This window comes from Electrophorus electricus, chromosome 21, assembly GCF_041902795.1.
Source record: "Electrophorus electricus isolate QZ-2024a chromosome 21, ASM4190279v1, whole genome shotgun sequence".
NCBI classification, from domain to species: Eukaryota; Metazoa; Chordata; class Actinopteri; order Gymnotiformes; family Gymnotidae; genus Electrophorus; species Electrophorus electricus.
In genome coordinates, this window is record NC_137517.1 from 8,140,001 (window position 1) to 8,375,000 (window position 235,000).

Consider the following 235,000-nt stretch of genomic DNA (forward strand, 5'->3'; position numbering starts at 1 on the left):
ACCCAGCAGAGGGAAGCTGTAAGCATTGTGGAGCACATCCAGTGCAGTACAGGGCAGACAAGGAGAACTCTCAGGTTACACTGCAAGCACATGCCAGGAGAAAGGAGACCTCCCTCACTCTTTCTCTCTCTCTCTCTCTCTCTCTCTCTCTCTCGTTCACTCACTCGCTCTCCCTCTTTCTCTCTCCCATCCTCCCTCTGTCTCCATTCCCTAGGGATCTAGAGCCCTGCATCTAATCAGCAGACACGCATGTGGAGCCAGAGCTATATATCTCTTATATCTCAGTACCCACATAGCAGTGGCTTCCTTCTAGATATGCCAAGCAGTGTGCATACAATGGCATCCATTATTTCAAAAACACACACTTGCAGCATTACCATGGCTATCATAAACACTGCACGCAATGGATGCTGGGAAGGTGGGCTGGTGCACCATGGATGAGCGGCTGTCTATGGATACCTCACTCCAACTTTATGGCTGCATACTGCTTGTTCTGTGAGCAGGTTTACAGAGTTCTGCTCTTGCTGTGACATTACTCCCACCAACCACGGCGAGTCCCAGTCAAACCCTGGAGACTACAGTTGCATTCCTTGTGTATTATGGTTGTAGCATTAAGCAGGTTGCAAATGTCTTTTTTTGTGTGTGTTTTGCTTAGATATGGAAAGATTGTGTCCACAAAGGCCATCCTGGACAAGACCACCAACAAGTGCAAAGGTAAGAGGTCATCCAGTCTTTCATGTGCGTGGGCTCTTCAGAGAGACCAGGTCGTTTGATCTGCAGCAGGTGTGCATGATGTAATAGCACTGGAACAGGCATATGCTGGTTTGGTCCTGTGATTGTGCGCGTGTGTGTCTGTGTGTGTGTGTGTGTGTGTGTGTGCACGCATGCGTGTGTTTGTGTTTGAGAACTCGATCAAACACGACTGTTTGTCAACATGTTGTACAGCATGTAGTGGGAAAGCTAAAGATAAAAGAAAAAAAATTTAAGTAACTATACCCATTTTTTACTTCAAAGAAGCAAGAACACATATCTAAGCAGTCAGGTATGTACATGTTCAGATATATAACTCTGAGTGTATGTGTGTGTGCTCTTCGGTAGGCTATGGCTTTGTGGACTTTGACAGTCCCGCGTCTGCCCAAAAAGCAGTGACCGCGTTGAAGGCCAGTGGAGTTCAAGCTCAGATGGCAAAGGTAAGAGTTGACAACCCTGCATGTGGTGTGTCTGAAGCACCTGCTGCCCTCGCACTCCTGCACTGGGGTGGAAGGGTTGCTAAAAGAAGCTTTTGGGCCTGTGAATAGGTTAATTTTTTTTTATCATTTGAATGTGACAAGACTGTTTAGTCTTTGGACTGTCTTTGGAACAGATAAATACATGAGAAACAGTTATTCTTTATCTAAAATAGCTAAATAAGGGGCAGGCTGAAGGAGTGTATACAAGATGGTGGGGCTGCCCTTTGGTTAGCACGTGGCTTGTGTGTCTGTGTCTGCGTGTTCACATGCTGGAGTGCCAAGATACTGCCCGTGTCCATGTTAGACCTGAGCGTGTCCAGAACTGAGCCTGTCTCCCTGGGAATGACCTAGGAGGGCTGGAGAGTCCTGCTCCCGCACTAACAGAGAGAGCCTGTGTGTTTCACTCTCGTGCTTTCTCTCTGTCTCGCCAGTGGTGTCTCTCGGCCTCTCTCATACCCCCTTTCTTTCTCTCCTCTTACTTACTCTTAGCTGAGTCAGTGTCTGGGCAGCTCAGCTGGCAGAAGATCCAGCCTTCCCCCAAACCATTCTGCTGCACTGGCCCTGGCCGAAGGCCCTGGGCCAGGCTCACAGCCGGGCTCCATCACCCACACTTGTACCAGTGTTTTACATAAAACCCGTTTCTCAGGGTGTTTTTTCATTTTTCCATGTAAGGTTGCAATGTGAAGGACAGCTGGTCTCAGACCAGCCTGAAAATGCAGTTTTTCCCCTGTTGTCACACAGGAATATAAAGTAACACTCATTTTAGATCCCAGACTCTTGTCAGCCTTATTACCTTCTACTCCAGACGTAATTACAGCCATCTCTGACTTTTGTGGCCTGACCTATTTAGGAGCAACTCTGTTTATGGGGAGGCTGCCGAGGGCTTTTCCTGGACCTGTTTAATGTGTGTGAGGGCGCTGTGTCTCAAGTGATGAGATCAGTACGAAAAATTACCTTCACTGCGGGTCACTGCAATTATGCATGCATTATTCATGACATGGAGATGAAGCAGTAATGCATTTACAGATATTTAATCTCATCTGCACACTGGGGTGATGAATATGCGAAATGGCTGCAGGGTGAATTGCAGGTTCGTTATCTCCCGTCTGTCTTTATGATCCTTTGAATTTGTTTTCGGCACGTGATACCATGAGTTGCTGAAATGATGACTAACAGAATGGATTTAAACTGCGTGGCATAATTTAAAGCTTTTGAAATTCATATGGCCAAATGTCAGCAAGAAAGGCCTTTGGCTGCAGTATAATATGAAAAAGTGGGTAATTAGCTAAGGGCATACTCACTCAGGCTTGCAGCGATCGTCCTCAGACTGTTGTATCAATATTATGCTGTGAGCTGTCATACTGCAGTACTTGGAACTAATTAGGATGTGTATATGGTAATAGGTTGACAGCTTGAACATCTTTAAGCCAGTTATTTTGATACCTTTTACCAAGGAAAAAAGCTGCTTCTGAAGCTGTAAGTCACTATATAATTATTTGGACTTACTTCCATTAAGTCTCCAATATTTCTGAATACACACCCACACACACCATTTTGGAGCCTTTTGTGTGTGTGTCTTATTTTTCTTCAGTCAGTATTGGAGGCTGAAGCTGGTAAGGTTTTCTCAGTGTGGACATGCAGTTTCCCTCACTTGCTGTCTCACTCTGTAGCCCTGTCAGAGTGATGCATGTTCCTCAGGGGTGAGGAGTGAGTAGACTGTACCACACTGGCACAGGAAGTTCTGCAAGACTGCAGCCGGTTGTCCAGCCACACCGCTGTGCTCCTCGTGTGTGTGCACCTGCCTCCCGGTGTGTGCCTGTCTGTAGGTGTATGAAAGGAGAAGACAATTATACTGCAGTTATATTGCTATTATCACAATATATTAAAAAACACTATATTGTATTATATACACCTGATGATATATTAAAATCCCTGAACTTGTTGGTAAAGGTTAACCTGCATTATTTAAAGTTATTCATATTTGTTGGGCGAAATGTGGTTAATTAGGAAACAATAGTCAGGATACTCATAGCTCAAGGAAAAAAAAAAAAAAAGAAAAAGTTAAACTGTTAAACAGTAGAATAAATCCTTGAGAAACAACACTGTAACTGCATTCTCTCTCTCTCGCTCTCTCTGCAGCAACAGGAGCAGGACCCTACCAACCTCTACATCTCCAATCTGCCGCTAAGCATGGATGAGCAGGAGCTGGAGGGCATGCTGAAGCCCTTCAGTCAGGTCATCTCCACACGCATCCTGCGTGATGCCAACGGCACCAGCAGAGGGGTGGGCTTTGCCAGGTACGACCAGAGGACTCCCTCCAGTGAGGGGAAAAAACCCTCTGAAAGAAAGCCACACTACACAAATATCATCTGGAATGGTGCGTCAGTGTTTGATGTATGACATTTCTGATAGGATGGAATCAACAGAGAAGTGCGAGGCCGTCATTCAGCATTTCAATGGCAAATACATCAAGACTCCGCCTGGAGTGGCAGGTATATGACACGGTTCTCTTGAGAACCCTTTAGAATTCTCCACATTTGCAAATGAACAGCTCCTAAAATGTAATCGGATCCTAAGTCATAATGCATAAAGAAAGTCTAATATAACAAACATTTTTAATTGAATAAAACATTCAAGGTCATTAATGGAAAAAGCATGTGAATCTTATTAAGAATGATATTCTTATAAATATCAGTTCAGGTGAGGATTTCACTTTTCCTGCCATAGGAAAACACAAACTTTGAGTAGCAAAATAAATTTTGGTTACTTGCTCTCCACAGCAGAATTATGTTCAAGTACGGTATGCTATAGTCAAAATGGATATTAGTGGCCTCAGAAAAGAAGATGAATCCCATAAGAAAACGTATTACTAAAGTATTAGTTTAAATTAGTACTAATCCTATAAAAGTATTACTAAACAGTTGAGCCTACTGTAGTCAAGCAGAGAATTCAGCATTGATACTCTTCCTAAGTATGACAATTATACAACGAGTGCAAGGGGATGAATCTTCGATCACACCATAAAGAACCATCACGTCATGAATCTTCCATCACACCGTGAAGAACCATCACGTCATGAATCTTCCATCACACCGTGAAGAACCATCACGTCATGAAACTTCCACCACACCGTGAAGAACCATCACGTCATGAAACTTCCATCACACCGTGAAGAACCATCACGTCATGAAACTTCCATCACACCGTGAAGAACCATCACGTCATGAAACTTCCATCACACTGTGAAGAACCATCACGTCATGAAACTTCCATCACGTCATGAAACTTCCATCACGTCATGAAACTTCCATCACAACGTGAAGAACCATCATGTCATGAATCTTCCATCACACCGTGAAGAACCATCACGTCATGAAACTTCCATCACACCGTGAAGAACCATCACGTCATGAAACTTCCATCACACTGTGAAGAACCATCACGTCATGAAACTTCCATCACGTCATGAAACTTCCATCACGTCATGAAACTTCCATCACAACGTGAAGAACCATCATGTCATGAATCTTCCATCACACCGTGAAGAACCATCACGTCATGAATCTTCCATCACACCATGAAGAACCATCACGTCATGAATCTTCCATCACACCATGAAGAACCATCACGTCATGAATCTTCCATCACACCATGAAGAACCATCACGTCATGAATCGTTCATCACATCATAAAGAACCATCACGTCATGAATCGTTCATCACATCATAAAGAACCATCACGTCATGAATCGTTCATCACATCATAAAGAACCATCACGTCATGAATCGTTCATCACATCATAAAGAACCATCACGTCATGAATCGTTCATCACATCATAAAGAACCATCACGTCATGAATCGTTCATCACATCATAAAGAACCATCACGTCATGAATCGTTCATCACATCATAAAGAACCCTGGTGTGACAGGGTTGCACTTCTTTCTTCTAGTTTATAATGTTTAATGTTTGAGTGTACCATAAGGGAGATGAGTGATGTTCATAAATGATTTAAAATACAAAAGAGGCTTGGTCATGGAACATGATGGTACTCTAATATACAGGATTAAATCAAGCAGAAGAAAAGTAGTAAAAAATATAACCTCTATTTTAAAGAAACTGCTTTGCTGTGATCTGGAACAAGTCATTCAAAGAAGACATCCAAAGAGCATGAACAGAATGTAATGTATAGACAAATTGACATTATATAACAACTCTTGGCCTGCTTACACAATAATATAATATTATATTTCTTAGATTTTAGAATTTTAACATTATATTTTCTCTCTCTCGAGTGTTTCTTGTAACAGGTCCCCCATTGGAAAATCAAAACGTAGGAACTAAAATATCAGAGTGATGATGCTAAACTACTCAGAAATTGTCTAACAAATTAACTAAGAATATATATCCCTTTATATTACAGATAACACCATGCCTGAAGTGATCAACAAAAAATTTACAAATAAACAATTTAAATTCAAATGAACAAAAAAGTAAAGTCACTGTTCATTCTTCTTTTTTAATTACCAAAGTTTTGGAATTTTGCAGGCTGTTTACTGTTCACTGTTTGTTGTAGAAAGAGGTGCAGGAATAGCCAGAGAAGGGGCTGTATCTGGGACACATGGGCAGGATGAGAATGAACCTGAGTAGGACTACATACATCATGCATGCTGCACAACAGTCTTAGAAGAAGGCATGTATATAGAGGTTTGCGGGCAAAAAGGGCTGATAATGTAGTATGGGTAGCATATGCTGGCATCAGCTGAGATTGCAGGTTATGGACTGTTTACTGGCAAACTTGAGTTCCTTTGTGGGCTTTGAGGTGACTGCATTGTACCAGAATGCCTGTCCTTGGGATCAGTGATCTTATAAGTGTTTTATAAGATTATAAGGCTGCTATCCTTCTCCTTCTCCATCTTTGTTCATCTGTATGACAACAGGCACCATCCCTCTGTGTGCCAGTTTGTTCATTCCTTGTGCTGGGTCATCGAACAATACCAGATCTCCTGCTTTGAGAGCATGAAGGACAACCTTTTGGCCATATTGGAGCTTCTAATGCTAGTTGGCCATCACAGAGTTCTGAGCAGCTGCTGGGCCCGTGATAAGGGCCCGTGATCAGCATGTGGTGATGTAATTTGCATATGCTGCAGGTGTTCCAAGGGTAGATGTCAATATTCAACAAGAGACCAACTGGCAGGTGTGGCTCACTCCTGTGAGCTAGAAAGAAGCAAGAAAAAACACTGGGTTTGAATGGATGCTGGAGTTATAAGTATGTTCAGTTCCACCACTACTCTGAGATATGTACTTAACGCTAGCTACTATCCTTCTGCGTCCTATACAGTTTACATTTACAGCATTTAGCAGACTCTCTTATCCAGAGCGACTTATAAAAGTGCTTTGTCATTTACTCAAACAGCCTACATCCTAGCCAGTACAGCAGGATAGAGTCCAATATACAAATGATCTAGAATACTGTACAAACAAAGGGATCAATGCTGATGCCTAGAAGTACAAATACATAAGGTCTATCTTAAACAGTAATAAGTGCAAGAAACAATAAGCGCTAAAGTTTGTTAAACAACATCAGTGTAATAAACAATACCCTACAATAAGTACTAATTTAGTACTAATAAAGTACTAATTTCAATATGGGAGCAGGGTCAGTTGTCATTTAAATATTCCACGAATAGATGGGTCTTCAGTTTCTCACCCCTACAATGGGCACTGTACAGTGAAGTGCAGGTTTTCTGTTCTTTGCAGGCGACACAGCTGTTTCTTCAAATTCGACTCAAACTACCTGCCCTGGTCAGTGTGAATTGATTTCGGAATGCCAAGGTGCCAAAGGTATTCATCAAAAATATGCTGTTTTATTGTAGTTGCACATCTTTCACAAGCAAGAGATTAGCATAGCATGTGACCAATACCAGTTTAGCTTATATGTAATGGGCAGATCTGTGATATTGGCTGCAATTCTTTGAAATGACCAAGTAGCATGGATTTTCCTGATGGATAGTGTGCTCAAGCACAAAGCTCACATACTGATCGCACTCCCTGAGACATCTGTCCCATGGAGAGGTAATACAAGGTGGACAGTAAGCAGGCTTCTCCAAAGCAACAAAGTGGGTTTGGAAGAGAGTGTCACAATGTGCAGGGTATCTGGAAACAAGGCAACTCTGGAGCATCCTCTGCATGCTCCCACTTGCATGATAGGGAAAGATGCTTAGATTGGAGAACTAGATCCAAACCCGCAACAATGAGCCTAAATCATGCCATGGCAATGGCAGGCTCACCATAAATGTTTCAATTAAAAGCCATGTGATTTCAGCTGTACAGCTCTCCAGTAGCTCTTTAGATATTCCAGGCCTTGTATTCACAAAAGTTTGAAAATGAAGCAACATTTCCTGAAACACATCACTGAAGCCTTGCAACACTTTACTCATAATTCTATTCTACTGATGACAGTAAAGACAGCCAGTAAACTAGAGCATCACCACATAGTGCCTAGTGGCTTTAGCAGCATGTTCCAGTCTAGCTTTCCACAGACAACTTTCTTTGTCATTACCATCCACAGGAAAATGGAGGGAGTCCAGCTTTGTAGTGCATGACCCTTGTAGCATTAGTTTGGTCACTGAAAGAGTTTGCGTTATTCACGGCAGCCTCATTAACTGGATTAAAATCCATGGGAGAATCATCTATTGCATAAAAATCTGACACATTGCCCAGCTAACTGGTTTAATACTGCCCAATTTATTTATAATGTGTGGAATTTTCCACAAACGTCATAGTGGTGAATAAATGCAGCTGTCAGTCCACTGGTACACCCACACAGTATCTTTGTAACGTTGAGGAATAACCACAATTGTAATTATGTCATGTTGGTATGAAAGATTGAAAAATCAACACAGGATGAAAAAATAGACTTGCTGCCACCAGCCTTAATCATAGGTTTTGGCATATAATTCACTGTTTCATTGTCTTCTGAGGTGTGGAGGGGGCGGGGAAATATTCTGGTTAACAGCCCCCCCTCCCCCCACCCCTTTGGAAAATCAATATGTAGGAACAAAAAATTGTGTATATATACAGCTCTGGAAAAAAAAATGAGACCACTACAAAATTATCAGTTTCTCTAGTTTTACAATTGATGGGTATGTGTTTGACCAGGCTGAGCAGTTTTGTTTTATTCTATAAACTACTGGCAACATTTCTTCCAAATTCCAAATAAAAATATTGTATTTTAGATTTAGTTTTTTTTTTTTTAATGAAAAATGACTAATGGTCAAAATAACAAAACAGTTACAGAAATTTCAGACCACGAATAATGCAAAGAAAACAAGCTCATATTCATTTCTAAACAACACAGTACTAATATTTCAACTTAGGATGAGTCAAGAAATCAATATTTGGTAGAATAACCCTGATTTTAATCATAGCTTTCATGTGTCTTGGCATGCTTTCCACCAGTCTTTCACATTGCTGTTGGGTAACTTTACGCCACTCCTGGAACAGAAATTCCAGGAGCTTGGCTTTGTTTCATGGCTTGTGACCATCCATCTTACTCTTGATCACATTCCAGAGGTTTTCAATGGGGTTCAGGTCTGGAAATTGGGCTGGCCATGATAGGGTCTTGATCTGGGGGTCCCTCATCCACACCTGACCTGGCTGTGTGACATGGAGCAGTGTCCTGTTGAAAAAAAAACAATCATCAGAGTTGGGGAAAATTGTCAGAGCAGAAGGAAGCAAGGTTTCTTCCAGCACAGTTTTGTAAGGGGCTTGATTCATGTGTCCTTCACAAAGACAAATCTGCCCAATTCCAGCCTTACTGAAAACCACAGATCATCACCGATCCTGCACCAAATTTCACAGTGGGTGCGAGACACTCTGGCTTGTAGGCCTCTCCAGGTCTCCGTCTAACCATTACACGACCAGGTGTTGGACAAAGCTGAAAATTGCACTCATAAAAGATGATGACCTTACTCCACTCCTCTACGGTCCAATCCTCATGGCCTTTCGCAAACTTCAGTTTGGCTCCTTTTTGCTTCACATTGATGAAGGGCTTTTTTTTCTAGCTTTGCATGACTTCAGCCCTGCCTTTCATCTTACGGCTGTTAAGTGACATTCGAATGAGGTGGTGATCATCATGGTCGGTAGATGCGTTTGCTGCTTGACCTTGTTCTTATGAACCACAGTTTTTGAAATTTTCAAGATGGAAGCAACCTGACGATCACTGTATCCCTCTGCCAGTAAAGCTACAATTGAACCCTTCTTTTCCTGATAAGAACCTTCCTTTTCAACTCTTTTGGCATGGTCTGTAGCTGTATTTTGACTACACTTACTTTTTGGGAAGTCCTAGCACTGCTTTTCCAATCCAGCTCATTCTATATCAAGAGAATAGTGATGAGAGTAAAAGTGGTTTTTATACTGCTGCTCATTAGAATAGGATTTTGTTAAGGTGATTACATATTCAGCATCTCATTAAGTAGAATTAGGTGTGTCTGTGAACGAATTCAATAAAGACTCGAATGGAATGGCTGCTGTAGATGTGGAGTGGAGTGGTCCAAAAAATTGGAGTGGTCTCTTATTTTTTTACGGAGCTCTGTGTGTGTGTGTGTGTGTGTGTGTATTATATATATATATATATATATATATATATATATATATATATATATATATATATATATATAAAAATCTCCTACCTTTTATGGTCAGTAGAAACTCCACTAGTTAAACAATAGAAGGGTTCACATATTTTTCCATTTGTTGCCTTGATGCTTTAAACTAATTTGTTCAGTGAAGTTATGACACTTTCAAATGGTTAATAGACTCTTTATTCATTGTTATGACTTTTAAAAGCAGAAATGCAGATTAAGCATCTACGGACTTTTTCCCAAAAATTAAATACTGAATGTTTTTCACTCCTTATTTTTCATAGTTTTAGAGAATGCTCTTACTAAAAATGGTCCCTTGGATCTTTGCCTACAGTGCCTACAGAACCGCTGCTGTGCAAATTTGCTGATGGGGGCCAGAAGAAGCGGCAGAATCAGGGCAAATATCTTCACAATGGCCGACTGTGGACAAGAGATGGGGAGATGGTGAGGCCTTTTCGAAGGAAGTGTGCTTTTCACCCTTGTTCTTCAAGAAAAAACATGGTCTCTATAGTGGCAATTACACCAGTGTTCCACTAACAGAACTCTTCGTGCTGGCTTTCCGTCATTACAGGGTGGAGTGACACTGACTTATGACCCCACTCCTGCTCTACAGAACGGGTGAGCTTGGAGTTCATCAGCTAAAAATGTTGATATTGCTTTTGCATTGTTTGAGAGACGGTGTTATACTCTTGAGTGTCTCACCCTGCTGCAGGTTCTACTCTTCACCCTACTGCATCACCCCCAACAGAATGATCACACAAACCTCCATCTCTCCGTACATGCATTCTCCCGTATCAGCATACCAGGTCAGAGCTGTCTCCACACCATGCTCCGTCTCCCAGTAATGTTCACTGTACTCAATTGCTCCACCCGTATGTGTATCAAAGCAGAGAGGCGGCCCTCACAAACACCACTATCTTTGACTGCCCTGCATGCATTTATCTGATCTGCGCTGAATTAATAATAAACACACTCTTTCCTGTACTGCAGGTACACAACCCATCTTGGGTACATCATCAGTCGTACCTCATGCAGCCAACGGTAAGTTATTTAATTACAGCAGCACCTCTATCAGTATTAGTACTGTATGGTTCCCATCTGTCTTACACTCTCTCTCTCTCTCTCTCTTTTTTTTGAACTGAGCACAGGGTACAGTTTTAACACCCACAATGGATCACACCCTGTCCATTCAGCCTGCAGCAATGATGGGGCCTCTCACCCAACAGCTCAGTCATCTGTCCCTGGGTAGCACTGGCACGGTGGGTCCCGTTGCAGAGGCACAAGCACACAGTGTCTCATGGAAAACATGGAATATTTGCAGTAACAATACAATTACTGTTCTGATCCCTCTGTGTTTTCAGTATATACCTGCTAACACAGCTATGCAGGGGTCTTACATACCCCAGTACACCCAAGTGCCTCCTGCAGGTGTCTCCGTTGAGGTAAAGCAAAAATAATCCAGCATGAAAAGTGAGAAGTGATTTCAAAACAGATTTCTTGCTCACAGAATAACACTCTCACCTCATGAAACCACAGGAGAGCAGCGTCCAGCAGCAGCAGGTTGCCATAGAGACGCCCACAGAGCATGCAGCGTACTCCTACCAGCATGGCAAGTGAAGTGCAGGTGGGTGGGATTGCCCATAACATATTTTACGTTGGCAATACAACCTTACATGATTGCCCTTGCATCTTTTAGAAGCCCATAAATAACACTGCATATACAACACCTGCCCATTTTAGTTTGCATGTCAAAGTTGTCAAAATCTCACTGCAAAATAATCTTCAGTTTAAGTAGTGAGGTTTTTTCATCATGTAATGGAAAAGTTATTAAATATTTAAAAAGCTTAAAACTGTAATTTGCCTCCCTTTTTTGTTTCAGTTGTGTAGTCACAATATTTCTTTCTCTTAGTTAATCTCTGCCAGGAATCAGCGGATGGGAGCTTTACTGTGGGGCATCTGCTTGCAGTGTCTCCCTTATTTGCTGCTCTGGACCTCAGAAGAGTAGGCATTGCTGAAGAGGACCAAAGGATCCTGTCTCTTTGTCGATGAAAGGAAATAAGACATTAACATACTGGTGATTCTTCCAGGAGTGGAAAGAGCAAGCAGTGGGACGCTTAACCTTCTTTGGCAGCAAAAAAAAATTTCAGGATGAAGGAAGCTATGGACTACAAAAGCTCAAAAGGAGAGCAATGAAAAGCCGCCAAATGTGCTCTCTCTCTCTCTCTCTCTCTCTCTCTCTCTCTCTCTCACACACTCAGTCACACTGTCAATCTCATACATAGAAACACATTTTTCTGCAGGCAAAATATGATTTTCTCAATTTTTCTGGAGAACCAGAGTGAAACTAAGTTACACCTCCATGTCATTTTAGAATGTTTCTTTTGTGTCATTGCTTTGTTTTTAAAAACATTTTTATTTTTGTTTCCTTAAAATATTTTGACTGCTTTTAAAGTCTATTGTAGAGGTAGATTTTTTTTGTACATAGAAATTTTTTTTTGCAAAGGTTTTGCTGCATTTTTTTTTAAATTGAATATCAAAGGAAGGGTCTTTAAAGGAATTTTAAATGCTGAACAATCTGCTTGGGAATGACTGTAAAGAAGTCATGATTTTTCTCTGAAAAAGAAAATGTTGGACAACCAAGGGTCACGTCACCCAGCCGTGACATGACTTGACTTTACTTATAGTTGCAACTTATAATTAAGGTCAGAGTCTCAGTTCATTAATACTGTTTTGCCTCTGTCCCTAAAATGCTGCTTTGTCTCAGAATTGAGGTCATAGTCTGAGAGATTTTTTTTTATTTAAAAAGGAACAGTCTTTTTCAGAAAATTGACAGATTTTGTAGAACTTTTTCCTGACATTAAATGCCAATGGCTCGCGGTCTCCTTTGTATATCATTTTTAAAAACCAGTTCACCACTTATTTTCCAAAAACTTTAACAGTATCAAATGACTTCATAAACAGCTTAATCTGTCATCTGAGACACACATCACTTTATCGTAAGCACCTTATTGGTATAATTTGTGTATAACTTTCCTGTTCTTACTACAGGACTGCTGCTGGCTGAATGACACTGACATGAAAAGACCTCAGGAACATCACTAATAAACATACCTCCATATCAGTATTAATGCTGAGTTGAGAATAGTTCACCACGCAAATATCTTACCAGTGAATAATGGTATAGAAAGTGGCCAATTGTCCATGTCAATACATGTCATGTCACTTAAAACTATTGGCTAGTGAGTGCCTGTATTTTAGAAGACACATCCCATCAGCAACATCAGTTTCCCCTCATTGAACGGGTAATCCAACCATTATTCCAACAAAGCACGTTATATTCGGTTTTCTAGATACAGGTTTAGGCTAGGTTTTAATTATGCTGTCAGTAAGATTTCCTCTTTGAAAATCCTTCTTATCTTAGAACATTAATGTTCTGAACCAGCCCCAAATGTGTCAAAAAGACTTAAAAAACAAAAAACACCACCTTTATAATCTACTGCTGGTGATCAAACTGCAGTCTAGTTTGTATGTTTGGCTTTAGTTAGAGATGTCTTCAATGAAGAACACACACAACCAAAAAATAAAACAGTGTTGTACAGTATGCATCAATCCATTTTACAGTGTCAGAGGTTTATTTCCAGGATGACTAGATCTACATACAAAACCATAATAAAAAGGTACAAAATGTGTATTAAATATGTCTTCAATTAAATTGTTCAGACAATATATGTACAATATAATGGGAGCAAATCTAAAAAGAATTGCTAGTTTCTAAATATAGTATACTTACATAAAGAGAGAGGTGTGTCCTCAGGTGTCAATATAAAAAGGGAGGACGCTATACTGCTGGTCTGCATGGGAGTAATGCACAAGTTGAACTGCCGTAACTTCACAGGACTGGAAATCCTGCTGACTATATATCTACAGATATACCAATTCACTGCTCAGGCCATCTCATCATGCAACAAAAATAACCTACAGGCCTTTCTTGGTTATTTGTGTGCAGCGATGTCAAACGAAAGTTGCCTTTATTAAAATAGAAATACTAAAGTCAAAACTGCGCCACATAAAAACAATAGCCCTTTTGAGAAAAGGGGTCTGAATGCAATCAGTAGAGTGCAATGAGTGGAAAACACGCTCAGAAATGCTCTGTATACTACAAAAAGGTATGGATATCCAAAATATGATTTCTGGTATGATGCTTGTTCTGCAGGGTTTTTTTGGGTTTTTTTTTTGCCCTACCTTTTGACAGTTTACAAAAGCTTAAAGATTGTCAGATTTAGATGACTGTTTGATAGCAAACAGTTATTGGTCCCACACAGGCAGTCTTTTTGCAGAATACAAGTTTGAGATATTTTAATGCGAATACATTAAAAAACAAACAAAAACCCCCCAAACATTAGAAAACTAACAATTATGATTTCATATAAGAGTTGAAATGACTGGTCTGAAATTAAGAAAAATGGGGGATTTTTTTTTTTTAAACAACCATCATGGATGGCACTGGCAGAAGAAAATTAACTCTGACATTAAAATGTTGCAGAGGAATTATGGCTGAGATTGAAAAGCATGTTGAATTATTGAAGTATGTAGCAGATAGAGGGAAACGGTAGGGCTTCTTACGGGAGACAATATCCTTCAAGTTTGAGCCATCAGTCCAGTGGCAGTGAGCTGAGCACCAGTAAAACGGCGCACCAGCCGTGGACATGCAAAAGGCATAATTTCTGTCTGTTCCTAGCTGGGCTGAATCCTGTGGTACAGCAGAACATTGCAGTCCTCATTTTCCCCATGACATACCAAGGTGAATCCTCAGTACAAGGTTCCCTCATCACAGAAGTCTCTGGTTCAAGATCTCCCAGACCATTCGCCTCCGGAAATACGGCATATGTTTCTGCAGCAAGAAGAATGGATATGAGGAGTCAGACCATGCACCATAATGGTGGCAGATTCTTCCATGCCGTGTTGAGTTTATTCACCTGGGTAAATGTGATTGGCTTGTCTTTGGTGATGTATTCAGCATATTTGCATGTGAACATTCCACAGTCACTACCATTCATTTGCTGAGGGATCTCCTGCAGGGTGGAAAATAGAAAATCCACTTAGAGTCCCTGAATGATGCATCTGGTTACTCCAAAACATGCCATTAGCCAATATGCACTGCATTTACTGGCTTTATGTGGCTGATGTTGTATGCTCAAATATACTACTGTACGTAAAAATTTATCAATTTATTTTGGTTTTGAGAACTGAAAAACAGCTGCCTGAAGGCAACACAGTTAACGGCAAACATTAGGAGTATTCTTAGTCAAAGGCACACAAATGGTAAGCATTATGGTTCTTATTCCAGATCTAAAAAAAAGAATTAGCAAAATTTCAGCAAATTTGGCAGTAGTAGGTATTTTCTTCACTAGTTTAAAAAAAAGAAAACATTATTAACTTAACTTTATACTTCTACTGTTATGTCTATGGAATTCAGCATCATGTTTTATAAATGCACAGTACTAGAGTGACTCACACTGCGTTTTTTACTTTGAAGAGTCCAGTCTGAGGTATCCAGGTCTTGGCCTTTCTTGTCTTTATTTTCTTGCTTCAAATAACCTCTAAGAGAGATGTGAAGAGGATCCTCACACAAAGATAATAAAGCTTACAAAGCTAAATCATAAGACAAAAAGGCAAAGGTTGCCGAGTCACCGGTTACACCCGTGTTTCGTCATTCCTGTCTAGATCAGGACTTACAGCAAAATCCTACATGCCTCATCATTGCTTCCTCCCATGGAGTCAAAATATGTGATGTTCTTTTTGCGGAAATCCACCACCTGACAGTGCCAGAGACAGGAAGGAGGAGCTCAGTTTGGAACCCCTTTCAACATTAGTCAATCCCAGCCTAATTTACTAGTCTAATCAAGATTTAGTATCTCAAGTATAAACTGTACCTCAGCCAAACCGGTAAATTCAGAAACAGCCTAATGAATATAACCTTGACCGAAATCATTTGCATGCCATAGCAAGCTGCTAGCATTTGCTCACATGCTGTGACTTACAGAGAGGCACCAGTGCACCCCCAGGTGGACAGGCACTAGGACGATGTCCACGGAGAAGATGTCCACCTTCTTGGTCCAGCGGCGCACGGCTGAGTAGCCAGAACTGCGCAGCTTGGGGAAGAAGAAGGTGTTGAAGGTGTAGACGGAGGGCAGGTGCTGCGCCTTGCTGCGCTCCACCAGCAGGTTCATGTAGAAGTTTATCACCTGTGGGGTAAGAGGACGGGGCTCAGTCACCAGGTTTGTGGCTTAGGTGTAAAACCACAAAAATACCCTTTTGTCTAAGCAGCTACTGGGAATATGTTAAAGGATACACTGTCTGTTCTTTAGTTCATGTTGTCATGACCACATTGGACCACAAAATGTGGTGTGGCATGGTGGAGAGTGCTCCAGGGTCTGAGCAGTGCTACACAGTTTAGCAGCTGGCTAAAAACAGATGTTTCTTGGAAGTGTCAGTACATCCTATCTTAGGATTGTTATGTAGTCATTATGTAGCAGAATTTAATAATGCAATCTTGTGTTTCACTATACAAGTAGTTTTTGTTTGATTGGCACAGCTAGCACTAATTTCCACCAGCATGGCTATGGGATTTTCTTTAAAGTGGGCTGTGCCAAGTGTACAGTAATATAATCTTCCTTAATTAGTTTTTTTTTTTTTTTTTAAAACAGTAGTTCTAGACAAAGATGTTCAACGCCATTAACAGATACCCTTATGGCATATTCTTTATTTTTGTTATTTTTACAGAAAATTTTCAAGAAAACTTTTTTTTTTTATGAGAAGCTTCGATGAAAATTACTAGATACACTGGTGAACTACCTGGTGTTAACTATCTGCCCAGCTAGTCAGACTACTCTGGTGAAGGCACAATAGTGTGTGTACATTTATGCTAAATGTTATTTGTAGCATTTCCTATCTGATTACTTTCTGTAATCCACCATGTTAGAAGTTGGCATTCAATGTGCAGCAATAATTCTCAGAAATCCTCATCATGAACAATACTGTCAGTTGTAACTGCTGAGACACTCACCTCGTCGTTGAGCCAGTTTAGGTTGCTGAGTGTCTGCAAGTCTTTACGAGTGATGGTGAGGCGGAAGCCCTCACTGAGCACATCATCTTGGCTGCCTGCTCGCAGAGCTCTGCTCACCTCCTTCTCCATAGCCTTTATACACACACACACACACACACACACACACACACACACACTTAACATTTTATGACCACGAAGATGGCACAGGTTAAAATCAGTCAACTAGAATAGCCACAAATAAAATAACTGATTGTTGATTTAATCAAAAAAACAGTGAAGAGAACAGTCTCAGATCAAATCAAACCAAAAACAGTTATACTATGATTTGAATTTAGCTTCCAGATATGTAGAAGTCAAAGGTTATCCATGGTGTAGATGAGTGCTTTCAGTTGCCATTTACCTCGGTCATCTCAGGGAACTCTTGCTCCTCTGCAGTACTGTCTGACTGCTCGGCAACAGGCGCCACAGGAACCTCCTTTTCCAGTGGAACACGCACGTTTAGCTCTACACCAGCTGGACCAGCCTGACCCTCACCAGACAAACGCTGGTTTACAACAATGCAACAAGCAAAAAAAAAAAAAAAAAGGGGGGTTAGGGATATAGAACAACCAGTGAGCAAGAGGGACAGGTAACGGAGGATCTGAACTCACCTGGCGCAAGAGCTGAGATGCCAGAGCTTCTTGTTCTTCAATTAGCCTCCGCCTCTCTCGAGCACGAAAGTCATAGAGGCTAGACCAGTGCAGGTGCACATGCGCATACATCCACCCACCCAAGTGTACACATGTATGTACAAACACACACACACACACACACACACACACACACACGTACTTCACAACTGCAGGCCAACTCAGAATTTAAAACATCAGTTAAATAAAATGTCAAATGGACAGCAGCAGGGGACAGGAAATTGTTGTGAACTACAGAAGAGGAATAAGAGGGGCACTCACAGTTCTTTGATCCAAAGTTCAGCTTGGAAACATGGCACGCTGCAGAGGCAGGGAAAGAACCATTGTTACAGCACTATAAACTTCTGACAACAGGCGAGTCCTAGTCGACATGAGTTCTACAATGACACATAGATGTAGTAGAACTTCACGTGGAATTGATGCGGGCTCAGTCCTGATTTATGTGCAGTGACAAAAGCAGGAAGTCCTCCCTTCTTCCAACTTGGTAAGTTTTTAACTGTGATATTTGATTTGCTAGAAAAACAACAACACCCCCACAACTGTCTTGTTTCAAGTTCAAACTTCTCTGAAACCTTTTTCTATAACCATGATTTTGTTTGTCCAAGCAATTGCCTGGAAAATGAGGCAACCTAACCACAGATGAGATCTAACTCATAACTAGGAATTAATGATGTAGATTTTCAATGAAGAATCCCCAGAAATAGTTTACTTTAGTCTAAAAATCTGCTTAATGTGCCTTGTCAAACCTCAGATGTCAAGTGAATGAAATCTTTCCACTTACCTGGAGCTCTCTGGGCTTGTGCCCTGCTGCTCCTTCACAAAAATGACAGAGTCTCCATCATGAGCTATAGACGATATACCAAAACAGATTTTTCAATCGTTCAAGCCTCACAGTAAATGCTTGCTAAACCCAGAGCTTGATCTACTGCAAACATGCCTCTACTGAATTCTATAAAAGTAGCAGATTGCCCACCTGATGACTGGGTGTCCTGAGAGGAAGCATCCTGAAGAGCACCTGGTGAGGGCATAGAGCCAACAGCTGCCGCTGATCTCCCCGAGTCTGGCTCGCCGTCGCCATCATGGGCCCAGGTCTGGGGCTCAGGGCCGTTGGAGAGCGGCCCAGGGCTGGGCAGGGTGCTCAAGGTGTGTGGACTTGGGGGAAGGCTGGACAGGTTGAAGGAGGACTCGCCCGCACGTGAGCATGCTGGGGAGGCGCACTGCAGCAGCCTGCGGCTAGACGTCAGGAAACTGGAACTGTGACAGGCAGAGATTAAATTTAAAAAGTCTAAAATGCATACTGATATTTCCATTAAGGTTTTCAATCATCCAACTCACTGCATTACCTCGTAGTATTAAGAGAAGGTGATGACACCAATACTGAATCATTATACATTATATATAATCTGATAAAGACCAAAAAGGAATGTGATGAGGCAATATGTTTTCATTAGACACTTACAAATCCCTGTGCGATCGAATGCCTGAGTGAGAGCTGCCATCGTGGAAGAATGACGAGTGGCGACCAGACACCACGGCCAGCAGCTGCCTGTACACCTCCTTCTCCTCCTCACGCACTGACTGTAATCAATGGGGGGTGGGGGTTTAATATACAAGAGTCATTACAGAGGTGCACAGTGTAACAAACAGACACCCAGTTTTAGCATGGGTGGAACTGGAACAGGAGGACATCAGACCTCTTGTGCAGTGCACCGAGTCCGAACTCGGCACTGACGGCCCGAGCTGCCGTGTGAAGGACTTCGCACCACCCGGATAGGAAAGCTCTTCTCATACATGCTGGTGAAAGAGGTGTTGCTAGACCCAGGGGTAGAGAGCCGGCTGAGGACAAAGAAAACGTCCTGACAATGCATCACACTCACGTTTGTCCATCTACCCGTAAAAAAGAAAAACAGCAGCAAAGTAATATGCGATGCCAACTGCAGGAAGAAGACAGTGAAGTGGACACACCTGGGAGATCTGTGTGGTCTATGGTACACGTATCGGCCGAGTCGGGGCAAAGGGCAGGGTTTAACAGCACAAGCATAGGTCATGCTGACAGAGTGGCCATTGGTTTTGTGCTGCTCATCGAGTGGACGGTTTGCACAGACCGGTTGCCTATCGACCTTCGAAATAGTCACAGACTGCTCAGTCCTTAAAGAGTCTGCAAGAAAATGTCAAAATTCTGCTCAAACTTCATGAAAGGTGCAGCAAGTACTGAAATAAAATGAAAGCTGTGCTTGTCTTGTAACCTGACTTAATGATGGACTTCCACTCTACAGCAGCGGAGGGAACCACAAATGTGTCTTCAAATGTTCCAGGGGATCTTTCAACAAACTGTTAAAATGACAAACATGTCAGCAGCAAGTGCAAAATGTTCAAATCTCAAGTAAATATTATAAATGTAGGTTTACCTCAGCAACTTGTCAAAAACAAACAAACAAACAAACAAAAAAACAAACCCCAAAACACACAAGTTATATATTTTCAAAGTTCAATATCTAAGAATGCTGAAGTACCTTGTTTTCTGTCCACACACAAGGTGATGCATCAGTTACAGGTGGAAGTGCTGGATTCGTTGGAGGTGGGCTAGGGGAAGCTGGGAGCATGCTCCTCAAAGTGGGACTAACGCTGCTGCACACCCAAGATGCCATGTTGGAGCCATGGTTCTTCATTCCTTCAGCGGCATTCTTCACTGTGTCCATAAAATCTCCTAACAAGGATAACCAAGGAGTGGCTGATAAATGCACCCAAGCCTGGACAATCATTGCACCTGCAGGTGCAACGTATCCAGGGAGGATATCAATTTTGACATAGCGTGAATGTAGTGGCTTACCCATTCTAAATTTCTTGACACCTCGGTCCTCTTCTTGATCAATTCCATCCCCATCTTCCAAACTGTCAATAACCAGGTTTGTGACGCATTTTAAACTGGCTCAGGAAATATTTTGCACTTTCAATCAACCAATTACACACTTGTTTTCATTTTTACAATGATGACCTGGCCTACCACGTTTTCTTAATCGGGAACCACAGAAAGGTGTGCTGTTTTATCACTAGTGATTATTAACAGCACAAGTTTTGCCGCCCACTTTGGAGTTATTATTGCTGCAACTGGTTTGTCCTTTAACTTACTATCCTGTACAAAATACTGGTAAACACACTTGTGAATTCAACTGTCTGAATACACTCATACTCATAACTTACCAGTCTAAAGGTCTTTTTCTCCGAGAAGATCCGTCTTGATGAACTCTAACGGCGCCGGGGTGATCACCGCCAGCCGGTACTCCGTTGCGAAGATGTGCTATTCCAGTTCCAATCCATTCATAGAATTTATTAAACATGTTTAGAAAAAAAAGCAAACCTAAACCACACAAAAGAAAATTCTTAACCAGCAAGGTAGCTAACGTGGTTGTTTTAAATTTGCCTGCCAACGCAGTCCCACATTCACGTCACTCCTGCCTGTCATTCGCATGCTAGTACGTTAGCTACTTCTCACTGGCGACAGGACATTGTTAACCAGCTTCGTTAGAAGACCAGCTCCATCCGCAGTGGCTATAAATGAATAGTCAACATAACTTTGCTAGCTAGCTATCAAACCTTAAGTAATCTTAGACGTTTATCAACTAGCGTTAGCTAGTTATCTTGCTAACCAGGTTAGGTTAGCTTGCAATGCTAATAGAAGCTAGAAATGAATCCGATATTTTGTGTCTCAGCTGTGGTTAAATAGAATAAATCTTCCAAGTGTGCTTGTATCGGTGACTGGTTTTAAATTCAGTCGAGAATCCCAGAAGGTGTGAGAAGTACTCTGAATGAAAAACTGAGTACATAAAGTTGGTTCCACGACAACCTCTCCCGCTTCTTCCTCATTTAAAACCACAACATGGCCGAAATTCACGTCTTAACGTTAAACGTTTTCATTGGCTAAACTACATCGACGTACGTCATCATCGCGCAGTACTCTGAGACGTGAATAGTTAAACCAGTCAGAAACGCTTTGTCCGGTTATAAATCCCATCGCTTTAAATATTCATTCAACTAAATATAGGGCCCTTTTACCCTAAATCGACAGACAACCCTTAACATATCTAATCATAATTGAACACCTTTATTTAATTAAAACTCTATTATTTGTTGTATTTCAGAGCGTATTAAAATATAATTACAGGAAAATCTAGATAAGTAGCAATTTTGATTAAAAATCGATGCCTTTTAATTATGTCTGATATTAAGACCCCAAACGGAAGGCGTCATTGTTTGTGGAACAGTTGATTACGGTTACACTCAGTGTTTTGGTCCCCAATGATGATAATCCTTTATTTTTCAAAACTGTTTTGAACACGATACTAATAAACGTAATAGCCTATTAGGTAATGGATTGTCAGTCATCTCGTTCTGCCTTTTTTTTTTTCAAACATATCTTAGTGTTGCAATATGAACGTTACTTCAGCTTCTTTTCCCTTGCTGGAAATATATCTTAGAATGTGTTTTCTTATCCATTTCATTTTGCTTGCAAACACTATTGCATACCAAAATGTGCTCACAATTAACCTTTCCTGCGTCAGTCCAGAAGCATGGCAAACCAGCAGCGCAAACTGAATTTTTTTTTTTTTCTCAACCTAATGTTGGAGGAAATTAAGAAATACTCTTTTCCAAAGCTCGAGGAACAACAGATAAAGATAAAAATATGAAATGGGAGAATATCTGCCTGTGGTGTCTTTAAAATATCTGGCACTGCGATAAGGAAAAATGACGACGTATACAGCATATACGTAAATGTATGAGCTACAATGAATTTTTAAAACGAAAATTAGCGGCCTCTATTCTTTTTTAGGTAGAACTGCACACGAGCTCGTTAGGAAGTTAGGAAGTAGTGCTTAGTTACGAACAGAGTGATTAAAATGTTCTTAAATACGATATTACGGTACTTGGATTTACGAACACTTTGAGAAACTCTCACCTGAATTGTGTCATTACTTCTGTTATATGGAAACACATACGTGAGAGAATACTCACTGTTATTCGTCGAAGATTCAGTTTGACAGAATATCTCGCTCTTAGCCTTATTGAAACACTGAGCACATAAATATTTAGACTCGATTACATGAGTCATAATACGTTGAAAATCTGGAGACACTTAAAAACCCCTGTGTACGCAAATATGTTACAACAACTCCTTTTCAACAAAGGATGTTGTGTTTTTTCATGTAATTATTCCTCAGTGCTTATGATGTATACAAGCATGCAATTTATATAGAGGAACAGGAAATGTAAATTTAGGAATTTCTCATGCTTTGCATAAGAAGATAGTGACATTACACATTATTACAGTATTACTGTATAGATTAGCCTGTATATTGACTATTTAAAATAAATAGTTAAAATGGACATCTTGTTCCACATTATTTATGAGTACTGTATATTTACATTTATTCTCCCCCTGCTAGCACACATGAAGCTATATAATGACACCATATTAATCAATAAAATCACTTACAAATTATTATTTATTATTCATTCACAACACTTCAACTGTTTTTCATACATTAAAAAGTAAAATAAAGAATCATACTATCAACATACAGTTGTTATTTGCACCTGTATTTGAACTGACATTTTTATTAAAAAAAACAAAAAACAAAACAAAAACTGAACTGCACACCATTAATGGGAACACTATATTGATTAATAAAGAACATTATGATAAGAGTGCTGTGGGTTTTTTGGCAGAGAAAAGAACCCTACTGATCAATGTTATTCAGGAACGAGAATGTCAGAAAGAAGACCGCATATTATAAAATAAAAATATAGAAAATCTGAAAACTTCATCATAAACATTTAGATCTAACCTGGAAAAAATACATATTATAAAAATGATTCATTCAGATGTCAACAGGCACAACAACCACACATTAGCCAGCAGAAAATGAGGGTTTGGAGGACAGATGGGGAATTCAGTTTCTAAACAGTGAGTGAATTTTGGCTGCAAAAAACTTCACATATGCTTTTTTTCATGTGTTTGCATGTATTCTGATATATTTCACAGAACAAATAAAGCATCATCATGCATTTATGTATTTCACTTCTAATGTCTTCTATCAACAGAGCTTCAGTTTCACAACCTGCACATAAAGGTGTTAACCACACACATGCAGTAAACAACATCATAAACATCATAAACAAATACCATCTGGATATGTACATGTCCATAAGGCAGGACAAATGCCATCTCTAATCCACATATGCAAAAGGAGGTCCAGAAAACTATCAAAACACCCTAACATGAGGTTAAATCAATCTGTCAAAGAAAATAATGCATTAAGGCACTCATAAGCATGTCAGCAATGTACAAACTATGTGTCACAAAAAAGTATCTTATACCAGAACAGCATATTTCCAGCATATTATAAAAAGCCTTTCTTTCATGTTTTTAAAGCACAGAATGTTTCAGCAGACTGAACAAAACTAGGAGATAAAGCTGGCACTGTCAATTATTAGAGAGAACAGAACTGTGAGAATGCATGGAATAGAATAATACAACAGACTTAGGGAATGTTGAGATCAGTGGTGCAGATTGCCCTTAGACAGTGCAGGCAAGTTTACAACTAGGCTATGGAAATGTTTTATCTTTATCTTTGTTCACAGATATTTTGGGGGTTATATTAGGTTTACAGGGGAAAAAAGATCACGTACGTTTGTCTGAAAACTGTGATCGCTAGACAGACCAAGATACAGACGCAGATCACAGATCATCAAGACCTAGTACTGTTGTAACTGTGGAAGAAAGATACGGAAAGCAGAGAAGATCTTAATGTCAGAATTCTTTTTTAAAAATAATACTTAGGTTGCATATACCCACAGACAAAAAAACCCCATAATTATTAATATCCAATGCGGGATGTGTATTAATTAACATCCCTGACAATACGTGGAGTCCTGGTGTGGTGCTAGTGAATAGTCTGTAAACAATTTGATCAGATGCTATTTTTTAATCATTTAGTTGCCTCAAAAGCCAACATGCACATCATATTAATTGTGTGTTGTTTCATGCAAAGATGGGCAAAAAATAGCACAACACAAGTACACAAATGCAACACACTGTACCCAGATAGCATCCCTGTCATATAGAAAGAGAAAGAGTCTGGAATGGGAGAAATTACACTGAATGCTGATAATGTCTCCATGGACTTATAAAACTTTAACCTTGGACTTTCTTTTGTCATAGACTAATCAGTCATTGTTTTTTCTATGTCTACCAAATTAATAATGTGCTTAATGCGAAGTATGATGCAATTAAGTACTGATAGCCTAGATATATGTAACGATTGGCCACCCTTCTGGCATCCCTGTTTCCATAGTTTCCCTGTCATGTCTGTTTTCCTTTACCGACCTGTTCCTTTCCTTGGTTTTGTTTTCTCCACCCCTTGCCTGTTCCTCAGATCCAGTCCTTGTTTTGTTTTCCCTGTTCATATGTTCACCTGTGTCTGGTTGCTTAGTTTTGGTTATTTAATCCCTGTATTTTGGTTTGTTCATTTGTGTTTAGATTGTTTTCGTTATCACTGTCGTCGCCCTTGCATTGCCGTTTGCCTAGATCGTGTGTTACTGCTACATTGTTTTCCCTGTGTTTCTGTTTATCAGTCTCCTGTGTTTTTGTTTCCCTCGCTCAATAAAGAGCCTCCTGCATTTGCATTCTGCCTCTCGCCTCGTTCCTGCTGTATATGTTACAAAACATTTGCTGCCATATCTTGTGTATAATGATTATTTTAAGTGGATTAACAAACCACTGTAAGGTTGTTTTGACACTCACAAAGAATACCGACAGAATCAGGTTCCATGGTACACACTGTAATAAAGCTTTGAGTCAAAATGCAGAGTACACCCAACCATTAATTATAGCAATAAGGCTCATTTCAGTTGCATTGTGTCACAGATATCAAATAGATGACATATAAATTAATTCTAGAAACAAAGTTAAATAATGTGGCAGTATGATTGACATGTGAATGGTAATATGCCAAAATCTCACCTTGGTCCAGCACAGCAGGAAAGTGTTACTTGGGTAACTATAAATGCTGCACTGTTGCTTAAAAATGTAACACTGTCATTTAACTATTTAAGGTATTGGATATAGCAAGCAAAAGCTCTTATATCTGGGAAATAATAGTTAAATTCAGGTTGACATTATACAGCAAGAAGAATATTTAAAATGACACTATGCTGCCCAGTACCAGCCAGGATTGGACTGAATGTAATCAGTATTGGATCAATCACACACACACACACACACACACACACACACACACACACACACACACACACACACACACACACACACACACACACACAGAAAGAGAGAGAGAGAGAGAGAGAGACAGAAACAGAGGGTAATTACAACAACAATACAATCAGAACAATCAGTTACTTTAGTAAGAGCATCACAGAACACACTCATTGTGTGACAGAGAGCTGAAGTACCAAGATGGCATACACCTGCAGATACATATAAACATCAGGAATGAACGTTATGCTTTTTATACATCTACTGTTCATCTCAACATCTCATCTCATAAATCTGGTTTCTCCTCCTGCAAATATACCTTTCGAATGAATAACCGTCTTTTGTTCAGGTCATCCCAGCAGAACTTTGTGAGCATCTCTTCACCACCAGGAGTGCCACTATAACAGGGGCTTCCACCTTCAAACACACGTAATTATTAAGACATCTCTTAATAATAATAATGCACAGTAACTGCATTTATATTGATATATTTCTTTTATTTTTTAAACATTGTTATTCTGTTTTTATATAACTAACAATATAAGTACATTTCATTCCACTTTGTGTAAGAAAAGGTTATATGTGCAGACATGCATAAATATTCCTATAATCAATGTCCCTTCACTCAGCTGCCACAGGATGGCAGAAAAGAGCTTCAGTTGTGAAGTTATACCTGTTATGAGTACAACTTGCCTCGTTTGAAGAGAACTGCTTTTTGTAGATTTAAATGGATGCTAAATTTTAATTAATATTACCAGCAGTTGCCTCCATATAGCTTGGAGGGGCTGGAGGCATTAATGAACCATCATTAGTTTTGTTTGTTACTGAAACCTGTAAATAAGCACATATAAACAACAATGCATATGAATATTTGGGAATTCCAATGTATTTTTGCAAAGCATAATCTACAGCAACAATCCTATGTGAAGATGTTTCATTTATGTTTACATTTTTGGCTTGTAGCAGACACTCTTATCCAGAGCAACTTACAAAAGTGCTTTGTCATCTACTCAATGAATGTAGACTAGGTAGTACCGTAGGTTAAAGATACTGTTGAACTAGAATACTGCTGAAATACAGGAATCAATGGTAATACCTAGAAGCGCAAAAATAAACCTAAGCTCAATATCAGACAATGATAAGTGCAATAACAACACCAAACAAATACTAGAGTTTCAGTTACTCAACAGTAGAATGAAATGCCATAGGTGCAGGATCAGTGGTCATTTAAACATTCCACAAATATATAAGTCTTCAGTTTGCATTTGAAGACTGCAAAACTGCTGTCCAGACAGCCAGTGGAAGTTTGTTTCATCCTCTGGCATCCAGGACAGAGAATAGTCTTGATGCTGTCTTCCATGAGACTTGAACCATGGTGCTTCAAGGTGAGCCATGCTTGAGGTTCAAAGTACTCAAGGAATGGACCAGACTATTTGAACTCTCTCCATGTAGGGAGGGGCTGTTCCAATTTTGACTTTGCGAGCATCAGGGTTTTAAATCTGATGTGGATGATGACATTTTTTACATTGTCCTTAGATGTCTTGAAAGGTGGCTATTATATGCAATTTTTATAGTATTATTAATATTTATTATCTGATGGCGCATTCATTATTTAGTTTTGAAGAGCCACTATCTCAGGACCCCTGACTTTTGGTCCTGCCTTACATATGCTTGTAAATGCAGTAAGTGTTAATTTAACACTGGGCATGTGGTCTTCAGTATTTTCTAATGGACCTTGCAGTGTGAAAGTAAGTTCACGATGCAGTAATTCTGCTGTTCTATAGTGGCCCATACCACCTAAGGCTTATTTATATTGGACCATTAAGAGCAATCAATTATCAGTCTCAACTGATATTATGAAGCCAGTTTCTTTTAACTTAATTTATTTACATTTCTTTAAAAATATTAATTTCTCTGCATATCAAGCATTGTTCAATGTTCATTTTACCATATAGTTATCAAAAAATTCTCATTCATCATCCTCATTGCAATATTAGCTGTAAATATAGGTCTAGAAATTCTAGGTTTCAGTAGGTTGACTTTCAGGGAGGAGTTTTAGTTACCAAACCAAATCTTTCCATGTTATTTAGTCTCTGTGGACTTTATCAACAAATTTAAACTCCGCTGGATTCCCTGAGATGAAGCCATGGCAGGAAACAAAACCAGAGTCCCTATAGCAGCACATAACAGACATTACATAATCACCTAAATCAGTTATATGACAAAACATTTCCTGTGTAAACCAGCACGTTAAAGCAGACAGGTATGGTATAAAAGTCTTTAGGAGCTTACCTTGCATTAAGTCATGATGCCTGGGTGTTGTCCTGTTTATTTATTTGGCTGGACTAATTATCGATTCCAGAAAGTGGTGATGTAATCTTTCATAGTTCCTCAGGGTAAGACTGTAGTCACACATAAATACACATACACACACTTGTGTGCTACCAAATGAGTAAAAATGTTTGTCACAACTGTCTGCCTGCTCAGGTTGACCACCACCACTGCTCTAATAATCTAAGCCTCTTACAGGATCAGATAGATCCCATCCCTCACTTCAAAAGGAACATTCTAGTAACATCCAGTACTAAAGCACAATTGACAAAAGGCTGGACTAGACCAAATGTTACATAAAAGGGGATACCCCCCCTCCTCTTTAATGTGGAGTCAATAGTGCCTCAACAGTGCAATAATTCTAGAACCGCCATAAAGGGAATGTGAGAGTGAATGAAGTTAGATCATGCACAATCATGAATGTTTGGTATGACACTAGATTTTTGCCCTGAAATATACTCAATTGTACAGAATCACTTTTTATTGATTTATTAGGCTTTTACTCATTTTCCATGGACTAGCACTATGAAACTAACATGTTACTGTCAGAAGTGGTGGGTGGAATGTTAAGATTTTATGGACATGTTTGTTTTGAGAGCCAACAAAATATACTGTACTTGCAATAGAATCAGGCAAAAGATATTTTCAGCATAAGACAAATTCTTTTCTGATTAACATTTCAGAAGAACCATCAAAATAGGAGCAAAAGCAGCCAAGGATTTTTAATATTTTAGCAAGGTTACATGGCCTTGAGCAATAAAGTTAGGACATGTCCTAGTTTCAAGTTGTCAAACTGTCAGTATATTTCTTCAAAACACCTTTAACAACAGAGTCAAGCCATTACAGAAACATTTGTAAAGGTCAAAATCCAATACGATTACAGTTGCAAAGGCAGAACACCTGAAAAACCAGCTGAAGTACAGCCAATACTGTAAAACTGATACATAAAAAGCAACATAAAAACATCTCACTAGAAACAGAAGAAAGGCTTATGAAACTGTCTTTGGAATATGGCACTGGTCTAGTTCCCAACACGCAACCAAAAAAAACAAAACAAAAAACCCCCCAAAAATATACCACACACTGTAAATGACTAATATGGCAAACACACACAAAAAGCATTTTATTAAATGGCAAAGTAGGCTGGAATTCAAAGCCAACATTGTATATCAGAGTGCTCATATTAACTGATAACTCTTTAGTGTTAGATAATAATGCTCACTCTAAACATACTGAACACTTGTAGTATTTGTTAATTACAGTCAGTTTTGGAACACCAGCTGCCCACCAAACAAATTGAGTGTGACCTCCAAAAAAGGCAGAACACAGATGGAATGGACCTCTAAACAGTTCCAAAGTTTTGTGACAGTTTACTGTTCGTCAGCATGTCCCACAGGTGCACTGCAAACAAATTCCGTCTAGTGATATTTCTGCTCACTGGGGAGTGGAGGTAGTCCTGGAGAGAAAGGCTTTGGGTACCATACCTTATAGGACACATACCACCCCAAGATTCCAAACAATGTTCCCAGAACTTTGTGAATTGTATCATGGAAGTACACAGAGGTACAACCAAACATCCATATCCAAAGGACTACAATGGCATTCAATGCAACATACAGCACATCAAGAAAAGCAGTTCTTCGTTGTTGTACTAGGTATAGCATTGAATCCATTTCTTCAACAATTATGAGTGTCGAGTATGCTAAAATGAATGAGTGACCAGATATGTCAAAGCCATTCCATAGGAAACCAGCCTTTCTGCATTCTGCTTTTGTGTTGAATTTTCCAAGGACTACTCGCACAGACTCTGACTCATAGCACTCTCCTGTAATATCTTCAATATAGAAAAACGACTCTGTGCATAAATACCAAATGGCTGTTGCCACCACAAGGGACAAGAGTCGTTTTAAAACAAATGTGAGGTTTCTATTGTACGAGTTGGATAAAAATATAAATGGTAGCAACAAAACCAGGTTCCAGCTCCACGAGATTTTCACAAAATACCTGGGTGAGAAAGATAAAACCTCATTAGACCATTATTTAAAAGATAGGGACGGTCCATAGAGATATCTGGCTAAAAATTGTCTACACTTAGGATAGCTTGTTAGCTAGCTATCACTTATAACACTTCGGTCCAGTTATTTGCTTTAATGTAGCTGATCTCTCACTAAGACTGCTAGCGAGCTATTTGATTGGGTTTCAAAATGGGATAGGAAACTAGCCTTTGTCTACCTAAGTGTTTAGTTTAGGTAGCTTACCTGGCTAGTTAGCAAGATATATGTGCAAATAACGATAGCTGGCAAGATTAGCTAGTTAGGTGGAGATGTAACGCAAGCTATGCTAACTTAAATATCTTAACTAACGTAAATGGGGATAAGTAGACTAGTTACGTTATCTATATGTAGCTGGATATCATCTGTCATTGAAATAACCTCCTTTGACCGAGAGTAAAACTAGCTAACGTTAGCTAAATATTCGCACTTACAGATTAAAAATATTTCTTCTGTTACTGAAATATGTCTTCGGTACAACATCCAGCTCTTTTAATAGTGATCCTGTAAATGAAACACACAAGAAAAACCATTTCAAATATTTGCGGATAAACTTAAGGGTCCAAAAAGATACCAATTTATCCACAACGCTATTTAATACAGCCATGTTGTTTTTGCAGCTTCCTGATTAAGGTTCAAGCTGGTGCCATGACCCTGCTGGTTGCCCTTAACAACGGATCTGGTCTGACGTCATCATTACAGAAGGCGCACTGAGGATCCGGTTTGCAAGGTGTTATACTATTTAGTTCTTCCAAAGTATCCTATCAGTTCAAGAACTTATTTTTTTAAAAATATAGTAACTACCAAGTTAGCTTGTGTTTTGCCAAGATGGTCCAGATTGAACTGTATCCATGACATCACGCCGGATTATCAGAAATTGGGTTCAATGGTGCCCAAACGTGCCTCCCTGTCCTGAGTGTACTTCCATTTGTTTCTGGTGGTGATTGGATGAATCATACATACCAGACCTGACAATAAATAGCCCTGGGCGGAACCTCTATATGCTTAGGTACATGTCATAGGTGGTTTTACCTTTTATTCTGCCATGCAGCCACTGTTGGGCCCCTGAGCAAGGCCCTTAATTGTTTTAGCTCAAGTGACGCTGTATAATTACTGACCCTGTACTCTTACTGTAGCTTTTGGGGAAAAAAAAAAAAAAGCTGTGATATGTGAAGACTGCATTTTGTACTTGTACTAAACAATGACAATGAACTGAATCTTAATCATCCTTGATTCCGCTCACTAATTCCAAGTTCATATTAATGCAGTTGTTAAAACTTTTTTTTACACTTAGATTAGATGATTCCTCTCTCAGTATGCTGCTGAGTCTCTTATTCATGCAACCTTGATTATTGCAATTCTTTTCTCCCAGGTATTAACACCTCCTTCACAAACTTCAAATGGCTCTCAGAATTCTTATCTCAGAACATCACACCCACCTTCTGTTATCACCACTGGTTTCAGGTAAAATATTGCATTCATTTCAAAATGCTCCTCCTCACATTCAAGGCACTTAATAGTCTTGCTCCCTCTTATGTCCCTAATCCCCGGTACACCCACCCGTGCCCTCAGTCCTCATCGGCCAGTCTGTTATGTGCCTCATCTTCCAGCTTGGTGATCGAGCCTTCCCTAGAATTGCTCCGTGTATGTAATTCCCTTCCTCCCCAAGTCAGATTATCTGAATCCCTTTCTAAATTTAAAGTCAAAAGTCAAATGTATTTATATAGTGTGATTTACATATGTTGTCATAAAGCAGCTTTACTAATATAGCAGCTTTATATAATATTAGATTACAGATCCCTAATGAGCAAGCCAGAGGCAACAGTGGCAAGGAAAAACTGCCTGAGCAGAATTAAGGAAGAACCTTTGGGAGAACCAAGACTCACTAGGGACATTCCCAAATGATGCACTCATTGTCTTCACAAATGCATGTGAAGATGAATGCTGCAAGGTCATAAGGTGTCCTATTTCTCATTTTGTTGATCATTTGAAAAATGGCTCATGATTCATTCAAATTTATTCCCAAAAATACTAAAATAAAGTACTTCATGTCAATAAATTATCAATTGAATATAAAAGGACAAAACTGCCAATCTAGGACATATGTCTATCATGGAAAACACTCTGCAGTGGTCATACCACATGGTATTTTCAAGTTCAGCCAAATTTACAGGCACAGAATTGGCAATCTAAACAACATAAGATTCCCATAAAAGGTAGTTATGAAATCTATATTTGTAGGAAAAACTTAATATTCATTGTTTTTAGGTCATACCCATGGTATCCAAATGTGGCAAATACATACCAGTTGTTAAAAGAATTTTTCTTTTTCAAATTTGAGAGAGTTACAACACTCAGACAAAATTTGTCTGATAATGTCCATTTTATGAAATATGTGGTGCAACCATGAAGAAACGTCCACTTTGGGAGTTTTATGTTGAAAACAATTGAAAATTAATAGACAGGAAGTTGCATCATATACCTTGTTGCCAAGGTCACATGGACGCAACAACCTGTTTCCTACCCAGCGGTCTTTTTCCATGGTCGCAAGGCATGTTTAATAAAATATGTATTATCGGACAAAGTTAGTTTGTATGTTATAATGGAAATAAAAATACTTCGCAATTTTATACAAGCCTCCAAAACCCTTTGGAAATCACGCCAAATAGGGCAGAAAATAAAGACGAATAGATTTAGAGTAATTTAAAAGCAGTCAGGGCCAAACAGTGGCAATGCATGATATTTTGACACTTAAAAAAACAAAAAACAAAACAAAACAACTAACTAACGTTTTATACATTTAAATATTGCTTTAACTGAAGAAAATGCAGTTGGACCGAAAATGTAGTTGTCACGTCACTGACCCAAAAACTGATTGAATTAGCAAAAGAGTAGCTCTAGGTTGCTAGACTAAGCACCTTTCCCAAAAATGTTGGCTGTGAGGAAGAATGAGGCAGAGAATTGGGGTAAGTTCAACTGGGGGTTCATCTAAGGTGTGTGATTACAGTGATTTATGGATTAAAAAGTGAAAACTTCGAAGAAATACCCAGGCCCAAGTCATCCCCAAGAGTGTCACTTTTTGTCTAAGAGGTTTTGATATGTAATGTAAACATGACTCATGATTTCAAATGTAACCGTTCTAGTAGCTAGTTAATGAGCTGGTCTTCTCGATTCACTTTCGGAGAACCCTCAAGTGGACACTGAACACATTTCAATCTTTAGACGTCTGGTCTTGTGTGCATGATACTTCCACCTACTGGATGTTATTGTGTCTTACAAATGGCTTCCTGTTCTCTTTACCCAACTATATACCTTTGCGGATCGCTCCAACCAACACATTTTTCCAACACATTTTTCCCAATTATATTAGCTATAATTATTCTGTATTCGATTATCGCAAGGTATTTACTTTTGTTAGGTTAGCTAACTGACAACATACGTTTGGTTATCGCTCGTATCGTTTTGTCGTTTAATCTAATACGCGTCTGTATATTACATTCGATTAATATTAAAAGGCCAGAAAAATAATTATATTAATAGTCTATTATGCGTGAACTAAATAGCTGAATAATAACCCTCCAGTCATTTCGCCAAGAAATCAACGTTAAAAACCCGTAAATATTTGCATTTTTAACCAAAACAATAGCAAGATTTTGTTGATTAACGTAAAGAAAATATACTTGGGCAGAATGACGCAAAGGTTCTGAAAGTGAAAATTGGCTTTATGTGTCAGGTAACAGGGATCGCGCCCATAACTTTGGGTAACGTTATATAAAAGTTCACTCAACGTTACAAGGAAACGTTCTTAATTAACCTTGATGCAAGAATTTCTTGGATCCGTTCACCTTAATTATTGGATCTTTCAACTTTAATTATTAATCCCGCTTGGTCACAGAAGTCTTGTGCTCTGAAATGTGCTCTGCTACGACATTTACGTATTTTGTAATATTAGAGAACGAACTGTACATTTTGAACTCATCTGTTTATGATGATGAGATTTTACAAACTAAAGGACCACTAACCCAATCATGTTTTTGTCTTTATTCTTCCCTCTTTCTATGTATTTGAAGATGAAAATATGAAATCGACATTTATAATATTTTCCTGTATCTGTTTAAGGAAATGCTAATGTTTCTGATTTCCTATAAGAATACATATGAAAAAAATACTATTACTGTAAAAGTCATATTCTGTTTCTTCTATGAATGAGCTCATACTTAGCTAACAATGAAAAACAATGAAATCCTATGATATACACAGCTGCAAGTGCAACTGGAAAATAGCCAAATTATTGACTTCATGAGTTACAGTGTACATCACACAAAAGGTCTTAACTATATGCATCATATTGTATGTGTGTGAAATACCTATAATGTTTCCAGATTACTGAACAAACACAAATAGACTTAAATACTTGAATGAACTTGTTCCAATGCAGGTGTTTTCTACATATTTCTTATATGCCCCCACCCATTTAACAGATGATAGCTCACCATGGAGGAGCTGAAAATGTTTAGACACTGCAAGGTTACAATGTGCGTTTGTATTCAAGTGTCTAGACAGAGTGATGTCAGAGCAGAGGAAGTCAGTTTTGTTTCTGGCATATGGTTGTTCCTCTAGTCTCTAGCCTTGTAGTCACGTTTGCATAAATTTATGGGACTTCCCTTGACCATGCCAGTCAGTAAACTTGCTTCATTTATGAAGTTATGGAGCTAATTTTAGATGTCCATATTTGAAATGCAACATTTAAATGTTACAAAGACATTTAAAGCTTTTATGGGGCCCTCAAAAGATGTGGTTAGAGCTTATGCTAAAGCATTTGGTTTAACAGTTGACTGACACTGCTGCAAGATGCTCAAAACATCCTTGGTCATGGATATTTGCTAATTCGGCTTAATTTGGGTAGACCACAGAGTTGGCTGCTTTTCCTCACCCAGTTAGTGCTGAATCACCAAGTGCTGAGAAAATCTTCCACTGACTACTCCGTTATCCTAATTCCAGTAAAGCCAAGTCAAATCAAGCCCATTGTTAGTGTTCTCCTCCAACTATCCATCATGGTGAATAGCTACATTGCTTGGTAAATTTACTCTCCGGCCGCCAAAACAAAGTTTGGACTGCTGACATGAGAAACGGATCACTGTGCAGCTGTGGCAGTAGAAGTGGGGGGCAGTGCGCAAGGATTCTGGGATTTATACTCAGTGACACGCTTCACACAGAGTCCTGAAAGACATTGTCAGCCCCTTCCTCTTCTTTTGCAGTGGAGGGAATAATCACACAGCTGCGTGCCATTCCCACCCACTATTCCTTTCTCACTCTCTCATCTTTTCTTGCAGGTTCAGCTCTCTTGCACTTCAGGTGGTAAAAAAAGATGAGATGCCACAGACAGCCACACAGACTCAGTTTCATTTGGCCTAACAGATTGCAGTTTGCATGTGGCTTCAGAATGGCCTCCTGCCTGGCGGCGCTGGTCACATCTTGGGCGGCTTGCTGGATATTGCTGCTCAGCTTTTTTTGCCGCTGTTGATGTGCAACGACGTACCTATTAAGTATGTGATAGAGCTAACATGGATCTGTCTGTTGCTAAGTATAAATGCAACACAACAGGTCTTTGTAGTTTCAATTGTAGCAGCTTGTTTTGCATATCATTCCTGATAACATGTAAAATCATCTTACATTTTCAGCCAAGAAATAAGGACTACACAACTGAGAATGTAACAAATAATTTGGGCAAGCATATATTGCACCTGAAATACTTAATGGCTAAATGTGTAAAAGTCTATATCCATGTGTTTGTGGTGTGAATATGTATTAAAATCTTTGTTGGCTTCACTTGCAACAGAGGGCTTATAGTGTGAACTTAAGTAAACAATCCTGTTCACTGTAGTCCTTTTTTCAGTTACTAAACAGAAAGAAAAAGTCTAAACAGATGTCACCAGGCTATGGGATGAACTTTGACATGGGAGAACAGAAACCTTTGGCTAACCCTGAGAACAGCTAACTTCAGAAGTTTCTTAGAAAACACAGCTCAAATGGCAGGCACTAAATCACAAAGTGATAGAGCACTGCTAGTTGCAAAGTCCTTCTTGTAAAGTCTTTGAACTCTTTTGAAAGTGAACCAGCTTGTCTGACTATGTCTAATATCATGTATTATGCTATCATAGTTTAAAGGTTTCTTTGCATGTTGAAGATGTCAAAAATAAAACCGGAGATAATTGTGAATTACTACAACGATTCACTTAAATATCCTCTTGTATAGCTCTGCCACCATAATTTAAGCTCTTTACAGCACTAGGAACAGTTGCTTACTTATAGCTCAGAAAACAGAAAAACATTGTAATGTTCAGTTGTCAAGTCTGTCTGTAATGTGTCAAGTCTAGATCAGGAAATGTTTGTTGCCTAATATTGGAGAACAAGAACTTAAGCTTATCCATCTTTAAAGGGTCCTCAGAATGTTTAAGTTTCCCTAAGTGTACAATTCTGAAATTTCTGAAACCATGACTCAAGTGACCCAAAGCAACTTGTACTAAAACCTCTGACTAAGCACATGTTTGCGTTGTGGAGCCGTACATATTTTTACTTCTTGTCTTTACATTCAAGTCCACCAGTGTTACCTTAGACCACAACTTTGTTGGGTATGCAAAGAGACTGACATCAAGCAAATTTTACTGAATGTAACTAGATGCAGTCCATGTTTCATGACTTTTTATAGGTCCCATTCTTGTGTCAGTGTAAGAGACAAGGACATAACCGCAAACATTTTCTTTGTGAAGTCCAATACTCTACCAAAACGACTTCAGTGATGGACCAGGGTACATCTGGTTTGACTGGCAGGAACTAAAACCTGTCATGTTAATTATAGTAATACTGGGGTGAACATCACACAGCCTTAGCAAACAGTATAAACATTCACAGTGCCCTAAACAAGAAGGACCCAGTAAGTGATAATGCCAGATGTCAGTGAAGAAGAATGCACTTTACTCTGTCTACAAAGCAACAACTCAAACCTGTGGAGAGAAACTAGTTTAAGCTTTATTACTGATGTTTGTGGTTAACATTTGGCTACAGTGACATGGACATTGTGTGCAAGATATGTAGTAGAATATTTAAAAAAAAAAAGAAAAGAAAAACATATTTTCTATAATAATTCTCAGCAGACATGACCAAGATGTTGATTTTAGTAGTATAACTAACTTGGGTGTGGACCAGCAGAGCAGCTAATCCCCACACTGTTAACCACAGTAATGAATCCATTTTAGGATTTCTGTGCTCTCAGTGATTCCAGGCTGGGGAGTTGAGCCAGCCCATTGCGTGTATTTTGGCACAACCAGGAGTCTAGCAGCGGTTGTACTGCAAATTTCCTAAGCCTTCCTGGAAGGCTTCACATCTTTGTAGAATCCTGGATAGCTGATGTGCTGGCTTAATGGCACAGGACTTCAAAAACTGGTGTTTTTATATGTTTTTTTCTCTCACTTTCATGCCCTTCATGTGTTTACCTGACCTCTTTATTGTGTTTGGTAAGAATGTGCTGGCTGTGTAGAGAAATCTCCTGAACCTTCAACTATGAGGCCAAAGCAAATGCAGGTGAGGAAAAAATAAATAATAGGACCAATATATTGTGTGTCAAAGTCACCCTTTAATAATAACTCAAATTGACTTGTAAGTTTAAATCAGTGTAATAGCATTTGTCCTTTAAATGTTTACATGGAGAAAATTACACCTCTCACCAGCTTTTGATTTTTTAAAATAAATTGCTATTGATTATTTCTGTTTGGAAAAACATGACCATTGGGAAGCTCTGTGCTCACACAGAGATTGTGCTGAAAAAGCAAGAAAGCCAATCAACATGTTTTATGGACCCAAAAAGAGCAAAGGATTTCTCTCATCGACGTCAGATGGTCCCAGACACTGCCGCCCCAGTTAAAGGGTCCCACTGCACGTCAAAGGTTGTTGTTTGCGAAGGCTGACACTTAAAGCTCAGAACTTCTCAGATGCTCCCCTTCAGGATTGCTGATCTGTACCGAAGTGCTGGAATTCTATTTGAAGGTATGCACAGTGAGGACATCTACAGCTCAGAGCTGCCTCTTTGTCTCGGGAGATTGCAGGCTTCAGTTCAGAGGTATAAATCAAATTGCAGTTTTCACGTTCTTTTAAAATTTACTCTCTATACAGATATTTGTGAATAATTCAGCACAGTAGAGATTAGGAATATTGTGTTGAAGTAATTCAATAAATGCTTCTCTCCATTGCTACGTGCTTCTTTTATTCCAGATGTGAGGCATTTTAACGGCCTTAGAACATTCTATTCACATACAGTGAGTGGATTTGGTCTATATATTTCTCCAGATTTGAACAATAGTTATTTTGGATGCAAATCCTTAATGTGCATACAATATACAATAAGTGTATTATATTTTATGTGGTAACATATGCTCTTCATTTTTGGTATTTATGTTTGGGCTTACTACGGAATACATAAATGCATAAACGCAGAACGAATTTACTCAAGTTCCTATTGTGCTATCATTAGCCAAAAATAACTATCTGGAAAGTGACCCGAGCCATCTTCATGTCATGAAGTAGGCCACCATAATTTATTTAACGAGAATTTTCATCAATTTCTAATGCATTATTCTCTTGTCCACTGCGGCCAGATCACAGAGACGCGCCATGCGTGTGACCTGTGCCCACTTGTACTTGGCTGCCATCTTGTGGGCGACACCGTGCATTCGAGTGGGCGAGGCTCAAACCAACGCTACCGATGTCGCTGGCGCCATCGCCTCTGACGCAGAGGCAGTATTGAGTCCACGGGGTAGGAGCAGCAGCAGCATGCTTCGCAGCCGGTGGAAGCGCTACATTTCCTCCCGGGACATGACAGCGTTGCTGGACTTCCACAATCGCGTGCGCTCCCAGGTCTTCCCGCCCGCTGCGAATATGGAATATATGGTAGCGTTAATTCTCATCATCAGTTCTAATTTGTTTTCAGAGTTGATGAGACGTCATATTATCACACATTATATATACACATTATTATATTATATTATTGTTATTATACTATAATATACACACATTGGGTTGCCGATATTGCAACTCAATACACACTCCAGTCACGATACAATTTTTTATGTATACTTTTATGGGCTCCTGGTTGTATTTATAATGCTGATGTGATACCACTCTGTAATGATATAATGCCACATAGTAAGTATTTATAGTAATAATGAGGGTAAAAAGGTTCTCCAGTTCCAAAGCTGGAGAACCTCAGCCCTGCCATAGGGTAATTGTGTTCCTCCCATATACATGCAGCCAACATCTATTAGGATACAATAATGGAAATCCTATTTATTTAAATTAAGAATTTGTTCTTTATTCTTTTCTCTTCGGAAAGATGTGGGATGAAAGGCTTGCTAAGTTAGCAGAGTCCTGGGCCTCCCATTGCTTTTGGGACCATGGGCCTCCCCAGGTCATGAAGTACATGGGCCAGAACCTGTCCATCAGCTCAGGAAGGTATTAAGGGCTTGTGGATAGCTGACACACTTGAAGCCATATGCTCTTCTCTACTTTTTATATCTCATATTGCAGCTTTCCATTTTGACTGGTATTGTCTTACCACATATCTTTAAGATTAACTTTCTTTGCACTCCTTTGGAAGACCTATCATGTGTTAGCTTCAAAAAACATTTCCTCCTCCTTTCAGGTACCGGTCTGTTATCGAGCTGGTGAGGTCATGGCATGACGAGAAGCAATCCTTCTCCTACCCCAACAGATGCAATGGTGCTGTCTGTTCCCACTATACACAGGTGTGGTTTTTAACAAAACCAAAGTAAAAAAGCTTAAAGACTAGTACCTGGTAAGATGACCTATTGTCTTAGCTAAATGAACAAGGTTTTTATAATTCCCATGTTTATTATCTTCGTGCATGGCATTGGTATTTATGTTCAATTGCTGTATATTAAAATATGAATACTGTTCATTGTGGGTGTACAGATGGTGTGGGCTAGCACCAGTAGGATTGGGTGTGCCATCAACAGGTGTTCAAACATGAATGTGTTTGGCAGTATGTGGAAGGAAGCCATCTTGTTGGTCTGCAACTACTCTATCAAGTAAGTCCTGATTATATACTTTTACACTAAATGGAACCAATCCAAGTTTAAGTAACAACATAATTTATAGATCATCTCAGCAATTTTAAGTAGTAAGTGATAATGGGATTACTGTGAATATGTTGTTGTTGCAGGGGCAACTGGTTGGGAGAAACTCCATATAAGTTGGGGAAGCCATGCTCATCTTGTCCTTCTATTTATGGAGGATCATGTAACAAGAATCAGTGCTCGATGCCAAAACCCAGGAAGAAGCTCAAGAGGTTTTAACAACAATAACAATGACTGAAGGTTATTATGAATCATTTATGAATTATGACTGAAGAAGGAACTTCAAAGCACATTATTTTTAATCTTGTACCACTAACAATTCAGACTGTCTTGCAGTGTGAAATGCTATGGCGTTCCTGCCCTTCATACATATTTTTTGCTACAGCTGAAGTAACTAGCAAAAAAAAAAGTGAGGAAATGCATAATTAAATGGTCACCCATCAACACTTTGTTTAACTGGTCAAGTCACAGGCTAAATTAGTCTTTACTCCTTGTTGTTTCTTGTCTGATTCCTGAATTGTTTACAGTTTTCTGTATGTTTGCCAATGGGCAATGTAGTTAGGTTAATGTTGAGTTAGCAAACTTTTATTGCTTATGTGCACCCAATAAATTTTCTTTGGAATGGATTTGTGCACTGTTCTATAGTATCTAAATCACTATATTTATGAGATGTGCGATGGAAGAACAAATGTCAAGATGAGTATAACTGATGTATAACTTCTCTATGGATATAACATTAAAACATATAAAAACACAAAGTATAAAAAACCTAAAGTATAAACTGTAAAAACACATAATAAAATCAACAGTGTCAAAACAACAGTTATAGTGTCAAATTCATCCTTAGGTTTAGGCAAATTAGGTTCAACAAAGTACTCAGAAAAATCACATACTAATTGCAAGTAAAGTAACTGAAAAGCAATTAACAATGACTAATCTCTGCGATTAGTCAAATTAATTAATATTAATTGTATTATTAATGTTATTAATATTTCTGGACTACTTCCAGTTTCCAAATGTGGCCCAAGTTTTTTGGAGTTACAGATGCTCCCCTTTTGTATTTGTTTTTCAAATGTGGTCTATCTGAACTAGTATTATTGCATCAGTGGACAATTTACTTACAATTGGTTACATAGATGTTTTGATTCCAGTAGGCTTGTTAAAATTAAGTAAACAACAACAAAAAAAAATCAAGATTAAATTATACAACACACACATAGAGAAAAAAATACATACTGACTGATTGAGTCACATTTCATGATATAGGGTACTACTCCACACTGATAACAATCCTTGTTGGGGGGCATCCCACAGTGTGGTGAAGTCAGAGTTTTGGTCAGGAAGGCTGATCCTGCGCCTACTGTTAGGAAAATAATGAAAACAGCTTGGTATCATGCCCTTAAGGCTTCTATTCATCCAGCATGGTCAATTCTGCTATGAACTAACAGCAAATTGGTATATAAAACCATAAACTGCAAGACAAAGTAAGACCAAGTTTAGAGCTTATTGCCTTGTCAGAAGTGTAATATTGTGTAATGTGGATAAACAAAAACACCATACACTGGTACTGGACATTTTAAAACCTTATATAGTAAAAGCTTTTCTTTAGAACACCATACTTGTTCATTTTGGGTATAGTAGATCAGATTATGAATAAGTCTTTGTTAAAACAAAAGAAGAACATTTCACATTTCACTCTGTCATTAATCACTTGATATGACAGTATGAGAAGACAGTATGTGTGGAGTTTTGTGACAACTAATTTCCCATGAGCACAATCAAAAGTGAAAACTACTGTGCTGTTGTGTAATTCTATGCCTTTAGCTGAGTCCATCATTTTATAGCCATGGGAACAGCTGTTCCTGCTGGAAACTCATACAGGACAGCTACTGTGTCATTTTCCACAGGTTCAATGCAGTCCTTTGTACTGGTCTGATTTCCTCATATTTCTATACTTGTTTATGACCGGATCCATTAAAATGTAGCATATGTTTTCTTCCACTGTGATCCATATTGTAAATATAATAACTCAAATGAAAAGGTACTGTTCTGCCACCTCAAAGTAAATCTTTTTCATTTTTCCCTCCTGACTAATTGAGTCAGTCTTTCTTTTTCTGCATTCTTCATTGTGAGACAACCTATAAAGAAAGACGCAGACCTTGAAAAATGGGGTGAAATTATAATAAATTGCCTGTTTGAGTTTCTATCATCCTGTTGCCATGGCTACAGCTGTCATATGGATTGGTCTCTATATGAGCTTGGTTACTGTTTAACTTCCCCACCCACATTTGCCCAGATTAGGAAAATCAATAAGATAACAGGAGTACCGGCCTTAGCCAGCGCCAACAACGCCTTCCTCTGAAACACAGAAAGCTGCACCAAACTTTTACATCTCTCTCTAAAAATTTACACACGTTCAGTGGAAAGGGTGACCAACATCTGGCTGTGCTGAACAGAAGAAAAGGAATGGTCAATGTTAACACTCAGGTCAGCACTAATATGGAGCTTCCGTATGGTGAGTACACACACTAGTTCCCTCTCTTTCTCTCTCTCTCTCTCTCTCTCTCTCTCTCTCTCTCTCTCTCTCTCTCTCTCTCTCTCTCTCTCTCTCTCTCTCTCCGTCTCCGTCTTTCTTTCTTTGTTCTCTCCTGTCCTTCTGCGTACAGCTTAGACAAGGTGCTGGTGGATTTGTGAAAGGGCCCAGATATTTAGCTACAGGTTTCAGGTGGCTGATGTGGATGTGCTGTTCTGTGGGATTTTCATTTCATTCAGGACAAAAACTGCCATTGATAGGTTTGTGAGGTTTTTGTGCAAGCTGTAGTTTAGGAGGTGGGGCAAAGTCATGATGGCTGGTATCCACTTGTAGCAGGTAAATGATGCAGACTCCCTGGGAGAACTTCCTCTTTTATGAGAGGGCTGGACATAATGCAACAAATGATTTTAAGGAAAATAATAGTGAATATAGTAGATAATAGTTATTTAAAAGTAAAAATTGAGAAATAAATACTCTGAGCTAACATGTACTCACATAGATGCACCACATTTTTATTGTAAGAACAAATGCAAGAAGAAAATAACTTTATTGTTCTAGGAGTCTTTTTGTCAAGGAAAACTTGACTAAACTTCTAGATTATCATTACGACTTCAAATTATTATCATTCTGTTTCAGAAAAGCACAAAGAGAAGCAGTGTTATAGTTATAAATGATATGTCTGGCATCAAAATGTTTAAAGGGTTTACTTTGAAAGTAATAAATGTTGCTTTGCATTCTAAATTATTCCTGCATAACACACTGGCCCTCTATGCTTGACATCACAAAGCACAATGTTCTGGTGACACCACTGTTGTACTTATATAGTACTTGTGTGACTCTTGCTTCTTACTTAGCAGTTATCATATCATGTTGTGCGACTGAAAAACCTTTTTGTTTAAATCTTAAAATAAGCTTTAAAATGCTTTTTAAAGAGTTTCTGGACTATTCAAATAGTGTACACTTTATGAGACAGTTATGGCAATATGACCACACAGGTCATCGGTTGTTTGAGTTCTTTGAGTTGTCTTTATTTACCTGTATATGTTTGCTGGAAGGATGTTAGGTAATAATTGTAGCATTAATGTTTTAGTTGAATGCTCTTGGCAGCCATGATGCTTAAGCCTCTTTCTGCCCTAGATCAACTTGAGGAATTGTAGTGTTTTATTTCCTTTGAAAACAAAGAATGCTTCAAATCACTGTCAGGCCAAGCTTGCTGTGACATTTTGCAAACTCTCATAATAGCCATAATAAAACTGAATATACATTATAAGTTACAGCAGAACACATTGGTTCCCTTCTATATATATGCATAGAGCATTCTGCAAATACAACTCTTCAAACTTCACAGTCAACACCAATGCATCAATCTTTGTTTTTGCTGATCTGGATATCATGGAGATTTTTGTAGGTTATATGCATAATGTCAAGTACAGAATGCAGATATTTATAGAGTCTCATAGAAAACAATCCTGTGATACAGTCTCAGTTAGTGTGAAAAAGGACGGGAAAAAAAGAAAAATACAGTGTGGTTTTCCAACTTCCACAAGAGGCCTGTAGTGAGAATCAGCTTGGGCTAATTACACAGCCATTAGAACAAAGACAAAGAGCTTTCCTGCAAAGGTAGTAGTAAAAGTAAACACAACAAGAGCAGTAAACAGCTCTGAAACGAGAAGCTTTGTTTGCTCTGTAGGCCAAATGATTCCATAGAGGACACCCAACAGCTGAGAGGGCTCACCCCTGCAACATGGACATAAAGGCACAGGAACGCTTCTTAAAGTGAATCAGGCTGTCTTCTCAGCTTTGGGAGTATTTGTTCCTGATCAACAAGGTCGCTTTAAAAATAAAATGGCTGTCTTTGTCCTTCTGAAGTAAGGGGGATGTGAAGGCATTTCCTGCTGTGATACCTCACTTGAGTGTCAGTCTGGCCTTGGAGTCAATGCAGAGCAGGGTAGCAACGGTGAAGTCTGATTTTCCGCGATTCTTCTGCCAGGGCACTTACCTTCCTCCTTTTAGGAGATCTGAATGGTGTATGGCACACACATGACATGTTTATAGTTTTACATTATACTATTTTACATTATAGTGTTATGTTTTACATGAACCACAGAAAAGGTAAGATAATGCAGGTATACTAATGCAGAGTGACTGTAGTCCCTCAAACGTTTGCTCACATCTAATTTTCTAAAAAAAAAAAGTTTCCTACAAACATCTAATTTTAAAATAAAGAAAATAAAATGTTTATCAGATGGATATTCTAAACATTGCAATTTACCTATATCCATTTTTTCTTAAAAGGGCAGCCCAGTGTAATTTTGATTGGCAAAAAAACATGATAGAATACATATGTAGAGAAATGTGGAGTAGATGTGGTGACGTTATGGCCATGATTTCTTTTATCAGTGGCATCTTGATAATAAATGTAACTTGATGCCACACATTATCATTCACATCATCTGCACTCATTCAGTTTTTTCTTTCTCTATTATGTAATAGAACACGATATAATTTTTGTTCTCCTGTACAATTTCAAAAGATGACTCCATACTCAACAAAGAGGTAAACTTACACATCACAGATATGTCTGCCAACGGCTAGCCTGGTACCGTAACTCCAAGGAAACGGAGGTGTGCAATGGGGAATTATCCATGTGGTTGACACTGTTAGACTGTGAATGCATGCCTCCAATCAAATCTCATTGTGACAAGCATTAAAGGATTAGGTTAGCTGCCAATCAGTGTGTACACTGCAAAGAGGTAGCAGCTCTCCCACACCAACATCCATACCAGGAGCTCAAATGGGCAGACTGTTACATGAAGGAGGCTGAGGAGCCTGAAACTGGCCTGCCAGAGCTCAGGATGTATGGGGAAGATGGCGTTGGTTACCTCAGCACTGCTCCAGGTACTGGTCTGCTAGAATTAGCACACATTTACATACTACAAATCGAGCGACACAATTGTACCATTTTACTAACTATTGGAAAATGGTGAGGTGTTTGCTTACTCGCATGAAAATGATGAAGCGATGAAAAAACGATGAACAAATTGAACAATGAATGTTGTGCCATGTGCTACCACAAGCTACTAAACTCTGAGGGGGAAGTTTGGTACTAAACTAAAATTTATTTCTGTGAGAAAGTGTTTCAAATTGCATATACAAAGTGTTCCAAAATCAGGAAGAGTTCAGTTTCTATATGTCACTTTCAAATGAAAAACATCTCAAATTCACTGCCATTATAGCTTTCTATATCTATTCAGTGTATGAGTGTTTTGAATATAACTTTCTGAAACACTGAGAGAAGGTATAGAGCACCTGTCTTTCTGTGTCAGATTCAAAATACAGGAAGAACTCCTTTCATTTTAGATTTTCTGTACTGTGAGAAAGAATTTTATCCTCTCCACCTATACAATGAAATAATGCTGAAGCCATTGTTTAAACCTTTGCTCATTGTGCTTCTTCACTTTTTTGGAAGGTACAGATTTATGTTGATTCAGGACACAATTCATAGTCACAATGAACTAACATAGCCTCTCTGTGTTAGGAAAAAACACCTGTTGACCCATTAACAGTAAAGTGTCCACATACCACAGTTTCTGCTCCATCATTTTAGGTTTTAAATTGTACTGGATTTTTCTTGTTTATCTGGTGGATGGACTATTTGGACACACACACACACACACACACACACACACACACACACATACATACATATATATATATATATATATATATATATATATATATATATATATATATATATATATATATAGAGAGAGAGAGAGAGAGAGAGAGAGAGAGAGAGAGTGTAAGGTTCTAATTTGCCACATGGTGGAGCTGCTCTACACAAGAAAAGATGACAGAATTGTAAATTATAAATTCCTAGCCAACACAATCACAATATTTACTGTTTTCAGGGAATTTTATATGGTCTAATGGTTTACCAAACAAACAAATATCCAGAAAAAAGGCAGTGAAAGGTTCATTTTTAAGACTTTGGTTACATAATTTGATCAGGAAGCTGATAACTTTCCATCCTGTGTTTAGACGGCATTTGGATTATTTTTATAACAATAAATTCTTTGATACACACTGGTTGTGTATGAAGCAAGACTTTTTAGCTTTTCCATTCCATAATTGCTTTGTAGCACTGTTTTTGTAGGCACCATTTGCTGAGTAATTCTAAAGGGTAACAATATTAAGACATATTTTTAAATGTTTGGAAAGAGTTTGGAAAATATTTATAAAGATCATCTAGAGCTGGATCAGTTATGCTAATATTTAGAAAAGACAATTCGGAGATTAACATGATATGACAAAAAATAATAGATTTACATTTTCATTTTTGAGTACAGGTTCACTGAAACAACCATATTTTTAGATTTTCTGATGCAAAGGTTATTGTTTCAGTGATGACTAAAAGGCATGATTAGTGTCCTCTCTGTATCTCAGAGTCAGCAAAGTGGGGCCCACAGTCAGACCCGAAATCTCAGCAAAACAACGGTTAATCATTGAAAGGACCTTATCGGAGACCATGATTGATTTACGAAGAGCATTGCGCTAAATGTTTATTGATGCCATTTTTTACTTATGTCATATTCAGACATCCTCTTAAGTGTTTATCCTTTCATGAAAAAAGAAGATTGATTCTGTTCAAATTTCAGTGACATTAAAAATGTTACATCAGTTATTTCTCAGTGAAAATATCTTAAGGAAAATATTACATTTTTTGATTATGTGATTAAAATCAAGAGCAATTATATGAATGGGAGAGAACGTAAATTTGGACATTGTTCTGATGAAGAAAATCTAAGATGAAATCAGTGCAGTCATGGTGCAGACAAGCCATGGAAGATCCTGCCAATGTCATTTGACCTTTTTCCCCCCGCAAATGTCTTTATTACCCAGCAATGTTGAGGTTTAAACAGAAATACTTTATGGGGACTGTGCAATATTAGGTGATAGAGGTTTATGATTACCCAGACTCCAAATAGTAAGATGGGTGAGGACTTTGGAAACTTCACAGATTATGTCCTTGTTAATGGTTATGGAAGAGCCTAGATCTGTCTTGGAAGCTCTATTGGGAATCAGCATAGCAAAATATTCTAAAAACATGCAGCACAAACACCAGTGATAAAGTGGACAAAAACTGCTGCTTCATACTTGCACATCGGTTCCAATCGCTTAGGTCTCAAATAAGACAAGTCATATAAATAATACATTTATCTAAATATTTGAATGTTGGTTTATTTTTGTCAGAGAATGTACACCAGAAGGTTTGAAATCGCAGTTGCATGAGTATAGTACAAAAATATAAGAAAGCCTATAAGTAGAAAAACCCAGAGCAGGACTTAGGTAGAATATTAGCTAGTCACATAAAATAGCTGAAATTATGTCCCACTATGAATTACATTAGTAAATTTTCTTCAACATCATTAAGTCTTACCAACACTTCAGATGGAATAACTCAAGCAAAGAAGCCTCATTTTGCTTGTCCAAGCTGTCAAACAGTAGCCAAATAAAATGATTCTGAATTGATATCAGTGAAGTGCACTTTTTCTTCTTGCACTTATATCTTTTGCTCAGTGCACAGAATGCTCTGATTCATCTTATCGACTAAAATCAGTTGACTGAAAGGTTTTTCTTCCAACAAACCCAAAGCCAGACAACAAAATCAGCTAAGGGATGGGATTAGGCAGTTCATGCTTATCTGTGACTCCTATAATGACCCAAACACTCCACAATTTAGTCTCTCTTCTTTGCTTCACCACCATTGATTTAATTTCAGAAGGCCTCTCGAAAGTAGGACTGCTTTAAAGAGGAGGGGCATAGATCACGTTTATCAGTTCTCATTGTACACACAAAGATATGAAAGATTTATCTCACTAAATTTAGATTTTTGCAAATCTCATAAAACAGCAGTAACCGCAAAAAACCTAAATAATGTTAAAAGTATATATTTTCCATACAAATAGGAGAACGCATTCTACCCCCACAGCCAATTTTCAAGGGGTTTGCACAAGCTGTGTGGTTTGCAGATAGCAATCTGTTGACAAGGTCTTCCATGTCACTTTGCTACGTACCTGTGCCATCTACCCCAGTCAGTCCACACAGCCTGTTCTACTGGCCTCAGATGTGCTGTAGGAAGTATACTACCACTCACCCTCCCTCAATCCTATCAAGGCAGCTGAGCATCACAAAATCATTTTTTTCTGTGCCAATTTGGCCAAAATCAAAAGAGACAGGGAAACAGATATATTCCCAAAGTTATTCCACAGGTATTCCAAGAATGTGTTATTATTCCATGTGGGTTGGAGTATGAGAGTGCTGGTCATTTAGCTCGCGTCACTACCACTGCATCCCATTTGGTCAGGCAGTGGAAATGAAAAAGACTCATTCAAGAGAAGGTACAAATAGGCAGCAGTTACAAATGGAGTTTGGTCAGTGGTCGGAGATCTCTATTGTGAAGATAGACAGGACTTTGTTCACAAACTGGAGTTTGAAGTTTCAGAGAGGGGGAAACAGGCAGTGGAATTACATCAGCCCTGAGCAGTCCTTTGACTTTTAGCCCCAGGCGGCATAGGTGACTGATTATAGGACTCGGACATGACATGGCAGCCTTACATCAGATGCAGGAGACAATCAAGGAAGGATAGAGGATCCTCTCCCATGTCATCCATAAACAGATTCAAAGTTCATAGCTCATGCTGTAAATGCATGTAAGCATCTAGTTGCACATGACAGAAAATGTCTCACTCTTCCTTGTGACTGGTGTTGTAGCTTGATGTAGTAATTCCATAGTTCCTGGTCACATTAGTCTACATTGACATAAACACTGATTTTGATCAGGTACTGAGAAATTTGTTGAAAGCTTTTCACCCTTATTTGAGGCATTTGATCCCTGAAAGACAACGTGTTTCAATCTGAACACCTTTAATGGCATCAGAAGTTTTCTCAGAACTGTGATTTACAATCCTGTCAGTGAGTGACAGTGACGTTATCATTAAAGAATGAGGTAGGAGATTCACATCAGTTACTCACAATCATTAAAGGGTCTGGGTCTTCAGTATTGATTAAAAAGCTGAATGAAAATGCAAGACATTGCTTGAGTAATAGATTAATTTATGAATGAGTGCCAGTTCGTCTGTTAATCGGGAAGCCTTTTAGTGGATGGGCTATTAAAGGCAGCCAGTTGGGCTTATCTGAATGTATCTAACAAGAGTGTGGTTGTGAAACACTACAGAACAAATGCACGTATTGATTTATTTTTATGTCTAAATAAGCAGTGTATCCACTGTGAGAAAGATATATTCACAGTAATTAACTAATGTCCAGTGAAATATTAAATAAATGGTTTAATATTATTCCTTTCAAGCCTGAGTCCTGATTTAAGTTAATGTTAGTGCAGCAACATTCACTTCACAATATAAGTAATAGCCACAGCTGGGAGTAGTGCAGGCTGCCAGTAATTTAACAATTGTCTTAATAAAAAATAACAGAGTGAAGCTTGCACTCAGTAAAGTATAGCAACATGTATGTCTAACCTGCTCTCTGTTGCTAAAGCAGCTCCTTTTCAACTATTCCTGGTTACAAACTACACAAATACACAGGGCTGTAGCAAACTGATTAGACAAACTGATTAGAGTTAAACTAGTTGGTTAGTTTGTGAAGAAACCTTTCCCATGTCAGGAGTATAATGATCTTGTGTAATTCTTTTGAATCTGACTGCTTGAAACACTCTGACTTTGCATGTGAGGGAGAGAGTCATAACCTTGCGGATTAAGTTTTATTGAGCCATCCAGGGCCACAGTGAGGAGATCACAGAGCCATGAAGATCTGAGTTATGATAAAGATTTTAATGGTAAGGGAGATAAGATTTGCAGTGTGTGAGTCACTCCTCCCTCAGTGATTCTTTGCATTATTATTACTCCCTAGGTTAATTGTTGGTGTGGTTAGGACAAATCTTTTAAGCAAACAAGATGATGTGTAAGAAAAGGATATGTTTAGGCTGACACAAACATCTAGGACAAGCTGGCCAAATATGTGAATGAACAATATTTGAGATATAGATAGAAATGATTAAATTCCTCAAATAACTTTTTACAATTTTAAAACACTGTCCTGTTGTCAGTTTAGGGCTTCTGAACAAAATCTCCACCTCGACCTGTAAAAAACCATTGCTGTTAATCTAAGGTCCCAAATGTGAAACATCAATTGCAGGTATAAATATTAAGTAACATTTTGTAAGAAAATGCTGAAAGTTGCAGATTTGGTACTAATGTGATCATTAAAATTCTGACAACAGTTGTTTTTTTTCCTAGTACAAACAAAAAACCCATAAAAACGTTTTTGTACATAAGTAGGTGGGAACATACCACTGAATGTGTCCCTAGCTCACAAGTAAATTGCCAGTTATCCAGTATGTAAGTCTAGGTGTTTTCCAGCCTATTCCAAGCAATTACAGCAAATTTAATATGCACAATGTCCAGAGGGATCTGGAGTGTCAAATAAACCAGGACATTATCAGTAATGTTTTTACACTGCAATTTATACATACACTCTTTTCTTCAGGAGAGCAACCAAACAACAATATGCAACAGTAATGGCCTCTGACACAGTGAATCACTTTGTTAACTCATTCCTCCAGTGATCATTTGGTTTTTCCCAGTTTAAGATAGGTGATGGACATTTTATATTGTATTTACTGCATTTTGGTTTACTTGGTCATCATGTCAGTCAGCTCCTTTTTCGCCTCATGTATGTGGGGGTAGATGCAAGGATCATGAGTATGGTTTTACTGCCCTCATGGCTGTATGAACTGGAGAGTGTTGACCTGCAACTTTGTACTGTCACTTTCCCTTCTTCAAATATATCCTCTACTGTGTTTGCCTTGGCTCTTATACCTGTGCACTAGTCATGGTTATTTGCGTAAATGCACCATATATGCTTTCCAGTTGAATAACAAACCAACATTTTTACATGTAGGCATGTTAACGACGATGCAGTAATAGGTACTGCATTGAAAATTACATAAAGCACAGGCTGGTTTATGGATAGTAACAGCTGTTAATTAATAGCTCTGAGGTGACATTTTCAAAAATCTTGAAGGACAAATATTTTAGCATAGTAACATGAGTATCGAACACTCTCCCTGATAATTAATATATATAACTCTTTGGCCCTGTACAGCACTTTAGTCTTTATGATTTGCTTTTGGCCATAGTACACTGCATAAAGAATATTCTTTGATCATTTTAAATGCATTCTTTATTAAAGTGTAAGTGCTAATGCTCTGTAACAACCTCAGAACAGACCTTAGTACCAGTATCAAGACCACAACTTTAACAAACAGACTGCAAACTCTTTCACCACTCATTTTATTTAGATAAGCTGTTAATAGTAATGAGTGAGTTATGAGTGGCAGGAAGTAGAAATGCTGTCTATTCTTTCCTCTACAGTTGGAACAGGACCGTATGCATACTTCTGTAGAACAATGAGTTCTTTTACATAAAGTTCACTGTTTTCAGCTAGTGAGAGTCACTGCTTTTGTTTATTGTTTAAGAATTAATAGAGACTTAGAAAATCATTTGAACATGGAAATCAGCCTAGCTGGTTTTCAGTCTTTTTCTGCAGGTACATAATATAATACAACTTGAGAAATATCTCTCTGTGGTGGCCTCGATGAGGATTGTAGTGAAATAGGCTATATAAATGTGCTGGCTATCTAAGAAACTGGCTTGGACTGGTGAGACAAACAGTTAAATCCAACTAGAGCAACATGTCAGGGACTGGATGTGGTTGCTGCAATCCCAAAGTTGCTAAACCTTTACTCACATTAGATATTGAGAGAGAGAGAGAGAGAGAGAGAGAGAGAGAGAGAGAGAGAGAGAGAGAGAGAGAGTGAGAGAGAGAGAGAGAGTGAGAGAAAGAAAGAGAGCGAGAGAGAGAGAGAGAGAGAGAGAGAGAGAGAGAGAAGGAGAACATTTGCTCATCTATATCTAAAAACAATCCTGATTTAGCACTTAAAAAGGCAGACAATGATTAACCTAAGGGCCACCCCGCTCCAGGACTGAGCCATGGCCTAGGGGGAGGTCTGACCTGTCAGTCAAAGTCAGTATCATCTTTGCCCTAGGGGACACAACCCATGTCACTCAGAGGTGTCTACCTCTCTGAGGGGGCGGGGCTTGGTCTAACAGGGGGCGTCCAAACTTCACCGAGAGGACAAGTCTTTGCCCCCAGCATCAGGTAGCTGAGAATGCGTTTGTCCAAAGCACTAGCAGACATGGAGATGGCAGACTATAGCGAGGCCCTGGACCCAGCCTACACCACCCTGGAGTTTGAGAACATGCAAGTGCTGGCCATGAGCACAGGTGAGTCATCATTCTGAACTTTGAGTCCTCTGACTTTATATTGGCTGCTGTATGTGTGGTCAACTGTGAGGTGATGTGATTTCATAGGTTTTTGGATTTTATAGACATTTGTAGCCTTCTGTTGGGATGCCCCCTGTGGGATGAATGTTTGTGATGACTTATTTCAAATTTCCCACACTGACTATGAAGGCAGGTAACATATAAGATGGATTGACTGAAAGTCAAGAAGCTTTGGGAAAGATGAAATTTGCAAGCTCTGTCTTGAAAGGTGGCTTGGGTCATGTTTCATTCCAAGACAGAGTTACACCACTAAAAATCCCAGTGCGATTTCCTCCAGCTCTTCTTACCTGATGTTGGCTGTGGACAGTTAAGGATAACATGTCTATTCAGAGTAGTATTTCCAAGGGTGTTTGACAGTAAAATAAACTGATGGAAACTGTATATTGAAGATAGAAATATTGTGCCGTTCAGTCTCCCAGGTCTAGGTTAATAAAAACAAACTGATTCCATCAACAAAAATATCAATACATTTTAATTGACTATATCACTGATTAATGTTGCTAAGCCATGCAGTGTTTGACACTGTCGGCTGTAGAATAGCTGCTTTGTATATTATTTTAACACATCACCGGTGAGTGTCTGCATAGCTGTTTTGTGTTAAATAATACTGAATTCTTACATCTTTTTTAACTGATTAGTTTAATTAAACTGCACAACATTATCAGTTAAGCAATGATGAGATGTTCTTTCTCATTCAAATAATGACTCAGTTTAAAATCAGCCAGTTGACACATCTGTTATGTAGCATGCATTTTCCTTTGATCAGCAAGTTGCTGGTTTGGCTTTAATGTGCTCTTTTGGTGATAATCATTAAAACAGTATGTTTTTATTATTTTACTTTGTTTTTATAGGGTTATAATAATAATTTAATAAGGTCTGCATAAATTGTTTAGATTCTGATATTTAAAGCTATCTATCTTCTTTGGTGGATATCTATCTATCTATCTATCTATCTATCTATCTATCTATCTATCTATCTATCTATCTATCTATCTATCTATCTATCTATCTATGTTTGTTTATTCATTTATTTATTGTGATTTGCATGAATCAGTTAAACTTCAGAAGTGCAGCAGTGGAACACAATCTCAGATTATTTTGGAATTGATGTTTGTATTTTCCAAGTCATGTTCAAGTTTAATTCAGTGTAAAGACTTTTAAACCTCAATCAAATATTTATTTTATAATATTTATAATATTTATTTATGTATTTTTGACTATTATTCATGTGTTAATGGCTGCTGTTAGCAAAGATCTGTTCTCTTGATATGGTTTTAGATATATTCACTTCTGGATTAATTAGCAAAGACTACTTTGGTGGATATTTTAGAACAGTGATTTATAGCTAATTATAAGACTAGTCTTTTCAAACCATTTCCTCTTCCAAATCTGTTTAAAAGGCCACTTTCAGTTATCTGAGTACTATTTAAAGAGACCAATAAGTTCAATTGATCAATAATTTTAACTCACTTCTCTTATTTCTTAATTTCTTATTAAACTTGAATTGAACATAAAGATTATCTTAATTGTATACAGTTGTTTCTCTTATAATGCTTAATTTTTCTCGTTTAATAACTATTGAGTCATTATGTTTTTGTTATTTCTCATAACGCCATTATAACAATACATCCAAACACACCCTTAAATAATTTAAAATTCTTATAAAAATGTAGTGATTATAACTAACATTTATTTCTTATAAAGAAAAAAGGCAGCTTGGGTTTTCCACAAAGCTGACTTTGCAATTACTAAAAGTTGAACATTTCTGGTTTTAGACTCCTCGCCAGCTGAGAGTGCCAACATGAACACTGCCAACCACCTGGGTGCCGGTACCCTGTGTGCAATCTGTGGGGACCGGGCAACGGGCAAGCACTATGGAGCCTCAAGCTGTGATGGCTGCAAGGGCTTCTTCAGACGCAGTGTGCGCAAAAACCACATGTACTCTTGCCGGTCAGTATCTCCCTCAATAACAGTATCTGCAACTACTTTATTCTGCACACATAAGGTTTATAATTCTTATATGGCTCTTGTTCTAAATTTGGTGCTGTGTGTTCTTGCTTATATAACAGGTTTAACAGACAGTGCATAGTAGACAAAGACAAGAGGAACCAGTGCAGATACTGTAGACTCAAAAAATGCTTCCGGGCCGGAATGAAGAAAGAGGGTACATACCCATTCAATGTTTAATGAGATTCACATAATGCTATAATAGCAAAATTAGAGTAAAAGAAAAGTTCACATCCTATTTGATAGAAGCCGCTGTATGTGAAGCACAATGGACTTTTTGCAACATCAGTGTAAGACGAGCAGTTTGTCAATGTTCACTTCCCAATGACTTGTGTGGCTAACTTGCACACTAATGAACAACCAAACCTTGAGCATTTTTTCATAAATCCTTTGTTGATGTTCTCTTTGGCACAGCTGTACAGAATGAAAGAGACAGAATCAGCACCAGGAGGTCCAGCTATGAGGACAGCAGTTTACCCTCTATCAATGCACTCATCCAAGCCGACGTCCTCTCCAGACAGGTTTGATTAAAATGTGTCTATAATATAATGACTGCATATGTCTTGGATATTTTCTAGAATATTATAGATTAAAATATATAAACAGGAATAGGTGTGATAAAACCTTCCTATGCTTTAGATCTCCTCTCCGGGACCTATCATTAATGGTGATATCAGAACAAAAAAGATGGCAACTATCACAGATGTGTGTGAATCTATGAAGCAGCAATTGTTGGTACTGGTGGAGTGGGCTAAATACATCCCAGCCTTCTGCGACCTACCCCTCGATGACCAGGTATGGAGGACCTGAAATCTGGAGCTACTCCTGCTATATGGCAACAGCACCAAAACATTCTAAAGCCTAATCTTCATCTTTGGTGAAGGGGGCACAACTCTGATCCTAGTGGGCCAGAAACCAGCACAATTTGGTTGTTTTGTTGTTCTTGCACACCCAGTAAAACTGAGGAGTGGAATCAAGTGTGTTTGGGCAGGGAAATTATCAAATTGAGCTGCAATCTGGCACTCTAGGTCTGGAGATGTTCATTCCTGGATGCTAAACTGTCTCTGTTGTGTGCATTAACTAAAAGGTTCCAGTGTGGATTTAGTCACCGATTACCACACACACACACACACACACACACACACACACACACACACACACACACACACACACACACACACAAAGAAAAGGCACACATCATTTACTATGATACTGTGTTCTAATGGATATTCATTTTATAATTACATATATATTTAGATAACTGGATATACTGGACATACTGCATATATGTATTGGTACAATAGTCTAGCTAAAGTTGAGTAGAAATGTGTCTACTGAAAAATAAAATGTGATGGCAGAGACAGTGAAGGAGGAACATGGGATCTGTAGTGGTATTGGTTAATGTGTTTTGATGTCTCAGGTTAGAAAGTGATGAGTTAGTTTGAAAGTTTGATCTCCTCCCGAAGACCTCCAGAATCATTAACATTGCAAATACCAGGGCAGGGTAACTCATTCATGGATTTTGACCATGTAGTGCAACGTCTCCTACACACTGCTGTCCACACAGAAGAACACATACACAACCTTTTTCTGTCTCACTGCCTCCCTATGCTCTGTGGGAACATCTGATTTGAGCTCTAACCTTTGTAGTAGTAATTACACCTTTTCCAATGTGCACACTTTTTCACAGTTCTCATGTCTTCCCATGTTTTAAGTGTTAAGGCATTTAATTTAAATGTATAGACCCTACAGATGTTTCTGAGTCACCTGTATATGTGTGTATGTTTCTGGTTCACCTGTATATGTCACCTGTTTACTCTCAGGTGGCTTTGTTGCGTGCTCATGCGGGAGAACATCTCCTTCTTGGGGCTTCCAAGCGCTCCATGCTGTACAAGGACCTGCTGCTATTAGGTAAAACTTCTTAACTTCATATTTTTAGACTTGAGACATCAGGGGACTGAAGTGTCCATTATAATGGCACTAGTATCTTTAGTAAGTTTTATGTCAGATAAATTTTACAAGTTCAGTGTAATTACATTAAAAGTAATTCTGCCTCACTCAGGTAATGACCACATAATTCCTCGGAACTGCCCTGAGCTGGAAGTGAGTCGAGTAACAGTGCGAATCCTTGATGAGTTGGTCCTTCCTTTCCAGGAGCTCCAGATAGATGACAATGAATATGCCTGTTTAAAGGCTATTGTATTCTTTGATCCAGGTAGTCAAACCATCTCCAAAATGAGTAATTACATTGTTTTACACATCTGTACAAATACCAGTATGTAGACTATTGAAATTATTTTGATCAAACAAATAATGAATTTATTTAAACTTTCCCTGCAATGGTAGATGCCAAAGGTCTAAGTGATCCAAGCAAGATCAAACGGATGCGCTACCAGGTGCAAGTGAGTTTAGAGGACTACATCAATGATCGACAGTATGACTCGCGGGGACGATTTGGCGAGCTGCTGCTTCTGTTGCCAACACTACAGAGCATCACTTGGCAGATGATTGAGCAAATCCAGTTTGTTAAGCTCTTCGGAATGGCCAAGATAGACAACCTTTTGCAGGAGATGCTTCTAGGAGGTAAGGATGAGAACCACTAAATTTGGTTTAAATTGTTTACTTTGATTAAATTGTTTCTGCCATTTATAAATGGAACGGTCTAATGTGAATGGCAAGGCTAATGTGAAATTAAATCAGTTATAATCACCACATTGTTATCTTGCCACATAGACTTCCACACACACTGAACTTTTGTTGACCTTTAAGTCTTTTCTTACAGGGTCTGCTAATGAGGCCCCTCATGCTCCACCCTCTTTACACCCGCACCTTGTCCAGGAGCACCTCAGCAACAATGTCATTGTGACCGCAAACATGGCCACTTCTATTCACAATGGACAAATGTGTAAGTTCCTGAACCCAAACATTAGGTTGGTTTTGTGTTGGCAAGTGATGTATATTTCTCAGTGTATACTCTCATGTATGGCAGCCAGGTAATTGGAGGGACGAAAAAGCAAGCCGAAGTAATCCTTCTGCAAGCTAATCAGGCTTACTTTATCAAAGAGAGCTATTCATCTTCTTATTTTTTCACCCTAATACCTTCAGAAATTCAAAAACCAATACTTTCATTCTTTCCACTCTTATTCTTCTGTATTCTTGGAGTTTAGTTGTATCCTTACATGGTCCTGTGATTTAATGCATTTTCTCACTTTTTGTGTCCATAGCCACACCTGAAACTCCAATTCCTTCTCCTCCATCCGCTTCCAGCTCTGAGCATTACAAACTGGCCCAGGGGGTTATAGCCACAGTGCCCAAACAGACAGCAGCCATCCCCCAGCCCACAGTCACCAAGCAAGAGACCATTTGAGACCATCACAGCAAAACCTTTCTAAAAACTTGTGCAGTAGCACTAATGAACCACACAACCACACATCAACACAAGGCTGCTTCAGAGACTCTTTACATAAAAGTAGTAAAATATGATAAATAAAGCTCTTGGTAAAAGGATCTGCCAATTGATGTAATGTACATTTCATTCTTTTTTTTTTTTCATTTTTCTCTTTACAAATATTAGAGTGAGCAACAAAGGAATTTCCCAGTTATAGATAATTGCATGTAGACCACCAGGAGCAGTAGTCAGCAACCTCAGGAGTGTACAGTGACTATGCTGACTTTTAATGCATTCTAACCTCACTTGTAGGCTAATGCATTTTTTAAAAGTAATGGTGCCTATTTATACTTATCTTTCTCTTTCTCTCTTTCTCTCTCTTTCTCTGTATATATATATATATATATATATATATATATGAGCAAGAGAGAGAGAGAGATACAGAGAAATAGACAAATTCATATTTAAGAAATGTTACAACAAACCTTTAATCTGTTAACATTCAGATGTTTATGTTGTACAGTATTGTAATGACTGATTTAATATGAATGATTTTTTTACAGTACTTGACAATAGGGTACATAACATTATGCCTTTAGATTTTGAATAAACTGCTCATTATTAGCTATTCAGAGAAACATGTATATTTCCTTTCCTTGTATCACAGACAAATATATGCATCTGCTTCTGCTTTGCCTTGTGAACAGAATATATATATATATATATATATATATATATATATATATATATATATATATATATATATATATATATTCTGTCTTTATTTTTTTGTGATTAACACAAAAGAACTGTTTAAATGTCCTGTTCTAAACCATTACTTCATAATTAAGGAGTGAAATCTATTTTTCTTAGAATATAATAATTGCTTGAAGTAAGGTTTTGAATGTTTGTCACAGAATATGAAAGCCACATGTTTGTTTAACACACACATTTACTAAAGTGGTCGTATTAGGATATAGAATAACGTTTGGAGAATTTTGAATAAAAAAAGTGCCTTGCCATGCATTACTGCCTTCAATGACAAGGGTGATTTCAACCTTTCAATGTGAACTCATATTAAATGACTATGTTATATTTTTACTTAAACATGCAGTCAATTCATTTTGTTTTTCTGTTTCATAATTTATCAGTTTTATTTGATATACAACAAACTACATACAAACAAAAAACTTTTTCAGCATCCAGTTTGTCTTAGACCAGTCTGGTCCTCTTCCCATCATAGTGTTAAGATCATCTTAAACGAGAGAGTGCTCAGTGTAATACTTGCTCTCTCATTTAAAGTTGAGTGTTTTACATACTTTTGGGAAACCCAGTCCTGAGCAGGAGTTGTTTTAAATATGGTTAATGAATTATGAAATGTTTGTAGATGTTTAGAAAAATCACCTCTCAGTATCATTAACGTGATGTTCTGGCTTTCTTGATTTTATTGCCTTCTAAACACGTTTATTCGCCTTTTCCTCAAAATGACTTAATTGTCATAACTTAAAAGGGTAACCAAAAATAAAGTCACAGTGCATCACATTATTGAAGTTAAGAAAATAAATCTAAAACCAAAGTATATTTACATAGGAGTATTCCTATAATCTTCAAATCTTTGAAAAATAAGATGATAAAAGTAACAGCCTACGTGGCATAGGATGGTCAAGGAGTTTAGTGCTGGGGGTGTGTATTGGACTGATAAATGTCATAAAACAATTCAAGATAGCTTGAGGGCTTCATTCTTATATCTGCAAAGCTATGTATGAGTCAATACTAAGCTTCCCACTCCACCAAGGCTAATTACTCACAAATCTCCCACCATGAGAGCACTGGGACATGAACAGTCAAGAAGCCATGCTGTAGAGTACACAACCTGACTAAACTTTAACACATGACATGTTAAAATTGTAAAAGATCAAGAAATGTGAACTGACATCTGGCAGAGCACCACTAGCGTGAACTTATTTGTGGCATGCTAAGTGTGACAGAGAATCTGTCTGAGCCAAAACACATATATGGTTTGACTCCTACTGGTTTGATTTCTATGTTTGTGTGGTAATACTTCCACAAGCTTTGTCTACATGCCCAAGTCCCTTTCTGGCATGACCTACCTCTAACTAACGTGTTGCTTGCTTTATGAAGAAGACGCAGGGGTGTGCATTCTTAAAATTTGTTTAGTAATTTCATTCTAATTTTATTTATTCTAAAGTGTATATTTTTTATAAGGAATATTAGTTTTCATCGATGACACTTTGGTTAGCATAATAATAGAAATTAATCTATTAAGCACGAAGGCTTAGTAAACTCTAGATAATTCCTCCAAAGATAAGGATTTCCCCCAACGTGGCAACACCGACCGAAGTGACGAGCCTGACGTAATCGTGTACATGTCACAGGATAACCAATGGCAGAGCGGTCTCTTCCTGTACACGGAACTAATTGAAGATTTGCTGATTTGCTTGACAGGTAGGTTATCGTTTTGTAGCTAGCTACCTAATCGATGTCGTGCAGCTACATTTTATTTTTTTTGCATGTCAGAAGCCGCAGGAATATCAAGAAATCAAGCACTGACATGTATGCGCATTTTGTTATATGTTTTATTTAGCACATAAAATAGCATGCTTCTATGAATATGCAGCTCATATTATAGCGCCGGAAAAGTAAATAAACATACTAGCTATCGTTAGCTACCTAGCTAAGCTAAGTAGGTTAATTAGCTATTTATTTGACCTTTCGCTACCTCTAATTGATTAGCTATATCACATTGATTCTGTTTTCCTAGTCACATATAACAAATCACAACCGAGCAGCAAATTGGAAAATGTGTCTTACTTTAGTCAGTTTCTTTAAAACGTCTAGAATACGTCGTCGTAATCTTTCCCCCTTTCTTTTAGTTAGTTGTTGGTACCTTTTTGGTGCTTTTTGTTGACCTTTATGTTAACTTTATTCATTTAACTACGTTTACCTGCTAATTTCAGACATACACAGGTAGTCCATGGCAGATCGCACTGATACTACTTCTCCGTTGGAACCTGCGGCAGACGTGGGCTTTCCTCCCCCTCCTCCCCCTATCTACTCTTGCACTCTGACCCCAGAGCTGGTGGCCAAGGCACGCGAGGAACTGCAGGAGAAGCCTGAGTGGAGGCTCCGAGATGTGCAGGCGCTGCGCGACATGATCATGAAGGAGCAACCCAATTTGAGAACACGGCTGGATGATGCATTTCTCCTACGTTTCCTTAGAGCCAGGAAGTTTGATTATGACCGGGCCCTGCAGTTGCTCCTGAACTACCACGGCAGCAGGAGAGCCTGGCCTGAGGTGTTCCAAGACCTGAAGCCCTCTACAGTGAAGCATGTACTGGATCTGGGCTTCCTCACTGTCCTCCCGAGGCCAGATCCTCAAGGTCGCTACATCCTGTGCTTAAGGCCAGGTGGGTTAATCCAGTTGTAGAAATAGCAACATTAATTGCTCTAAGATCTTTCAAAGTATATCCTTATATAACGCTCTTTTAAAGTAACTACATTTCTTATATTTGCCTTATACAGGGAGATGGAAACCAAATGACTATCCATTTGTAGACAACATACGGGCCATTTATTTGACACTAGAGAAGCTGATTCAGCCTGAGGAGACCCAAGTGAATGGCATAGTTATTCTAGTGGATTACAATGGAGTTGGCTTGTCTCAAGCCTCCAACCCAGGTCCTCTTCTGTCAAAGAAAGTTGTTGGGATTCTTCAAGTAAGTCCTTAGTTTAGTAGCAGATATGATGAGATGTTTTACTTGTTACAAATTCTTATGGAGCCAGCTGTTTAAAAGATCTTAAAGACATTTTTTTCCTGATCACTTTCATTTTAAGCCAATCACTAATCATCTGATTTTGTATTTCAGGATGGATTTCCAATCAGAATAAAGGCAGTAAATATCATAAATGAGCCTCTAATCTTCAAGGGTATATTTGCAATAATTAAACCTTTTTTGAAAGAGAAGATGGCTGAAAGGGTAATTGAGATTATGTTTCTTGTGATCACATTGTTCCCTCACCATGTTTTTTTTAAAAGAATGCTTGGACATTGTGCTAATTCTTTACCTGAGGTGTCTTTCTCTTTCTTACAGTTTGTCTTGCATGGCTCTGATCTCTCATCGCTGTACCGGGTAATCCCTCGCTCAGTGCTGCCAGAAGAATATGGTGGGATGGCTGGCCATCTAGACATGTCCGTTTGGGCACACACTCTGATGAAGGCTGAGGAGGAGTTTGTGGTTGAGTTCTGCCAGCCTGATCCTCTTGAGGGTGCCGTACTGCCTGACTCCTTGCTCTTTGAGGGTGAGCAGGTTGGGGTTCAGGGTGAGGACTCTTACAGAAGCCTTCGTTCTCAGCTCTACTATTGCTACTGACCTACATCAGCTTTTGTTTATTTTGAAATGTGTCTTTTTTGGTGACTGTAAGGTTCAAAGGTCCATTTTAAATTTCTTAAATGCATAATGATAGCTAAAGAGGTAAGCACTGACTTGCCTTCTTGAGTTAAAGAAATCTTAGGCTAACAGAGTTAGTGTTCAGAGTCAGCATGTTTGTTCATTATTAAATTGCTCTTTTTTTGAATCTTGTAAGAGAATGTGATTTTATCCCATCTGTGAAAAAAAAGACCTATTCCAGTGGTTGTTCTTATGTGTAAGTTGTAGTTTTTTCTTTACTTAAATTATTGTTGCTCACGCAGACTGTTCCAATAGATTTTCCGTTCAAACTAGATTTGTATTCTCTCACCAGGAGAAATACTGTAGTAGTTTTAACTAATTTATATATTGTTACATTTTAACTCTGAAGTAAGGCGCATTTACATATGCTTGTGTTGTTTGCACCTCACAATAACTACAGAATGGCAGTCTGACTAATGTGCATTCATTGTTCTTTCCTTATTAATCTTTTTTGTTTACACTTTGTCATATTCATGCCTTAAAGTTCTGCATTTTACCCTTTATAAGTTCTTTGTGCTTACAGCAATATGTTATAGTTGGTTATTAAAGTTGAATTTGCATCTCCACAAGGCTTTCTTACATGTGGGTTTGACCCTGCAAATTAAATGTAAACACCAGCTAGTAAAGTACCACCTAAACATCATGCTGAATAAACCTTTTGAGCCCAAATATGCTTATATAAAAACCCTGGTTTAAGGGGCCAAAATAACAATTCAATATATGCTGTTTGGACAGGTGTAAATACAGAATAACATTGTTCTAAAAATGTCATTAATCTGACATTTAAATTTAATTTGTTTTTGTCTTGTGCGTGATTTAGTTAGAGGGCACTGAAACACTCTCTTCAAAAAATCTTAACTCGTTCATTGAGTATTTACCAGTAGATGGAGACATTGTACTTGCTTTATGAATGGTTTAAAAAATAAACATGCATTTCGGTTTGCTTTCTGGCTCAGTGCCTTGGTGTGGTCACACTTCGCCAAAACTGAGAAACTTTTGGAGTTTAATGAATACTAATGGTATTGCAAAAACCATTGCATATCCAAATAAACAATGATCTCACCGAGGTTCCAAGCTTTACCTAAAATGTTTTAACTATTTGTCGGGAAGCAGTTTAAAAAAAACCAAAAAAAACCCCAAACAAACAATTGAACTTAATGGTTAAAATAATTTTTTCATGAGCTGACATCCATGTACCCCATTTGCGACAAACACACTTTTTAGTACAAATAGCGGATGCACACGAAGCGGCATGTGCCCATTGGAGAGAGTGAACTGGACATCCGTAAAGCGAGGTGGGATTGGTTGTGGGATAACTCCATTTTGGAAACAGCTGTTCAGGACGGAAACTCGCTCATTGTTTTCAAGGTGTTGTCAAAGAAACGTTGGTCTGACATGTTATTTTCCATCGACATATTCCCCTCATTAAATACATCGAATAACTATAAAATGGTGGAAAGAAAATAGGGCATTTATCTTGAGAACCTAAACAACAGTCGAACGGCGTGGTAACAAGTGGAGAATACTAAGACGAATAAAGGTTAGTCGTTGATGAAATGTTGCATCGATACAAAGATTAATATGCACACACCGCGACATGTAAAAGAAATCGATATGGAAATATCAAGGATTTTTCTTTCAGTATTACAATAGAAGAAATGCAGAAGGTAAGGCTGTCTCATTAGACTTTTGAAAGGACAGACAGAGCAGGCTGATTTAGTGATGTACATTCGCATCCTAAGATAGAGGGGAACAGCTAGCTATAGCATTTTCTACTTTGTAAAGCAGACGACGTTAGTATGATCACACTACCCTGCGCAGATATGTATATATACCGTATTGTAGGGTTTTGCTGAATGTTAGCTAATATTTAAGAGCATATTAAAGAAAGGTTAACCTAAGAGCATGTTAGAATTCATTCTGAATTCTTTTGAACTTGCGCTAAGTCAATGTCCGTGTAGGCCTTTTGTAACTTCTCAAAAAGTTTTCGTGTCTTGAGCTAACTTGATATCGAAGATATCCCAAATAGAATTTGAACATGTTTTTGTGACATTGCTTGAAACCCAAGGGAAATAGTGAGTGTCCTTTAGGTGGTGATATCTTGGTGCCCTCTCTGTTCACTTCAAGAAGGACATAATTCTGTGTGCAACTCGTGGGAATACCATGTTTCACGTGACCACTAAGTAGCGACCATTAGGAGGTGTCCTTCTGCTTCGAGGCAGTTTAGAAGTGAACAAATATATGTAAAACATTGGTAATCTGAATAAATAAAAATATTGTTAATTTGTTGAAATTGTAGTTTACATTAAAAGTAGAAGTAAAAACTTATACAAAAGCTTTATCCACATGACATTATCACACATTTTATGCAAAGAAGATGAAAAGCAGATAGCCAGTGGAATGGCTGGTTGTCAAAAGTTTCATTGTTTATTTATTTTTAAATTAGATATATCTGCATTGTTTTGTTTGAATGTAAAATAAGAGAAAGTATTTTATTATTCTGAGGGTAAATAGTTGTTATTTATGCATTTTGCAGAGACAATGAATTCAACAAGATGAATGATTACATAACAGTATTATGTAAAATGAACAATATCATGAAAATGGTAAATCCTGTGTGAATCTCACAGATGATGCCAATTAGAGGTTAGTTTTTTTTTGTTTTGTTTTTCCTGAAGCAGAAACGGTGCTGCCAGCCATTGTTGAAGGGTGTAATATTAATCCTATTTTTTGTTTATAAAGACCTACATTGCCAAGTCATTTTTTAAAATCTAATTTGGCTTTGTGTGCTATCAGACCTGTTAATGTTGAGTTACACTTGAGGCGCTCAGCTAGAGCTGCTGAGTAAATTGAATGAAATGAACACAGGCATGGTTAAGTTTGTATGGATTTGCCTAGCCAGTCTGTCCTCTCTTCTAACTTGGAGCAAATCAAATCACTTTACGCCCACATCCTTTCCGATCAGTGGGAGAGAATAGAGCTGCAGCTGGGTGAGAGAAGCTTATGGCTGAGGGCATGAGCATCTCTCTCTATCCCTTTTCACAAACACAGAAGTTGATGGCACCAGTTTTTCTTCTTTTTCTTCCTTTCGCCAACTTATAATCATTCCGGCTCTTGGATATCTTTGTACTACATTACCTGGATTTGGCATGAATTTGGTAAGTACTAAAACCCAAGAATATTGCTGATTGGTTGTGGTCAGTAATACTGAAAGTGAGTCTTTGGTCAGAATAAAGCAATAAAAGAACATGTGGCTCCTCCTGGTTGCTTCTAAAAGCTGAATAGTCTAGCATTGCTCACCCAGTGTGTTACTTTGTGCTTTTTGGGGTTTTGTTATGCATTTTGTTATGTTAGTCTCAGTGAAAAGTCTTCAGCCTTCTGCTGGTCACTTTCCATGAACTACTTTGATGGACCCAGCTGAAGAGTTGTGTGGTAACCTGCAACTGAAATTCACAGAATTCCCTGAATTGATCTTTTCCTCCACTCTGTGTGTATAGTAGCTGGGTAGAGGTTCTATCCATGCTGAACTACATTCAGTATCCTCTGGGTGCTGACCTTCACCTAAGCTTTCAGAATATTTCAGGAAAATATTCAGGAATCCAAGACCTAAACACCATGCACAATTTTGGATTTTCATGTGAACCTCAAGGCCTCAAGAGTAAGCATTATATGCAGCTGTGTTCTTGTCCTTTCCCCCAACTGTGCACGTCCGTCACACAGCGGTGTGGCCCCTCCCACTCTTTTTTATGCTCCCCCTCTGTGGTGCCGCAGCATCAGGACATCCCACCTGCTTCATGTTAGATGGTGCGTGACCTGCCACAGAAACGGACAGCAACAAAAAATAGTGAGCTAGGCCAAGTTCTGCCCTTCGCTTTGCAGCAGTGAAGCAGTTTCCAAAGCCACTTTACATGTCTTAAAAACAACAGGTCTCAATTAGAACGTGTTGTGGTGGGTGGGATCATAAATATGTTTTAGCATTAGTTATGTACAGTTGCTTATGTGTATTCAACTCAGTTATTTGATGTCAGGACAGTAATAATGGCACTAATATTTAATGCACACATTGTTAATTGTTTTAGATAGATATTGACAGACCCAGCCTTTTCAATCTGCCATCTTTTATGGAGGCAAATTCTGTTCTGTTCTTGTACATGACAAAAAAAGACATTTGTGTTTACCTTTGCTATGATGTAACTGAAACAGGGTTGTTTATGGATATATAAGAAGATATATTTGAGCCAAATATAAGAAAATTATGAGAGGGCAATTGGTGCCAGATGTATTGTATTTTAATATTATATTCACAGCACAATTCTTACATAAGAAGCAGCGCAAAGTGCTTCACAGAAACAGTAAGGCAACATAAATGAAACTGTGAATAATATAGTATAGGGACATAAACAATGTGTGTTTAATATTAAAGGAAATGTAAAACAAAATTCATCCTTGAAATCGAGGCTTCTTAGACTTGTGATTGGCTTAAACATGCCAAAATAGCTCAGGCAAGGCTTGCACTCCCTGTAGAAAGCTCATTATTATTTAATACTTGATCTGAAATCAAAAGGTTTAATGGGCTCCACTTTTCTGTCTGAACTATCAGTTCGTGCATTAGTAAAAGGGTGACTGGCACAGACCTTGATCTCATTCATCTTTTTAAATTGTTGAGGCTTTGTTGTAGGAGGTAGTGTTCTGTTTAGAAACCCTAAAATGTTGAGTTTTGTGATGGAGTTCTGCATCAGTTCAAAGTATCAGTTCATTGTTTTCATTGTAAAGACACAGCCTTTTGCTCAGGTTCTATAGGGAATCAAATACCCTATTGAAATTTATCAAAATGACTCTTATTTAGCCCTTTGTCATCTACATCCTCTGTAGTGTTTGTCTTCCACCACTTATACCAAACCACAGTTGGCAGTTAAATAACAATTATTCCAAGTTGGACTTCTTGGTAATGAAGCTCCAGATCAGAACTCTAATTTACTTGTGTGATTACCAAGAAATGAATCCCAGAAATGAAATCCTCTTTGCCCTTAACAAATGTACGATTTGTACTGTATTAGGCAGATTTGCTTCTATCCAGTCTAATGATTTTATCTTCCCATCATCCTGTATTAGTTGTAAGTTACATTGACCACACTAGCACACTCTTTGAAGGAAGCAACTGTAGTGTAACTATAGTTTAGTAAAGGAAGCTACAGTTAAGCAGCTAAACCTTAACAAAAGAAAGACATTTATCCAGTTTAAAAACTGCTCCAAGCATTCGTTACCATAATACACGCACTTCTTATTGTTAATGAACATTTACTTTGAAGATGTAGTATATGAATATAACTAGATATTTTTACTTTGTGGACCTTTTAGTGCACTTTAGAAGATAGCATGCGAGTCATGTATGGGTGAACCTCAGTAATTCCATCTTGATCCAAGTGTAACAGTAAACCTGTAAACAGCCACTCCTCCATCCTGCCTGACTTCACCATACCAGTTTATCTTCTACTACAGTACCTAGCATTTTTAAAAAAGCACTGTGATGAGTGCAGTGTTACTTTTATTAGAGTGATGCAGTCAAAATATTTTACAGGAAATTAATGTACTAACAGAATTTTTTGTATGACTTTTTAGTTTTGTTGTTGGTTTATTTTTTTATGCAAAGTCTGGTCTTGGCACTAATCCAGAGATAAATACTTATACTAAGGTGGTGAGGGTGGGGTGTTATGAAATATCTGCATGAGAGTGTTACCTTTACATATAGAAAGGTCTGTTACAGTACTCACCAGAGAGTTACCAATTAAAAGCATTGGCAGTAGCACAGCGGAAAGAGGGAGGTGTTGAAACCCGAAGCGTCTGTCACTTGCCACCACTTCAGTATAAAGCAAAGGATTGCTTCGTGTTGTGTGTGAGAAAATGTGCAAATGTTCAGAAATATGGAGATTTGTTCCTCAAAAAGAAGAAGGATATGTAGAAGCTTTGAATGGCTGTTATTTGAATTGCATCTTAAAATGAAAGACACTGAACAGCAGTGCTAGTCTGACCAGAGATGCATGAACACCTGTAGTGGGCTGGCATTCTCAAATGGGCAGCTGTTTATAGGAGGGGAGCAGAAAGCAACTACTCTTTCAAATAAGTGCTGGCTTATGCAAGAGTGAATAGGGTAGTCTTGGAGTCTGTGCACTTATCTTAAGAGCAACTAAATGGATTGCTGTCTTTAGGCTGGCCAGTCTATTCAACTTGATTATGGGCAGCTCTCACATATCTAATGCTTGCTTGATAAAGTAGTGGCAATATTATCAAGTGCTCTCTCTCTCTCTCTCTATCTATCTTTGTATAAACTTTTATATCATTATTCTTCTACTCTAAGGGGGCATCATAGTTTGAGGACATTTGAAATATGGTAGTGCTTGCCTTTTTTGCCTTTTCAAACTCATCCATTTTAATGAATTTGTAAATGTCTCTGTTCAAAATGAAAATTAAATAAAAAAAAAAAACATTGTATGTTGTTTAGCTCATAGCCTTTTGAGTAGGCTTCTTCATAAAAGACTATATATTCATGTTATAGTAACTGTAGCACTATATGAAAATGGCTGCTGGATTTTTCCAGACATGCAGGATGTTTTCTTAGGAGATCTTTGATGAAAATTGTCTCTGGTACTTTTAAAGGTTTGTCTGGTACCACTGTTGCTAAAAACAGGCTCGTGGTCTGGTATTGCTGAAGAGAAAAAAGAAGTTTTAAAAGTTTGCACTGTAATTACTGTGGCCTTGGTAACAGTTGGGCCCTTGGCATGAAAGTAATTCATGATGACCTGTTTGCCATGATAGAGAAGTTTGTTTAAAAAAAAAAACTTGTTTGACCGATCTAATGAGGAACACGGTTTTAATGATCCCCTGAATGGTGCGTTGAAGCATTCATTTAACATATCTAAATGATATGTTTTCATTATGTGCAGAAAAGCACCAAGTGCCCCAATGAGACTTCAGCAGCAGTAGAAATCTACTCCATTCCTAATGACTCAATGATCATAGCTGCTGGTTCATATTCCTCCATTGACCTCCCTGGCCTTTGTTCATAACATCGCTGAGAGCTCCTGTTACTCATTGTTCAGAAGGCCTTTATTCATAAGTCAACAATAAATGCCACAGTGGAGGCTCTTAATGGAGTCTGTTTGGTCGAGATATAAACCATCCCTATACTGCACCTGGAAAATTTTTTTATATTTTGCATTATGTTTATGGCCAAGTGGCAAAGCTAACATGATTTGACAGCAGCTACCACTGAGAGTGACTTTCACATTGGTGGAACATTGGTAGGTTATCTCTGTTATCTGAAGCTTAAAATCAGAATGTGTGGAAATCTGTGCACTTCTAACATTCTGGTACAAGGCAGAGCTTCTGGGCTACTGTCTCTTAGAATGAGTTCCTCATGCTGTTTTGATTCAATAAGTTTATTTGAAATTAAGGGAGATTTTGTCTCATCTGGCCTAATATCTTCCTGAGTAGAAGAGACAATTTCCTACTCTGCCACTAATGTGTTTAGAAGAGGTAGTTGGTAACCACAATGTGTTAAATTTGAATAATTAAAAAATCTAAATGGGAAGTGCGCTGTGACTCTTTGAGATGACTAATCCAAAAGGGAATCCACTATGAGGAGAATGTGCATAACAATCATGCAATCTTCCCAGATGGTGCATACAGTGTCTGTATTAATCATATTAGTCATATAATCTATATATACTTATACTTTCTTGCAAGCAATGTTAATGTTAAAAAGATTTGTTAGGGCTCTCTGGGATAAGGATAACTGCATTAAATTCCAACCTCTCTGTCTTACATGGACTGCATTTCGACTAGAGATCATGTGGGTAATGTGATGTGTTTTGACCATACTGATCAATGGCAGAATCAACACTTCCTTAAAAAGGAACAGCATCTCTGGAATATGGAGTGACTTTAACAGTTTATTACATATATAAGAGGGTGGACAGGGCTCTTTTAAAGGCTCTTTTTAACCTTAGTGAATTTTCATATAACTTTAGACTCATCAGGCAGATCAAAACAAAAAGCACATTTGTGAGCCCCGTATTTTAACCCACATTCCCTCTCCCTCCTTGAGTCCAAATGGGAAAATGGTAGCTCTTTGGTTGAGGTTTTGACTAAGGGTTGCCCCAGAGACCAAGCTAAGCTGCTGTATTTCAGACTGATGGTGGAGGATGTTTTTTACCCATTTATGGAGATGACAGATGGGCCAGAGTTTTCCATACATCCTGCATTTACTGGTCTCATGCACACTATTTAAACATTCTTTGCTCATATCCAACTGCCCTTGGACACTAAAATATATGAACCATGGTTCTCTTATAACACAGCAAATGTAACCTTTTCTGGCACATCTCAGGCCATCTTATGCTGTATGGCGTTGAGTGTGAATACAAAGTAGTTCATGTTAAGTTCTGTGCTTTGTGCCATTGTGGGTATAAGTGAAATGCCCGTGAAAGCTGAAGCTGCTCACTTTCTTGTGGGTGGGGTGTTATTGTCAGTGCTGAATGCACACACCTGTTACAAGGCTTCTGCTGCCCACTGCAGCCACAGCCACCTCCGATGTCCTCTCCCGGTCTCCCTCCTCGGCACAGAGCTCCATTTCATTAAACTGGTGCACATCGGATTACAACAGTGAGAGATGCTGTAAACGCACTGAATTAAAAGCAGATAGGAAACACACAGGTGTCAAATGTTGAAAATTTGAGCCAAACAATACAGTCCCACCCCCACTGCTTTGAAGTCAAACCATGGCTATATTTAGACCACTTGTTTTGCTTATTTTTGCCTGAAGATTTTAGAAAACAGGCTAAAGTATTTCACATGTGACGGTGGTGATGTGTAGGAGCTATTTCTGATGAATTTTGGTGAGAAATAAATATGTAGAGTTGTTAAAATTAATTAAAATTCAAAATATGCACAATATATGGCTGTACCCTAAAGAGCACTGCATTATAATTGGCCTCCTTTAATTTTATGGAAAACATCAAGCCAACAGAGAATTCATCTGGGCAGAGACCTCTTAAAGGGGCAGACCTATTTTTCTTTACAATTAATCTCCTGTTGTTTTGTTAGCATTGCCTTTTAATAGAAGAGACATACTGTAGTACATTTAATATGTTAAAAAATAGGTTTACACTTAATTGCATCAGGCTTTGCTACAGTCAAATTGCACCCAATCATTTATTGTCTGGTGAAAATACCATTTATATGGACTCATTCTTGCCGGTTGTCTTAAAACTGAGCAGATTGTGTTTGTTGCAGAGTTCACCTTTAAAAGAGGTCAGGAAGCCCTACACATGTTATTTTCCCCCAGGTTCAGCTCTATTGGCTTTCTGTGGCTCACGGGTTTCTCCACTGGTGAGCATTGTGCTATCTGGCGGAGCTGCTTTGAATTCCACACTCTTCAAACTCATGTGAAGGAACTCTGAATGCTACCACATGTGAGTGAGGTCACTGAAAATGAGTGGCAAGTCTTTCACTGTAATAAATATAGGAGATGTTCTTGTTCTCAAAGTTTCTTTCTTGTCCTGAGATTAGGAATATCAGGAAAACGCCACCGGCATTATCATTAGGATTTTAAAAGGCAAGATCTAATAAAAACAGGCATCAAGTGGAGCAGCCAGTGGTCCCCCAAAAACTGTTAAACGAGAGTGAACAAACAGATGGGGCAAAAGACTGCCAAGTAATTGTGTTTTAAATGTGATTGACTTGCAAAATAGCGCCTAATAATGTTAGGGAATTATCACACAATTATTCAAATGTGTATATTGATAAGTTTACTGTAACAATTGTAATTTCTAATAATTGCAGCAATTGTAATTTCTTATAATTCAGCTGAATTTAGTCAGTTCTGCAATTAGTCCTTGCATAAGAAATTAAACAAATGATTTGGGCCAAAATAATGGACTCATGTAAAACAAATCATGGTAAAATTTATATAAAATTGAACACAGTGAAATGCAACAAATATCCAGCAAACATCCTTATGTTCACCATGCTACATCCTCCATTCATCATGCTGTTTTCCAAAGTTTACACTTCCTGAAGTTGGCTAAGCAAGGAAAAACTGCTAAGATAGTTGTTTGGCATTAGATGAGATGCCTGTGTTACCTGCTAATATAATTGGTTGGCATTAGGTTAGATCCCTGTGTGTAACAGGCTTATATCTTCACAGCAGCAGATGTTTACTTTCTCTCTCACACATACATACACACACAAATTGTCATCACTCTCAGGAAATTACTAATTGCTTAATCCGATCGGATAGAATCAAGTCAGACAAAACAAAATTGCTTTTGAATCAGGGTGCCAGTAACTGAATCATATGTCTTGATTGAGTTCATCATTGAGTTGATGTTCATATGGTTCCCCACCCCAATAATGATAAATGTTTTGACCATTTTTTAATTGAAGTCATTAGCTGAAAGAATGCCTTGGATGAGTCATAGTGATAACACACAACACTGGGGAAAACTTGTTAGGATGGTTTGCTTATTCAGCAGAGATTTCAGTGATTTGTTAGAGAATTAATTGCAGCTGATGTACTCTATAAGAATGTTTTTTAGACTTATGTAATGAGCACTAGCCAATTATATACATCACAACAATGTGGGCATCATTTGTAAGTTCACATGTATATTATTGTATTTAGTCAGAAGTATTGGGTCTATAATGCATTGTAGTTAGCAAGAGTAATGGTGTGTAAGTTCTATGTACATATAAACTTACATGTTCTTATATATATATATAGATATATATATAATATAAAAAAATCACATCTCAGATGAGTAATTACCTTTACTGCTCCTTCTGCTTTAGAAACAAATTTAGTGTTATTACATTACATTTCACCGATTGTGTGTACTTGATGTGTGGATCATGTCTCCCTCTCTCTATTTAATTTCCTTGGAACATTCCTTGGTATTCTTTTATTCACTCTTCTTCCTGTTCCTGCGGTCTGCTTGTCTGAGCCAGGCCCACTGTGCAGCACTGTTGTTGCTGATGAAATCCCTGACCCACTTTAATGTAGGCCGAGAAGAAGCACAAAGGGAGGGTGAATAGCTAATATGCACAAATCACTAATTCCTACACACCCTGACTTGAAAGCAGTTTGATGTACTTAATACAACATAAAAGCTGTTGCAAAGCACTGAACAGATAATGTGTTTCCTGTTTTTATTCATCACTTATTAGTTTTTATCTCTCATTTGCTATAAGGCTGCAGTTGGAAACACACTGTCAAATAAAATGCCCTGAGTACAAAGCCAGTGAAAATTTGAAGAAAATGTTAGAACATTTTGTGAAGGTAGGCTAGGTGGTCTCATATAAATGTTTCTGCCACTGTTATAATTAGGCCATGAAATGAGTTCAGGAGCTGATTCTATTAACTTAAGTGCAGAAATAGAACCTCTGGAGCAATAATTACTCTAATTTTTCAAGTAACGTTCTTTCATGGATTTTAAGGAACTGGAGGGCTCGGGCAGATTCAATTAGCCTAACGTAAATATCTCTACTTGCCACTTTACTGGGTGTTGTATTCATCGGGCCCATGTAAAATAACATATTTGTATGTAGCTAAGTAGTATTGAGGTAATCAGTCATTCTCTTTGTGTGTGTCTCTGTTCCTCTTGCAGGTGGAATGAGAAGGCAGGTCATGGGCAGATGATGGATGTTGAGTCATCATACTCAGATTTCATTACTTGTGATCGCACAGGACGGAGAAATGCAGTGCCAGACATTAAGGGAGAAGGAGCAGTGGTGGGCACAGGTGAACTAACCAAAGACATGGCTCAGATGGCGCTGAAGAAAGGAGGTAGATCTGCTTCTGATAAATGTCTTCTCTGTGTGTGTACATGTATGTATGTATGTATGTAGTGCTTTGAGATGTACCAAATATGAACAAGGTCAATCTGTTCATTTCCTCTTCTGACAAGAGAAGTTCCTTTCACTATTGTGTGGTCCACTCAGTAAGGGAAGGGGCTGAATATGTTTCTGCATATGTTAGTAAGCCATGTTATCACTATCACTCAAGTGCTGGCAAGTAGCAGTGTAGGATGCATTTAAAAATATCTAGTGTATTTTGATTATTCTGTTTTGTGAAGAGAATAATCTATTCAGACATTTGAAAAACACAGAACAGTGATTGAACAGAAATACAATCAAGAAAGTTAGCTACATAAACGCAGGAGAAAAGGGCACTGGGGAACTAAACAACAGAAGTACGTTTTCTTATCTCAACAAGCCTAGGACAGCTAGCAGCTATGAAAACAAAACACAAAAGCAGGCTAAGGAAAATACAACATGGAATACAGGGAAATACAAGGTACTGGAAGGACTGGAATATGAAAAGCTGCAAACCTTTCCCAAGGGAGAGGTGAAGTGCTGTTCGAAGACCTAGCAGAGGATCGAGGCTTAAACAGCAGAGCTTAAGAGCAAGTAATGAGAGCCAGGCATTCATACTCAGGCAAGATGGAGTTTTGAGATTACATTGCCAAGGCTGTGGGGCTGGTCGGTAGAGAAAGAGTGGTTGGCTTGCTGGCTGGAACCCAGACATCCCTTCCCAGGAGCTGCTCCTGAGGCTGCCTGGTCCTGTCTCCTCAGATGACCATGGGCCCTAGGCTCTGGCTGGTCAGGTCGGTGCCGATGGAAGTCAATCAACAGAAGGGGATCCAGAACGTCTTCGGGAGGAACCCATGAACACTCTTCTGGACCGTAACACTCCTAGTCAACCAGATACTGGAGCTGTCCATCTCTCTTGTGGGAGTCCAGACAACTTCTTGGAGGGCAAATCAAAATTCAGATTCTTGGTGGATAGCCATACCCTCTCTCCAGGTCTGTAAACTGGGTCCTTCGTGCGGTGGCAATCAGTCTGTTTTCTGTTGTCTGAGAGCCCTATCCAGATGTATATGAGCAGACTCGCTTCGCCAACTCCATTCATCCTCTACCGGTACTTCTAAGTTGGCTGGGATCTAGGGGACCCAAGGTGATTGGTGTCCTGAAAAGGTACTGAAAGGGTTATAACTGAAGAATATTGAACAAGAATGTTCTCGGGATATTTGGCCCAAGGGAGTAATTTGTACCAGTCACCCTGGTGGTCTGCGCCATAACTATGCAGGTCATGGCTAAATTCCTGGTTGAGTCACTTCACTTGGCTGTTGGCTTTGGCAGTCTGGTAAGCTGTGGGGAATCCTGGGAGAGGGAACAGACAACATCCTTTGGAAAACTGTTCCACCACCACCAGTGTTGTTGTGTTACCTTCAGATTGTGCGAGGTCACTGACTAAGTCAGGTGTGTCCAGGGTGGTTGAAGTTTGCCAGCCACTAATTGTCAGCGAATCTTAGACTAAGCACATATTATACAATGTAGGTCTTCTCAAACTTCTAGATGAGAGCATGAAGACTGAACCACCAATAGCGATCTAAAAGCAGTTGAACGGTTCTTGTTACTCCTGGATTACTGGTAGCATTGGCAGTATTTGCCTATGCACCTCGGAACATGCACCTTGTTTGGTGGCCTGTCACTGGGACCAGGGTTACCAGCTGCTCTACTGGAAATCTCATCATCTCTGAGGACTGGAGTGACCAAGTAGGTGGGCTTGTTTCTTAGGCTGATTGTTCAGGGTTATGGTGTCTTGATAGGGCATCAGTCTTCCCAATTTTTGGAGCTGGGTCTGTAAGAAATTGTGAACTGAAACCATGTGAAGAAAAGCCCACCTGGATTGGCATTATGGAGATGAGGCCATTGCCACATGACTTGCACCTTGCCTTCCTCCGTGTGTACACCTTCTACTGTGATCACATACACAGACAGGTGTAACTGGCAGCAATCTTGCCAACAATCTTGTTCCAGCAATCTTGCCAACACCAACCTCACATGACCAATATGCTCCTTTATAACCACAATTTCTGAGTTTTAGAAAGGAGAAACTTGGACAAACAATGAATTTTGTAACTGAAATCTCCACCATTCATTACATTTCTATTATTTCTGTGGTTTGGAGATCTTGGAATCATGGGAAGGAACAGGAAGTTGACTCGCCTTGCCTTGATCCACAGATGGAACTGATTCTGAGACAGCCAGTAGCTGGTTTAGAGACTGAACCAGAGTGAGTTGATTAGTTTGTTGTACCTGCTGTGTGAGCTATTTGTTAGAGTTGGGAGATCTGCTGTTGTAGTGTATGGATAAATTGGCTGATTCTATCTGAGAGTTAACTGCAGTACCTAAAGCATCTTTTGGAAGTTGCCACACCATTCTGTGACGACGGGAGACCGGTAGACAAGGATGCACACTGCAGCAGGTTTAATTTGAAAATCAGCAGTGAATTAACAGAGACAATCAAGAAACTTAGTTTATAAGCACAGAAGTAAAAAGGCACTGGGACCTTAACAAGACAACTAGAGACAAAAACTACAGAGTATAAGAACATGGTAGGCTAGCTAAGAAAACCAAGCACAAAGGTAGGCTAAGAAAGATGGAGTCATGCAGTGCTGTGTGAAGAGCTGGCAGAGCTTTGAAGATTAAAGAGGAGAGCAGGAAATTATCCAAATCTATTTGAGATTAAAATTATTCCAAATTAAATTACTTGATGGGTATTTGGGGATAGTGCTTAAGTAGTCCACCACATAAATATGTAAATGAAAATAAATTAGCAATATCATATGTGTAATATATGTATTTCATGTGTATATATATTGTTAATAGGCTTGTTCAGTACTAGCAATTTGCAGGTTCTCTCTCCTAAGAGCATAATCCTCTCAAGTATAATTTTTTATATATTTATACTTTTTTTAATATAGTATTTTTATATATAAGCACACATGACCTTGGTGATCAGAGCTTGGAACAATCCATACTTCCTTAACCATTTCCTAACTGCATGGAATCAGTTCCACACCTGTGAATGGTGAACTGGGCAACACGCTTGTCTCTGTTGGATTCTTTCTTTTGTTAAGCTTGCTGTTGTTGAAGTTATGAAGAATCTTTTGACCCATACTGTTGATTTGCAAGTCAGCATTATTGATGACCTGTTGCATTCAAGAAAGCAAACATGCCTGGTTTTAATAATGTCTATAATGAGGAAATATCAGTTTCTTTCTCACAGTCTTATTAAATAATAATCTTGTCAGGAATTTCCCAGCAACCATTTTAGACTGAAGGCTTTACAGTGGGGCTTAGTGCTGTTTTCTCAGATAACTTCCTAATGTGATCACTTCCTGGCCACTAATAGGCATACTACAAGCTTAAAGGATGAAGTTTTGTTAATAGAAGTATTTATACATTTTATTAATATAATTTAAGAATAAACATTACCATAATCAACCATGGTAGCAATATGGATTTATATGGAAACAATAAAGCAATAAGAGTCTGTTATTTCACAAATATTGTTTTGCCTTTTGATTAAATACATGCAAAACACGGTACTTATGTCTTCACATATTTGTCCAAAACCCTAAGAACTTTCTCAATTAATACCTGTCAGATAGTGTCATATCAAAAACAGTCAGCAAAGATGCAGCTATGCAGATAGAAGTGCGCTGATGTAATTAAGGTTTGTGCTCCAGAGGTAGATGCTGCCGGGACTTCTCCCCCCGAGGCAGAGACATCAGGGAGCCTGGAACAGGAGCAGAGTAAAGAGCAAGTGTCTTAAAGATGGCGCATACAAGAGAGAAGATAAGAGGAGCACCCAACCCGCAACTGCCACTTTCTCTGCCATTGCCAACTCGTCAGACTAGCAGAAACAAGGAGCTGTTCCCACAGGAGGCCCCACCTCTAGCCATGTGCTGATATATACTCTAGAGACTCTGTCCTGGAGACATCACTACACAGAATGGATTTGTTACTACCACAGACTCCATTTTGAGGTCCCAAGAAGTTTGACAGGGTTGTATTGTCATTCCTAAGAAGAAGCGTGTTTTTGACACCTTTTCATTCTAATACTGAATACATTTTATGGGATTTATGGGAAATATGAAACTCTGGGCACAGAAGTTATATATGCTATCAGTCCAAGAAGAACAAAATGCAGCTGTTTGATATGCTGAGAAAAATTCACTTTGACATTTTTTATAGTAACAGGTGTAGTTGTAACAGAATGGAATAAAAAAAAAAATACTATTTATTTCCTAATTTAGGTCAATGGAATAGTATTTCTATGTGACATTATATACTTTAAAGTGTATGTAACATAATTAACGATATTTATATAGTATGAGTTAAAGCTTTTTGCCCACTAAATGCCATGAATTTGTTTCCTTTTTGTATTGCAAGTACCTCAGAATAAATGGCAGTGACATTATTGCTGTGCTTAATGTGTTGCATATGGTAATGTGCTCACACTACAGAAATATGTTGCATACCATATATGGGTAAATGAAGGTATATTCCTATTATTTCATATTAATCATTCATATTAAACATTCATATCAATCATTAGGTAACATATGTGCCTTGAGATGTCTGTGGCATTTTTTAACATGGGATGTTATACTAGATAAAAATTATTGCTTCCTTTGTGGCTTTGGAGTGGATTCCTGTTTTTGAGTGCTTTAGAATAATTGCAGACTAAAATGTGGAACATGTAATTAGGCATGTAATGGGGGGCTTTGGTGCCAGCATCTGACACTACCAGTAATTATAAAAGAATTTTTGAGGCTGCATGAACATTCTTTTTCTGGCTGCTCTTGTACCATTAATAATATAAAACTCTCTTGGTTCTTATTTCATTTTGACTGATGTGTCATGAGAGACAGACCAGCTAGGACTGATATGAACAACTCCTATAGAAAGATCCTTATAAGAAGTGGTTATTCATGCATTTTTTGCTACAGATATATGAAGACCTTCTAACAGTAATGAGACTGAATTATCTCATAAAGCTCTAATGTAATGGAAATCCCTTAAAGGAACAGACTGTTCACTTTGGCCAGAAAACCTAACAAGCCAAAGAATGTGTAGGATCTGTCTGTTTTGCTCAGATTAACTTGTCAAACCATAATCCAAATTAGCAATTTAGTCTCAGCCCAGTCAACCCATACAGGGTATGTGTTTATAGGAGGGATCTCTGTGGTGACGTGTTTAGGAGGTAGCGTTTAGAAGAATTTGTGTTCAGTTTTTGTTCTTTCAAATTTAGGAAAAGGGCACAAAGCAGTCTTGCCGTTACAATGACAGCCAGCATGTCAAACCACACATGTTTGAGGGCTCTGAGAATTTATCATTCCATCCCGTTCTAAAATAGGCATCGAAATGCCATGTTTTTCACTAATCCACCATGAAATAAGTACACTACAAACACATAAGATGCAAAACGATTTGTATTGATATTTCACTGCATCATATAGGCATGGCTCTTGATGGCATTTTTAAAAGACCTGGGTTGGGTGTTCAAAAAGCACCATAAGACAAACATCATCATTAAATGGTAGAACACACTGAACACAATCACTTTCATGTAAAATCTTAACACTACTACTGCGTTTGGGAAATGGGTCTGCACTATACCCTCACCCTGCTCTCCGATTTACAGTTCAAAACATTTTACAAAATGTTAAAAAATATTTTAAAATAAGTGATCAAATTTATTAATTTAATTGAGTGGTATTTAAGCCACCCCGAAGTGTAATATGCTCAGTTACATATTAAATTCTCTGCACAGTGTGCCTCCTGCTGTTGAGACAAGGTAGAACAATAATGCAATTACAAAGACAGTTTTTGTAGTATTTTGTAGTATTTATACTTTTTGAAAAACCAAAGTATTTTATATAGGACTGCAAACGCGAGCAGCTGAAAGTGGTATACATACAAAGGTGATTTTAAGTTTTACATAGGCACTCTATATGTCATACTTGACTCACTGAATTGCAATTTTCTTAAACTGAAATAAAACCCCACTAGTGACTATTAGAAATTGCTACCTCATTAGTACATCTCATAATGGTAATGTTAGCACCTATAGCTGATTTGTTGTCAAGCAATGTTTGTACCATATACGACGCATAAATAATAATATTCATATCATATAGTCAAATAATATCTGCAGTGGTCTTGTAAGAAAATTACCAGTAATGAAAGGGGTAGAGGTTTGGATAAAAATGTGCATGTCAACATATGGGCTATAATTTGTAATTATATATTTAGAAATTGCAAATAAATGATAAAAATGCAACATATATGTACTTAATAATAATACTTAATTAATAATTAATACTGAAGTTTTTCCTTGCCACTGTCACCTTTGGCTTACTCACTGGGGGCTTGGACGCAGACATGTGTATAGTTGCTTTGTGACAACGGTCAAAGTAGGTGTTGCTAATGATGTAACTAGTCAATGTAATTTTAGTCAGTGTGATTTCTGCTCTGCTTAAGGTTATTTATTTACAGGAAGCTCAAGTAAAAGTATTACTATTAACTCCAGACTATCTCACAGTAGGCTGGTAAACTGATGTAAAATTTGCAGTATTTACCCATTTGGAAAGTTCACTTAACATATTTAACTTAAAGAAACATTTCAGCTAAGTGCAAGCATGCCTAATAACATGGCTTAATTTGCATATTACAAATTGCATTTTACTAAGTGTATATTGCCTTTTCATTTTTAATTTATCTTGCTAAATGAAGCCTTTATTATAATATGATGTTTTTGTTCAGTATTTTATTCAGTTCCTTGGAAGTACAATGGTGTTGGGACTGCAGTTAAAAGGCAAAAAGATAATGACTGGTAAGTGCTGAATTTGGCAGAAATTGTTTTGCTCAGTCCTAAATAAAGACACTGAAGATGCCCAAATTTCATATTTATGCCCACATCAAATTGATTACTTGCTGGGTCCCTTTCATACATAAGCAGTGATCCATTATTCAGCAATTTATTCAGGCACAAATTTCGCTATATGATTTACAAATGCTGCTTTGCTAAGAAAATAAAAACTGTACTCAAGTATTGTATGGTAAACTTTGAAAGAAGGAGCCTTATTCATTCTGAGTGTGGGCTCAGTTGAGAGGTGTTCTTTTAGTTGAGGTATGCTGTAAGATTCGCTTTCCCATAGTTGTTTGAAAGAGGTTGTCTTGACTGTTTCTAGAAGCTGGTGTTCTGCACCATGCCATACGCCCCGTACAGCTCATTCAGAAGGTCCTTCTTCTCCTTCTCAGGCAGGAAGCAGGACGTGGCTGCATTTATGTTCTGTCAAACAGTCAGTTCATTAATTAAACACTCTTTATAAAGATAATTAAGAATGGGTGCAATGTTAGGTACTTTAATTTGCTATAAAACAAGTTATTAATTATTTATTATCCTTATTCCTTTAGATATACTGTAATAAATGCTATATTAATGAATGCAACAGTTTCACTGACAAGCTAGAATTTTGGACCTTAATGCCTGGGGGATGTGTGACACAATACATGGTCTCTTTGTAAAAAGAGAAAAACCTTTTCTCACCACCCTAATAAACTCAGCCTCAGTGAAGCCCATGTACATCTTCACAGTCTGGTAATCTGTTTCTAAAGTGGAGTTGAAGATCAATGGATCATCTGTGTTCAGGGAGTAGTTAGCCTTGTCTTCCTTGAACCTGCACAGACAAAAGGCAAGATGAACTAGAGAGATTTCCCAATTACATACACAACATCTAAAGCAGGTCAGAAGTAAAGAACTTGAATCCAAACGTCAATGTAAACTTTTGATCTTACATTTACATAACATTTTCAAAGGATATAGCCTGCTTCCCATGTCATTCACACTTCATGTATTCATTAATAAAGTTCAGAAATAATGACTAATCTCAGTTAAGTCTGAGATCATCTCCACTATCTGTCACAGTTGCTAAGCAAAACTTGACCAGATCTTTGGGAGTACCTGCTGTAGACCGCAGTCACTATTTGCAGGCCAATTAAGCAGATCACTACCGGGTATCTTGTTATTGTGTATATATGATGGATAACAATAGATTAGCAGAGATTAGTCACCTTCGTGGGCACACATGTTCTACTCTGGTCCACAGAGTTTGAAGGGCCATAAATAAATCCGAAATTAATTTAAATGGAAATGGATTGCTGTTGTTAAGCATTTAAGGACATTAAAAAGGCATGCTGTAGTGAAAATTCTGTCACATGTTTCATAAGTTTTTTCCATTGACTGAATTTTCCTCTGAACAAATTTAATGCAATTATAGCCATCAAGTATTATATAAATAAAGGTTATTATAATTATTATTACTATTAATCATCATCATCATCATTGTAACTGATATGTTTGTTAGTCAGGTTACTGGTGCTCCACAATTTATATGAGTCAGTATGGGTCAAATCCTTACCTGATGACTGGGTGCTTACAGAAGTCAGGATCACAGGCTCCTGTCAGTTTACTGGAGATTGGACATGTCTAAAACAAAACATATATTTTATATGAGCTCACAGTTTAGGTACCATACTGTGGTATGGTAGTCTTGTGATTTAACATTTAAAATTAGAATCTATGTTTTATAAAATGTTAATACATTATTAAACGGATAGATAACATAATTACACCGCATTGCCAGTTTTTAGGTAAATCTATCTAGTAGCATGCTGTGCCTCTTCTGGCCTTTCGAACAGTATAATTTGCCTCTGCATGAATCGTTGCTGCAAACTGAACAGCTGTATGTGTTGTACTGTGAACAGTCTTTTCCTCCTCATACCAAAAATGCTTCATAATAGAGTTGTGATCTGTGAAGGCTACAGAAACAAAGGAAATTCACAATCTGTTCCTGGAACCATTAAGTGGTAGCACATGCCCTTAACGAGTCTTAAATTAAGATGAGCCTTGCAAGACCTATCAAATAGTCCCTCATTTTCATCAACAAGGTCACTTATTTTGCCCATTCCAATGTGCAGTTAAACACTAAAACATGTCATTTATACCTTTTTCACTGACATATGACTTTGGGCAGTGTACAGTGTATAAAAGGCATTTGCAGCTCACCACCTGAGGGCAGTATGGCTAGATCACAAGCATTTCCCTTTATCTTCTGACTGTGCTTTACTTAAGCTTGCACCTACATTTATAAACTATTTAAGCATAATGTGGGTATAGACCTACATTAGAACTCCAGACCAGAGAACACCATACTGCTTTAATCAGCATCAGGAATCAGCATTCTTACCTCAAAATGCATATTCTTTTTCAGGAGCTCACTGTACAGAGCTTGGTCCTTAACTGTGTGATATCCATGTCCGATGCGCTCAGCTTTAAGAACCTCCACAGCCTGTGGAAAGAACACAGAGGAAGCATCACAGGCACAGCATGCACCCCCTTTAAAAATGCACCAGCTTGCAATAATTCAACATTACTTGAATGGTCAAAAAGTTCTCTTAGGATAGGATGGTACAATGACGTATAAGATTAAAACACTTCCAACTCAAGGTTGGGAGATTACTTCATGTTTACTCCATGTTTTACAGCATGCTGGACCTCTACATTTTTATATTGACACATTGGGAGTAGCTGAGGTTGACATGGTGTGCTTTTGTTTGTTTTTTTTCTTCTTGCTCATATGTGACGTTCTCAGTGTGCTTGGAGTACAGGAAACAGTAAATATTGTTCCAGAGTAGAACAATAATTCACCTCTCTCACCACAGATGGTAAGCCCACCTCTCCTGCATGTACTGTTCTGTGGATGCCACTTCGAATTGCTTCCTATTGATAATAGAATGTGTTAATCACACATGCAGTAAAGGTTAAAAAGAGCATGATCTGTGTTGAGGGCCCACCCTGACTAAATATATCCACAGCTTTCTTTCTTGATCATTATATAACAAGGTGGTACATTTAAAATAACTAATTAAGATATCCACTTGAGTGCATTAGAACTTTCAAGGAAAGTTAAATAAAGACTAAACAAATGAAATGAACTAACCACATGCAACACTGTTACTTCTGATGTACAATATGACTGCTTTTTTAATAGCAAAGGATATATGGGTGTTTTATACTTTAAAATATGCAGGATCCTGAAATAATAAAGAAGTACTGTTTGTGTAGAGATTCAAACTAATGTCATAAACAGATGTCATTGTGTCCCTCTGTGGTCTTAAGTATCATATCACAATTCCCAGACCTATTCCCCTAAAATTCCTTATTTTCCTCAAGTTCTAATATCTTCCCTTCTGATTTTACTGCATACACTTCCCAGCTTAGCTGGTCAATTGTGTGTCACAGATAATATCTGAAGCTTAAACATTTGGAATGACTATGCTACCCAGATGAGCACATCAATCAATACAACATCAAGTAGCACAAAGCACAGCAACTTTTATGTGAGTACATGGCAGACTAGTGAGATATTAGAAGACGTTAACCTTTTGAATAAGTACTTGTCTAAATGTTATGAAGAACAAAACCAAATTCTTATTTTAACAAAACAAAAATTTGTGGATGACTGCAAACATTGTGGATTTAAAAATGACTGTGTGGCACCTTTAGGACTGCAGAGTCAGTCTTACATATGTAAGAATGTAGTCCCTTAAGGAGACCTTGAATAAATCAACAAGTGGCAGATAAGAAATTGCAATAACAATGTTTTCCTTAGCTAACAAGACTCAATACATTGCCTTGTGGTTTTATAATAGTCCTAATAAAGATTAATTAGTGTCTTTTAAAGGTTTTCTCTAATAATTGACACATCAGCAAGGGAGGTTAAATGTTTGGTCATAGCAAGAATTGTTATGGCCCTCATCCATGAAGAAGGAACACCTTTTACCTTCCAAGATTATTCAAGGATTATATTTAATCAGCATCCTGAAAAACAGGCATTGGATATATTTCCATGGTGAACACTGGAAAGGGTAGCTTGTACCTCATATGCTTTTACGTGCCCTGGATAATTTTCACAGTTCAGAGACTCATCTCCTGCTAAATCGATGGCCACAACACCTTCATTCCGATACTTCTTACACAGTTCCACCACATCCATAGACCAGTCTGTATAGTCCACACAAACAGAACACACACACACACACACACCCAATACACACACAGTTCATTAGAACACAGTGTACTGTATAGTGTATAGGGACCTTAGCCTCAGGCATCACTCTATACTTTCATGAATATGTCATGACATGCAAATGACTCTCTGAAGATTAAGAACATCTATAGATGCCCATAGCGCAATATGGATAACACCCCCACATGCTATTTATGGTGCAATCTCAGTGTAATGCATATTGCTAAAATCTTAAATAAATGACAAATTGTTTGCAAATAAGGATTGGTGGTCACACTAGTAATCCACTAGTAATTAAATAAGTGCTTCACAAAATCCAGACTCAATACAAGACTACACATACAGGAAATCAATCTTTCCTGTTTCGTGACCTAGGAAGGAAACTGCAAGGTTCAAGCCCCCCTAAATCTCTTCCAGACTCCTTGTCTCACTTACCAGTCTTTATATTAGCAGGCAAGCTCAATTACATTTATTACAAAGTGTGTACAGAACATGTGCTGAAATGCAACAGGCAGCAAAAGCCAGAATTAAGAGATAGCAGAAACATTCCTCATAGGGATCTGTGATCTCCTCATGGCGTTCAAAGGCCAACAGCAAGGATTCATGATATGGTGTACACACAAGAACAAAAGAGAAAGATAAACAGATAGAGAGCAAGAGATTGATCAGGGGAGGGGGTTAAGGTTACATTACTTGGCATGTGCCTCATGCAGCACAGAATGGACCTGGCTTTGGTCTTGAATGCCTTCTCACCCTCCTTCAAACCCTGGTTCACGAGCTTCACAACTTCATCTGGTGTCACATCGCCTCTGGCAACCGGATCAGATACAGCAAAGAGCCGGAGTACAAGGTTAAAAATAGCTATACTATCAGGCCTCAGGGTAGCCAGGAAACTCAAATGAAAACCTAATCATAATAAAGAACACATCCGAGTCTTGTCATCCTGCTATGATTGTAATGACACACAATTAGATAATTAACAAAATCAAATTATTATTTCACATATTTCCACATTTTTCATTGCTGAATGGAACGGCAAAAGACTCACTCTTTCTGGTTCCATGGTATCGGGTCCACATTTCTGTTGGCTAATAAGTGGGGGCTGTACCTCACCTCCACATAGATTACTCCTTCTTTGGCTTTGGTCTCCACAAACTCATAGGCTATTCTCTTAATGGCCTTTCTGTCACCTCTGCAATAACAACATGAATCATACAACAAGGAGTCACAAATTCTCCCAATTACTAATTGTTGATGATTTTGCTTTAAGCTTAACTCCATGTTACTGAAGCCTGGAGCAACTGTCAATGAACACTTCACTGATTTCTAGTAAAGACCCTTCACAAAGAGTACTCTGGAAACAGCTTTGGAAAGAGATCTTTGAAAGCAGATTGTTTAATAATCCCTTCACCAGTATTCAAGGCTTCGAGAAAATTAAAGCTAATTGGAATCAGGCCGAAAAAAATAGTTTAAAAAACTGTTAAATAGAAACTATGCTTTATTTCTAAATAAATTGATCTGTGTCCAAGGAACTGAATTTTTGTGAACATTTAAACACACTTAATATTAGAACACTGTTCTTCTAATCCGTAAAGTTCTAGTATTGCATTGTGCAGTCTGCTTCATTTTGTGAGATCTTTTTCTTTCATGTCATTTAAAACACATCCAACAACACTATAATTATTTTGCAGAATCACAGTTCTCAAACAGTAAGCAGAGATGGAGTTTGTCTTTTTATAATTTTTTTGCATTATAACAAAGGTGAGTGGATGTAAGATAATGTTATATATGTACGGCACTAGTTCCCAAGCCTGCCTCTGAAACAGACCTGCCCTGCACTGTCATTTCAATGCATTCCCCACATCCACTTCAACTCAGAAAGGAAACAAGGAAGACTAAAATCTGCACTTATATTCCAGAAGCAGGGCTGGGTAGCAACTGATCTATTGTGCACACTGAGTTGCCAGTTTATTGTGTCCACCTATTTTCTGCCCATACTCACTGGCCGTTTTTGACATAGTTCTGTTTGTCTTACCTGCTTCTGTTGTGCTATGAGACAATAGCAGACAATACTGTAATCTCTAAATGACTTGCTATCTAAAAAGTAATAGTATCTCAAAATAATGACTTTCTACCTCAAAACATGAGTTTCCCAAAATAATAACTTTGTATCTCAAAATAATATCTTAAAATAATGACTTTGTAGCTCAGAATAGTAATTTGCTATCAGAATAATAACTCAAAATAATGATAGTATAATCACATCATCTTAAAATAGCTTAGAATGTCAAGATAATGTCTTCATATTTCAAAATAATTACTAGTATATATAATTATTAGTAGATTTTAATAATCTGACTGAATCTCAAAATAATGACATAGCAATTCACTTAAAGATAAAAAAATAATTTAGTTGAAATTGGTTTCCACACTAAACACCAAACATATCTTTGGTTCTTATGCATTTGCTGACAAAGGACTGCTATGCTTCCCTCTTTTACTTCCTCTCTCAAAGTATAACACTTTTAAAAGCACCAGCTGACAGCACAAGATTGGGAAAAAAACAATTACATCCACAATGACATTTTATGTACAATCGTGGCCAAAGGTTTTGAGACCAACACAAATTTTGGTTTTAAAAAAGTTTACTGCCTAATTCTTTTTAGATGCTTTTGTCAGATGTTTATATGGTATAGTGATGTACAATTATAAGCATTTCATAAGTGTTTTAACTTTTTATTGACAAATACATCCAGTTTAAGCAAAGACTTAATATTTACAGTGTTGACTCTTCTTTTTTAAGACTTCTGCAATTCGCCTTGGCATGCTGGATATCAGCTTCTGGGCAAAAAATTGACTGATAGCAACCCATTCTTGCCAAATCAGTGCTTGGAGTTTCAGAGTTTCTGTGTTTTTGTTTGTCCACCCTCTTTTTGTGGATTGACCAATGTTCTCAATGGAATTGAGATCTGGGGGAGTTTCCTGGCTATGGACCCAAAGTTTCAATATTTTGTTCACTAAGCCACTTTATCACTTTTGCCTTGTGACATGGTGCGCCGCCATGCTGCAAAAAGTATTGTTAATCACCAGATTGCTCCTGGATCATTGGGAGAAGTTGCTCTTGGAGGATCTTTTGATACCATTCCTTATTCATGGCAGTGTTCTTAGACAAAATTTTGAGCAAACCCACTCCCTTGGATGAGAAGCAACCCCACACATGAATGGTCTCAGGATGCCTCACTGTTGGCATGACACAGGACTCATGATAGCGCTCACCTTTTCCTCTCCGGATAATTATTTGTCCAGATGTCCCAAACAGTCTGAAGGGGGCTTCATCAGAGAAAATAACTTTACCCCACACCTCTGCAGTCCAATCCCTATACTTCCTGAAGAAATTAAGTCTGTCCTTGATGTCTTTCTTGGCGAGAAGTGGCTTCTTTGCTGCTCTTCTTGATAGCAAGCCATCCCCCAAAAGCGTGCAGATGCACTCACACATGCCTTCTGCCATTCCTGAGCATGTTCTGCATTGGTGACCCGATCCCATAGCTGCATCCTCTTTAGGAGACAGTCCTGGCACTTGCTTGACTTTCTTGGGTTCCCTGAAGCCTTCTTCGTTGCAACTGAACCTCTCAACTTGAAGTTCTTGATGATTCAATAAATGGTTGAATTAAATCAGCTGCCATGTCCTCGTTAACACTTTCTCCTGAACTAACAAGAAGATCACTGGAATTATGTTAGCAGACCATTTGGTGGCAGGGCTGAAATGCAGTAATTTTTGTGATCAAGTTAATTTTCATGGCAAAGAATGACCTTGCAATGAATTGCAATTCATCTGATCACTCTTCACAATCTTGAGTTAATGCAAACTGCCACCATAAAAACTGAAACAACAAACTTTGTGAAAACCAAAATTTGTGCTAGTCTCAAAACATTTGGCCATGACTGTAGAGTCAAAACAAAAGAAAATCCAGCATGGACATGTTCAGCGAGTGTGTGCCCTATTTCCAGTCGAAAAAACATTCACAATTGCGACAAAGGCTGTATCTACTTACCACACAAAAGCTTGCTTTAGATCCTGCTTTTGGCCTTGCTGGTCTAGCGCTAAAAGGCGCTTTAACTGAAAGGGTCGCGTAAACAGCAAAGTGTTCATCTTTACACAGGACTCCTATATGGAATTCTCTTTTATAAAGCTGCACGGACTTTTTGTAATACAAATGTGTAATATGTGTATGACGTCTCAGGCATGTGTGCCCTGCATTTTAAATTGCTTCTGGGCAGCAGGGGAGATGTTGGCTTTCCACTACTGCACAATTAAATAAACTTTGCAGATGGCATCTAAGGAGATTTCTTAGTAATTGTCAGCCATCCAGTCTCTACAAAACAAAAAACATTTTTCTTCCTTCTTAGCATGAGACAGTACTTACGCAATGACATGCATGTATTGTTTAAACTTATCCAGGAACTGCGTGAGGGTTGCCGGTTCACGCAGTGTGCACAGGTGGGTCATCTCGACCACTGTGGCTGCAGGAAGTTTAATACCCCGTCTCCTGAAACACAGCCAAGAGAAAGAGGGGAATCTGAAGAAATGGTACTCACATGGCATAATAATAGAATGCTAATTACTTTAGTAGATGTTTTTTTTTTGACATTCTTTAGTAGAGGGTTTCTTTACTTTAGTAGAGGTTTTTCTTTGTTAGATACTCTGCCTTAAACTTTGAAGAAAATTTCACACATTTAAATTGTTGATAAGAAAAAAGTAAGATTTTGAAGGTTTTCTTTGTTGCCAACACTTTTGCTCTGAGGAACTGAAATTACATAATTAATTGGTAGCTGTAATTCTAGTCAAGAAGTTAAGCATGTTGGTTTTTTTTGTGGGAAAACAGGACAGACAGTTAGATAGATAGAGAGAGAGAGAGAGAGAGAGAGAGAGAGAGAGAGAGAGAGAAATCGTCTTTGAGGTTAGGTAAGAAGAGTAAAGACCATACAAATAAAGTATTACTTACTTGGCCACATCTATGATGGTCTCTATTCGAACTGCACCATCAAGATGCACATGTAGCTCCACCTACAGTTTAACACAGGACACAATAACCATAAAACATACTGATCCAAATCCATATAGTATTTCAAGACCTGCTAGTATAGCACAGTATAGCCAGAATCTACTATACAACAGAGAAAAAAACATGCAAATAAAGTTGGTTTTAAATCAAGCAACCTACTGCAGATATGCCCTCGACATAGCCGAAAGGCAGATCTTATTGTGTGACCAGCAATAATGACCCTTAGGTGATTTCACAGCCCTGTTTTTTTTTTTTAAAGGACTCATAACTCAGTTCCAACTTTCCTTTCCTAATCAAATCACCTTACACAACAAATGTGAAAATGATCCTTTTTCTTCTTTGGTGTCCTCTCATGTAAAAGAGGAAGAGCCTCATAAATAGAACTGGAGCTGGAGAATAGAAATGAACAGGAAAAAGTTAAATAAAGATGAAGTCAACGTAAGACTGTGGAGAACAGGAAGTATAAGCTGCAAACAAGGCCTTCACACAAGCTGATGCAAGGCTGTTTGCACCCTGCCTCACATTGTGCAGTCAACATATTACCAGGCTTCTCTGCACATGCACATCATGAAATAAATGAGGGCAATATTCATCCACCAAGAAGCCTTCAGTGAAACCTTCATGTTGACAGTGTTATCTGAACAAACTAACTTTGAGGAACATAAATGACATTAGTTCTGTATTAATAACCATGGGTTTTGATCAAAGTTCAGCGATCTGTATGTTCCATGTAAAACTGCATGGATAATGTGCTTCAGAAAAAAATGGATATGATTTCTTTATTTCAGTAAGAGAGATTCAAAATGCATATCACATCACAAGTGGTTTTATCATTTCAATAAATGTGATATAGATAGAAGACCACATTGCAATACCATATAACACACAATTAAGAGGCAGTGCAAGGTCAGAGATGGAATTTAAACAGAAATATCTATATAGGGGAAGAAGCCGTTACATTTGTCAAAAAATATGTCATGAGTCTATTTTAATAACAGCAAAACATGACAAGACAGCTGCGAAACTGCTAGTGCTAAAACCATATGCAAGGTTCTTATTATTTATTTCCGTCATTATTTCTGTCTTACAATGGTCAGCATTTTGGACAAATATGGCCTAGTCCCCATTTCAGTGTCCATCAATAGAAAAGTAAGTTAAGGCAGTACATGGATTCACTTGACTTTTGAATGTTTTAGAGTGAGAAAGTCTGTTCTTCATACATGTCTGTACTCAGTGAGCTGCCTAATTTGTTATTTTAATGCCTTGTTTCACAATACAGAAAACAGGTTTTTCTGAAAGTTGCTCCAGTGTTGGCATAACATAACACCAACGAATCAGTTGTGCAACACTGTAAAATGTTAGGAAAAAGTAGACATGATCATTTTTATAATTTTTTATCATTAGTTTTGAAATCAATAGAAAAAGAAACATATTTGTAATAGAAAAAAACTAAAAAAGATACTGATGTAAGTCTAAAATTCAGTGTGCCCTTTATTGCAAAGGAGTTTGAATTTGATAGTGTTACAGCACTGATTGATGTTTACAGATTCTCTACAATTGGTCTAAATCTGTTTTTTTTAGAAACAGGCAGATGACAATACACACAGTATCTTCAGAAAAAGTATATGGTGATGCAATGTAGCACAGCAGTGATAGAATATCTTCATATTGCCCACTACTAGATTTCTCAAGTCAGAGATCAGACCAGTTCAAGTGCATCAGTACAGCTTATTCGACTGTAGTCTGTAAACACCTCATATAAAAACAGCTGTCTGTGCTCCAAATCAGCGTAAACACATCTTCCACTGTATGTGTGCTGGTGAAAATGAAGGCTTACTGTATGAATGCTGATAAAACACTGTTCACATTGATTCTGTTTTTTTCCTCTGTCAAACATTATTGCTTGTTTTTATAATTTGGACTTGTGTACTATAATCATCCAATTTATTTATATTTATTGTACTCCACAAATGCTTTAAAAAACCTAAATATAAGACATAAGTACAAGTTATATAAGACTCACTAAAATTCTAAGACTCACTGAAAAAAAACCAACAAATGTCTGCTTAATGCACAATCTTGTTCAAGGTTATTATTTATTTCCGTCATTATTTCTGTCTTACAATGGTCAGCATTTTGGACAAATATGGCCTAGTCCCCATTTCAGTGTCCATCAATAGAAAAGTGAGTTAAGGCAGTACATGGATTCACTTGACTTTTGAATGTTTTAGAGTGAGAAAGTCTGTTCTTCATACATGTCTGTACTCAGTGAGCTGCCTAATTTGTTATTTTAATGCCTTGTTTCACAATACAGAAAACAGGTTTTTCTGAAAGTTGCTCCAGTGTTGGCATAACATAACACCAATGAATCAGTTGTGCAACACTGTAAAATGTTAGGAAAAAGCAGACATGATCATTTTTATAATTTTTTATCATTAGTTTTAAAATCAATAGAAAAAGAAACATATTTGTAATAGAAAATAACTAAAAAAGATACTGATGTAAGTCTAAAATTCAGTGTGCCCTTTATTGCAAAGGAGTTTGAATTTGATAGTGTTACAGCACTGATTGATGTTTACAGATTCTCTACAATTGGTCTAAATCTGTTTTTTTTTAGAAACAGGCAGATGACAATACACACAGTATCTTCAGAAAAAGTATATGGTGATGCAATGTAGCACAGCAGTGATAGAATATCTTCATATTGCCCACTACTAGATCTCTCAAGTCAGAGATCAGACCAGTTCAAGTGCATCAGTACAGCTTATTCCACTGTAGTCTGTAAACACCTCATATAAAAACAGCTGTCTGTGCTCCAAATCAGCGTAAACACATCTTCCGCTGTATGTGTGCTGGTGAAAATGAAGGCTTACTGTATGAATGCTGATAAAACACTGTTCACATTGATTCTGTTTTTTTCCTCTGTCAAACATTATTGCTTGTTTTTATAATTTGGACTTGTGTACTATAATCATCCAATTTATTTATATTTATTGTACTCCACAAATGCTTTAAAAAACCTAAATATAAGACATAAGTACAAGTTACATAAGACTCACTAAAATTCTAAGACTCACTGAAGAAAAACCAACAAATGTCTGCTTAATGCACAATCTTGTTTAGTGCTGTGGATTGCACTGTTCGACAGCTTGTCTCATCATTAAAATTCCTCTCATATCTTTCAAGGACATAACATACATCCTGTCTCCTTGTTGTGGGAGTAAACATGTAAGATTAATGTGAGTTGGAGTTACACCAGTAGGTGTTCCTCTCTCTGCAGGACAAAATAAGCCCTTGTGTTGACCACAGAAAAGCGAATGCAATCCTGATGTTGTGTAACAATATTTCACTTGTGTTCCAGCAATGATTTTTTTCTGGGCACAATAAAATGTGTTTTGCATTTAACAACTGAAAAAAACAGGGACATTCATTAAATTTTGCCTTTAATCCAGACAGTTTCCTGTAAAAAAGATACCAAAATATCAGAGAATCCTATAGGAATAAGTTGAGTTTTCTAGTTATTTTAAACAAGACTGGGTATCCTTCATCAAGACCAATCAGCTGCTAAGTATAAAAGCATGTATATGCTTGGGAAACAGCAAAGGGTGTTATGAGGAGAAAGATAATGTCATACTGCAGAACAAAAAAATTGAAAAGAACAAAAATGACCAAAGATGCTGGAGAAACTAGACCTTCTGAACTCTCAAACATTCACAGAGTCAACTATCAAAGAACAGCTTAAGATAAAACATGAACTCAACAGTACACCCAATGAGAAAATTGAATAAACCCCTCGCCAGCTTATACAACACCATTTTAACCATTTTTGGGAACTGGAAAACACATGGATCACTGTCCCATCGGGTGATCATTTAGGCACTTCATGATTCATGTAGGCACTTCAATGAAAATTATATTAATCAGACAAAGCAACTTCGCCATTCAAGTATCAAGTATTTATGAGAAGTGTCTCCCTACCTAAACTAACTAAATCAACAGATAAACCTTTGTTTGGAAGAAATTACTAAATCACCAGCTCTGTTAGGATCCTCAGCACAATCTTACAAACATTTCTAGCCCCTTCTTGCACCACTAATCCAAGGTTCACCACTAATCTAATGTACTTCACTTGTAATCAGAAGGTTGCCAGTTCAAGCCCCACCATTGCCACTGTTGGGCCCCTGAGCAAGGCCCTTAACGCTCAAGTTGTGTTCACTCAAAATTGTAAGTTGCTTTGGATAAACGCATCAGCTAAATGCCATAAATGTGAAATATTCCATGAAGTATTTTGGAATCCATATCCCACTAAATATAAAGGATTAATACAAATTAAATTTGATCCCTTTACTACAAGAAATAAAAAACAAACAAACAATCTAAACAAATTGAAAATTAGCAATTAGCAATATCAATAATTTGCCAAATATCCACAATCAAATTCTTATTATTCCTTTCTTTTAATGATCTCTGTTATCCCATGATCTACCTGATTCTCTGTTCTCGAAACTGCATTTACCAAATTTTACTGGAAAAATAAAAATACCCAAATAAACTATTATGCCAAAACCAAAACATCTAGGGGGAATGGAAGCATCTTCTTTTTGTTGTACCAATTACTATACATCCAACATGTTTTATAATTTAAATACACCTTGGTTAGGGATCGAGGACCCATTAAATCAGGAGCTAAATATTAAAAACATCCCTTTTATGAACAAAACCATGAAAACTCATCATTGCTATAAATACAACACTATTAATACCACCTTAACTGCCTGGCAGATACAAATCAAATGCTTAATGACACATTTTCACCATCTGCTAATACTGCAATATGGATAAAAAAAAAGAGCCAGAGAGGAGTAGTTAGCATTGGACAGCTTTGTGGTTATGTCATTACATTCAATGTTTCTTTGGGTTTGTTGAACTCATCAATAATATAGACTTGGAATGCTAATCTTGAAACCACCGCACCACCATGCTGGTAGGCCAATAATTAGTACTACTACCACTACTAATAGCAATAATAATAATAATAATAATAATAATAATTACCATATGAAAGATTCAATTCTTACTGCAACATACCACTCTTCCACCCATTATAAAAACTACCTGATCCATCTGACAAAGTATAACGTCATGTAATTAATTTAGCAGCGAATTTTATTTTGTTTATTAATTTTTAAATTTATTAATTTTGCTGGTATTTGGTTGAAAACATGAGAAGATATAGCTAGCTGTTTTTGCGGTTATCCTTGATGCTAGCTAGCTAATTATGCTTTTGGAAACGTTGTTGGAACGACTCCGCTGGAAATAGTAAAGTAGCTAAGCCATTGGCTTGTTTTACTATGTGCAATCAGTCATTTTAGATTGAATACAAATTTATATTGAAATAAAAAAAATTGCATTCATCTTGTCCAATCTTTTTCTTTTGGCAAACCCTAGCTAGCAAGCTAATATCAGCCAATCTGTCTGCTTGCTACATAGGAAAAATCAAAATTATCAAATAAATTAGCCTGTGTAGAATAAACCTGTAATGAACAGATAATTGTCGTTTTGCTCCCAGTGTTAATTTGTTAATATGAATTAATTAATATCCACAGCTAATATTATTTAGCCAAGCTAAAAGTAGATCACGAGAAACTGAAATAAACCATTTTAAAATAGACTATTTTTGGAGTATTTACATTAGCAAAAACCTAACAAGCACATCAATAATATACATTTTAAAAATTAATAAAGTATCCTAATTAAATAAACACCTGTGTACTATTTTGACAGCTACATGTCTTGAAAAAGGTTGAAAAGGGTTTATCCAGAGAAAGGATACCAGCATGACCTATAAGAAACAACGTAATTATAGCATTGGACATACAGATTGTTATTATGTCAGTGTATTATACACAGTGAAATATGGGCAGATACAATGTACAAAAGGCAACACACATATGCTTTGTTGCAGGAGAAAGCAGATGCTGTAATTTCTGCAGTCAGCCTGCAGACATAATTCTGATTGCGTAATTGTATATGAATACAGAAGACACATTTAATTTACACATGTACTAAATGTGGTCAAGACCTGTGTCTTTGACTACCTCCAAATGTGGTTTTGTAAGTTGGGTGTGTTCCTGGCTTGCAATCATGCGATCAAGTGAAATACAAATGTGATCGTCAACAATGATACATGTTAATGCAAAGTGTAAATAGGCTCACACATCTGTCACATATGTGGAAAATGGTTGATTTGGGCAACTTTTACCAGCTATGTGAATGTAGCCTTATATTGGAATGACTGGCCTAAAGCTAAACCTTTTCATAAATACTAAAATTTCACAGGAAAGTTGAGCCCTTTCACTTTCACTTTCAACTTCTCTTTACAATGATACAATACATTACAACACAAATATAAATATGCATTTAAACATGACAGTGCAACGCAATAGAATATGCAGGGCACTAGCCTAAGAGACAGACTAGATAAGTGTATTATGGCAGTGCACAAATATGTGGTGTGCAGTCTTCAGAAATTAACCATGTAGATTAAATAACAGCCAGAAGTAACAACAAGCAACAGCAGTAAGGGAACTTACTTCAAAAGAAGCTCCATGGTATGAAGCATTAATCAACACCTTGTATATTCTTTATATTATGCTAGTGACCTCAAGGGACTATGAGCAGTTCCACAGCAGGAAACATCCTTCAGAAGCTGAAAACAATATGCTTTTAAGAGCTCATCTATGTAATTTTGCCACATGGTTAGTGTAAAATGATAAAAGTGTTGTCTTTTGGAACTCACCCCAAGAAGCTGGCACCATATGGCTTATAAGAACAATTCAACTGCACAAGCAATATTTAGTTTGGGTTAACGGATGTGCGGCCTGATCTCAGAGCGAGACCTCCTGTCTTCCACAATCAGTATTATATGATCAGTGGAGCCTAAGGTGTATGGACACACTCATGTTTCTCAGATGGAGGCCATCTCAGAGGTTGTGCTTATCAGTTGAGTTGCTTTATCAGTCCACTGCATTGCCTTCACTGTCAGTCTAATGATTCCGAAGGGCATGACTATCTGTGTAAAACGGGTGTAAACTGGGGCACTGTATGGGTGGGGGAGTTAGGAGATTCTAAAGGTCTGACACTGACCCTAAAAAATATTACAACATTAGGCCTTTTTTTTTTCTTCAAGGGGCACACTGTAATATCTTTTCATGGGGCCCAAAATTCCTGGTGCCATGTTTTTTGAAAAGTCTCATTTTTGTTTTTTTCTCTGTGTGGTTCTGAACATCTTGCTGCAAGTCATAGACTCCAAGATCAATTTAGCACTAAGATTTTTAGACCAATAAAACAGCATATATATATATATATATATATATATATATATACATATATATACATATACATACATACACATACACACACACACATACACACACACACACACACACACACACACACACACATACATACATAAATATTTTCATGAATGCACCAGGAACCACCCAAAAGCTCTATTGCTTTAATCTAAATCTATTTTTAATCTAAAAATCTGTGATTCTTCTTCTTCTTAAGTCCTTGAGCAAAAGGCTCCAAAATAAAAGCGTAATAAGGTTACCTAACAAGCGTTCTATACCAACCCCACTAACATGGCAGCCTTATTTTAATGTTTTTTTTTGTTACAGTTCTTAAGAAAAAATCAGTGAATGAAAACGTATTGAAAACACGTTTAGCCATATAGCTATATCTGTCTTTCAGTGAAATATATCCTACTTCTCGATAGACTACAAAAGAAAGCTTACCTTCGGTTTGTCAAATATTGGTTTTTCATTGTTCAAGTGATGTTCAGCCATCGTGGTTAGTCTACAAGTCTACTGTACTTATGAAACCACTCTAAACAAAGAGCTTCAGAACACTAACCGAATCGGGAAGCTTAGTTTATCTAGGAACATTAAACATTAAACTGCTTAGTTTATCTAGGAAACTGAACGGCTTACGTTCTACCGTCGACTTTAGGCGCAACCACTTTTCAACCACGCCTCTTCATTAACTAAACACTCTCGACGAGTCCAAATCGTTCTATCAGCCAAACTTATATTTCGCCAGTGTAAGACAGAAACGTATACGGGAACCGCATCCGCATGCATACACACACACACACACACACACACACACACACACGCACGCACGCACGCACGTGTATTGTTTGTCAACATAATGCTTTGGCGCCCTCATGTGGACATTGATGACAGAGGACTACCTTGTAGCCCCTATGGATGGCCTACTCTGCACAAACAAAATAGTAACAAATAAAGCAAATAACTAAACGAACTAAACTGTAACCATACACTGTAAACATATCTTTTGATACTGACATAGACAGCTTAGAAGTTACCCCTCAAGCATCCAGTGGCTTGGTGGTTAGCACATTTGCCTCTCAGCACTAGGGTTTGAGTCTCTGCCTAGGTGGACTTTCCATGTTCTCCCCATGTCTGTGTAGGTTTCCTCTGGGGTCTGGTTTGCTTCCAAACATGGAGCTTATGTTGACTGGATACTCTAAATTGTCCTGTATGAATGTGACCTCTGTCTAAGTATAGAGATGTGTATATATCATCAGCTGCATTTATTGATAACCTAGCAGATTTATCATTTATCTACCTCAAGACCTAGAAGGACTTGACCCTTAGACAATGTTGTGCTATCTCAGATAAAAACAATTAGTGAGAAAAGGCCAAAAATAAATATTTCTTATGTTTATGAAACCTTTGGTTTAAACTCAACTGAACACATCCAAAAGCAATGGCAGATTGATATAATGTCTAAAGAAAATGTAAAATATAAGAAAATGTCTGGGTATTAGTTATAAAAAATACACTTGCTATTCTGAGCTGTAATACTAACAGAGAGGTACAATGTAAAATATTACATTATACACTATTTTTGAGAGGCAAGCTTGGTTTACATGCTCCTAAATGTATTAAATGTAATTTAGAAATAGGTATCTATGATTATATGTTGTGGAAATGTACAACAATACAAAAATCTTACAAATAAGTGAAGAATGGGATGGTTACCTTGATTAGATGTGATTTGGAGCTCTTCAGTGTGTTTTGGCAACTAAAGTGAACAGTGCAAGGAACAATCACAATGCTAAATTGATTGAAACACTCTTATATATAGCAAGAAATTCTCAAATACTGGATTTCAGAGGATGCCTTAACATTGAACGATAAGTATAAGGACATAGTGAGAATACTCCCTCTAGAAATACTGACCTACACACTGTATGAGAACACTGCATGAGTAATGTATCAAGGCATGGTAATTGGTCATGGACATGGTGGATCCCTCCAGACTGCATTTTGCTGCACCTAATTAATAACTGACTATAACAGGAATTTGAAGGTAATTTTGTCAACTGGTGATTTTTTTGTGTAATTGCCCCCCCCCCCGCCCCAAGCCTAATTCCTATGGGAAAAAAAGCTAATTCCTATGATAAATACTTCGAAATCCTCACTGCTCATTGCATTACTCGATCCAGTTCCTATTATTTTACTTAAAGAATTTCTGCCCAAGTGCTCATTAGCCCAGGACCTATACTTACTATAAATAATCTTTCTGTTAGCATGTGTTACATTTGCAAATCATTCAAAGTTGCAGTTATTAAGCCATTAACTTTAAAATCTATTGTTAATCCTCATGAGCTGTCCAGTTTCGAACCTGCTCTTTATTTCCAAAGTATAAGAAAAAGCAGTTTCCTTGCAATTATAAGTATTTGCAGGCAGATAATGTCCATTAGTTATTTCAGTACGGATTTAGACATTACTGCATTGAAACCAATGATAACCATTTTAGATATTGATCTTTTAATATCCTTTGATAAAACATGCATCCCTTGTATCTCAAGTAGTCTTAGGCCTTAGTTCTGTGTTCAATACCATAGACAGCAACATTTTACTGGACAAGCTGGAAACACTCATTGGCCTTAGGAAAAGCAATCTCCTGGATCAATTCTATTTGGCAGATTGCTATCAGTTCCACCTTGCACATAATGAATACTCTCAGCTTACAAAAGTAAAATATTATGTTCCACAATGAGCACTACTGGGTTCCTTATTATTCTCAGTATATATTATGTACTGTGTTCTATGTGTGTTGCATGTAGTGTTGGGCCTGTTCCAGGTCCAGTTCCCTCTTTCAGTGCCTGGTTCTCCTTCCACCCCTAGGACCCTTGTCCTTTCTGGTTCTCTGGAACAGTGAGCCAGCTCTTAAAATGCTCCCTTCCCTGCATTTTATTAAACACTTCCCATCTTAGGTAAAGGTATCGATCTGGGGGTCCATGGGCATTGAGAGTTATGGTAAACTGGGATGTTATGATGCTTTCACTTCACCTCTCTTTTGTCACTCAGGTTTGTTGACTAAGAGTGACAGAGTGCTGTTGTTTCAGGGTGCCCTTGTGCCTGTGTTTCCTTCTGGCTCTGTCCTTTTAGCTTTGCTGCCATAGCATGTGCACACCGTTGAGACCAGGCTAGGTCTTCTAGAAAACTGGCATAGACATTGATGCTTATTTCTTTATTTTTAATATTATTTCTCTCTCTCTGTCTTTTCTTTGTCGGCCAGAGGAGGATGGGCCTCCCTTTGAGTCTTGGTTCCTCTCAGGGTTTCTTCCTCATGCTCTAGGGGGCTTTTCCTTGGCTTGCTCACCGGGAGCTTGGGCTTGGACATTTGTAAAGCTGCTTTGTGACAACATCTATTGTAAAAAGTGCTATATAAATAAGTTTTGATTTGATTTGATATTTCGTCATAACGTCACCCATTCGCACCACTGAAGAGGGCTGTAGTGCCGGAGCTGAGGGCTTGCTAACTTCCCTAAGGCATCCAGAGCTTGTACTTCTAGTTCCTCGACAGGTCTAACACTTTCTATGGTCGTGGATGCGCACTTCTAGTGCTAGAATCTTCTCCATCAGACTAGCAATTAAGCTACACTTCTCATAGAATCTATACAGAATTTCCAGATTCAGGCTATAAAAACTTTACTGGTTTTCTTTGCAGTATATGAGTGAGCTAATTGTTTATTAAGGTAATAATTACCATGAATCTTTTTGCAAAAATCTTTTTGTTTCCTTTTTTGGGATGTTTCTCATATTAGTGTTGAAAGGATGAAGGTACACTATTTTTGAACCTTCATCCTTTCAACACTTATTCAAATAGATTTGTCTTTTAAAATCAAGTGGACACCTCAACGGTCCTTATGATGCAAGCACAATAAGTCCTCAGTCCAATGTTTAATATTTTCACTGAGAAAAAATTCCACTCTTTGATATCACTGTGCATTCCTTTTAGATAAGAGTACAGCAGAAAAGGATATGCAAGGCTTTAAGGACTGTTGATCCCATTGGGACTTACCAATTAATACTGTCCAAAGAAGAGGACATATAGCCTCCTTCAGCATTACGTTGATGGCAATGAAAAGGTAATTCAGTAAGGGTCATGAACACCAATCACATTTTATATATATATATATATATATATATATATATATATAAAAAAAACTATTTTTGCTTAAAGCTTTTTATTTATTGAATCTATTTATGATTGTAATCTGCATAGGTATTGATAAGTTTAGCAGAAAGATTGTGTATCTAAAGGCCAATAGAACCAACAAAGCTTCCATAGTTCCACTTATACTTGAAAAACCCCTTGTGTGTCTCCTGTCTTTCTTGGTCATTCTCTTAGGTCCTCCCTTAGCATCCTATGTGGTTTTTCTTCCCCCTCTTCTTTCTTTCATTAAAGGATTCTCTCAGCCTCTCGTTATGTCTCTTTTGGTTGTGCTTATTGTGTTTTGGTTTTCTTTGTTTCCTTATGTAATTATGGATCCCCTTCATTCGTCTTAGCCCGGTTTGTATTTCTGTGTTCCTCATTCTTTAGGCTATGTCTATAGCAGGTTAAGCTTTCTGTACTTTCTTTTCAGATACAGCAGTATAGTTCCTAAAGAAAGGGTTTTGTTTATTTTGGCACCGATCAGTTCATGTAAAACTTAAATGAGCGTTTTCTCTTGCTCAACCTACAATAACATTAACATGTTAAATGTCATACATCAGTCTACGGGAATATCCCTTTAGACTGCGGCAGTTAATGTGTCTCGAGAAGCCCCGTGCTAACCTATTGGCCCTATTAAGATACAGATTTGAAATGTAGGTTACATAAAGGTTTTGAGGACAAATGTAGACATAAATTGTTACAATGCATGTTTTTATATGTTTTTCCCTTGGTGTGTGGTTCCTTACAGCATCTCTCTCTTTTAAATCTTTGGTATTTGATATCTGGTATTTGGTATCTGTTATCTAGTCTGTCATCAAAAATAAATCACGCTAACCAAGTGAGACACTTTTGGTGATGTGTAGGTTGTGAAAATTTGCAAGGATCTAATGTAGGTCCTGAGATTTCTAACCTACGTTGATTTTCTATCCTGGTGTTATCATACTATCACTTTAATCTATGCCATTATTATATGTCAAATATTTAACCCATTCTTAATTCAGAATTCAGAAAGCTACTGTGCTGTGTGTATCAAAAGTGCTTCCTGTGTTGCATAACTGCAAATTACCCGTTTAAAATATTGACATACCAGCTACAAGTTAGGAAGGAGCTAACAAAGTGTATACAGCCCTTGTCGCTTGTTTATTTGTTCTCCTTATTTTAAAACGGATATTATTATACAACTTTTATTTTTAAAAAGGATAAGAGTTGTTATTAGTTTTGTGTTTTATTGAGACACCAGGGTACTTTAAATAGCTGAAGACAATGTCTGACAATCTATTCTTTGTGGAAGTTCCAGAAATTTAAAATGTACTGAGTAGCAGAGGCAATTATATCCAGCAGGCTTGTATAGAGAAAAAATAAATAAATAATTTTTTTTTTTTAAATATATATATATATATATATATATATATATATATATATATATATATATATATATATATATATATATATATATATAGCCTTTAAATGGAAATAGTTTTTTACTTTCTGTGAAAAAAACATGGATTCTAGACCTTTTCAATTTTATTTTGGGCTACTTTAATAATGTAGCAGGGCAACTATCTTGGGCAACTGAACACATTCAGTAAGGCAAGTGTAGAAAATCGCAGCATGGAGGGGGATAGGGTGGATTTTACACTTTACATGTTTACATTATACTCTCAACACTACAGGATATCATCTACATGAATAGTGACATCTTTCTAATACATTTTCAGATTACAACCATACCACATCCATAAAGCTGTCACTGCAGGTGGGTGTGAGCTAGCCTTCAAGAACAGCTATGTGTTCTTGCCTGCGTCACTATCTGACCCTTGCTGGGACACAATCCTTATTGCAGACGCAGGGCTTTCCTGTGACGCTTCTGTGGGATTTTCACACACTCAGATTGAATGCAAGGAATCCAGGTACCAATTCCTCACTACAAAAAACAACCTGGTGATGGATGTCCTCACTGCTGGAATACAGAGTGTCCACATATCTGTGCACATCTAGGGTGGAGCTGGAATTAAATGCATAAAAACCATTAGGGTTTATGTAGAAACAGAAATTACTGTGAAAACTTAATGTGTACATATTACTTATTGCTTTTGATTAATTAAGCTTTCAATTGTATATAACTGTTAACAAACCATGACTAAGAATGGGTTCCTCTGTTTGTTCTCCATTGTGACAAAAGATTAATAACATTGTAGAGCAGTGTTGCCGCACAGCACTACCATCACTGATGTACTATTAACAGCATGCTGTTTACTCTTAACAGTATATAATCTTCACAAAGTCTTTCCAGACACATACAATCCCCAAAATTATCTTTACATGAGATGTCTTCAGAAGTTGAATAACTTTATTCCACTCCTTCAGAAAAACAAAACAAAACAAAACACCTGTGTGCTCTAGTCACCCCCTGAGGTATTCTCTTCCAGGTTATGTGCACCTTTGTTCTATCATTCTAGAGATAGGATTCCATTCTTATTAGAAAATAATGACACTAATGTAAGTGAAAACTCTGTGATATCAGTGTGGAATATAAAGGCACATTGAAAATCAGTCTGATTCAACTCCCCCCTCTTATTGACTTTGGATCTTCAGTCCTTACAGGCAAAGAAAGGATCTTGGCTATATTACTTTAGGAGTGAGCTAGGAGCTAGTGTCTAGAGAGAGCTCAATTTAATTTTGCCATGCCAGTTAATTAATCAGACAATGTGGGAAATCTAGTTCTCGTGGGGTATTAAATTAATGAAACGGGAAAATGAGAAAATGAGACTTCAAAAACACAACAGGCCTATACCAAGACTGCCACTCGGATAAATGCAGGATCCTCCTAGCAACAAGTGTATTAACATTTATATAGTATGCAGTTTATAACATCCAAAATGTATTAAAAATTAAAATATTATACAAAATAGTTTGTCTTAGTCTAGGAGTCTTCTCATAACACTATTTGATAACCTCCATCTATGGCATGTGTAATAAATCATGCTATGATTGTCATGTGAGGTTTATTGTGTGTCATGAATGTTATTTTGTTTCACTTTATGTCTGTATATAGCTGAAATGACAATAAAAAACCTTTTGACTCTTGACTTCTACCTCAAGCTAGTTAGTTACTGTAATATTCCAATGATTCACAGTTCTGGTGGCACTCTCTTACTGTAGATCATTCTGGCTCTTACAAGAGGAGGCACATGTCAGCACCAACATTCCTAAAAGTGATTAGATAAATATGCACATAATTCCTTCTTTAAAATATGTACATTATTTTATTATATAGCCTCAACAGTGTAAATGTCCATATAAAGTCTGGTTGTGGAACTCTTAATAGTCCTGGTGATGAGGCTGAACTTTATCACAGTTCCCCAATGAAAAAATCACTTTTTGATTTTGTTTGCCATTTATCTTAGAATAGGTATAGGACAAATAATATTTGGACTTATTTATTTGACTAGCACATTGTGTCTTTTAGAGCAAAAGTTAAAAAAAACAAACCCTTTGACATGTGTCACAGTTGGCCCCTCCCTGTCTCTAGAGTTTCCCTGTCTTGTGTCTTTGTTTTGCCTCCTTGTTGTGGTTCCGTTCCTTAGTTTCGTTTCTCCACTCCTCATGAGTTGCACCTGTGTCTTGTTAAGTGCTCATTAGCCCATGTATTTAATCCCTGTGTTTGCGCTGTCTTGTTGTTGGTAATTGAGAATTGATGTTACTGTAGTGTTTACATATTATATTTGTCAGGGCAAGCCTTTGTGTGTTGTGTCCTTGCTGCTGTTTGTGATATCCTAACCTGTGTGTTAATCCTAGCTGTTTTTATTCTAAGCCTTGTGTTTTCTCTGCCTGTTTTGTATTCTCTAGTGTTTGGTGTTAGTTCTTTTTGTTGCTTGTATCATTGTTTATAGCCTGCTCCCTTTGTGTCATGGTGTACTTTTTTTTGGTTCTTAAGATGTATTCCCGGACTCTAAGTGTTGGCTCTATGACCCTGGAATGTTCCAAATTATTACAATTTTGGATTTGCCTCTAATAAATCTCTCTTCTCCACCTCTGCGTCCTCCTCCTAATTGCTTACCATTACAACACAGTACAGTATGTTTCCTTCTGAAAGAGCCGCTTTCTTGAATTAAAAAAAACCCCCCAAAAAACGATGGCCATGCTCTTCAGAGTAACACTGAGTTGTACTAGAACATTCCAAGTTGGTGGTTTATTTTAAAAGTGTGTCAAAATAAACACAAGAGTGGCAGGTCTGAATTGAGTCAAAACTAATGTCTTCTCAATGTTTGCTCTATCTGGCAGGCAATTTGAGTCCCATATGAATTAGCATGATCTGCAATATTTGTTAAAGTGAATTTGCCTCTGTCTGTCTATTTTTAAACCAGCTCTTCTACCTAGTTAGTCTGCATTTTAATAGTTTTTGGTCTATGCACCTGATGAAAACAAAATATGCAAGAGGGCTTTCTGGTATGGTATGAGACCATAGCCTTTTTTAGTACTATGTAAAGGAAATCACTTTAGTTCAAAAATGTACCCAAAAAATGTAACTCATTATATGTTCTCTTTGTTGTGTGCTTTCTATACAGCATACCTCTAGTATGTTTATTGCTTCTCTATAATGAGTGTCATTACTGAGAAATTGTATGTTTTCTTTTCCAAATTGCTTTTGTTAGCTTATCTGATGTTCTTTTTCATTTTCAGTTTTCCACTCCACAAAAGTTAAAATAAGTTGTGTTAAAATAATGTTAGAATGTCTTGAATTTACCATCCAACCTAACTGCCATGTTCCTTGTTCATCAATGAGAAATCAACAGAAGCTTTGCTCAGACATTCCATTCCATGTTATTAGCCACATATTTCTGCTTACCAAGAGCATGGGGCAGTGGCGAGGAACACATCTGCTGCTGCGCTTTTCTTCTACAAATGATAAAACTGTTTTAATGCTGAACCATAGAACATCAGAGGAAAGGAGCAGTGCGGGTTGGGAGGAGGGCCAGGGATGTGGAATTCCAAATATCTCCAATCGCTGGCCACATACTGTTTACATGGCAGACGGGCTGTGACGTCAGAGTTGAGACTTTATAAAAGAGCGCATGCTCAGGCCTGCCCAGTGAACAGAGGCCCCACTAGCTCAGCACACTTGAAGTGGAACACCATCTTGGGTGGGATGGAAACCAGAGTGCAAAGCAAACATGCTCTACTACCATGGGCACTGATGTTCCTATGCTCCAAGGTGAGCAGCTTTTCCTCTACTTGATTCACTATCTGGGGGATCCGAGTTATTTAGGTAACTAATTCCTACTGCTAAGGGAAGTTGGAAATGTTGGAAGGATATTTGTTTATATTTTCATGGTTAGAATTTAAGGCTGGATGATGGATACAAGCTAAGCAACATGTAGTTTGTTTTATATACAATTTTTGTACTGTAAATATGAAGAACAGGTTTTTTTTTGTGACACAGTGTATCCAGAGTATTTTTTTCTAATTTAGAATATTTTGACTATTGAAAGAGAAATATAATCCTATTGAGTGTTTTCTGAACAAACATACATGCCTGTTAACTATAATTAGATCTTTCTTCATAGTGTTTTTTGGCTTAATGTTCCATTTGTAACAGAAAGCATATTTAAAAATCTGGGAACTATCACAATGAATGATTCACAAGAGATCCCGCAGACTTATGACTGGAGTGAGTCGAAGCATAACTGCTAATGTGAAAGTAAATCAGTTAGTCTTTCCGTCAATCAGATGTGAATTTCCCAACAGTTTAATAGTAATCATTGATGATCATCTCTTTGAACACTCTTATGATCAAAATGATCCAACCGACGTTTTTAGAAAGCTGACAATAGACATCAAGATTGTGATGTAATCTAATGCATTTTTACTCCAGCTAAATTTGGTTGTACCAAGTATTTGCTAAAAACTGACGTAAAAGCTGCTGTCACCTGTTGTCCATTTCACAGATTTTACAAAGGCTGATTTCCTACATGTAAACCTTAGTTATGGCAGAAAGAGAATCTGTCCTTTGAGGACTTTCCCCACATTAGTCCAAATGGGCCTGTGTAATGAGGACAAAGTAACTGCCATGCTAAAGCTTTCATGCTTTTTTCCCTTTCTGCCACCACAGGTGTACTGTCAGCAATGTAACAGCCCATGCCTATGCCCCAGCTTGGCAGCCAGCTGCCCTGATGGCATCCCTCTTGTGCTAGATGGGTGTGGGTGCTGCCAGGTGTGTGCCAGGCAGAAGGGTGAGGCATGCACCCATGTGCACCTGTGTGATCAGCAGCGTGGCTTGCAGTGTGACTACAGCACTAGCTTTCCCGGAGACCCAGGAGAGTGTGTTAGTGAGTTCAGAGTATTTCTTTTCTCAGCATTAAGCAGTCTGCCTTATCAAGGCAATGTCAGTAAAAAGAGATCTAGAAAGCTGAGGCCTTGCTGCTCCTTGGTCCCTCACCAAAAATGTCCTAACAGCTGTTGGCCTCACCAGTGTTGACATGCTTGCTCTGCCTTCATTTGCTGTGAGAAACTAAAGTAGGAATTTAGGCAAACTGACAGGACTTGCACTGTTACCATATGTTTATTTCTGTAACTGTGTGAAACATCACAGTGTGCTGAAAATCAAGCTTAAGCACTGTGGTACTGTTTCTCAGTTTACTCTTGACTTCCCTGTTCCATCATATTTTTTCTTGTTTGTACATTTGCTGCCTGTTTGCATCCTATTGGTCTTTGATTTCCAAATCCTTTATGTCTGCTGTTCAAGGTCAAGAGGAGCTGGGCTGTGAGCTGGATGGAGTTTCCTATCAGGAGGGTGAGGTGTTTCTCCCGTCTTGTGCCATACAGTGCCGCTGTGTGGGTGGCGGCATGACCTGTGTGCCCAGGTGCAGTGAGGACATCCTTTTGCCCACCCCAGACTGCCCTCATCCTCAGAGAGTCCAGCTGCCAGGAAAGTGCTGTAAGGAGTGGGTGTGTGACAACTTGGACATCAATGTGCTTCAGGATGCACAAACAGGTGAATAACGTTCAAATAGGGAGTAATAGATGATTTTAAAATGTATTATCAGTAGACAATTTAAAAGGGTCAAGTCTTGCTGATCGTTTATATTAAAACCATTGACATAGCAGTTTCTTATAAGTTTAGAATATGCTGTATTGCATGTTCAAAATGTGGTTACTTTACTCATACATAAAGGGGCTTTGGAGATAATGTCTTCATCCCTGTTTATAGTATAATAATTTTCACAAACAGTTGGAGACAAAGTTATCTTCCCTACTTATTATAGGATTTTTCAAAAATCAGAAAAATGTTGTTTGTTGTCCTAGCCACTGGGCAGGCGGATCTTCCCTACTTATTATAGGATTTTTCAAAAATCAGAAAAATGTTGTTTGTTGTCCTAGCCACTGGGCAGGCGGATGCAGGCAGGGTTTATCTAATGGCTGTCTGTGGCATTCCCATCTGAGGCGTTTTACTTAAAAAAGTACTTTTTTAAAAACTTTTTACTTAAGCATTTCATTGAACATGTATTGCCAATGCAGCCCAAATAGTAACTGCTTCAAGGCACTTTCCATGAGTCATGACTATGCAACACAGCAATTAATGTTCAAAACAGGCAGGCTATAGAGTAACTATGGGGGAATAGAAAACGTTAACATTTGAGAGATGTCACTTGAGTTATGTCAAAAGCAGCTGTATATTTTATTCTTTGTATTTTGGTATGCAAAACAACGGTCTTACCCAGAGTAGCTTTAACATTTTAACAAGTAACTGATTTACCAAGACAGAATTCTGCCAACAAATGACTGATTGTCATCAGTGTGACTAGAAATTTTCCATTTGTGAGTATCTTAGAACAGCTACAAATATAACTTTTTAGGATTTAGTGGAGTATTTTTTTAAACCATTAAACAATAGTAGCACATATTTATATTAGGGCATCTCACATTTTCTTGGTGCAGTATTAAAAAAACTGCTCAAGAGATGACAAAAGCATTAGATAACTTCACTAAATGTGTACAATTTCAGTGAATGTGTATTATATTGCATGTCAACAGTTTACAGCATTGACCAACCATTGGCTTCCCGCCTGGATTACCAAGCCAGCCCTAGCTCAAACTGCATAGAACAAAGCACAGAGTGGAGCGCCTGCTCACATACCTGTGGTCAGGGCCTATCCACACGCATGTCCAACAAGAACCCAGCCTGCAGGCAAGAAATGCAGATCAGGCTCTGTAAGGCCCGCCCCTGCCACACCTTTCCTCGTCTCACTTTTAAGGTGAGCCATTCAGTCCAGTCCAATACAGATCAGTTTAGCACTAGAGAATCACCTCATAATTTCTTGCTTTCATCTTTTTTATATTGGCCCTAAAGAGACTTGACATGTTCAAAATGTGGTATAGTATAATTCCTAAATTACTATGACTAACTGTTATTCTGGTTCACCCTGATTTTTTATGTTCCAGTGGCTGAGGAGATGCCAGTCGAGCTACAAGTCAGAGATTCCTGTGCGGCTGCTGTACTGGGGCTGCTACAGCATGCATTTCTACCGCCCACGCTACTGTGGCACATGTACCGATGCGCGCTGCTGTACCCCACACCGCACCCGCACTGTCGCAGTCACCTTCCGTTGCCAGGGGGGATGGCTGCTCCGCCAGGATGTCATGATGATTGACTCTTGCATCTGCCATCATAACTGCCCCTACTCTCCATCATAACTGCTCTCTGGGGCTAGAGACTCATCATGCACTGATTTTACGCATAGCCCCATTTCCTACTTCTGCCAGATGAGTAGTTTAGTTTCCTCATGCAGTTAGGACAGGTTGCAAGTTTTGTTTTAAGCAATAGAAGAATAGCACTTTACACATACCACCCTTTTTTTATGAATTGACTGTAAAATAATCTTCACCATGAAGATCTAGCATACAGGTTGGGATATGGGTTCATTTAGACAGGATAGGCTTCTTAAGACTGTCTGGCCCATCCTGCACTTAACGCCTATGTATATAAAATTAGCCCTTTCATGTGGTTGAAACTTATTTTGCCAAGAATATGAAAGAACAATGACATGGTAGCTTATAAAGATATTTTATTTGTTTGTTCTGTTGATTTTTATGATAGCGACTATTACTTTGAATTACTGCCTACAGCTACCATATAGACTAGTACCTCTTGGTATTTTATTGAAGTTTGATGCTACCTGCATGAATGTTGCTGTCACTTACTGTCCCTAAAACTGACAAAGGACAGTAAGGACCTGCTTACTGCACATTTTACAAATGTTCTGTTGTATTTTTACTTATGGTCTGGATTAAATAAAAAATAAAAATAAAAAGGGTTATTTCATTTCATGTTTCAGATATTTCATACAATCCAGAAAATAAAACTGAATTAGGTAATATATACAACAAACAGCACCTAGAGTTCTCAACCCTTAAAAATAACCTTTTTAGCACTCTGGAATTAATTTCCTGGCATGTATCTTACAGTGTTTTACATTATCCAAGTATTAGTCTCCTTCTTTTTGATAAATAAAATAAACATTTCATGTGTTTTAGAGCACCATACATGGAGGCCACAGGGTCTGTGTAACATTTATCAGTTTAATTTTCAGACTTGAGGCAAAAAATAGAGAATGAAGAATTGGATGTAATGCTTAATTATGGAATTTTTCCTTTGATAGAATAAATAAAAATTAGTTTTTCAATTTTCCTGGAGTTTAATTTGTGCTCCTTTGAATATGAATTTTAGAAAGAAATGACTCCTTGGTCAGTTTTCTGATTTTCCATGTTTGGATTTTGGACCTATGAGAGCGGGGGGATACAGAATTGATTTCTTACTGGTTGATCAGACTGAGAGACAGTATTCATGAATGATTAATAAAGTTTGAAATAAAGTAAGTATAATCAATATAAACAAGCCAATGGAATATTGTAGATTTCATTATAAACTAATTTACATCCCACTGAGGTTAAAATACTACTGGCTACGTTACCACAAGTCACTCGATCACTTGATCCCTCTGGCTTAGTGAGTTTGGTGATATTCATGTTCTGTGTTTGCATCTGATTTCTGCCTTTGACTAATATGAAGATGTCATTCACTCTTTGGTTGAAAGTCAGGGTTTTTATGTGTAGAGAAGTAAATGTTCTACAGATACAATATGAGACTCACCATATGGAGAATTTTGTCATGCTGCTCCTTTATAGGTGTGAGTATGAAAATGTCATCCATAATTCCTGTAGCACCGTCAGTGCCTTTCAGCATCGTGTCTATGATCCACTGAAAGATTTCTGGGGCATGTTTTAATCCAGTCTTAGTCACCTGAATCTCCCAAATGGAGTGTTGAATGTTGTGAGATAGAATGATACTAGCTCAGTCCGGGGGTTAAGAGATCTATTTTAATTTGGAGAAACTGACCCATGAATGGGTCAATGACCACTGACCCATTCAGTTGGCTGATTCACTTTGGTGATGTAGCCGGTCTCTACCATCTCCTGGAGTTTTTGTCCTCTTTTTGTTTTAAGTGCTGCATGCTGGCAGCATATGGGTTGAACCACTCCATTTGCGTCTGGGTCAATTTTAATTGTATACTTGCCTGGCAGTGTTCTGGTGGTATGCGCCAGCTCGGGAAAAAAGTCCAGTCCTACTGGTATAATTTGCACTGCTGAAGTTCCACTAACACTACCTTTTTCCAAGATATTTTGTAATGAGTTAATATGAATGACTTCACCTTAAGCGTCCGTGTTACTACTGAGCACATTCTCTTGGGTAATGTTTACAACTTCAAACTCTGGTATTGTTTCATAGTTCTTGTATTGCACCTTAAGATCCTTTACTTCCACTGGCTTCAGCTTGGGATTTGAGTAAGCGTAAAGCACTATGGATGAATGCTTCATCTCACCAGTACTTATATTGTGTTACAGTTTGTGTATTACTCTTGATTCTTTTGTCTATTCTGAATTTTAAATCTTAAAATAACATTTTGACAAAACTGCCCATTTACCATTAAGAGCTGCTGCTTTTTCATCATCTGTCTGTGTCACATCGATGTCCAAAATACGAATATTACAGTATGAGTAAACAGTACCTTTAGGACACTTTCATTGGCTCCACTTGTGTTGTGGGTGCTTCTGAGCAATTTCTATTGCTTTGGCTAATGTCAGTTCATCACCTTTGTCTAGCAGCCTTTCTTGCACATGCTTTTCTCTGACCTCACTATAATGGTGTCACTAAGCATGTTGTCAGGGTCTGAATGGGTCTTCCTTTTCTCTGTCAGTCCATTTGAGTGTTTTGTATATTTCTCTGTATTGCTCACCAATCCATGTGCCTAACCAGCCTGCGTGCTGGTTAGCTGTTAGCTCAGAAAGGGCACCATCAAATTAAAAAATGTTACATGACTTCAAAACCTTTTGAACTCCTGATATAAGTCAGCTGAATCCCAGTCTATTTTAGGGTGCTCAGCTGTGGAGTAGACCACTACTACTTAGTGTTTGGTTCTTGACACACTTCTGAAACTGTGTAAAATCATAGACACGGTAGACAGCATAACTGGAACTGTGTGCTTTATTTTAGCCAGTGTTTACATTCCTTGAGCACCTTTCAGCTCTCCATCACTGAGGTACAGATGAACGACAGGGATTCTGATATTAAGTTGACTGTATTATCCCTTGCTGTCCACCAGTAACGAGTAATATATGTTTAATTGTATATGTACAGGATAAGATGTTGATTATCCTATGCCAGTAGAAGAACATGAGAACTTGACCTCGGAACCTGCTTACTCTCTTAACTCCAGTCAACCACAGCATTGTGGGATCTTCTCAGGCATCATCAGGTAGGAACTTCCCTTTGTCTGTGTTTTATTTAATTCAGCCTATGATACCTCCAGGAGGCTCATCAGTGAGGTCTGGTGTCCCAGCCTCACACCTCTCCGAACTTACTTTAAACCAAGCCACTCTTCTTAGGCACTATGCCACTAGCAACCACAACCATAACATCCATGATGGCTTCCCAGTGACTACAGCTGTACCCAGCCCCACTGGCACTGTTAATGTATGCTCAGTGCCACCAGTTCCACATGGATATTACCTACAAACATTCTCCAACATAAATCCATCCTGGCTCCCTTAGGGAGTAAAGCTTACTCCATGCAAGCCATAGTCATGCAAGGCCATAGTCATGCAAAGCTGTAGCCATGCAAGGCCGTAGCCATGAACAAACCTACCCAGGGTGCAGGGAATTCAACTCATGAGATGAAATTATTATTACTATTATTATTAAGGGACTAAATAAAGTATAACAATGAAGTTCTCTGTGATTTGGGTCCTTCAATAAGAACTCTTACTTTTGGTGCCAGACTAAAATATAGAGGACCCTTGAAATGTCACGTTTCAAAATATGCTTAGAGTTGCACTAATAGCTGACAGTGTGTGTTGGTGTTACCGCCCTATTACCTACACCTTTTGTGAGCTCGAATTCTAGGACCAAAAAGGGCACAACATTAAAGAAAAAAAACACAATTGCACAAATGCACATTTACGGGGTTAACAGTTATGTATTGTTATTGTTTTCTTAAATACTGTAACAAAAACACACATACTATATATATATATATATATATATATATAAACAACAAGAGTGTTTCTTCAGGGTGGGCTTTATGGCAACACAACAAACAAAACAAAAAAAGCCAACTCAACCACTAACTTCCCTAAAAAAATAATAAAATACATCACTCCTACTTTAACTCCCTATCACAAACCTATATACAACAAAGGCAAAAAGAACATGGCACCAACCCTTACAACTCCAAATAAAGAAACAAAAGAACAATACTCACAATGTTTCTGTCAATCAAAGATATATATTTCTTTTGAAACTATCAACTTGAAACTCCAAATTGAGAAGCATTACACATCCACTGTCGAAACAGCTCGAAACTCTTATATAAGAAGCATCGCATCTAACCACTCGAGGCCCTGTACATAAATCATCTAAAGATCAAGTACACTCATAAGGCTCTAAGAACCTAGCTAGACATCAAAGTACTAACTCCTAAGGCCCTATTCAAAGAACCCGGTACAGAAAAAGGGAACATTCAAACTCAACATCCCAATTTCAAAGAGAGCCTACAACTGACAGTGATTGTACAAACTCAGAGCCTTACAGAGCACTGTCTACCGTGGCATGCGTGCTGACTTCTGACAAAGGCACCACGGGGCACAAACACATAAGTAGCACAGGTATTTAAAGAGAAATTGATTATCCCACTGGCCACTCAGGTCATCCGTGTTGTAAGGATGAATCATCTCTGCAGCTCAATGGTTTAATTATTGTGTGCCCTCACGTGGGTAACCTGTAAAACAAATCTTAAAACGCCACAGCATGAAAAACAAACTCGTAACGTCACAAGGACATAACAGTTGGAAGCCCACATAGATTATACTTGAAATATGAATTAAACATGAAAGCAATATACGATGTAGCAAGTTTTAAAAATTGGAGAAAAAAAAATTTATCCATACAAGATATTCAGATATATTTAAATTTATTGAAGGATCTCTCAAGAAGATCAAAACTTCATGTGTTTCATGTGTAAATAATATATTTCAGAATATTCTGTATCGGTAAATAAACTTTTATATTAGTTTTGAATAAATCATGGAATAAACATGAAGTTCTTGGTAATAAACTAAGACTTTGGACTGTATTGTATGTGAAATAAACTTAACGATGAGCTGGACCTTTAAAAAAAACAGGCTGTGGTACACAATTATTAAATTTTGTTTTATCTTTACTACTTCTACTGGGGTTGCCATATCTCTCGTAGCTGTGAGAGGAGGTCTGGGAGTTTCTCTCTCCTCCTCTTCCTGGAGCTACTTTGCTCCATCTGGCTTCTCCAGCTCTGGCCCATGGCAAGAGCAGCACTGGAGCTGTGAGAGTGTTTCCAGGCCAGGAGCTTTGCTGAGCTTGGTCATTCTATGCCGTCACTGAGAAATCAGGGTAAGGTGTCCGGGAGGCATCAGTAGATGGTGGCATATTGTAAATTGAATACCATCCAGGTGTGTAACCTTGCCAGGGTGGTCCTTGCCATATTCCGGCACCATATAATCAAAGGGCTGGGGACACCTCAGGTGCCTTTTGGGCCTCTTTTCTTGGGTACTGCGAATAGCAAAAATGAACCTCATTTCTTCATCTTCTTCTACATTAGCATTTGACACACTGAAGCTGCTGCCTGTGCAGGTAGTGCTAGTTGATTGCCCTTCTCCTGGAAGGCCAGTAGTGGATGGATTTACCTGTGTGTTTCTGTCTGTACTTTGCAGGCTGTCCAGAGCTGAATCTCTGACAAACTGTACCTCTCCCTCAGTGGAAGCTACTGGAAGCTAAAGGTTGATATTGCTCTCAGAGGCAAAGATATGCAACATCGTGTACTGAAGTGTGCAATCATCATCATCATCACTCTCTTCCTCAGACTCTTCACACTGTTCCACCACTTCCTCTTTCAGAACTTCACCCTGATGCTGGGGTCTTTCTGGGAGAGATGAGAAAGGTAGGTGATCTTCATCCTCTACCTCATTAATGATGAAGATGAGGGTTAGAGGTCCATTGGTTTCTTCTAGTACTGTCTCAGCAGAACACACTCATGCAGATTGGATCTGCACACTGAGGAAAGAAAAAAATTCATCAGGTCCCCACTGTGGCAGGACTGCAGAGCTTACTGCCTGGTTTTGAAATGAAATGGGTTGTGTGATCTGTTTTTGCTTGAAGTATGTGTAATTTTGGCAAATCTGAGAAACATGGTACAAAGACAAACATACTTAAATACTTAAATGTTTTCTTCCAACTTAGGGTTTTATTTACAAAATACAGTAAATAAAATATATTGTGTGGAAATATCTGTGCAGTTGACCTGATACAGGTTAATGACCTTGAATATTTTTTTAAGTTTAGAATTTTTAAGTTACTTTTGTTATTTTGTTGTTATTATTATTATTATTATTATTATTATTATTATTATTATTATTTCCTCTCATGAGTTATTGAATTCCCTGCCCCACTGAAATATTTGGTCCCCCCAATGTTAATGGCTATTGTTAATGGCTATTGCCTTGCTCTGAACACTTGTCTCCCTGTAATGACCCTGTGACGAACTAACCTTGCATGCTAATATAATATGCTTTAGCATGCCAACTCCTGTGCATAATTTACACTTAAGAGTCTTTGACTCCCCACTCTTCAAAGTTTTGTGGAGTTGGAAGGACGTCATAAGTCACTCCAAGTAAAAACCTGATGCAACTTGCATCAATTGCCCACAGCTCTTGCCAGATGATTTTCCTCTTCTCCTGCAAAGCCACTGGCCTTCCTTTCCTTGTGACACTGCTGCTGCATGACGAGCATCCTCTTCCTGCTCACAGATAAAACTCACCATCATTCACCTTCTTTCTGGCAACATGAACTTATTAATTGCTCTCCTTATTAAATACATTTTTAGTCAACTGAACCATGGCATGACATCCCTTCACTCTAACGAACTCTTAGCCAACTGCACTGCTGTTCGCGGATTCCACTTCTGCCCCGCTTTCATCCCTGATGCTGCTGATTTATCAGAACATCCTTCCATACTAACAAAATCATCTCATACAAATGTAATCTTTGCATGATCATTAAATTACGTGTTTGAAATTATTTTGTCTTGCTTGAATTCATTACTCTTTATGACAATCAAACAATTAAAAAATTAAAACAATTAAAAATACTCATCTCATTCTTGTTCATATTTGAAAATTATTTTCTTTTGAGTCTGAGTTGGTGAAAGGGTGGTGGGTCCCACAACATGTTTTTTTAAAAAACATATAAAATTCATAAATCATATAAATACATTCACAAGTCAATATGTTTGTAACTTTAAAGAAGTCAACTGAAATCAAATGTCATTACTACATAAGCTTTACTTATTTCATGGGTAATAGTAAAAAAAAAAAAAAGAGAGCGAGATGCACACGTGTGTAGCAAAAATCAGAAACACTGAAGTTTTGTATTCAGTTTTGTATTCACATTAAAATCCTGTTCCAAAATGAAAGCGGTGGTAGCAGTTCCTCCCAGCCTTCCTTTGCCATGTTCTCTATGCATTTCTTTGCAAAAGTACCTAATAGTTTAGGGTGTTCAGAAGAGGCACGAAACTGCGGTGGAGGAATTTTTTTCACAAATGGATGTAATTGTCATACAGTCATTTGACTGGTACCCACAGTATGATGTGCGTTTGCTGCATACTGAATGCTATACTGCACACTATACTATTACACATACCAGTATGCACTATTCAGTACATAATGTTCAGTACATAAATTTTCATTTTGGCAGAGCTGGAGCATTATGGTTAGATAACAATGCAATGAGTTAAAAAAATGCAAATTAAAGGTCAAAAGTAGTTTGCTTTTTCATTGAAAATGTGTTGGCTATTTTACATAAAGATGCAAATGTAAATACATATTTTGCATTTGAATTTTAATTGTCTTCAATACCACTCACATGGAAAATGCAATTTTATACACCATTTAATTAGAATTTTAAATTTACATTGGAACATGGAAAAAAGTCTGGAATATGCTCCCATACAACTCTGCAACAGATGCTTTTCAGAAATGCTATAAAGCGGAATTTGTTCAGCTCTCTCTTATAAGTGAATCTTAGGCATCCTGCATTGAAGTGAGCTGGGAAAATGAAAGTGCCTGTGAAAGTATAAAGCTATCATCATATGAAATGCAGTTTGACTTATTAAAATGATCCATATCAAAGACTTTTAAGTTACTCACTCATCACAAGAATACCATGCCACTCAACAATAGAAAAGATCCATATTACAACTCGAATGTACTAGAGCTACACAGAGTACAGTGCTGTGGCCAGGTCCATCTTTAATCATCCTCACCTCTCTGTTTCGCAGCACTAATACATTCTAATGCATTCCAAAGTGATTTATTAAAGTGTTGGCTTTAATGATATACGCATTTAACTCACAAGAAACCAAACTTAATTAAAGATAATATAATTCCTTTATTTTTAGAAGTTTTTACAGATTACCCAGGGAAATTTAAAAGGGATATACATTACATGGATGAACAATATGATGTGATTGTACTGGGCACCGGGCTCACAGTGGGTACAGCCCTTAAAGTTGTAACTGGGTTTCTTAAAGGAACTTAGATCAGTTTTTATTCTAAATGAATAGAATACGACTTTCTTGTTTTCTTCTTTCACACAATCTGGAACATGGCATGCACATCATGTAAATAGATGCTTCAAGATAATAAACGTGAAGGCCTATTGCTGATGCATCATTTGGACCGTTGTATTCGGTAACTTACAGTGTCCAAGGATTTCATACACAGGCTGTTTACATTATCTACATGATGGATTCTCATGTTCAATGTCTTCAAAGAAGAGGCATCAGGTGTCATGCCTGCGGGTCAAATTAATCTAAATTTAATGGTTCTTCATGCTAGCAGTTAACAAAACGCTAGTGGTAGGTCAGTGGTTAAGGTACTTGACTTGTAATCAGAAGGGTGCTGTTCAAGCTCTGCCACTATTGGGGCCCCTGAGCAAGGCCCTTAACCCTCAAGTTGTACTCAGTCATAATTGCTTTTTTTGGATAAACATGTCAGCTAAATGCCATTAAATGTTAACCATGCACAAATATTACATCTTGATATTGATCACAGTCGCTATATATTCAGCATATATTTGTGGGTTTTCATAGGTCTCTCTATCTAGCAGTTTCTGCTTAGATGGTTAATGTTTTCAAGATCCTTACAAGTTTGAAACACTCATTTGTTAGATTCTACCCTCTGTAAGTAACTAAGGAACAGTTAGGAATTTATACTTGCTGCAACAATTTGGATGATGAGCATGTGTATCCACTGAATAGTGGTGTGGAATGAAGGTACTTCAGTATATTATAAAAATAAAAAATAAAAACAATTATATATATATATATATATATATATATATATATATATATATATATATATATATATATATATATATATATATTGTCAGGAACGACAAGATGCCCGGGTACCCAGGGGATTTGCTGTCTCTGGTTTGGTGGCGCTGAGAACATAACGAACTCGTACTGTATAGAAACAGCCAGAGTTTTGTCCCAGCAGAACAACCACCTCCTAGAGTCTCGCTCTCTCGTTGCGTCCTTGTTGGGCTTCTCGGAGAAATACACAAAACAGGGAAAACATGGAACAAGGAAGCTGGGAGGGACTAATCATGACGCTTTTCTTATAAATATTTCCACACTTGGTGGGTTATATTGAGTTGTGCAAATTAACATTTCAATACATTTTAAAAAATAAACATTCTGGAAATATGTAATAATCTTTTTTCATATTATATATTTACATAATATATCAGTATTGTGGGCAATGATGAGGCACATGATTTTTATTTAATTTTAAATAAAACTATTGAACTCTACTGTTTTAATTCTCCTTTTAAGCCACTTTGAACAAGCGTTCAGTCCTGCTATATAAAATACTGTGTACAATACTTCACAAGTGCTATGATTCTGTAAAGTCATGAGCTGTCCAGCAGTGTGATAGTATCCATTAACTTAGCATTTTTTGATTGCTTTCTAGGATACATTTTACAGGTGATCCACCAAATAGCTTTCATAGGAATGACCCAAGAGACGCTCCACTTCCACTTTGGGCACAACCCAGCACTGGGCCAAGAGGCGTTTACTTGGCGTGATCTTCAGGTTCTTATCCTGTAAAGTCACTGGAATGTGTTGGTTTCCTTTCATCAGCAGGCCCATGGCCAGAGAAGTGTTCTTGCTGGTCTGAGCATGGTGGAACCCAGCTCCATGGCTGTCCATTATCCTCACAACCTCCATGTGGCTGTGCTGGAACTGGCCTGCAAGGACACCATAGAAGGAAGGAGTTATTGGATTATGTGTCACATCTACAGTGTGAGTAACATTTTGAGGACACATATGATAAAAGGGTTACATTTCAGTGCAAAGATACAATATACTCTCTAGCTAATGCTGGGATACATGCCATATACATGGGTTCCATATTTTTCTTACAACGATACAGTTAAAATGTATATACAACATTGCCCCTCTCAACTAAATGTGGTTCATATGTTTGCATGGCTGTGATGCACATTTGTCATACCGCCCAAATCCCAACCAGACTACACTACCCAGCAGCCTGTTCAGCACCCAGCCAACAACTCAGCCAATCAGAGACTTTCATTCAGATCATCACTGGAATATTGAACTCACATGTGTGTTCAGAGAGTTTAAGTATATAAGACTGTTTCTAACACACAATCACTGCAAAGTATTGCCTCTAGGATTTCCCAAGCATACAGAGTGTTTCTTTGATTAGTTTCCTTGTGTAGACATCTAGACATCACCTTCCCACATAAAAATTTGAAATACTACACTGACTATTATTTCTGGCCAAATGTTTAAAACACAGTAAAACAAACAAGGAAGATGAGGAAATGTAACATACCTAGTAGCCCTTGTGTGAGAGAAGACAGCCCCTCGCCATCAGCAATATAGAATCCTAGGTGTTCCATCTGATAGTAGCTGGGGTGACTATAGCGATGAAAGACCACCAGGAACAGCATGCCTTTCCCAAAGTCAATCCAACAGCTCTGGTGTCCATCAAGTACAATCTTCAAGTCTAAATATGTCACAGATCCCTGCTGAGTGGTGGGAAGACTGTGGAGTCCCTCTCCCTTCACTACCACAGAGTCTATCATCAGTGTGACACTGATGCCACCTTTTGCAATTTTGATGGTTATCTTGTCAAAAAAGGTGCGGGTATGCTCCTCTACGCCACGTTTTGTAGGCGCCAAAATCAAATGACCCTCCACTATAATGCCTGCAGTACAGAAAGTGTAAGGTAGCAAAGCATTAAAACATAAAAGTATGTCTTTTAGAGATTACTCTCTAATTGCTCCCCTAATTTTATTTAGGGCTAGCTTCACATATTCAGTTTGATGCAACACTGGGTTTTGACAAGGTACTGGTATATATATACCTTTTTCTGGGTCCTCCAGAAGACGCAAGACATCATTTGCCCTACCATCAACAGTAAAACACAGATTCTGCTGCAAATTTGGCAACTTTACAAAAAAATGGGGGTCTCCATCCACTTAAAAACAGAAGTACATATTTCCAGACATGAAAAAGCTCCTTTTGCACTAATGACATACTACTAATTTTTTAGTATCAACACAACAAAATTCTCAGTTTTATTATGCAGTACACACATTTTTACATTTCAACTAAATCTGTGGTAACATTGTCAGTAAAAAATGATAGATGATTATGATGACATTAAATACTTCTAGGACCTACCTGAGGAAGAGAACACTGAACTTGTACTGGGGTTGTCTGGAGCAGCCAAAATCAATGAGAATATAACAATGGAGAGAAAATATTCCACTATTCTACACAGAGCTTTAACAATATGAAATCATGTATATGGATGTATGTATGTGGTACAGGAAATTTACTACCTACCAGCTGTCTCTGTATCAGAATCTATAAAAAAAGTTAGACACATGATTGTCATGTAATAATAATGTTATAAATTACTATGAAAAAACATTGTCTTTGAGGCTGTCAATGCTGCTTGTGTTATATTTTAACTTACACAAATCATAAAGAATGGTGTAGTCGTAGTCATATGGGACATCATACTCTGCTAGCAGATTGAAGAACAATAGAGGTTAATTGCAATAATGTGAAACACATCAAAAATCACATAAAAAATTACCAACTACTACACAACTCGAACACCTGATTCAGGTTTTTTTCGGTGTTACAAATAGACAAAAAATGTAATACTAAACAAAAAAACAAGTCCTTGTGGATCCATATTGATTAGTATCATTGATCCAAAAAATTAGTCCAAAATAGCATTTTCTGAAGAAAGTTCATTCCTGCAAATACCACTATTGATTAATGTCTAAAATGAAGAGCCCAAAAGTTTCTGATTTACCTTTTGTCTCAAATTGGATGGTTGTAGAAACATCTGGTGGGCAGACAAATTGTTTTTATTTAAATAAGCCGCACACACACACACACACACACACACACACACACACACACACACACACACACACACACACACCAAAAAACAACAAACACAGGATCTAAAAGTAAAAAGGACAGTATCTAAAATAAAACAAGTAGTATTATGATTTTAGCTCATAGTTCATTAGCTTTGGTATAATTATGTATTCAAGATGAAGTCATATGAAATGAGAAACTATAATGCTGAGTTAGCCAGTTAGAGAATTTTTTTTGTTGCTTTAATAAACTTTAGAAGATGGCTAAAAGGAAAACTAGGCAATCACTTTCCATTTATCCATTATTTAGTTCACTTATCACCTCAAAACAGCCTTCAAGAAATATTCCAACTCCAAGCTGTGGTATTAATTAATAACACAATCATGTGTTAATCCAAAGACTAAAAATACATTGCTTTAATGTTAACCAGTCAGCTAAGGTTCAAGACTGAACTTCCTTATGGGTGCATACCATAAGTAATACTACTACAGATAACTAAAATATTTAAATGAAAGCACAGCTGTTATGGACTGAAGCTGTGTTGCCTAACACTGACTTTTAAGAATATCAACAAATTTTGGATTCACAGCAGCACTTGCCTAAAATTCCAGAAGCTTCCCATGGCTTAGGTGCGTCTGTTATGCCTGGCATGGGGGCAAAAGTGGCAGCCACAAGGATGGGAATATCCAGATCCACATTCATGTCTAGGTTAGGATCTGCAGGTTGGGGTTTGTATAAAGAAACCGCCGGGAGACCTAGTTCCTGGAGGCTAGGAACTTCAGCTGTGGAGTTTTCACTGTCAGGTGAGGTGAATTTCCCCACAGGGAGGACTAGAGGTCTCACTGAGCTGGGTGTTGTCATAGATTTAGTAGGCAAAGAAGTAGTACTTCCAGCAATGCTAGGAAGGGTGGTGAAAACCTTGGTGGGTGGAGTGGCTGTACTGCTGGAGTTATGCAAGCTCAACATTGTGCTCATAGTGGTAGAAGCCTTACTGGAGATTTTGGCAGAGATGGTTTTATTTGTGCTGGGTAATAAAGTTGTGGTGCTCTTCAGAGATGAAGGTGGCAAGTGTTTGCCTGGAGAAACAGTGTTTGCTGGGTGTCCTGTGGTGTGCAGCCCTGGAGATGGCACATGTTGTTGAGGAGATTTGGTGAGAGGACGTTTAGCTATCTTCAGGGCCAAGATGGATTTGGACTTTTTGGTCCCTGCTGCAGCAATTGAGACAGTTTTAGGATTTGCACTAAAAGTCTGTGTCACTGTGCTCATTACACTTTCCGTAGTGGTGGTAACAGGACTGGTTGGAATGGAAGATATAGATGTTGGATACTTGTCAGTGTCCGGTTTAACCACCACCAAAGAGGTAACAGGAGTAACAAAGTTGTATTTAAGTGAAAGATTGGTTGCTTTCTCTGCTAGCAATTGTTGTGCCAGTGAATCTGTGCTGTTGATTTTGGCTAGCAGGAGCTCCTTGATAGTGAAATATGCCCAGAGGCGCTGCACAAAGCTATAGATGCCTCCCAGACTCCCTTTGCAATCCAGAAATGTTGCTGTCTCATTTCCCTTAGACTTAGCCAACCTAGCTTTGCTCTCTACCTTCAACTTCTGCTTTGAGTCATTTGCTGTGAGTGAGACTTGCATCTCTTGCACACCTGACTTAATCTTCCCAGTGACCACCAGTTCTGAGCCCTGGAAATAGTTAGGGAAAAGAACACGTGTGACATCGTAAGCTTGGTCCTCAAGGTAGGAAAGCTGGATGTCTGACAACAGTGGACTAGCCACTTCATCATAGAAACCCTTCAACTGGAGTGCAGCATCAGCATCCTCAAATACCTGAGAGAACAAGAACAGAAACAGAATAGAATAAGATAAATATTTAAATTTACTTTAAATATGTTGTTTTATTTTTCCTATTTGATGTTTAGAATGTTTTAATGTTATTCTTGGTTTACTTGCTCTCCCGTCCTTCTCATATTTACACATTTCACAATACGCCATGGACCAATACGCCAGTTTTATTCTTTGCAGTTTTATTCTTTGACAGCGTCACCAGTGATGTACAGAGCAAGCTTTTGTCAACAGAACAAAGGAGGTGTGTTCACTAGCACATGGAGATCAGATGTTTAAGTACATCTCAACCATACTTCACTCTCTTTGGCTTTCCCATCAACATTCTATTTCTTTGATTTTCTGTCATGCACTAATTATTTTGCTACTAATCATGTCCAGCAATATTCATATCCAACTTGGTCCTCTTTGCTTTGTTGCAACAATGCTAATACGGCTGTACATGATTTGTGTTTTGAGGATTCTATGTTTTAAATTTGGATGTCAATGCGAGAAGTGTATTACCTATAATAGACCATCTTGAAGTGTGGGTTGTAAGCTCTAACTCTAACCCTAACATTTTATCAGTTTTTATCAGTCATGTTACGTATGACTGTTGCTTGCCCTGAAATAAATCTGTCGGGCTACAATTTGTTTAGAAAAGATAGGCTGTCTAAGGTGAGATTGGAGTAATTTTATACCAAAGAACACCTTCAATGTTCTTTCACCTTAGCCAAGTCTGTTCCCATACAATTCAAGTTATTAATTATTAACATTAAGTTATCAAATAATTTGGACCAGGTTGACTCTTTGAACCTTCATCAGATTATCACTTTTCTTTCCTGATCACAATACTCCAGATAAGGCCACTCTGATGTGATACTTACAAACTCTCCAAATATGCACTATTCTGGTGTTTTGTGCAATGATCTAAGTGACCATTGTTTCATTGCTTGTGTACACAAGAACCACTCTGTGAAATTGCCTGTCAAAAAGAAACTTCAAACATTTGAATATTCAGACATTTTTTACATGACATGGCCAAAGTCAAATGGCACAGAGTTAGTTTGTTCCTCACTGTGAATGAAGCATAGAGATTAGAGATTTGTTTAGAGGTCTTTTTATCATTTTAAATAATTTTAAAAATATATTTTATTGTCCTGTAGTTTCAGGTTTGGATTCTGTTCCCTCTCGGTCCTACACGGTCAGTCATAGTTTCTCTCTCCAGGCTATTTAATGATGGAGAAGATCCCTGCCAGCTGCTTGTTTGCTTTATTATTTTGTTTGCTTTGCCATTTCCTGCTCATATGGGGTTCAGTAAAGATACTCCTGAGCTGCACTTGTACCTTGTTCTGTGCTTGCCATTGTCACAGCTAGATCCATTCTTTAACATGGCTGCCCCTTTATTGCTGTTCCTGTTTAATATATTTTTAATTTATCCATTCACACTGTACAAATACCATCACATTGGAAATCTGTCATTGTCCAAACACTTTTTAAGAGTGGCGACCAAACTAATGATCCTAACTGCTCAGGCTTATTTCCATCTTACCTTGCATCTCCAAGGTTCTGTAGAAACTACAAAATAAGCAGCAAAATGAATATCTTCAAGACAATTAAATTTTCTCTGGGATACAGTCAGTTTTTTGTCTAGGCTGTGGTTGTTTTGTGGCTATTTTAAAAGATTTACATGTTTTGTTTGCCTTGGATGCCAAGCAACATTGCACTGCAATATTTATTGACCTGGCTAAAGGCTCTGATTCTGTTGATCATTACATCCTAATAAATAGACTGGACATGATAGAGTTTATAGATGATTTTTTAGCTTGGATCACAAACCAAATAGTTTTCTTAGGTCACATTATGTAAATTAGATAATGTTCTCACCCCGTCTGGTTACTAAAGGTGTCCCGCAAGCATCAGTACTAGGTCCTATATTCCCCATGCAGTTGGTAATGGTTTAATTTATTTATATTCTGATGATACTATATACCACTGCCTCTTCCCCTGAATCTGTGCTGTTAGTGCTCCATGATAGCTTCCTCCATGCTTTTTCCAGCCTTGAATTGCCATGAAACATCTCAAAAACCAAGACTACATCCTGTAACCATCCCTATTTTAAAATTCACTACCAATGAGGGTGCCATCCTCAAACAGATCACAAAGTATAGTTACCTAGGCATTTGGTTAAATAGTTCTTTATTCTTCTCTAACCATACCGACAAGGTCAAGACCAAGCTTGTTTAAAAATCGCTCCTTCTTCATTTGTGCTGACAAAATTACTGTGGTTTAATGACTATTCTTCTTCTGTTTGATTACAATGATACAGTTTACAGACTGGCATATAACAATGCACTTCAGAAGCTTCATTTTCTTTATCATTCTTCTATCCATTTTCTTACAAATGCCCCTTTTGGAACCCATCACTGCTCTTTTACTCAATTGGCCCGCTTAACTCTTCACTGAATTAGCCCTATTGAATATCATTGAAATAGGCACAGATGCTACCCTATTTACAAACTCTAATAAATCCAGAATCTGCTAAATATAACACCAGGTCTTTCCTTCACATTCAACTGAAAGTTCCTAAAACAAACACTTCTCATGGCTCTTCATCAGTATGCCACTACAAATTGGAACACACTACAAAAAAAAAAACAATTAAAACTGGGATCTTTTATCTCAATTTTAAGTTTAAGAATTAAGAATAAAGGACATTTTTACTGATATCAGTACCTGTTTTTCTGTTAAATGATTATGTTTGGCTGGTCATTTCTATTGTAGTTATGTTAAACTTTGTTTATTGTAATTTTATGGTAAAATAAAATAAATAAAGACATCCTTATGTTGAAAAGAGGTGTATTGCTGTTTACCATCCGTGCTATCCCACGGTTCTCCAGGGCTAAACGTTTCAGCAAAGGGAAATCCGCGTCATCACCGAATGCCAGTCCAAACAGTGAGACTGAGCCAAGGGCACTCTGCGCATTGTGCAGAATGGCATCTTGCGCAGTTACTCCTATTGTGGCTTCTCCATCAGTCAGAAAGATGATCATGGGAACTCGTCGTGGTGATAAAGAATGGCTAGCAGATGAGGATGAGGAAGGGTTCACCAAATGGGCTGCGGAGAGGAGAGCTGCATTAATGTTTGTCCCTGGAGGAGAGAAAGAGAATGAAAAATGAAAAGATTGTTATCAAGGGTCTTCTAACAGATTGGTATGACTAATAGATTTGTATGACTGTGAATATATCAGACACCTACAGCCCTCTGCACTTATTTTCCTGACAAATTCCTTTGCTTCCTGTATGTTCTGCTTTGTGGCCTGTACAGTGCGGCCTTTCTTCCAAGTGTGCACTTTATCCGAAAATGTTATAAGATTGAAGTAGTCACCCTCACGTAGTTCATCCAGAATAGTAGACATGGCTGCCTTGGTCTGAGTAAAATTTAAAAGGTGTAAGATTCACTTACCATTCATTCCACATTTCCATTTGTGTGCTACCATGTATATATAGTTATGAATTCAATAAAATCTTACCTGTTTGATCTTATTACCAATCATGGAACCACTAATGTCAATGACAAAGATGACATCTTTAGAAACTACCGGTAGTGCACGTGGGGCAAAGTAATGAACAAAGTAGCCATCAAGCACCTGGACATAAGATACAATTGAAGCCATTGGGAAATATTCTCATTTGGTGGCTAGTTACAGAAGGGTCACTATAGTGGTGCAATAACCTGGATATCTCCCATAAGATCTTTTAGCTCCACATCATACTGGATGACAAAGTCTGCATTGAGGCCTTTGGGGGAGAGGTTCCTCTGCTGTTCCAATGTGGGGCTGTAATGAATGTGAGCACAGTACGGATTCTGTTGCACCTGAGTGGAGGGTGGCACTTCGGCCTCAGCTGAAAACATACAAAGAATTTTATTGTTTCAGTACAGCAAAAGCCCATTCTTGTTCATCTGCTTTGGACGTTGCAGACTGAGCACTGATTAGAGTGCGTTACTGCAGGAATCTTAGCAAATGGTATAGTTACTCTAGAACCACAATTGGGAAGCACAAATATAATAGATACCAACACTTTGATTTCAAAAAAACATATATCAACATGTATTCATGCATTGACTGCCTGTAATTCTAGATAAGATAAAATTTTATAGTCATTGCTCAGTACAGTTACAACATAACTTTTCTAGGCTCATATATAATTGATGGTCATATTTGAAGCACACCTTGAACAGTACTACTGAGTAGTCGGCTGGTCCTGAGTGGTAGGACTTTCATGAAGCTGATTCCTGATTGTTCTGCTATTGTGATATCCACAGAAAGATTCTGCACAGGCTGCCCAGGCCTCAGACCCAAAGCAAGCTCATAGCGACCTAGTCGCCGTGTCAACAACTCCTCGTAAGAAATTGAGAAGGACATGTGTATTGCAGGAGGCATGCTGACCACCACTCGAAACTTCTCAGTCTCCCGCTCCCTTCAAAACAAAAGCACAGCATGCAATATCCAATATGTTGCATGAACAATTCACATTTTGTGGAATTTTTATTCTGGCCCATTTTACCATTTCACAATGAGTATGATAAAGTTGTATAAAACTCTAAAGAACTTCCTTAATCTAAAAGTATTAATGTTAGTTGATTAATTTTAAAAGTAAAAACTGTTCAATTGATTATTATACAAATATAGAAATTATTAAGTCTTTTCAGACTTTCAATTTTGGTATAAACCTTTAATATGAGGCATTAGTTTTAAGTGGGTGCTTGTTCACTCTGTCAGTACCAAAAGATTTCCCGGCAACAGAAGGTATCAAATATGCTTTTTTACTGACTTGGTGGCAACAAGTCCTGCTATCTTCCCATGCTTCTTTGCAGCGTCATAGAACTTCCTGGCAGCTGCTCTCTCCTTCACTTGGGCCACATACACTTTACCTCCAGATGTGCTGAGCATTTAATTGAAAGAGAAACAAAATAACTTTTTAAAATGGAGAATAGTTAAATCTAGAGGTATGTTTCATTCACAAGCATTAAGATTCAGATTAAGTAAATATATTTTACATTTAAAAAATCAGTTCAACTGCTTTTGTCAAAGGTCAGTCTTCTTAGGACAATAGTTCTTTAAGCTTGACACTTTCACAATATAGGTCAAAGTTTTTGTTTTTCAAATTGGTTTACTCTGGTTCATTATATCCAGAGGTATACACAAACAAGAAGTGAGGTTAACACAGCGGTGAGGAGAAAAATAAATTCCCGTCTGAAAACATGATTAGTGAAAAGAACTCCAGCACCAAACGCAGACACACGCTCACACACACCATTTGACACCTAATGTACCAACACCACTGCATTTCCCCATACAAAATGCTGTCTAATTTTCCAAACTCAAAGGTAGTTATAGCGGATCTGTATCCTTCCTGCAACAAGCAATGGAAAGAAGAAGCTAAATGTACGATTGACCCATTTAACTAAACATATTTATATAAAAATAAACAAAGACCCACCTAAGTAAACTAGCAGGCTTCAAATAGAGCTTGTTTGAAACAGAGGCAGGATGAATGAGGAAGGTAAGGGAGCAGTGGAAAAAAACTTGGCTGTATGTGTGCTATGTTGGGGAGTGAGAGGACTGGGTGACATGAACACAGGGCTCTCAGTTGTAACCATTATGGAACTCACTGCAAAAAATGCCCTAGAAACAAGCAAAAATACATTAAAATCTCCTGTAAATTGCTAAGATTAAGCAAAGATAAAAAATATAAACGGCCAGTGCCATAAGGACAATGACTTTTTGTACGAATGTACTGAGGCATTTAAACAACACTGATATTAAAACTTGACAAAAGTCTCTACCATTAAGTAAATGTACCCTGTCACCAGATTTAGTCACTAAATTCAGCCTACTTGTTAGGTCGATGTCTGTTGGCAAAGAGAGCTTAGTAGCTCCTTGTTAAAACATTTTCCCTGAGAGTGTGTAGCATTGGTGGAAAACAAGGAATCTATTGATATTTTAAAATAAGACTGCAAATGTAGGCAGAAAAATCTTAAAATTATATATAAAAAATTTTCTTAGTCTATCAAAACAAATGATATTCTTTGAAATTAAAACAAAAGCAATCATGTTACATGGGTCTTTACAAAATAACTTACCTTTTTCGTTTGAAAACGTAACCCCCGATAAGGCTTAAGTTGCTTCTTATAAGACAATAGTTCAGACAACTCAATATAAATGATAGAATATGTTAGTAGGCCAGCTTTCTGCATATTTTTACAATTTATCTTGTAACAGCATACAGGCAGCATTATAAATGAAAAACTAAATGCAGGCCACATGTATATTAATTATTAAATTCCTCTCATATTTTGAGTGTAAATTTTAGCTGATAAACAACAAGGCCCAGTTTTCCCATACATCAATTAAATCTAATGTTGGACTAAAATGCTGTACAAATGGTGAATAACCATAGGAACTTCTTTTAGTGTATGATTTAGCTTAATTTGGGTCTGGAAACTCCCCAAAAATTTCTGCACGTGTTGATGAGTATGTGTGAGTGTATATATTGTTTTCTGTGAGTGTGTGAGGCATTGTGTGCAACTACATTTATCCGGCAGCTTGTAAACTAACCTACACAGGCATGTGTGTGGGTATGCTGTACTGGTGCTGTTACTGTATGCATTTCTGCACACATAAATGTATGTCTGCATGTATACCTTGGCCATATGCCTTGGTAAACTCTAGTGCGTGAGAGCAGGAGGTGGAACATGGCTAGCTTGTATCATTTTCTCTATTAATTCTCTGACTTCACAATACAAAGTGCACTATTCATTGGCTCTGAAAGTTCCACACTTCTCAACCACTTCTGTCTCTAAATTCTCCTGGCTCTTCCATTAGTCTGTCATTTTCTTATTTGTGAGCGTCTTACATGCAGCCATCTTTTTCAAGAAAAAGTGGTTTTCAGACTTTGCTCATATATACATGTCTAAGTTACACCTATGGCCCTGAATGAGTTTTCCTATTTTTCATTCTTCTCCTTTCTCATGCTGTTTACAAGTAAAATATGAAGAATGAGAGACATTTTTATAACTTCTAGAGTGATTAATTACAATACAATTTTGTTTTGAACAGTTATGGCTTTGCCATATAACACAGAAAAAAGATTACTCTGCTTAAGGAATCCAATGATGCCACTGAAGCTGCAACTACGCTCTCTGTAATAGTGCTCTCTCTATCCATAAACCCTTTACCCATACAGCAAATTAAATTCAGTGGTCTTTATTGCTCTTAAACCTGAGACTGGACCTTTAACACCAGCAACTGAGATGTGGAAGAGATGCAATAACAAAATCAGGTGGAGTTAAGTATGCCGTTCCTGACTCACATGGTGAAGTTAGAAATGAAGGCAGAGGCAGGTAAATCTACTTCAAAGGCTGCCTCCTTGGTGAGATGGAATTGGTTCCATACTGTACTCTCCACAGTGGTAAGAGCATAGCGGGACGTCACAGTGCAGTGGACATGGTAGTCTGTAATCTTCAGCTAAGGACATAAGGATACATTTTGTTATTTATTTTAAAACCTTTCTAAATTAATTGAAGATTTGGTGTGTTTGGTAAAGTTTGCATCTATTCAAAAAGCCTACAGCTGTTCTTCACTTACTTAGAGAAGTCACAGAAGTAATTTCTGAGTACCATAGGGACTTAAATTAGATCAGCCAGTTGGACAGGAAATATGTTACAGAAGCAAGCATTGTCAGTGGTCATTTATCTCAGGTAAACTCTGGTGATTTTGGTCCCTAAACCCACTGACTTAAATGACCATGTGGACAGAATGTTTTCAACACCAACTGAACTATTGTGTTTTTCTATATGAGATGCAAAACATAAACACAAACATAGTGAAATTGCCCCAAGGCTATTCCTTAATAATAAAAATATGTGTCTGTAAATTTCTTACTTACGGAAGGTTTAACCATTTTGCTCTGATGCCTTAACTTCTGGAGGGGAAACACCACCACAAAATGATTGTTAGGAATACAGTAAGATTATTTTCACAAAATAGTATTTTATATAGTAGTATATCAAAATATTATTTTATATATAAAAATATAAGATATATATCTGGCCATTTTGCTTATACTGGTATTCAGCACAAGTATAAATTGCCTGGCCTTAAAGGTGAAAATCTGACCACATACTGAAGTAACATTACTAATACAAACCATATTAAAATAGAGTTAGATACTCTAGGTCAGAAAATGTTATCTCTAATACTTTACCTCACCAATATCTCACAAGCCTCATCACTGGAAAAATATAGCATAATGTCAAGTAAATGTGGTCATATACACAAATGAACCAGTATTGTAAAATTATCTTTCATTTTGCTCTTGTATGTCAGCAAAAATTAGATTGTGTTTGATGAGGTACTGAAATAGACTGAATCAAAGCCATTCAACAGACAGGTGCAAAAATAATTAAACATCATACACAGATCATAATTGTGACAATCTATAAGCACATATCTTGGAAAGGTGTTGTAAATGCAACATATAAAAGGCTAAACTGGGGAAGTTGGTGAGTGTGTGCTGGCGCAAGTTAGGCATTCTCTGTGAAATAAAATTGTTATGGCACTTGGTACAGTGCTTCCATTTTTAGTAGGAAAAATGAAATATATAGTAAACGCAATAAGAGCATTCCTTCAGTGAATAACATTTTGACATGGACCAAATGGCTCTGCAACAACAAACATCTAATTTGAAAATATAATCTTTAATACCTAGGATGAGTAGGAAATTAAAATATTTTGGGGTATATCTCGTGTCTCTAATACAGATCTTACTTTTTTTTTTTAAAGAAGCCTTCTCTCAAGTAATTTTAGTCTTTCAACGACACACATACTCAAGCTCCTGTTACATTTAGACTGGTTTTTGTTGGCAGCAATAATTCGTGCTTTTTATCGACTCTTAATTCCGTGTCTCGGTTAAAATGTTGGAGACGCATATGATATACGTTGCTTGAGCACAGACTTGTTTATAAACAGAACAAAAATTTTATTTCAAAAGTTCGACTAAGCTGGTTTGTTAATGACTTGTACCACACTCACCTTGAGAGAGACGCTCTGTGCATCCATACGTGCTATGTGTTCAGCCGCACATCCAATTGAAACAAAAGCCCAAATTTTTATAGTAATTCCAAATAGACGAATACTCATTTTTATAATATTTTTGTTCGCCACTGCATTCAGTTCGTTCGTGCTTTAAATTACAGAATCATTAATTTACTATTGTACGTGCAGTTCCACCATTAACCTCATTCTACAACATATCGCACATTCTGTCAGAAGCAGTTTTTGGAATGAAACTCCCCCTCCAACTTAAAACATCAAGATTGCTCTGATATCAAGAATATGACACGAGAGAAATGGAGAGTTAAATAAGTTAGGTAAAGCTAATTTATAAACATAAAAATATGAACGTCGGTATACGAACGTTGATGTTTGGTGGCGTCTGTTTAAGTATAGCTTTCCATGCGTGTTTGCTACTGGAAATTTCGCGGAGTCCTGCCATTAATTCCACGTACGAACAACCCACAAATTTTAACCCGTGACTGTCTACCATTCTGTACTTCGTTTACTGATTATACCAATCTCGATACTGTCATACTTACATATAACTACAGTAAAGTAAACGAATAACAAAAGTGTTTCTTTAGCTGAGTTCATGTGCTATGGATTTTGGTACAACTTTCGAAGTAAACAAAGGACTCTACCTTTTGAAACATTTTTTTTTTAAATATAGAACTTTAAATATTAACTTGAAAAAGGGATTTCACACAATCCCACGGGGAGATTTTATTGCTGGTATTATATATCTGGGTATATTCCAAATATATATTTGGTAGTTGTCCAAGGTACTTTTAGTCATACCCATTTACAATATAGTAGCCCTAAGTACTGTCATGGTGAGTCACCTTACAAATATTTTTACAGTGTTTCTACAAACGTCCAAAATTAAGTCAACATTATTGCTCATTGCAGGTTTTTCTCTGATTGAAGACCATTTTGATGTTTCAATTTAAAAAATGATACATCCTTCAAAACAAGGACACAGTGTCATTAATGTGAAGCACCAAAGCTGTTATAGTGCTAACAGCACTCACTTGTGGCAAATTATGTTAAATGTGAGAGACTGAGATACAAGTCAGGTCCATAAATTGCTTCATATCTAAAAATGAACTGATTTTTAAACATGCACAAATATCACTCTGTAGATATAAGACAAACATGAACACAAACCTGCACATGAATGCTCCCTTGTGTGAACTTTGAGTTAGAACATTGCTGCAACCCTGCCTGGAGGAGGGGTTAACTTAAGCAAATCTAGTAATTTTCCTTCAAAGCCAGCCAAATACAAAAGAATAAAGAAAAAAGAGATCCTGAAGGAGATGAGCAAAGAAATACCAACTTTTTTCTTAGAAAAGCAATCACCACTTTCAAATTTATTGATGAAAATGTATTTTTAACTGTGTCACACCTTGCTGATTTTGTTTTCCTAAATGAAGAAAACTAAAACCTTTAAGTTCTTTGCAGACACTACAAACGAATTCAGTCTCTAGAAGTCAGTAAAGATGTGGAAATTGCATATCAAAACCACATATTTCTATGTGTTCCCCAACATGAATACATGAACACATCAAAGAGTTATTTAGAAAACACACAAAGAAAGTGTTTGTTAGCCTGGTGCAACTCACTGGGGCACATCTGAATGGACTAACAGACATTAATGCACTACTTTCCACTGTGGTATTGTTAACCCCAATCACTCTAGAAAAATTAGAAATGCTTCAGTGAGAGCATAGTTAAAACACCCTAGAAGTGCTTAATTGTTGCAGTATTTCACAACATGTGTATGAAGTGGAAATCTCTATTCTAAGAATGGCTGAGGGTGAAGTTGAGAAGCTCAACAGTTAAGATACTGGACTAGCAATCAGAAGGTTGCTAATTCAAGCCCCTCCACTGATATCACTTTTCAGCCCTTGAGCAAGGCCCTTAATCAACAATTGCTTGAATTGTACTCACTCACAAGAAGTTGCTTTGGACAAAACGTATCTCCTAAATTACATTAAATACTGACTTAGGGTCCCAACATAGAACCTTGTTGCTACAAGGACTGTATATTAAAAATGGGATATTGAATATACTAGAAAATATTGTATGTTTTATTTAAGAAATGAATGTTTGACCTTGGAGGAAAACTTGAAAATGAACAACATTTTCTTTTATAAAAGCAGTCACCACTTTCAGATTTGTTGGGGTGGAGTGGGATGTCTGAACATCAGAGGCAGAAACCTAGAACTCAAATATTTAGCAAATGAAACAGGCCTGCTTTGGTGGGGGCACAAAACCAGCAGCCCAGAATCTCCTACTGAGCTACTGATCACTTCCCCAGGAAAGCTGGAGTATAGACTAAGGACTTGTGAAGAATACAGGAAAACTAAAAAGGGAGTCTTGAGTTCACCTTGTCATGTATTGGTATCCATAGGGTAAGGCAGGTCCTCAAGACTCAGTTGAATGGAAACAATAAGAGCACAGCCATACAAATATATGGCCTACCAGAGTCATCAGATATCTAGCAGCCACAATAAGATGGTCAAGAGAAGAGCGGGATGCCACAAACAAGGCGACCAGAAAACTTTTTACAATGCATGGGGCACTCCACCCAAGCTAGAATTAGATGGTAGGAGCATATATAATGCAAGATCCATGGTTAATAGTGAGACAAAACATTCAAGAATAAACTGTGTGCACAATTATTAGCAAAGTTGTGTTTCTGAGGATTCATTTTATTATTGAACTACAGTTAGGTTTTGGCTTTCTTAGGAGAATGCATGTGTGAATAATTATTGGGAAACTATTAGTGTGCAGAATTATAGAACTAAATGAAAAACTGGTTTTCCCCCCCTCCCCCTTGTTTAATTTTCATCTGTGTGAATAATAAACAACTTCATTTACAAATAAACATTGACCAAAAAAAAAAAAAAAAAAAAAAAAGTGACCAATATAACCCTTCTTTTCAATAACAGTCATAAGCCTTCTATTCATGAAGTCTGTCAGTTTCTTAATCTGTTGACATTCAACTTTTTGTGCAGCAGCACCCACAACCTCCCAGAGCTGTATAGTTTTCCTTCACCGGAAGTCTCCCATTTTAAGAAGCCCCCCCTCAAGTTTAGGGGGTTTAGGTCAAGTGAGGAAGGGGGCCATATCATTATTCTTTCATTTTTGAGGCTACTGACTAGCCATGAAGTGGAGTACTTCAATACATGCTCCATCACATTGTCCTGCATAAAAATCATAGTTGTCTTGAAAGATGCAGACTTTTTCCTGTACCACTGCTTGAAGAAAGTGTCTTCTAAAAAATTTGGAGTATGTTCCAGAGTTGATTTTGAATCCATCTTCAACCCAAAAAGGTCCAACTAGCTCACCTTTAACACCAGCCTATAGCAGTACCCCACCTCCACCTTGCTGGCGTCTGAGTCAAAATGGAGCTCTGTGCCCATTACTGATCCAGCCACAGGCCCATACACCTGGTCCGTCAAGACTCACTCGTCTCATCAGTCCATAAGCCCTTTGAAAAATCTGTCTTCAGATATTTCTTGGCCCAGTCATGTTTCACCTTGTGTCTTGTTCAGTGGTGGTCAGGTTTCAGCCTTCCTTACCTTGGCCATGTCTCTGAATACTGAACACCTTGTACTTCTGGGCACTCCAAATTTTTTCTCAGCACATTTCTTGGGATCCTGTTGAATACATTTGTTGGTTCTGTGATCACACCCCAATAGCTTAGCAATTTCAAGTGCTGCATCCCTCTGAAAGACTTTTTAAAACCATTTCAGTCAGTTAAATCTTTTTGGCCCATTTTGCCTGAGGAAAAGAAGCTGCCTAATACTTATGCACACCTTCATATAGGGTGTTGATCTACTTAGGCCACACCCTCCCTCATTACACAAATACACCTCACCTGATATGCTTAAATCCAATAAGCATTCAAGTTTATACAGCTTGGAATTGGAAAAGATGCATAAAAATGATATGGTCAAAATACCCTCTTGCCTAAAAATTGTGCAGTTTAAGGTTGCTTTTCTGTACCATCCTGTGCCTGATAGAGAGATGATATGTCTTACACAGAGGCCTGCTGAAGCCTTTTTCATGAAAAAATGACCTCAGTATAAAGAACTATTATTACTGGTGATTTCAGTTCTCACTTTAGTGCTCAAGACCCTTTGAGATCGGCCTTTAGTTCTATACTAGAATCAACTGGCTTCTACCAATGTAGCTCTGCTCATTGTTTAATTGAAAACACTCTGGTGGACATATGGTATAGACATAGAGAACACAGTCATCCTAGCCCGGTCTAATGCCATTTCAGACCATTCAGACACAGTCTCAATAGTTAAGGCTGGAATGAAAACCTATTTGTTTAGTCATGCATTTTATTAATAAACGTTCTTGTGTGGGATGGGTTTCAGACACGTGCACACCGTCAGGATCAGACTGTGACTTCTAGACAACTAAACTAGACATTCATCACTTATTTTTTCATTTTTATTATTTATTTATTTTTCCGCTCTCTCTCTACTTATTTTGCTCATTGTTTAATTATAGTGTCCATTGTTGGCCAGAGGAGGATGGGTTTCTAGAAAGATTGGTGGCTCAATCTCAAAAGCTGTCAAAAAAAAGAGGACCAAAATTTACAGTGGTAGAATAATAACAACTAGAAAATTGCATTTCCTGAAGAAAATGCAGATTGATGATGCAAGTGATTCCCAAGTAGATGCTGTCTGGTTGCTATAGTAATTGGTTGCTAGGTGGAAAATGGGAGTCCCAGGCGGTTGCTAGAATCTTAGTAGATGATGGTTATTGCGTTCCAGGTGGTTGCTATTGTGTTGCTAGATGGTAAGCTGATTGTCATGGTGTCCTTACTAACTGATAACCAGTAGTGTGCAACCAGTTAGTGTGTAACCAGTAAGTGTGTGTGGGAGTGTGTGCGTTTGAAGGTTTCAAAAAGGTTTCTGCCATTCATTTCCTATGTGGGAAAACATTTTTTTAAATTAATGTCCAATCAAAAAGCTGAATACAAGCATGTGTTTCCCAATCAGACCAAACATTCTGGAGTTTGTCTGAAGCCTCCCTCAAAAACAGGAAACAGGATGAGTTAGCAGTCAAAAAATCTGGCAGAAAAAGAACAATACTGTTATGCGGCGGTATAGTGATTGCATATTGCATGTGCAAGGTCCCATTGTAGATCAAAGAGATCCTCTGCAGGGATTTTCCCACTGGATTTCTATGACAGTAGCCAAGGTAAATGCAGAGTTTTCTGGAACTTGGACTAGCAAACTCTAGTGTCTGCTTAAAAAACAGACTGCCTCAGCAGTCTCATTTAAATGACTTCAAGTATCAGCTGCACCAGCGACGCATTATGTCTTTTTATGTATTTACGATTTTTGTGGGGTTTTTTCATAATGAATTTCATCACCTGTAGTTTTTGGTTTCTGTGTATGCATGTCATGTGCAGTAGGGAAAAGAGGTACCAACTACTGCTGGACACTGAAGAGGGATGTTCCTGAAGTCAAATATAGGCAAAAATCATACATTGGTACATATTTTAAATGTAGCAGCAACCTTATTTATGAATTATATATACTAAAGTAAAAATTGCTGTCATTTCTATACCATGCATTGAATCTGAACAGATTCAGGTTCGGCATAAAAGGTCCATCCTTTTTAGCTTGTGTGCTACTTGCCAGATGGGCACATTTGTGTTTTGCATTAGTTTTCTCTCACTTTTCTCCTATTTTCTCCAATATATCCTGCTACGGGTGATCTTCGTCTCTTATGAAGTCTTCACCAATGACTGGTGTTCCATGTATGGCATCTGCCCATGTTCACATTCACATTAAAATCAACTTTACCAGACAACCCTCTTTGGTGCAAATTTATTCAAACAATTACGTATTATTTTTGGAATGTGCAATCATTTTGTTCAGAAATTAGTTTTTAATTTTTTTTTGTTAGAGTAGTATTTTATTAAATTAATTTAAATTCAGTATTTCGGTTTCAAATTTCACTGGAGCACCACTGATTTGGGCTTATGCAGCATCAAAACAATGATCAAAATGAACTTTGAAACAAGGTTTATTTAAATCATTTTTCCACAACCAACAACAGGTGCACTTTTGTTTTGATTGTTTTGTGCCTGTCTGTTAATGTTCATTGTCCAGTAAATTCCTATTTAGTAGAATGTCCAAAATGTTTTGTAATCTATAAACACTTATCAGCCTTACTCATTGTGCTGCATTAGCTTTGGCTACAACTACACTTCTTTTTGTATACTCTCACTTTAACAAAATGTCCAAATTCACAGGCAGCCTCTAAAATGGCACAAATATACATAAAAGTCTTAAATACCATACACTAAGTTACAAGTTACTCTAGGTGTCAGTGTAAGGCACCAACAATTTTAGATATACAACAAAGACAGTGCCCCTTTTTGTTACACCAAGAAGTTACCTAGAGAGTGTAGACCTTAGATTTCTGTTCAAAATAAAGAATTTATTTTATGGTTTAGACACACAAAGTGCCCGTTGCTATTCACTTTGCCTTTAGGTTTAAAATATTAAAGGGCATTTCAGGAGATTTTGGGGTAATATTACATTTGTAGTATTATTGGCAGTTTTGGCACTGTCAGACATTTTATAATCAAAAACACATGGGCAAAGGAAAAACAATGATGACAGTATTATCATTAAATGAATGAATAAAAACAAATCTGAAATCATCAGAACACTTTTTGATGGAAAAAGATCTGAAAGAATTCTTGATCTACAGATCAAGTCAATCAGCAGAAGTAAATGCATCTGAGAAAATAACATGATCTAGAACAGCTTAAAATTATTTATTTTTTAAATCATCAGGGAAACCATACATTACAAAGCTGATACTGGAGCTGATAATCCAGTACTCTAGGTGCCTACAAAAATTGTGAATTAATGAAAAGTACTACCATTAAAACTATAATGAAAACATTCTGGCATTAAACAAACAAACAAACAAAAAAACCAAACAACCACCCCCCCCCCCAAAAAAACAACAACAAAACAACAACAGTAGTGGCCTGAATGTATAGTCTTGGGTAGCAACCACAAATGAAGAAAGAGGCTTCTCATATAGGATGGCAAAAAAACCTCAAACAAAAACAACTCCCCCCCCCCAAAAAAAAACAAAAAACAAAAAAAAACTACAGACTGGTAAAAACCAAAAGACCAGGAGAAAATCTTTGGCGTCAATCATTAAGAGGCACAGAAATACCTGGGCCTTTTGGATCATCAAAGCGATCCATGGTCCGTAGTTGCATGATCATGTGCAAGCCATATGTGAGGATAAGGACCATAAGCAGCGAGGTGAGCAGCCCCATCCAGATACCTGGTGTGAAGAAGCTTGCACAGTCACTGGCGTATGAGAAATTCCCAGTCACGTTGAATCCCTGGATCTGTTTTTAAATCAAATGTCCAAATCAAAAGTCAATTAGTTAAATGGGACCAAACAACACAAGCCATGGTATGCATATTTTTCTTATTTATTTAAAGTTCAGTAAAAACTTTGTTGAACCAGAACTATGCATCCAGTGTTGGAACCATCCTAAATGTATAAAAAAAAAACCTAGGTGATATTTATTCAGTGTGCAGAACATTAAGGTCATTTACCTTAGTAAACCTAATAGTCTACCATACTATGTATAACCAGTTGTGAGTTCTAAAATTCATTTTAGGACTGGTTTAACAACTTGACTACAGAATTTCTTGAAGTCTGAACTCTTTGATGGCTGAACACTTGTGAAGTAATTTAATAACCCCCCATCCCCATAATACCATGCAATCCATAGGTGTGAATGGCCGTCACTCAAAGAAGTGTTATGGCCCAACAGCAACCACAAAATTACAACCATACAGTTGCTTTGATGGTAAGGGAATTTCCTATGACAAAATCTGAACTTAAACTTTTTTAAAAGGCAATTTAAAAGTAGACGCGTGGTCAACATATAAACAAATGAGGAAAAACACTACGTTCACTATGGGATTTCTGATCAACGGTTGTATATAGCTGTCTGAAAATCAGTATGAAGGTAGTTATACTAGTTCTAAGAAATTTTATTTGGTGTGTGCCCCCTGTGTTTTAAGAATATGCAATGCTATTAAATGATTTGATGTAGTAAGCCTGAGGGCTTTATCACAGTATCAGGTTAAAGAACAAGGATCTAGCAATGTCTGATCTTAATCATGTTTGTGAAATTGTATCATGGCATAAACAAAGGAGATTTCAGAGGACCTCAGAAGAGTTGATGTCACCAGGTTGGAAAGGGTTACAAAATCATATCTAAAGAGTTTGGACTCCACCAATACAGACAGACAGACTACACAAATGGAGGAAATTCAAGACCATTATTACCCTCCCTAGGAGTGGTCGACCAACAGAGACCATGCCAAAAACAAGGAGTGTAATAGTCTGCAAGGTCACAAAGGAACCCATGTAAACTTGTAAATATAGGCCTTTCACATTAGCTAAGGTTAATGTTCATAGGTCCACAACCAGATGAACACAGAACAACATGCCAGGACTGCAAGAAAAAATCTGCTGCTCCCCAAAAAGAACATTACTGCCCGTCTGCAATTTGTTAAGCATAAAACCTCAACCCTTCTTCAAAACAACTCAGTAGTAGTATATGGATGTGGGGCTTTTTTGCAGCATCTGGACATTGATGGAACGATTTATTCTGAATTGTGCTGGCAGTTTCTAAAGGAAAAACATTAGGCCATCTGTCCATCAGCTGAATCTCAAGAGAACATGGGTCATGCAGCAAGAGAACAACCCTAAGCATGCAATTAATTCTACCAAAGAATAGTTAAAGAAGAAAAAAATTATTAAAGTTTTGGAATGGCCAAGTCAACGTCCTGTCTTTAATCGAATAGAAATGTTGTGGAAGGACTTGAAGCAAGCAGTTCATGGGAGGAAATGGCTGAAGCTGTTTTGTATGGAGGATGGTATAAACTTCCTCCAAGCCAACGTGCAGGACTAATCCACAATTAACAGAAATGTATAGTTGCAGTTACTACTGCACGTGGGGTGGGGGTGTGTGGGGGGGTCACACCAGACACTTTTGCCACTCAAAGATATGCAATATTAGATCATTTTCTTCAGTAAATAAATGACTGTGTATATTTGTCTCATTTGTTTCATTTTGTTCACTTTACCTTTAGGTTTTGTGCGACAATCTGATGAAGTTTTATGTCAAATGTATGCAGAAATATGGAAACTTCTAAAGGGTTCACAAATGTTCAAGCACCACTGTAAATAAATTCATTCAAATAAACCTATACAGTGAAACTCAAATTTCTGAATAGCATGTTTAATATACATGCTAGTGCTATCTGGGGTACAAAAACTGAATAAGAAATCTAACAGGTTAGGTGAATATAATAATAATAAAACTATTTGTATCACATTTTACTACTTTCGGTAGCACTATTTAAGAGTTTAGGAGCTATACAACAAATATCTTCCATCAAATAAACTGCAAGAGGTCACATGGATTACCAGTAGTAGGCAACATGTTGCTGTCATTTAATCTAGACGTTATAAAGGCATGAAAATCTGTCATCATGTGGGGTCAACATTTCTTAAATGACAATAGGCAGTTTTTATTGATGTCACTTATATGAGTCATAAATAACAGGCCTATATCAAGGCTTACAAGTTTAACTTTAGTATTAAAACATTAAGATCTAGGATAATATTGACAACCTTACATCAGGTTCAAAAAGGAAGAGCCTGGTCATCCAAAGTTTTAGCTACTCAACACTTTGTATATGGGGTAAGGACTGAATCTTTCATGCTTTGAAAAACCCTGTTTAACAAATTGATAGGGAGTAGGATCAAAACCTTCTGTATCTAAACCAACTTGTTTGCAAGGATGCACGCTCAGCTAGAGTGGTCAGTGATTTTTACTGCTTGCCATATGGCAAGCAGTAAAAATCACTGCCCACTCTAGCGCGGCTTGTGTATTGTGCTTTTAGAAACCAGAATAAAGCCCTATGCTCGTCATTGTTGTTGGGCAACAATGTTTTTCAAAACCTTAAGACAGGAAAATTGAAGCTAATGGAAATGAATAGGCTTACTTTAAGCCCAAAAATATTGGCAATCAATCAAATTATCCACTAAAAAAATATATCCATGATCGCTTCAGTTTTACCAAACACTGTCACAAGCATGCGCTACCACTTACCAGGTTAGAGGGCACCAGCAATGTATTGAAATGCGCATTGCACAACCTCACTCAGTGGGTGACAATACAAGGCAAGTGAGGTGTCTACATTTTCATCTAAGTGAGCTCCATTTGTCCTGCCAATTGCTGCCAATCATCCCTGCTGCATCTGGAAAATGCTTATGAAGTAATACGATTGTAACTGAATTTTCTATTAAAACATCTGAAGTTCTCTTATACTGGAAGCATTTTCTAAAAGGCCATTTAAAAGGAGAGGCGTGATTGTTATGGAAACAAAAAAACCATGGTGTATTCAGTGTTGGATTTCTGGCAGTTGCATGTTGACAGCTGAAAACTGGTATGCAGGTTGTTACATTTTCTTAGAACTAGTATATGTGGATGGATGGACCAGAGAGGTCAGCTCTCTGCTTCTAGCACCTATATACTACAAAGCCTGCCCATTTTTTTAATTTACCAATGGAGGTAAAGCACATTTTCCCCTAGCACAACATGCCAACATCACCAGATTTCCTTAATGGAACACAACTGTAACTTCTTAACTTTTACTCTCAAGTTATTTATGAGTTGCTAAGGTGTTACAGCCCTTCAACCAACAAAATAATGTTAATGTTATTGTGAATCCTGCAGAAAGTAAAGTTAATAACCTTCTAGAAAATTACTTTTATGCATTTATTTCCACTACAGTACAAACACACTTGCCTCACACGTTAGTGAAGCATTTTACCTCTTTGTTGGTTCATGTCTGGCCTGGGCTCATTGTGTTGTTTTGTGCCCTCACACTGTAGGCCCATACCTTGTGACATCGCATCCTGTGTTTGGTCTGTCCATTTTGTGCCTTTGGTCCAGACTTTGGTGCATATTGCATTCATAACTGAAATGAACTGCACAGGAGCTCTTTTGGACCAAGACTGACCTGCGCAGGGGGTCTCGGCGCACACCATGATTTGGAAGGCAGCTTACACACTTCCTCTAAAGAAATGTACTCTAAGAGCAACCATAAGTGCAAGGGGTTGTGGGATAGGTGTTACAAACCTCGCCACGCTGACCAATCAGGAAAAAGCAGCATTTTGTTGCCCATGCACAAAGAGTATGTGCCTACAATTATAGCAGGCAAATGCAATTATTTTTGTTGTTCTTGACAGCCTATGTAGCAAACCAACATAAACAGAAATATACTAAGCTTATATAATGTAACAGCCTAACATTTCTGTTAGCCTGCACTGGAGGTCAGCTTCAAATTTGGGAAAATAAAATGATGACTGTGAGGAGAAAAAAATAAGGCCAAGATTTTAATGAGGAATCTCTGTGGTGTCATGGCAACTACTACAATGTTTGTGTTTTTTGCTGTTGGACTGTCTCTAAATAAGCTTCTCAGACCACCCAGTCAAAACCACCTTTCTGTTGCCTGTTCAGTTATCCAGTATATAATGTCATATATACTGTAATAGTTTGTGTGATGGTACCTGAAAGTCTGTGAAGAGGATGTTCCACTGGGAGGCATTGTCTTTAGCATTGCTCGGGACTAGCAGTGGGCTTTCACTGCTACTCACACTTTGGCAGTGGAAGGAAAACTCAGCAGGAGAATAGATACCACGGCTGCTGTTGAAAACAGCCCTCTGGCCATCATAGTTCAGCTCCACCTTTTCTATGACTGTCCAGTTTCGAGCAGACACAGGAAAGAAGATCTTGCGCATCAAAAAGCTGGTGGTTAAAGGAGAAATATTTCACTCCTTTTTCAGAATTTATCAGTTCCCTGTGCTATCTAAAAGACAAAAATCTACACCATGTTCTAACCTGCCAGGTCCACTGTGAAGGACATTTTTGGATTTTATATGATAACTACTGATGGCATTGGTTAAATCCACTGCCTGCACAGGTGAAGTGAAGATTATGCTGCAATGGAGAGCTTTTCAATATTATAGAATGTGTTATTTATTCATAGATTGAGAGTGCATGATCAAGTGGGGTGTGACATTTTCATGATTTCTTTGTTTTTGGAGATATGACAGCATTAATGAAAATTAAAATGTCACAGCACACTAATGCAATAATGAATACCAGTGAACTTTCTGAACACTTACGTGAGTTGGAACGACTTGAAACTCAGAACATTTTGGTAATTCAGGACAAGTCTGGGTGGAAACAAAACCTTAAAATAAATCATTTGTTGATTGCAGATATAGTAAATATTAAAGTAATATTCATATAAAACAAGAATGAAGCTTAATTTACAATATGTAGTTTTAGGATGCACAAATATTCAGTTTCTGTAACTCGGACTAAAGATGTGACACACACACACACACACACACACACACACACACACACACACACACACACACACACACACACACACACACACACACACACACACACACACACACACACACACACACACACACACACACACACACTTTACAATTCACTTTGTATGAAATTTTTTAGAAACATTTATTTTAAAACTAAATATTCTATAAATCTTCTTACCTGGAAAATGTTTCATTACAGAAAGAACCATCCAGAGAGACAGAGTTAATGAAAGTAAAGGGGCCCAGATCAAACCAGGGTCCCTTCACATGGCTGATATTTAAATGATCAGCCCAGAGCAAAATGCATGGCTGACCCAAAGTACTGTTAAAAGTAACTGGTGGTTTGACAGTTGGGTCTCGCCGTGCTTGTAGCAGAGAACGTCCCACAAACCTCTGAGTCAAAGATGTGACGGTGTCATGAGTCACCTATGAAGGAAGAACAGTAGTTTTAAAAAAAAGTCTTAATGGGTGCCTTGAATGCATGACAAATCGTTGTGCTCAGTACTGAGGATCCGTCATATACTTTCAACACAGTGAGATCCTAAAAGGTGAAATGCGCTTTGTAAACATTGCTGTCACAAGTCAGATTATGACCCGGTGTTGTCTTACATAGGAAGGCATCAGACCAGTGTAAACAGCAGTGTAAGGTACACCATGAGCTGTAAAGACAGTCAGGACATCTCCAATGATCTCATCTGCCAAGAGAGGGCAATTATTAACTACACCAGTAATACACATACACAAATCGATATAGGTGAAGCACACAAGGTTTCCAGAAAAAACAGATTTGGACAGAAGTTTTAGGAGGTGAAACCAAATAAAACTGACATTATAGTGAGCACAGGCTGTGTGCATTTCTGATCTGTGTGACAGAGACCGATCAGCCATAACACTGATCATCTTTTTACAATGGCACTTGTTATGGCGTGCGCAACAAGCGAACAGTCATTTCCTGTCATTTCTTAAAGTTGATGTGTGGAAAGCAGGAAAAATAGGCAAGTGATGGCTAGATACCATCTGAGGCCTTGTGAAGTCTCCACCTCAGGTCTTACACACAGGGAGCTTTGGACAGAGGTCCTAATACATAAGGATCAATTGTCATCAGCCGTTCCTCCTCAAGCATCACTGAGGGAATTGTCTACTGTATTACTTGCAAGAGATGTAATCAGCGTTATACTGGAGAAACCTAGGGAAGGCCTTTGGACACCTTAGGACCATCAGAATTAAGGATTTGTCATTTCCAGTGTCGAGGCATTTTTATACAAATGGGCACTGCATTAATAACATTTGTTTGCATTCTCAGTTGTCGCTATAGCAGCAATGAAATAGAAAACTGATCTACACTCTTGGAACTTTAGAACCCCATGGAATTAATGTTAGAATTTAAACATCTACTTTTTCATATATGAACTGGCTCCTTGTACCATTAATTCAGAAGCACTTTGCTTCCATAGCTGATGAAGGACCTCTGTCCAAATCGTCCTGTGTACTTCACAACAACTGTACATCTCTTACTACAGATACTCAGCTGGAAAATGTATATTATATATATATATATATGCATATACATACACACACACACACACACACACACACACACACACACACACACACACACACACACACACACACACACACACACACACACACACACACACACACACAATATTATATATATATATATATATATATATATATATATATATATATATATATATATATATATATATATATATATATATTTTTTATTCTATTTTTTTTTTTTATTTTACACACACACACACGGTTACAAAATATAGAAGCTACTCACCATTTTTCCTAAGAAGCTCCTTTGACTGCACACTGTCAAAGCAACAAAATTTGCATTTCAAATATTTTTGTCAATTTGCAGATCTATACGTTATTGTGCATTCGCTGGTAACCTATCTGATGTTTACACAGGATCCACTCTGTCCGTTACTGATCTTGACATCCACGTAATGCCAAAGCCTCATTTCAGCTGTACTGCTCTCTGGTGACTTGGTGAATACATTACTAGCTATAAATTATGAACTTGTTTGGGGAAGATAGGCATGAAGTTTATCTTTTCAAGCTTGCCATTCCAATCATAGTCTACATATATTTTTAATTTTTCAGTTTTAACTGGCACAGTTCCCAAGAGCTGAGAAGCCATTTATGTAACTCTTTACATAAAAGTAGGTGGGGCATCTGACCTCAAAACTTATTTTTTAAAAATGTATATAAAAATGAATATATGAATCTCTACTAAATAATCATCTTAAATCATTCCTCTCATCACATTCCATTTTGAGCATATACTAATCTGGTTTTACAGGAAGAAGGAAAAAAAAAACAAAAAACCAAAAAACCACCACAACATTTTCTTTTGGTCTGTTCAGCACTACTTTGCTTTAAAGTTGCACTCACTAACCATTATTAGTTCTTAATGCAGATAAATTTAAATTAATGTTTACTTGAGCAAAAAATTATGATACTGAGTATTATTTAAATAGTAACGGTACAAGTAACTTGGAATTTCAAGGTGAATATAATTAAGCTTAAGCTTGTGTGCAAATTAAGGGGAAAAAAAAGGTTTATTTTTTAGAAGAATCTTAACTGAAGCAACTTTCATTTCCTGTTTTGTATTAATGGAAACATTTTAAACACGCATGTTTTAGCTGCAACTCTCAAGATTTGGACTCTATCAATCTGCACAGTTGGTTTATGCTCAAAATAGAATGCGACAACTATTATTGCCAATAATTATAATACTTGCCATGTGAGCTGCATGCCAAATTAGGGTGGCCATTTCTTTCTACAAGGCATGACAGACACTATATTTATTTAAAATGCTTGTACCGGTTTTCTGCCTCCTAACAATTTATTGTTGTCTTTTAATGTGGGTCCTTGCTAGAATTATATTATTATTGCAGGTGCAGACTGATTTTTACTGACTTTGGAAAATGCAATTTTATTCACTGTGCGCCCGAAATCAGGAATAACATGCAAAACAATCTAAAGGTTTCTCATTTTACCTCACTTATGGCACAGAAAATTTCACATTTCACTTCTGTCCTTGTTTTAGCTGATTCATTTACTTTATTAATTTATTTATACATGTGTTAAACCATTTTGCATTTGTAATTATTCTTTTTTTATTTTACCAATTTGGTTGTTTTATTATTCAATTTTTATTCACTATTTTTTACAAATTTGTTAATTTATTTTTTATTATTTGTTGACTAGAGTCTTAATTTTCTACTTGGTTATACTGAAAATGAGGCATCTACCTCAGTGCATTTCCCAGTTTAAATAAAGGTTGAATAAATTAATGTTTCATCTTATATTATACCATCTAAATAACTGTGTATATTCTAAATAACACATAATACCAAATAATTAGGTCTATTTCAAATGACATTCTTTACCCATGAGTGTAAGGGAGGCTGATGACCAGAAAAGAAGGCTGTGATGTGTTCAGCTGAAGCTGGTTCAGTGCTGATGGTACAATATGGAGTGCCGGAATCCCAAGTACCTCCTGGAAAAGTTCCTCCACTGAATCAGTTGTAGACAAGGCTAGGGCTGGCAGTACCAGAGGAGTAGATGCCTGTAATGCTGACTGGTAGACAAATAAATTATTAAATAAATAAATTATTAAATAAATACATACATACATACATGCATACATACATGCATACATACATGCATACATGCATACATACATACATGCATACATACATACATGCATACATACATACATGCATACATACATACATGCATACATACATACATGCATACATACATACATGCATACATACATACATGCATACATACATACATGCATACATACATGCATACATACATACATGCATACATACATGCATGCATACATACATACATGCATACATACATGCATACATACATGCATGCATACATACATGCATACAGAGAGAAATCCTCCTATTCTCCTCATACATATTAAAATAATATTCTTCCTAGTAAGTGGATTAAGGTGGGTTACTCAGTGGTAAGGAGACATTACATTCATATTGCATTACACATTTACAGGCCAAGCTGGGTATGAGCGGCACAAGTGCAGGTTATTTGCAATATGTCACAGCTTGCTAAAATTGATCATAATGTGCAAACTGTTCAGATCAGCAATTCTTCCACAGCATAGGATGTATCCATTTACGATGCAATTACTAGTACTATTTTTTTCACATATCATTCACCATATAAAGTAAAACATTTATACAAAACACTCACCTCTAAATGTAAAAAAACACTGTCTTGCTTATTTCCAAACACCCCACCGTATACTGTGAAATCCTCTAAGCTTAACTGCACAAAAAAGAAGAGATCGGCAGTTTGACATATGTCAGTATATGCTCTCAATTGCTTACCTTTTGAGTACAAAAAACAAACAAAAAAAGTTTCTACCAATATACATTTCACATAGCTCATATATTTTTAGATTTATATATCTTTTTAATGCATTTGCAAACTCCTGAACCCTTGGGCAGATGGGAGATGTTTACGATATTACAGTCATAGAACTATAATAGGACATTCCAGCATGGTTGCACACTACCATTTCCTAGTTTTGATCCTCAGGGGAACAGGGCAGTCGGGATGATCAGGGGTGAAGCACCCTGACAGACTGTGCCCTTGTTGAATACTCTAGCAGGGAAGGACCTCCCAGATGGACCCAAGTGCAGATATGGTGGTGCAAGGAAGGGTAGCAAAAAGTGGCAAAAGTCAACCAAAAATGTATAATCACTATAGGCAAAGGGATAAAACTGAAAGAGTGGGGGCACTAGAGAACAGTGCTCTGTCCACTACACTCCTGAGAAGGCAAAAAAAACCCAAGGAAAATCAAAGGAAAGGGGGGGGGGAAAGGAGTCCTTGGTGCCAACAATACCACTTATGAGCTTAGCGCATGTCACACTGTTATATAGGCGAGGCCACCTCAGGAAGATCAGGCTAATGAGCCCTTGTTAGTTTCTGGCTTGTGGCCTCACTCTAGTGGTTGCTCACAACTGACATTGTGAGACACTTGTTACATTTAATTCATCAGCAAATTAACAAGGCCTTCACAAGTTTAAAATAGTTGCAGAAAACTAAAAAAAATTATTTATTTTAATACTCAGAAAAACCACTATATACTACTGTAAAAGTTTATCTTTTTCTCACCATATACTAGCAAGACCCATTAATTTATCAGCATTTTACTCTGAGTCTATAACTTTTAAAATGTTCTAATTAACTGTTCCACAAATAAAAGATTAGTTCACATATAAAACACCCCCTCCCCCAATCTCCAACAACGTTTTAACACAATTCTAGTCTACCCTGTGGAAACAGTAAGAGGAAGCAAGTTGATGCCTCAGAGTCATATGACACTGAGAGTAATAGATGGTATATCCATGAAGGTACATCTGTGCTTATAAATTGGCAAGACTGACCTCACCTTGTCTTGCAGAAAGAGCAACACCGTGTTTGGCAAAGTTGTCAAAGCAGATTGAAGACTGGACACCAACTTCATACCAGAGACAATTTCTCCAGCTGCTGGTTCTGTCAGGGTTGGCAAAATGTCTCTACATAAAAAAACAGCACTTAGTAAACACTCAGTTTGCCAAAGGTGTCACGGCAGCTTGAAGATAGGACACCAACTTCATACCAGAGACAACTTCTCTGAAACTGAACGTTGTTTGAAAGTTAGCATAACCAGCTTCAGCTACATCTCTGGCTAACACACTTCCCTAACAGTTATACCGTGTAACACTAGCTAACTATATTAGTCACAGTACAAATACTTTGCTTACAAATATTGGATGTTTGCCTGACATTCAAATCCTCGCTCGTATATAAGTTGATTTATCGTATGCGGGACATGGCAAAACGGATATTGAATAAACAAACATAGATGTAAAGAGAAAATCACAGGTTTCAAACTGACTGCATCTTGGAAGTCTAAATTCCACTATGTTAGCTATAGCAGGAAGATGATTACAAGCTAAGTAACTATGTAGGCTATGCCATCTATTCTTTTATAGTTATTGAGTTTACTCGGAAAAGGAAAATAAAGGTGAACAGAAAAGCGCATTAACGTTACATACCCTTCGCTGGTCCATATGATTAATGGCACATGGGCTTTACAAGGACATAATGAAATAATAACAAGAACAAATGAAATAAAAGCCATGGAAGATACAGTAACAGATAAACAACCAACTTCCGCCATCCTCTTAAGATGTCACGTGCAACTTATTGCTAACGCCGAATATCATGTGAGAGCTGCGTGAAATGAGCAACGAGTGCTGGAAAGTCATATGACCATTCCGTCCAAATAAAAGCCCACACGGGAAATCTGTAAACGGTTGTACAAAAAAGAAAGAAAGAAATTTAAATAAGTCGAATTAAGGGACGCTGTGAATTTTAAGCGAGACAAAGTATGTTAATATTCTGTTTTACCATTACTGTTTAAAGGTAAACACCGCATTTTTGGTATTTTACTTATGGAACATATTAGTCAATCTAATGCTAAATAGGCAGAAATTATGAGTATAATAAACATTACATTAATAAAACACATAAACGCAAGTATTAATTTTGACAATATAGAGCCTTTACTAGTTTTTCTGGGACATGGTGTTTTGCAATGGAGTGTTATTTTTACATTATTAAAAAACAAGGAAAAAAATTTGAACATTTTAAAAATCATCATAACCAACAGGATGCAATGTGTCAAAAAGAAGATCTCTATTATATGGGGTGTACAGCTTGTAGTCAAACTAGTGTGTTTGGGGAAATCCAGTTTTGCACTAATACTTTATTGATAGTGTCATAGTCAGGATATATTACACTTTAAGAATAATGCAATTTGGAAGTAAACTATAGGTTTTTGGATAACTGGGAGCAGAGCTAATACTAGGTGATGAGTCAGAAACAGGGCATTTCTGTCATTTTGTGTGTACATTCAGTAGACCAACTAGTGTGGCTGGGAAATACAATTTTGCACTGGCACTATGGTCATAGTCAGGACACAAGACTATATAAGAAAAAATTCAGTTTTTTTATTTTTTGTTTTTGCTTAGTAAAAAAAAGACCTATAAAAATAGTATTTTCCAAAGAGAAATATATTTAACTTCATATATGCATTTTTTTTAGTGTTCAAGTAACTAAGTATCAAAAAAAACCTTTTTAAAAATGCAATTTTGTGGTAAAATATAGATCTTTGGACATCTTGGAGTGCATCCAGTACAAGACAATAAGTCAAAAACAAGGCAATTCTGTCATTTTGGGTGAATAACTATATTAGTGAGACTGAGAAAAGATAAAGGTGTGCCAGAGGTAAGGAGAATGTAGGACAGAGTTGGAAATTGAAGTTGACAATGTTGTCAGTGCATAGGCCCTGCAATTCAGTGTTGTTAATGCATAGACCCTGCAAGTTCAATGTTGTTAATGGATAGGCCCTGCAGGTTGGGCTGAAGATGGAAATGAAAGATGATTTCTTTGAGTCTCTCCAAGGAGGAAAGAGTGGTGATTGGATGTCAATGGGCATGTTGGTAAAGGGAAAAGAGATGATGTCAAGAAAATGTGGAAGGACAGATGGTGGTGGATTTTGCAAATGTCTGTGGTGAATACATATTTATAGAAGAGGCAGGAACAGAGACGTATTTAAAAGTAGTGTAAGATATGTATTAAAGCAGTGTGACAATGGTGAGGTGTGTGGTAGGAATGACGAATATGGAGGATCAGCTCTTTCTTGTTTGCAGTGGTGATGGACAGGTTGATGAGATCAAGATGATATCAGACAAGAATCTCCATGGACTAAGATGTCTGCAGATGCTGTGAGATCAGGGAGAAGACTGAGTAGAGCCTGAAGGGGTGAAGGTATGAGAGACGAGGAACTGGAGTTAGTAGAAGCACAATGGAATACACGTGCATGAGGACAGTGGAATGGTGAGGATATAAGGAATACAAGTGGAGTCAGATGAGTTTAAATACTTGGGATCCACAGTCCAAAGTAACAACTGTCCAAAGTAGAAGGGACATGAAGAATGAAGTACAGGCCAGATGAAGTGAGTACAGAATATTTTAAGAGTGATGTGTGAAAGAAGGGTACTGGAAAAGGAAGGCTTACATGATGGTGGTGAGTTATATTGTATGATTTGGAGGCAGTGGCATTAAGAACAAGGAATTAGTCTGTATCGAAACCAGAAAGACGATCCAAAAGGGACAGGCAAAAATCAGATAAATAAAGCTCGGCATACTCAGAAAACACTAGAGGCAATACTTCGCAACATAACGAACAAAGTGAGAGAGGCAAGGTTTATGTAGAAATGTGTACACATCAATAAATTGGCAAAATTGTTGAGATGAATTGGGGCACCACCATGATTAGCAGGAAAAATTAAAGCCACAAGTTCGAATGTGGTTATTTCTCATCTACTTGATATTAGGAAAACTACCCATGAATCATAAGCTTTGCAGCAAATGGTAAGTTTATTGAGTAATCAGATTTTAAAAATGGGGAAAAAATGCATGAAGAAAAGTGAGGAATATATTAATAATCACCAGAGTTATTGAATTCACTAAAATAGAGATATAGCAAAACAAACTTAACAAAACAAGATTAACAAAACACGATTTGCGGTGAACTGAGTGGGGCTAAAACAGAGATTTAGCAAATTTATCAAAAGAGAAAGAAATCACAGAAACCTTACCATTGTTAAACTAATGAATGTATGTGTAACGGGCCGTACAAAAACCAGACGTTTTCGGATAAAAGACAGGGTTTTATTTGTAGTTCCACGTAGTGGAAAAAGCTCGAAACAAAATGGGCAAGGCTGGGAGTAGCTCGAATAGTGGGAAAACAGTCTGTATCGAAACCAGAAAGACGATCCAAAAGGGACAGGCAAAAATCAGATAAATAAAGCTCGGCATACTTAGAAAACACTAGAGGCAATACTTCGCAACATAACGAACGTCCAGACGAGATTATATACATGTTTCTAAATGACACACAGGTAAATTCAATGTTCGGGTGATGGTGAGCTGACGTGACGTTCCTGATTGGTTGAGTCCTGGGTTGGGTGACGAACAGCCTGCTAGGTATTGTAGTGTGCTAAGGAATCGGGCGATATGACAGTATAAACAGTGGCTGGCCTTATGCGTCAATGGTTTCAAACAAGAACAGCTGATTGCGCTGCTGGGCTTATAAACCTGTGTGCGCAACATGAACACCAAAAGGACCCAGCTGTTCCTGCTTCAGTGGACATGATTCTCAAACTGGCTCGGTAATGAGATTTAGTTGCATTTGCATTGAAGGCCTTTCCAGATGACTTGACCAGAATATTTGTACCGGTATGTTCAACAAACAAAAACAGGTTTCCGTAATCAGTGTAGGTTACAAAAAAGGGAAAAAATTGTGATGAGCGAACATATATATATATATATAATCATATACTCATATACTCATATACTAAAAGATGAGAAAATAAACAAGAATGTAAAATGAGTTTTGAATTTGTTACAGTTTGCTTAGCTAGAGGCTACTGACTTGTTTTCTCAAGGAAAAATAAAAATCCTTAGCTTCTCATGCAAGCTTTGCTTATTCTTCCAAGGTCATTTACAAACCTAACTAACCCTCTCACCCTTCTATTTTTAACAGGTCAAAAGGCAGGATGCGCCTGTCGTAACGACAGAGGGGAAATTCCTTTAAGGCATTCTAAGGAGATTCACCACAAACAAAATTAAAGCAAAAATAAAATAATTGGACAATTTCATACTTTGTGGTCCTTGAATGGAGTTTGCAATCAGTGAAGCATTAAAAACATGTAGAATATGCGAAGTGATTAAAAAAGCACTTTAATTCTTTTCCTATTTTGTCTACAATAAACATGATGTAAGCAACATGACAATGAATAGGACAAGAAAAGAAAACAATGGACAAATTACCAGAATAATAGAAACAAACACCACAATTTGAAGATTAGGTTTGAAGATAACTACATATTACTTCATCTTATTACAATTTGAGGTCATAATGAACACCATGATAAACATATTGAACTTTGTAGAACTTATATATATACATATTTGTGGAGCTTATACCTGTGGGACTAGAAATTTCGGCAAAGTCAAAGTCAAATTTATTTATGCAGAGCTTTTTGCAACAGACATTGTCACAAAGCAGCTTTACACGTGTCTGAGTCCAAGCCCCCAGGAAAAACCCCCTAGAGCATGAGGAAGAAACCTTGAGAGGAACTAAGACTCAAGGGGGCGGCATCCTTCTCTGGTCGACAATGGACATTACAATAGCAACTACATACATCAGGATGTGTCCGTAAGACAGAGGAGCGAGGCTGTGGAACCGTTGAGCTAATGCTCACCTATCCAAAGATCTTACAGAGCTAGCTACCAGAGAGTTGCCTGACAAGAGAGGAGATTCTATTGCTGCCTAGCCTAACAAGGGGAGGAAACAATAATCTGGACCAAATTTTCTATGGGAAATACAGCTCAATTGCGGACACCCCGAGCTAGCATATGAATGGAAACCACAGCTCTTACTTTAAGTGTTAATAAGGGGCTAAAGAGTGTTGGTGAGCTTTGGCTATGCAGGTCTCGGGCCGAGCGTGTACCACCGGGTTTCAAACTTTCTCTGAGCTGCCAGCGACCCTGATCTATCGCCCAAGTTGTTCCGAGTTGGCAGAGCAAGTTGATCCAATTATTAAGGACTACGCTGAAATTCACTGAGAAATCCGAGCTGGACTGGAGATGTTCCCACAGGTGTAGCCCATAAGTGGACCACTGCTGTAACGTGTCCTGGAAGTAAACTAAGGCTGACTAGACAAGTACCAATTACTGTTGGCCAGACAGTGTTAATCCTAATTCTACAAACAGCACACACACACACACACAAAAAGATTTTACATTGACAGAGTAGTGGAAAGCAAACTAAATTAGTTAAGACAGACTTACAAACTGGATACAAGACAGACAGGTAAGATAAAATGAGACACTATCCTAAGCACTTGATTCTTCTCACAAGAGGATCAGACTTCTTTACTTGAATTAATCTAACTAAAACAAAAACCTAAACTTTGTTCTGGAGCGTTGATTTTTATAAGCCTGAGTTATGGGAAGTGGCATGAGAGAAATTATCCCTATCGTTGCTCATATTCATGTTTTCTTTGTCTCGTATGTGGCTTTGGTGGAGTAATACAAAATACAAATTAACCAAACGAAGAGAGGGGAATAAAACAACTAGGTAGTAGTATTTGCTTATGAGATATATATCTTTTAAACTCTAACCGTTGGGATCAGTTATCCTAATTCACCTGAGCCCTTTGGCCCACGTATTTCTAGATGGAAAGCGGATGTTCTTACAAGCAATATAAAGCAGACAATTATATATAAGTGCCATGTTTACATGTAGTTCATAATGTTTGGCGCCATCATGTGGCATTTGTTAACAGCGGAAGGAAGGCTTCATTTATTCTTCTTATTTTTCTATTGGGTGATTTCCAGTCATATAATTAGAGGTCATAATTCAATACAGCCATAATGCAGACAGCATATAGGGTGCGACTCACGCATCAGAGCAGTTCCTTATCCATTACAAGCCTTTTGTGTTGATCCTTGGAGAAGCTTTACTGCAAGTTATGTTGCCTATTTATGTTATCTACTAAGATTTTATAATTATAATTATTTTGTGATTACAATGTAGTTTATCATTATCCCATGCAAATTGCTTACCTTTCCTACTATACTGTTAAGCTGTCCCTTGTTACATTTTTATTGTAAGTCCTATATATGCAGTAGACATTTGTCATTTGTACTGTTTAAACCATTAATGCATTTTGGTTTGCATATGGTAGTACGAGCTGTATTAGTAAATGATACATTTATATTTATTTCAGTTTTACAAAGAAAAAAACACTGGAAGCTCATGTTGCTCAAGACCTTCAGTAAAGAACGCTAAAGTTTACTTTGGTACTTGTCTTCATTCAAGCCTTCCAGATCTTACTGTTTAGCTATCTGTCGATTCCTGCCAGTACGAAGGGGACAGAATAATAAAGCAGTTACATTCACTACTAGACAGAGACTTAGAGAGGTAGAAGAGCATAGAAAAGAGACAAAGATATAGAGCATGATTGTATAATCTTCCTTTGTCTATTGTCCAGTGGTCAGAGCTCATGCTTACCTCTTGTCAGCCTTGGGTTTGAGCCCTGAGTATGGTGGCTGTCTTCAGCCTTTGTTACAAGTGTACAGGTTAATATGCAAATACTACAATAATAGGGTCAAACATGGGGATAATAATTTCATGAATAGCTGAGATAACAAGACTTAGGGGAGTTTAGAGGGAGGAAGTCTCAATTCAGTGGTGATGGTTAGTTACATTTCATTCAGAATTAAGTGTACCTGGACTGTTATATCACAATTAATTGTTGGGCTGTACATGGTTAGTCAGTCAAGATGGGGAACCTAGTATAGACACTGAGGGGTGCTGTGGATTCATAGTGCATGCAGTCAAAGAAATCTTTTTGCATCCCCTGAAGTCAACAAAAACATTATTTCAATTTTGTCTTCTTGTAATGCTCACAGGAAGGCCTTTTGATTAGGAGAGGTTAAAATTGAGTAGTCCATCATAAATATGGACTTTTATTAAATTTTTCTAATCTAGGTATTCCAGGTTGTGTAGTCATCCTTAAATTCCAAGCAGGGTATTTTATGGTCTTTAGTTCCTCAGACCAGATCTGGGGTCGTAAAGTTTGTGCCATGTGTCCTTGCAGAGTAATAAACTTTCTTACAGAGTGGCTTTGAAGACCTGATAGGGAGGTTGAGGATAATTGATTGGTCGTGGATCCTATGTATTCCTGTATTCCGATATCCCTTAAATTCTTACCCCCCAATTGTGAACAGAGGTTATTAAATATGCATGACCTAGACAGGCCTCGTTTCTTCCAAAAGATAGCTAACAAATTCGACCCCCTCAGTTGAGTAGGGTGGAGAAGTTGGGTTGGTGAGTGGAGTTGAGAGGTGAGCAGAGGAATCTGTTGTGTCTGAAGGCCTATGTGACTTTCACTAGAGCCAGATTCCAAAATCCAATTCCTTGGTCTAAGAACGCTGGTCTCCACATCGTCACGGAATGTTAAGAACTACAAGGTACAGCAGACTGTTCACAGAAAGGACACTACTCTTACTGCCATTCAGGCAGTTGGATGAAAGACTGGTCTTAACCTCTGGCATGCTGACTTGATGCCCGAAGTCAAATGGATGCTCCCTTGCACTTTCCACGCTGATCCAACGGAACACACTCATGCATCTGCAGACTGTTCCCCAGCGAGTTGTAAGAGCCAACATTTACTTGTTACCAGTTGGTATCATTATTATCTTTAGTATTTATTAATGAAATTAGATTAGTTCATTTTTCCCCTCACCTGTAACACAGCCTCATAACTCTTAATTAGTTCCCCACTTCACTGTTCACAATAGCTTTCTCTCCTGATCCTCCTACCTAGTTTATTATGTTTGTGAGCCTGGGTGATATTATGTTTGGTAGACGAGAAATAATCTTGTATCAAATTGGCAACTTTCATGAGTTGAGACTGAATTATTAGTCATTAATACATTCATTAAAATTAATGCATTTTCCATGTTAAACAGGGTGGTGCCCCAATTAAGTTTAACAGCTGTAACTGACAATTCATTAAAAGTAGAAAATTCGCTACATATTCATCAAACTTTATCAAACCAACATGATGTATATTCACAAACGTAACTTTCTAGTTTCACCTGATGATTACAGCCCAATAGTTTCACCCTGCCTATGTTTACTGTACTTGTAGTTTCCAGCCCTGACATTCCCGAGGAAGTTAGTTGACACCAGACTAAATGCATGCCAATCCCTTTTCTCGTCACTCTTAAGCAGATAGTCGAACTTTTCGTCTATGAAGAGTTGATGGATCTGAGGACCCACAAAAATTCCCTCTTTAATTTTTGCTTCACTGATCCAAGGGAATTTCTCAGACAGGTATTTAAATGCTGATCCATTCCGATCCATGGCTTTTACCAAGTTCTTCATCAAACCGAGTTTGATGTGTGTTGTGTGTGTGTGTGTGTGTGTGTGGGGGGGGGGGGTGTAGAAGTATTTTGTCCGGTTCTGCCAGTACTGAGTGCTGCACATTCTTCTCTCCAATCTTCAGAGACTTCCTCAGGGGCCAGTGTTTCTTCACATAGTGCAAAGAATGCGCTCTGCTCTCCCATTCACATAGGAAACAGCAGTACTTTGTATATCCCAGCTGCAGACCCATCAACAGAGCTGACCTTAAGGTCAGAACAGATATGCCAGCCATACTTGCTGTATTCAAGACAATCCACAGCTGCTGTCAGATGTCTCTTTCATATCCACAGCATGTCCGACTGGGATAGATGGAAGACGTTCTTGTGGGTCATGTTGGATTCCGAGGGCATTCAACAAGCCGTTGACGTCAGAGCAGAACACAAGCTTATCTACCTTTCTGAAGAAAGGCTCTGACTACAGATGCCGCTTTCGATACAATGTCACTTGTACATTTTCCTGAAGAAGATTCCATTGCTGAAGTCTTGAGCCTAGTAATTCTGCTTTGCTCTTGGACAGCTCCAGATCACGAGCAAGATCGTTCAGTTCTTCCGGCGTTATTCTGTGCGGCACATATGATGCACCTTGACTGAAGTCCGAATCCGTTTCCTGATGATCATCCAACGTTGAAGGTCCAGGAAACTCCAGAGTCATTTCGTCTCCATCATCATGGTCTAAAGGATCATTAGAAACATCTGTCTGAGGTTCGGAAACAGGAAGTCCTTCACCATGCAGAACAGGTCAGATAGCAGAATGTATATTTGGATATGCTGTTGCCCACTTCTTCTTCTTTGTAATGCCTCCAGAACCAGGAGGCACCATGCAGAAGTAGCAGTCAGTTATGTGATTGCTGGGCTCCCTCCAAACCATCGGAATGGCAAAGGGCATCGTCTTTCTTTTTCTTTCTTTTTCCATTCATCCACTGTGACAGATTTGTTGCACACGTACGACAACATATGTGTGGGGCCGAGGACTTGTCCTGCTCACCGATCTTGCATCTGAAATACAGATAATATGCCTTCTTCACTTTTGCATTTGATCAATGTCCTTCTGCTGATTTGCAAAAGTCCCACAAATGTAACAAAAATTGTCCGCAATATTGATAGTTACGAGGCATTGATACTTGTTGATTGACACTATCTGTATCACTTCAGTAGTGTTTATAATGCAGCTGGAATTACATTTAACCTAACGCAACTGCATTTACATCTAACATGACATTTAGCACAAGAAGCACCAAATAAATTACTTGTCCTATGGTGTCTTGCTTTATATATCTCCCTATTGCCTAATCTTAAGTCAGCGATTGCGTAATGTTACGTCAGGCAGTGATGCAATAGACCTTCTTGGGTATGATCACCATGATCTGATACAATATGATGCAATATTTCTCAGTATTTTGAAATATTAAAAATGTTTATCTTATAGCTGTACCTAATACAATGTCTCTTATGGATCACATGGAGTTATTGTTAGCCAATAACAGATTTTCATGGCTATATCTGCGTTTAGGATGTTGAAATCATTAAGAACTGCACCTTATTAACTCAGAAGCATTTTTGTTGTTGTCCAGTGTAGTTGTTAACAGACAGTAATAATTTTAATTTTAGGATTATTTTCAGTTTAATAGCTATCATAAAAGGGTGTAATAGCCATCATAAAAGAGTTTTTACCAGTCAGAATTCCCAATTCCCAATTCTGACTACTGGTTAGGTTGTTCAATGCTCTCTGGTGCAGCTTCTTCGATCTCTGGCTCAAATCTAAATGATTGTATAGCAACAGTGAAATTCAATCACCCCCACTGTTATTGCAGATTTATCAAATTCAAAAATGTCTTCAGAATCTGAAGAATCAGCACTGGAAAATGTGCAGTCCACGTTAATCATAATGGTGTTTGATTGTGACGTTATTCGGCAACTTTCTGGAATTGCTGGAGCGACTTCGGGTTTTTACGTCAATTTACTTGAATTCATCATTTTAAAAGAAATTATCATCATGTTATATTCATTTAATTCACATATTCCATTTTTTTTTAGTAGCTATGATAATGTGCAATCTTCAGGGTGGTCCATTAGGTGGTGCTTAGCCTTTAACGCAGATCAGATCAGATCACAACAGTTCATACAGACTGAATGAGCGATGAAGCCTAATTGAGCAGTGCTTAATGGCTACTGAAATTAAAAAGCAAAAAAACAAAATCACACAGCTACATTCAGACAGAAGCGTATAAATTCAACACCACCATTAATCCCACACATTTAATCAACTCTAGCCTCTGATTTTGCGTTATTGGGTAAGATATTAATTTCTTGTCTATTAGTAGCCTGAGGCAGTTATTAATAGTGTTAGTAACTGTTAATTTGAATTCCAACTTTTAAAATAACAACTAAAATACAAATAGCCATTGTATAACCAAGTGTCTAGGTTTTGTGTGCCTTCAGGCTTTGCTTAGCATATGTCCTGATATTGAAATCAGGTAGGCTACATATAAACGTCAGGAAACCCGATTCCTGGCTACATGCCGATGTCCACGGACCATTGATTCTATTGGTAATTTGGACAGATCACTGTTGAGCCCAACTGCCTTTCATTCCGGTTTTGCTGGTTTTCCTTAAACACAGCTGTGTTGTAAATGTTTCGCTACTCAGTCCCACAGAGGGGACGTACTCCGGTGGATATTATTGTCAGCGTATACCATGTGAAATATCACCATTTCCCGTGGTAAACTTGTGAAGGCTGTGGTTTAATTCACAGAACAACTTTCTAAAAATAAAACTGGAAACTACACACAAGGTTAGTAAATAAAGCAGCAGTTTTACAGTACCGTCATTGTCGTAAAGAAGAACGGTAAAAATAATCATTAATTTCCATTTTTTTAATCAAAGAAAATCTAACAACTTGTATCTTACAATTATGCATGTTGGCATAGCAACACTTCATTACCAGTTAGTAAGAAATAAAGTAGTAGATTTAGTGTACCAACTTGCTAAACCTGTACTATTAAAATCAGTATATACCATACAGTATTAGTGTGTAGTACGCAATTGGGGCACAGCCAAAATGTATCCTGATGCAGTGTCTCATCCGGGGACTTTCCACGTACTGTTTAATGAATGCTAAGTATTCGGACACAATACCTCGCGTACTGCTTTTGCGTTAAGTATAGCAAGCGATTTCGAACGGACCCACAATTACTATATTTGAAGGACACAAGAGACGTTCATCGGTGATAAAGTTTATAAAAAAATATTTTTCCTTCATCTTGGGTGATATTTTAGCTATTGTTAACTCCTAACTTCTGCACCCTCTTTGTTTAGCCCACTGCATAATAAAGCACATCAAGCCATTTTAATCTCAGGAATATAGTGAACCTCATATTTCTGAACAAACATTTTAGAAAATGTTTTTATTCAGTCAGATAATTTCCTGACCGCTAATGTTTTTGGCAACTTACTGTGGCAGAGTGCTGATTCTGATCACTCATTAATTCTTGACATTGGAGCATTATTTAATACACAGACCCGAGCACTTGGTAGGTTTCTCTAGGACTATCCTGAATTGGCTCAGATGCCACCTGTCTGATGGCCAGTGTTATGTTTGCTTGTAAGAGAAAAGATGAACTGAGTTACAATAGGGAAGTCACCTAATGCCTTTACTTCACCCAAGCACAACCTTGAAATAAAGATCAGAAAAAAATCTGAAAAGCTCTTTTTTTATTGGGTGGTTATGAAAAATAATTTATTAAAATTAATTTAAATATGGGTAACATTACCCATTAAAAAAACAAAACAAATCTATACATAAACTGACAAATTGAAACAGCCAAGATCAACATCAATTAATGTATTCGTCACATTAAAATATGGTTTCTAAGGTGTTTTTTTTCCCATTTGTTTGTTTGTGTGTGTGTGCACGCGCGTGTTTGTAAGCGAGTGAGAGGGAAATCTGTAGTAGCTCTCTGTAGCACTTTGGGGATTTGAGACATGTCACTCATCACTGTACCCAAATAAAGCACAGATAAAGATAACAAAAGTGGATAACAAAAGTGGAATTTTTTGTGTAAAACTATTGATATTTGATCTTGTTATATGTAGTATGATTGGAATACTTGGTGTTTCACCTTCTAAGGATGCTGTTATCCATATTTTTATGAGATGTTTTCTCAGGGAAATGTGGGAAGGAAAAAATAAATAATAAATACAGTCTAATCAAAGCCCTAAAGGGATATTTCAGTCATTGACTAATGATTATGGTAAAAGATTATTTGGGCTATAATGTTTACAGCATTACAAAATTAATATAGTCCAAAGTCAGCAGTCATTCAGGTATTTGAGCCATGTTGATCCACGTACTGTTTTGCCAACTATACAGGTGACATGGCTTCTAGTGCAGCTGGAGGTGATTGCAGTTTAAACAATACAGCTAAACTTTCTAAACAATTTTATGGAAAGATGAAGCACAGTTCTAATCAAAACCAAAAATCACATGCATGTTTAAACAACATACAGAAATACTGCAGTCGTGCTAGTCTGCTGAAAAAAAACTTGCACATCACATGAACGGAGATATTTTTCTGGTGAGTTTTTTGGTATCCTGGAGGAACATACAGAGAAATTATTCATGAGGGATTCCTCCATTTTACGAAAGGCTTGGGATCATTCAGAGAAGAGTCAGGAGGCCTAGAAAAGGACAATTAGGACAAACTAAGTGAAAAAAAAAAAACAATTTGAAAAAGAAGATTCATATTCTACTTTTCTTACCAGATAATGGGGCTGCTAATACTCTGCATCTTCGTTTCTTGTGGACACCTTTAGAGTGCGCTCGTTCCTAGAGCTGCAAGCCAAAAGTGCATTAATGGTCACTTAGAGCATGGCAGAATACCTGTGAACATATAGTACACTTCTCCAATATAAAAACCCAAGTCACCTTGTTCAACTACATTAAAATCTTCTCAGCATAACCCAATGGTGGATATACAATTTAAGGGTTTTTTGTCAGTTCCAAAGAAACTTGCTTTTATTAGGTGCGTTTATGTTTTTTTGGGGCACTAAGCATGGTGTGTGCTTATTGAAAAATAAAATCAAACAAATATATAAATAAATATACAATGCAATTGATCTACAAATTCAGAAAGCAACAGAGGCTTTAACAATCATAAAATATAATGAAAGGTGTTGCACTTTAGCCCTCTTTTGGAGATATTTAAAAAAATGTCAAAGGTCAGCTTTGGCGAATAGGCAAGATAAAATTGTGTTTTTCAGGTGTCAAAACATGAGTAATAATGTGCTTGGTGAGAGTACCTCTAAAAACCGAAAGTGACATTACACTTACGCTCTCTTTTTGATGAAAAACACCAATACAACAGTTGCTGCAAAGAGAGGATTTGAATGTCAAACAAATGGCTCATGTTTTAAAATAAATGGGTACAATTCTTTCAAAGGAATATGAAAGGGCCGAATGACAATCAGATAATTTCACAACTATGTAATTAATATTATATTAATAATAGTAAAATATTTGACAAGGACTGCACTATACTGTTAAATTGCTTGTAATAACATTAATCTGCTCTTCAGTGTATTTATGCTGGACTGGCAACAGGGACAGGACTAACTTTATGGAATAAAAATAGAACAGGGTAGAAGGGCCCCCCCCTCAACTCCGCCCACCAAGCCCACGTAGCCTCTTGGCACGTGGTGTGTGTGTTTGTGCCTTTCCCCATGCCCCTCCCTTGTTAGTTGGGTGGTTGGTACACCTGTCCTCACTTATTGTCCTTGTTAACGTGTATATTTAAGGCCCTGTTTTGTATTAGTCCTTCATCAGTGTTTGACCCTGTGTATATGCGATCCATGATGTGCTTTACACTTAGCCATCTTACCTATTGAGTGCTATCTGTTTTACCCTTTGTGGTGTCCTTTTGTCTACTGTCATATATCGTGTTTTGGTTTCAGTTTGTGTGCTTCAATAAACGTCTGTTTTTGTTATGGAGACTTGGCTCAGCATCCTGCCTCCTCATTTTGTCACAAAAACAGGATAGAATACGGTTGCATACCTCTGTGTGTCTCATGCAGAAAATACTAAAATCTTTATGCATTAAGTCTGCATGATAGCTTTCTCTTACTGACACTTGTATATAGCAGCATATTCTTGAAGCAAATTCCAAATGCAAATTTGCTATTTAAGTGGTATTTGTACAATTGCATTCCCATGTTGAATTATTTTATTAAAGACAATTCAAAATAAATGTTCTGTGTACACTGGCCAACAAATTTAAAATAAAGTCCTTTCATTTTTATTGTAACAGTATGACTGGCATTAAACATGGAATAACAATCATCTATTTGCAATTGCATTTCCTTACCATCTCACACCAAGTCTGCCAAAATTAAAATGCAATTACAAATGTATAAGAGGACCTTTAGGTCATTAGGCAGTTTGAAAATCACCCTCTCTCACTCACCATCAAACCTTTTACTGTCAGTGTCATACTGTCACACACAGTCATTCTTTTGGGCATTCTTGATGGCGAATGAGAGAAAGATTGAGGGGGAACATGAGCGAGTTTGTGAACGTGAGTGTGATGGCCCAGACAATTGTCTTTTACATTAGCAGTTTCTGATTTGCTTATAGTCAAATATGCTACTCTCCCCTGTGCAGTTAAATTCCTAACAAGTGGACAAGTGGAAATCCCTGTAGGCCACATTAAATGGAACCAAGAGCTCAGACCATCATACAGGTCTAAATTCAAATTAGGATATTTTAAAATATGCAAAAACTTGATACATTTAGTATAATAATAACAAATAGTAGTTGATAAAGTGCTGTCCACCTGGGAGGGGAAAAACTACATAAGCTGCCGATGACATAAATAACACTTGTATTCATACTTTGGAAAATGCATTTGTGTGAATTAGATGGATAACGCCGCGTAAAAAATTAAACTGTACCATTCATTAATTTACTTAGCTATGTAACCTGTAATGTTATACACCAAGTGAAGACTGCATTACCCAAGTGACATTAGCTATGATAAGTTAGGTAGCTATGTGAGCCTGCATTTAACTATAAAATATACTCTTAGCTAAGTGTTTAATCACCAGATATCATAGTAAAAAAAATATTAACAACAAATTTCTCATTTACTGTTTTAGGCTTTGACGCCTAAGGAATGTGTACATGGAGAGCTAAAGGCTTGAATGTGTGATTACAGCACCCTACAAATAATTGGTTAAAATATTCTGTTTGGTTAAATGTTTTATCAATCCAATAATGTAAAAAGTGCTATATAAATAAATTTGACTGACTTGAACTTGTGCCAGAAATACTGTACATCATTTTACCTTTCATCTTGTAAATTGCTTGGAATATCAACAATAAGTAGACTAGAGATACAATCACAGCATACTGAAATAAGACAATTTAGCGATGCTTTATAGTTTCAGTTGTTATTCTGTAACTTCAATAATGCCCAACTATAGCTACGTCCACAATCCCATTTATCAGTAAAAAATTATTGAGTTAAATTCTGTAAAGCTTATTTCGTGAGCACAATCTTTGTTTATTCTGGCTAGCATTGCATATTGTGTGACTTTCTTTTGGACACACATCTAAAAGCAGTGCCAAACTGTGACAGAGACTGCCACTTGGGTACTCTGGCTGCTAAGCCAGACAGCTGGCTCTTTGGTCCGGTGGTCAGAGCTCATGTTTACCTCCTGGGTTTGAGCCCTGTGTAGGGTTATTACACATGGGGTCAGAAGTGGGATGGCAGTGAGGCCATTGGGAGTGTGCCCCAAGTTGATGAACTCATCCCTGCAATGTGGGGATGGTGTAGCCATGCAGAATATAAGACTCTCTCCATAATAGGAATATTAACCATTGGCCATCTAGGTCATCTGGCCGTCCTACATTTTTCTGCATAAAGCTCATCAGTTACTTCACACTAGCTTGAAAAGACATTCACTAATCACTAATATTTGTGCTATGAACTCTCCTAGGTAATGATTGCTTGATGACAAGGAACTCATGTTGGCATAGGTATCCTCAACCTGGTTGGCAAGTGTTAATGATGCTAAAATTGGCTACTCTTGTTGCCTCAATATTAGCTATGGTCCCAAAATACCACAGTACTGCCAGAGTTTACACTCTCAGTCATTCATGGCGAATCTGAAATTGCACCCAAATGTTCCATTTATAGTGTCAGCCATTTTGTAGTGTTGCAAAATTCCAAGTGGACAATTCAGATTCTCTATATAGTTCACTATATTGTTACCCATAGTGCACCTTAAATGTAGTGTACAACCGATGTATACTGTTAACAGGAAAAGGTACAACAAAGCATAGCAATTTCCTACATCAGAAGTTAGTGTTGTATTTAGTAGGACCAGCATTTAAACAGATATGTTGACTGGTTTGGCACCACTGTTTCAGGTGAAACCAAAAGTAATGGTCACAGAATATTAATGAACCAGAATAAATTAAGCTTGTGTAAAGCAATGAACATTTCAGTATTTCACTCAATAGCTGTGACTGTACTCCTAGTCTACTTATTGTTGATGTTTTGGATAGTATACGTGATGATTGTGACCCTATCATACATTTCTGGCACAAGCCAGTGTTGTCTGAATTCTGTCTGTAGTTTCCCTAATGGGTACCCTATGTAGTGTTCCGTCTATGTGGGGATAATCTTTTAAACTAAATTTAAGTTATAATGCGGGAACAATACAATATACATTCCAATACATTATCCTGCAAATATAATACCCAAGTCACTTGATTCTGGTCGTAACCATAGCAGTAACCTGTCATGTTTGTATTTGGCAAATGCGTTTCACTGCATGGATTATAAAAATATGTAGACCATTATGAAAACTGTCTACATATATTTGAAAAAGAAACAATAATAGAAAACATGATTTTGTAAACTAAATTTAAGTTATAATGGGGGAACAATACAATATACATTCCAATACATTATCCTGCAAATATAATACCCAAGTCACTTGATTCTGGTCGTAACCATAGCAGTAACCTGTCATGTTTGTATTTGGCAAATGCGTTTCACTGCATGGATTATAAAAATATGTAGACCATTATGAAAACTGTCTACATATATTTGAAAAAGAAACAATAATAGAAAACATGATTTTGTAAAGGTGTGATCATGCAAATGTCTAGTCAGCACACTTACCAAGCAAAATAGGTATTCCAAGTCCAAATGCAAGTTTCAAACCACTGCCTACAAAAAAAAAAAAAAAAAAAAATTAATTACAATGCTGAGCAAATTGTTTACAGACACTTCACTGGGTATGCCTAGCTTGCATCTACAGACATTGTCTATTTGTAGATGTCATATGTGAATGGAGCAAACTAATTGACTGCCATGTGCTTTTTGTCATCTTCCGTTTACCCAATGCACTACTGATCAGTCCCTAAGCACAGGTGCATTGCTGACAGAAACGACCTGGGTGGTGGACCACAGACAACATGTGAGTGACACTGCAGTGGAAGTGGCATGATCATGGGTGTTGTGGGATGTGTGTCAGGTACAGCAGTGTAGCTGGCATTGTGTGTGTGTCATCACTGAGCCGAGACTGGCCCACCATCCTAAAATATCTAACCAATGGTGGTCATGTTTCCTGAAACTGACCATTGATGAACTGGAGGATGACTAATGCATATTGTGCATAGTATTAGCACTCTAACTGTAGCCCTGGCTGGCTTTTGGCTTCTGGATCAGCAATGCATTTTGAATGTTATTCCAATGTTATTCCAGTTTCTAATATACTTGTATTTAACTAAGTGATTTAAAATGGTATGAATTAATTGTAGAAATAAACTCTAATATGCATGGCATTCTCCACTGGCAGATTTTACTAAACACTATAAAAACAGCCTTATACATTTACATTTATGGCATTTAGCTGACACTTTTATCCAGAGAGACTTACAATTATGACTGAGCAATTTGAGCAAATGAGGGTTAAGGGCCTTGCTCAAGGACCCAGCAATGGCAACTTAGCAGTGATGGGGCTTTAATCAGCAACCTTCCGATTACAAGTCAAGTACCTTAACCACTGAGCTACCACTGCCCATATAAATACCCACAGCTACCACTGCCTTAACTTTACTATTACACATTATAGAAGTGATCCATGTGCACTTACCACTTGATGGTGGTGTGGTGGTGGGTGGCCCTGTTGTGGGTGGCCTTGGAGAGCCAGAACCTAGAAGAAAAGAAGTACAACATAAAACCAAAACCATGACAAACTGTACGGGGCAAATTTTTCAAAACAAACATTTTTCACAGTACTCATGTCAGTGATTACTACAAGTTATTTGTTACATTTTGATGTTTGTTACTTCTTTAATGTCTACCTCCAGGAATTGTCTCTAAGGTCCCAGGAGATAGTTTTGGTTTTGTGGTTGCAATTGCTAAAAACCATGAAGATGTAGCAGAGTCAGAAATGTAAGTAAATTTAACAGCATGCAATTGTAAATACACAAAACTACTAGAAACAAGGCTAGAGAATACATACATGGAGAACCATACTATTAGTCATTTGAAAATTAATTTTGCTATATTAAGTAGTCCAAATGTAAAATACAAAGACTTTTGTAAGCAAAAGGACAATGACTTGTAATTTCCTTGAGATACACAAGGATAAGTGACAAAAGTTACTCTTGCCAGTTTACATTAGCATGAGTACTGTGAAAAATTAGTAGAATAAAAGATTTTATCTGCTGTGCATAAATACAATGAGCCTGCAAACCACTGCCTTCACCAAGTTGCTGCATTTGACAAAGTTAGTAAAAGTGCATTTTGAATAAACCAACACGGTATGAGAGTCCATGCATGCATCAGTCATCTTTATTTGGGGATATAGAGAGCCAAAATATAATGACTGTGTATAAAATGTAAAGTGTTTTCTCCTTATTTATTATAAAAAAAGCCCTCCATATTCATTCAGCAATGACTGTGCAGCAAGCCAATGACACAACAAGAAAAGTTCATCCAGTAAAGGGAGGGTTGTGTGGGAGATACCATGGGACTAAAAAATGCTCTGTGTATATATCCACAATAAAATGCTGAAAACCAATAAATATCCCCAAATAAGCAGACAGTGATTTCAGTGGGTCACAGACCCAGTCTACATATTGTAAACAGACAACCAAATACTAACTTTTAGATTAATTCAAAGCCTCAACATAAAACATGGGTTAATCTTACGAAGGCATTTGGGGGGTGGTGGATTCCATCCAGTTTCCTCACATGTCAGGTAACCACCTCCCTCCATTTTGTAGCCACTGTTACACTGGTACTCGACAAATTGTTTATATCTGTAGGGTGGTGGTGGTGCTCCCTGAACTCTGTTTCCATTTTGAATATCTGGTTCACTACAGGTCACCTCTGGATAAAGAGAAATATGAATAATGAAAATACTGGCCAGCCAATATGGGTTTTCCAAGAGTCAATGCCAATAATTAGGAATATTTTAAGAAATAACAAAAACGGCTAAACTTTACAAATTTCTGAAATATAACGTCACTTAAGTTCCCTTCACTTTATAATTTACATTTTTTTGTGCATTCAAAAATTTGTTATTTCTTTGGAGTCATTTTAACCTGTGTTACTACTTACTACCCAAAAGAAAACATTATATGGGAATTATCTTAAATTATGACTATATAGCATGAGACAGTAGCGCAGCACCATCAGGCAGGTGCATGTCTGCATGATCTCATTTTGGCCACATGGACCTTCACGACTCTTGTGAATCAAGATTTATGTGCCAAATGTTAAGGCACACAGCTAGCTTTTTGCCATAATTAATTTAAAATACTGGAGGGAAAATGCTTAGCCAAGTTAATATACCTTTAATCCACAAATAGAGTTAAGTCAGTGTTACTCTTTTGGCAGATAAATTAATAGATGCATGTTGTTTATAATAACAATAAAACCACATATAGCTATACTCCTCAAGTAAATGGCTGTTTGTTACAGGTCACCAACTATAGAGATTGCAAAACCTTTATTGCATATTGGGCTTAAAACACCTTTGTTTTGGTAGATCCAAGCAAACAAGCAGGTGCTTTATGTACAGCCAACTTGGTTATTTATAAAGTCTCTCAGAACTTTAAATACAAAGATGATGCGAATCATTCCAACTACGAAAACTGAAGTTACATCTTATTTAGGATCAGCAAAGATAAAACCTAAAGAATTTTATAGTGCTTAATCATTTGCTTTCTGGTAAATGCAAAGCTGGTACTAACTCATTCCATTTCAGTTACTGAGAGATGTGTACTAAAAGGTGGGTACCAATGAATCATCTTAGCATTTTCAAAGATTAATTTTAGATGCAGGGTTCCATAATCAGCATCTTTATGGGCTGATGCCAATATTAAAAAAACCCAGATATATAAATATTGCTTGGCCATCTCTAAATATGCCGCATTATAAACTCAAAAAAACCCAGATATATAAATATTGCTTGGCCATCTCCAAATATGCCGCATTATAAACTCAAATGTAAAATACAAAGACTTTTGTAAGCAAAAGGACAATGACTTGTGATTTCCTTGAGATACACAAGGAAAGTGACAAAAGTTACACTTGCCAGTTTACATTAGCATGAGTACCATGAAAAATTAGTAGAATAAAAGATATTTTATCTGCTGTACATAAATACAATGAGCCTGCAAACCACTGCCTTCACCAAGTTGCTGCATTTGACAAAGTTAGTAAAAGTGCATTTTGAATAAACCAACACGGTATGAGAGTCCATGCATGCATCAGTCATCTTTATTTGGGGATATAGAGAGCCAAAGTATAATGACTGTGTATAAAATGTAAAGTGTTTTCTCCTTATTTATTATAAAAAAAGCCCTCCATATTCATTCAGCAATGACTGTGCAGCAAGCCAATGACACAACAAGAAAAGTTCATCCAGTAAAGGGAGGGTTGTGTGGGAGATACCATGGGACTAAAAAATGCTCTGTGTATATATCCACAATAAAATGCTGAAAACCAATAAATATCCCCAAATAAGCAGACAGTGATTTCAGTGGGTCACAGACCCAGTCTACATATTGTAAACAGACAACCAAATACTAACTTTTAGATTAATTCAAAGCCTCAACATAAAACATGGGTTAATCTTACGAAGGCATTTGGGGGGTGGTGGATTCCATCCAGTTTCCTCACATGTCAGGTAACCACCTCCCTCCATTTTGTAGCCACTGTTACACTGGTACTCGACAAATTGTTTATATCTGTAGGGTGGTGGTGGTGCTCCCTGAACTCTGTTTCCATTTTGAATATCTGGTTCACTACAGGTCACCTCTGGATAAAGAGAAATATGAATAATGAAAATACTGGCCAGCCAATATGGGTTTTCCAAGAGTCAATGCCAATAATTAGGAATATTTTAAGAAATAACAAAAACGGCTAAACTTTACAAATTTCTAAAATATAACGTCACTTAAGTTCCCTTCACTTTATAATTTACATTTTTTTGTGCATTCAAAAATTTGTTATTTCTTTGGAGTCATTTTAACCTGTGTTACTACTTACTACCCAAAAGAAAACATTATATGGGAATTATCTTAAATTATGACTATATAGCATGAGACAGTAGCGCAGCACCATCAGGCAGGTGCATGTCTGCATGATCTCATTTTGGCCACATGGACCTTCACGACTCTTGTGAATCAAGATTTATGTGCCAAATGTTAAGGCACACAGCTAGCTTTTTGCCATAATTAATTTAAAATACTGGAGGGAAAATGCTTAGCCAAGTTAATATACCTTTAATCCACAAATAGAGTTAAGTCAGTGTTACTCTTTTGGCAGATAAATTAATAGATGCATGTTGTTTATAATAACAATAAAACCACATATAGCTATACTCCTCAAGTAAATGGCTGTTTGTTACAGGTCACCAACTATAGAGATTGCAAAACCTTTATTGCATATTGGGCTTAAAACACCTTTGTTTTGGTAGATCCAAGCAAACAAGCAGGTGCTTTATGTACAGCCAACTTGGTTATTTATAAAGTCTCTCAGAACTTTAAATACAAAGATGATGCGAATCATTCCAACTACGAAAACTGAAGTTACATCTTATTTAGGATCAGCAAAGATAAAACCTAAAGAATTTTATAGTGCTTAATCATTTGCTTTCTGGTAAATGCAAAGCTGGTACTAACTCATTCCATTTCAGTTACTGAGAGATGTGTACTAAAAGGTGGGTACCAATGAATCATCTTAGCATTTTCAAAGATTAATTTTAGATGCAGGGTTCCATAATCAGCATCTTTATGGGCTGATGCCAATATTAAAAAAAACCCAGATATATAAATATTGCTTGGCCATCTCTAAATATGCTGCATTATAAACTCAAAAAAACCCAGATATATAAATATTGCTTGGCCATCTCCAAATATGCCGCATTATAAACTCAAATGTAAAATACAAAGACTTTTGTAAGCAAAAGGACAATGACTTGTGATTTCCTTGAGATACACAAGGAAAGTGACAAAAGTTACACTTGCCAGTTTACATTAGCATGAGTACCATGAAAAATTAGTAGAATAAAAGATATTTTATCTGCTGTACATAAATACAATGAGCCTGCAAACCACTGCCTTCACCAAGTTGCTGCATTTGACAAAGTTAGTAAAAGTGCATTTTGAATAAACCAACACGGTATGAGAGTCCATGCATGCATCAGTCATCTTTATTTGGGGATATAGAGAGCCAAAGTATAATGACTGTGTATAAAATGTAAAGTGTTTTCTCCTTATTTATTATAAAAAAAGCCCTCCATATTCATTCAGCAATGACTGTGCAGCAAGCCAATGACACAACAAGAAAAGTTCATCCAGTAAAGGGAGGGTTGTGTGGGAGATACCATGGGACTAAAAAATGCTCTGTGTATATATCCACAATAAAATGCTGAAAACCAATAAATATCCCCAAATAAGCAGACAGTGATTTCAGTGGGTCACAGACCCAGTCTACATATTGTAAACAGACAACCAAATACTAACTTTTAGATTAATTCAAAGCCTCAACATAAAACATGGGTTAATCTTACGAAGGCATTTGGGGGGTGGTGGATTCCATCCAGTTTCCTCACATGTCAGGTAACCACCTCCCTCCATTTTGTAGCCACTGTTACACTGGTACTCGACAAATTGTTTATATCTGTAGGGTGGTGGTGGTGCTCCCTGAACTCTGTTTCCATTTTGAATATCTGGTTCACTACAGGTCACCTCTGGATAAAGAGAAATATGAATAATGAAAATACTGGCCAGCCAATATGGGTTTTCCAAGAGTCAATGCCAATAATTAGGAATATTTTAAGAAATAACAAAAACGGCTAAACTTCACAAATTTCTAAAATATAACGTCACTTAAGTTCCCTTCACTTTATAATTTACATTTTTTTGTGCATTCAAAAATTTGTTATTTCTTTGGAGTCATTTTAACCTGTGTTACTACTTACTACCCAAAAGAAAACATTATATGGGAATTATCTTAAATTATGACTATATAGCATGAGACAGTAGCGCAGCACCATCAGGCAGGTGCATGTCTGCATGATCTCATTTTGGCCACATGGACCTTCACGACTCTTGTGAATCAAGATTTATGTGCCAAATGTTAAGGCACACAGCTAGCTTTTTGCCATAATTAATTTAAAATACTGGAGGGAAAATGCTTAGCCAAGTTAATATACCTTTAATCCACAAATAGAGTTAAGTCAGTGTTACTCTTTTGGCAGATAAATTAATAGATGCATGTTGTTTATAATAACAATAAAACCACATATAGCTATACTCCTCAAGTAAATGGCTGTTTGTTACAGGTCACCAACTATAGAGATTGCAAAACCTTTATTGCATATTGGGCTTAAAACACCTTTGTTTTGGTAGATCCAAGCAAACAAGCAGGTGCTTTATGTACAGCCAACTTGGTTATTTATAAAGTCTCTCAGAACTTTAAATACAAAGATGATGCGAATCATTCCAACTACGAAAACTGAAGTTACATCTTATTTAGGATCAGCAAAGATAAAACCTAAAGAATTTTATAGTGCTTAATCATTTGCTTTCTGGTAAATGCAAAGCTGGTACTAACTCATTCCATTTCAGTTACTGAGAGATGTGTACTAAAAGGTGGGTACCAATGAATCATCTTAGCATTTTCAAAGATTAATTTTAGATGCAGGGTTCCATAATCAGCATCTTTATGGGCTGATGCCAATATTAAAAAAACCCAGATATATAAATATTGCTTGGCCATCTCTAAATATGCCGCATTATAAACTCAAAAAAACCCAGATATATAAATATTGCTTGGCCATCTCCAAATATGCCGCATTATAAACTCAAATGTAAAATACAAAGACTTTTGTAAGCAAAAGGACAATGACTTGTGATTTCCTTGAGATACACAAGGAAAGTGACAAAAGTTACACTTGCCAGTTTACATTAGCATGAGTACCATGAAAAATTAGTAGAATAAAAGATATTTTATCTGCTGTACATAAATACAATGAGCCTGCAAACCACTGCCTTCACCAAGTTGCTGCATTTGACAAAGTTAGTAAAAGTGCATTTTGAATAAACCAACACGGTATGAGAGTCCATGCATGCATCAGTCATCTTCATTTGGGGATATAGAGAGCCAAAGTATAATGACTGTGTATAAAATGTAAAGTGTTTTCTCCTTATTTATTATAAAAAAAAGCCCTCCATATTCATTCAGCAATGACTGTGCAGCAAGCCAATGACACAACAAGAAAAGTTCATCCAGTAAAGGGAGGGTTGTGTGGGAGATACCATGGGACTAAAAAATGCTCTGTGTATATATCCACAATAAAATGCTGAAAACCAATAAATATCCCCAAATAAGCAGACAGTGATTTCAGTGGGTCACAGACCCAGTCTACATATTGTAAACAGACAACCAAATACTAACTTTTAGATTAATTCAAAGCCTCAACATAAAACATGGGTTAATCTTACGAAGGCATTTGGGGGGTGGTGGATTCCATCCAGTTTCCTCACATGTCAGGTAACCACCCCCCTCCATTTTGTAGCCACTGTTACACTGGTACTCGACAAATTGTTTATATCTGTAGGGTGGTGGTGCTCCCTGAACTCTGTTTCCATTTTGAATGTCTGGTTCACTACAGGTCACGTCTGGATAAAGAGAAATATGAATAATGAAAACACTGGCCAGCCAATATGGGTTTTCCAAGAGTCAATGCCAATAATTAGGAATATTTTAAGAAATAACAAAAACGGCTAAACTTTACAAATTTCTAAAATATAACGTCACTTAAGTTCCCTTCACTTTATAATTTACATTTTTTTGTGCATTCAAAAATTTGTTATTTCTTTGGAGTCATTTTAACCTGTGTTACTACTTACTACCCAAAAGAAAACATTATATGGGAATTATCTTAAATTATGACTATATAGCATGAGACAGTAGCACAGCACCATCAGGCAGGTGCATGTCTGCATGATCTCATTTTGGCCACATGGACCTTCACGACTCTTGTGAATCAAGATTTATGTGCCAAATGTTAAGGCACACAGCTAGCTTTTTGCCATAATTAATTTAAAATACTGGAGGGAAAATGCTTAGCCAAGTTAATATACCTTTAATCCACAAATAGAGTTAAGTCAGTGTTACTCTTTTGGCAGATAAATTAATAGATGCATGTTGTTTATAATAACAATAAAACCACATATAGCTATACTCCTCAAGTAAATGGCTGTTTGTTACAGGTCACCAACTATAGAGATTGCAAAACCTTTATTGCATATTGGGCTTAAAACACCTTTGTTTTGGTAGATCCAAGCAAACAAGCAGGTGCTTTATGTACAGCCAACTTGGTTATTTATAAAGTCTCTCAGAACTTTAAATACAAAGATGATGCGAATCATTCCAACTACGAAAACTGAAGTTACATCTTATTTAGGATCAGCAAAGATAAAACCTAAAGAATTTTATAGTGCTTAATCATTTGCTTTCTGGTAAATGCAAAGCTGGTACTAACTCATTCCATTTCAGTTACTGAGAGATGTGTACTAAAAGGTGGGTACCAATGAATCATCTTAGCATTTTCAAAGATTAATTTTAGATGCAGGGTTCCATAATCAGCAACTTTATGGGCTGATGCCAATATTAAAAAAACCCAGATATATAAATATTGCTTGGCCATCTCTAAATATGCCGCATTATAAACTAAAAAAAACCCAGATATATAAATATTGCTTGGCCATCTCCAAATATGCCGCATTATAAACTCAAATGTAAAATACAAAGACTTTTGTAAGCAAAAGGACAATGACTTGTGATTTCCTTGAGATACACAAGGAAAGTGACAAAAGTTACACTTGCCAGTTTACATTAGCATGAGTACCATGAAAAATTAGTAGAATAAAAGATATTTTATCTGCTGTACATAAATACAATGAGCCTGCAAACCACTGCCTTCACCAAGTTGCTGCATTTGACAAAGTTAGTAAAAGTGCATTTTGAATAAACCAACACGGTATGAGAGTCCATGCATGCATCAGTCATCTTTATTTGGGGATATAGACAGCCAAAGTATAATGACTGTGTATAAAATGTAAAGTGTTTTCTCCTTATTTATTATAAAAAAAGCCCTCCATATTCATTCAGCAATGACTGTGCAGCAAGCCAATGACACAACAAGAAAAGTTAATCCAGTAAAGGGAGGGTTGTGTGGGAGATACCATGGGACTAAAAAATGCTCTGTGTATATATCCACAATAAAATGCTGAAAACCAATAAATATTAATTTTAGATGCAGGGTTCCATAATCAGCATCTTTATGGGCTGATGCCAATATTTAAAAAACCCAGATATATAAATATTGCTTGGCCATCTCTAAATATGCCGCATTATAAACTCAAAAAAACCCAGATATATAAATATTGCTTGGCCATCTCTAAATATGCCACATTATAAACTCAAATATCCATTTTATTCTGTATTTCATATACCATACTCAAAATACTCCAAAAACTAAATATTTCAAAAGGAAATTGCAAAACATAAATGGAAAAAATGAACATTTAAATAATGTTGTCTAAAAGTGCTTTTTTGTATATTTGTATATTTTATCCACACTTACGCAAACATTCAGGAGGAGAAGGCTGAAAGGTGCCATCTTCAGAACACGATATTGTTAGACTTCCAAAGGGGGTAAAATCATGTTCACAGGTGTAGGTGACTGCTTCTCCATATTCATATTCCTCCTTAATTAGATCTTCAAGCTCTCCATTTTTTATGTGAGGAGGATTTGTACATTTCACCACTAAGAAGAAACATATTGAAACAAATATTGCCTCAAACAATCTGGTAAAATATAGTTTCTTTGAAGATTAGCATAGTTTTTTAAAAAGCTTAGAAAAATTACAAACCTTCACATACAGGGTTTCTGCCAGACCATCCGTCACTGAAACAATTTCTAGTATTGTCTCCAACAAGTTTATAGCTGCAAGTAGAAGCCGACTGTAATCAGTTCCAGATGCAAAACCACATTAAGGTTAAATGTATAGAATTTAGTGTATAGTACATTTAGAGGGTATAATTACAGAATACATATGCACAATTTCATAGCCACACACTACCCCAATTTTCACTGTGTTGTCACAATGCTGTTTTGCACCTGACAAAACCATGATGCCATATCACAACTAATAATACCACAGTAAATTTTGCTATAAAATGAATTCATTCAAATATACATCTGTCCATTTAAAGGACAGTTTTTAACAGAACAATATAATTATATAATGCAAATACTTTGTAAAGAAGCTTCTCATTAATCAACAAAGGGAATGGACACTTGCTCTTTCCATATGATGCTGAAATTTATGTATCTTATATCCTAAAACTGCACATTCTTTTCAGTCCCTTATGCAAGGTATACAAACATTCTGTAAATCCAGTTCATAAAAAGTATGGAGAATTTTTAATTAGGTAACAATGAAACACTAACAAATTTCTGTTCTTAACACAGCAGTTATATGCTGAACTGTTGCATGAAAAATGTGTTGATGGGAATAAATAAAACTAGCTGGGAATAATTTCTTTTATCTGCATATCTACAGAGACCAGCATCTCAGAACTGACCCTTAACGCATATGTCAAAAGCAGAGACAAAGTAACAGCTTTCAATACAACAGATTTGTTAGCTTTTTCTTTGCTTGCTAAAATGAGAATTATATGAGCAGTACATGCTATGGGCTCTCATCTGATTCACTACTGTGGTTCAGAAACCTGCACTGCACTGCACACTGCACCAAACATGTTTAGACAATAGTTTACAAATACACATTAAGTGCATTGTTTTTATTTATGGCATTCAGCAAATGCTCTTATCCAGAGTGACTTACAAAAGTGCTTTATTTGTCTACTCAGAAAAGTGTCCCTAGCTAGCACAAATAGATTAGTATTGCGACTCTTAAAATGTTAAGGAAACTAACAAAGCAATTTTGACAGTTTGTGAACCGAACCAGTCCACTAGCTGCCTGAACTAGTTCCACCCTTTTACTAAGCAATTTTCCATCAGTTGTAAATGTTCAGACCAACACACCAGCTATAATGCTAGCCTTGAAGTGCAACAAATGCCAATGCAGGGTTTTTGTGTTGTTTTTTTAACAGAACCTTTGGCTAGAACTAATGTTGATGGTGTAAGTGTATATATATATATATATAAATATAAATATAAAACAAGATTTCACTCACCCAACCTTACATTCCGCTGTGGCAGTTGAACCAAACTGAAGTCCATCTGAATATATGTACATCCCATTGGGGATTTCACCAAGGCTTCCACAGGATTTTTCTAAAAACATAAAAATATCTCAATATTATATACTTTGTACAACCGTTAGATGGAAGATTTTTTACCTGTTATATAAATGCTTTCTTTGTCTTGAAACTCCATTTACCATTTCTAAATTAGCCAATGACTTCCTTTTATTTAAAATGAGTTCCATAAACCTGGAAAACTGCAGTAGTTGTAACCCTTCAACCATTACGCCCTTACTTCCTGACCCATTTAATAAGCATTTAGCATGTCACAACTTGTATTGGTTAACTAATTCTTAGAGGGAATCCTGAGAATTAGTAAATATAAGATAAATGAGCTGAAAATAAGAGACAACACTGCACATATAAATTAACAAACCAAATCACTCGCAACAGGACTAAAAATACTAAACTTCAGGTAAACAGCCATTCTGATAGTATGTAATAGGAAGTTTTCTATAGAAGAATTACTTTTGCATTCAAGTTGTAGGACTGTCCATTGTGTTCCATTGCAGGTAATTACACTGGAAGATGTTGGATTAACTGGTTTATAACCAGTTGCGCATTTGAACTTTGCTTCATATCCACTGGGGAAATTTGTTGGCTCTTCAATCAAAATCCTGTTTCCCTCAACACTGGGATGTTCACATTCTGCTGAGGAGATAAAAAAAATCCAAGACCTGAATACAATACTTCCATGACAAACAATCTAAGATGCATTTCAAGTCGAACTCAATGTCACCCATATTAGACTCACTACATTAGAAGCTGCACAAGTTGTACTTTTACCCAGAACAAATTCGTACTGCATGAAACTCTAAACATATTTATGAGAAAAGGAGGACAATATTTCAGTGACCACAAAACTGTTTCACTTCTCCTGTTATATCTGAACATTAGAAAGAATGTAGTGCCAGATACATTGTTACTCTACACAAATGCAAAAAAGGAAGGGCTTTCTTATGACCACCATTTGAGTAGCATTAATAAAACATCACAACCAATCCGAATGCCTACTCGGTTTAAAGCTAAGCATTTAATTAAAATGACGAAATAAACAGACGATTGAACAGACATTACTTCGGGTTTCTGTAACCACGAGACATGTGAAAAGGACGATCACTCGTTGGGACATGGTCTTTCACCTTATTTTAGCTAAAAAAATTCTCTAATCCGATGATGCGAACACAGGATAAATAATATTGTCTGGTTGAATGACTAGATTAGATAAGGCGAAAAACAATGAGCTTGTTGGTTTGCTAGCCAAAACCAAAAATACAGTACAAGTGGTTTACCAAATCAGACTGGCATCGTATGGCTAGGATAACATAAGTTACTAACGTTATAGGTTGAGTTCACATGTTTATGATTGCTATCCTATGTAGCTAGTCAGCTAACTATACAATAGGTAGGTTAGCTAATTAGCTAGCTAGATAATAATTACTAAACTACACGAAATTCTGTCTATTTTCTACTTAAATAAACGTTACACATTAACATAAACCAAACAGTGTATACAGTCCTGTCATTGCTTTGTTGACCAGTGTTAGTTTAGCCAGCTACCAAGTCAATTCTCAGTTCTAGCTAGCTAGCTACCTGGACAAACGTAGCTAGCGTCTCCACCTACCATATATATTATGAGCCAACTCAGTAGCTAATAGCTAACGTTAGAAGTACGGCTAACAACAAAAAACGTAAAATGAGAAAAAGGTATTCCCACTGACAGACATAACAGCCGTGTTTCGTATCAGAAGTGTTAGATACCGAATTAAGGTTAGATCCTACGCGATTCTTCACAAGTAGATCTTAATCATTCCCGGAAGATGTCCACACCCATTCAGGAATCTTAATTTCCTTTCAAACGTCTTCTGGAGAAAATAAATTTGGTCCAAGGGTTGCCCCATCTTGCTTCTGCCACTTCTTTCTATTTACGTCCTCTCGCTAACATTCTGATATTTAATCTCATAAAACGCCAACAATAAACTCTCTTACATTAAAGGAACTACCATCACTTAAAACGTTTTAAAAAGTATAAAAGATTAGTACATTCCAATTCACTGAGGCGAAGTTGCTATGCGTCATAGCTTCCATTTTAAGAGTAATGGGCAGAACCTAGCGTGGGGTAATGCTGTAGGTTTTATGTTAAGAATCTTAACCAAGTGAAAACCCCAGCTGGCAAAATATGCTTGTCATGCTTTCAAAAACAAAAGGGTATCCGTGCCATTTTTCAAAAATTTGTTGTCTTACTCCCTTTGTTATGTCTTACAGGAACAAATTTTTGAAAGATTTGAACTGTGTAATATTTCTGATCTGAACAGGACAAATATTTGGACTTTACCCCACAAATTTATAGTAACCAATAAAATAAAGATAGTCGTTCAAAAATATTACACAAGTATTTCACAAATATTACACATGTCCCATTTAAGTTGAAGAGATATCAGCCCAAATTGCTCCTTTTGTAATGCACACCCGAAACCATCATTTATTATGTAATATATAAAGCTGTATATTGGGAGGAACTTGAGAGGAACTAATACTCAAACAATCCGAATGCCTACTCAGTTTAAAGCTAAGCATTTAATTAAAATGACGAAATAAACAGACGATTCAACAGACCTTACCTCGGGTTTCTGTAACCACCATGAGACATGTGAAAAGGACGATCACTCGTTGGGACATGGTCTTTCACCTTATTTTAGCTACAAATTTCTCTAATCCGATGATGCGAACACAGGATAAATAATGTCTGGTTGAATGACTAGGTTAGATAAGGCGAAAAACAATGAGCTTGTTGGTTTGCTAGCCAAAACCAAAAATACAGTACAAGTGGTTTATCAAATCAGACTGGCATCGTATGGCTAGGATAACATAAGTTACTAAAGTTATAGGTTCAGTTCATGTTTATGATTGCTATCCTATGTAGCTAGTCAGCTAACTATACAATAGGTAGGTTAGCTAATTAGCTAGCTAGTTAGATTACTAAATTACACGAAAATCTGTCTATTTTCTACTTAAATAAACGTTACACATTAACATAAACCAAACAGTGTATACAGTCCTATCATTGCTTTGCTGACCAGTTTCAGTTTAGCCAGCTACCAAGTCAATTCTCAGTTCTAGCTAGCTAGCGTCTCCACCTACCATATATATCATGAGCCAACTCAGTAGCTAATAGCTAACGTTAGAAGTACGGCTAACAACAAAAAACGTAAAATGAGAAAAAGGTATTCCCACTGACAGACATAACAGCCGTGTTTCGTATCAGAAGTGTTAGATACTGAATTATGGTTAGGTCCTACGCGATTCTTCACAAGTAGATCTTAATCATTCCCGGAAGATGTCCACACCCATTCAGGAAGCTTAACTTCCTTTCAAACGTCTTCTAGAGAAAATAAATTTGGTCCAAGGGTTGCCTTATCTTGCTTCTGCTACTTCTTTCTATTTACGTCCTCTCGCTAACATTCTGATATTTAATCTCATAAAACGCCAACAATAAACTCTCTTACATTAAAGGAGCTACCGTCACTTAATACGTTTTAAAAAGTATAAAAGATTAGTACATTCCAATTCACTGAGGCGAAGTCGCTATGCGTCATAGCTTCCATTTTAAGAGTAATGGGCAGAACCTAGCGTGGGGTAATAATGCTGTAGGTTTTATGTTGAGAATCTTAACCAAGTGAAAACCCCAGCTGGGAAAATATGCTTCTGTTATGGTTTCAAAAACAAAAGGGTATTCGTGCCATATTTCAAAAATTTGTCATGTCTTACTCCCTTTGTTATGTCTTACTGGAACAAATTTGTGAAAGATTAGAACTGTGTAATATTTCTGATCTGAACAGGACAAATATTTGGACTTTACCCTACAAATTTAGAGTAACCAATAAAATAAAGGAAATCGTTCAAAAATATTACACAAGTATTTCACAAGAATTACATAAGCATTACACATATCCCATTTAAGTTGAAAAGAGATATCAGCCCAAATTGCTCCTTTTGTAATGCACACCTGAAACCATCATTTATTATGTAATATATAAAGCTGTATATTGGGAGGAACTTGAGAGGAATACTCAACATGGGCTCCCTATTGTAGTGCAAATCTTCCTGGATAGGTTAGAGAAACAATATAATGATTGCAGGAATTGCTGTGCTGTGAATTTGACTCAGAGGCAAGTTACATACGCACAAGTGTCTATAAGGCACAGACACTTGGTGTGTGTAAGGGAGAGGGCAACCTCCCCCATCTCTCAGCCCCCTTTATGAAAAAAGGAACAGGTTGCTACTACTGTACTCTGTAAGGATGTTTGTCACGATTTTTGAGCCATAACTACGGATCCATTTACACATTGTTCATCTTGGTTGGGTGGTCAAATGTTGTTCTTTACACATTCTTTTATTTGAATAACTCTCTCTGTATCTGACATTTCTGAACTATGTACAATAAGTAAATTAACACCTTTATTATGAATGGCAAACACTGACGCACGCACGCACGCCGACGTTTGGGAGGAGGGGCTGTACCGTGACAGCAACAGCAATGTATTTTCTTCGTAAAAATATATACCATATTATTAAAATTAAACTAAAATTAAACTATGATGCAAAAAAGTATTTAGATTTAATTTTCTATCAGAAAATTAATCACAAGGCTCAACGTTCCCATGGCAACGCAAAGACGTGTGTTCCTTGCTTATGTTTTGGTTCCTGGATTTGTTCTTGTTTCATCATTAATTCCCGGCCTTGATAGTTCTCAGGTGTGTTTCCTTTGTTACTTTATCTATTTAAACTTTGTGTTTCCTGGTTTTTATTGCTGGTCATTGTACAATGCTTGTGTTCTGTGGGCCATGTTCTGACTCCCTATGCTTGGGTTTGTTGATTGTTTCCATGTTAATGTTAGCTTTGGACTGCTTTTTCCTTGCCTGTTGTTTTATGTTTAGTCTCTTTGTTTCTTTTCTTATTTGTGTATAGTTATGGCAAAACAAAGCTTTCTGAAGATTTCTTACCTGTATCAAAATAAAGTTTGTTGCTCGAAACTTTGACAGATTGCACATTAGCAGCATCTGGTGGCCAAAATCTCAAAGTGCTTTAGGTATCTTGTATCTAGTGAACAAGGGAAACATTTCTCAGTGCATACAGCTGATTTATGGGCCTTGACCAAAGCATGCAAACTAGCTGAAGGTAAAACTGTAACAATCTACATAGATAGCAGATATGCATTTGGTGTTGTGCATGACTTTGGTGTGATTTGGAAACATCGGAATTTCCTCACTTTCTCGGGTGCCCATATAGCACACCATAACCTCGTGTCTCAACTGCTTGATGAACTTCTGCTACCAAAAGCCAATGCAGTATGCAAATGTGGGACATACACTAACAAGGACAATTCAGTTTCTGCAGGAAATACACATGCTGATACAGCTGCCCAAAGAATGGTTCAACAACCATATGATGAAGTAAGAATTATACTCAGCACTTCTGTTACACCCTCACTTGCTCCACAGGAAATTCAGATGACTGCGACCAAGGATGAAAAAGCAGGTTGGGCTCATGATTGCTGTAAACTAAGGTCAGCCCTGATGGAAGGCCTTTTTCCTCAGACACTATTTCCCACAGATGGTGAAATTGTCACATGGGAAAAACCATATGTCAAAAGGGGGGGGGGGATGCATGACCTAAAGCCTGGAGATTGGGTGGTGGTCAAGGACCAAACAGTTGAAAAACTGGTGACAACCCTGGTGGAGAGGGCTGTATGATGTGGGCCCATGCAAGCCACTGTTGATGGGCTGCAGAAGCTGAAACTCCAGCAGGAGAGGTGGGACAAGAAGTAGAAAAATATACCAGTCAATCAACCCTTAGGGATTACAATGCACCCAAGTGATGACGAGCAGTAGATGGCAGAGTCAAGGTGGTTCCTGATTAGAACCTATCCAGAGGATGCCTTCTTCTCAGTAATACCACCCACTGTTGAGGACAACAGAGGATTCCCAGCAATGATCTCACCTCCATCCCAGGCAATTCCAATCCAAGACAAACAGAGACTGACCAATGTACTGGTACATAATCCAGGACATGTGCTATTCATAAAAGTGGCTGTGTGCTGATCAGCCTGTGTATTGTAAGATGTGTTACTGACTGCGTAACTGTTCAGCTCAGGTGAAAACCCTTGTTAATAGTAATTATCTATGGTTGACAACTGATTATAATCCTTATGACACTCAGTTGGATTTATATACTTATGTGTTGGTCCAGGATGCTGCTTCCTGCATTTGAAACATGGTGTTTCGCGCCAACACCACTGTTTAGGCATACTACCCCTTTATTGCTCTCTAACAGTTTAGCAGTTATAAATAACTACATTCTACCTGGAAACTGGCAATTTCCACTAGACACCGAAAGCTACTTTGTCATCAAAAACTACACCCAAAGAACCACCTAAAATGTAAGTAATGTTTACATTTTTCTTTTTCTTTTCATGGCCACTATTCTTTGTCCGTCGTTAGGGATAGTTTTATTTGTGAGAACTATAGATTAATTAAAAGTCTGATGAAAAAGATTCTAGCGCTAGAGGTGTGCATCCAGACCTTGGAAAGTTTGAGACCTATCGAGGAATTAGAAGTACAACTTCTGGATGCCTTAGGCAATGTTAACAAGCCCTCAACTCTGGCACTACAGCCTTCGCAGCGGGGTGAATTGGTGACATTACAATGAAATAGCCAAGCTTCGACCCTCCAATGGGAGCAGCACACCTCTCCCATTCACCTGTCTAACAGGTTTGCCCCACTCAGCAAGATACCCACTGAGAAGCCTGTTGAAAGAGCTCTGGTTATCTGGTTACTGCACCTGCGCCCTCTAGCAGTCCTGTGGGCAGAATTGATCTGTCATACTCAAATAAATCACTTGATAGCATCAAATATTCTTAAAATACAGTATATCTATCAACACAAAATTTCTTAGGACTACTATAAGTACCTGCTTACTGATTTTCAGCTGTCTACATGGCAACCGTTCACCAGAAATCCCATGCTGAATACTCTGCTTTTTGGTAAATTTGCACAACAATCATGCCTGTCCTTTTAAATGGGCTTTGAAAACATGCTTCTAATATAATATAACTTCAGATTTTGTCATACAAAATTAAATTATCATCAAAGCAACTGCGTGACATATTAAAAAGTATATAGAATGCTAGTAAAGTTATTTATTTGCTTGTTCACATCTTTGTACAAAAACGTGTTTCTTTCCTTTATAACCTAAGACAAAATATGCAATCCTGTGGTTACCACAAAATGCACGATACTCATGTAGCAGTGATCCTGAATAGAAGACTCTCCTTTCTTAGATTCTGTGGTTTCTGTTGGGTCATAAAGAGCCATTTTCTTTGAGTGACAGCAATTCACAGCTACAGCGGACAAGGTGTGAATTGGAAAGGAGGTGGGTCTATCAAATTACTTCACAAGTGTTTTTCAGGCGCAAGTAGTGTGATTTGTAGCTGTTTCAACAAATAGAGGATGCTTAGACGAAAATGTAGATGCCTCACTTGCCTTATTTGTTTACCCATTTAGCCAGTTACAGCCGTGCACACAGCTTGCATACTCTTGTGCGTTGTAAACAGATAAAGTGTAGTGCATGTGTGTGACACTGTTTGGTGAAACATGCAGATATATAAATAGTTTTAATGAATGATTTAATTGCCAATACAATTGGACATCATGGAAAGGAAGAGGTATATTTTAGCTGAAGTTTATGTGGAGTTGTTTAGGTGCAATTATAAGCTGGAAGCTGAGATATGGTTTAGTGGCTTCTAGCATGGACTAGTTACAATGTTTGCATTGCAGATCACTGGATGTTTCCATTCACTGCTGGAAAAATTTGTAATCCTGCTAGAAAATGTAAGTATAAATGAGAAAGCATACTATTTCTTTACAGTATTACAGTATTTACAGTATTACAGTATTTCCCCCACCATAACCTTTTAGCCTAATAGCAATGAAGCTTGTTTAGCTTGTTTTTTAACAATGAAGTTATAAAGCTAATATTGTGTTTTAGTAAGTTGTTGAACATGAAGTTTTAGCAAAAAGAATCATGCACTCTCGATGTGTAGTGACTGATAACTTTGTGTGCATTTGGAGAGGTTTTTGGACACTTTGGAGATGTCCAGCACACCTAGTGGAAAATACAGTGTAGCAACATAGTAAGGTGATGTATATGCTCAAAAGTGTTTATTAGACAAGACCCTGCTGAATCAGGAAAGGTAGATTATGACTGAAAATGAATCTCCAGCATCAAAATACACATTGTAAACCACAATTTTCTTTTTGACATTTTCTTCTGTATTTGATGAGATCAAATGGAACCTATATGATGGAAAAATAAGCCTGGATGTTACAGATAACTAGTGTTAAAATGAACAAGTACAAGTTGATCTTAAACTGGAGGTGCACGTAGGGTATATAGGGGACTTTATTTTGTGACATGTGAAATTAGCTAGGCCTTTAGAGACACCAGCAGCAGTAGTTAGCTGTATACTGGGGCTAGAGCACTGGACAGGTAATCTTCTCTAAGATATTCTCTAAGATAAGTTATTCATGTAGAAGCCAATGATATACACTTTTGCAATTCAGAGATTACTAAAAATAATATTGCAGAGGTGTGTCAATTAGTGAAGGCAATGGCCGATGCTCTAGTATGCTCTGGTCCCATCTCAATCTGGCACAGTGAAATAATAGACAGCTGGTTATCTTAACTGAATGCTGGATGTCCAAGTGGTGCTCACCAAAAAATGGGGGGTTTATAGATATTTGGAACACATTCGAAGGGCAAGCCTGGTCTTTTAGGGTGGAAAGGTATCCATCCTTCCAGGGAGGTCACTGCTCTTTTTTCCTGTAACATAAGCCAGTCTTATGACAGACCAAGTTAATTGCGAATCTCCCAGACTTATCATTTGCGACTAGGATTCCCTCAAACCACACAGGACTTAATGACTTAATGCTTAGAATCAATATTTCATTGCACAGTCAATGTTGTTGCTTCACTTAAGAATAAAAAAATTAGAGACAAAAAATTTGTACATTGGTATAATGATCACATTCACAATTTAAAACAAAACACTTGAAAGTCTGCCAGCTTGCATGGAAGGAGAGCATTCTCAAGTATAGAAAGGCACTTATTACCACTTGAACACCTTATCTCTCAACCCTAATCAGAACCAGATACATGAAGTTTTTCAGTTAGTGTTTAGGACTCATCATAGTACAGAGACAGCACTGATTAAAGTAGTTATTGACATTTTGTTGGCTTCTGACTAGGGTTATGTCACTTTGCTTATATTGCTTGATCTCAGTGCAGCATTTGACACTATAGATCACAGCATTTTACTAGATGTTGTTTGGGATTAGGGGAATAGCCCTTTGCTGGTTTAAATCTTATCTAACCGGTCGCTACCAGTTTGTTAACATAAATTCAGACTTCTCAGCACACAGCAAGGTTAGCTATGGTGTCCCACAAGGATCCATTCTAGGGCATTTGCTTTTTTCTTTATAACCTTTAGGTGACATTATACTATAACATTATACTATAACCTTTAGGTGACATTATACACTGTGCTAGTTTGCACTGTGTGGTGGAAAAATGAGAGCTCATCAAACACAGACAGCTTTATGCATTGAGTAGTAAAAATTTTATTGAGTTCTGTCTCCTGTATAACAGAGAAAGAGAACTGAACCGCAGTACAGTTCCCCTCCCCTTATACACAGACAGTGGCAGTAACGCCCAAAGCGAATAGAAAAGAGAAAAAAACGACTCCTACGGTATATCTGCTAATTCTTGCTTTGATTAGTCTGAGCGCTCAAGGATTCCTCTATCTCTATGTTCTATCTCTATGGTTAGAACAGTGCGTGCATGTGAGCCGCTGATGTCCCTGACTCACACTCTTATCTGCAGACCGTTATGCTGTGACTATAGAAACATAAAGCAAAGTAAAGCAAAGTAAATTTCCACGACATCTCCCCCTTTGATTCTATATCACACATGATCACACATTTATTCAGCAAATAACACTACGATGTCTTCATGTGGGTCACCAGCACCACCCATCTTGGGGAGCGAAATGTCTTCACAGACGTGGGGTTGGTCATTGGCATGACCGCTGAGAGCTGGCGTGGTGAACACACTAGAAAGACGTCTGACACACAGTGACAAAAAAGGAGGGATACACAGAAGAAGAAGGGGTAGCAGAATGGGCAACGCTATAGCCGCTAGGTTCGCTGCCCAACTGCCCAACCAAGCCGTTAGCCAGTCCCAGAATCCACCTGGAACTGCAGGCGGTGGAGTGATGGCAGATCACATATGATTCATATAATCAGTAATATTAGCGCTGAGATCTGGAATGTAAAAACAGCAAGAAATGTTGATCATTTTGCACACCCCTCCTTCCTTCATGGTTAGGAGATCTAATACCATTCTATGTTGCAAAACAGCTGCCCTTATTGCTTGCTGTTCTAGTTTTAAAGCTACTATGGCTGCTAAGGTGTCATTGACTACTTGCAGTAACTGATAAGCTAAGCCATTGATCTTTTGCAGGGCTGCTACTGTACCACCGCCCAGAAATAGGGACCAGCCAATAGTTTCATCCGGAGTGGTCCATGGGTCCCTCAGAATTCTACCACGATAGTCTGTGCTGGTTATGTCTCTGTTCGCCCTGTGCTGCTTGGCATGGGGAAGTGTTTACATCTGCGTCCTTGGGCGCACTATAGCTGGATAACAACAACCAGTCCAATTATGTGGTAATTCACCATAGGCCACCGAATCACAGACCCACATTATATTCCGATATCCCTGCAGGGTTGTCATGGAGCAATTCCACAAGGAACTGCTATTGGAGTCACTGCAAGTGCCATTGCTGTGCACCTGCACATAGTTGACGCATCTGGACCAACCTACCGGCACCTGCTGCTTCATTTGGCATAAACATATCTCACCCTTTCTAGCTGCCACATGCAGCATCATTTTTGGTGGTGCAGGGTTAGTGGGGCTGGAACAGTTTGAGGTCTGGTTAATAACCTGGCACATAGAGAGTGTCATGTTCATTTCTCCTACGTCTGTGTTTCTCAGAGGAATTACAGTCCATATTAATATGTAGTCTGTGTTCTGACTGTGATAGCTGTGTGTGATTTTCTCTGCGTGTCAGTGGCACACAAATGTCAGCTCCCACCCTTTCTATACAGCACAGATAGCTACCATTAGGATTAGTCATATTCCAGTTTCCTCATAACATTATCTGAATGGCATTAGTAAGATTGGTTGATTGTTTAACTTCGCTATCGGTTCTGATGTCCCATGCTTATTTTCTGTTTTCAGAATAATCATAAGAATCAGACGGAACCCTAATGATTTGACACTGCTTTGTGATGTTTTCTTCTAGATGACGTGTAATCGTCTGCTGCAATGGCTTATTGAAGGCTTGATACCATGGGATTTATTCCTTGTTAGAGGTGCTAAAATATCCGTTGTTTAGCCTGGTGCAATAACGGGAGGAAGAGGTATCCCAGGTTATACGTTCAGATGTACTCAAGTGGACACTATGCCAGACCTCACAAGCACTGACACACCCATCTTATAGGTTTCTTGACGGTTCCGAGTGTCGAAAGGGTACGCCTTGCCTTCAACACCCTACTCAGCACAATTCCAACCTAGTCTGTTGGGATACTGCTGCTTGGAGTTGGGGCTGGTGTCGGAGTCTTCTTACAGTGTGTGTGATGTCATGATATCATGAAGGTGCTTGTCTGCAGGGCTTGGCAGGACAACTTGCACCTGTTTGGATACAACTGACAGAGCATGGTGCAATGACATGCAGTACTGTACTATGGAATCGGTTAGGAGTACGTTATCCATCAGTGGAGGCCCTACACCTGTATTGGGTGGTCTGCCAAAAACCGTCTCAAAGGCACTGAGCATCGTGCTCTTTTGGGGTCTAGTTCGCATTTGCCACAGGACTAATGGTAAACACTGAGCCCAGTTAAGTCCTGTCTGTTGACACATTTTTGCTAATCCCACTTTCAGAGTGCCGTTAGCCAGCTCTACCGCCCCTGCGCTAGCGGGGTGGTAACTGCAGTGTTTCTTCATATCAATACCTAGATGTTTGGTTAGTTCTATGAGGCCTTGATGTACGAACAGTGTGCCGTTGTCACTTGAGATACGCTTTGGTAGGCCCCACCTAGGAATGATTTCCCTTAGGAACATTTTAGCTACCGTTTGTGTATCTTACTTGGTAGTGGGAAATGCTTCTACCCACTTACTAAACATACACACGCACACCAGCATATACTTCTTACCTTCTGCTTGGGTTAATTCAACAAAATCAACCTGCCAATGTTGAAATGGTTCGGTTGCTGGCGGGTGCCCCACTACTGGGGTCTGTGTGGTGGTTCCTTTTGGGGAGTGTTGCGCACAAACAAGACAGCGTTGTGAGTCTTGGCACAAGTGTTGTGAGTCCTGGCGCAAATCAGTACTTTGATATGCTGTCCACGATTCCCCGTTTGCTCATATGGCTACACCCATGAGCAATTCTAATTAGGCCCTGCATGTATGATTTGGGTAGGCAAGGTTTGCCTGTAGGTGTGTGTGTCCAAACACCATCGGACACTGTGCAGTCTAGTTGTCTCCACCTAGTGCGTTCGGTGGCGGTAGACCCTGACTGAATCTCCTGTAATGTGGCTTGCGGGGTAGCAGCTGTTTCCTGTACTGCTTGCACAGCGGTTTTAGTTGCAGTTGCCTTTGCTACTTTGTCTGCGAAATTATTCCCTTTGCTGATTTGGTCTTCTGTGGTGCTATGCGCTGCACACTTAACATCTGCAATTGTTTTTGGCAGCAAAATGGCTTCTAGCAGTGTATTGACAAGATGGTGATGTCTAATATAGTTGCCTGAGCTTGTTAGGAATTGCCTATGTTTCCATATGGCTCCAAAATCGTGAACTACCACCCAAGCATATCTGGAATCAGTATAGACATTAACAGTTTTGTCTGCAGCTAGTTTGCATGCTTCCATCAGTGCTACTAGTTTTGCAGCCTGTGCTGAATAGGAGGATGGTAATACTTCTGTTTTAAGTATTTCATGATATGTTACTACAGCATATGTTGCCCTCTTTACCCCTGTGTCGTCCTTTTTTGCTGACCCATCCACATAGAGGCATAGGTGTGGGTTACTTATGGCTTCTTCAAAGAGATCAACCCGCAGTGTACATACTTCAGCTAAGACTGCTGTGCAGTCATGTGGATCTCCATCCTCCTCTGTAGGAAGGAGTGTAGCTGGGTTCAGTGTTATACACCTTTTGACAGTTATATTAGGCATGTCTAAGAGGGTAGTGTGGTATCTCAGCCACCGCTGGGCTGATAAGTGTGACACTCTTTGGTCCTGCAGTATTCGGTGTACTGCGTGTGGGACTAAAACAGTAAGATGGGAGTAGTAGCCTTCTCAGCAGCTGCTATTGCTCTGATGCAGGCTGGTAGCCCTTGTGCGTCTAATTTTGCCGAAAAGTAAGCTACCGGTCTTTGATGTGTTCCATGTTTCTGGCATAGAACCAATGTCATATAGCCACCTTTCTCATCTACCATCTGAGTGAAAGGTTTGTTGGGATCTGCTAAACCTAGGGCAGGCAGGCTTTGTAGTGCTTGTTTCAATTCTACAAATGCCTTTTCCGCCTCTGGGGTCCAGGCCAGCTGCATCGCATTCCTGGCTATAGTGGGAATGATGGCTCGTAACGGTCCCTCCAATTCTGCATAGGATGGAATAAACATGCGGCAGTAGGAACACATGCCCAGGAAAGACAACACCTGTTTCTTTGTGGTCGGATTAGGTAGCGAAATTATAGCTTGTGCTCAGTTGTGAGACAGCCTGTGTGTATTCCCCTTAATAATATGCCCCAAGAAAGTTACTTCCTGTTTACAGTTCTGTAATTTTGCTCTACTATCTTTATGCCCTTCTGCAGCTAAATGTTTCAACAGGCATAAATTGGCTTGCTTGCACAACTCCTCTGTTGGCGCTGCCAATAATAAATCATTTACATATTGCAGCAGAGTTGTGCCGGCAGGAAGGGTAAGACCTTCTAAGCTTTGTTTTAATGCTGTATTATAAATGGTTGGTGATTCACAATAGCCCTGACAGAGGTGCGTAAACGTGTAGGGTTTTCCTTCAAAGGAAAAAGCAAAACAAAACTGGCTATCTGGATGTACCGGTACACTAAAGAAAGCATTCGCCAGATCCACAACGGTGAACCATCGACTGTCATTTGTGACTGGTATTTGTGATAATATGGTGTGCGGATTTGGCACTTCAGGCGCCCTCGCTTGTACGGCTGCATTTACTGCTTGTAAATCTTGTACAAATCTCCACTCCGCCCTGGTTTCCTAACAGGAAATATGGTGGTACGGCATCTCGAAGGGATTGGAATATAGGTCGGATACCTTCTATAGCCTCCTTTTTTAATGGGTATTGGGGTTGTCTCAGTCTGTATACGCCCTTTGGTGTAATCTGCACTGGCTCACAATCTTTGATTAATCCCACATCATTTTTCTCTTTAGCCCATAAGATATCTGGTACCTTGCTCAAGTAAATTATCATGCTCGAATTCTAATGCTGCAAAATTAGTTAATGGTACACTCTGATGAGGTGAGGTAAGCTCTACAGTTCTGTTAGCAGTAATTACATACGGCAGAGTCATTCGGAATGCATCTGCTCCTGAATTATAGTGAATAGTGGGTTGTTCAGTGGGTTCCCATCTGTGGAGATAACTCATTCGCCTTATCCACGGTCCCACCTCCCACCATTGTCTAAAAGGATTATTTCTTTCTAGTGAGACATGAGGGATGGAGTACTCAACATCATACCACCGTACAGTTCAGCTTGCGCAGCTACAAAATCATCATCCCAATATAAATATTTAGTTCTAATGGTCTCTAGGTTTTTATGATGGAAGAAAGCTTCCGCGTACTGCTCATCTGGACCATCAAAAACATATGCAGTCACATGCAAGCATTTAGTATTCATATAGTTAAATCTTCCCTTAGTTGCCCTTCTGGCAGTTTCGATCATGTGTTCGGTTATTTTCCTTGACCCACCTTGCAACCCCCACTCGTAGATATATCCCGGCTCCCCCTCTCCCAGCTGCACCATCTGTGCATTGGCTTTGCCTTCTGTGAAGGTAACACTGAGTCCCTTTGGGGATCTTACTAAAGTACAACTCAATTTGCACATCAAATCTAGAGCCAGCAGGTTGATTGGGCACACAGAGGAAATAAGGAACCCATGTCGAAATTTTCGTTCCCCCACCTGACATTGGAGAGGCGCAGACATTCTCTCATGCACCACCTTTCCACTTGCACCCATTATAGACATTGGCTTAATTCCATTAATTCCATTGGCTTGAATTACTGAGTGCGTTGCACCGCTATCTACTAAAAACTTCAATTGTTTACCGTTAATGGTTAAAATTACTTGGGGTAATGCTAGGGGTCCCTTACTTAATTGCTGAGAATACATAGAATAAAAATCTGGCACTTCCTTTTTTTCTGATGGGGTTGGTGGTCCCTTACAGCCGTCCCACCTCTCCTCCGCCCGTCAGTCCACCTCTTCCAGATCATTTCTCGCAGCTTGGCTGTCTGGGTCAGGGACAGTCTCTGAAAGAATGTCCTTCTTTTCCATAGTTGTAACATCGATTTCTCCATGACGTCTCTCCCTCCTGGAGCATCTTGCTCCCTTTCTCGTCCTCTCCCCTGGAAGCCACTTGTTGCATCATGGTGAGCATGGCTTGATCCATGTTGTCTGCTCTGTTCTTTGAATTTGAGCTTCATGATGTCTGGCTTAGTCTTCAGCCAGTCTGCTGAGTCCGAATGAGGTGTCAGCATCCATTTCCTGGTTAACCGCTCTGAGGGTGATGCCTTCGTTCTATGGCTTGGGCTTCTTTTATGAGACCAGTGTGCAGTCCCGCATGAGGCAGTCCATAGGCGGGTGGACGTTCCGCTGCCACTGGATCAGGCACCACGGCTGCTGGTTTCCGTTGCGGTGGAGCGGAGTCGAGATCGGGATCGGCTCTGGAGGACACACACTGAGAAGTGGAGTTAGATCCCCCCCCCCCCCCCCCCCCAGTCCCCTTAGTTTTTTTTTTTTTTTTTTTTTTCTGTTATCCACATTTTAAGACTTGCTATAATATTCCCATGGTGTCTATCCCATACCTTACGCTGACCAGAATCCCCTGGTCGGTTTTCCATACGTCTAAGTATATTTTTAAGCAGTTTCACACTCAAGCTCCCATTTCGAGGGAATCCATAATAATATACCCATATGGGCAACCACCTTAGGGCACTCTCCTCGTAGTCCCTTTGCATGTCATTATGTAAGGGCTGGTTCCACTCGGACGGGTCATATTGCATTAATTTAGTATTTTGGGATCCCATTTTATTACTCTCTCAATGCATGCGCTGCTGTAATTTAGTCCCATTAATGTATCTTATGTTCCGTTCGCTCTTGGACTGATTCTCCTCCCAGGTCTGGGCCTATTCTGTCTCCTAGACGTCCCTAATCTCACGTCTGAGCAATAGGGGCCTCACTATCAGCAGGCTACTGATTTGCACCGTCGTAACAAAGCTATTTCGAGTCCTTCTGAAATATTGTTATGCTAGAGGAGAACTCCCGAACGGCCACACAGAGGGAATATAAATGTCTGTTTACTTACACAATCACTTGCTCTCTCCCACTCACGGTTCTTTTTTTAAGATGAGGCAGGCACCGCAAGATGAGGGAAAATACCTTCACATTTTAGTATTATTGGGGAATGCATAAAGGACGTCAGACACTGCATGTTGAGAAACTTTCTCTCACTTAATCCTGACAAAACAGAGGTGCTTCTTTTAAGTCCAGAGACAGCTAGGTCTTTGCTCTCTAATTACTTAATGAAACTCAATGGCCTCCCAATCACATCTCTAACAGTTAAAGATCTTGGAGTTAAATATGTATCACAGTCTCTTGTTTGAAGCTCATGGAAATGATATTTCTAGGATTGCCGTTCTCCATCTTAGGAACATTGCAAAGATTAGGAACATACTTTCTAACATGATGCAGAAAAGCTAGTCCATGCTTCAAGATTGGAGAACTGAAATGCCTTACTATCTGGCTGTACCATTAAGTGTCTAAACAAGATCCAGCTCGTTCAAAATGCAGCAGCCATAGTTCTTATTAGAACTAGAAAATTTGAACACATCACTTCTGTTACGATTAGTCCCTCCCAGCTTCCATGTTTTCCCTGTCTTGTGTATTTTAATTCCATGCTGTAGCTTTGTTTTCTCCAGCCCTTTTTTGATTTCCTACACCTGTCCCTCGTTTCTAGTCTTGTTAAGTTCATGTATTTAAACCCTGTCATGTTCCCTGTGTCTTGGCTGTTCATTGTTTATTTGAATACATACGTTTGTGTTTGAATATACTGGATGTATGTAAGCCTGTCTTTGTTTCAAAGCCTTTGTTTGTTAGCCTGTTTTGTTATTCTAACCTTCGTTATCCCTAACGTCTTCTGTTGTAGCCTGCTTTCCCTGTTTTCCTTCGAGTGCTTTTGGTTTGTGTTTCTTTGATTATCCTAGCCCTTGTTTTTGTTATGTATTCTAAAACTCTCCGTATTGGCTCTATGACCCTGCACTACTCTGATGACTCTGGATTTGCCCTTAATAAATCTCGCTCTTCTCCGCACATGCGTCCGCCTTCATACCACTTAGCGTTACAACTCCTATCTTAGCTACGATACATTGGCTCCCAGTAAAATCTTGTATTGATTATAAAATACTTCTAATAACCTACAAAGCAATGGTCTTGCCCCACAGTACCTTGGAGAACTCCTAGTGCATTATGATCCAACACGCCTGCTTAGATCAAAATGTGCAGGCTCTTTACTAGTACCAAGAATAAGAAAATCTACCACAGATAAAGCTCCCACACTATGGAATACATTTCCTATAAATGTTCGAGATTTAGACACATTCTCAATAATTTTGGCTAGGCTGAAAACCTGTACAGTCAGGCATTTTATTAACAATTTCCCATCTTAGGTAAAGGTGTAGATCTGGGGGTCCATGAGCATTGAGAGTTCTGGTAAACTGAGATGTTATGATGCTGTCACTGCAGCTCTCTTTTGTCACACAAGTTTGTTGACTGACAGCACCAGACTGCTGATGTTCCAGGTTTCCCTCATGCCTGTGGTTCCTTCTGGCTCTATCCTTTTATGCTGGCATAGCTAGATCACATTATAGTTCCATAATTTACACACCCTTGTACCTGGACATGCCTAATAATAATGTTTTCTGTCTTTCTGCCGAGGTACACCTACTCCTGATGTCTTGCTGTTACTGAGCCTCAACCCATTTCAGCTGCCATACCATGGTCCTTCCTTGTCACTGTCACCCTTTGCTTGCTCATTGGAGGCTTGGACTCAGACATCTGTAAAGCTGCTTTGTGACAATATCTGTTGTAAAAAAGCACTATATAAATAAAATTTGATTTGTTTTCATATCCGACCACTGATTGGGTTCCACCCTATCATAATGAAGATGAAATGGCATCAATATGCTTACAAATGTTTTTAGTTATGCTTGCTACAATATGAGTGTCTATGGTCATAAAAAAACAGCTTTAGCTTATTTCCAGGAACATTTGTGATGTGATAACTTGAAACATATTTTGTATTATCATTGCTGATGCTTAGTTCTGTCAATACTTGAAACAAATTTGTTGTGCAGTGAAGTTGTAAAAAAATGAGAAAAATGGGGGGGACGTGTGCGTAAAGTTGAGTGGTAAGGACTGGATGCATGTGCAGAGAAGAATGAGATTTATTATGGATAAATCTAGAGGTGTAGTCGTTGTAACAATCCAGAGTCATAGAGCCAACATGTAGAGTCCAGGAATAAATTATAAATAAACAAACAAAAAGCAAATGATAACAAATAGGGGCTATGAAAATGAAAGCTAGAATTAATGCAAGGCTAGGAATCATGAACAACTAGGAAATACAAACAAGGGCTAGGATATTACATATGGAAGCTATGACAGGGGCCAGCCATGACAGTGTGATGAAAATTTGTTTCAGTATTATGCATTTGTATTTTAGTAGTTAAGACTTTATGTTTGTATAGAATGAGTCTAAAGAGTATCATTAATAACTCCAAGTCCTAAGTGGAAAGTTACTGAAACTAAAAAAGATGATCTGTGTAAGAACGGTACTTACCAAATATGGAATGTTGAAACTAGTTCTGACACATGCAACCATGGATGGCGAGGGAGATATAAAGTTGTGTGTGAGAGTCTGTTCAAGGCCTCTCAACTCTCAGTTACTCTGTGACTGAGACTGGGTCCTTCTTGTGCACGGAAGTTCTTTTTCCTACTAAATCTATTTTGCTTTATCTAAGGTCTCAGGTGTGATACAGCAGTAAGTAGGTACCATTTTATGCATCCCCAGATGACCAGATGAATCTGATTAGTATCTATGCATGCTTTATTTCTTGGATTCACAATATAAATACATTAAATGTTCATTCTCTTGCTTGTTCTTTCTCTCTCCCTCTCCCTCTCTCAGGACACGGACGCTGAGGAATGATACACAAAAGATATAAAAATTGGAATCCTTACTCGGACAAAAGTCACAAACATTGCAATAATCCTAGATGCCATTGTTGTTAAGAATATTGCAGATTTACCACTAGAATTTGCATACCTGTTTGGCCGCCTGTATTCCGTTAATATGGAATATGCATGAATCTCCAAGTACACCTTTGCATGGGTGCAGTCTCTGAAAATTCAACTCTACATAGATAAAGTACAAAGCTAGTTGGACAAATGCTCTATAACCCTCCACCTTAAAATCACTTTAGCCTTCTTCTGGTTTTCCCCTAAACTACAACTATCTGTACACATCACTGCATTTTCTGAACCAGAATCTATTTGATAAATGTGATGAATGGCCTTTTACTTTTTAGAAACTAAAGTTTTGGAGATGATTATAATGTAGGGATGGGCAATTTGACAGAACAAGTGACAGTACAATACTTGAAAGCTGTCATGTTTGGCCCCCTCTCTAGCATCCCTGCCACCTTGGCAACCCTATCTTGTGTCTTTGTTCACTTCCCGTTTTCTTTTCCATGTGCTTCCTTGTTTTGGATCTATTCCTTCCTTGTCACTGGTCATTGTTAGTCTAAGCCTCTGATTGTACTTAGTCTCTGTGTTGTGTAGTTTGTGTTCCTCATTATAGCCTGTTCTGTTATTGTGCGTTCTTGTTTTTCTTGTGTGTTATGTTTCCCGGTACTGTTCATGCTGGTAAATTGACTCTAGACTATTATTATAACCCTGACTTTGCCTATAATAAATCTCAGCATTTTCGTCTGCTTCGTGATCGCTCAATGTTACAAAAATATTTTTGCTATATGCAGGTTTGTAGGGTTTTTGTTGTTGTTTATTTTTCTTGTATGTTTCAGTTTAGGCATAAGATATACACAGTACTGTGCAAAAGTCTCACCATTAGATTTAACATTTGACTAATGGTATAATTATCACATATATTTATTTCTCAGTCTCTTTATTAGAATATAACCAAAAACCTGCGATCTTATATAGAGGGGGAAAAACTAAGGACAGTGGCACAGGATTAGTAATCAAGTGCTTGGGAGCAGGTGTGGTGTGTGTGAATGAGTGGTAGTGTCCCTCCTTCTAGATGCAGAGCACACCGTGACAAAACAACAAATCGAATTGTGGTCTAACACTTTTACACAGTACTGTATTTTTTTCTCTCAGAACTCAGAAAGTTATGTTTTGTAAATGCAGTTGTTCACTTTTTCAGAAGTACAATATATTGACTATCCCTTCTACAATTTCATTTGGGTACATACCAAAACATTTCTCTCCACATCATTCCACATTCTTTTGCAGGGCTTTGGGCTTCTTTAAGAGTAGTACATGTATGTGAAGATATTATTATAGTTGTCATTGTTGAGAGTTGATTTGCTAGAAATATGAAGATAATTAGCCATTTAATTTTTCGTAAAACATCCTATAATACTTTGAGGCTTTCAAAGCTGTCTTAAGGCACTCTGGCCAAGGTTTATGTTTTGTGCAAGTTCCAAATACATCTTATCCAAGCAATAAAGAAATCAGGATGTGTGTAAAAATGTCTCTGATGTATTTTGTAATGCTTTTTAATTTTTTAGGGTTTTACATCCTATTCAAATGTTGAACCTGACTGAGGTTTGCTGTTTTTCAGCAAACTGCAGTTCAGGTTGCTAACACCCTTACATTCCTCTCAGCAAAGGTTTAAATCTGTAAGGGTTGGTGCCAGGCCAAGGCCCCATCCGGCCAGAGGGAGGCCTCAAGTCAGGCACACCACTAATCAGGCTTAACACCCAACAGCTAGGCTAGACCTTATATAAGCCCAGTGACCCAGTCATTCAGTGCTGGGTCTTTTCCATAGTTCTGAGCCAAGCTCATAGCTGGTAAATCTGGGTATCGAGGTCTGCTAGCCCTTGTGCTACACCTCACTTCTTGTCTGCAAGGGTGTTCGTGTTTTTACATGTCCCCTCTCGAGTCTGTCTCCCAAGCCTTCCCTTAGCCATTCAAGTTCCTCCCCATTTTCTTGTTTTGTTTGGGAAGTTTTAGTTTGGTTTTCCCCAGTGCATCGGGGGTTCCATTTCTTCCTGTGGCGTCCTTTGTTCTCCCTTTTTCTATGCTCGGTGTGGTGTTTAGTTTTTTCCTTTTGTTTTACCTGATCCAACATCTAACTGTTCTCCACACAGGCCCACTATTGTTAGAGCGTGGTTGCTCACCCAGTAGGCTGTTGGTGTCATTACCTAGCTGACCTGGGTTTGAGCCAACCTTACAAAGTAGAATCATACCAGGCAATTATAATTGGAAATATTTTTGTTGTAGCCCGTCCTGTTTTAATAAATTACTGAGCAGCTTGCTTTCTATTTTATCCAATTGGTTCTTGATTAAAAAAAAGTTTGATCTATTTAGCTTAAAATTTAAGATTTACCAACTTGACAGACTAAGTAACCCCAGCATTTGTTCTGCAAACTAACATTACTGTGCTGTGTAATCTTTTAATGATACAATATTTGAACAAAATTATTTGTTTTGTGAACTAATTTAAACTAACTTAAAATGTATTTTTAAAAAAAGATGTTATCCTTGAAAGTCCAGTTTACTCAAATATTTGCTTATAATAAGTTGACATGGAGAAGAATTTATGACTAAACAACTGAAACTGAAATTAATCTGTCGACCTCATAGAACTGCAAAATGCAATTGTAATTGAAAGACAACTTGGCTACTACAACTTATTTTCAAGTAATGAAAAACTTCACCCAAAAGTTTAGTAAGGTTGCATTTTTACTCAGTTTTAATAATAGTTTTTTTTTCTCATTTAAACTTTTAAGGTAGCACAGACACTAACTGAAATATAAGACAAATTGTTTCAATTATTATTATTATTTTTAATTTTTTATTATTACTATTTTATTTTATTTTTTTTACCACAGGTCATATAGGAATACTGTCCAATGCAGTATTTTGCATAAAATCTCAACTTGCAAATTAAGGAGAAATTCTGAAATGCTTCACCTACTCGTCATGGACCTTTTGTCCATGTACTGTTGGGATAAAATGATAACTACTTTGTTTAGTGCAATATTTAATAAATCTTACTGTTATTTACAGTCATTCATTTATTTTAAAAACACATTTTCAAACAAGCCCTATACATTTAACAAAATTATTTCAATTTTTTTTTTGCCAAATGATGCAATATGTCTTCTCACTGCCTCTGTGGACTCCTACTCCCATGATCCTCCAAGTAACCTAATCAGATCAGATTTCCCTGTTTACTGAATTGACCCAGCTCTTCCAATTTTTGGATTACTCTGTTTTTTCCCCCTAGACTTCATCTGCATCTGTCCTGTTTTGCCCTGCTGAGTTTTTAGAATTCAGAATTGAATTAAAACCCTCATTTCTTATGAATTTGCACTTGGCACCCTTCTGCCTGAAAACCAGACAGGACCAATCATATTACATAGAATTGTGCATATTATAGATAAAATCATTTTAACCAACAACCAACCAATCAACACTAATATCTAGAACAGTCAGTTATATTTATGCAAATATAACTTTTCACTATGCAGTGTTTTTTTTTTCAGGGATGACAGAATCATTTTCTGCTGTATTTTTATTTCCATTATAAATAATGCTCCTGTACTTTGGTGATGTTTCTTCCACAGCTTTGTTTATTTTAATTAATTAAACTTTTTTTTTTTTTTTTTGCATAAACATATAATGGTTTTCACTTTCTAAGGCCTCTTTTGGTTCTCTTTGACCTAAAAAGGGAAAAATGTAGTGTATTAGTATTTATAATATTTTAAAACAGAATCAACTATCACACAAAACAAAAAATGACAGTGATACCTAAACAAGAGTTTGTGTACCATGTGCCAATAATGTAGGTGTATCAGTAATGAAATTAAAGAGGTTAAATTAGCTCTGACTGATTTTAAAAACAAAGAACAGATACATGATACACCTTCAGTATTAGTATTTCAGAATAGAAAATGGCTAAAAGGTGTTTAATTAAACATTGATGTTATAATTCAAAAAGATGAAAAATGTTGCACTCCTTTGTTCCCTTTTTTTTAGAATGACAGACATTGCAACTTTGTATTCTTCGTAAAAATTATGCATTGCAAAAATATATAGGGTTAGGAGAAATTGTGACATGGTTTATGACAAATTTAAACAATACTAACTAGTACCCTCTTAAAGGGGGCAGTGTGTAAGAAAATTCTGATGAATACAACTTTTCTATAAGATTTTTATGAAAAATGTAGAAATTTAGTAATTGTTACTATGTATGTCATAAACACCTTAAAAAATTAATAAGCAAACCAATGCATAAATAAAAATACAGGTGCACATGCCTAAACCTTTAACGTGTAATGTACATGTAATTAACAAACTTACATTTTCTGATGGTCACTCACTCTGTTCCTCAGTACCTTTATCTGAAGGAGAAAGCAAAATGAAGTAGAATCTAAAGTTGTGAATGTTGAGTATTTTGAAGCCCATTCCAAAACATGGCATCGATGGATGTGGGTATTGTCTATCAGTAATATATATGTAGCTTTGCTAGTTGCTTGAAATTTGGCTTCAGTGGCAGGATGATGGATAGGATAGAAGGGTTAACACCATCCTAAAGAGTGCTGTTAGCTTATTACTTTAGGTGAGATGCTGAATTTTTAAACACTTTTGATGGCTCAATTTTAAAATGATTTATATAGGACAACAGAACATGACACAAAGGACAGAAGAGTCAGGTAAATGAGTGTTGTCACTAAAATGTTCAGTGGTTATAGATTGAAATTTGTCACGATAAAAGAAAAGACAGCAGGGATGTGTATAAACAGCATGAAGTGCAGTGTTGTGCTTTGGGACAGATGCTAAATCTTGGAAGGCTGTATCTTGAGCTTTTCTCAAGAGTTGATTCTAGATTATTCTATATTGAAATTTCAAGAAGAATTTAATCAAAATATTGAAATAAAACATTTCATCATCAATGTTTCAGCAAATAAAAGTTTGATTGTTGTTAATGTGCCACAATAGAACAGAGGGCATTGAAAACAAAAAGTTTTTTCTATTACAGTTCAGTACAGGCATCGGAAATGTATGTCATCTTCTCATTGCAGTGAACCTTCTTTGGTATTTGCAGCAGAGGAATTTATAGCACCGTTTTGACTCCTTTATCCATTTTATCACCTCTTGGAGTGTTTCCAGATGGTAAAAATAGCAACAAGTTTACAAAACCCTGGTAAATGCATTTAGCCCATAGACATGTATACCCATAGACATATATGGATCATATATGCAGCATACATCACTTTTTTTAAACTTATTTTGGTTTGACGGTAAATTTCTGAGTGAAAGCTAGGCAATTCAGGACTAAAATGTTTGGTCTGCTCCAATACAACACAATAATGTAGATCTTCGTACTACATCCAGAGCATGTACTATTCCATTGGCTATTTTGAAAAGCGTATATGATTCCGTCCACAGCATGAATTCAGTGCACAAATCCTACGCACCAAGGTTCAACAGTGAGGGCGATGAGAGCTGTGCATTGTGCATACGTCCTGCCACTAGATTTGGTGCGGCTTCTGTGGTTGAATCTATCTTGATGCCTCTAGCCACAACTACCTCACTTTGCAACTTGCTTACGTAAAAAGAACAAGAACAAAAATTTCGGTGTCGCTCCTATGCTCACTGTAACTCATGAAACATCCTTGTCACCATAAATGTTGTGTTACATAAACAAGCAGTCCATCCGGTTTCATTTACTTGATTTATTAACAACCTTTTCCAAAACCTCTTTTCCAAAATCCCTCTCATGCTTAATCTCATGATAACATAACTAAACTACAATGACTACCAGGAATAGGAACGTGCACAATGATGAGCCAGACATCATCAGCTGCAGTGTAAAGGGCAGCCTTTGAGGATATACTCTGATTTGAGTGCTTGCTGGCCTTTCCAAGAAATGAGCAGCCTTCAAAAGAATTAAAGCAGCACTTTGAGAGAGGATTTCAGTTCAAGATCAATTTTGTTTTCTTGAAGGCTTCTCAAGTTTAACTTTTATTTAGATTATTTACTCTGGACATGATAAATTCATCTAGCCTTTTTCTCCTGCACCATTTTGGATCCTATTAGTAAGTGGGCTCATCTTGGGGTGGTTGATTGACATTTTGATCTTTTTAAAATAAATTGAATGGGAAAATTCAACCTTAGTCTATATCCGTGCTGTTGTTATTAAGTGTGCACGTTTTGTTTTGTTTTTATTTTGCTTAAAGATTTGCTTTAGTCTTTGAAAATAGTGGAACTCTGGTGTGGTAGACAGTAATGATGTGTCCATAAAGCTTATGTCATTCAGGTATGAACTATACACCAAGTAGCGGGAAGAGTGCAGAACGGCCTGCTATTAATTTTATGTCATGAAATGTAAAAAGGACTGAATAGTTAAATTCAATGTTACATTCAAAACTAGCAGATACCCCTAGCAGATACTCTAGGAGGGAGGGACCTCCTAGATGAACCCAAGTTCTGATGAGGTGGTGTAAGGAAAGGGGAGTACAGAAAAGCAGCAGAAACCAAATAAAAGATGTAAACACTACAGGAAAGTGGATGAAACTGACAGAATTTGGGCACCTGAGCACATTACTCTGCCCAGTACAGTCCTAGGAAAGTGAAAGAAACTCAAGAAAAATCAAGAGAGTGCTTGGTGCCACAGCACAATTGATTAGTGGGGCTTAAACCAGGGTCTGCCCTAGTCAAAAACTGCCACTTTAACCACCTCACTCACACAGCTGGAACTACTGGTAGACAAATAACTGATAGAACAGGGAACTCTCCCCAAAAAACAACTAGACACATATACAGAGAGGGAAGACCACTGACCAAGCCAATATTAATTACCAGCAAGCTTAGCACACGTGTCACACACCAAGGCCTTGTAAAGAGCAGCATTTGTAAAGGTGTTATAAGGTGTGGCCATCTGAGGGAGATCAAGCTTATAAGCCCTAATTAGCTCCCGGCTTGTGGCCTGCCTCTGGTGGCTACTGACTGGTGTTGTGACTCACCCTATACAGTTCACTCTCGGAAAAGAACCATTACCTGAAATTCGCAAATCTACTCCATGATTTTGGGTACTACCACACTGGGGAGTTAAACAAAATGTTTCATTATTTGCAGATGACTTGTAGCTTTACTATTCAGGGTCCTCATCATCTATGGCTGACTAATTATATTTGATATTATATCTGAAATTTGCAGCCTTGATTGAGCAAAGTGCAGAGATGAGTATGAGGACAATCTTACCCATAGACAACAAAAGATAATTCCTTTCTCATCATTATTAGCACACAGACAGATCATTGTAAAACGAAAATCGCCCAGGCCACCCAGAGCAGTACAATGACTACAAGATCTTATGCTGTTCTTATATCTGGAGAACATTACATACACTATCAGAAGATCAATTAGAAACTTTTATTACACCTGGAGTCCTTTACCAACTTACTTCTCACATATTCATAATAATGTATTGGTCCCGATACGCCTGACCCTTGGTCCCTTCCTGCTTGAAAAAAATGTTTCCCCATATGCACATAAGGGTGTGTGGTGTGTGTGTGTGTGTGTGTGTATGTATATATATATATATATATATATATATATATATATATATATATATATATATATATATATATATATATATATATATAATGTATGTATGTATTTGTGTGTGTGTCCTGATTTAATTATTCCAGTTCAAAGCAAATGTCAGCATCTTTGGTTTTTGTATTTGGTTTTATTTTGTTTATTTATTTTCTACACTCTATTTACCTATTTATCCATGCATTTATTTATGTAATGGCAACTACTTCAGGCCGCTTTATGAGGGTTAGTGGGGTAGAATTAAAAAGGATGAGAAGAAGGTAGGGAGAAGAGAAGCATGGGGGTTGTATATGTTTATATATGCATAAATCATTTGTTTGTACTTGTTTATACCTGTACTCGATTAACACAAATATATTGTAAAAAAATAAAAATAAAAAAAATATATAGAAAAAACTAGTTTTTGTATTTCAGCCAACACATTTATGATGACTTTATAGTAGTAAATTCCTTCCTCAAGATGAAGGGCTAATTCAATAGTGGTGGTTTTATGTATCCAGCTGATATCTTAGACTTCCAGGGTTTTATACACTCTGAACTTAAAGCAAGTTTGATTTCATATTCAGAGTGCTTCTGTGTTTATTTATTTTAGCACTTACCTCATATTTTTGTTTAGCGAACTGGTACTGTAACTCAAACTTTTCTTCCTCTAGCTGATGCATCCAGTTCCACAATTCCTTAGCTTTTTCTCTGCCATTGCAAATAGGAGAAGAGAGAGAGAATTAGTGAATTATGCGCACTCAATATACTACTAATAAATCTAGCATAAACATTTTCCTGTTGGACTCCTACCTGAGAACTGATTCACTTGCATTTTCTATGTCCAAAGATTTGCGGCGGTCACTCAGAATCTTCTTCTTCTTCTCTCTCCCTGTCTGCTTCTTCCCAGCATGTCTCTCTATCTTTGGAGTGAAAGGACATAGCTTCATAGGACCATACATAACAAATTTGTGGAATGAAATAAAATATGAAGTACATTTGATTTATTAAAGAGATGGTCATAGCATTTTTATATTACTAAAGAATATTGCTGACCCAGAGTCTCTACAAGAGCCCTTACTTTCTTCATGTAGCCACCAAAATGCAGACTGGTGAGAGTCTTCTTCTTCTTGGCATCATCTTCTGCCCTCCTCTTTGCTTCCTCCTCCTCTTTGCGAGTTCTTTCTTCCTAGAGATGCATGGATCAATATAACAGCATTATTCCTGTATTCATATCAATGGATCATAATAATCATTTTTAATCACTTATCTCTCTTCGTTTAGTCCAAAATCTCAAAAGCACTTTTATAGAATAATATTGATAAGATACATTTATGTGCTTTATCGTGGTATGCGCCATTTATGTGCTTTATCGTGGTATGCGCCCTTTCCAACTGATCACTTGATACAGCCTGCCACGGGCAGTGGGAGTTCACTGTTGACTGTGTTCATTGTGACTTCTGTCTTGTTTGTAACCACAGCCCCCTTGTTAGAACACACCTGCAGCCAGTTTTTTTGTTTCATTTATGTATGTATTTAAACCCCTGTGTGTGTGTGCCGTTCGATGTTGGTTGTTAGATGTGCGTGTTTATTTTCAGGTTCATGGTCGTGTTAGTTGTTTTGCATTTATTGTATTCGCATTGCACTGGTTATATGTGAGTGCCATATTGTTTAATGTTCTTGTTTAGTGTGAATAAATGTCTGTCCGCATCGAGAGGGCTCTGTACGTCCTGCTCCTTGCCCTGCTGCACTTGGGCAATCGCATAATTAAAATGACTAAACCACAAAATATGAAAGAGAATAAAGTGACATGAAATAAAAAATGCAATAAAATGTACAGGTCATGCTAATAAAGAAAGTCTTTAATTAAAAAACAGAGCTTGAAAATGTAATATTCTCCTGAATGTTTAAAAAGTTTAGGAACCAGAGGAATATCTTCAATCAAAAGAGTAGCAAGTGATCCTATGGATTAAGATGGGCTATAATACTCTAAAAAGAGATCTGCTGAACATGTCAGAACTAAGCATTTAAGGATTTTAATTTGTGGCCAATGCAGAATATGCCCAGATTGTCCAGAATTTCAGGCTTACTTCTAGACGCTTCTGACGTTCCTTTTCACGCTCGTTTCGGATCCTCTGCTGTTCAGCTCTCTCAGAACGCCGTTTTTCCTGCAGTTATTATAAGATCCACACTGATGACTTTACAGCTATTTTCTGTGTGTATAGGTGAATAAAACCTTATGCATTTCATTGGTCTTTTGAAAGAGTTTGGAGTTTGTTGTCAAAACTGACATATGTCAGCATTGATGAGCAGCAAATGTACAAGTTTACTGATGGGCTACTCTCTTCTAAATTTAATCTGAAAGTATCCATCAAAAATCAGCTTGAAGTGAAAATCCTCATCAGTAATTTGTTCATGCAGTACACACTGCAATTGGGAATTAAATAATGAGAAAACCCTTATTTCTGTTTTCATTTCAGTACTGTAGTAGATATATTCACTCACAATTCGATCTTTGAGACTTATGAGCTCCTCTTCCTCTTTCTTGCGACTTTCAAAATGGGCTTCAATCAAAGTCTGTAGTTCGTTTAGATCCTTTTCCATACGTTTACGGTGGATATCCTGATCCAGGACAAAAAGAGTACAGATCAACTCTATGGCATTCTGTATTGTTTTCAATGTTCTAAAGACTAACTTGATTTCAGAACCCACCCCCCAAAAAACAAATGCAAAAACAAAAAAACATTAACCATATATTCTAAACAATATATTTAATACATTGTAATCATTTTTTTTTTTTTGTCACGGAATGCTCCCCTTTGCACTGGTCATGTGGTACGACCTGCCATGTGCAGTGGGAATTCTCTGTCTCATTTGTAACCACACCTAAGCTATGTAGTTTGGCACACACCTGCACCTGGTTTAGTCTCGTAATGTCTGTATGTATTTAAATCCCTGTTGATGTGTGCATCGGTGTCTGTCATTCTTCATGTTAGCTGTTTACGTCATAGGTGTGTGCCGTTGTCTTTTGCATTAATAAATGACTGTCTCTATCGAGAGAGTCTGTACATCCTGCTCCTTGCTCTCTGACACTCGGGCCATTACATTTTGTAAAGGTTCCAATCATTATACTGTGACAGCCTTGTCATCACTGATAAACTTCAAATATTCAATCAAATCACAAACCAAAATAAGCAATAAATAATTCTGACTTCAAAAACTTCATACTAAATATTCCTCATGCACATTTTTCAGAATTCAAATGTAAACATCACACACTGAGTAATAGTTAGCAACTGCCCTTTGACAGTTCAGTCTTAGGGAGTGAAACAACAGCAAAAAAAAAAATTACAGTGCATAAAATATTGTGATGTTATATTCATAGATCATCAATGTGTAATTTCCAATTTAATTTTAAAAATTGTGCATATCTAAAATTATATGTATTTTGTTTGCTCGTAATACTTGACACTCACATCAAAGTCAACCCTTTCTCCATCTGGAATCTTTGGAGGCACCAAGTTTGGCAATGCAAAAGATCTGGGGGGAGGGGGGAGAAGAAGAAGAAAACAATTTTATATATATATATATATATATATATATATATATAAATAATCTCAGGGTATCAGGGTATCCAAAGAAATGAAACAAAGCATTTATGTTACAATGCAAACTGATAACAGTGTATACTCACTTGAATTTTGGTTTGGTCTCTTCTACTGGTGAAAAAAGAACATGGACAAATGTATTTATTAGTTAAAGATAAGGTGAATTTGAGAAGAAATAGTGGACAAGGTATTACATCAAAAATATCTATAGAACATTTATCCATGTGGCAGTTTGCCTTCTGGAGGCCAAGAGCTATACAATACAACCTAGCAAATTTCATTTGAGGGCACGTTTGAGCCTGTGAGATGTGAATCATGAAGACACATTTATTGATGACCCTCCTTAATGTAATGCGTTTGCCTGAGTGTCGCAGGGCGAGGGGCAGGACACACAGACGCCATCGACGTGTACAAACATTTATTGATACATAAAGACAATGGCACTCACATATAACACAAATGATGAACATGGAACGGCTAACATTAAACAAAAACGATGAACATAAATACATTTAACCATGACGACACTAACATTAACCTCAGCACGCTACATCAACAATGACCAACAACACTACACACAATGACGAAGGTTTAAATATACAAAAACAAAATGAGGTACAGGTGTGTGCAGGCGTGGCCACACAGAAAGATCCTCCCACTGCACGTGGCGGGCCAAACCATGTGACTCGCGAGAGGCGAGCGTTCCGTGACACTTAATGCCGCTAAGCAATGTATAAAGATTATTAAATAGATCATAAATGTCGATCTTAATTTAACATTTACTATTATATCCATTAATTTATACCTATGAATTGTGTGCAACAGGAAATTTACAACACAATGTTCACCAAAATAACATTGCTTACTCCGTCTCTACTTTAATGTCATTCAGTGACACCCACCTACCCAAAGTGTCGTCAATTATGTTTGTAAATAAATAAATAGAATCTTATTATACGGTGCTACGAAAATATTACCAAAATGTTGCATATACACTGATGGAGAAATGTACAGCTACTCAGTACAATATGCATGATTGTAGACCATACACAATGTATTCTACCCATGTATTCAATGTATTCTAGCCTAGGTCAGATAATTAGCATTTAAATATACTCCACTCAAGGAAGGAGAACTTTGCCACTATTCACATAGTAGTGCTATACAGTACTGTTACTGACTAAAGTTTAGCTGATAAAGAGTGGAGTTAGCAAAGAAAGTTATTTTTATGCAAACGCAATGAGGAAGAGGATCCATCAACTTTTCTGGATTGGCTTGCACTTGGTAATAAGTCAAAGTCAAATTTATTTATATAGAACTTTCCACAACAGCTGTTGTCAAAAATTAGTTTTACATTTATCCAAATCCAAGCCCCCCCCAGTGAGCAATACAAAGATGATAATGGCTGAGGTAAACCTTCCTAAGAGCATGAGAAAGAAAGTATGAGAGGAATAAAAACAAAGAGGGAGCACATCCTCCTCTGATTGGCATCAGACACCACAACAAGAACAAAATAAGCAATAAAGAAGTAAGCAATAAAAGTCTATTCTGGGTTCTTAAAAGTTCTAGTCTGCAATGAGTGCAAATGTGGGTCTGGGTTCAATGAGTGCAAAAACAACAAACAGTCCAGGAACAGATCATTTTATATGGTCAGAATTGTCATAAAACAATTAGAATAGACAAAATAAACAGAAAGTCTTTACCAACTAAATAATTAAAATAGGGTAGTACCATTACCTCCTCCATCTTCAGCCTCCTCTTCTACTTCTGGAAGAAAGGGGGAGTGTTAGTGGTATGGCAAAGAACAGTGAATAGAGTGGCTGAAGTAGAAGGTTCTTAAGGGAGGTGTGTGTGGAGATAAGCTTTTGATTGCAGACAGCCTTCCAACCACAACTTACACCAAAAATAGACTGGAATTTGTGAGAGGTATTCCCCACGGGCACACTTTTTCAGGTCTGTGTGTATGTGTATGTGTCATTTCTGGGTAAGAGTACATTTAGAAGATAATTTTCAAAAAAGGTAGTAGAATTAATGTCTCACACAGTGCACTGTTTTGGAGCCTAACAGTTTACATAAATGCTTGGTAAATGATAAATGATTTGCTCTACTCACCTTCCTCTTGAACACCTCCTTCCTCAGCTGCCTCCTCTTCCTCTTCCTGAGTTTCTGAGAGTGAAAACATGTCACAGTCATGTCACAGTTTAGATCTAATAATATTTTCTAAGTAGACTATGTTAACCATTGATTAAAACAATATGTTTCCTACATAAATGAATATATAAATTAAATACATATCAAAATAAAATAATTCGTAGTGTTGTTTGAAACTGAAATTGAACTGAAGAAACATCTTATTTCTTGGTCTTCAGCAGACACTATAACCACCACAGACATATAACATTGATACATTTAAAAAACATTTATACGTGCTTGATTGACAGGTATAGATGTATGTGTATACACACACACACATGCAATATATATACACATACATATATACATATGCACACACACACAGACACACACAGACACACACACAGACACACACAGACACACACAGACACACACAGACACACAAGCTACCTTCCTCCTCAGCCCTCTCGTCCTCATGCAACAATAGAGAAGGCATCTCATTTGCATCCTGTTCCTCTGTGTAAAAACAAGTGTTAACTTGACCAGCAGATTTGGTTAAAGATGTTTAATTGATTTCACAGTTCTTGCTTACTTTAGTCATACTCAGCCACTGAAGAAGTCTACCCTCTCCCTTTAAACTCACACCTGTAATCTAAACCTTTTTTGAAAATCTCTCCCTTCAAAGATATGCGCAATTAATGCTTAGCCTAATCTATATGCTGTGCGCATACCCAATATAACTGACAGGCACAGAGGACAGCCTACTTATAGAAAGGTGGCTGATTACAGGGGACTTGTCAGTCATAGAAACATTTCTTTTCTCTTCTCAAAGCAACTATTTTACTGCCATCTCTCAGAATATAAAGACAGTTTGGCCACAGTGTAGATTGCATTCTGATACACAAAAGTGCTTTTCTTCAGCTTGTTCAGTAAAAGTAGCAATGTTCAAATAGATCTCACAGTAATAATAAAACACCTCCTTTTAATATCATATGCTGAATAATTTTCCTAAAGCCATTCAAACTTAATCTTCAGTTCCTACTTTTTGGTGAAGGCCTAATTAGAAGGAGGAGGCAACAAATTAAATACCTTGAAACTTAGCTACCCCACACTCAATGCAACGTGGTTGGCACATGGTAAATTAACCTTTTTAACTTTTAACTTTTCTGTTTAGTAATACCCAGAAATTACACTGTTTATTTTTTTGAATTTTAATCTTAATTTAATAATCTAAATAAATAAACTTAAATAAACTGGCTAATCATTATCATTCCAAATTACATTACAGAATCTCCTCTGGTTTAACCAGTGTTTCTCAAACATTACTTAAATGTAATTTTATTTTCTCTTTGTCAAATTTTATGAAACACATATGTGTCCAGTCTTACCCATATGCTCCCTGTGGAAAAAACAAACAAACAATTCACTCATTAGTTTCATTATTTGAATTATTGATAAAATGCAGTATATTTTCTCAGAATGTTATGTAGTTATATCTATTGCTGCACTATTCCACTGGATTGTTCTCGTTAACATAGTAGTTGTTCTTGCAATATAATATATAGTTACAAAACAGATGCACTTACTCATACTCATCTACTTCATTGTCTGACATCATGGTCCACACATATATGTTCCTAAAAGATTTTCAGTCATAACAGAATTAGAATATTAGAAAAAGGTTTAGTTATATTCATGTACATACTCTACACAGAACATTTTTTAAAATGATAAACAGTTTTAGCAGTGATATCTATTCTAAAGTATATAGTATATTTACTAAAACAACTTACTTGCAAAAAAAAACCTCCTTGTGTTTTCAGTAACAAATGTTAAAATGTTCTCTGAGTAGGCTACTTACTATTTATACTGTTTCAGCCAAAGCTGAGAGAGTGTAAAATGGAGACTCAGTACAGCCAGTGCATCCTCCAACCTCAAAGCATTTATTTTTAACCTTGCAGATAATATGCATGCAGTCTCGTAGCCACTCCTTAAAAAGGCTTGTGCTTTTATTGTTCCAGTGTGACAGAAGATAACTATGTCCATATCCATGTAGCAAGCCACTAAGAACTTACTAAAAGTAGAAGTTCATGATCTCATCAGACAGAGCAGGGGTAAGCAATTTTGTCAGTTTGGTGGCTACAATTATGTCAGGTGTTTGTTCAAACTAAGCAGGAGTTCACACAGCAAAACTAATTAATTATTTGAAGAATGGGACTAGCTGATTAAAGAAGTGGAATCTGCTGTTTGTGCTTGACTGGAATGCAAACCTGCAGCCACACAGGCTCTTTACTGATAAGATTGCTGAGCCCTGAGCTATAGCATGGACTGAAAAGGTTAGCCTCTATTAATTAAACTCATAGTAGTGAAAGTGGCATTTTTAGGTGTACTATAACTTTGAGTTTCCCAAAATATTAATTTATTGATCATACTAATTTCTGTCACCTAAACACTCTTCCATGACATTTACTGCAAATACGGGCATATCACTTTTAGTAAAGAAGTGTCATAGTTGGTTTGTAGGATGTTTGAAGACAATTTTGAAATTCCCAAAATGTCCTGTTGTTAAAAGTGAATTACATTTTCCCCCAGTCACTACTGTGCTGAACTACAGTATTAACATGTAGAATCACTTGTAGTATCTCTTCTACTTTCAGGCACAAAACTATGGTAAAAAGAAAGTGGGCTGAAATTAAATTTCTTATTAAAAAGGTGATATATAGAGCACCTCTAAATATCAGTTACTTGTTTATCAAGGCTTACAACCTACTCTTATAAGTTTTTTATCAAGTTAAAAACAAAAGCACCTTTACTCATTATGTGTTATCAGTTTGCCACCCAGTGTCAAACAGAGGAAGATGGGACTTAAACCTTCTGAGCTTTGGTTCCCCTCAAGGTTTCTATCTCTTGATCTTTTTTCTTTGCCATTATTGCCTTGGCTTGCTCATTAGGGGCCTGTAACCAAATTCTATTTACATATGATTTCTGTAAAGCTATTTTGTGACAACATGTGTTGTAAAAAGCCCTATACATATATATATTTGTATTGGAAAAAAAAGGGAGCAGAGATCAACTTTCATAAACCTAGAGGCTAACTTTATCTCCAGTCTAGAACAGTCTTATCAATTTAGAATGAAAGATAAGTGTGAGGCTATCATAATTTTTACCTCAAAATATTTAAGAACATATTTTTTCAAGAACCCCATTTGTTTTTAGAACTGAGTGAAACATTTAAAAGCTTAAAAAACATATAAAAAACATTCTAAAGATATTTTCAAGGAATAACAGTTACATTTCTTTTTTATGTATGATAAGTAAAAAAACATAACATAAAACACATTCAGAAATCCAGTCCCAGGAAATTTAACATTTTCTAATTTTATAAATAGCAGGGAGATGAAGTGTTAAGTTTTCATAAATTTAGATAGCATGCCAGTTCCCTAAGTGGGATGCAATTTTTAAAGGATGTGCCTGATATATTGATTTTAACTGTTTATCTCAGACCATCTTTTAACTAAAATAAAACAGTGAAACTGAGAACCACTGCAGTGGTAAATCAGCTGTTAACAATAATGAAATACATCAAAAGTAGATTATTACATTGTGTAAAAGAGAAGAGATTGTGAAAATAGAGGACATGTGTCTGTGGGGTTAAGAACCACAGCAGTGGGCAGTGAATCAGATATTGATCTACGCTTTTATTGCTTTCCACTTTTTTTTTTTTTTTTTTTTTTTGAGGGGAGGTTTGAAATATAGAGACAATAGAGAGGTTGTGTGCTTCTGATGTAACCTTTGTTTTCAATATCAGGCCATAGCTGATATGGTTTACTATGAAAAATAGCAGGCTTACTTTTAAACAGAGAGAGAGAGAGAGAAAAAGAGCTGTTTTTCATTGAGTGACATTCGTTGAGTGATGTCTGTTTTACAGTAGATTAGATTCATTTTATTCATAGGCATGGGATTGGGGGGGGGGGGGTAATACATATGTTTAGCTGTCTGTCTGTATACTTTAGAGACATATTTTATTGTTATAGCCTGTTGATAAAATTGATTATGGAACCCCAAAAGTTTAATGAATTAAGGGAATTCATCATCAAAGGTCAATATCCTACAAATGTTGACAATCATCGGCGCTACATTATTTGACCACAATCGTGCAACCACCGTGTCGATGGTATGCTAGCTATGGAAGATTTTATTGGACTATTTCATTGTGCACTAATATGTAGTCTTTATATGTGTTGTGTAAAATCATAACCACAAAACACAAATACAAATTTGCAAATACACTTACACCGTACACAGTTATGCGTTTGTGGATGCATTTAAGAAATCATTAAAGAAGTAAGGCATAATCTTTTAAGAAAATACTGCATATGTTATGATAGGTCTACTATAAACATAGCTATAATATTAGAATTAGTGGGCCTAATAATTAAAGTGGGTAGCACTATTACTATTCTGAAATGTATTATTATTATTATTGTGATGATTATTATTACTACTTATTACGAACCCCAGGAACCACTCTCAGCCCTGCACAGCCATGCCCACTCGCACACACCTCCAATCTGACTCACCAGAGTTCTATCACACACCTGATCCTCATTTTCCTCATTACTGCCCCCCTTTATAAGCTTCCCTCCCCTACGTTCAAATCGCGAAGCATTGCTAACCCTTTGTGGCGTACCGAGCGTTTCTGAATCTTGTATGTCTTCCTGGTTATTGACTCCTACCTGCTTTTCAGACCTCATCTCCCGCCTGACCTTTGGACACCCCCTGGACACTGCCCCATGTTTTGGTCCCTGGACCAACCAGACCACGCTTACCTGCCTGATTCCACAGATCCGTTTTGTTTCTGAAAATAAAACCTAGTGCAATTGGATTCTTGTGTGTGTGGTGTGTGTGTGAGTGTGTGTGTGTGTGTGTGTGCAATCGTTACACTACTAGTTACTGTTCAACAAGCAACAGTACTGTTCTCTTTAAGTCATATAATAATAATAGCCTTTCAATGATTGCTATCCTATTTTCCAGTCTGACCAATTATTTTATGTCAACCACAAAGACTCTGAAAGACAAGACAAAGCCAAAGGTGTCTGTGGGGCAGGCAGGACCAATGTAATATTTGCAGAATTTCATACTAGTAGCACTGGTGCATTGTTTTGCATGAAAAACTTTATATCAAAACTTTGCATCAATAAATGTACCATTCATAGGTATTACATTGCACTATGTGTCAGCAATAAGGGCTGTAATCAAACTTTTATTTACAAGCCAATAAAAAATGTACTTTTACATTACTAGAGGGGAGGAACATATTTCAAAGTGTAGCACAGTTATAGCCATGTTAATCATAAGCATGTCAACACTTTTTTTTTTTTTTTTTTTTTGCTTTTGTTTCTTCTCAAGACCAGAAATAATATGATACAAATGTATATGTACATTTCACATGAATAATATATACTATATGTGACTGCTTTTGGCAGACACACATATCCAGTGCAACTTAAATTTTTCAACAGTGTTACAGAGGTAGGCAAGTGTTAGAAGTCTTACCCAAAGCACTCTTATTGGTATAGCATTGAGCACTTGCGCAGAGAGGGATTAAACCTCAGGCGGTAGTGCTGTTACCCACCACCCTATACCAACCACTAGGTAACATCAAATGTTTGTTTTCTTATAGGCCAAAGTAACAATTGAACTAGTTAGTATGGACTTTACTGAAAAGCTAGTAAATTCAGACCAGTAAAGACCAGTACATTTGTGTGATGATTGAGTGTTGCACAAGGTGGTCAAAGGCCTATGCAAATCTAAGAGGTCTAAATCTCAGAGGTCACACAGTGTATTTTGAAATTTGTGGACCGATTTGAGGTACCACAAAAATTCGCAGTGGTAGTTCGCAGTGGCAGTCAGCAGCCACCAGAGGGGGGCCATGAGACAGTCAATGTCCCAGTCAATGTCTGGCTTCTCTCTATCCTAGCACTGAAGAATAGAACCAGCATGATAACACTGGCAGTGGCTTGTCTTTCCTGAACACACTACAATGGGTGGCAAAATTAACAGTATAAAACATGTATAATAGAATGGCCTATTTTAAATGTGATACTGCCTCTAATAATATTCAGGAGGGCTGCATTAGGGATATGTTATTTTTCTTGATTCAAAAACCTGGATGACCAAATAATTTAATTTACTTAATTTCTACTTTGCATTTCAACAAACCAAATACAAATTTTCAGAGAAAAACACTTGTGTAGACCAAAGATTTGTAGGCAGTTGATCAACTCTGTTCAGCAGTATGAGGAAATCATTCTTTGTCCCCCTTTGTACCTCTTATAGGCAAATTGTATTACCTACTTCTTCTGTCATGAATTGCTGGGTACTGGTGTTTTTTCCATAAAAATATTTCCCCAACACTACAGTTTTATCTTGCCAGACCCCAACTATAGTCTATGGTAAAGACACCTGTTTCATTGCTAGCTAAATCACTAATTGTATCTGCCCATGTGGGCCATTTAAGGCAATATTCCATCAAATTGCATAACCATAATCTACTATAGACTGAACCACAGTCTAGACTGCCAGTACCTAACAAATATGGAGGTTTACCATTAGGAGTCTTAAAAGAGAAAAAATTAACTCAATATTCTCTGACTGGTCAATATTAGTATTTATCATGCACAATTACCATTACTGCTCATGTTGTTTTCAGTCTGGTTTGGATGATAGTTTTGTGGTGTTATATGTTTATTAATACATATGTCTTATGTGTTATATGTATTAATAAATGTATGTTTCTGTTTTACTTGACTCGTTCCCGCATCCTGCTTTGCCTCCTAAGCATTACAGAAACATGGACTGATGAAGGATGCCTGGGAAGGGGAGCAAAAGAAGGAGAGGGAAGAAAGGAAGCAAACGCCCTTCCACAACCCTCGCAGAGACCCTGGCCTCACTCCATACTCCCATGACAGGGGGGAAGGCCACTGGTGGATTTTGGCGGGGCCCTGGGTATGGTTCAGGGTCAGACTCTGCGGAGTTGTACAGACCCCAGCCGGACTACGGGGAGCAGTACTTTGAGGATCAATACTCGGAAGTAGACTCTGCTGGGTCATATGACCCCTACATGGACTGCTATGAGGGTTATGCAGATTATGGAGGGAGAGGGGAGTGCAGCAATGTTAGTCTGCAGTCGGACTTGGGGTTCGACTATGTGGAGGATCCGTCAATGGAGGTGGAAGTCCTCAACGTCACTGACAGTGATGTTGAGTCTGCAGTCTCCAGGAGCGATGAACCTCCGGCACCTAAGATACTGCTCAAGTCTCTGCCCAGGAAGTGCTGTTCGGGAACAAGCAAGCCATTCAATGAGGCGCACATAGAGGCAACCTCGTTCGAGGAAGAAATTTCCTCTACTAGGGCACCCAGCCCCGGAACTTGTGGACCTGTACCGAAGCCTCGGCCAAGGAGGATAAAGCCAGAGTTCTTCCGTTTCTGCAGACTCACCAGGAGGACTGGAAGGGTCTGCTGAAAGTCCCAGAGGGGGAGTTCCTCTGGAGTGCTCCTAGAGCAGCAGGTGAAAGGAGGACTGTTAGGGGAGGTGGCATGCTCAGAACCGGGTTGGATGTGCATCCCCGCGTGTCCATTGGGGCCAAGAACATGTCTACAGTGCCTGTGTGGTTAGCAGGTGCTATGTCACAATGCCCTGTGTGTATGTCTAAAGGCGCATTTGTTTGTGTGTACTCGCACCTTTTGTGTGTCTACAGGCACTATGTCATGTCAATGGGAGTGTACCAGGGTGCCCCGAAAGAGGCAGGGACTCTGCCTTTCTCTCTCTTACTGAGAAGTCTCCCTGGTAGGCGGTTCCTGGCCAGCCTTGTGTTGGGTGGGCACCGAGCATTGCCATGCTGTGTCTGTGGGTGTGCACGGCGGCCTGGGACTCGCTGTCCCAGATTCGGATGCTTTGGGAGCCGCATCCCTTGGGAGGGGGTACTGTCACGGAATGTTCCTCCCTCCACGAGTCACGTGGTATGGTTCGCCACATGCAGGGGGATTCACGATTGTCTAATTTGTAACCACGCCTCCCCTGGGATAGCACACACCTGCACAGGGTTTAGTGTTAAGTGTCTGTCTGTATTTAAACCCCTGTCAGTGTGTGCTACCTTGTTGGTCATTGTCTATGTAGATGTTGCTGTCAATGTCTATGTAGTGGTAACGTTCATTTGTGTAGCCACCTTCAATGTTTATATAATCCTTGTTAATGTTAAGTGTGTATTCATGTTCATCTTTAATGTTGTGTAAGTGCCACTCTTGTCGTCTACGTCGTGTGTTAATAAACGTCCGTCAAAGACAAGGGAGTCCATGCGTCCTGTTCCGTGCCCTGCGGCACTCGAGCCGTTACACTTTCCAAACTGAAGCATACATGTTCAATCCTTGAAACATGAAAATATTTTTAATTAGAATGCTGTACTGACATATGCAAGAAATTTGGTACTAGCTGTTGGCAAATGAAGCAAACAATGAGATAATTACAATGAGATTATTAGCATATGGAAATAAACAATCCCTGTATCTGGTAGTGTTGAAGGGTAAAAGCTTTCTAGACCTGGTGATTTCTTGGTTTTCTGGAAGGATAGTTAGCAGAAACTGTTAAAGTCAAATTTATGTAGCGCTTTTTACAACAGCTGTTGTCACAAAGCAGCTTTATTAGCATTTCTGCATCATGTGAGGAGAATATGTTCCTAATCTTTGCAATGCTCCTGAGGTGGAGAAAGGCAGTCCAATAAGTATTATTTCTATGTGCTTCTAACAAGAGACTGGGATCCCTAATAACTCCAAAATCTTTAACTGTTAGAGAAGATGTGATTGGGAAACCATTGAGGTTCATTGAGTAATTAGAGAGTGAGGACCTAGCTGTAGAAGTACCTCTGTTTTGTCTGTTATTACCAAGCAGTTGCTATGGGTTTCCAAGTGGTTGCTAAGGTGTTACTATGGCATTAAAAAGTGGTTGCTATGGTATCCCATGTGGTTACTAGGGTGTTACCAAGTGGTTGCAATGGGGTTCTAGTTGGTTGCAAGGGTGTAACCAAACAATTGCTATAGATCCCAAGTTCTTGCTATGTGTTACCAAGTGGTTGCTATGGTGTCTCAAGTGGTTGCTAGGGTGTTACCAAGTGGTTGCTATGGAGTACCAGGTGGTTGCTAGGGTGTTATCAATTCATTGCTATGGAGTAATACATGGTTGCTAGGGTGTTATCTAGCAGTTTTGTTATGGATCCCAAGTGGATGCTAGGGTGTTACTAATTGGTTGCTATGGAGTTTCAAGTAGTTGCTAGAGTGTTACCAAGTGGTTGCTATGGAGTTTCAAGTAGTTGCTAGAGTGTTACCAAGTGGTTTCTATGGATTCCTTGTTGTTGCTAGGGTGTTGCTATGGCTAAGGGCAGTTGACAATGAGGGGGTATTTAGCTGTTAGTAGTTGTGCTTTACATGTTATTAAGGTGTGGGTGTTGGGCTGCTGGGGTAGTTGTGGTTAAGGTACTTGACTTGTAATTAGAAGGTTGCTGGTTCAAGCCCCACCACTGCCAGGTTCCCACTGTTGGGCCCTTAACCCTCAAGTTGTACTGAGTCATAATTGTAAGTCACTTTGGATAAAAGCATCAGCTAATTGCTGTAAATGTATGTTGTGGTGAAGGGTAATTGGCTATGGGATAGTTGAGCATGAGGGGCTATTTAGTTGCTGAGTCATTGTTGTTTATGGGTTATTTAGCTGTGGAGGTAATTGTGCTTGAGAACTATATCAAGATGTGGTTAATTAGGCTTGAGGGGTACTTATCTGAGGTGTAGTTCATGTTGAGGGGTTGTTTTGCCATGGGGTAGTTGTGCTTCAGGGCTGTTTAGCTGTTGGCGGTAATAAGGGTTCAGGGGCAATATGACTGATGGGCTAATGTTTGAGGCCAATTTGGTTGATGTGGTAGCTGTTGAGAGGCTGTGGTTGGGAGAGCTATTTGGCTGTCAGGGGTATTTATAGTGGAGGGGTAATTGGCTGTGGGGTAGTTGAGGCTGAGGGGTTATTTGGCTATCCCTGTAGTTCTGGCTGAGCGAGCGATGGAGAGAAGAGGGCTGTGGGCTTTGACAAGTCAACATAATAATAATAAGAAGAACACAATGTTGGCTTTGTCAAGCCATCATAATTAAGAATAAGAATAGGAAGAACAAAATGTTGGTTTTATTAAGCCAATATAATAAGAATAATACAAATAGTAAGAACAGAATGTTGGTGTGATGCTGGTGGCACAGAAGGAGTGAGAGGCAAGGTAAGGTAAAGGAGTCTTTATTCTCCATTATTCAAAGTATGTCAGTAAGCTACAATGCAGAGATAAAGAAAACAAGATATTTAATGCGTAGGCTTAGCGCAGTGATAATGAACAGCACACTGCTCAGAGGTCCACTAATATGCATTGCCAACTTCAGGAACCCGTAGGCTTAAATAAAGACAGGGGCTTGACAAAGCAGCTAAACTGGAGAAAAAGGTTGTTTGGCTATTGATCTCCTAAAAAAATACTGTTAAATGATGTTAAATGCTTTTAAGTAAAATGTAAAGTGAAATCCTGTTATTCTGCTGAAGCCCTGAAAAACTGCAATATTGTCTTCGCTGTTTAAATTAAAATGAATCCTGTTTAATGCTTTTAAACTTAAAAAATATATTTATGTAATTTGGGGTCCCAAGTAGTTGCTAAGGTTTTGTTAGGTGGTTGGTATGGAGTCATAAATGGTTGTTAAGGTGCTACCAAATGGTTGTTATGGTATTCCAGGTGGTTGCCAGGTGGTTGCAAGGATGTTGCTATGGCTGTGGTGTAGTTGAGGATGAAGAGGTCTTTAGCTGTTGGGATAGTTGTTGAGGGACTGTGGAGCCAATTTGTGATTAAAAGGTAATTTGCTAGTTAATCCTAGTGTGACTGATACATATGTTGACTGTCAAAATAAAATTGGTACCCACTTAGGTAGAGCCTGTTTTCCTCAGTCTAGGGTAAGGATAGGGTTTGGTTTTCAATCCGAAACAATCCAAAACAATCCTGTGTCAGATTGTCACATAATTTAAAACATTTGAAAGACATGCATTTTTACCTGTGGGCTCAAATGGACATGCGGATGCCATACTCAATGATAAATCCCATGTGTATGAAGACAGAAAGTTTCATATGAGCAACACACAACTTGTGGCCAGTGAATAAAGGCAAATGTAAAGCACTTGTTTTTAATATAAGCATGTAGGGGAAAGAGTGATTGAAGAGAGATTCAACTAAGATTGTTGACAGATTTTAATTTGACTTAGTTTGATTTGTAGTTGCACCGGTAACTACTAAGTTGCACATTTTTAAGGATTTGATATATTTGGAATGTACAAAGGATTTTATAGATACTAACGGAGGAAGGGACCAGATATTGCAAACTGTAAACCAATGGCAGACTTACAGGAGATTCATAGTTCTGAATATCAGCTTCTAAACTGCAGATTTCTCTTCTCAGGCAGTGCTAAAATGCCATGTCTTGAAAAGTTAATATGTTTGACATGTTATTTAATATGAAGAAAATTTATGCTGCTCCATTTTAAATGACCAAAGAATGATCATAGTGGTATGAACTATATTAACTTCTATATCAAATGAAACCCATAAATATCTAAATAAAGCTGTTATGTTTACTCTCTTGATAAAGCATGCTCAGAATACAAAAGTTGTTTTGTATCAGATCAAATGCGAATATTCTTTAAATTATTAGCATATGAAGGCTGCAGTGTGATGAAAAGAGTTAGGTGTAAAGGCAGCTTAGTCTTAGGCTTTTGAATTCTTATTTGCATTTAGAATATCTCTCTTTGCTTGGCTGATATTGGATGGAATATGCAGCATTAATGCAAATTGAATAAAAATTTAACAGCCACCGTCACGTGCATAGCAGAAGCAGAAAAAAAAACCAAAACTTAATAGTCCATGTCTTTCTATGATAGAGATACATCTTCAAATATCTCCTGTGCATAAATATGTTTTAACAGTAGACGGTTCGAGCAGTAGCTGGTTATAATAAGCCTATATTCATGCTACAGAAATTTCATCACTGTTCAAATAAAAATTCTAATATTCTTTTTAACACACTTAATATGTGTACTTTATAAATGATTCATTGTTCTCGGGTCAAAGTACAAATTCTATTTAGTTTTAAAGGTGTGGCATACTAGAGTAAATAGAATCAGCAAGCTACGGAGGATACTGAACTTATTTCTGAAATTTACGACTGTACGGAAAATGAACGTCCTTGCTTTATTAGACAATGTGAAATGTTTTGTTATTAAATGTTTTAGTATTGTGCAGTACAGAATTTATTTCACTCGTGAAATAGTGAAACAATTCCACTCAAAACAGACATGCTTTTGTTATCCCGAGACTTCTTGCATTCAATACTTTTTGCATTGACTATTTGCTTTTAAGGGTAGGCCACTTGGTTAAATCCGCCATATACACTTCTTTAAACTAATGTGTTCTAAAAACGTAAAAAGAAAGATCGCGTTAAAAAGACATAGGACTCTTGGATAAAAACCTATTCCTCTAGTCGGTTTTCTCAACACGAAGCAGCATTACTTTGTGCTCACTTGCCATTTGCGATTAGCAACACCTCTATGGTCAGGTGATCCGTCTCCCTCAACGTGAGTGGGAAGTGTACATGGTAATATACTTGGGCAACTGCTGAGGACGTCTTGAAAGAAAACAAGCACGATTTCTTCTGTTAACGTTAAGACTAAACTGGAAGTATAAAGAGGATTACTTACTGTTTGAGTATGTCAGTTAATCGGAGTCACTGGTCAGCTCTGTCCACGTAAGTTCGCAAAATGCTTCATTTTTTCTGTTTAATTTGTTGGCTGTTTTGGCTACTCACTGCAATAGCAGCTAAGACAGTCACAGACGGAAACACAGTTATCAGTAATAGGATTTTTCTTAGAGTAGCTAACTACCTTAGATGTTGTAAGCTATTGCTAAAGCAGCAGTACATTACCCTTTAGATCACATCAGCACTGCTGTAATTCTATTCTATTTTCCAGCAGTTCTTACCATGTGATAATAGATTTGCCACATATTTCACAATAGATAAAAATACAAATACGGCCTGTATGAATGAACAGATTACTTTCAATGTGCCAAACATGACATTTTCTATAATCATTCGAATGGAAATATTGTAAGATGTTCTCTGGGTTTAGGCCTGTTGCTTAGTGCTCCACCTTTATGATTCAGTTTACACATTTATAATTACCCTGATAAGATGTACTTTCATGCATGAAATGAACTTTGAAGGGAATAATTCTAATATAGCTGTAGTTATTTTACTTAGTTATATTTAGTTATATTTATTTAGGCTGGCCCAACAATGGACAGTGGAAGATGAGGAAGAAACAGAGCGAGAGCGGCGGAGGAAGACAAAATGCTCCACCACCATGGACCCAGACAACAGTCCCAGTGATGAAACTGAACCACAAGTCACTAGGTGAGAGATCAGCCAAAAAACTGCATGTATTAGTGTCCTGTCTATTTAAAACACAGCCTATTAATTATATTACTGTGTATCAAACTGATATTCCTATGTAAGCACTATAAATTCAAATGCATCCTGGTTTCTGAATGAAACACTCTTCTAGATCACTATGTTAATGTTGTTTGAACTGACAAAGTAGTTAAAGGATGTTTGCATGAAGCGACTGAGCTCAAGTCAACAATAACTAAACTGTTTCAGATAGAAATATTTTACAGTGTGGCTGTGAAAGTATAGCTGTTATTAGGCAGGTGTGCATTCTGTGTTCTCATAATAGGTCTATTATGTGACATATGGAATCATTGTTGGTGCTGTGTGTATGCTTTCTGAAAGCCAAAATGTAGATACATATTTTAGACTAAGACAGTATTCATATGTTTATGAATATAATAATTTTTAGAGTGAGGAATATATCAAGACACAAATGAGTTCAATACAGAGTTCAATACAGTCTAAACCAGCATTTTAACATATTGTTTTTGTTATATTAGATAATTATGATGCAACATATGTTAATCATATTGTTATTGTTCTCCCAAAGTGAGCGTTCAGCTCCTGAAAACAGTGACTCTAGTAGTGGAGGGCTGGAACAGCTACAGATGGACTTTGTGGAAATGCTACGAATGCGAGATGAACGTCGGAGGAGGAGACATATGGAGACACTGAACAGGCAAAGGAAAGAGGATCAAGGAAGAGATGAAGCCACAGAACAGGGAGACAGCACTGGAGAGGTGTGGGGAGAGATGCTGGAGGACATAAAGGATGATGACATAAGGGTGAGCATGCAGTCTTGCAAAGAGACCCATGTCTCTCCTCCACCACTATCTTCAAATAACTTCACTCTTCGCCCAGTATCAGAAAACAGCAAGCATGTAAGCTTGTTTAACTTGATAGTTTCTTCTCAGGTGTTTCTAATTTTAGCCTGTACATTTTCATTTCAGGGATTTTTAATAAAGTGCAAAATATTTCTTTAAATCTGTTTTTAAAAAGTTACTCTAGAACCTTTTGACCGCTAAAAAGAATAACAATGCTTTTTCCTCACGCTTGTAAAAAAGAATGGTTAGAGGCTCACAGTCACATGTGATGTAATAAAACTAAGATTACTCAGAACAAGCTGTAAACAGCTGGTACTGATAATTACAGTTGTATGCTTCACAGCAAATCCTTTGAAATTTGACCTGTGAGTATACAATTGGGGGATTTCATGTCTCCTGAGTATCTTTCAGTCTAATATGCTTGCACCTCCAAACAATGTAAATGTGACAGGTTTCATCATGTGAACTGGGGTCAGAGGCCAAGGAAGTGTGAGGATATGTTCTGTTGCCACCTGCCAACTGCGATTAATCATCTACAGCATTAACAGACAGATCTGCAGGAGGTCTAGTTTACCTCATTTGGCCTCAGCTAACATGCTGAACATAAATTATAAAACTGAAATCTACTATTGTCTACAAATATTCAGGATTCAGGCAATTTACTCTTTATTGATCCCAGAGTTTGATTTTATAGGATTTGTTTTGACTCAGGGCTGTTGGGCTTTATCCCACATAAGTTCTGAACTTAACTCAAACTGTATTTACAAACTATTTTCTGTGTGTTTTTAAGAGAGAAAATGGAAGCACAAACTTTGATCATAATTTGACTATAGTCACAGCAAAAGAGACGTCACAAAAATTTGTAAGGTAAGTACAGATACAGATGTAAACACATGTCACTCACAGCATTTATTTATTTAAATGTTATTTTATGTAAATGGAAAAGACAACATTTGTCCTGATTAGATTCTTGCACTGTTCTTGAACCTAATCTTACTTTAATCTCTGCTTTTGCTTTCTGTTTTTGTTTCTTTTTGTTGAACAGCTCTCTTTCCATATCTTTTGAAAAAAGTTCTGCATCACCTGGGGCAGCAAGCAGACTAAGTCCCACGTCTCCACCTTCGCAGGTCCCGGGAGTAAATAACGTGATGATCCCTACACACATTGGAGAATTAAAGGTGAGGCACTTCTGCTTTCTCTTCCAGTATACTTCACTCAAATATTCAGGAAGTTCATTGATAATAGTTTTATTTATCCACACTTCAGTCATAATTGATTTCAGTTAAACCCAGCTGCTAATTTTGAAAATGGCCCTGTGCCAAAGAAGCGACAAGTTCAGACATTGACTATTTTCAGGACAGGGAAGGGGATTCTATTCGGGATTCTATTCCTTAAGAGTCTGATCTACTTTTTAAGAAGGGTTTACTCTACTTTTTTTTTTTTTTTTTTTAAGATACACTGTGTTTTTTATAGTAGTTTTGGAACACTCCTGAGAATCTTGAGGTGATACATAGGGTCTGCTAAAATTACCCCAATCAGATTTTAGCTGATAAAAAATTATTTTAATAAAAAGTCAAATGTGTTTATATAGCACTTTTTACAACAGCCATTGTCACAAAGCTGCTTTGCAGATGTCCATGTCCACCAACTAATTCTTTTCCCTAGAAAGAGGGTTGTTTTGGAATATACATACTTGCATGATAATTAATACAGTTTGAAACCAAAATGTCTGCATTAGATTCCAAGTAATGATTTATCTGTACCTTCAGTATTTACCTTATTATTATTATTATTATTATTATTATTTGCCCTATAATTATTAGGTTAACTAGGGCTGGAAGGATTCTCTGATAGACTTCACATTATTTAAATTATATATGTGCCATTTTTATCTTAATAATGTACATTTTTATTGTCTGATAATTAGCTAAATATAAATAAACTTTACTTCATAAATAATAGTTTTCAAATGCAGACCATACCACTAAGCTGGAATAGAGGTGATTGTGATACCTGTGAGTATCTCACTTTGAGTGAGTGAGGGGAGAACTTCTCTGAGGTGGCTGAGAGGGATTGAGTAGAACATCCATGTACCCTGTCTCTCATTATTTTTGCAAAAGATCTTGGAGCCACTTGTCGCTAGCCACACAATAAAATCCTCCAGTTATTATCATCTTTGTTAAAAAAAACAGTTCTGCTAAACAACAAAAATGTAACACTGAGAACAAGTGTGATTTGAATTAAGACAAGCACAGAATAACAAGGATTTGACAAAGAGAAAACAAACTGTTTCTTTTTATGAGAGGTCCTTGACTTCAACACTCCCAAAACTTCCTCTTCCTAACTAAAACTGAACTGAGCTTGGATTTAATAGGAAAGATCTCATGGGTGTTTCCTGCATGCAGACCTTGGGATTTAAGCATATTAATTTCTGTCTTCAAACTAAACAAGATCAGATTACTTGCTCCACACGAAAGAGCCAAAAGAAAGCAAAAAATACAATACAAAAATACAAAATAAAACAATTCTTGAACAGTTGCATACCTTGTGCTCTTGGAGTCTGGTTTGCATCGTAGCATAAAGGAATTATAACATGAAGACTAACATGATAATGTCATTACTACCTGAACAAATAATTTCAGGCTTACTACCTTAATTGAAAAGGTACAGATTAATAAAATTAAATTAAATTAAATATTTTTATCTACCTGGTTTTTATGTTATGTTTTCCAAACACAATAAGGAACAGAGCAACATAATTTAAAGGTTAGCCTCAAGATATCTACTCAAGATAACTAGACTCTTCTTGAATTTATGACTCAATTTGAAGTTGTAACACCTAGAGGGTTAATCCTTTACTTGATTACATGATACTGGTAAATAAGAAAGTACAACACTTCATTTAGATCAGTGGGTGGCACTGTAGGTGTATGACAGAATAACGAGTCCGTATTTCATTAATAACAGTTTTTAAAAAATAATTCCGATGTCCTTTATATGTGTGTTCAGAGTTCTTTAATCAGGTGGAGATTAAAATGTAATTTTAAGAAGAGTTTTAAGAGAGCAGTGGTAATATCCAGGGAGTGTGGTGAAATAACGTTCCACATATTCCAGTTGTGAATTACGACTCCTGAATTTCATGGGGAAAGAGCAACTTAGAGCAGTAAAAGGGGTGAATGGTCATTGCCATCATAATAACACCTTGATTTGTTTTTCTTCAGTTAGTTCATGACTGCATTGGTGAACGTTCTTAAGTAAATATATTCCCCCCCTCTTTCCTTAATTTTGGCAGCATTTGCGTCTTTTGATCTAAAATGACGTGTGTACATGTGTTTGTGTACGTGTTTTTTTTGTTTTTTGTTTTTTGTTTTTTTTGTGTGTGTGTGTGTGTGTGTGTGTGTGTGTGTGTGTGTGTGTGTGTGTTTGAGTGTATTGTATATGCAGGGATGTCAGAATGGATCAGCAAGCATTTCTGAACCTGCAGGCAAGCCGCCATTTACACGACAGAGCTCCAGAACCAAGTCCTTTAGGGTAATGAAATTGCAGTACATGTGTCAGGATTTGTTCTTGAGGATCATTACACATAGATATGGATACATGTAACATAAAATGTTATGCTTGAATATTACTTACGTAAATAATCATGTCAAAATAAAATGCTGAGTTGTTGACTTTTTGCTTACCAGTCACTGATGCCCATGTTGCTGTTAATGTCCTTTTATCATCCATTATGTGCCATTAGTGCCTGCAGAATCATAAACTTGCTTTTCAACAGCTAAAGCACCTTTAGATGGAAATGAACAGTTTAAACAAGTTGGGTAAGTAGAGATATGTTCTGCAGCCTGAAATTGTGTTTCATGGTCAGATATTGAAGAAAAAAGAAGAAGAAAACATGCCATTACAGAGAAGGTAAATATGTTATAAACCTGAATATATATATATATATATATATATATATATATATATATATATATATATATATATATATATATATATATATATATATATATATATATATATATATTGCCAACAACACATTAATACTTATATAGATGTTATCTATTTATTATTCAAAGTGGTTCTGCACAAGAGCAGAAACAAATTTACAGGTCGAAGATAATTACACATACCATTATATGTAGAGTTATGGAATAATCTCCAAAATATGTCGAGGTTTACATATTTTGATGGAGATTATTCTTCCAGAGTTCATATCTGCTTCCCTTCATATGATGAGGTTACGTGATCAGCTGTAACATTAAAACCACCTGACTAATATTGTGTAGGATTCCCTCATGCTGCCCAAATAGACCCAGCAAGCGCTGATGCCACAAGACAACTGATGGTGTTCTCTGGTATATAGCATCATGATGTTTGCAGAATATAATTTATGTCCTGTAAATTGCAAGGTGGAGCCTCCATGGATTGGACTTGTTTTTTCCAGCACATTCCACAAATCCTCAATCAAATGAAGATTTGGGAAGTTTGGAGGCCAAACCAACACCATTAACTCTTTGTCATGTTCCTCAAGCCATTCCTGAACCATTTTTGCAATGTAGCAAGATACATTATCTTGCTAAAAGATGCCACTGCTGTTAGGGAGTACTGTTGCCATGAAAGATGTACTTGGTCTACAAAAATGTTTAGGTAGTTGGTATGTGTTAAAAAGTAAAATCCACATGAATGCCAGGACTTCCCTTCCCAATTGTGGTGTATGTGGAACGTAATACACTCATGTTTTTACATCACGTGTAATTTGAATCAGAAAACATTGTCCTCTTCCCATTGTGGATCCTGGTGCCATCTCTTCCTTTGGTTTTAACACACATGCACCCAGCTGTCCACATGATATAAAATAAAATGTGATTTATCAGACCATGACACTTTCTTCCACTGCTCCTTGGTGCGAGTTCTGCTGCACACGAACCCATTGTAGGTGGTTTCAGCAGTGGACAGGGGTCAGCACTGGCACTCTGAGTGGACTACAACTATGTAGCCTCATCTGCAGCAAGCTGCAGTACATTGTGTGTTCTGCCACCTTTCTATTATTGACAATAAGGTTTTAAGCAATTCAGCTACACGTAGCTCTTATGTGGGACTGGACTAAATGGGCTAGCCAATGGGTCACCAGTAACCCTGTTGCCGGTTCACAGGTTCACACCTACCACTTTTGGTAGGTACTAATTACTACATACCGTGAATACTCCA

General features: G+C 37.7%; 16 protein-coding genes and 6 long non-coding RNA genes across 58 annotated transcripts in view; 12 read left to right on the forward strand and 10 right to left on the reverse strand.

Annotated features, from left to right (window-relative positions):
- Positions 1-12,755, forward strand: part of rbms2b (RNA binding motif, single stranded interacting protein 2b) — a 21,616-nt gene extending 8,861 nt beyond the window's left edge. Inside the window, exons 3-15 of one of the 2 annotated variants that reach the window (XM_081704150.1) lie at positions 656-714; positions 1,099-1,190; positions 3,369-3,526; positions 3,642-3,721; positions 6,991-7,074; positions 10,210-10,319; positions 10,447-10,493; positions 10,588-10,681; positions 10,866-10,916; positions 11,024-11,134; positions 11,237-11,317; positions 11,412-11,499; positions 11,785-12,755. In XM_081704150.1, coding sequence (XP_081560276.1) covers positions 656-714; positions 1,099-1,190; positions 3,369-3,526; positions 3,642-3,721; positions 6,991-7,074; positions 10,210-10,319; positions 10,447-10,493; positions 10,588-10,681; positions 10,866-10,916; positions 11,024-11,134; positions 11,237-11,317; positions 11,412-11,492 — 1,048 coding nt within the window. In that variant the 3' untranslated portion in view covers positions 11,493-11,499; positions 11,785-12,755. The remainder of the gene's footprint in view (positions 1-655; positions 715-1,098; positions 1,191-3,368; positions 3,527-3,641; positions 3,722-6,990; positions 7,075-10,209; positions 10,320-10,446; positions 10,494-10,587; positions 10,682-10,865; positions 10,917-11,023; positions 11,135-11,236; positions 11,318-11,411; positions 11,500-11,784) is intronic. The other variant, XM_035521684.2, reaches the window with a different exon arrangement.
- A 729-nt stretch (positions 12,756-13,484) lies between these two features.
- On the reverse strand, positions 13,485-21,508 carry senp1 (SUMO specific peptidase 1). Of its 3 annotated transcripts, XR_014119035.1 has the most exons (19): positions 20,832-21,508; positions 20,461-20,522; positions 20,144-20,337; positions 19,877-19,961; positions 19,596-19,788; positions 19,325-19,466; positions 19,090-19,208; positions 18,604-18,884; positions 18,412-18,475; positions 17,892-17,930; positions 17,592-17,670; positions 17,342-17,485; positions 16,942-17,073; positions 15,917-16,120; positions 15,612-15,691; positions 15,391-15,475; positions 14,852-14,947; positions 14,499-14,766; positions 13,485-13,726 (listed from the first exon to the last, which is right to left on the reverse strand). XR_014119035.1 is itself a non-coding variant. In XM_081704149.1 (18 exons), exons 1-18 carry the CDS (start codon positions 20,966-20,968, stop codon positions 14,704-14,706), a joined length of 2,199 nt encoding a protein of 732 aa, XP_081560275.1. In that variant the 5' UTR covers positions 20,969-21,508; the 3' UTR covers positions 13,485-14,703. The 3 variants fall into 3 exon arrangements, 1 of the variants encoding a protein (XP_081560275.1); XM_081704149.1 differs by having other exon boundaries at positions 13,485-14,766; XR_014119036.1 differs by lacking the exons at positions 13,485-13,726; positions 14,499-14,766; positions 15,612-15,691.
- Positions 21,509-23,129: 1,621 nt separating this feature from the next.
- On the reverse strand, positions 23,130-27,276 carry LOC118240656 (uncharacterized). Its single transcript, XM_081704870.1, has 6 exons — positions 27,268-27,276; positions 26,658-26,733; positions 26,222-26,319; positions 25,853-25,866; positions 24,729-24,741; positions 23,130-23,901 (listed from the first exon to the last, which is right to left on the reverse strand). The coding sequence occupies exons 1-6, from the start codon at positions 27,274-27,276 to the stop codon at positions 23,740-23,742; spliced, it is 372 nt and encodes a 123-aa protein (XP_081560996.1). The 3' UTR covers positions 23,130-23,739.
- Positions 27,277-28,930: 1,654 nt separating this feature from the next.
- fitm2 (fat storage inducing transmembrane protein 2) lies at positions 28,931-30,934 on the reverse strand. Its single transcript, XM_027016470.3, has 2 exons — positions 30,719-30,934; positions 28,931-30,237 (listed from the first exon to the last, which is right to left on the reverse strand). Exons 1-2 carry the CDS (start codon positions 30,889-30,891, stop codon positions 29,652-29,654), a joined length of 759 nt encoding a protein of 252 aa, XP_026872271.2. The 5' UTR covers positions 30,892-30,934; the 3' UTR covers positions 28,931-29,651.
- On the forward strand, positions 30,904-36,485 carry LOC113581373 (uncharacterized). Its single transcript, XR_003411061.3, has 3 exons — positions 30,904-31,014; positions 31,657-31,748; positions 35,618-36,485. It is a non-coding gene; the product is annotated as an uncharacterized LOC113581373 (long non-coding RNA).
- Positions 36,486-38,021: 1,536 nt separating this feature from the next.
- r3hdml (R3H domain containing-like) lies at positions 38,022-41,059 on the forward strand. 2 transcript variants are annotated; one of them, XM_027016506.3, is made up of 7 exons: positions 38,022-38,400; positions 38,553-38,596; positions 38,936-39,227; positions 39,670-39,788; positions 39,979-40,081; positions 40,269-40,384; positions 40,519-41,059. In XM_027016506.3, the coding sequence occupies exons 3-7, from the start codon at positions 38,952-38,954 to the stop codon at positions 40,649-40,651; spliced, it is 747 nt and encodes a 248-aa protein (XP_026872307.1). In that variant the 5' UTR covers positions 38,022-38,400; positions 38,553-38,596; positions 38,936-38,951; the 3' UTR covers positions 40,652-41,059. The 2 variants fall into 2 exon arrangements, with proteins under 2 accessions (XP_026872307.1, XP_026872308.1); XM_027016507.3 differs by lacking the exon at positions 38,553-38,596 and having other exon boundaries at positions 38,022-38,327.
- A 2,430-nt stretch (positions 41,060-43,489) lies between these two features.
- Positions 43,490-52,878, reverse strand: LOC145652877 (uncharacterized). The gene is made up of 3 exons (XR_014119155.1): positions 49,043-52,878; positions 46,548-46,616; positions 43,490-44,983 (listed from the first exon to the last, which is right to left on the reverse strand). It is a non-coding gene; the product is annotated as an uncharacterized LOC145652877 (long non-coding RNA).
- A 213-nt stretch (positions 52,879-53,091) lies between these two features.
- Positions 53,092-59,900, forward strand: hnf4a (hepatocyte nuclear factor 4, alpha). 3 transcript variants are annotated; one of them, XM_027016501.3, is made up of 10 exons: positions 53,092-53,329; positions 55,165-55,339; positions 55,459-55,553; positions 55,811-55,917; positions 56,036-56,191; positions 57,220-57,307; positions 57,459-57,611; positions 57,743-57,979; positions 58,179-58,301; positions 58,621-59,898. In XM_027016501.3, exons 1-10 carry the CDS (start codon positions 53,215-53,217, stop codon positions 58,761-58,763), a joined length of 1,392 nt encoding a protein of 463 aa, XP_026872302.1. In that variant the 5' UTR covers positions 53,092-53,214; the 3' UTR covers positions 58,764-59,898. The 3 variants fall into 3 exon arrangements, with proteins under 3 accessions (XP_026872302.1, XP_081560756.1, XP_026872301.1); XM_027016500.3 differs by having other exon boundaries at positions 53,094-53,329; positions 57,459-57,635; positions 58,621-59,900; XM_081704630.1 differs by lacking the exon at positions 57,459-57,611 and having other exon boundaries at positions 58,621-59,900.
- A 1,275-nt stretch (positions 59,901-61,175) lies between these two features.
- On the forward strand, positions 61,176-64,197 carry ttpal (tocopherol (alpha) transfer protein-like). 2 transcript variants are annotated; one of them, XM_027016469.3, is made up of 5 exons: positions 61,176-61,250; positions 61,763-62,212; positions 62,328-62,521; positions 62,672-62,782; positions 62,897-64,197. In XM_027016469.3, the coding sequence occupies exons 2-5, from the start codon at positions 61,780-61,782 to the stop codon at positions 63,173-63,175; spliced, it is 1,017 nt and encodes a 338-aa protein (XP_026872270.2). In that variant the 5' UTR covers positions 61,176-61,250; positions 61,763-61,779; the 3' UTR covers positions 63,176-64,197. The 2 variants fall into 2 exon arrangements, with proteins under 2 accessions (XP_026872270.2, XP_026872268.2); XM_027016467.3 differs by lacking the exon at positions 61,176-61,250 and adding an exon at positions 61,251-61,358.
- A 362-nt stretch (positions 64,198-64,559) lies between these two features.
- pkig (protein kinase (cAMP-dependent, catalytic) inhibitor gamma) lies at positions 64,560-79,580 on the forward strand. Its single transcript, XM_027016499.3, has 4 exons — positions 64,560-64,793; positions 72,597-72,723; positions 74,917-75,095; positions 78,847-79,580. Coding segments are annotated over exons 2-4 (267 nt in total). The 5' UTR covers positions 64,560-64,793; positions 72,597-72,721; the 3' UTR covers positions 78,933-79,580.
- Positions 79,581-80,577: 997 nt separating this feature from the next.
- ada (adenosine deaminase) lies at positions 80,578-99,439 on the reverse strand. 5 transcript variants are annotated; one of them, XM_081704854.1, is made up of 13 exons: positions 98,119-98,653; positions 97,913-98,028; positions 91,627-91,708; positions 91,260-91,321; positions 90,681-90,803; positions 87,305-87,448; positions 86,950-87,065; positions 86,107-86,231; positions 84,876-84,947; positions 84,415-84,516; positions 83,587-83,654; positions 82,716-82,845; positions 80,578-82,457 (listed from the first exon to the last, which is right to left on the reverse strand). In XM_081704854.1, exons 2-13 carry the CDS (start codon positions 97,939-97,941, stop codon positions 82,353-82,355), a joined length of 1,158 nt encoding a protein of 385 aa, XP_081560980.1. In that variant the 5' UTR covers positions 97,942-98,028; positions 98,119-98,653; the 3' UTR covers positions 80,578-82,352. The 5 variants fall into 5 exon arrangements, with proteins under 5 accessions (XP_081560980.1, XP_026872296.2, XP_081560982.1 ...); XM_027016495.3 differs by lacking the exons at positions 97,913-98,028; positions 98,119-98,653 and adding an exon at positions 99,119-99,436; XM_081704856.1 differs by lacking the exons at positions 97,913-98,028; positions 98,119-98,653 and adding an exon at positions 99,119-99,146 and having other exon boundaries at positions 91,622-91,708.
- A 5,064-nt stretch (positions 99,440-104,503) lies between these two features.
- On the forward strand, positions 104,504-112,179 carry ccn5 (cellular communication network factor 5). The gene is given in 6 exon segments (XM_027016498.3): positions 104,504-108,072; positions 108,970-109,186; positions 109,603-109,851; positions 110,892-111,112; positions 111,300-111,546; positions 111,549-112,179. Coding segments are annotated over 6 exon segments (1,188 nt in total). The 5' UTR covers positions 104,504-107,838; the 3' UTR covers positions 111,569-112,179.
- An 8,698-nt stretch (positions 112,180-120,877) lies between these two features.
- On the reverse strand, positions 120,878-135,883 carry itih6 (inter-alpha-trypsin inhibitor heavy chain family member 6). 7 transcript variants are annotated; one of them, XM_081704386.1, is made up of 18 exons: positions 134,860-135,882; positions 133,715-133,750; positions 133,139-133,293; positions 131,267-131,451; positions 130,598-130,708; positions 129,996-130,243; positions 129,498-129,667; positions 129,295-129,411; positions 129,021-129,192; positions 128,635-128,912; positions 124,537-125,767; positions 123,867-123,899; positions 123,519-123,569; positions 123,386-123,406; positions 123,221-123,256; positions 122,901-123,014; positions 122,367-122,741; positions 120,879-121,755 (listed from the first exon to the last, which is right to left on the reverse strand). In XM_081704386.1, the coding sequence occupies exons 6-18, from the start codon at positions 130,204-130,206 to the stop codon at positions 121,487-121,489; spliced, it is 3,078 nt and encodes a 1,025-aa protein (XP_081560512.1). In that variant the 5' UTR covers positions 130,207-130,243; positions 130,598-130,708; positions 131,267-131,451; positions 133,139-133,293; positions 133,715-133,750; positions 134,860-135,882; the 3' UTR covers positions 120,879-121,486. The 7 variants fall into 7 exon arrangements, with proteins under 7 accessions (XP_081560507.1, XP_081560508.1, XP_081560509.1 ...); XM_081704381.1 differs by lacking the exon at positions 131,267-131,451 and having other exon boundaries at positions 120,878-121,755; positions 133,715-133,747; positions 134,860-135,883; XM_081704382.1 differs by lacking the exon at positions 131,267-131,451 and having other exon boundaries at positions 120,878-121,755; positions 123,519-123,566; positions 134,860-135,883.
- A 4,089-nt stretch (positions 135,884-139,972) lies between these two features.
- Positions 139,973-140,715, forward strand: LOC145652812 (uncharacterized). Its single transcript, XR_014119070.1, has 3 exons — positions 139,973-140,109; positions 140,324-140,404; positions 140,650-140,715. It is a non-coding gene; the product is annotated as an uncharacterized LOC145652812 (long non-coding RNA).
- A 210-nt stretch (positions 140,716-140,925) lies between these two features.
- On the reverse strand, positions 140,926-153,681 carry atp6ap1b (ATPase H+ transporting accessory protein 1b). Its single transcript, XM_027016503.3, has 10 exons — positions 153,519-153,681; positions 152,870-152,996; positions 151,666-151,740; positions 150,825-151,015; positions 149,207-149,238; positions 148,006-148,091; positions 147,575-147,822; positions 147,169-147,219; positions 146,551-146,788; positions 140,926-142,297 (listed from the first exon to the last, which is right to left on the reverse strand). The coding sequence occupies exons 1-10, from the start codon at positions 153,641-153,643 to the stop codon at positions 142,091-142,093; spliced, it is 1,380 nt and encodes a 459-aa protein (XP_026872304.3). The 5' UTR covers positions 153,644-153,681; the 3' UTR covers positions 140,926-142,090.
- A 2,856-nt stretch (positions 153,682-156,537) lies between these two features.
- LOC113581401 (uncharacterized) lies at positions 156,538-157,188 on the forward strand. Of its 2 annotated transcripts, none has more exons than XR_014119278.1 (2): positions 156,538-156,768; positions 157,076-157,188. It is a non-coding gene; the product is annotated as an uncharacterized LOC113581401 (long non-coding RNA). The 2 variants fall into 2 exon arrangements; XR_003411066.1 differs by having other exon boundaries at positions 156,538-156,701.
- Positions 157,189-165,225: 8,037 nt separating this feature from the next.
- On the reverse strand, positions 165,226-185,999 carry LOC113581378 (complement component receptor 1-like protein). 12 transcript variants are annotated; one of them, XM_081704131.1, is made up of 15 exons: positions 185,675-185,999; positions 185,018-185,154; positions 182,865-183,047; positions 182,328-182,427; positions 180,998-181,071; positions 180,709-180,891; positions 178,562-178,738; positions 176,626-176,805; positions 174,690-174,869; positions 172,755-172,934; positions 171,691-171,750; positions 170,715-170,762; positions 166,859-166,895; positions 166,288-166,360; positions 165,226-166,206 (listed from the first exon to the last, which is right to left on the reverse strand). In XM_081704131.1, the coding sequence occupies exons 2-14, from the start codon at positions 185,073-185,075 to the stop codon at positions 166,303-166,305; spliced, it is 1,518 nt and encodes a 505-aa protein (XP_081560257.1). In that variant the 5' UTR covers positions 185,076-185,154; positions 185,675-185,999; the 3' UTR covers positions 165,226-166,206; positions 166,288-166,302. The 12 variants fall into 12 exon arrangements, 11 of the variants coding, with proteins under 11 accessions (XP_081560257.1, XP_081560263.1, XP_081560259.1 ...); XM_081704137.1 differs by having other exon boundaries at positions 182,865-183,044; positions 185,018-185,107; positions 185,635-185,999; XM_081704133.1 differs by having other exon boundaries at positions 185,018-185,107; positions 185,635-185,999.
- Positions 186,000-187,066: 1,067 nt separating this feature from the next.
- Positions 187,067-205,310, forward strand: LOC145652790 (uncharacterized). 4 transcript variants are annotated; one of them, XR_014119045.1, is made up of 5 exons: positions 187,067-188,835; positions 189,384-189,438; positions 189,736-189,827; positions 190,232-190,285; positions 200,749-205,310. It is a non-coding gene; the product is annotated as an uncharacterized LOC145652790 (long non-coding RNA). The 4 variants fall into 4 exon arrangements; XR_014119047.1 differs by lacking the exon at positions 189,384-189,438 and having other exon boundaries at positions 200,749-200,870; positions 202,001-205,310; XR_014119046.1 differs by lacking the exon at positions 189,384-189,438 and having other exon boundaries at positions 187,067-188,549; positions 188,646-188,835.
- Positions 205,311-205,621: 311 nt separating this feature from the next.
- Positions 205,622-216,798, reverse strand: tnnt2a (troponin T type 2a (cardiac)). Of its 2 annotated transcripts, none has more exons than XM_027016514.3 (13): positions 216,794-216,798; positions 215,856-215,921; positions 215,385-215,438; positions 215,010-215,039; positions 213,359-213,380; positions 213,141-213,204; positions 212,170-212,286; positions 211,755-211,832; positions 210,746-210,853; positions 210,478-210,587; positions 210,285-210,375; positions 206,425-206,465; positions 205,622-205,784 (listed from the first exon to the last, which is right to left on the reverse strand). In XM_027016514.3, the coding sequence occupies exons 1-13, from the start codon at positions 216,795-216,797 to the stop codon at positions 205,751-205,753; spliced, it is 819 nt and encodes a 272-aa protein (XP_026872315.2). In that variant the 5' UTR covers position 216,798; the 3' UTR covers positions 205,622-205,750. The 2 variants fall into 2 exon arrangements, with proteins under 2 accessions (XP_026872315.2, XP_026872314.2); XM_027016513.3 differs by having other exon boundaries at positions 213,359-213,383.
- Positions 216,793-217,355, reverse strand: LOC145652789 (uncharacterized). Its single transcript, XR_014119043.1, has 3 exons — positions 217,199-217,355; positions 216,992-217,042; positions 216,793-216,804 (listed from the first exon to the last, which is right to left on the reverse strand). It is a non-coding gene; the product is annotated as an uncharacterized LOC145652789 (long non-coding RNA).
- Positions 217,356-217,478: 123 nt separating this feature from the next.
- LOC118240542 (uncharacterized) lies at positions 217,479-223,687 on the forward strand. 2 transcript variants are annotated; one of them, XR_014119147.1, is made up of 2 exons: positions 217,479-217,741; positions 220,153-220,390. XR_014119147.1 is itself a non-coding variant. In XM_081704595.1 (2 exons), exon 2 carries the CDS (start codon positions 222,274-222,276, stop codon positions 222,928-222,930), a length of 657 nt encoding a protein of 218 aa, XP_081560721.1. In that variant the 5' UTR covers positions 217,479-217,741; positions 222,247-222,273; the 3' UTR covers positions 222,931-223,687. The 2 variants fall into 2 exon arrangements, 1 of the variants encoding a protein (XP_081560721.1); XM_081704595.1 differs by lacking the exon at positions 220,153-220,390 and adding an exon at positions 222,247-223,687.
- Positions 223,688-228,045: 4,358 nt separating this feature from the next.
- lad1 (ladinin) overlaps positions 228,046-235,000 on the forward strand; it is a 15,039-nt gene continuing 8,084 nt past the window's right edge. The window contains exons 1-7 of one of the 3 annotated variants that reach the window (XM_081704912.1): positions 228,046-228,266; positions 228,804-228,932; positions 229,519-229,753; positions 230,583-230,654; positions 230,920-230,970; positions 233,237-233,323; positions 233,658-233,701. In XM_081704912.1, the coding sequence (XP_081561038.1) occupies positions 228,229-228,266; positions 228,804-228,932; positions 229,519-229,753; positions 230,583-230,654; positions 230,920-230,970; positions 233,237-233,323; positions 233,658-233,701 (656 nt within the window). In that variant the 5' untranslated portion in view covers positions 228,046-228,228. Of the gene's footprint in view, positions 228,267-228,803; positions 228,933-229,518; positions 229,754-230,582; positions 230,660-230,837; positions 230,971-233,236; positions 233,324-233,657; positions 233,702-235,000 lie in introns of all 3 variants that reach the window. The other 2 variants (XM_081704911.1, XM_035521216.2) reach the window with 2 other exon arrangements.

What these genes read in the sequence shown, in the direction of transcription:
- ada (XM_027016495.3), bottom strand. Translation starts at nt 99,147, where the DNA reads ATGAAAAACCAATATTTGACAAACCGAAG. An exon ending in GGCACGTAAAAGCATATGAG is followed by an intron (nt 84,948 to 86,106) that starts GTACAAGCTACC and finishes TATTATCAATAG; the next exon opens with GAAGCAATTCGAAGTGGCAT. An exon ending in TGTAAGCACCCAGTCATCAG is followed by an intron (nt 82,846 to 83,586) that starts GTAAGGATTTGA and finishes TTGTCTGTGCAG; the next exon opens with GTTCAAGGAAGACAAGGCTA.
- ttpal (XM_027016469.3), top strand. Translation starts at nt 61,780, where the DNA reads ATGGCAGATCGCACTGATACTACTTCTCCGTTGGAACCTGCGGCAGAC. An exon ending in CATCCTGTGCTTAAGGCCAG is followed by an intron (nt 62,213 to 62,327) that starts GTGGGTTAATCC and finishes TGCCTTATACAG; the next exon opens with GGAGATGGAAACCAAATGAC. An exon ending in AAGAGAAGATGGCTGAAAGG is followed by an intron (nt 62,783 to 62,896) that starts GTAATTGAGATT and finishes TCTTTCTTACAG; the next exon opens with TTTGTCTTGCATGGCTCTGA.
- atp6ap1b (XM_027016503.3), bottom strand. Translation starts at nt 153,643, where the DNA reads ATGGCGGAAGTTGGTTGTTTATCTGTTACTGTATCTTCCATGGCTTTT. An exon ending in ATCATATGGACCAGCGAAGG is followed by an intron (nt 152,997 to 153,518) that starts GTATGTAACGTT and finishes TTTTTTATGTAG; the next exon opens with AGACATTTTGCCAACCCTGA. An exon ending in AGCCTCCCTTACACTCATGG is followed by an intron (nt 149,239 to 150,824) that starts GTAAAGAATGTC and finishes TTGCTTTGACAG; the next exon opens with TGTGCAGTCAAAGGAGCTTC.
- LOC118240542 (XM_081704595.1), top strand. Translation starts at nt 222,274, where the DNA reads ATGCCTGGGAAGGGGAGCAAAAGAAGGAGAGGGAAGAAAGGAAGCAAA.
- r3hdml (XM_027016506.3), top strand. Translation starts at nt 38,952, where the DNA reads ATGCGTGTGACCTGTGCCCACTTGTACTTGGCTGCCATCTTGTGGGCG. An exon ending in CTGTCCATCAGCTCAGGAAG is followed by an intron (nt 39,789 to 39,978) that starts GTATTAAGGGCT and finishes TCCTCCTTTCAG; the next exon opens with GTACCGGTCTGTTATCGAGC. An exon ending in TCTGTTCCCACTATACACAG is followed by an intron (nt 40,082 to 40,268) that starts GTGTGGTTTTTA and finishes GTGGGTGTACAG; the next exon opens with ATGGTGTGGGCTAGCACCAG.
- pkig (XM_027016499.3), top strand. An exon ending in GATGGCGCTGAAGAAAGGAG is followed by an intron (nt 75,096 to 78,846) that starts GTAGATCTGCTT and finishes TTTGTGCTCCAG; the next exon opens with AGGTAGATGCTGCCGGGACT.
- senp1 (XM_081704149.1), bottom strand. Translation starts at nt 20,968, where the DNA reads ATGTTTAATAAATTCTATGAATGGATTGGAACTGGAATAGCACATCTT. An exon ending in AGAAAAAGACCTTTAGACTG is followed by an intron (nt 20,523 to 20,831) that starts GTAAGTTATGAG and finishes GGTTATTGACAG; the next exon opens with TTTGGAAGATGGGGATGGAA. An exon ending in ATTCGATCGCACAGGGATTT is followed by an intron (nt 18,885 to 19,089) that starts GTAAGTGTCTAA and finishes TGCCTGTCACAG; the next exon opens with TTCCAGTTTCCTGACGTCTA.
- tnnt2a (XM_027016513.3), bottom strand. An exon ending in TAAGTCTCAAAGATCGAATT is followed by an intron (nt 211,833 to 212,169) that starts GTGAGTGAATAT and finishes TAATAACTGCAG; the next exon opens with GAAAAACGGCGTTCTGAGAG. An exon ending in GCAAGTGAATCAGTTCTCAG is followed by an intron (nt 210,376 to 210,477) that starts GTAGGAGTCCAA and finishes TTGCAATGGCAG; the next exon opens with AGAAAAAGCTAAGGAATTGT.
- LOC113581378 (XM_081704131.1), bottom strand. Translation starts at nt 185,075, where the DNA reads ATGTCCCAACGAGTGATCGTCCTTTTCACATGTCTCATGGTGGTTACA. An exon ending in CAGAAACCCTGTATGTGAAG is followed by an intron (nt 180,892 to 180,997) that starts GTTTGTAATTTT and finishes GTTTCTTCTTAG; the next exon opens with TGGTGAAATGTACAAATCCT. An exon ending in ACCACCCCCCAAATGCCTTC is followed by an intron (nt 171,751 to 172,754) that starts GTAAGATTAACC and finishes CTTTTCTTCTAG; the next exon opens with GTTCTGGCTCTCCAAGGCCA.
- LOC118240656 (XM_081704870.1), bottom strand. An exon ending in CTATATGGAGGCAACTGCTG is followed by an intron (nt 26,320 to 26,657) that starts GTAATATTAATT and finishes GTGTGTTTGAAG; the next exon opens with GTGGAAGCCCCTGTTATAGT.
- fitm2 (XM_027016470.3), bottom strand. Translation starts at nt 30,891, where the DNA reads ATGGCTGTATTAAATAGCGTTGTGGATAAATTGGTATCTTTTTGGACC. An exon ending in AGAAGAAATATTTTTAATCT is followed by an intron (nt 30,238 to 30,718) that starts GTAAGTGCGAAT and finishes TTTCTCACCCAG; the next exon opens with GTATTTTGTGAAAATCTCGT.
- hnf4a (XM_027016500.3), top strand. Translation starts at nt 53,215, where the DNA reads ATGCGTTTGTCCAAAGCACTAGCAGACATGGAGATGGCAGACTATAGC. An exon ending in CCGACGTCCTCTCCAGACAG is followed by an intron (nt 55,918 to 56,035) that starts GTTTGATTAAAA and finishes CCTATGCTTTAG; the next exon opens with ATCTCCTCTCCGGGACCTAT. An exon ending in TATTCACAATGGACAAATGT is followed by an intron (nt 58,302 to 58,620) that starts GTAAGTTCCTGA and finishes TTGTGTCCATAG; the next exon opens with CCACACCTGAAACTCCAATT.
- itih6 (XM_081704380.1), bottom strand. Translation starts at nt 134,967, where the DNA reads ATGAGTATTCGTCTATTTGGAATTACTATAAAAATTTGGGCTTTTGTT. An exon ending in GGAAGCTTCTGGAATTTTAG is followed by an intron (nt 123,900 to 124,536) that starts GCAAGTGCTGCT and finishes TCTGCCCACCAG; the next exon opens with ATGTTTCTACAACCATCCAA. An exon ending in CACCATTCTTTATGATTTGT is followed by an intron (nt 123,407 to 123,518) that starts GTAAGTTAAAAT and finishes CTTTTTTTATAG; the next exon opens with ATTCTGATACAGAGACAGCT.